The sequence below is a fragment of the Haliotis cracherodii genome, unplaced genomic scaffold, assembly GCF_022045235.1.
Source record: "Haliotis cracherodii isolate W230 unplaced genomic scaffold, xgHalCrac1.p SCAF_14, whole genome shotgun sequence".
NCBI lineage: Eukaryota > Metazoa > Mollusca > Gastropoda > Lepetellida > Haliotidae > Haliotis > Haliotis cracherodii.
Window position 1 is genome coordinate 25,820,300 of NW_027266269.1, and position 288,358 is coordinate 26,108,657.

Genomic DNA, 288,358 nt, shown 5'->3' on the forward strand with positions numbered 1-288,358 from the left:
GATGTCAATCATTGAATTGTCTAGTCCAGACTCGAGTATTTACAGACCGCCGTCATATAGCTGGAATATCGCTGAGTACGGCGTTAAACAACAAACAAACACAGGGCGCAACTCATAAGCAACAGGCCGTAGAGTAGTCTTCCTTTAACATACACTTTCTGCTCAAGATGGTAGCATCATATCAATGAGTATCTCACAACAGGTGACGTACACGTGAAGGAACACGAGTTTCGCAGTTTGTCAGTAATGAGCAGAGTAAAGTGTAATATTCTTGTGTATACAGTAAACTACGTTTATAACAAACACGCTTATAACGAACTGACCGATATAACGAACTTATTTTTAAGTCCCGGTCATTTGTTGTATATATGGCCTATATATGCTTATAACGAACTACGGTTATTACGAACTAAATTAGTGGTCCCTTTGAGTTCGTTATAACCGTAGTTTACTGTACTTTCTTTGGCTGGCATGAATTTGTCCTAGAATTCAACCTCTACAGTGTGATATAATCGTTTAATGATTAGTTCTTAAATATCAAAAAAAGGGGGCTACACGCATTGATGTCATGACGCATTTAGATAAGGGGGTAATATTCGCATTAATTTGTAGGCGCATTAATTTCATGAACTACACTGCATCGGTCAAGCAGCGCACGAATACACGCTCAACACAGGAACAATGTGCCAGTCTTATACATGACAATATCTTGCCTAACAGGCAGCTTGGGTTGTATACTCCCCAGGGAGGTGAGAATGATTCTTGAGTGCACATGGATCCTGTCACAGGGTTAATAATAACGCTATGTGTGGTGAGGAAATATAGCGCAATATAAATGGACTATTATTTTATTTTTTTTAATTATTATGATTATTATCATTATTATTGTTGTTGTTGTTGTTGTTATTGTTATTATTATCGTCGTAGTCATCATCATCATTATTATTATTATTATTATTATTATTATTATTATCAACGTCCAGACCAAGAGGGACACAGGTGGTCCAATCGTCCTAGGCGTCCGTTCTAGGCTCGTCATAAACTAGTGGTCGTGGGTTCGATTCCCGGGTCGCCCTATGTTTCTAGGTTTGTTCCCCGTGCACGTGGGCTCCATCTAAGACATCATCCATCACTTCGGATTTTCCTCCCACATCAAGGTGACACTCTGTGATGTAACTGAAATACTGTTATAAGCGGTGTAAAACCCAACTCTCGCACACACATTTCTTGTTTGATTTTCGCGAAGCCGACGGACATGAGTTTATTTAGAACAGACAACACCAGGTGCAAATTATTAGAAAATAGTATATAATAATTTTTGATGATGTTCTCTTCTGTGCTTTTTGTGTTTTAAGAAAACATTATTTATGTCCCTCATGACTTTGACATGCAGTTGGCGTTAACCCAGCTCTCTCTCTCTCTCTCTCTCTCTCTCTCTCTCTCTCTCTCTCTCTCTCTCTCTCTCTCTGATCTCCTGATCTCCTCACTTCTCCCTCCCTCTCTCTCCTTCCCTTCCCTCTCTCTCCTGATCTCTCTCCTTCCCTTCCCTCTCTCTCCTGATCTCCTCACTTCTCCCTCCCTCTACCTCCCTCCCTCTCTCTCTCTCCTTCCCTTCCCTCTCTCTTCTGATCTCTCTCTCTCTCTCTCTCTCCTGATCTCCTCACTTCTCCCTCCCTCTACCTCCCTCCCTCTCTCTCTCTCCTTCCCTTCCCTCTCTCTTCTGATCTCTCTCTCTCTCTCTCTCTCCTGATCTCCTCACTTCTCCCTCCCTCTACCTCCCTCCCTCTCTCTCTCTCCTTCCCTTCCCTCTCTCTTCTGATCTCTCTCTCTCTCTCTCTCTCCTGATCTCCTCACTTCTCCCTCCCTCTACCTCCCTCCCTCTCTCTCTCTCCTTCCCTTCCCTCTCTCTTCTGATCTCTCTCTCTCTCTCTCTCTCCTGATCTCCTCACTTCTCCCTCTCTCTACCTCCCTCTCTCTCCTTCCCTTCCCTCTCTCTCCTTCCCTTCCCTCTCTCTCCTGATCTCTCTCTCTCTCCTGATCTCCTCACTTCTCCCTCCCTCTACCTCCCTCTCTCTCCTTCCCTTCCCTCTCTCTCTCCCTCTCTCTCCTGATCTCTCTCTCTCTCCTGATCTCCTCACTTCTCCCTCCCTCTACCTCCCTCTCTCTCCTTCCCTTCCCTCTCTCTCTCCCTCTCTCTCCTGATCTCTCTCTCTCTCCTGATCTCCTCACTTCTCCCTCCCTCTACCTCCCTCTCTCTCCTTCCCTTCCCTCTCTCTCTCCCTCTCTCTCCTGATCTCTCTCTCTTTCTCTCTCTCCTGATCTCCTCACTTCTCCCTCCCTCTACCTCCCTCTCTCTCCTTCCCTCCCTCTCTCTCCTTCCCTTCCCTCTCTCTCCTGATCTCTCTCTCTTTCTCTCTCCTGATCTCCTCACTTCTCCCTCCCTCTACCTCCCTCTCTCTCCTTCCCTCCCTCTCTCTCCTTCCCTTCCCTCTCTCTCCTGATCTCTCTCTCTTTCTCTCTCTCCTGATCTCCTCACTTCTCCCTCCCTCTACCTCCCTCTCTCTCCTTCCCTTCCCTCTCTCTCTCCCTCTCTCTCCTGATCTCTCTCTCTTTCTCTCTCTCCTGATCTCCTCACTTCTCCCTCCCTCTACCTCTCTCTCTCTCTCTCCTTCCCTCCCTCTCTCTCCTTCCCTTTCCTCTCTCTCTGTCTCTCTCTCTCTCTCTCTCTCTCTCATTTTATGTCTCCTTTATAGTGCTGTATGCATATATATTGAATTTGAAATTGTGAAAAAAATGAAATATCAAGGAGAGGGCATTCTAAGTTGGAAGAACTTGTCCCCCAATATATATATATATATATATATATATATATAGTCCCAGCCTAACTCAACTCTGCTGTAGAATTCCCAGCATCCAAAACAATGCGCCTGTGACGCTGATGGCATAATGCAACATGTGGTGCTGGTTTTATTATTCCTGGATATAAGTCCATCCACGTGGTGCTCGCCATCTGCATTTCAACTACTTCATCTCACTCAGGACCCTGCCAGGTGTAGCGTTTCATAAACGGCGAAACCGATCTCCCTGTTATATATTAATATTAATGGCAATAATCTGTTATTCTAGTCGCACGTGGATATAAGGGTAGAATACCTAATATCGGAGTTCAGTTCGTGTGTCTAGATGCATTTGCTGGAGTGTGTCTGTAGGACGACAAAACAGCGGAGTTGTTAGGGTTGGCTTCATTTTCAGTTAACATGATGTGATCATTGATCTGGAAAATTGAATCAAAATTGCAGTTGGACCTGACATACTTATTTAGACATATGTCGCTGGTTTAAGAAAAAAATGGCAAAATGGCAGTTCCATCACGTTTGATTGAAGTCACTCAAAACCCGCTTTTATTACATGTAAGTTCAATTTCTGTTACATGTCCCATGCTCTCTCTCCAGCCACCCCCCCCCCCCCCCCCTCTCTTAATTGCGTGGATCGATGTTCATAATATTAATCACTGGATTGTCTGGTCCAGACTCGATTATTTACAGACCGCCGTCATATATCTGGAATAGTGTGCGAGTGGCGTTAAACAAGAAAGACAACCGAAGTAAATGGAAAAGAACCAAAGTCTGCTTGTCAAACACGATCCCGTTAGTCGCTTCTTACGACAAGCATAGTCGCCTTTTACGGCCAGCATAGGTTGCTTTCCCATTTTCATTTAAGACGCGATTGACTGATCTACAATCCTGAAATTCCCTATTCTGTACTCTACCCTCTTGGTATGGCTTTACGCCGCTTTTAGCAATATTCCAGCAATATCACGGCGGGGGACACCGGAAATGGGCTTCACACATTGCACCCATGTCGGGAATCGAACCAGAATCTTCGGCGTGACGAGCGAACGCTTTAACCACTAGGCTACCCGACCGCCCCCGTTTCCAACCAGAAGATGGCGTACAGAATGTTGTACGTTTCATCATTTATTCACCACCTTCTAGAATACCAATCAAACATTTAAGCTACAAGTCGTTCCGGCATTTAAGTGTTATTTCACTCGAGGGAAATATGAATTATATATTTGGAGATACATCTGGTATTTCATCACGAAGTAAATGATACAAAAAACATGAAATTGTTTTCTTGAGAAGCTGCAATAACAATTAAAGGTTACTTAGTGTAATCGAAATATGAAGTTGAAAGAGCTTTGGTGAGACCGTCCCAACTATGATACAACTACGCCCAATACATTGTCGTAAAGACGTCGCCGTTTGTTGAGGTGGACATGGACGGCTTACCTTGGTAATAAAAAAATCAAATAAGAAAAAAAAGTTTTTTGCGCACGTTCCTCATCCAAAACAAATTAAAATACAAAAAGTTTTTTTCAGCTTGGCGGACGAAGCGAGACTTGGTATGAATCGTGTTGAATTCAGCTGAATTATGAATGACTCAGAAGTTCATACAGTATAGAGAACATTCTGTGACACACGCGAATTTGGCCATGCTTGTAAACAGCGGTGAAGAAAGGCGACACAAAATACGAAAACGTTCATCTTTGATATTTAGCTGCAGATGTAGAATTTCATTTCAATGCAACACCAGCGTCGTGGATGTGAGTGAGTATGGTTTTACGCCGCTTTTAACAATATTCCAGCAATATCACGGCGGGGGACACCACAAATGGGCTTCACACATTGTACCCATGTCGGGAATCGAACCCGGGTCTTCGGCGTGACGAGCGAACGCTTTAACCACTAGGCTACCCGACTGCCCCCGTCGTGGATGTGAATTAAGGAGAGGCGGAGTGGAGTGAGTGACTGATTGTTTTTGTTTATTTGTTTGTTTGTTGTTTAACGCCGCCGCAGTATTCCAACTATATGACGGCGGTCTGTAAATAATCAAGTCTGGGTCAGACAATCCAGTGATTGACACCCTGAGCATCGATCCACGCAATGGGATGCATCAACCAAGTCATCGAGTCTGACCACCGGATCCCGTTAGTCGCCTCTTTCGACAAGCATAGTCGCCTTTTACGGCATGCATGGGATGCTGAAGACCTATTCTACCCCTGATCTTCACGGGTCGGCTGATTGTGTGGCATCGTACCCCGATCGGGTGGGTGATCCTAATCTCAGTCTCCGATGGGTCTGATCCCCGGTTGTTCTGACCCAGACTCGTCATCTCGCCATGCTGCAGCTGACTTGCGATGCCCATACCTGTATAATCACTCGACTGGTGTCAGTAAACCTCGCATTACAAGATATTTACAATGAAACATGCCACTCAATAAATTTGTTTCCATCTGATTTCAACATGAATCATCTGCCTATCACCTTGGTGACACGTTCTCATGCACTTTGTGACACGGGGTTCTAAGACACACAAGCAAGCGTCTGCCTTGCATGAGTGATCTCTTTGAGATTCCCTCTCAGTAGCTCGCTACAGCTTCAACCTTCCCACATTAGGTAAGAACATTTCGGAGCGGTGAGTTGGCCGATCTTTAGGAACTTATGAAGGTGTAGAGATAATGATACTCCTTATCCTGCAACGTTTACGTGACTCATTTAGATAAGTAAAATCGTTTTGCTGAGTTTGAACTTTCGAAAGGGTATAATTATTTGGGTTTCAAGACTTCGTTCCCACAAGCAGTTTTTGTGCACATAAATAATATAGAGCCATCGATTGAGATATGAAAGCACAGGCACTGCTACGTAGGGCAACAATCAGCATGCATAATTGAACGCAACCTGTCTTCTTTAAAGCTGAATTATTTCGATTAAATTTCTGATATTGACGGAAAATGAACAGCTGTCAACTTGATGCTCCACACCTGGGTAGATAAGGCGTCCTTTTTCTCGTCAAGAAGATAGTATCACAACGACAATGTCTTCCTTCTTCCCTCCCTCTCTCTCTCTCTCTCCTTCCCTTCCCTCTCTCTCTCCTGATCTCCCTCACTTCTCTCTCCTGATCTCCCTCACTTCTCTCTCCTGATCTCCCTCACTTCTCTCTCCTGATCTCCCTCACTTCTCTCTCTATCCCTCCCTCTCACGGTCACTCCTTCGCCTCCCTCTCTTCTTATCTCTCTCATTCCTCTCTCCCTCCCTACCTCTATATATATCTCTCTCATTCCTTCTCTCTCTCTCTCTCTACCCCTCTCTCCCTCTCACCGTCACTCCGTCCACTCCCCCTCTCCTTATCTCTCTCATTTCTCTCTCCCTCCCTCCCTCTCTCTATATATATCTCTCTCATTCCTTCTCTCTCTCTCTACCCCTCTCTCCTCTCACCGTCACTCCGTCCCTCCCTCTCTCCTTATCTCTCTCATTTCTCTCTCCCTCCCTCCCTCTCTCTCTCTATATCTCTCTCTCCCTCCACCCTTCTCTCTCTCTATCCCTCGCTCTCACTCTCTCTATCTAATAAGCACCCAGTGCCCTCTTGTACAGCATATTACTATATGTGAACACAAAAAAACATAATTTATCATAACATGCTTATCATTAAAATGTCATACAGCACAAACACAAAAGAATTGAATTAAGATCCAGGACATCGATTATTATATATTTGCTGACATAAACAGCTACTGTTCTCATGAGCGGTGGGAGCCAGGCCACAAAATTAATTACACACACACACACACACACACACACACACACACACACACACACACACACACACACACACACACACACACAGAGTTTATTAACGTCTCACCACATTTTCCATTTTTACATGTATAAAACACAATTCACGTGACCAAACATGAGCCACTGCGCATGTAGTTATGAGAGACAGTGTCAAAAAAATATTTTGTTATGACATAGCATATTTTATACAACATAGCATTTCTTATATAACACAGCATATCTTATATACAGGAAATGGATATCAATACAATAAATACAAAAATAGATTTCTAGCTTTGATACAGTAATTGCTTACGTTTATATCAAATAAGGTTGCGGGTTTTGGCACATATATAACCAAGTAAAGGGCTTGATAAGATAGAACCAGTTTTAATTGTATCATTTGACATGTTAATATTAGAAATTATTTACAATTTATGGATAACGACTTGTTTATTTGCTGTAAAGGCGATGTTTCGGTATACACCGTTGTCATAAATTGTGTCTACTTTGTCATCCGTCAACTTCTAAGTAATGCCTATCAAACAATTCATGTTAAAATTAGGCTATACATCGTTGCATTTCTGCAGTAAAACATGTCGTTTATCATCACATGATGGACAGTACAATAAAACATGAGGGTCATCCTCCATTCAGTAAAATGTAACAAATGTTTTATTTGGGATAACACTTTCTCAGTAAAATACACATTCTTGTACTTTTGAGGGCTGAGTGCCGTCCGGGATTTCGAACCCAGACTTGCCAGAGTGAGGCACCTTATCGCCAGCACATTTGTATTCAATATATTTCATTCAACCAAGAGACAACAGCTGTGCGGTTTTTTTCAATGACCAGTGAGCGATAGTGCGTGACCCGTGTCAATCTAACAATGTGACAGGGATATCCAAACTGAATAATTTACTATCAGACCACTCTGGAAAAAGAAGTCCATTGACATACTCGCCTTGATGAATTGTGTATGGAGGTAGAGATGTTATCGCCATGTTTTCTCATTTACTGACGGAAATTCGAGAATTTATTGTATATTTAGTCTGTGACGTTCTTGGACTGAGCTAAAAATAGGCATTCTCGATGTGCGTTTTAACTTACACATGATCAGGGCCTTGGTGACGGAATTTCTCTTTGTTCCGATTGGATTTTAGAGAAGTGGATCAAAAGATCGATTGAAATGAATCGATGGATCGCTGTAGCCATGTATAGTTGCCCCCACTAATGAGATAACGTCTTCTGTAAAGAAAGTGCTACGATTGTCGAATTTCCAACATATTTAAATAAACTTACAACGGACGCATCTTTGACCATTTTGGTGAGGCCACACTGGGTTCCAAAAGAATCTAAGACTATTGTAAGTCTACGTTAGAGTATGGGAGCTTAGCGCTAAGAACGCTTTGGGCAAGTGGGCCCAGGGCCCCGTTCCACAAAGCGACCCCAGCGCTACGGTTGACTTTAGCTTATGTTAAAGCCATGAGAGTTACGGCCGTCTTAAGATCGGTTTCTGGAACGTGGCCCCGGGTGTGGTTAATCGACTGAGATATATTTCCCTCGACCCCCCCCCCCGTTCGCCCACCTAAACACATGAAGACCCTTCCCACCAAACCACACGCACTTATACAAACAAGTACACATCATTCGCCCCCCCACCTCCAAATACTACCACCACCACCAACCTCATTTTTCAACCCACCCTGACAACCTTTTAATGCAGCCCTCCACCACCCACCTCCACACCCTCCCCCACCCCCACCCTCTCCTGTGATATTACCCGTGATGAACGCAATGGACCATCCTCACACCTGACCAAGACGCCTGACTATTTCCTTGCAGTGTCGATAAATCATATATCAATGTTTACCTAACGTCCACGGGACAAACAACACTGAACACTGCACACAGACGGGTAACTCGGGTAAAATCAATTAAGTCAGGTAAGTAAACTAGGCCTGTCTGACAACTGGTGTTTTAAACTTGGACCTGCATCTACGTGTAAAGAGAATCGCTGGGACAGTCTCTACAAAAGCAATAACTCTCTTTATAAACAAAACAAAAACAACATCGACTTTGAAGAACATACCAACACAATCACCATTGTAATTATTTTTATTTTTATTATTCGTAACAATAATAATAATAATTTATTTTAAATCCATTTCGTAGCAGCAGCAATAATAATGATGATGATGATGACGACGACGACGACGACGATGATGATAATGATGATGATGACGACGACGACGACGACGACGATGATGATGATGATGATGATGGTGATACTACTACTACTACTACTAATAATAATAATAATTGTTGATATATGAGTACGCTGGTCACATAAATGACTTTATCCACACAGTTATTGATATGACGTACATCACCTTATCCCAGTGTCCACTTGTACTGTCGGGTTCTAAAATCATGTCAGCCATTTTCGCCAAAGGCCGACTCTGCTGTCAAAATGTTTTTCGTGCAAGACTCCCACGTTATCATATATAAAAGAATTGGCACAGCAGACTGCAAGTTCCTGCACAAAAGTGCAACCACAAACAAAACACAATCGATTATACCTGACAACAGAATTTTTCTGACAAATGAACGTTTCATTATTAAGACATGATGTTATGTTCGTCTGTTCGAGTGGCTGCAGAGTTCGTTACAGATAATCTATTCAACGATAATATAACCGCTACTGTTGCTAAACAACAACGATAATAACAAAATAAAATAAATACATACTTTTAATAGCATCGGTTCGTGATAACAAATTTAATAATATGAAGATTACAAAATTATTGGGAAAATGGTATTTTCAGCTTGGAAGCTTCGAAGACAAATTACCCAGTATTTGAGCGGCGATTTGTCCATGTGTGGTCTGTGTCCAGGATCGAAGAGGCTAAGCGAGAACAGTAAGAACAAAGAACATGAACCAGCCGTTTTATTGACAAGTCATACTGAAGAACATTTATATTTCCTTGTGTAACCGACTGAACAAATAAACAGAAATCGGTTTATACTTATAGTGGATATAGGTTTATATGACCTACTTATGTCTTCCGTCTTCCAATTGTGGATCGATTATTACAGCATTGTTAAACATTTATTTGGCCACTTTTGTGGCGTAGGCAGGCGATGAAGCCAACGGATTCTGGTCGTGCACTTGGCATACACCAGCGTGATTATGTATAACACGATCGGGTCAGTTATATGGATAAAATTAAACAGCGTTCAAACATTTCTACAAACAAGCACATTGTTTGACAACGAGACGGTTGCCAGGGGTGTGGCTCTGTATATACAAAGCTATATAATGATGGTATTGATTCGAAGATCTTGTCCGAACACGACGAGATGTTCCCGTCTTATAACCAGTCAAAGTTTTGATGCAATCCAACGCACTACGTAGATGACATTCTGAACTGAAATTAAAATCCAAATAATAATAAAAAATAACCTCCTGTCTGTAAGGTTTCCGTAATTAGGAAATTAATGGCTGAGGCATTTGTGTGTAAATATTTCACGAGTTTGCGTGCGTTCTCATGGAAACCGGTGCATCAAACTGAGTCGAACTGAAATGTCTTTCTGGGAAATAATCCTCTGATATAACAATGTTGAGACATATTGCTCGTAGGCGTAGTCTTGAATGTGTATTGACGGTTCGAAGACTTTAAAATGGTGAAAACATCTTTAACTTTTTGTTTGTTAAACGCTGCACTTAATATTCCAGCCGTATGACGGCGGTCTGTAAACAGTAGAATCTGGACCAGATAATCCAGTGATTGATGTCATGAACATCAAACTACTCATTTGGGATACGATGACATGCATCAACCAAGTCAGCGAGCCTGACCATCCGATCCCGTTAGTCGCCTCGAACAAGCATAAGTTGCTGAAGAAATTTAAACTCGGATCTTCACGGGACATTTACCGTTATAGTCCGTCGTATCATCAAAGTAGTAGTAGCAGTAGGTGAAACATACCAAAGTGGTTGTTCCTGTTGATGATCTAACGGGAATGCATGTTGTTTAACGCCGCACTCCACAACAGTCCACCTGTATGATCTGTAATAATCTAGTCTGGACCAGACAAACCAGTGATAGAGAGCTTGGGCAACGAACAACGCCCACAGGGAAAATCCACGACACACAGCCTTCCAAATGAAGTTGCCACTGAACACAAGACCGCCGTCATGTAACTGGAATACTGCTGAATGGGGAATTAAACAGCAAACAAACAAACAGCGGAAAATATCCATTTACCCACTTTACGCACTCAACACATGAGAACAAAACGTCAGATACCCGAACCTGCTGCCCCATCAGGACCACAGAACGCATTTCTCAACACAAGACTGAAACCCAGTATGTTGAAATGAAAAGCTTAGATGCCGGATGCGTTGATGGCACCGCACAGGGTTTATAGACAGCAGCCCAGTCTGAGAGTACGTTCGGGTCTTTGATGACGTCACTTTATTACGTCTTTTGGAAGGTTTATGGAGATTGGCTGAAGTCGAGGCTATTACGGAATGGGGCTTGATGGGTTTTGTGCAGCTCTCCTACTCTGTTCAAGTGTCTAAATTCAGGCAGAGTTATCTATTCCTGGAAATAGAGACATTGTCCTGTCTAGGTGCCTCGACTGAATGGCGAACCGTAATGGATGCATACCTTGCAGTGCCTTGTGTATACACAATCTTATAATTCACATTCCTTTCATTTCGATATTTCAGTCTGTGCCACGTCGCTTTTCAAATAAAATGCTTCTGCTACTGCTATCAACACGACTAATGTTGCTACTGGTATCATATCCGTGAAGATCCTGGGTGGAATAGGTCTTCAGCAACCCATGCTTGTCGTAAGAGGTGACCAACGGGATCGGATGGTCAGGCTCGCTGACTTGGTTGATGCATGTCATCGTATCCCAATTGCTTAGATCGATGCTCATGATGTCAATCACTGGATTATCTGGTCCAGATTTGATTATTTACAAACCGCCGTCATATAGCTGGAATACTGCTGAATGCGGCGTTAAACAACAAACAAACAAACTGGTATCAACGCGACAAATGTTGCTGCTACTAATATCAACACGACTAACGTTGCTATTGGCGGTCGATTAGCCTAGTTGTTAAAGCGTTCGTTCGTCACGCCAAAGACCCCGGTTCGATTCCCGACATGGGTACAATATGTGAAGACGATTTCTGGCTTAAAACCAAACTCACTACGTCAAACACTTTATTCCATCCTATGTAAATTAACTTATATGACAGCAGTCAGACACTATATGCCAACAGTCACACACTATATCTGCAAACATAACATCCTCAGTCAGAATTGTATATTAGCAGACAAACAGCATTTATTTCTTATGACAAGTAACATATGCCATCAGTCAACACTGTATTCCATCAGTTAAACACTGTGACTCTATTCCATTAGTTGAACACTATATCTTATGTCAAACAATCTATTCCATTAGTTAAACACTTTATCTTATGTCAAACATTGTATTCCATTAGTTGAACACCGTATCTTATATCAAACACTGTATTCCATCAGTTAAACGCTGTATCTAATGGCAAACACGCTATTCCATTAGTTGAACACTGTATCTTATATCAAACAATGTATTCCATCAGTTAAACGCTGTATCTAATGTCAAACACGCTATTCCATTAGTTGAACACTGTATCTTATATCAAACACTCTATTCCATCAATTAAACGCTGTATCTAATGTCAAACACGCTATTCCATTAGTTGAACACTGTATCTTATATCAAACACTCTATTTCATCAGTTAAAAGCTGTATCTAATGTCAAACATTGTATTCCATTAGTTGAACACTGTATCTTATATCAAACACTGTATTCCATCAATTAAACGCTGTATCTAATGTCAAACACGCTATTCCATTAGTTCAACACTGTATCTTATATCAAACACTCTATTTCATCAGTTAAAAGCTGTATATGTCAAACATTGTATTCCATATGTTGAACACTGTATCTTATGTCAAACACTCTATTTCATCAGTTAAACACTACATCTTATGTCAAACACTGTATTCCATCAATTAAACGCTGTATCTAATGTCAAACACGCTATTCCATTAGTTGCACACTGTATCTTATATCAAACAATGTATTCCATCAGTTAAACGCTGTATCTAATGTCAAACACGCTATTCCATTAGTTGCACACTGTATCTTATATCAAACACTGTATTCCATCAGTTAAAAACTGTATCTTATATCAAATACTCTATTCCATCAGTTAAACACTGTATCTTATGTCAAACACTGTGTCTTATATCAAACACTGTATCTTATGTCAAACACTGTGTCTTATATCAAACACTGTATCTTATGTCAAACACTGTATTCCATCAGTTAAACGCTGTATCTAATGTCAAACACGCTATTCCATTAGTTGAACACTGTATCGTATATCAAACACTCTATTCCATCAGTTAAACGCTGTATCTAATGTCAAACACGCTATTCCGTTAGTTGAACACTGTATCTTATGTCAAACACTGTATTCCATCAGTTAAACGCTGTATCTAATGGCAAACACGCTATTCCATTAGTTGAACACTGTATCTTATATCAAACACTCTATTCCATCAGTTAAACGCTGTATCTAATGTCAAACACGCTATTCCGTTAGTTGAACACCGTATCTTATATCAAACACTCTATTCCATCAGTTAAACGCTGTATCTAATGTCAAACACGCTATTCCATTAGTTGCACACTGTATCTTATATCAAACAATGTATTCCATCAGTTAAACGCTGTATCTAATGGCAAACACGCCATTCCATTAGTTGAACACTGTATCTTATATCAAACAATGTATTCCATCAATTAAATGCTGTATCTAATGTCAAACACGCTATTCCGTTAGTTGAACACTGTATCTTATATCAAACACTCTATTCCATCAGTTAAACGCTGTATCTAATGTCAAACACGCTATTCCATTAGTTGCACACTGTATCTTATATCAAACAATGTATTCCATCAGTTAAACGCTGTATCTAATGGCAAACACGCCATTCCATTAGTTGAACACTGTATCTTATATCAAACAATGTATTCCATCAATTAAATGCTGTATCTAATGTCAAACACGCTATTCCATTAGTTCAACACTGTATCTTATATCAAACACTCTATTTCATCAGTTAAAAGCTGTATATATCAAACATTGTATTCCATTTGTTGAACACTGTATCTTATGTCAAACACGCAATTTCATTAGTTAAACACTACATCTTATGTCAAAGACTGTATTCCATCAATTAAACGCTGTATCTAATGGCAAACACGCTATTCCATTAATTGCACACTGTATCTTATGTCAAACACTGTATTCCATCAGTTAAAAACTGTATCTTATATCAAATACTCTATTCCATCAGTTAAACACTGTATCTTATGTCAAACACTGTGTCTTATATCAAACACTGTATCTTATGTCAAACACTGTGTCTTATATCAAACACTGTATCTTATGTCAAACACTGTGTCTTATATCAAACACTGTATCTTATATCAAACAGTATGTCTTATATCAAACACTGTATCTTATATCAAACACTGTATGTTATATCAAACACTGTCTTATACCAGTGTGTCTTATACCAAACAGTGTATCTTGTATCAAACAGTGTATCTTATATCAAACACTGTGTCTTATACCAGTGTGTCTTATACCAGTGTGTCTTATACCAAACAGAGTGTCTTATATCAAACACTGTGTCTTATATCAAACACTGCGTCTTATATCAAACACCGTGTCTTATATCAAACACTGTATGTTATATCAAACACCGTATATCATATCAAACATTGTATCTTATATCAAACAGTGTGTCTTATATCAAACAGTGTGTCGTATATCAATCACTGTGTCTTATATCAGTGTGTCTTATATCGAACACTGTGTCTTATATCAAACACTGTGTCTTATATCAAACACTGTGTCTTATATCAAACACTGTGTCTTATATCAAACACTGTATCTTATATCAAACACTGTGTCTTATATTTTACACTGTATGTTATATCAAACACCGTATATCATATCAAACATTGTATCTTATATCAAACAGTGTGTCTTATATCAAACAGTGTGTCTTATATCAAACACCGTATCTTGTATCAAACAGCGTATCTTGTATCAAACAGTGTATCTTATATCAAACACTGTGTCTTATATCAAACACTGTGTCTTATATTTTACACTGTATCTTATATCAAACACTGTATCTTATGTCAAACACTGTATCTTGTATCAAACACTGTATCTTATATTTAACACTGTATCTTTTATGTATCAAACACTGTTTCTTATATCAAACACTGTCTTATATCAAACAATGTGTCTTATATCAAACACTGTATCTTATATCAAACAGTGTCTTATGTCAAACACCGTGTCTTATATCAAATACTGTATCGTTTATCAAACACTGTTTATCAAACACTATCTTTCACGGTCTTTCACATTTTGTATCAATCGATCGATGAAACATGCACCGGCCTGCTTGTCAAACACTTTCTTGTTTCGGTATTTATCTTATGACATTTATTTGTCAAACAATTAAAACTTTTTCTCAAATCTTGTACCCATCAATCAAACAGTGTATCCAACCAGTAAACCCCTCACTGAAACAAACAAACACATCCTTTCGTCAGTCAAACACTTTCCTCACAATCCAATATTGTTCGCTATCGGTTAAACAAGGTGTTCCGTAAAGATCAAACACGTGCATTGTCACATGACATTTTATGATAAAGTATTAAAAGTATTATATCACCATTATTATTAATATATCAATAGAGTCTAGCTCTTACAATGGCGAACTCCGTGACCTGTCGCTTAGATTGACATGTACATGCGGAGCGGGTCGAAACTAAGCATGTTCTATAAGCATGTTTATTATCAAATTATGACAAAATTTTAAAACAAGTTCGTCGAAGGAAAATACTTGTCAGGGAATAATTATGGACGGCTGACGAGCCCAGTTATATTTTAAACAGGAATTTACCTGATCACACAGGTACATTGTTCCGTGAACAACGACATCAAATGCACCGAGGAGCGCACTGCGTTAATTAGCTCCGTCAAGCTCCAGTCACCGGGACACAAACAATGGGAGCCGGGTGCTGATCGATATTGCTTGCAAACCTTCGTGTACATCTTCGCATTAACTTTCAAAGCACGTGTTGAAAAACCTAACACTCCAAAATCAATAACCTTGTCTAGAGTCGGGCTGAAATATTTTCGATTTTTTTTCCGCCGAGACCAGTATAGCTATTCTGAACAGCATGGTGAAGTCCGGGTCACATCTGGGATATAAATTAGTCTAAATGTCAGTAACTGTGTTTTAGTTTTCTTTGTATTCCTGATAATTATCCGACCTCATTAGCAACATTGCAGCTCGGTAAGGGGGCGTGTATGTGTCGCCTATATGTAGCATGTCAGAAAATCACGTCTCTCGTTCAAGTGTAGACCAAACAGAGGGGATTTTCCTCATAATCGGCTAACATTTTCCTCTCAGGTTGATAATCGCGTATTTTTTTCCTCATTGAATGGCCAATAACGATAGGCGAGCTTAACGCAAGACAAAAGCAGCTCGCGCGGGGTCAGAGGTCGCCAAAGCATGCCGGGACTGACGTGTGACGTCACTGACTGAATGTGCGTGCATTTGAATAACAAAATAAATCGGGAGGTGTACGAGTTGGCTTCATAGACAGTCAGTTACGCTAACGCCGACCTGTTACCCACATGAACTATTCGGATGTAGCTTGATGGAACACTAGCTTCCCTCTATCCTTTTCTCCTCACAATATATCTTCTGTTCACCATCACACACGGCTAGCTAGCGGTGAGCACTCGGCGCGGTGGGATTCCCTGACTATATCATAGCTGTGATATCGTCGAAAGCTTGGACACCGTAGCGCCTCATCACGACTATAGAGGGGTTACCGAGCCTTGAACACTATGAGATCTAATGAAATGGCGAACCATACTACCACTGGGCTTAACACAGACACAACCATAGCGCTATCACAGAGCATGGATTCTGTCAACACTACACCAGAAGAAGAGGTAAGCTTATTTCAGCTTTTACTACCCCAGGCGTGAGATTCCGTCACCCCCAGGGCTGTCGCTGCCCCCGTGCCTACCCCAGAGGCGTGCGGGCTATTTTTGACAACTCACCACGTGAATTTCATGTAGGGGGGCGTTTTACAATGACCGTGTTGAAAGGTAGGAAACCTTATACTTTTGATGTGAGCTGGCGATATCTCGTGTTCAGTCAACTGTTGAAATGCAACAATTTCACGTGATAGAAGCCGTTTACACGCTGTTGTTAGTGTGTTCCTTATATTTACGCTGTGTAACAATGTTTATTCTAAATAATACGGCCATGGTTCCCCATTTAACTCTATTTTGATGTTAATGCTGTGAATGCTCATTTACATATTTTCACCTGTGGCGTAAACAGGTGTATACAGTGATAAAAGACGGGACTCGGTGCACAAGCGAACGCCCATTTCTATAGAGAATATCGCCCACCGGTTTATCTCTCCACAGCTCAGGCGAAATTCCTAAATTCATAATCGTCTCTCAGATTTATTATCGGCTTGTATTAAATACTGTACAGAGAATGAATGACTGCTCAATAGTCTGCCATCGACAATGCTAAATCTCCTCGTTCGAACGAGCGAGGCTTTAGGCCGGTACATGTTCACACAACCATAAAAGATTACATGAAATCGCCTTTCAGTTGGGGGTCGCATTAAATGGACAAGTTTATTGGAATGAAACGAACAGGGTTATAAAATAAGCCTGGTTTCATGAACTACTCGACCGGCCACTTTCACAAACCAGTTTCAAATTCCAGTTCGACCGTTCGCGATTGGATTACACTGTATGTGATTGTTTGGTTCTAAATTCTTTTCTCGTTATAGGGCATGCGATAGTATGTTCGTCCTTGCGAATAACAAGCCTGACAATTATACTCTTTGAACTTTGAAATTACGTGAAACGGCGACAATACTTGCTTGCTACCCAAAGTCCATCACTTATTGTTCTACAGCATCTTGGCCGTTAGCCCCGAGTCGTGTGTAATCTTGCAGGGGCCACGCCCCCTATTATAAACACTTATCAGCGGAGATGTCGGACAACAACGTTCCGTTCACCAGTGTCATAATTAACACAAATAATATTGCAAATTTCTTATGAAGAAATTATATCAACTATTTTATGTCTGTCGCTACGTGGTGTTCAGAACTCGTTAAACTTTAATGTGACACTTGACACAATATCCCTCCTTATGCCCGTCGTTATCTCTCTCCAATACAATAGCTATTGTGAAGTGATTTGTTTGAAGGAGCAAGTATTATCTATTGCGGGGATTTCGTCATGGGCCTAGAAACGACAGAGAATTAAGACTTAAATACTGGAATAGCCAAAGGTTGAAACAGCCGTTGTTGAGCTCGAAAATCCATATTAACTTTGAATTAAACATTTCGACTAAACGGAGAGAAACCTTCAACCTACAACCAACAGATCACTCATTGTGTTATCATCTGATAGACCCGTGTACAAGCTGTTGCCGTGGTGGAATAAAGCGTTCAGGGCGCATATAGGTATTTTGTAGCTTTTGTTACAGTTACATCCATGAAATTACTTCATTCACAGTAAAATAGTAACACAAGCGACCATCCCCATCGCTACATCCAATGCGTTTGTATATACACTCACAAAAAATGCGAATCTTGTCAGCCAAAATGTCTGTAAAAAAGATGGAAGTGATCTTTTTTGTTAACTGTTAACTGACAATTTTCCCCACGCGTTCAGCAAGTTGATATTGATGTACGATATAGGAATGTTATCATAAATAGACAGGGGAATAATTAGGTTCCTGGTGGTGCTAGGTAATGCGATACGGGTAAAATGTAGAACATATTGCTACAGTTATATATACACTTGTGCATGCTAGGATGTGCATGGAGGGACTGTTACATTGTGTAGAACATTGTAACATTTTGTATACATTCAGTGTTAGATAACAGTTATAACATTCTTGATATAGTTACATGCAGTTTGTGCAAGGAAATGCGGTAAAAACACGCTGGAATTCGTTCAGAAGAAACTGCCGTCCGCGTTTCATTATGCGTATGATAACGCGAGTTTTCTCCCCTATCGTTGTGTTAATTGATGGCTGGATCTCAGATTTGTCGGAATTATTTGATACTATCTCGTCGATCGATACCGATTATTTTCAATTATCACCATCGTGCTGTTGAATTGTGGGTGGAATTTTCTGCGTGCATTCCCAGGCACTTGGTAATGCATCTGATGTTGATAATAATTGAAGAACGACGCCGATCTTTCGTTTGGTTTCATGTTGTCGGAAATTTATAATTAATTTACCGGAATGGTTTCAATCGATGTTATTTTAAGAATGACCAGCCATTGTATGCTGTAGTACAGATATCTACTCTGGTAAAGCTGTTACAGATATTTTGATATCTCTAAACAGCATCCCTTTATTGGAATAGGAGATAGTTTTAGAAATACATTCGGGAAAGAATGTTATCAACGTTTTAATTAAACCTATCAGTTGTGTGTCTTTGATTTCTACAGATAAAGACTAAAGATTACACCCATGTCAGTCTGTTTTGTGGCGTGTGCTTTTAGAAAAATAACTAAATTAATGTAGAACACGAACGAGTAGAGACAGATTATCAGATTCGTTAGAAGTGGTTAATCGAAATAACACTCCCAGCCTAACATTATTTACAGACAAGTTGCATTATTCAACAAAATATGTTTTAGTTCTCGTTTCGACAAAATGGTATCCACGTTTTCCTCAAATCAAGATAAACAATTCCCCACACAACTGCTATCAGCAGCCACGTCATATGCTAAAGCATCGGAGATAAAAAGCGCCGGCTTCTGCTTCAGTTATCGCAATTACATGTATTGAATATTGTCTTGATAAATGAATGGAAGCGAGACAATGTTAGCGAAGCAAGCGTCCATTAGAGAGTACACAAATGTCCACTATCCTCGTGATCGCCGTACAGACAGGGAAACAGGTTAGCCGAGCTCCATACCTGTCAGTTAGGAGGTCGGTCCTGTCGAGAGCTACCTATTGATCAGCCCACTATGGCGATTTGAAAGACTGCTCGTCCAGATCGAAAAGAAGGCCACTGTTCCAAACACACAGGCCCTTTGGAAAGTCTCGTGCGGCGATTTTTTTATGTCGATTCCAAAGAGCAGGCTATTATGTTCGAAAAAAAAGCTACGGTATTCATTTTATTACGAGTATCGAATACCGACTGTCATTATTATGAAGCGACAGGGAAAACATTGAGCGCGATAGTTGCTTTGGAATACAGTCCACTGTCATTGCAGAGCGTTCAATCGAAACGGTTCCAGCCGCACTCATTTAACCCAGAGCATCGTTAGAAACAGCAAGTCTGCTGTGGGTCACTGGTTCCTGACCCAGAGCTTTTCATACACAGTTCCTGAACAGGTCGAACGTCTTTTCCTCAACATAAGTCGGGACGAGGTTGGCCATGTCAGGCCCTTCATCTGGGATAATTCAGTTATGATGAGAATTGTTCACGGCCGAGTTGAAAAAGCCGTGCGTTACGATAAATACCCCACCCCCGCCCAGCGCAAGTCGGTAGCTCCAAGACGCAACGACCTGCATTGCAACGAAAACGATTTTCACAAGAGAGGTCACAAAATCGTTAGTTTCCCACATTATTTCTCGGATCACACGACTTCACTTGGCCCCGGGTTTCAATCTTTATATACACGATGAGGGGAATTGACCTCGAAAGAAAGTAGACCTCAAACTGTCCTAAAAAGAAATAACCCAATACGTCGTCTCCGAAATCAGCTCCTTGGGAAAACCATCTCTCGACTTAAAGGAAAACTGTTGATCCGACGAGAGGGATAATAATTTACTCGTGTAATATATCAACGCATATCTAATCTTGCGCATGAAAATCAATCGTTAAACTCCATTAAAACTCACGCTAACCAGGTTGTGAGAAGGTTAGTTTTGTAACTCATCTTGCGCTTAATACGTTATAGAAACACGATTATGCTTTCTCCACACGACACAACAGTTATTTTTATTCAACATTAAAGGGTCCATGATTTGAAATTAGACCCATGTAGGTAATGAACAGAACGTTCATATATATATATATCAATTTATTTCTTTCCTTAGAAACAAGCCAATATGACATCGGAGTCACAACATTTTGCCTCGTAGGGAATGATGATAAAATATACATGAACCAAGCCGAGCATTAACACGGTGTTGAAACACGATATTCCCCTGTGTGAATAAAATATTAATTGTACACGGTCGGGGCATGATAGGAAAAATTGCAGCCCCTACCCAGCGTAGTACTAATTTTACACAGGGTATTTTTCAAGGGGGTCTTTGAAAATGTTGGGTCAGGGCAACACTATGAGAAAACGTGGCCCCGATCGAGGAATGTCTCCTCGTTGAAACTTGTCTTGAGCGAGCTAATTGATTCGTGTAACCATCGTGTATGCTAATATAGAATGTTATCGACTGGTTTACCATTATTGAAAACACGTATAAGTATTAATACGATGATCATTGGTGATGAGTCTGTACATTCACGGGAAACAAGCCCAGTGAGACGTTTCTTATCACAATTTCAATAACTTTCAAACATGTTTGTCAGTGAATATAACCTATATCAACCCCGTCAGTGCGTTGCACGTCCATTATATCTCCTTTGTCAAATAAACGTCGAAAACCGATTGAGGAAATTGCTATATGAAGCAGACATTCAATACATTCAATAAATAAATTACAATGCCTTGTTTTAATCTGTGAACCCACGATGTTGGCCAAGGTTTTTGTTTGTTGTTTAACGCCGCACTCACCAATATTACAGCTATATGACGGCGGTCTGTAAATAATCGAGTCTGGACCAGACAATCCAGTGATTAATATCATGAGCATCGATCCACGCAAATGGGATCAATGACATGCATCAACCAAGTCAGCGAGCCTGACCACCCGATCCCGTTAGTCGACTCTTATGCCAAGCATAGTCGCCTTTTACAGCAAGCATGGGTTGCTGTAGACCTATTCTACCCCGGATCTTCACGGGTTTGTTAGCCAAGGATAGTGTAAACATGTAATAGAAAAGGATCGCTCATCGCGAGTACTGAAGACTATTTTCAGGTCCCGAGCGTGTCAAAGTAATGTTTTACTCTTGCTTGTCATTATTACGAAGGCGAAGACATTAAGACCCATGCAAATACATATTTTACAAATGAAGTGAAAACGTATGTGTTGTTTTCAAAACGTTCAGTTAAAACAGTTTCTGTGTGCCGGGCTCAATGGGAGATGTGCAAAAGCCTATTATATATATTTTATGATATTGCTGCAGTGGCTTTATGTAATCGTATGAATAAATATTCACTTGGAACATATCTAAACAGGTCTTATTTACGTTGTCAGTCAGTCTTATAAACAACATGGAGACGACCTTGTGTCTCTCTGTAACAAATATAGATATTACTCTACCACATCTTAAGTGACGCGTAATACCAAAACACTTCACATATTTGTAAGTCACAAATCCTTGAATTTATAACACTATCTAACATGTCCCAACACTGGTGAAAATATTTCGACTTCGGCATCCCAAGCGTGGGAAAAAGCCTCTTTGAGTTGTCGGCGAAACCATCAATTCCCGCACATTGCATGTGTTGAGGCGAAGGTCAAAGGCGCGCACGCATCCCGCGGGTTTTCCGTGTTCAGTGCAGCCGGTGAAATTGACCTCATACGGTGAATATGACATTATTTCATTCCGAGCTATCGACAGAGAATTGGGCTGGGTTTGGGGAGAAAGTGGTTTTGATGAATATAAAAACAAACATTCTGGTCTTGTTAAAAATAGGAAAGGCTAGATTGCGTGAACCTGACTCATATCGGGCTGAAAACCTACCGTCCATGAAAAGGGAATAATTGTGCTTTCGCCGACACGCCATCAACAGATTCGTGAATGTAATTTATTTGACAATATTCAGATTAATTCCATTATTCTAATTCCTTTCACTGTGATACTGCTAGATGTTATACATTATTAGTGCTGGGGTTTATTGGACTATTTCCCTGACAGCTGTTGCCATCTCTACGTGGATTCCGTTTCAAGTCTCCACTAAACGGCATTGAGGCTTTATTTAAAGTAGATCTGGGGTAGAATAGGTCTTCAGCAACCGATGCTTGCCGTAAAAGGCGACAATGCTTGTCGTAAGAGGCGACTAACGGGATCGGGTGGTCAGGCTCGCTGACTTGGTTGATGCATGTCATCGTATCTAATTGCGTGGATCGATGCTCATGATGTCAATCACAGGATTGTCTGATCCAGACTCGATTACTTACTGACCGCCGTCATATAGCTGGAATATTGCTGAGTGTGACGTTAAACAACAATCAAATTATATAAAGAACATTTGATAATTCATGGCGCTAATCAAACACGTTGAATGAGGCATTGAACAGATAACTGTGCTTTATAAGTCACTCATATACGATTAAGATTATATGGTTTTATTTACGGATTACTAAGTAGTATTTGGCCAAGCAGCTGGAATATTGTCGATGTGTCGTAAAATACTCTCTCTTCAAAATGTATCATTTGTCTCAAACACATCCAACCCACTGCTGATATTTTTCTCATACACCAAATCATATCAACATTCACAAAAGAGCCCCAGAAAACACTCATCAGCATCAAGCAGCCCTTGGAGATGCTGCTTCACACTTGCTAATCGCCGAGCCGTAGAAGGATATCCTGTTTATAAGGTACAGCTGACCCCCATCTCCACCCCCCCTTCCCCCCTCCCACCCACCCACAAGCGTCAGATAAAGCGGAGGGAGAGACCTCGCTTGCCGACAGTATATCCTCTTAATTGCTACAACATGTAATATTCGCGAACGTATACCGCCGAACGCATGGGTTGGGAGAAGAATGCTTGTACCCTGAGCTCGTAAAGAATGAAAATTGACGCTAATTGTGTAATCCTGCTAGGTGAAATTCTTCTAATGAAGTAATGAGTTTAATAGTTAGCTAATCATTTCCCGAGAGCAAGTACTTCGATAGCTGTGTGTTGAAAAGGAAAGGATTATTGCAATGCGTGTCCAGATGTGTGCAGCGCATGCGCAGCCCATGATAACGTACACATTCTGAATATTTCCCGAGACTTTGGAAATCTCGGATTTCCTGTTGTATCGAATTTAATAGGGTCTGCTATGCTCTAATGTGTATCTGTGACGTCATAAAGGGGAGGTAACTGGACTTGGTTATTTCCTGGAATGCAACCGAATTTGTTTTAAGTCATGTTATTACATATCAATTATCATCTAATGTTTTTGAGTGTACATGTTTTGAAGCAAATCTCCCTCGTAAATTATATAATCACAATAATTTATCATCTTTCCTGTGCAAATAATCACTGAGGAAAATTATTTAGCTCATACATTTCCAAACAAAGTTCAACGTCAATATCTTCAATCCGAAGGCCGAGAGACACCCAGTTATCGTGATTTGAGGAAAAGAATGATACTAAAAAAACATAATATGAATTTTATAATGTATGTTTAATATGTAGTTTCGGTCGAGTCATCTATATTATCAGTTTAATATGCAATGTCGGTCATGTTATCGGCCGGAACAAATATTGCTATGCATTCACTGTTGAATCCTATCACCCAGGAAAACCTGTACTTTCCTTCTCCGTCCTGTAACACAACGCCCGACTTAGGCCACATTAAATTAATTATTAGATTCTCGTCAACGTCCGCCTCATTATCAAACGTTTTCGTTTGTTCGTTTGTTTGTTGTTTTACGCCGCATTCAGCAACACTCCAGCTATATGACGGCGTTCTTTAAATAATCGCGTCTGGACCTGACAATCCAGTGCTTGACATTATGAGCAGCGATCTACGCAATTGGGATACAATGACATGCATCAACCAAGTCAAGGAGCCTCATCTCCTGATCTTACAACCGCCTCCGTGGTCTAGTGGTAGAGCGTCCGCCCGGAGAGCGGAAGGTCCGGGGTTCGATCCCCGGTCACGTCATACCAAAAGACGTTAAAAGATGGTACTTGTTGTTACCCTGTCTGGCGCTCGGCATTTAGGGGCTAAAACAAGGACTGGTCGGTTCGGAGTCAGTATACTGTGTCTGAGTGGGGTATTCATGTTAAACTGCGGCATGGTATCTCAGTAGGCTAGCACTATAAATCGGCATCAGTCCGGACTAGTACAAGCAGCCACACAAACACACACACGTACATGCACATCGCTATATAAGTGCAATAATCTTGGACGCGACGTTAAACCCCATTTCACCTCACCTGATCTTACAAGCATAGTCTCTTACGACAACCATGGGTTGCTGAAGACCTTTCCAACCCGGATCTTCATGGGTATCGGGTTGCATGTGAATCTCACTAAACACAGGTTACTCACATGCACCAATCACCTCCCAGCTCGAAGTCTTGAAATCTGTGAATGAAAACCAAATAATTAATTTATCATAAAGCAGAGTGTCGATTCAACGGGAAGGGTATCCTAGTCGCTGTCAGTGTTTATGTTCAGGGACGAGGAAAACTATTTATTTATACTGCTGTGCAGTAACAATGAGCTTTATGTTTCCGGATTACACAGAATAGCCCCCGTAACCTCAGAAAGTGCTTACAACAGATGCGGGTCCAAGAATCGCGTTATTTCACCACAGCTGTGGAGATGTGTTGTTTAGCTCTTTTCCGATTTTTTTGGATGAGCAGAATATCTGTAAAATCACGACACAGAGGATGAGGAAGTTCCGAAGGGTAAAAGTACAGGAAACTTTGTCAGATTTTATTTTTTTAGATAATTTATGTCTTCAAGAACTGCAATCCTATGCTGTTTTGAGGTTAAAGTTTTTACATTTAAAAAAAATATGTTCATCTGTTTAAGCTTGAAGCCTTTGAAAGTATAACATTGCTGAACTGATAGGCGACAGAACACACAGGAAGGGAATTCTCGTTTTTCTGAAAAAGAGATAGACGTGTTGTAAGAACACGGAAGTACTGTCTAGTGTTAAACACCTGACCTTTGTTAGTCTTACCAACTTTGGAAACGGAAATTCCCGTGAAGAGCCGGGTTAGAATAGGTCTTCAGCAAGCCATGCCTGTCGTAAGAGGCGACTAACGGTTGCCAGGCTCGCTGACTTGGTTCATACAAGTCATCGTTAGACTAACATCTAGTCTCTGAAATGAACATATCGTACAGAAAAAAACAGTTGTTCAGTTATCTTCATAAAAATATAATAAAAAGGGAGCCCAGTGATTCTCTTCAGTTTCTGATACTGCAGTAATCTAGACTTGCCAAACATTAGAGACTTGCATGGGCTGTATTTGATATATATATATTTGTATCAGGGTCTGTAAGACAGACTAAAGTCATCGTATCCCAATTGGGTAGTTCGATGCTCATGATGCCAATCACTGGATTGTCTGGTCCAGACTCGAAGAATGCGGCGTTACACAACAAACAAACCACGTCGTGGACCGCTGTTCATGGTGTCTACCACTGATTGTACTCGATTACTTACAGGCATGGCTGCAACATTGATTGTGGTGTAAAACAACATTCACTCACCCAATCACAACGTGAGAAAAGGGTCAAAGTGTTGTGTTTGTTGATAAACGCCTCACACCGCAATATTCCAGCTGTATGACGCCGGTCCCTAAATAATCGAATCTGGACCAGACAATCCAGTGATTGACATCATGAGCATCTACCTCGCTGTTGGGATACGATGACATTCATCAACCAAGTCAGCGAGTTTGTCCGACCGATCCCGTTACTTGCCACTTACGACAGTCATAGGTTGCTGAAGACCAACTGTAACCCGGATGTTCACAGGACAAAAGCGTTGGCATAACCACTTTGTTAAGACGGCGCCAAGTTACTAAACTGGGTATTTGTGTGTGTTCAGTCGTTACAGATGTAGTGCGTAACCGTTACCCACTAACATTACGGTTTGACGATCAGCAGGAATATTTCCTTCTGAATTATTTGGGGCAGCGTTAACTGCTACTAGACGAGGATGTATCGTACAAATTGAACAGCAAATTCCTCCAGACACTGAAGTAACGACCTTGTTCCCACGGGCGCATGCGATTTCCTCCCAACAATTTTTCAAGCGCCAATGTGTCAGTTAGAATTTGCCTTTCCTCTGGACAGTACGTTATGCATTATATACCCCTGGTATAGATGAACAGTCCTCTAATCAATATTAACCGATAATATCCGGCTTTAACATTGTCCACTGTGCCCTTATTTAAAAGTCATATGTTATCGAAACGAACCACATTAGTAGAATATTTGCTATTAAATTTCATCGTTAACGTTTGCCCCAGGCGAAACGAGGAACGTGCATTAAGAAATGAAGACGAAGGGCTGTGTTTTTTTTTATAGAATGATGTGTGGCATGCCGTTTGAAGGGGAATATTTTTCTGGATATTCTGAATGAACGGTTTTAATCATTACCTTGATGCACTTCGCGATTAGTTTTCACGGTGTTGTGATAAATACATGTTCTGTGTGTCATGAATGCGGCTTGTCCACGTCACCTCGACAGCCTCGTGTGGCAATGGCAAGTCTCTCGTGGAAGCGAACGCCATCGTTGTGACCCGCTGTGTGGGGAAACATCTAGACTAGACTATATTAATATGCACTTTCCCCAAGCATGTTTGTGTAGCTAGTCGCCTGTTTATCCCTATTCACTCTTGTCGGGACAAACTCCCCTTGCTTCTAACCAAACACGATCAACCGTGTACCAATCGGAAGACGTCGGCTGTTTGCGCGTTCCGTTTTATCCGAGGTTTATCTGTACGATCTGGTCCCCTCTCAATGTTGACACATTCGATGGTTAGTTTGATGAGTCCACGTGCTGAGGCGTTTATCGACAGATTTTAACCGTTTGTTTGAAAAACACAGCTAATGTTTGTTTGATAATCTTACAATACCTTCCTCCACAATTTCAATATTGCCTGCATGCGCATTTAAGGGCGTTTATTATGGGGAATAAAGTTTCGAATCGTCACCTGTGTTGTCACTGACCTGATGTTTCCCGGGGGTTATATGGAAGAGTCGACTCATATGAAGATCGATTGACTGTCCTCGATAGTCCTCGATTATATTCCCAATCTATTATGCTAATGTTTGCTAATGCAGTAGTCAAAAAATTCGACTTGATTCCCAACCGAAACACACGGCGCTCAAAATAGCCGTCCAATCAACCTACGCTCTTGAGCGATATAAATTCTGTGCGAAGTTAAATATATGATTAATGTTGATTATGTGACGTCACATCCGAAATGAAGCTGTGGTAGCTAATGTGGTAGCTAATTGCCCCATTTAACTGGTATTAAGTTATATAATACCCTAGATAACTGTGGATGCACTGTGGCCTGGTTGATTATCACCGTTTGGCAAGGATCGTTGCATGGGCTGTTTATCACTGGTTTCCAAGACTACGTCATTGACAGGCCTTGGATATATCTGGAACACTGCGGCTTAAAACGATACTCACAGTTAACCTCCAAACGCCCCTGCTCTTCGGCCCTGCCGGCTGAATGCTGCTAAAATGTTAGAGGTGTCATATTCACGGTGGTAACTTATTTGTTTGTATGTTTAACGCCGCACTCAGCAATATTTCTACTATGTGACGGCGGTCTGTAAATGATGGAGTCTGGACCAAACAGTCCAGTGATTGACATCATGAGCATCGATCCACGCAATTGGGATACGATGACATGCATCAAACAAGTCAGCGAGCCTGACCAACCGATCCCGTTAGTCGCATCTTACGCCAAGCATAGTCGCTTTTAACGGCAAGCATGGGTTGTTGAAAACCTAATCTAACCCGGAACTGCACTGGTCCGGTAGCTCGTAGTCACACTTCCTCGTCACCACGACCATGGTGTCAGTCATAACATTTGTATTTCCGAGGCGGAACACGAAGGGATATCCGACTGCTGAATGAGTTGTGAAAGGGGCCATAACCCATGCTTAATCCGTGTAATGCTCACGTGGTTATGTTTGGGGCACGGGTGGCCCAGTCTTCTAAGGCGAGTTGCGTCCCTTGGGCTCGCCAGAAACCTATGATTGTGGGTTCGAATCCCGGTTCGCCCCAATTATGTTTCTAGGTTTGTCAGCACCATACCCTGCTCGTGGGTTTCATCGAAGTGGTAAACGTCTGAAACTTGCATCACTTCGGGCTGTCCTCCCACATTAAGCTGACACGCCGCGATAAACTGTAATACTGTTAAAAGCGGCGTTAAACCCAAATCACTCCCTCATTTGGTTATGTGGTTAAAGCGTTCGTTCGTCACGCCGAAAGTTCGTGTTCGATCCCCACATGGGTACAATGTGTAAAGCCAATTTTGGTGTCTCCCGACGTGATACTACTGGAATATTGCTGGAATATTGCTGGAATATTGCTAAAAGCCGCGTCAAACCAAACTCACTCGCTCATATGCATTATTCAGTTAGCAGGCAAACAAGGGGATATTTCAACGACTTGAATCTGACTGGGGCTGCCTGGAAACCTGAGCTGAGGCCCCCTTTAAGTCAATCCACTTGAACATCAACGAGCTAAGATACGGATACACACGATTAGTTTCGCCAGTAATGCAATGCCATCTTTGGAATACGATACGAGGTTATCTTATTCCTATGTAGCGAAAAGGAAATTATCACGTTTCACAACGAGGCAAACGTAACTTGACGAACAGATCCGAATGTTCTTCAGACAGGGGGAGACAATCGCTCCACGATGTTTTCAACTCCACACAGCGCCATGGATTTCCTGGTCAGCGCTCAGGGACGGCGCCGACCGATGACTGTTTATTAGGAGAACCCGGAGGCGTGCAAGGAGTTTTACCGAGGGACACGCACTGGCAAATGTCGTCGCCTGACAATAAAACCACAGCGCCTCACCAGCCCAGAGCACCAGCGGACGTATACTAGCCCCCGGCCCATCTAACACTCTACAATCCATAATTGAAGTGGGTGCATACTGTAGTCCCTGTCAGTAGAAGCTCGGACTTGCAGGCGGGGAAAAAGTGCTGCCGGTGAAAATGCCCTTAATCGCTATGCAAAATCTCTTTTGTTGAATTAACGAAAAAGGGGATCGATTCTGAACCTGTATCTGAACGGAGGACTTGTTTGAGGATCCGATGAAGCTTCATCTCTCCACTGTTTGCTTCCTCCAGGTTCCCGACGTCCACGAGGGCTGGGGCTTATTCAAGAGCGACCAGACTACATCACCGAGACACGTCTCTAGCGCAGACTGATGAAATTTTGAGCATATATATCTGCCTTTGTTAGAACGCAGGGTTATTTGATGTCGTACAAAGCTCGACTCCGTTCCGTATCTTTTAGGTAAACATGCACATGCGTGGAGTCTGTGGGCTGCTTGTATGATCTATGGAACGTTTCTACTCTAAAGGATTTAACGGAAGTATTAGGACTATAGACAGAACATCAAAGAAATCTATGGATTACCGTTAAATTTTCTTGGCGAAGACGTAGAAATATGGTGCCTTTGTGATAGTAATGATAATCATATTCATATATGGCCATTTTATCGTTCATATTTTTACAGATTTGTTGCTGGGGTTATTTTCGTCTTTAAGAAAAGGTATTTCATTTGAATAATTGTATTTGTAAACACTTATTCTCTACCAGCGATTACTAAAGGGGTTTGGTCATTCTCGATATCCGTCCGCTATCCAGTGACGATGAGTTAACACATGGACAAGAGTTGAGTAGATCATGGATTTCTATACATGTTTTGTAACTTTGTGAAGATCCGGGTTGCAATTACCCATGCTTGTAGTGAGTGAGTGAGTGAGTTGGGTTTAACGCGGCTTTTAACAGTATTCCAGTTATTTCAGGCGTACCCATGTTTGTGAGAACCGACATGAACGGGACCGCTTGGACAGGCTCGCTGACATGGTTGATGCAGGTCATCGTATTCCAATTGCGTAGATCGATGGTCATGATGTCAATCACTGGATTGTCTGTTCCAGACTCGATTATTTAGGTATCTCCGTCATATTGACGAGTGCAGCGTTGAACAATAAACAAACAAAACATGCTTTGCAAACATACTCACATGTCTGTTTGATGGGATTTTCGTGACGGAAGACAAGGTATACACAAAAATGTTTCATGGATAAAAACTTCTTTTTATGCTGTAATTGCGATGCTTGAGTGTAGATTCTTATACCGTTGTAAGCAGAACTGGGGGAAACGCACGCACACACGCACACGCAAACATAGTTTGAAATTGAGTCCAACCAAGATCAAGAAATCACTTTAACCCCCCGGACTCTGACTTGGCTTCGAAGGGGTTAAAGGAATGGTGATTTATTGCTAGTGTATAAAGAGTTATTTTACTCCTCAACGCAGTGTGATTGAACAGGTTGTCTCAGCCATTAACGAAGTGGTTGAAATCCTTTCTCGATCCCAAACTAAGAAGACGCCATTAGAACAGGTCTGTTAAATGACCTTTCTTCTCAATGCGGAAATAAAGTTTTAGGGACGATGTAGTAAATGGCATATGATGCTGATTTCTTCGATAACAGCTGAGTGTGTTTATAGGATTCGGCCAAAGAACGGGCACACAGCGGAGCTTGTGAACAAGATAAATCAGTCGACAGAGACATTGTAAAGACCCGACGACAAATGGATTACAATCCAAGATGTTTATCATGCTCAACGAGCGCGCATTCCTTTGGTCCGTGTCATGGCAATTTTGAAGCATTTAGATACAGATTGATAAACTGACATCAGTTTTTGTCTTAGCGATGTGGATTTGTTGAAATTGCTTTCAATTTCAGCTACGCTTTTCATGATGTGGTTCTGTATTAAAGTCCAATATTGACAGACATTGGTTTTGGTATGGAACATCAGTGTCGAATACGCTGATATCTCAACGTGAATTCAAAAGGCGAACCCTGGGTAATCGGGTAATATAGATCCCCTGTATCCTACGCTTATTACATCCGGACTGAGGCTCGCTGACTTGGTTGATGCATCGATCCCAATTGCGTAGGTGGATGCTCAAGATGTCAATCACCGGATTGTCTGGTCCAGACTCGATTAGTTACAGACCGCCATCATATAGCTGGAATATTGCTGAGTGCGGCGTCAAACAAAAACAAACAAACCTTCCCCCCCCCCCCCCCCACACCTCTGTATCCGCCCATGCATATTCACGTCACGGAAGATTCAACTTGAAACCATTTCCTAATTCACTTCACAGGGACACCGTTCCACAAAGTGATCTTTGAAAGACGACTATCATATATGATCTGTATATCAAGATATGGGCAAAGTACAGCTAAGTGACACCCTTTATCGAATGGGCCCTGAGGTGGTAGGTCCATTAATATCTCATGTCGCGATATGTGAAAGAGCACGAAGTGATGCCTGAGAAGACTAATTGTCAACCCGGAAGTGCGTAATTACGCAAGACCGGAAGTCTCTTGTTTCACGTGTACGCCCCTCTCATTTGCAACCCATTCCTGACCAACTCATGTTGTTACGGGACAACCCGAATAGCGACTCGGCCTTTTTTGCGACCAGGTTCCGTCTTAGCGCAAACGGGCATTCTTAAAACAATTGTCAACTCGTTGCGTAATGGTTCACATATATTTCCCCATATATTATATATATTTCAGATGCAATTTGAAGCACATCGGGACGTGTGGAATTATACAGTATGATTGAACACATTTAACTGTCTTGGGTATATTTTTAGATTCAAGACGTATGTAAAATCAAGAAAAAATATTTCTTCATCGATAGGGGGACTAGTCTTCTTGCAGGTTACGGAAAGGGGCGAGCGGCGACGAATGATTTGCAACCATGCAAAGGGCGGGTAACTCTCAACATTTCTCGACTGTGCTGCATGACATTTGACCGGAAATATATTTCTTAAGCGGTTGTTATGTCTCGTTATACGAATAATAGGCCAATTAAAATGCCACGTTGTGTGCACGTGAAGTCAAAGGACTTGTCGCAAGCCTGTGTCAGGAGCAGTAGCTGCACGTGTCTCCCGTTGGCACGAGATACTAACCCTTCATGTCGAACATTCCAGGGTAACATTGTTTGTGGTTTAACGCCGCACTCAGCAATATTCCAGCTATATGACAGCGGTCTGTAAATAATCGAGTCTGGACCAGACAATCCAGTGATTGACATCATGAGTATCAATCCACGCAATTGGAATCGATGACATGCATCAACCAAGTCAGCGAGCCTGACCACCCGATCTCGTTAGTCGCCTCTTACGACACACATATTCACCTTACACAGGCATGGGTTGCAGAAGACCTGTTCTAACCCGGATCTTCACGGGTCCTTATGGTGCATGTTGGGGACTTGTGGTCCGGTAGTTTAGGGCACGTCAATGTGCTCTGCTAGCCCCGTCAGTATCGTGGGTTCGAATCCCATATTCGTCCTGATTATGACCCCTGGCTTATTTCCTTGCTCATGGTTTTCACGAATTTCTAAAACGTATAATACATGCCTCACTTTGTCTTTGCTACCATATCAAGAGTGGCGGTCGGGTAGCCTAGTGGTTAAAGCGTTCGCTCGTCACGCCGAAGACCCGGGTTTGATTCCCGACATGGGTACAATGTGTGAAGCCCATTTCTGGTGTCCCCCGCCGTGATATTGCTGGAATATTGCTAAAAGCGGCGTAAAACCACACTCGCTCACTCCCATATTAAGATGAAAGCCCTTTATATAACAGAAATACTTTTCAAAGCGGCGTTAAACCAACCCGCACTTACAAATGACACCCGATGACATCCCAGTGCGTCAGTCCAATTGTCAAGGGAGAAAATACGTACTTCCATATCATCAGCTGTATGTATTGACAGAGCACTTTACATGTAAATGCAATCAACATATAGTTTGTGTTTAGAAAGGCCACGTTTATCCATCGGTCATCGGTAACCATATGAATGAAGATTATTCACAGGCAATATACAGCTCAACTTTTGATAGGAATATATATTTTATTCCATATGACTAGATATAACAAACGAAATCACTGTCACTCTACCATAAATTTAACTGCGATGCGTACTGCGGAGAATAACAATTATCACTCGCCCACTATCAAACATCAAGTAGTGTATTTTACTGCGATGCGTACGTACTGCGGTGAATAACTATTATCACTCGCCCACTATCAAACATCAAGTAGTGTATTTTACTGCGATGCGTACGTACTGCGGTGAATAACTATTATCACTCGCCCACTATCAAACATCAAGTAGTGTATTTTACTGCGATGCGTACGTACTGCGGTGAATAACTATTATCACTCGCATTAAACATTAAATAGTGTATTTTACAAGATGATTGTGGCAGTGGGGTAGCCTATTGGTTAAAGTGTTTGCTCGTCACGCCGAAGACCCGGGTTCGATTCCCGACATGAGTACAATGTGTGAAGCCCATTTATGGTACCCCCACCGTGATATTGCTGGAATATTGCTAAAAGCGGCGTTAAACATAGGCACTCACTCACTACAAGATGATCGACAGTCGGGAGACACGGTCTAAGAATAAGATTATATTGTCGGAATATGGAACATTTAGTTCTTGGGACAATGTTGCTTCCGAGCGAAGTCATGAAATAAGTGCGTGCTCGTTTTCCTCCACTATCGGTAGTCGACTAGGGTAGTTTGTGACTGGTTTCTTTTTTCCCGAGCACCCTGGATACAATAGATAATGCATCCCCAAACATTTTCCTAATTGCAAAACCATCCTCTCTTTCCATCATTAGGCATATTGATTCTTGCATCTTTATTGTCTTGCTTAATTGCGGTTGATATGACGTCTACCATTGTCTCCACTACCTTGCTGTGTTTTGCGTGTTGAGAAGAATGATCGTTACGGAAACAGACGAAGAAATCCGAGTGTCGCCGTTACCAAGGAAATCAGGAGATGGGTTATTGAGAACGTTGTCTGCGGGATAATGGTCGTTAATTAGTGTGCGGGCTTTACAGATAGTTGATCACAGATTAAAACAGTTCGAATACGTGTGCTCGTTGGGTAAACACCTCGGATACGTATTTAGAGAAAAGATCCTCTCTGCCTTCCTCGAAGCACAACGATATTCTTTACATGAAGACGTGTTTTCGGCAGATATAGATATACGTATATTAAACGGACACGCCCTTTTTAAAAGCTTTATATCGAGGTAGGGTGTGCCCTAACGCATTGTGTTCGTTGTGTGTCTCCGATACTTCAGCGAGCCTACACTGCTACGTTATAGAAAACAATCTTCGGCACGTTTGGTTTAATATACATGATGGGGGCGAGAAATAATGAACTTTGTTTCGACACGTGTATAATGGTACGATTCAGTTTTAATGTTTTAAAGCTTCAATGATAAGTATGCATGTTCCCATCAAGGCGATGTTGTTTTAGCGCCCCGAACATGTTGATATGAACTGTCGATGACGGGAACTTTTAATTATTTATACAGCACGTCTTGAAAGATGTTACTATGGCTGTTCGATTCCTTTAATGCGTTGTTGATCTGTGAAGTTTGTTTAGTCCGGGTGGGAGTGGAGGGCGGGTTGTTGATGTCAGGGGGAGGTGGGTGGGGAGGGAGGGAGGGAGGGAGTCCGGTGTGAATTGCGAACAAGGTGAATAACACTCATCTAACGGCCGATGTTAGTTGAGACGGAAGTTTGTTTTATATAAATGGTCGATACTGGAGAAAAGGTTGATCAGTGCAACGTAGAGTCTTCGCGAGGAATGGCGTCCCTTTCCTGTGACAATTTCTATGTACTTTCTAATCCCATTATGTTAACATTGCTCTAGGCGAGGGCTCCTATTGTTTCCCTCCTTAAGCGATCTCTGTAATAACCGATTGTCTCGGCAAGCAGCCCGTGCCATAATCCAGACAAAGAAATTAACATAAAATTGCATTCATATTTCCGATCCATATCTCGCGTATGGGATTCTGGATAGACAATCTCACCTTTCAAAAAAACGTCATTGTCTAATTACATCCTGGTGTAGCAGTGCGTCTTCGATACACCCTAATTGATTTAGTCTACAATTCATTTATCCCTTTGAAAAACCCGAATTATTGCCTTTGTACTGCCGCAGGCTAAATCGACAATCGGGAGCAACTTGCTGACGTTCATTCCGTCCTTAATTTCATTATAATGGGGGAATAAATGTTTCATAGCCTCGCGTTCCTACACAGTCGCCTTTGGTCGGCATCTATGATTGCAGAAGATTTATAACACCCGCTGTTTTCTCAGCCCGTGCAAGGTTGTCACAATTCACAGAACGTCTGTTTCCCAGCTCTCCCAGCAAGTTCGCCTGTCACTCAGCTTTTGTCAATTTCATGTCACGAGACCATGGAGGTGTTTATATCATCTGACGTCCGCCGGTTGATTGTTTCAGTCGAGAGGAAAATAGTATTTATGCATATTTCCACAGGCTTTTGGCGCATTTGCATTGAGATTTGTGAAACATTAATCATATTATTGCCAGAGCTTTCAACTGAAGATACGGGTGTTTCTCACAAACTCTGGTTCATATGAAATAAACACTAGTACCTAAAAATCATGGTACGATATAGGTGATAGCTCATTGCCACTATAAATGTATATACACTTAATTCTGACATTCTTATTTATGACCACCGAAATCCAATACAAAATCAAAGTCTGGACCAGCAGATATTGTCAATGCATAGCATTTTGATATGATTAACAAATATTACAATGCATTTACATTCAGAATAACAGTACATTCACGACTTTGTATAATATTGCTTGAGAACTTGTGTATGTGTGTGTTAGACAACCTAGGACATGAAGCTAGTATTAAGAAATGGCAATTGTCATCTTTCATTTTTCTTAGTTTTTCCTATGAGCTGGAATGTCCCCCTGAGGTAGAATGTCATTAAAAAACTGCAAATGACACCTATAAATATTTACTGTAAGAAGAATAAAGATTGCCCTTATAGAAGTTTAGTGACTGCTTTTAAATGGATAATAAAAGAAATCCATGCATGTCCCTGTGTGATCAGAAATAATAAATTATGTATATCTTTGTCAACACCTGTCACTATTTCATAGATGAAGGTGACTGAATGTCAAGGACACTCAAGCACCAATGGTTTACTATTGCCTATCAATATGAACAGGAGGAATGAAGATACCTGGAAGTCAAATTGCTCAGATATAGACATTGTTGGAGGGGTGTCCTGATGAACTAGTCTTCAAGAAGATAGTATTCCCCGCCACACGCTCACACGTGCCAGATGCCAAGGGGAAAGTTTATTCACATTAATTTCCGAATCTTGACTTCAATGTGTTTTTGCGTTTAACTTCTTTGAGAGCATTTAGAAGTTGGAGTTCTAAGTAGAAATAAGATCTATGGATGAACAACGTTTTTATTACAATTGTAATAAAGAAGTTGTTATTCCATGTGTCTTATCGTTACTCTGTTTTTGCGTTTATGGAAGTGCAAAAGCAAATACATATATGAGACAATTCTTATGAATAAATTTGTAAATAATAAATAATTTCACAGACTGCTTATTCATTCATTAACACAAAACAGTATGAATTCAGTGACATTGTCCAGTGCAATAATGAAATAGACCCGTGAAGAATCGGGATAGGACAGGTCTTCAGCAATCCATACTTGCCGCAAAAGATGTTGTTCGAAGCAAATAACAGGATCGGGTGGTCAGGTTCACTGAATTGGTTGATGCATGTCATTGTATCCCAATTGCGTGGACCGATGCACATGATATCAATCACTGGATTGTCTGGTCCAGACTCGATTATTTACAGACCGCTGTCATGTAGCTGGAATATTGCTGAGTGCGGTGTTAAACAGCAAACAAACAAAACAATAACGCAAACAAACCTGCAATTCTGTTGTCAGCCAACCAGCAAACAGTAGTTCATTAGTGGGCATGGCTTATTTTTTTAAGGAATGGAAACATAAAGTCTGAAAAGAATTCCTTGGTTAGCCAATCAAATGGCACGGAATCACTTCACATGTGAGTTTGAGTCCTGCGACATGATGAAAATGATTGGGATGCGGAGTGTGGCAGATTCCCGATGTAATGAGATCACAGGGACTTAGCGTGTCATATCTGGTCTTAAGTATCAAGCAATAAGCGGATTAGTTCTTCAAGCTTGTGTGGACACAATGTCGACCTTTGACCTTGAAATGAGATTATTTCATGTTTGATGTAAGAGAAATATGTGTTAAAATACAATGTCTGACTTCTGTCATATATGTCAATAGAAACATCTTGCTTTGTATAATTATTATGCCTTGTAATATAGAGCATCTGTACTATAGACCCGGGGTGGAATAGATCTTCAGCAACCCATGCTTGTCATAACAGGCGACTATGCTTGTCGTAAGAGGAGACGGGATCGGATGGTCAGGCTCGCTGACTTGGTTGATGCATGTCATCGATCCCAATTGCGTGGACCGATGCTCATGATGTCAATCACTGGATTGTCTGGTCCAGACTTGATTATTTACAGACGGCCGTCATATAGCTGGAATATTGCTGAGCGTGGCATCAAACAATCAAACAAACAAACAAACAAACAAACATCAGGTCAGCCTTAAGAAAAGTTCCATATCTGTAGCTGCCCTTGTTTCATCAGAATTTGAGTTTATATATTTGTGAATCAGCTGATTGGAAGAAATTGTGCATTTCAACAAACTTGTGTTGAACAAAGTGCACTTGGATACAACATGGCTACATCCCAGTTGAGTTATCAACTTGACAGGTGTCATTTGAGATGTATCCTCCTTGCTTTGATGGTGGAATGTTACAAGTACATCGCTTGTTGGTGTGTTCGCTGGACAGGTTTAGCAGCGTGCAGCAGCACCAGAGTAATTAATGTTGACATATACACGTCAATTTGAGAATGTTTGTTGAAAAACCAGTTGTTTGAGGACATAGTTTTGACCAGGAATTGTTTGTTCTTTTTCAAAGTTAATGATTTTGTTACTTCGTGAAATTCAAGTATAACATGAGCATGAATACTATCTCTGTTGGAGGTATTGAGAAGTCAGATTTTAATTTATTTTTTTTTCATTTGAAAGTTTTTTAAAATGTCAAAGGCAGATCATAATACATTGATGCGTAAAATATATTCTCCAGAATCAGATTTGATTAGAAATATTCATTTGTTGTCTAACAAAGAGATAGCTGGGATAATCTGATCCATGTCACTTTGAATAATAGCTTCTGTCAGTAATTTGTTTTGTATTTATAAATTTGTCACCTTGCATATTTTGGTAGTTTGTAAATTTGATTAAATTGCATGGCTGAGATGATTTTTAAGTGTCTTTATAAGAACTGATTGACAGAGTAAAACATAAATCTTGTACGCTGATAGAGAACAGTACTGACAATGTCTGAGTTGATTGCTTGCAATTCTCTAAAGTTTAACACGCTATGGTGATGTTGATTGAATTGTAGTTTGAACAAAGATTCGTGTTTTTGTTTCAAGAGATTTTAGAACTACACTGACACTTCCAGAAACAGTTTTACAGACAGAAGATGTTGTTTTTATCTCTTTATTTTGAAATGTATTAAGCGGTGAGAATGTTGGCATTGCTTGCTTGTGCTCTCACAGATTGGTTGCCATGCTTCTCATTAAAACGAGGACAGCCTCCGTGGTCTAGTGGTAGAGCGTCCGCCCGGAGAGCGGAAGGTCCTGGGTTCGATCCCCGACCGCGTCATACCAATAGACGTTAAAAGATGGTACTTGTTGTTACCCCGTCTGGCGCTCGGCATTAAGGGGCTAAAACAAGGACTGGTCGGCTCGGAGTCAGTATACTGTGTCTGAGTGGGTTAAACTGCGGCATGGTATCTCAGTGGGCTATCACTATAAATCGGCATCAGTCCGGACTAGTACAATCAGCCACACAAACACACACACATACATGCTTGTCACTATATAAGTGCAATAATCTTGGACGCGACGTTAAACCCCATTTCACCTCGCCTCATTAAAATGAATTGTGTTTCATTGGTATGAACTCCAGTTTGTCCGGTTCAGACTTAACTATTTCTGGCTACAGACTAGCAGATAACGCGTCAGCTTGTTCTGAATATGCAGCTTCAATTGGTTTGAACCCGTGAAGATCCGGGGTAGAATAGGTCCTCAGCAACCCATGCTTGTGGTAAAAGGCGACTATGCTTGTCGTAAGAGGCGACTAACGGGATTGGGTGTCAGGCTTGCTGACTTGGTTGATGCATGTCATCGTATCTCAAATGTGTAGAACGATGCTCATGATGTCAATCACTGGATTGTCTGGTCCAGACTTGATTATTTACAGACAGCTGTCGTATAGCTAGAACATTGCTGAGTGCGGCGGTAAAAAACAAACGAACGAAGAAAATGCAGCTGTGGCAGACAGATTATCGATGTCATTTGATTATAGTATCATGGTAATCAATGACATCACAATGATCTTCAAAGCATTGTGATGCAATTTCATTTTAGCGATCATGAATGATAAATGTATTGGGGGTTTTTCATACTGTACAGATTTATTCAAACATGATTTATCAAAGTTACATATATACCCACTGAACAATCATGAATATTTGATAAATGTTGATCAATGGATGACATCTGTCGATCACCTCGAATTTGGTGTCACCTGGTTATAATTTAACGAAAGAAAATAATTCTGTAAAGGCTCATCTCCATGAAAATTTAGGAAGGGAGATAGAAAGCCTACTCATGGTGCACAATGACAGAGTGTACCTATGGTAATACTTGAATTCATTGTGGTCTTCTCCGCCGGGGAAATAGCATATCTTATCAAATGATGTACAATGGACAGACAGCGTCTTGTGTGAAACATCTCTATGATAAATGGGAGCCTCACTTCTAGTTAAACATTGCTTGAATTGTACTACTTTCTGTACAACTGACCTTTATGAACTTGTAATCAGTTTCACACTTCAGATGGCTAAGGAGAAGGTATTTGAACTGATAGGTCCCACCTGAGGCGTCAAGGGATTTTCTTTGGCAATTTGGGTTTGCAGTGGTGTTCCATGAGTATATATTTGGGCGGTATAAAGACACATAATGACATGTAAACCGTGTCAGAGCTTATATTATTATATTGATTCAAGGTGTGTGTTAGTATTTGCTGAACGGTGAATAGTATGTAGGGAAGTAGTATTCAACTTTCCTGTGTTATCAAGGCTCATGATAAGTAAATATGATGTCAGTTCACATAAAAAATATTTTTGTGTCGGATTGAAAAATTAGGTAAATTATCAGTAAGTTTCCAATGTCATTGTGTTTCCATCTTGTTTATAATGATGGCCCTGAATGTGGATTCTAATCAGAGTACCGTATTCGACGTAATAAGCGCCCCGTTCTTATAAGCGCCCACGGCGATATTTGCTAATATATTGGCTAGTGAACAATCCCAATTAGCACCCCTACCGATTGATCAATGTACACAAGACTTATTTATTTGTGTATAATACGCCCTTGTGTGTAATATGCACCCTCAATTATTGGCAATTAAATTCTGGAAAAATATATCTGTCGTATATAAACATTTCAGACTGTCAGCATAAACCACAAAATTTATCTTTCAACTCTGTTTTTTTCACCAAAATAATATTCCAATAAGAGCCCTATATTTCTAATTTTGAGAGCGCCCTGGGCGCTTATTACGTCGAATACGGTATTTCCTCAGTTTGTCCCATGTTTGTTGCAAGATGTGTCCAATCAGATTGGTTGGTTACAGTCTGTGACATGGCTATGTCTCCTGTGGGTGTCGATCATGTCATACAGGCCGCCATCATATGTTACAATGTTGCTGTCTGTCTAAATATATTTCTCGTCACGATATGGCTGAAATACTGCCGTTGTGACGTTAAATATTAATTTACTCACTCACTCTAAATATATTTTTCATCTTATGATCCTTATTTAGCATGAGATGTTTCTTTTGATGATGATGATGATGATGATGATGATGATGATTGTTTCAAAAGCTTAATTGTTTTTCTTTCTTTTCCAGGTAAGTCATGTTTGGTCACTATGGATACGAGTTGTCTTTGGTAGGGTAAGAAATCTGTTTTATTTGAGTTGTTTTGGTTGGTAGGTAGGAGAGAAACGATACATTGATGTACCAGTGCTCGGTGACTTTTTTGTGACGATATGATACACGATATGTTTTTTTTTCTGTATCGATGCAAGACGATACAGTTGCTAAAATCTATTACTTACTACTCATTTAAATACCCCCACCCAAGCATTTTTGTCAGTCAAATATTGCAAAAAATGTTGAATTAGCTTTTCAAGTTCACTGCTAAAAATATCTGCTACGAACATGTGTCTACAGCTAGCTTTTCCTTTGGAACCTGCTCTGAATATTAATAGCCAAAAAGTTTCCATAGTATTTGACATAAATATCGTATCATGATCTATGTATCGAGATATTTATCTTATCATGACCTTGCTATATTGTTTCACCCAACCCCCGACCTGAACAAAACCCCGCTCCCTGACAGACTGACCTCAAAGCCCTACTTTGAAGTCTTGTATACCAAGTCCCTGTTCCGATCTTGGTGCAACAGTGTTACGATTATCTTAGCTCTCTTCTATCATAAGTCTATGTTAAGGTATGGGAGTTACGATCATCTTTGCACTACGATTGTCGTAAGTCTATGTTAAGGTATGGGAGTTACGATCATCTTCGCACTACGACTGTCGTAAGTCTATGTTAAGGTATGGGAGTTACGATCATCTTAGTGTTGTCTATCATAAGTCTATGTTAAAGTATGGGAGTTAACGATCATCTTCGCACTACAACTGTCGTAAGTCTATGTTAAGGTAGGGGGGTTACGATCATCTTGGCACTACAATCACTTTGTGAAAGGGGGCCCATTGCATCACTCAGTCTTGGGGGACCACGACTTCAACGTTCATATGGTTAGTGTGATGTTCATTGTTATTTGTCAGAAATTTGCAATTGTACAAAAGTGTTGCAATTGTTCAGAGGGATTCTCAGGGTTTGAGCTTAATTTGTAAACTATGATAATCCATGAAAACAAAAATGCAAATTTCGACTGCCAACGTTTTGTCCCTATTTGTCGATTCTGGTGAGTGAGTGAGTGAGTGAGTGAGTGAGTGAGTGAGGTTTTACGCCGCTTTTAGCAATATTCCAGCAATATCACGGCGGGGGTCACCAGAAATGGGCTTCACACATGGTACCCATGTCGGGAATCGAACCCGGGTCTTCGGCGTGACGAGCCAACGCTTTAACCACTAGGCTACCCGACCGCCCCCGATTCTGGTGTAAAGTTGCATTGTAATGGATGGGAGGGAATTCCCTGACAAGTTTGTAATTTGTCTGCGAGATGCCGTTCTGTCTGTGAGATGCCGTACTGTCTGCGACACAGCTGGCCAACTGTTGTTCCTGCTGTACTTGTGGACAAGGCCGACTCATCATCGCGGACAATTAAATTTGTCGTCACGGATGGACTTTACACGAAAAACATGCCTAGTTCATGGCAGTAAGCTTTCATTGCAAGTCTCACTCAATTAATGCTTCTCTGACCGGGCAGTGTTTGTAGTCGTTGTTTACTGCCCTTGTGAGAACTCTTCTCCAGGGAGTCCCAAACTGGTCTGCCGCATCGCTTTGCCTCCTGTGGTAGTTTGGGATTGGTTTGAAACCAAATTAATATCTCTCGTGATAATGAAAATTCGGAAAAACAATTTGTGTGGAAGCTTTGAAATCCATGTGGGTATTTAAAATTCACAATTATGTTTAATGTTTTGGAGATGTGTGTTAAATTTTCAGCTAATTTCTGTTTCATTGTATTGGTTAAATGTGTTTGTGTTGGATGCTTTGAAAAATACTGTTGCATCTTTTCAGACTTGATATTTTGGTTCTTCAAAAGGAATACAATCTGTGATTTTTTATGGCAGTTCAAGATGATGATCGATATTGTTACATACAATGTTAGACTGGAATGATTCAGGTATAAATTTTTTAATACTGGTGCAAGAGCTAGCTTTATGTGTATCAGGTGGTTTAAAGGGGTGACCTGCATATTGTGCCATCACGCACAGATGGTGTGGTCCGTTGTTCATGCCATCAACCACTGATTTATCTGAGGTCTTGCAGGATGTCATGGTATTGCTTGAATGCTGTCATTCCCTAGTTTTTTTCCAAAGTTAGGTGGTAGCCCAGTGGTTAAAGTGTTCGCTTGTCATGCCGAAGGCCTGGGTTTGATTCCCGACATGGATACAATGTGTGAAGCCTATTTCTGGTGTCCCTCGCCGGGATGTTGTAGGACTTTTGCTAAGAGCAGTGTAGAACCATACTCACTCACTCACTCCAAAATTTGGGGCGATCGGGTAGCCTAGTGGTTAAAGCGTTCGCTTGTCACGCCGAAGGCCCGGGTTTGATTCCCCACATGGATACAATGTGTGAAGCCTATTTCTGGTGTCCCTTGCCGAGATGTTGCAGGACTTTTGCTAAAAGTGGCTTAAGACCATACTCACTCTTTCAAAGTTTTATGGCGTTTTATGGCGATGGGGTAGCTTTGTGTTTAAAGTGTTCACTCATCATGTGGAAAACCTGGATTCGATTCCCCACATAGGTGCAATGCGTGAAGTCCATTTCTGGTTCCCCATTGTTATGTTGCAGGACTATTGCTAATAGCAGTGTAGAATCATACTCACTCACTCACTCACTCCAAAGTTTTATATTACCTGGCTTGTGACTCAATCAGTGTTGGGTCCAGGTAAAATGTCAACGGATGAAAGTCGTGTTTAAATATAAAACCACTAGTAAGAAGTTACACCTTTACTTTTCCTCTTGTTTCACTGTAATTTGGTCAGTTTCAAAGTTGACGTTTTCCTTCTTTTAATCTCTTAAATTCTTGCTAATGTGGGTAATTCATCTCATAGAATTCCTAGTGAGAAACGAGTGATTTATTTCTTAACGTAACTTTCTTCTAAAGGAGATGACTTGGAGGTCTGTACGTCACATTAAGTCACAGGAAGTGTTCAGACAAGGGCACCATGTTCATTGAAATAACGATTTCACCCATTTTTTGCCCTAAAAGTTGATTTTTCCATGGTCTAACGATCTGAGGTGCAATTGTTCCACTTTGCTAGAAATGTTAACAAAGGAAATGTGGTCTCCTTGAAATTACTTGATAGATTTTTTGGTCTAGACTGCGAATTGTTGGCGTATACGTGTGAACGTTGTCCCTGAACGTCGCTAATTGGTCCTTCCAAGTAGCATGGGCTCTACTTGAGTTTTAGTTAATTAAGGAATAGACAGACTGACGAGAAAGGGAAATTGCCCTCAACAAATCATAACTGTCGATGAACAGGAAGTGGAGAGGGCGCAGAGCAGTCTCGCACTAAACACTGAGTGGTACTGCAGTTAATACCAAAAGGAAACACTTTTATTCTGGAGTAATTATATTACTTTGCACTGGACGTAAACTTTTTAACGGGTTAAATATTAAATAATTAAATTATTATTTGCAGATTTTTGAGTCCAAGTCTTGGCTAGAATATATAAAGTCGGCTTTCTGCCATGTTGGTATAATCTTATGTCGAAAATTGATCCTTGACTGAGATTAGTGCTGGCATTTGCTTTGGCATCTGAGCATCTGATAGCCATCTAGAGACTGGAGGTATAGTGTGTGGCGATATCGTGCACTATATTTGCTCATCTGTTTGATATATCGTACCATATATCAGTAAATAACAGATTGCATTTATTAGTTTGTAATAAAATCCAAGCTTAATACTTTGTGTTCTTCCCAAATGATTAAGCCCACCACGTGTCTAAGGTACTGACTTAGTGATACCTGTCGATTAGTTTTGTTGCTATGGATACACAGAAATAAAAGATGGCACTGTCTGAAGAGATTTAACGTAGCAGCCATCGTCTCGTTAACCAAACTGAAATGTGTTGACAGAAGATGTGAGAACCATAAATGAGTCATTTTGTGTCTTGATATGTTATTTTTTCTTAAAGTACAAACCATCTGAGAGATCTGACCTTTGAAATGCCATATCCAACTTTCGATGTGAGATTTCTATGAAGGATGCTGTTTGCTATTGATGCAAGGTCAAAGTCTCAGTGTCTGTTACAGAAATATTATCATTGATCCATAGTCGGGTAGCCTAGTGGTTAAAGCGTTTGCTTGTCACGCCGAAGACCCGAGACATGGGTAGAATGTGTGAAGCCCATTTCTGGTGTCCCACTGTGATATTGCTGGAATATTGCTAAAAGCAGCGTAAAACCAAACTCACTCACTCACTCATTGATCCATATCATGGTGTATTGTATGTGTTGGGCATCTCCGGTAGCCTAGTGGTGAAAGCATTCGCTCGTCATGCCGAAGCCTGAGTTCGATTCCCACTTGGGTACAATGTGTGAAGCCCATTTCTGGTGTCCCACTGTGATATTGCTGGAATATTGCTAAAAGCAGCGTAAAACCATACTCACTCACTCATAAGGAAGGGGAAATGTGCAGTATTTTGTCTTTGAACATCTACCAAATTATTTTTTCAATAATTACACTGTGTAATTCATAAAATTTGTGGGGTGATGGGGTAGCCTTGTGGTTAAAGTGTTCGCTCATCACGCCGAAGATGTGGGTTCAATCCCCCACTTGGGTGCAATGTGTGAAGCCCATTTCTGGTGTCTAAAAGCGGTGTAAAACCATACTCACTCACTCACTCACTCACTCACTCACTCACTCACTCACTGTTGTAATGTCTATCCTTCATTGGGGGCGGTCGGGTAGCCTAGTGGTTAAAGCGTTCGCTCGTCACCCCGAAGACCCGGGTTCGATTCCCGACATGGGTACAATGTGTGAAGCCTATTTCTGGTGTCCCCCGCCATGATATTGCTGGAATATTGCTAAAAGGTGCGTAAAACCATACTCACTCACTATCCTTCATTGGTGGTCTGCGGCATTGCTGTGTAATGTGTTCCTTCTAGGGCCCAAGTAATCCCCTTCCTCATCGAAATTGGAAAAGGTAAAAAAATGATGGTATCGCTCTTCAAATCCAACTAGCATTCTCAACACCTCATCACTGCGTTGCAGTCGTTCCGATTAATTTCTTAAGACAGAAAATACTCATTGAATTTAGTAAAAAACATTAAGATTGGAACTGGTACCGGAGTAATAGAGCCAGCGGATCAAAGTAGGTACATTATTCATTGAAAGCCTAGAGCTACACGAAGCCAGACTCTCATGACAAACAGAAGCCATTGATGGTTCTGCATTCTCGGCTGTGAGGGAGTGATTCCCTCCATTAGACGCACGTGTTGCAGAAAAGGGTAGCGTGACCTCCCAAATACTGAGCTGAAATTCACAACACATGTGCGATGCTTTTGGCGGAAAGGAACTCAAAATAAGCCTGTTCTGTTGCCATGATGGTGGTGGGTGAAGTGATCTTGGCGTGTCATTACCTCTGATGTCTGTATCCTAGATTAACACTTACTTTTAGGAGCTTGTAAGAATCACATACTTTTTCAGAGTTTGTGTTAAAGTGGAATGTTTGTGCTTTCCATATTTTTTTCATGTTGATGTGTTTCTCTGTATTGTTGGTGATATGAATTGAGGATGAAGACCGTTGCAGGAATTCGTCTATCGTCATTCATGGATTTAATTGGCTAATCTTTACCAGGGGCAGATATTTCTCAGCACTTTGTAGGAAGTTACACTGAATTACCAATCTGTCATTTAGTAATGTCCAAATTAATAAGCAAAACTGTTAATTACAGATGCGAATGAAATCTCTGATCATCACACAAAATACTTGAAATACTGATAGTACAAGTTTGGGATGCCCTCGCATAAAATACATATTAAATAAAAAAACCTATTTCTTCATGATATTAGTTGAAATCTGTCAGTGCACATTATTAAAGAAAGTTGATTCACAGATATTTGAATGTTTTAGGTAATTATATAGCATCAATGTTTTTTAATTCTAATATGATAATGGTGGTTTTCTTGATTTAATACAATTTATGATTGATGCACCCTTGTGTTTTGTTTAATTATGATGTTTGATTAATCATTTATGCAAGAAAATATTCATAAGTCTGACGAAATCAATATATGAATATTTTTTCAATTGGTTAATTTGTCATTAATACATTTTGTGACTCTACTTTCAATTCAAACTTAGCAACTAGAATGTTTTATGTAAATGCTGAAACATTCGGATCATGAGAACATGAACGAAACCTTGTATAATTTTGGGATTGTGTAAGAACCGAATCGAGATTCTGCCACGATAGATAAATTGACCCGTGACTTTTTGTATTGTAAAACTCTGCCAGAGATATTTTGAAAGGTCTCTCCTGGTTCAAATAAACAACACATCGGGGCGCATGTTGATGTGTATCATCTGTTTACTATTTGTCCTTGTTCACATCAACCTTCAAACCAGTTAGGATAACCCACTTAAATGAAGCCAAAACTATACTATATCTTTTTTTTTACATTTGTTTACTTGTGTAACTTGTTATTGTGCCTGTTTTGCAAATATGTCGAGAGAAAAAACGATGCTAAATGTCGGGGAAATTTGAGATTACATGAATTGTTCAAAATAAGCACATTTTCAGTCCGACATATTTTACATATAGCATTACAAGCAGGGTCACTTAGAAAATGATGCAGGCTCCATTCCCCAAGGGGAACTTTAAAAGATATTGGATTTTTTATCACTGACCCTTAAACACTGGAATTGGGAGCAGGGAGTGTAAAAGATCTGTGGATTGTGATCTTGCAAACTGCATACAATACAAAGCCATAAGACCAGTGAGACTGGCATAATTCACAATATTCTTATAATTTATTGAATTGAATTTGTTTGTTGTTTAATGCCTCACTCAGCAATATATTCCTGCTATATGACGGCAGTCTGTAAATAATGAGTCGGTTTAGAAAATCCAGTGATTGACATCATGAGCATCGATCCACGCAGTTGGGATACGATGAGATTCATCAACCAAGTCAGCAAGCCTGACCACCTGATCCAATTAGTCGCCCCTTACGACAAGCATGGGTTGCTGAAGACGTATTCTAACCTGAATCTTCACGGGTCATGTCTTTCAGTATTTATTTCTATTTATCTCAGATGTATCAGGAGGTGAAACTGACACCCTGTAGAACAAGTCTAGTCGCTACAGGTTGTAAAGTGCACCTGTAGTAACACTCAAGTGATCAGGAATGTAGTACTACAGTGTCACACTTCAGTGGCTCGTTCCACAAAGCTATTGAAGCTGATTGTAACTCTCAAACTTTAAAGGGGGCACGGTTGGCAATTCGCTGTGCAGAGTTGCGTCCCTTGGGCCCACCAGAAACCTATGATTGTGGGTTCGAATCCCGGTTCGCCCCGATTATGTTTCTAGGTTTGTCAGCACCATACCTATGATCGTGGGTTTCACCGAAGTGGTAAACGTCTGAGACCTGCATCACTTCGGGCTTTCCTCCCACATTAAGCTGACACGCCGCGATATAACTGGAATACTGTTAAAAGTGGCGTTAAACCAAATTCACGCACTCACACTCACGTAACTGTCAAACTTTAAAATAGTCTTGCGGCGCTCGTGCTATGATCGTTTTGTGGAACGGGGCCCACGAACGTAGCCCAGTGGTGCAAGTGTTTTCTGTCATTCCAAAGACCTGGGTTTGAATTCCAAATTTGTACGAAACCTGTCCTCGGATCCGCAGTCACATTCCTGTTAATATACATGATGTAATACAATAATCATGACCTTTCTTGTTTGTTCTAAATCACAGAATGTCATGTAGTCTGAACAAATATGTTAATGAACACGTAAGGCAGTTTTTACAAAGGTCATCTTTTGTTGAAATGAAGGCTAAAAAGTTCTTTTGTCTTTTACATATGACATTCCATTAGAATTAAAAAAAACATTTGTTGATAAAAGACAAGTCTTATCAACACATTTTTGTTGTATCTTTTCTGAAACTATTTTCATCATATATTGACATTTTAAGCTAAATATTATTAATCTCCATCTGCCTGACTTCAAGGTTCAATCCAGTGTTTTGAGGTTTACCAGTCCTGTGAGAAATACATTAACATTGTGTGGTCTTCAAAGGAAAATAAACTTTTCATGTTGAACTTGAAAGATTCCGACATTGTGAGCACCAAAAAGCCTGTCTCGAGAATATAATGCTATTAGGTCTTTTTAAAGAAAACTTATTTTATGATACACTGTTTCTTAACATCAAAGCATTGCATATTTCATAGCAGTTGGAGCTCTGAATTTAACCCCCAAAAAATCATATTTTTTTATTATGTTTTGAAATAATTCATGTAATTATGGAAAACTTGTCAACATATGAGTTGCAAGAAAACAGCACCAATGAGGAAATATTCCTGTATGATGTATTAGCCGATGGGGACTGGCAAATCTTACCAGCTGTGTGGAAGATGCTAAACTAGTGGTCTCTTTAATGGTGAAAAAGATAGTTCTTTGATGAGAAGAGGAGAATGCAAGAACGGCCATATTTGATTGTTTTTGTAAAATTGTCATTATCTTTTCACAAACATTTACTGTTCACTCTGGGACAGCGCCAGGACAGTGAGGAGGGGTCTGATAAACCAAGACTTGTGATTTGTGTTATTTTCAAATTGCCAGATGTGCTGTTCAATTAGTTGGAAGCTGGTGTTGTAGGCGTTTTATTCAGGAGATTGGTTGTGAGTTGGATTAGGGATCACTCTCTTACAATGCATGCCTGCTGTAGAATTGTGTCATTGTAGACTAGCAGCATTGAGAGATGCTCATAGTATCGACCACTGGCTTGTGTGAGCATTGGTTATGCAATTAAGCACTGTTGGAATCATGCTTATCGATCACTGGTTGATGGAGTAATGCTTATTCTATCAATCACTGGTTTGATCAAGTAATGATTATTCTATCGATTATGGTTTGATGACATACTGCTTAATCTATTGATCACTGGTTTGATCAAGTAATGATTATTCTATCGATCACTGGTTTGATCAAGTAATGATTATTCTATCGACCAGTGGTTGATGGCGTACTGCTTATTCTATCGACCACTGCATTGATGGCATAATGATTATTCTATCGATTATGGTTTGATGGCGTAATGATTATTCTATTGATCACTAGTTTGTTGGCATACTGCTTATTCTATCGACCACTGGTTTGATGGAGTAATGCTTATTCTATCAATCACTGGTCTGATCGAGTAATGCTTATTATATCAATCACTAGTCTGATGGAGTAATGCTTATTCTATCTACCACTGGTTTGATGGAGTAATGCTTATTCTGTCAATTCTGGTTTGATCGAGTAATGCTTATTCTATCAATCACTGGTTTGATGGAGTAATGCTTATTCTATCAATCACTGGTCTGATGGAGTAATGCTTATTCTATCGATCACTGGTTTGATGGAGTAATGCTTATTCTATCAATCACTGGTTTGATGGAATAATGCTTGTTCTATCAATCACTGGTTTGATGGAGTAATGCTTATTCTATCAATCACTGGTTTGATGGAGTAATGCTTATTCTATCAATCACTGGTTTGATGGAGTAATACTTTTTCTATCAATCACTGGTTTGATCTATCTATCTATCTAGCTATCTATCTAGCTATCTATCTATCTAGCTACTGTAAACAGTTTTATTTCTGCACCGTTAAAATATTGCGAATACCACACCAAAGACAATACTGCGACGAGATATTTTTGCGAGTTGCCGTGTTGAGATGATACCTCGATTACCAAACAATAGACAGCTTCTCTCCGAAGCTAGTTAATCTGAGTTGGACGGAAAGTTGACCAGTGTCATGAAACCGATTCACGCAAGATGGCTTGTTTCCTGTGTGGACGCAATCAAGCGAGGTTGGGAGACGGCAGGATTACTGTGAGGCAACAGTGACACTAATTGGTCTGTTTACACTGTCATTTGTGATGTATTGTGTGACCATTCTGCATTCATTTGTGTTTTTAACTTATTGAGTAACTTGTGGTTCTGGTTGATGATTTCAACATTTGATGACGTGTTGCCATGAATAAAGTATGTATGTATTATTTATACTTATTTTTGCATTTTTAATTTTTGCGATTGAGTCTCGTTCGCAAAACTCGCAATAATAAAACGGTCGCAAAAAAATCCCTGTTTACAGTATATCTATCACTAGTTTCAGTAGCAGTGCTCCAAAGACCTTGTCCCTCATTCACCAGGAGAACTTAAAAATTATTGTTTCTGTGATATTCAAGAAATAACCTGAAGCCAAGAAACTACGTTTCATGGAGAGACTGCAAATATTGTTCAAAGATGAAACATCGCGGAAGGAGTCAGCTGAGAGATAGCTGACAACTCGTCTTGGTGAACAGCATTTATTTAAGAAATACAGCTTTTTATTACTTCAAAGTTTGTCTTTCTGAAAACAACAAAAGCAAACACAAACCACAGGCAGACCTGGGTTTGATGGACCTTAGATTTCCCGTATTACGGCAGCTGATTTGGACAAAATGGAAACTGTAGCATAAGTACAATAGGCGCTTGTAATGTTTGTTCGTTTGTGTTTACTGAGGTATTGAGTGAGGCATTGTAACTGGCATGTAAATACTCCGACAAACCTCTACACCCTTGCCCTAACACAAATGTAATCGCTGCCTGGCAAAGGTCACCGCAGTGCTGTTCATTGAAAAGCGATCCGGGGCAATTCTACACTCAACTCCCTGATTAGGAAGACGTTATCAAGGCAATATGACAATTAATTGGCAACACGTAATTGCTGATTGGCTGATAATGAATCTTATCGTAAGGCGATAGCTCGTTTGAGAGATTAGCATGACCATATAACCTTCAATGGTAGGACTTCTCTACCCCTTCTATAATGTCCAAGCTACATTATCGAGACGTCGATATTTATTTGTGTGTGTATATGTGTGTGGCTATTCAGATAAAAGGGAATTTTATGCCCTTTCATTTGAATAGCCATAGGATTGTGTTTGTAGGAATCTGATACATTCTTCTTGGCTTGATTGATTCTCTATCAAGTTTCTGCATGGAAAGGGTTAAACTGTGAAGGGTCGTGTATGGGCACTTCACACTCAGAGGGAGAAGTTATTATCTGTTGATGTTTTTATGACATGTTTGAAGTCTATAAAGTAGTACTACACAAACAGTTGGTATATCATTCTAACGCCAAATACTCACATGTTTATTTACGATGTGATCGAGATCTACTTGCATCTGTTATTCAAATACCATAAATCTTGGAACGAACATCTTAAGTTTGTAGCAATGCCTAACTATTCAACCTTATACATTGCCAGTTATTGAATTTTTAAAAATAATTTGTATCTTTTTTTAATATCAATGAACCATTTCATTTGTTTTTATGTAAAATGAGTTTTTAATCGTAAAAATTCTTTTTTGAATTAATTACTGGTATTGCCCCCTGGTGTCCGGGATTTTTGACAGTTTTCTGTGTGTGTTATAAAGCCAGCGTCTGGTGATGACTGGTGTTGTCTTTACGAGGGTGATGTAAGCAGTAATACATGGTAATATTGACACACACAAGAAAATAGGAATTTCATTACATCTTGATGGCGGTAAAACAGAGTATGTCATCAGGTTGCTGATGATTTATGATGCAAACATATTGGAAGACAACTCGTAAAGCTGTCTTGTTGTGGCTGTAGAGGAATGACTGGAACAATGTACAGTATAACACTCTAATAATGTTGGGTGGAATCGAAGTGGAACCAGAAGATGTCTGAGACAATGTTGGTATATATCAATACATAGACCCAGGGGTCCGGAAAATTTAAAATCCCAATCGGACATTTACATTTATGCCACGCCCCCTTCAAACAGCGTGTTTTAGTACGACTTTTTACACACAAATTAATAATAAATCCTCGATTAATCAGTGTCAACTCAGTTTATTGCCTATTACAGTGATTGACCGATTGGACTATCATTCTAGGTACGATGTATTTACAGCAATCAAAACAAACAAAGCTTGTCAGTGTAGATAATCTTCATTGTGTTACAACTGCAGACAGAAATTGCTCATTCCTAACTGTTGATCATGTCCGATCAAATTTATGAATGTCCGGACAATACTTTTTAAAATGTCCGGACAGAAAAATTTAATGTCCGGTAAGCAATATTTTTGACCGGACATTTGAGATTCCCAATCGGACATGTCCGGCGCATATGACGTTTTCCGGACCCCTGCATAGACCGTATGTTCACGTACCCAATTTTTTGGGCTTGGTCAGCAAAATATTAACTGCTGTTGTATATATACAGTGAGGTTTTGATGTTTTGTTTTTTTTAATTCCGTAACTTTTTTTCTTAACAGTATAGATGAAATGATGTAATGTGATGTTATATACTATTCTAAAGATGTTAAGGAACACCCTGTTCTATTTACTATACATCATCTCTCAGTGCCATCACAGATTAACCATTGTAATAGGATGTTTGTTTGTTTGTTTCTTGTTTAATGCCGCCCTCAGCAATATTTCAGCTATAAGCATGGGTTGCTGAAGGCCTATTCTACCCTGGATCTTCACGGATGGTTGAGTGGTTGAGTGGTTAACGTCTGAGACCTGCATCACTTCAGGCTCTCCTCCCACATTAAGCTGACACATCGGGATATAACTGGAATACTGTTAAAAGCAGTGTTGCACCCAACTCACTCACTCACTTAGATATTGCCGAATAGGCCTGTTGTGATTAGATAGATGCCTAATGCTTTATAGTTTTGTAAGTCCTTTAGGGGGTTTAGTAAAACCCAGCTCACTCACTCACTCACTCAAAATCTAAAATTGTGAAACAATTTTCTCTGTTCATGATCACAAAGGTACATAATGGATGGTTAATTGCCTGCTAAGACGGTCGTTAATAATTCCTAGTGGGTACTCCAAGCTCTCTGTCACATTCAGCAGCCGCAATCGTTCAGTTGTGGGGTTCAGATCCATTTTCATATTTGCTCTCAGAAGGGATTGGATAATTTTCCACACAGAGTTGAATCAGGTTTTAAAAAACATGTTTTTATTTCCCATTATGATCTGAGAGCAAATTACTTTTTACATCCGAGACTTGCTCACCGAAAAGAAAATGTCGGGAAAACCTTGTGATGGGAAAAAAAAAGATGAGTGCGATGTTCCGTGAGGGAATTGTTTTTCACAGCAGGGGAAATTTGTTACATTGGGGCCATAGTGGTTCAGCAACCTATTCCTTATATTTACTGCTTCGGAACAAGAATATAATTTGTGAATTGTTGGGGTTGATATTCTTTTTTTTGCATGATGTGGGAGTATCATTGTTTTTGTTGATATTATTACGATCAATTTTGAAACAAAAGCATACTTTCTGATCACCAATCCATATCAGGTCCGGTTTATACCGTATTCTACGTAATAAGCACCCCCCTCTAATAAGCGCCCACGGCGACATTTGCTAAGGTATTGGCTAGTGAACAATCCCAATTAGCACCCCTTCCGATTGATCAATGTACACAAGACTTATTTATTCGCGTATAATACGCACTCGTGTGTTATATGCACCCTTAATTATGGGCATTTAATTCTGGAAAAAATATATCTGTCGTACATAAACATTTCAGGCTGTCAGCATAAACCACGAAATTTATCTTTCAACTCTGTTTTTTTCACCCAAATAATATTCTAATAAGAGCCCCCTATTTCTAATTTTGAGAGCGCCCTGGGCGCTTATTACGTCGAATACGGTATGTTGAATATTTTTGAGTACTTAATTTGCTTCTTATGATAGGAAATTTATGTTGACATTTGCTTGCTATAATTTAGATATTAACATATTATGAGCCTCCATGTTTTAGTTGTTAGGGAAAAGTGTGCTTATTTTCTACTTCAAATTGAGATATATGTACATTGAAATCTTTCAGGGCCAATCTTTAATAATTTTTAATTTAATTATAATCAGTTTAGTATTTATGAAGGAAAGACCACAAAGAAAATAATTTCAGACACCACAACTAGTCGCGTACATTTACAGTGAAATAAAACTAATGATTAAAAAATAATTTATTTTGAATTTGTCTGTTTTGTCCGAAATGATGGTCATGTGGAAAAATGTTGTGTGGAATAATTCTTTTATTTATAAATATCGCTGAATTTAACTTTCGATTGTGCTCCCCTCAAACACCTGCTGTCAACACAATAGTGTTCACGTTTGTTTCTTTACTTGATCATGCGTGACTGAGAAACATGTACTTCCTGCCCCCCTCCCACCTCCCCCGGGGGGAATAAGCTCCTCCTAAATACCCTTGACCCACCTCCTCACCCCGAACGGTTCTCTCTCACACAGATAATTGCTCACAGGGACCGTTCCTAGTGGTTAGCACACAATGCATGGATTGTCTACCTTTGTTGCAAACTCACTTTTCATATGGTTGGCCGCTGTTGTCTGTCGTGACAGTATTGACGGGACAAAGACATGGGGTTGACACAAGTGGAACCCTTAATGTGTCTGTTATATGTTTTATGTCGACCGAGGCCCGGTTAGAAAATGGCCCTTTAAGAATACCGGTGTTGAAGTTTCTGTTAAAAGTTTGGACATTGCGATCAAGATGGTTTTAATGCTACATTGATGCTTCATTTCATCAGCTTTACGTAGAAGGTTAAACTCAATTACTTACAAACCTAACTAACTTACTCAACGGAATTGTTTCAAAATTACTGCTACAAGTTTATCACAAAATGTGGTTCAGTTGAAAGGGTTTTTTGTAGGGCAGGACATGCTTACCCTTTTCATGAACACAAGGGTCATCGCTGATTTTCTGCCTTTGATACTTTTTTGGCAAATAATCAGAGTTTTTCTCTGGCCTTGATGTTTTATATTCTACTGTGAGGTAGCGTTCGGAATTGCAATTGTATTAAATTGAAGCCATTTATCGAACTGCTGTGAGTGAGTGTGGTGAATCTAAAACAGCTCATCTTCCCGAGGCAAGGGCGTTTACTGACTGTAAAAGTCCAGTTTCCACCCTTGCCAAACTAGGTTGGAATTATGGAGTAATATTTTGGCTGGACAAATGAGTCAAATCATAGTTCGATCAAAATCACGCAAGAAAATAGACATCAGGTTCGTAAACTACCACGCAGATTTTGGTCGATAGGATTGCCAAAGCATGTGTACCGCCAACTTGGCATCAACAGATATTTTCCAAATCTTTTCATGTTTTTAATAAAGGTGCTCTTGTGATTTGATGCACTCGCAAAGTAAGACCCGTTTCATTACAATATGGATTTTGATTATCGATCAGATTGTCTTGACTGGGTGCCGCCATTTTGTTTGAAGCAAATGCATGTGATACGAGAGGTGGAGTCTGATTGGTCAGTAGGAAAAGGGACATGACTCGTAATAGCTACCGCATGGTGCTAGCGATCTAACCTAGAAATTCCAGCTTAGTTCGACAAGGGTGGAAACTGGACTTTTACAGTCAGTTAACTTTTTTGTTGGGATAACTTGTTCATTTTCTATACATAATATAGAAAGTATTATTCATACCAATGAATATTCCCTTCTGTGTCTTTGACCTTGACCTTGACCTTTAGGATAGTTTTCTCCTTCACGTGATGATGAGGTCGGGTAGCTAAGTGGTTAAAGTGTTACGCTGGATTTGAAGACCTGGGTTCGATTCCCCACACGGGTAGTATGTGTCTTGCGCATTTTGGGTCTCGCCTGTCATGACATTGCTGACACACACATTGCCAAAAGTGGTATAAAACCCTACTCACTCACTTGACAATTGACAGCACGTGGAAATATTTCTGTTCTGAATGTGAATTGGGGAGTTTCCTTTGTGGGACATTGAAGTATGAATGTCAATACAATTTGTTGGTTTTCTTCTGACGTCCCTTGATGAAGATGAACCCTATCTAACCGTGATCAGACAGCCATTTTCCACTCCTACCATGAAGGTGCAGCCAGGTCAGAGGCACATGGCCAGGATCAAAGCAGTGGTCAATATGCATCATTAGTCACCTCTTATGGTGGTTACTCTTGGAACTCCTCCACTGAGGTCAATATTGCTGGCACAGTTTGTTAATTAGTCTGTTGAGTGGAGATTCATAAGAAAGGGGATTTCATAGGCTTTAATTCAATACGTCACTCTCAACCAGCAAAGCTTTGACCTGAAGCAGTATGTCAATTTGTCAAACATATTAGGCTTTACATTTTTAAAGTTGCTTGGTTTAGAGGTCTGCTGACCTTAAATATTGAAAATTCTGAAGGAAAAAACATATCAGAATAACAAGGATTTTTTTCCGGCGTTGAAGATCGCTTTGACAATAAAAATAATCCAAGTTATTGTTAGATGACTAAAATTAATTTTTCAGAGTTTCAATTTTACCAAAAAGATTATCAGCTTAGATTAGAATAATCCCATACCATGCATTTTTAATTTTCATTTTACCTACCGATCAAAGATTTCAAAATCCATAAACCAAAAAAAGAAATGTCTGGCCTTTTATAACCAAATGAGTTAAAAATAAAGTCAAGAAGAAGAGAGAAATAAAATATTTTGTGATGGTTATGTACGATTTCATCGCAATTGTATCTGCTAATATTTTTATCAACAGTGATGTCTGCATTGCCAAATAAAATCAAGTTTATATACATCATAACATTGTTGTCATCAACCATGGTGAACAAACTACTTCTATATTTTTCATTTTATTTGTAATTTAGGCGACTCATGAAGATCTGGGGTAGAATAGGTCTTCAGCAACCCATGCTTGCCATAAGAGGCAAATAACGGGATTGGGTGGTCAGGCTCGCTGACTTGGTTGATGCATGTCGTATCCCAATTGTGTGGATTGATGCCCATGATATCAATCACTGGATTGTCTGGTCCAGGTTCTACTGTTTACAGACTGCCATCATATAGCTAGAATACTGCTGAGTGCAGCGTTAAACAACAAATGAATGAACGAAAGGGTAGCCACAAGTGTTGAAGCCGCTGTTATTGAAACTGTCATACATAAAACATGTTTGAGGACACCCTCACCCCATTTCCGAACGGCCATGTGGTGGAAGCCTCTGTTGAAGTAACCAGTGTGACAGTCTGTCACTGCGAGGGTCAAAACGGCAAACTTTAGTTGTGTATTGATCGGGCGCTACAAGGTTCACTCCTTCGGCTGACATTCTTGTGGCAAATCATAAATCTAGCCTTCAGATGACTTGCTGGTGATCTCTCTGGACTCTGCCTCCACCCTTGACCACTGGTCAATAGTGATGACCAGTGCTTAATAACTTGTATCACCTCTGGTGAGGCCAGTGAATGGCCATTGTCACACCTCCAGCCATTTGGGACTCTGGAATAAGCACCTGCTGTTAACCCTTTCACTGTTATGTCTTGTGGTCAAGGAATGGCTGCCTCATCATGGTTCAACACTTTCAACTGCCTGTGAACCTTTGTAAAACTTGTAGTGCTTAAAAAGGTTGTTTTTTTTCGAATCCCAACAGTCGACTGATGATGATGATGATGTTGATGTTGATGATGATTTTTACTTTTTATTTTCAAACCTAATGAAGGATAAAATGCATACACCTTACATATTATCCCATGCATATTTTGTAGTCCTTCTATGTTAATAGGGGCGGTCGGGTAGCCTAGTGGTTAAAGCGTTTGTTTGTCATGCCGATGACCCGTGTTCGATTCCCGACATGGGTACAATGTGTGAAGCCCATTTCTGGTGTCCCCCGCCGTGATATTGCTGGAATATTGCTAAAAGCGGCGTAAAACCATACTCACTCACTCTATGTTAATAATGATAATTGATTTGAGTTCATCTCCAGGTCAGATGATCTCTTATGGCTGAAATAACAATGTTTTTCTCTTGTTAAGATTGCAAGGCTTCAGTTCAGAGATGACAATGGAGTTCTTCCACTATAATTAACCAATCACACATATTGCAAGATTCCTCAGAAAGTCATTGAGACAGGAGCCAAGTAAATTTTCAGGAGCATTAGTGGCATTTGAAATTCACGCTGGTCCACAAGCCAGAGACTACTAAATTGTGCTGAGGACATGTGAAACTCCCATGATGGTATTTCTCACTGACAAGTCGCATTTGAGGGCTATAATTCTGAACCAGTTCCCAGTGCTTCAAGTGCTGCAGATTGGAAATAAACAAAACTGACAGAAAATGTCAACATAGTAAAAAGTTGAATCTTGTTTAAGCAGTCTTAAAAATACAAATTTCTAAGGCTGATTAATTGTGTATAGGAGGAATATGCTAAAATGCGTGTTTTCTCTCAAATGGTATTTCTAAATAACAGGTCACTTTAAATCATTTCAAAATATATTCAGATTTATTTGTGTTGTACGTTTTTTGTACGTTTTTGCAACTTCTAGAATGCCAATCAAACAGTTATAAATAAACTGAGAATGAAATCTGGGTATGGGAAGTGATGACAAAATGGGATGTATTCATAGGGCAGGATCCGGAAAACAAGATCGTGTTGTCCTGGAGATGACAATATGGTCATTTCCTTGGAATCATTTCTGGGAGTAATTTACTGTTACTTACTTACTTAAATTGGGAATTGAATGTGCGTTTTCCGACATATGCGTATTTTGCGCACTGGCCTGCCAGGCCATTTAGTGATTGGTCGAAAAAGGTGTGCCCGAAAAGGTGAGGCAATCTAGGGGCACTTAAATTTTAGAGAACAAATTTTGAATTTTAAAATATGACATGCAGAAGGTGGTGGGGACTAAATGGAGTTTTGGGAGGTTGTGTGTGTGTGTTTTTATAGATTCAGAATTTTAGGGTTATTGAGAGCTTGTTTGTTGTAGATTTTTAGATGCGGCCGAGTAGGCCTGTTTTGATTAGATAGATGCTTAGTGTTATTGATTGTTGCAGTTTAGTGTGGATTGGAGTGTTATTCTGTGTTGTTGGTACTGTGTGCAATATAGTATTACGTGCATGGGCGAATACAGAGGGGGGGTGTGACCCGCGCACCCCCCCTTTTATTTCGAAAAAAATCTTTATTTCTGTATAAATTACCACCAAAGACAATAAATAGATCTTAATTGTGCACACCCCCTTTTCAAAAAAGCTGTATCCGCCCATGACGTGTTCAGGAGTTTCTTTTAAGTTGCAGTGGGGTTATTTACCGGTTTGGTGGTTTTTAATTTGGTGAAGGTGGGAGTTTAACTTAGTGTGGCCTGCTTGTAGTTTGGTTATTACTCTGTCAATTTGTTTGTTTTATGACAGACTTTCTTTGTTTGAGTGGCTTTTGTAGCAGGGTTTTAGTGTAACTTACAGCAGATCATTCCTGGTTAAATCAGTGGACAGAACACCCTGCATTCCCCAGCTCACCGGAGCATTCAAGTGTGAAGGGTTATTGTAAGCAGTCTTTGAGAGACATTTATTGGGAGCAGCCCATCAAAGAGAAGCTTATTATCTCCTTCCCTGCAGCCCACCTGTCAGTCAAAAAGCTTGGGTCAGCAAATGGACAGTCTGGTCAAAATGTGCGAACACCAGGTGATGCAATACCATCATTATGTCCTTGTTATCTGGATGTTAACAGATTGTCATGAAAGAGATTAGTGAAAATGGGTGGAATTGTCATAGCCCTGCTGAGACCAGGTGATATTGGATGATTGCTTAACTGACCATTGTCCTCGTTGTGTTTGAGGAGATTTGTATTGCTCCGTTGGGAAAGCTTTGATGAGGAGGCTGTTGGTTGGAAGTGTGTTTGTGATCTTTTCTTGTTTCACTTTGAACATAGAAGTAACTGTCATTAAAAATAGAGAGAATACTGATTTTTGTATTAAGATATTTCTTTCCAAAAGGGTAATGATTGTACAGTAAATATCACAGTGGTTCTGCTAAAATAAATGTGATTAATTGAGCATTGTGATAAAGTTGTCGTGGCAACCAATTTTTATGAAAACCATAAAACCGAGTTGAAAGAGATATTAATTATTAGACCATAATTATTATTGTTATGAATAAATGAAGAAAGTACTGATATTAGGTTTATATATATTTGCCAGACACTTCAGAACAGTTTGAAGACATTCACTGGGACAGATAATATTCTTATCATTTGTCAATAACATTATTGTAGAGAATTTGGTGTCAGTTGTCGGCCATTTTCGATCAGTTTTCGTTGACAAGGTAGTTTCAGGAATATCTTCATGTTTGATGTATGTGTTTCTTTGTTCGTATGTTTGTCTGACATTTATGTCAAACGTTTTTGTTTGCCCTTTACCTGACAGCCATGTTATGAGTTGGACAAGTTTGAGTCGTTGAAATAAGGGAACCTTCACATGGGTTCAATGACATTTTGGATATTGGACTTGACAAGGGATTACTGATTAGTTCAATTTTTGTTGTTGTCGTTTAACGCTGCACTCAGCAATATTCCAGCTATGTGACGGCGGTCTGTAAATAATCGAGTCCGGACCAGATAATCCAGTGATTGATATCATAAGCATCGATACACACAATTTGGTATAGATGACATGCATCAACCAAGTCAGCAAGTCTGACCACCCGATCCCATAGGTCGCCTCTTGCGACAAGAAGAGTTGTCTGTTACAGCAAGCATGGGTTGCGGAAGAATTATTCTACCCCGGATCTTCACGGGATGAAAACATGTCATTGTACCTAAACATTACCTCCTGTATCCATCACTTGCTTGTCTGGTCCTAGATATTTTCATGCTGCTTTGATATTGCTGGAATTATGCGTGTGGCTTAAAACAGCAATTGCTTGGCTTGCCAGAAAGATGACTCCTTTCTTAATGGTTCTATTGGCGGCAGTCTTTCCTTGACGCCATTGTTCTAAGAGAGAGCCACAGCATCCCTCACGGGTCGGTAATTAACCAAGCAACTAAGTCCACAACCTTCCCATAATCCCCTGTATTGTGGAAGATTACACTTCCTGTGTACACCTGAGACCATTCATGCTAGCAGGAAGACAACTGACTGGAATTAACGCCTTTACGGGACCCTCAAGTGACCGTCCTACTATTATAATTACCAGTGGTCATTTGATAAGAGATTTGATGGCGGACAGCTGAAGAGGATTAATGGCCTGTACATTGTAATGACCCTGAATTAAGAAATTGTTGTCATTAACACCGATTCTCAATCTGATAAGCTCCGTTAGCAGGAAGTTGGAATGGAATGATATGGTTCTTGTCTCAGCATAGCTCAGAACAGCTCATCAAGGATTGGACTCAAAAACAGGAAGGGAATGTTACGGTCAATGTGGGTCTGCCCCAAAAGGAGATATGGACCCCAGAAAAAATGTTGTCTATTTACATTTATTATATCATGGGTAGGTTTATCGGCAGGATGAAACCAACGGATAAAAACTACAGTAAACTACGGTTATAACGAACATGCATATAACAGACTGACCGATATAACGAACATATTTTTCAGTCCTGACCATTTGTTGTATAAATGCTGTATATATGCTTATAACGAACTATAATTATAATTATGCGATGATATTGTGAAGGCGATGATGACGCCGACAACGATGATGATGGTGATGATGATGGTGATGATGATGGCATTGATGATGATGCCATTGATGATATGTTTATCACTGCCAATTTATTATCTTATTTAACAAACGTTTGTTCCATTCCCATAATGACAAAACTTTCCAAATAGATTTCAGACAAAGACAAAATTTAATTAAAATTCATGTTCTCTGATCTATAAAGGAACTTTTAAGTCTTTCGGATAGAAACATCTTTTCCAGGCGGATGCATATCAAAGGTTAAGTAGATCTTAGGTTTTATTTATGAGACAGGAGATAAAAACTTTCTTTTTTGTCTTGGATGTAAAACATGTCTTTTTTCTTCAAGACCCTGAGGTTTACAGTATTATTTTATAAATGATCTTTATAGGTTTGCTCATAGACTTTTAAATGTCAGCTGAACACAAAGTCTTGAAACAACCTTTCAAATGTTTGTAGCAAAGCATGGGTTGTCCATCAAGCTGAAGAGAAGTTTTAAACTAATCTTTTTAAATTGTGACAAAGACATCTGCAATATCACTGCTCTCCATTATGTTAAAAGCCTTTGGGTAATGTCCCACAATCGAAACTTCAGAGTAAGGGATAATTACTTGGTAATGATGTCGGCTAATTTAGTAAATTCTAGACAGTATATACACTGCGATTACAGCTGATGCCAGTCGGCTATTAGCGACCCAGAGAGCAGTTTGCGTAGTCATGACGGGACCCTTAAAATGAACTACAGACAATCGCTGATTGATCCCGGGGAAATGTCAAAGGGAGGCGACTAATCATGAAAGAGTTTTGAAATATGCGACACAAACACATGTGTCCATCGTATATAACGCCATAATGGGTTTTCTGTATGAACCGAAATCGACATCGCTGGTTGCGTAATTGGCATTTTTTCGACATCTTTGATCAAAACAGATGTGTTCACTCTGAGAGAAGGTTATTGACATACATGTTTTTATTATGGGAAACAGTTTAAAAGCATTTTGTTCTGGCTGCGTTTGGTGTTTAATCATGGCACAGTGGTTTAAGCTGCAGGAATTTGTTGTGAAGAGTTGCTTCCCTTGGCAGGATTCGTTCTGACAATGATCGAAGTTTGCCTATAAGTTTCAAAGTGGAAATGTCCACAACTGCCCTCGCAAATGCCCCATGACTGACAATAACAGTGGCTACAACGAGTGACCTGGTTCATTGTGTTATTACGAATCAACATGTGTTCTGCTCCCATGTTTTGCCAGCCCCATTTTTCGTTGTTTATGGATCCTGTTAGCGCAGACATTGTGCTGACTGCGGCATACTGCAACATGAACGTGGTCACTGCCAAACATCAAGCTGTAGTTTCATGAACATAATTAAATTTTGTCTGAGATTTCACAAATGGCCGGTGGACAATTTGTCACAAGTACAATGCAATCACCGCATGATGTCTCCCGCCAGCCTCCCAGCATTCATGGGATGCTGAGGTGCAAGCGTGTGTGTTCGTCTCACGCTAGCATAATTAGCTGTAAATGTTAACTGATACTTTGAAACAGGCTCTCTAGTTACGGAGCCATGCTTTTTCATTACGAAATAAGTAAATATCAATATTTATGAATCCACAGGGGTGTAATAATAGCAATGACAAATGCTATTTGCCTACAAAGGACATTCCTACAAGTGACCCGTTCCTACGGCTTTGTTTATTTATAGTCCTCTGGGCTTGTGATTCTGCTTGGTGGCTTCTACTGGACAAGCCTCGTGACATTTTGTTTGTTTGTTTGTTGTTTAACGCCGCACTCAGCAATATTCCAGCTATGTGACGGCGGTCTGTAAATAATCGAGTCTGAATCAGACAATCCAGTGACTGACATCATGAGCATCAATCCACGCAATTGGGATACGATGACATGCATCACCCAAGTCAGCGAGCCTGACCGCCCGATCCTGTCAGTTGCCTCTTACGACAAGCAAAGTCGAAGACCTATTCTACCCCTGATCAGATTGGCATAAACTGGTCCCTACTATCAGGGAGTGTGAAATGTTTAAAAAAAATGTGAAACTGTTACATTTCAATATATTCCTCAATAATAAGTTTTGATATTGATTATATTAATTGCTGTCAATTGTCAGCTAATTTAGGAATTAGTTCAAGAATATATTGATTTTTCCCAACTAGACATCACTCTGTCATGCCAGTCATTTGTAGGTAAAAATACAGTAAACTACAGTTATGACGAACACGCTTATAATGAACTGATGGATATAACGAACTAAAATTAGTAGTCCCTTTGAGTTCATTATAACCATAGTTTACTGTATCAAAGTTGTAAAAGGGGCTCAAGAAGTTATGAGACATATCAGTGGACTAGGGTTGAGTTAAGTGTATCTTTTCTGCTATCATTCTCAAACTGTCGTTAAAGTTGATATGGGTGATCTATGTTAAAAATCCTTTTAATGTTTCGTTCACTCGCACTGTAAGCTGAAGCCATTAGTATAAGAAATGTCCGACCGGAGGACAAGTAGTTCCTTTCGAACTCGCAACGTTGCTCCCCCCTCAAACAAGCCACTGTCACACCCCACCCCACCCTGTCCTAACACCCCACTATCACACAATGTGTGAAGCATTTCTGGTGTCCCTCGCCGTGATGTTGCTGGAACATTGCTTAAATTGGGGTAAGACAGTACTCACTCACTTATTGAAATTATGAGTAAGGGTATACGTTTTAACAAAGAACACAATGTCCATCGTTCTATGACGTTTTCTTTTTGCGAATTGTTTACCATTCCAAACTAATTACGTTTCCTTTTCTTTTCCAGGTAAGTGATCTGACTGCTTGGTCTTGAATGTTGATCACCAGATCGGTAAGATTGTTCCGATCATCATTAATGTAATCTGATTCCCGTGAGCTTCTGTAGTGGGAGTCGCCTCCACTATTAGCTGGTTATGCAAATGAGCGCGTTCTTAGACACGGAAACAGATGATTGATTCTGGTAACATGGACCTGTATTTATTTGCTGAAGAAGATGTCTTCAACTGACACTTGATAGATCACATTAGATTTGGGCTTGAAATTAAAGGTTGGATAAGGGCTGATGATCCATTTGCTCAAGCAGAGCTATCATTTAGAATTTTGGTTTTAGTTTCGCACCTGTTCTGATGTTGGCATTAGGTGAGGCTGACGTTGTAATTCAAATATTAATCATGGTAGAAGGGAGATGATTGTCGGTGTTGGCTTGTAATAACTTGTGTGAGCCAATCTGAAAGAAGAGGCTCCTGATCCTCTAGAATTATGTATTTATGATGAAATTATTTGATCGTACAAAGCTAGCATTATAGGTTTTGGTTTAGTTTCGTATTTGAAGGTCGTAAGCAGGACGCTTTCTGGTCGGCATCATGCAGTATTTGGATTAGGTCTGTGTGATGGTGGTGGATGGGGGGTAATTTGGGATGTGGATTATAGATATGAAACGGGGGGTACATTATAAGATGTGGAAGGGGCTTACTCATGTGACCCGTGAAGATTCCGGGGTAGAATAGGTCTTCAGCAACCCATTCTTGCCATAAAAGGCGACTATGCTTGTCGTAAAAGGCGACTAACGGGATCGGGTGGTCAGGCTTTCTGACTTGGTTGATACATGTCATCGATCCCAATTGCGTGGATCGATGCTCATAATGTCAATCACTGGATTGTGTGATCCAGACTCGATTATTTACAGACCGCCGTCATATAGCTGGAATATTGGTGAGTGCGGCGTTAAACAACAACCAACCAACCAACAACTTATGTACTCAGCAGCAACAAGTAGATCTGTCTGTTTGGTCAATGCTGAGGTCAGTGCTGAGGTCAGTGACACCATGTTGCCACTCACAAGACTCTCCAGCAGTTAATACACGCCCGTCTGCAACTTCATCCATTTAAGAATCAAGGCCAGATGAAGTCTGTGGCGGCAGACAGGATGTGTCTGTCACAGACAGTAGATATGATACAATATTAGTGTTTATGATTATAGACTGCTGAATGGACTATGAATATCTACAATTAAAAACCTTCTTTGTGGTTCATGTCAATACACCCATGTCACCACTTCCTGTATGTGCTGTTCAACTGTCACTTTGGAGACTTGAGAGTCCATTGGATTCAATCAACATTGTCAGCTGGGAATCCGTAACAAATCTCAAAAGCTAAAGGGTTAATGGTTGGGGTCTGATTGAACGACCAGACATTGAGGTTATGGAGGGAAATCCGTCAGGCTGACTTTGAAGGATAAAAGATGGATTTTCAAGTCGACCAACTGTCATGGTGGATCAGACGTCTACTTATAGAATTTGTTATGTTCTGAAGAGAGAAGTGATAAGAAGTGTTGTTAGGTAGCCACATGTGTTGTTTTCAATTTGAAATGTAAACATTATGTAGAAAATTAATGGGTGAAATAGCAGAAAATATATGAATAAATATCTAAACGATAAAGTGTTTTGTTCAGGAGTAGGAATAATTGTGAAATAACCCAAAACATACAGATATGTAAATATTTGTATATTTATACACTTGAACCTCGTATCGAACATGGATGTGTTGAATTCCCGGTTGTCTCGAACTCATTTGGGAGTCCCAAATTTCAAAATTAACCATATTTTTTGCCTGTCTGAAACCCTGGATAACTCAAAGAAAATTCAGGTCACCATGAGTTTGAGACGAGGTTCATATTTGTGTATTTTTCAACAAAAGGAATATATAACAGTATAAATTTGAATTTGGTTAATTAATATTTTGTTATAATTTGAATAAAATTAAAATTGAATCCTCCATGCTTAAAGTTCATTGTTTATCTTTGTAAAATTGAACTTGTCGAAGATTAATTGAGCCCAACAGGTGTTAAACAAATTTAAACCTTCAAAAATATGTCATATTTTATTTCCAAAGACATTGCTCTGTGTAAAAGTGTGTTTCGTCACTTGTATTGCTTAAAGAAAAAATTGATGAATAGTTACGTAATGTTTTCTAAAACACATACCTGTATGTTTCTATACCAGTTGTGTGTAGGAGTGTGGTTGACTTGCCACATCGGTGGAGCAGCACTTCCATTCAGGGTCCACTTGCACAAAGCGATCTTGGCGCTAAGAAGATTGTAACTCCCATACTTTAACATAGGCTTACGATAGTCTTAGCGCTAAGATCGCTTTGTGCAAGTGGGCCCAGGACCTGCCTCCTTGTCATATACTGGTGGTGGCGGGTGTTAGTAACACAGAGAACCACTTTGTGAAACATTTCCATATTTTCCTGAGGCAAGATGGTGTAATATTAAAAGTGAAGACTTGAAATGTTATTTCTGAAGCCATCAAAAATATATATCCTATTGTTAGGGCAGAAGGGTTGAAATACCCTGGTCGATATCACATATCACATACTGGTTCTGTGGTTATACCGAGAGATTTCAAGATTTTAGATCAAATTTGAATTTTGTGGGAGACGTGACAACAAGAAGATGTTTTGAGCTTGTGTGGAAGTATTGATCATCTAAAATGATTTATTAAGGGATTTCATGGCCAACGTGTTGACGATTTGACAACGTTAGGTTGGTCGTGTTGCTTCTGAATTTGAAATGGGTCTGTTGTCGAGAACTCTTTCCATTTTGCCAATTGAATAGTTAAGTGAAGAGTTCTGGCACCTCGGTTTGTCTTGATTAACTCACTCCAAGGGAAGGCTTAGTGGCTCAGCAGGAGAGCTGGGTATCGCTGAGATCTCAGTGTGATACGTATGGTGATATGGACTGATGATACATATGGTGATATGGACTGATGATACATATGGTGATACAGACTGATGATATGTATGGTGATACGGACTGATGATACGTATGGTGATACGTATGGTGATATGGACTGATGATACGTATAGGTATATGGACTGATGATACATATGGTGATACAGACTGATAAGTATGGTGATACGGCCTGACGATAAGTATGGTGATATGGACTGATGATAAGTATGGTGATTTGGACTGATGATAAGTATGGTGATATGGACTGATGATACGTATGGTGATACAGACTGATAAGTATGGTGATACGGCCTGATGATAAGTATGGTGATATGGACTGATGATAAGTATGGTGATATGGACTGATGATAAGTATGGTGATATGGACTGATGATAAGTATGGTGATATGGACTGATGATAAGTATGGTGATATGGACTGATGATACGCATGGTGATACGGCCTGATGATAAGTATGGTGATATGGACTGATGATAAGTATGGTGATAATACGTATGGTGATACGTATGGTGATAAGTATGGTGATACGGACTGATGATATCACTGGTATCATGATACATCTCAAGAAATAGTAAACAATCTACTCTTTACCCTCCTCTTTTCCTCCTTCTTTACCCTCCTCTCTTTACCCTCCTTTACCCTCCTCTCTTTACCCTCCTCATTTCCTCCTTCTTTACTCTTCACTCTTTACTCTTTACCTTTACTCTTTACCCTCCTCATTTCCTCCTTCTTTACCCTCCTCTCTTTACCCTCCTTCTTTACCCTCCTCTCTTTACCCTCCTTCTTTACCCTCCTCTCTTTACCCTTCTTCTTTACCCTCCTCTCTTTACCCTCCACTCTTTACCCTCCTCTTTTCCTCCTTCTTTACCCTTCACTCTTTACCCTCTTCTCTTTACCCTTCACTCTTTACCCTCCTCTCTTTACCCTCCACTCTACACTTTCCCACAACAGAGAACCATTTGAGCTTTACATCCTATCCCATCACAATGAGCTGCACGCATGGCAAGTTGCAGTAGGCCTCAATTGCCTGTACGTCATAGAGAATCAGGGTCCATATCTGTCACAGGTGAAGGGATATGTCACATATTGATAAAAATGACTTGTGAAGATGATGCAGGCTGACATGCCAGCAAATCTGTGGACTTCCCTTCATTCTGGGTGTGTCTGCCTTCTTCTCCAATAGGGTGGGGTAGAGGCAAGGTCGGTACTTTACAAATCGTTGTGTATTGACCATTGTGGCTAGAGCCGTAATAGGACATGACGGAAGGCAACATTTGGAGATATTACCCGGGGGAGTCGTCAAACACCATGGTGAGTCTTTGATACTGAACCCACGCCCTAAACTCCACTTTCATAAGCAGGCTTTTTTTTTTAGGGTTTCGTAACGTCAACTGTGTGATCTGGGACTCCATTATCACGGCTTATGTATTCATGAAAGATAACTTAGGGTATATTTAGGGCACAGGTAACACAACGTGCCTCAATGTCAAGGAAATCCTTTTAAGATGCGAGATCCGAGTTTGTAAAATGAGGCCAAGTCATGCAAAATACCTCTCACTATTTGTTTACGATCCCAATAGTCTTCTTTTGTCCAAGGTGTGGTCCAGAGCAAAAGTATAGTAGTATTCTATGAAGAGAGCTGTGGTTTCTTTGCAAAGACCACACCAGCTGCAAGTTTGGTGACTTGCTTCGTTTCTTGCTGTTTTGATGCTTAATTTTCGTGTGTTTCTCTTTAGATAGATGTTTCAATTTTATGTTTTGCTATCCCAATTTGATCAATGTTATGAATCTTGATGTCTGAACTCTTTTTCTGCTATCCACTCTGAGAGAACACATACAACTGCATACACGGAATCAGTCTTCCACACATTCTTCTTCCTTCTGCCCAGCCAATTCAAACCCTCCTGCCCATTGAATCCACTTCCCCCATCTATACAATCCACTTCCCCATCTATACAATCCACTTCCCCCATCTATACAATCCACTTCCCCATCTATACAATCCACTTCCCCATCTATACAATCCACTTCCCCCATCTATACAATCCACTTCCCCATCTATACAATCCACTTCCCCCATCTATACAATCCAATTCCCCATCTATACAATCCACTTCCCCCATCTATACAATCCACTTCCCCCATCTATACAAATCACTCCCCCATCTATACAATCCAATTCCCATCTATACAATCCACTTCTCCCATCTATACAATCCAATTCCCCATCTATACAAATCACTCCCCCATCTATACAATCCACTTCCCCATCTATACAATCCACTTCCCCATCTATACAATCCACTTCCCCCATCTATACAATCCACTCCCCCATCTATACAATCCACTCCCCCATCTATACAATCCACTCCCCCCATCTATACAATCCAATTCCCCCATCTATACAATCCAATTCCCCATCTATACAATCCAATTCCCCCATCTATACAATCCAATTCCCCCATCTATACAATCCAATTCCCCATCTATACAATCCAATTCCCCATCTATACAATCCACTTCCCCATCTATACAATCCAATTCCCCCATCTATACAATCCAATTCCCCATCTATACAATCCAATTCCCCATCTATACAATCCAATTCCCCATCTGTACAATCAGTATTAAGGGGCTAAACAAGGACTGGTCACCTCGGAGTCAGTATACTGTGCTGAGTCAGGTATTCATGTTAAACTGAACTAAACAGGGGTAGAAAAGGTCTTTAGCAGCCCATGCTTGCCGTAAAAGGCAACTCTGCTTGTCGTAAGAGGCGACTAACAGGATTGGGTGGTCAGGCTCGCTGACATGGTTGATGCATGTCATCGTATCCCAATTGCGTGGATCGATCCTCCTGATATCAATCACTGGATTGTCTGGTCCAGACTCGATTATTTACAGACCGCCAACATATAGCTGGAATATTGCTGAGTGCGGCGTTAAACAACAACCAACAACAAACAAACATGACCTGAGCAGGAACACTCTCCTAGACACACACTGACCAACAGGCAGGACGGGAGTATCAGACAGTCCTCGTGTGTTCTGATGTAATATCATCCAGTGTAGTTTGTTAGACAGCTCCTGTGTATGTCCTCTAGCTTGGGGTATTTGTACAGTGATTTGTATGTGAGTGTTCCCAGCCATTTAACACACAAGCATGGCCGCCCCCACATACAAGACCCCGTCCTCTGTCTTCGATGTTTAACATTCCCACACACTCTCTATATATCTCTACCCTCAGTGTCTGGCGACATTGTGGACCATGAGATGTATGTTCTTCGGGAATTAACGATGTGGAAATTTTTTGATAAAAATGCTTCCTTTTATAGACTCATCCCGGGTAGGCATTTTGATGGAGAATGTGTAACCAGTTTGATATTGTTTGGCTGTGAGGCTGTGAGGCTTCAGTTCAGAGACCCTACTACTCCATGCATGTCTGATTGTGGTAACGTTTGACATACCCGTGAAACATCTTGTGTTAACGCATCTGTATGTCTTCGAAGATTACTGTACATTGAGTGAGTGCTTGTTTTATGCCTGACTGCCTCTGTGGTCAAGTGGTAGAGCGTTTGTCTGGAGAGCGGGAGTTGGGGGGTTTCAACCCCGCCACATCATACCAAAAGACATTAAAAGATGGTACTTGTTGTTACCCAGCCTGGCCCTTGGCATTAAGAGACGAAAATAAGGACTGGTCAGCTCAGAGTCAGTATACAGTGTCTGAGTGGGGTATTCATATTATCTCTGTGGGACTAGTACAAGCAGTCGCACACACATGTGCATGCACATTCCTAAATAAGTGCAATAATCTTAAACCCCATTTCGGGGCAGTAGCCTTGTGGTTAAAGTGTTCGCTCGCCTCACTGACTCACTGATGTTTTGCTATTAAACTGATTGTTGTGCTCTTAAACCAGTGTAGGGGGCGGTTGGGTAGCCTGGTGGTTAAAGCGTTCGCTCACCACGCCGAAGACCCGGGTGTGATTCCCGACATGGGTACAATGTGTGAAGCCCATTTCTGGTGTCCCCCGCCATGATATTGCTGGAATATTGCTAAAAGCGGCGTAAAACCATACTGACACACTCACTAAACCGATGTAGTTCACTTAAACCGATGGCAACTGACCTTTAACTTTGATCCCGTGCTCATCTTATCAAAGATTTGGTAAATTTGTTTAACCAAATATGAATTAGGATCCCACAATCCCATGTGTAATCAACTAATTGGGACCAGGTGTAACACGGAACGGCCGCTTCATGGTGAAACAACTCGGCCCTAATTGACAGCAGAAAGTACAGGACAACCGTAAACATCAAAGGATTGAAAGAAAGTCACATGATCAGGTTTTGACCAATCAGCATGGATGCCAGGCCCCGAGGAGGCATGTTTTAATAGGTCTACCAGGAATTGGCCTGCTTGCAATCACTCTTTCATTTCTGTTTGATATTTAAACATTGCCCCAAACCTAATTTGCCCTTTAAAAAAATGGTTGGTTCTAATTTAGTTCTTTCAGAATGCCCAAACATTATTCTAAGGTATGACTGAACGTTGTGATATGTGTTTTTCGTTAATCTAAAAACTCTTACCACAAAAAAGCTTGATTCGGATTATATTCATTTTTTGTGTACACATTTATGGATTTGTGAAAAACAACAGATGTCCTTGGAATGGGTAGAGGAGGGATGAAAATTTGTGGCTGTTTCTTTTTTTATGACCAACACATGCTGTTCTTTGAATCTGCAATCCTTAAAACATGTGTTAAATCTCAAGCAGTTATTGAATGAATATTCACATGTAAAAACTTTGTCACGTTTAAAAAACTTATTGATGCTCATTGGATTAATAAATACAGACCATATGGTTCAAAATAATGTCAGACAAAGTCCTGATAGAAATGTGCTTTTTGGCAATCATTTTAATTAGAGGAACTGCACAAATGTGATAAATTTAATGAAACTAATCTAAAAAATGTGGTTATTACAAAACTAAGGTAATGTTTGTGATTGGCCTTCAAGGCAATAGAAACAAGGAATGAAGTCTTCAAAGCCTGTTTCTTGATCAAGAGTTTATTTCCTAAGAACATGCTCTGGTTTCAAGAAAATCACCTCAGTTTTTCCTTCCACAAAGACGTTCAAAGGATAACGGAATCTTTAGTCGAGACAACAATTATGGTGGATGGTCTCGTCCAATTTAGGCGGCCATTGTTTCCCAGCTGCACTTCCTGTGTAGACCAGGCTGACGACAATAAAATTGAAAGGAATGGCGACCATGACAGTTAAAACGGCCATCTGCAAACGTAAATTTCCACAATTTTGTTTCAAATTTCCCCTTGTACATTGTATTTATTTGATAGCCTCTTTCGCGTAATCCATTTATAGGACGTACGATTCTTCTGTTGAGTACTTTGAGGTTTTATTTTCAAATGAAGGTCAACGTCGCCATCTTGTTTCCTTGTCATGGATATAGTTGTCAATTTTATACCAACTTGGAATGTAAACAATGTCCTGGCTCTAATCATCAGGAAAGGGATCAGTGCCTCCTTAACTTGCTTTGTGCAATATTGTGTTGGGAGACGGCCTGGAGACTAACAGAAAGATTTTCTTTGAAGAGAAGTGGTTTCATTGCTGATGAAAAGTCATTAACAAGAGGGGGCATGGATGGCCCAGTCGTCTAGGGCGCTGCGATTTGCTATGCAGAGTTGCGTCCCTTGGGCACGCCAGAAATCTATGATTGTGGGTTCGAATCCCGGTTCGCCCCAATTATGTTTCTAGGTTTGTCAGCACCATACCCGTGCTTGTGGGTTTCACCGAGTGGTAAACGTCTGAGACCTGCATCACTTCTGGGTTTCCTCCCACATTAAGCTGACACGCCACGATATAACTGGAATACTGTTAAAAGCGGCGTTAAACCCAACTCAATCACTCATTAACAAGACTTAAGTCATGGGCACACACCAACCCTCCCTCCTCGTCAACTGTATATTCTCCATGCAGCTAGCATCCCACCCTCCCTACACCACCATTCCATCGACGATGAGGTTCCCTCCCACCAATCGGGATATAACATGAAACAGATGGACAATGAAATAGCAATTCGCTGTGCGGTTCCTTGGGCATTTCAGAAACTTGTGATCCTGGGTTTGAATCCCAGTTTTCGAAATTATTTTTTTTAGGTTTCTCAACGCAAAAAACATGGGTTTCAATAAAGTGGTAAATGTATGTGTCCTGCATCACTTTGGGTTTTCTTCCCACATCAAGTTGGCATGCTGTGATATAACTGAAATAATTTGGCTTCCTCACTCACTCACAAACTCAATCACAAACTCAGACCGCCTCTGTGGTCGAGTGTCCCCCTGGAGAGCGGAAGGTCCAGGGTTCGATCCCCGCACGTGTCATACCAAAAGATGTTAAAAAATGATACTTGTTGTTACCCTGTCTGGCGCTCGGCATTAAGGGGCTAAAACAAGGACTGGTCGGCTCTGAGTCAGTATACTGTGTCTGAGTGGGGTATTCATGTTAACTGCGGCATGGTATCTGAGTGGGCTAGCACTATAAATCGGCATCAGTCTGGACTAGTACAAGCAGCCACACACACACACGTGCATGCACGTCGCTATATAAGTGCAATAATCTTGGACGCGATGTTACACCCCATTTCACCTCACCTCAGCTATATAAGTGTAATAATCTTGGATGTGACGTTAAACCCTATTTCACCTCACCACTCACTCATGAGCTCACTCATGAGCTCACTAGCTCACTCACGATATATCACATCTTCCAACAAAACACAACCTCGACACCCAACGCAAGCTGTATCGTGTTGTCGGGTGTAGAGCACTCCACATCAACATGATACAAAGAAAGTTGAGTGTTAGTTGTCAGTAATGTGTACAAGGCTGCTTTGTGAGCTTGTCCCCGGGACCCATTGTCCATCATCATCTCGTCATTGATTCTCTTGACAAGAAATCGATTTGCTTTTCATATTGTACGATAATGAAGGAATCGATACAAATTTTGTTTGCAGGCGAAGAAGAAATGAAATTCCTTTAGTGTTTGTTGGAGATCTTCTTGGAAATCGCAAGACGAGCGTGCGCTTTCGAAGACCAGTGTCTTGCTTCCAATGCTTCCAACATCCGTTTGTTCCTCCGAACTATGCCAGCTTATTAGATCCCGAAACGCGATCCCATCGTCGATTGAATCAGCGTTATTTACAATATGATTCTGTCAATACTAGACGACAAAATTATTTCGATCAAGCCATTCACAACATAAGATTTTTTGAGTTTTTCACAGCTTCAGGCATATTCAGACATCACTGTGTAGGATCCATCGCATAAATAACATGGACTTGCTTCAGATATTTTTTATTTCAAGTAAACAAATTATCCAGGATTTCGATGTCCCTGTTATGCCAACATAATGCGGTGTAGTTCTAGTGCTGAATTAGCCTGTAAAATAAAATAACAAATTTGCTTGTGTATAGTGTTCACTTGTTTACCCAAATTTGTAGCTGTGTAGAGAGATGTGACCATATGTACAGACAATGAGGTGTGATTACTTTTCCCAACTCAATTCCAGGAGTAAATGTGTGTGTATGGCTGATCGCTATTAATGGCTTATTTTATGAGACAATCACACAGGAGAATCTAAATCAGGAAGTTCGTTTGAAATTATAAATTATCTTGTCTAGTGATGATTTTTTGCAAATTTCACATTTTCATTGACTTAGTTTGTTTTCTTCTGTGTGGTGTTGGGAGTATGGGTGGCGGGTGCTGGGGGGTCCTGGGTAGTCCTGGGGGGTCCTGCGTAGTCCTGGGGGGTGCTACGGGGTTGCTATGGTGGTGCTCAGGTTTGCTGCAGGGTATGTATGTCCATAGAGGAAAGGTTGTGTATTCAACAAAGGTCTATAAAAAATAATTCTTCAAATATTTACAGAAAATACTTTTGTGATCAATTGCTCTGATCTTGATTTAAAAATGGCAAAATTTCAAAGAATACTTTGGCCGAGACCGGCAATTTGTCTTGAATAAGAACATGGTATTAAATAATGTTTGTAGTAACCATTTGTTTTTGGATGAGGCATATTTATAGATAACGTGAAGTTGAAAAACGTGGCACCAGCTTCCTCCTCTGATGCTTGTTGTCGATGTCTTCTGGACAAGCTATGGCCATCATCACATATCTAAAGAGGCTGTGTTATTAAATAAGAGTGAGACTATCAAGATAATTAGATATTGCTCAAGTTAATGCCAGCAGATTACATTTTCGCGGCCTAAGCTTACATTATTGATTGGATGGGAGAAAAAATATTAGGTGCTAAGCCGAAATCAATTCTTGTGCTTAGGTATTTTTGCACTGAGTTCTATCATACTTAAACAATGAGTGTTTAACTGATGTAGTCTGTCATTGTCTCCGTGCCCAGTGTGGGGTTTTGGGTACTAAGGCCGAGGAGGAGGGGAGAAGGGGAGACTAAGGTCATTGATGGGGTGGGGGACTGACTTCATTGTCTGCACGACTGAGATCATTGATGGAGGGGCGGGGATTGACATCATTGGGGGGTGAGGTCGTTGCAGAGAAGGGCCACGGTTCCTGTTTGGTACTGGTGTTTGTCTGAGGTCATTGATGGGGTGGGTGGCTGGGTTGGGGGGGCTGGGGTTGAGGGGGCTGGGGTTGGGGGGGCTGGGGTTGGGGTGGGGGTGCTTGGTTATAGTTATAGGGGGTGGGGAGAGAGTTCAATGTGTGGGTTGAAACCAGGATGACATTCTTGAAGTTTCACTACGTGTCATCACTAATGGATGACACCACAATGACCTGCAAAGCATTGTTACGATTGTTCATTGTAACGATATCTCCTTTAGAAGCCAATTTTGGATGATACGTCCACTTACCAAGTCATTTTCCACTGCGGGTCAATATTGATTATAACACCCTCCAGTTAGGGTAGAAACGCTTCCCACTTCCAACATTTTCTTCTTTGAAACAGTCAGTGTACCCTTGTCAAACAAATGCCTATAAGAGATGATTTCAGCTACTGCAATGTTCTTAAATGACAAAGTAAGTCTCTTTGAGAGAGAGCTGTGAGTACCAGCTGCACCATATATCGGTAAGAACGTGGCGCCAAGTGTCACAGAGGCTCCTATTACTGCCACCATGTCTGTGTGTTATTGAATTGGCACCTACTGACAAATGATGTCCACACCTCGTCTTGTAATGAAGTTGACAAAGAGTTTGTTTGAAGTTTTTATTTGTCACAAACGTGCTGCGAAATGTCTTGTATGAGCAGTGTGGAGCGTCATGGAATGGAAATAGTCATTGTTTCATGTTCTTCACCCAAGACTTTTTGCAGTTTATTTGGATTGAGGGAAATGTGTTTTACTTCTTGTAGTTGTCACATGTTGAGATAGGAAAACCCAGAATACTGGTGACTAAAGGTGTTTTTTTTTTTAAATGACTAATTTGTTTTGTTTTGCATTTTTTGAGGTTACCATATTCGACGTAATAAACGCCCGGCTCTAATAAGCGCCCACGGCGATATTTGCTAATATATTGGCTAGTGAACAATCCCAATTAGCATCCCTTCCGATTGATTAATCAATGTACACAAGACTTATTTATTCGTGTGTTATATGCACCCTTAATTATGGGCAATTAAATTTTGGAAAAATATATCTGTCCTATATATAAACAGCATAAATTTATCTTTCAACTCTGTTTTTTTTCGACAAAATAATATTCTCATAAGAGCCCCCTATTTCTAATTTTGAGAGCGAATTACGTCGAATACAGTAATATACAAACATGTAACAGTGTTTTTTCCAATATTCTAGAATAAAACATTTCACCAAAATACAAACACAAAGCTGTTAGAAATATTGATATTTTTTATAAAGAATTTGTTTTCTAATTACCTGTCCAAAATACTACCAGGTATTTTATAGGAATCCAACAATGAGTATTTGAATTTGACATGACTTTCCAGATTACTTCTCGGACAGAAGGGGTGGTAAGGTAGCCTAGCGGTTAAAGCGTTTGCTCGTCACGCCAAAGACCCAGGTTCAATTCCCCACATGGGTACAATGTGTGAAGCCCATTTTCCGGTGTCCTCCTCTGTGATATTGCTGGAAGTGGCACAAATCCATACTCACTCACACTAGGCCAGGGACCGCCTCCGTGGTCTACTGGTAGAGTGTCCGCCTGGAGAGCGGAAGGTCCGGGGTTCGATCCCCGGCCGCGTCATACCAAAAGACGTTAAAAGATGGTACTTGTTGTTACCCTGTCTGGCGCTCGGCATTAAGGGGCTAAAACAAGGACTGGTCGGCTCAGAGTCAGTATACTGTGTCTGAGTGAGGTATTCATGTTAAACTGTGGCATGGTATCTCAGTGGGCTAGCACTATAAATCGGCATCAGTCCGGACTAGTACAAGCAGCCACACAAACACATACACGTACATGCACGTGGCTATATAAGTGCAATAATCTTGGACGCGACGTTAAACCCGATATCACCTCACCTCACACGAGGACAGAACCTTGATCCCTGGCTCCCTGTAAAATGCATCATCACACCCTAGTTTCATGAAAGTTCCAAAGTGAGCCACTCAGGCTCCAGGAACCTGTAGAAAGGAACCAGGAATTTAGCCATTCTTGACCTACACTTGATATTGCAACCTTACAATTGAGGAGAGCCCCCCTTTGATAAATCCACAAATCTGAAACCACATTTATGTCCTCGAAAGACATACACCACACTTGTATAACGGTTGGGTAGCCCAGGGGCTTAAGCGTTTGCTCATCATGTCGAAGACCTGGGTTCGATTTCCGACATGGGTACCATTTCTGGTGTCCCCCTGCCTTGATATTGTTGAAATATTGCTAAAAGCGGCTTCAAACCATACACTCACTCACTCACTCACTGTATAACTATAACACTCTCCTGCTCGTGAATTCCTTTATGCAGTGTTCAAAGCAGGTCTTTCTTACCCAACAAATAACTGCATATCGCATTCCAGCAGCCACGTGACAAGGGTTCTTTTACCATGTACAGTCAACAAAAGCCATGTGGCTGTATTTTCTTTGATTTCAACCCTAATTATTTGAAGCCAGGTCTTAGTTTTTCCGCAAGAGTTAGACAGTTAATGATCGGATGATAGATGCCCCATACCCTACGCAAGGCAGCTCCTTTTGTTTTTGATACACAACGGGCCTAATTAATTGGATCGAACAGATCATTTTTGTAGTGAAGGAGTTCAAAGCAAAGTCTTCAGCTTCCCTCAACTTCTTGGCGCCAAATTCTATTTAACAAGGAATTGCTATTGCCGTCTACCTCAGCCTCCCTGCTGTAGACCAACAGATGAAATGGTTTTTACTTGTCTTTCATCCAAATTTAATGTGGGCTCGGCAAATGATGAACTTCATCAGCTAGAACTGGTTACTTGAAGGATTGTTGATCGAGTAATATGTTCATTTTGTCTTGACAAATCTGTGGGGTATCCTTTGTTAGGGATTGGTTAGCAAGTAATATGCTCAGTTGGTCTTGACAAGTTTAAGGTGTGTGATGCTTCGGTTGGCTTGTTCAAATGGCCTGAGTTAAAAGTCGGTCCCCATCACATCCCTGTGGGAATTCCAGAACACGGGATGCATGTCTCCCTGTGGGGACTCCAGAACCCATGCATGTCTCCCTGTGGGGACTCCAGAACCCATGCATGTCTCCCTGTGGGGATTCCAGAACCCATGCATGTCTCCCTGTGTGGATTCCCGAACCCATGCTTGTCTCCCTGTGTGGATTCCCGAACCCATGCATGTCTCCCTGTGTGGACTCCAGATCCCATGCATGTCTCCCTGTGGGATTCTGTACAGAAGAGGCACATGCATGCCTCCCTGTGGTGACTCCAGATCCCATGCATGTCTCCCTGTGGGATTCTGTACAGAAGAGGCACAGGCATGCCTCCCTGTGGTGACTCCAGATCCCATGCATGTCTCCCTGTGGGATTCTGTACAGAAGAGGCACATGCATGCCTCCCTGTGGGGACTCCAGATCCCATGCATGTCTCCCTGTGGGATTCTGTACAGAAGAGGTCCCAGATCCCGTACTTGTTTACCTATGGGATCCCGAGCTTGAAAATATTTACTTTTTAAATTTTGAATATTTACTGTTACTTCGTTGGAAATGTTAACAGTTCCCGACCTGTGACAAGTACAGAGCGGTAAGATAATCTCGGTGTTTGCACAGGGATTTCAAGGTCACAGTTGAGCTGCTGGGTTGTAGGTAAGGCAAGGCGGGCAACAGTATCCTAGCCTGTCATTAAGTGCTGTGTACATACTCCAGATAGTACACTGGTTTCAGATTTTCCCAAATCCAAAATGTTTGGATTCTGAGAGTGTTTTTATCCACTTTATCTGATCAATGCACTCAAGTTGTTATTGTGAATATTTGACTGTTTACTGACAATCAACTTTCTGACGGGGCATATATATCTCTCTCTCTAGATATATATAAAGAGGGAGGGGGGGGGGGGGGAAGACGGGGGAGAGAGAGACAGGGGAGAGAGACGGGAGAGAGACAGGGGGAGAGACGGGAGAGAGAGACGGGGGAGAGAGACAGGGGGAGAGACGGGAGAGAGAGACAGGGGGGAGAGACAGGAGAGAGACGGGAGAGAGAGACAAGGGAGGGAGAGAGAGACAGGGGAGGGAGAGAGAGAGAGACAGGGAGAGAGAGAGACAGGGGAGGGAGAGAGAGACAGGGGAGGGAGAGAGAGACAGGAGAGAGAGAGAGAGACAGGAGAGAGAGAGAGAGAGAGAGAGAGAGAGACACACACACAGGGGAGAGCAGGAGAGAAACAGAGGGGAGAGAGACAGGGGAGAGAGAGGAGAGAGAGACACTCAAAGGCCAAATTATTTATTGATGTCATGTTTATTAAAACTAATTTATATAATCATTCTGTTAATGACTTAATGGTACCAATTAACTGTGAAATTTGAATTTAAAATTTGAGATCAAAACTCCTCAGCCCAGTTAAACAGCAGGGACTTTTACAACAGAGTATTGTGTGCAGTTCTATTCTGAAGTAACAAATTTAGTATGAGGACCAAGGGAGATAGTTCTGTGGATATACACCTTCTTTATTACAATGAATGCAACTTTTTAGTGTAGATACTGACAGTGTTATCAAGCTTGTTTATCATACCAACATCCAGATTCCACGTAAAAAAGTGACCCATGAAGATCTCTGGTAGAATAGGTCTTCAGCAACCCATACTTGTCGTAAGAGGCGACTACCGGGATTGGATGGTCAGGCTCAGTGACTTGGTTGATGCATGTCATTGTGTCAGTTGCGTGGATCGATGCTCATGATGTCAATCACTGGATTGTCTGATCCAGACTGGATTATTTACAGACCGCTGGCATGCAGCTGAAATATTGCTGAGTGCGTCGTTAAACAACAAACAAACTAACAAACAAACTTAAAAAGTTAACAAAGAGTAAATATGAATATATGGCAGTTAATTGTCTTTACATGCCGTCAGATTTGAACAACAAAATAAACTGAGTTTATAATCTAATTCTACTCATATTTAAGGACTGTGAATTGCAAATGCCTTTTCATATTGACTAGGGCAGTCGGGTAGCCTAGTTGTCAAAGCGTCCGCTCGTTACGCCGAAGACCGGGGTTCGATTCCTGATATGGGTACAATGTGCGAAGCCCATTTCTGGTGTCCCCCGCCATTATATTGCTGGAATATTGCAAAAAAAAATGGGTTAAAACCATAATCACTCACTCACTTTCATATTGACTACTTTTATTGTCTCCGCCTTTCTCCAAGGGAACATAATCATTGGCTGAAATAAGTTGAAGTCTTCTTATCTCTCGGTCTGTTTTATTCATGATACTTGTTAATATGGTCATCATCAATATATTATAAAAGATTCTGAATTTGTGTGTTTTATAGTTATCTTTTAGTTTGTTTTAATAATGAATGTTTTTGTGGAATGTGAGTGGGTGCAGAACTAAGATGAACCGCATCTGTTTGACTTATCTGGACTGAGGATTAGTAAATACCAAAAGGCAATAGGTTTATGGTAGTCCTCTCACCAGCATCAACTCTAGCTGACCTTTGGGGGCACGGGTGGCCCAGTCATCTAAGGCGCTGCGATTCGCTGTGCAGAGTTGCGTCCCTTGGGCACGCCAGAAACCTATGATTGTGGGTTCGAATCCCGGTTCGCCCCGATTATGTTTCTAGGTTTGTAAGCATCATACCCATGCTCGTGGGTTTCACCGAAGTGGTAAACGTCTGAGACCTGCATCACTTCGGGCTTTCCTCCCACATTAAGCTGACACGCCGCGATATAACTGGAATACTGTTAAAAGCGGCGTTAAACCCAACTCACTCACACTAGTTGACCATTTCAGTTCACCTTTATTAATGTATTGACAGTATTGGATGACGTGCTCTGTGAACATCTAGATAATGGTGGGCTGAAGATGTCCAAGCTCTGTCTTTACAAAGGTCAGGTTATTTTTTATGAACCTGAGTCATGATTAAGTGAGTCAAGATGGCTTGATGCAATACCGATATCTGAGTTATTGAGTGGACTGTGTTTTTGTTGATGTACTTGGTCATATTATGAGTGGTCTGATATTACCCATATTGCCAGTATTGCCAGTATTGCCAGTATTGCCAGTATTTCCCGTATTGCCAGTATTCCTCGTATTGCCAGTATTCCTCGTATTGCCAGTATTGACTGTATTGCCCGTATTGCTTGTATTGCCAGTATTTCCGATATTTCCCATATTGCCAGTATTTCCCGTATTGCCAGTAATACTCGTATTGCCAGTATTGACTGTATTGCCCCAATGGGGGGTCTGGGTCAGACTGGGTCCCCGGCCACCTTCACAGTACGTACAAGGCATCTAATGGATTGGGTGGTCAGGCTCGGTTACATTGTTGATTGCGTGTCCTGGTACCCCGATGCTGTGGATCGTTTCTCACAATATTGATCGCTGGATTTTCTAGTCAATTATTTACAGGCTGCCATGATATATAACCTGGAATATTCCTGCCTGCTGTGTTAAATAAGAGACAAACTAAATGAACTGAAATTCTGTTCAAAGCAGGACAAAAGACAACTGAAGCACTGAATGTCAGAAGTGTGTCTTGTGTTGGGGGGGGGGGGGGGGGGGGGGAGGGGAAGGGGGAGAATGAGTGACCTGCACTGACTGTGTGTCTGTCTGTCAACTCACTGTGACAGAGCATGGGTCACCCAGTGTACTTCATGGAAAGAAGCCGTCCATTGATCGTGCCGCATTCATACGTTGTTGAACACACACAATGGGACCTGCCAAGTAGCATCTTATTACCTTATTTCAAATAGTAATTGGCCACCTAGCGATGTTGTTATGATCTCAAGGAACTAAGTTTGTGATCTTTAGTTAATTTTCAAAGTTTATAAGATGAATAGAATTTGGTAAAATATGTCTTTTATATTTTTTTGAAAATATGAAATTACCTGTTGTGTCACAGCGTGACTTATTTCAGTGATTATTATTTTGGCAGGCAGTAATTAAACTATTATTTGTGTATGTTCTAATATAAAAAAAAGGAATTATCTATGAACCTTCCATTGTTTTGATCTTTTCACAGAAGTGGTACTTCAATGGGTGGGGGGGGGGGGTGCTGGTGGTTGGGTAGCCTAGTGGTTAAAGCGTTCGCCTCGTCATGCCGAAGACCTGGGTTCGATTCCCGACATGGGTACAATGTGTGAAGCCCATTTCTGGTGTTCCCCGCCGTGATATTGCTGGAATATTACTAAAAGCGGCGTAAAACAATACTCACTCACTCCCTTCAATAGGGGGTTGGGTGGGGTCAATGCTGGTCAGTAAATGTTGGATTCAAAACTTCCACAAGAGTGAGGACACTGACCACTTGTCAAGCCGATCATGTCTTATAGTTGTAGTCTAGTGGATTGAGCGTCTGCCTGGACAGTGGAAGGTAGTGTTTGATCCCCAACCGCGTCATACCAAAAGATGTTAAAAGATGGTACTCGTTGTTACCCTGGTGTCCAGCATTAAGGGGCTAAAACAGGGACTGGTCAGCTCGAGTCAGTACACTGTGTCTGAGTGGGGTATTCAGGTTAAACATTGGCATGATATCTCAGTGGGCTGGATCTATAAAACCTACTTGTTGAGAAGCGCTACCATGTCTTCAAGTTGACATTGTGTTTGAAACAATTTAAGATACCCAGGTGTCTTGCCAGGTTGTCGGCCACAGTGCCAGGCGTGTGCCAGGCAGGGAACCCCACTGTTTGTCGGTGTCTCTGTGTTTTGCAAGTCAGCACACTCCCGTGCTTCCTACAAGCAGGCAAGATTAACATGACTTACTTGTGTTTGTGCACAGAGGGGTAACTGTTAAGAAATGGAGTAAACATGGACTCGCTTCATGGGTTGGGGGATACAATGAGAATTTGGGGGCACGGGTGGCCCAGTCGTCTAAGGCGCCGCGATACGCTGTGCAGAGTTGCATCCCTTAGGCATGCCTGAAACCTATGATTGTGGGTTCGAATCCCGGTTCGCCCTGATTATGTTTCTAGGTTTATATGCACCATCCCCGTGTTCGTGGGTTTCACCGAAGTGGTAAACGTCTGAGACCTGCATCACTTCAGGCTTTTCTCCCGGCTTTCCTCCCACATTAAGCTGACACGATTTCAATTTCTCAATGTATGCTGTCGTCGATTTTAGTGATTATTATCATTTTATGAGGAGTTAAAAATTAATTATTTTACATATACAATGTTGATTGTACTTATACAAAGTATGTGTATGATACTAAGATATCCATTGTTATAAGGGAATAAGCTTTCCTAGAAACCATTTTCCCTCAGCAATGATAGAAAAACGTCCTGTCAAATTTTGGCCAGAATATTCCGCGGTCTCCTAATAATTGAAATGTAGAAAAAAAAATACAACCCACCCCACCCCCACCCTCATTTAATGTCATTTTCAATAAAAATAAATTATTTGAAATACTTAAATTGAACATTTTTGAACATTTTTTTCAAAAAATCTGAACAAAAAGAAATATTTGAACCTTGGAATTTATATTTCTTATTTTACTTTTCAACCAAGCAACTTGAATTTTTCGGGCCAAAAACCATCTACAAAAAAAAGACTGGCCTTACAACAACATATCAAATTACCAACAAATGGTTGGAGTTGCTTGTCTGCCCATGTGTCCCTGGGTAAACACCAGCACTCCACAGGGATGTTTACAGAGGCAGGCGATGACAATAGAATGGAGGGGACGAGAGATATTTTATAAACCTGTCATAATTAATGAACACCGTATGCTTGGATGGCACAATGCTTTTATCAAAATGAAATGAAGCACATTAATTCTGAAACCAAAGATGCTCGCTGTGTGTAGGATCTGATGCATATTTTATGGCTGTCTTGGAAACGATGACTAGTAGTACCGGCTGGGTGAGCTATACTCACACACAGAAATAAGGGAACAGCTATATATCAAGTGGAACCTGGTTAGTGTTTGGGCCATGTCTTGTATAAACACGTCTTACTTGAACTTTTGGTGTTGAATCAAGAGTTGACTTGAGTAAAGTCTCTCTGTGGCAAGACTGGGATGTGTGCCCTTTTTTTTTATCCTCAGTATATTATAGGAAGCAAGAATTGTAATCTGTCAGAATATGAGATGCTGTCATGAATATTTGAAGATCTGTCAATGTGTATTTGTTCTGGAAGAATTACATGTACTATTTCCAGGAATTGATTTGACTTAAATGGTTCTGGGCTTTTCAGAATAGGATTTTGTTTCAACTTATTCAACAAGGTGTATTTTGATCACTGCTCCGGGCCAAAACACCTACCTGATGGGTAGCTTAGCTCCGTGGGTAGTGTGTTGACAGATGCTGAGTTTGAATCCTACTTTGGTTCACCATGGTTCCGTCCGTGTCGGAAATGAAAACTTATTTAAGGATGTCCAACTGCTTCGAAAAAAGAATTTACTTGATGTGGGTACATTTCAAACATTCAGTCCAATCAGATACCCAATTCTTTATTTTGTATCATATCTTATATGATGAGCATTCAAAATATTTTTCCAAAGGCAAAGAAGTTATTTGTAGTCATGCTATTTTTTGAAAATATGCTTAAGTTGAACACCATGTAGTTTTTGGTATTTGTTGAGTACTTGTAGGATGTTACCACAACATGATCCCAGTCTATGTTTATGTTTTTTATTTGGCTGCCTGTGTTTGGACATAATGTCCTTGACCCGTGGAGATCCGGGTTAGAATCGGTCTTCAGCAACCCATGCTTGCTGTAAAAGGCGACTATGTTTGTCGTAAGAGGTGTTTAATGGGATCGGGTGGTCGGGCTCGCTGACTTGGTTAATACATGTCATCGATCCCAATTGCTTGGATCGATCGCTCATGATATTAATCACTGGATTGTCTGATCTAGACTTGATTATTTACAGTAGCCGTCAGCTGGAATATTGCTAGGTGCGGCGTTAAACAACAAACAAACAAACATAATGTCCCTGGAAATCTGTGAAACAAAACAAAAGCTGAGCCTGGCCTACCCCTTGCAAATCCCAAATCAGATTTTATGTTGCCAAGAGAACAATGACTTCTGTTTCAGCACATTCCCATCAAAGGCTGCTTACATGTTTAATGGCCGAGTAGTCTGGTATACTTAGCTGAACTTTTCTGGGAAAATAGCATTCTCTCACATAATATTACCTGGCATATCAAGTCCATCAGGGCAGGCTGATCCATCTTGGTCGTCATCGGCGCTGGGAGGATGCTGGAATCACACCTTCTGATGGTGTGTACGTGATTCCCACGTACCGAACATGTTCCAAACTTTGGCAGATGAAAAGCAGCAGATTTGTGATGTAAAGTGTCCTTGTTTGAACAGACTACTTTTGTTTGTTGTGTATTCCCTGTAAACGACTTAGTCATGACATACTGTTTGTGTCTGGACTGTAAGGGTCTGTCAAGGGTCTTTTATGGATAGTCTGTCATCGAGGGTCTGTCACCGAGGGTCTTAATCGATGGTTTGATCAAGGGGCCTTTATCGATAATCTTTCATCAAGGGTCTTTCATCGATAGTCTGTGATCAAGGGTCTTTCATCGATAGTCTGTGATCAAGGGTTTGTCACCGAGGGTCTGTTAATAGGGGTATTTTATCAAAGGTCTTTTATAAATAGTCTAGCTGTCATCAGGAATCTGTGATCAAGGGCCTTTTATCGATAGTCTTTTATCAGTAGTCTGTCTTCAAGGGTCTTTTATCAATAGTCTGTGATCAAGGGTCTTTTATCAATAGTCTTTTATCAATAGTCTGTCTTCAAGGGTCTTTTATCAATAGTCTGTGATCAAGGGTCTTTTATCAATAGTCTGTGATCAAGGGTCTTTTATCAATAGTCTGTGATCAAGGGTCTTTTATCAATAGTCTGTGATCAAGGTTTTTTTTTATCAATAGTCTGTCTCTTCAAGGGTCTTCTATCAATAGTCTGTCATAAAGGGTCTGTGTGAATGCATATGAGGCTTTATTCACCTGTCAAGATGACTTGCGGGATGTAACTGAACTACTATAGAAATTGGTATTGAACCCAACTCGCTCGCTCGGCCGGCCACTCACTCACTCACTCACTCACTCACTCACTCACTCACTCAATTCACCCCTCCCACCCACTCACTCAGCCACTCACTCACTCACTCACTCACTCACTCACCCACCCACTCACTCACTCACTCACTCACCCACCCACCCACCCACCCACTCAATCACTCACTCACTCACTCACTCACTCACTCACTCACTCACTCACCCACCCACCCATTCACCCACCCACCCACTCACCCACCCACTCCTTGTTCAAAATACCGGGATAGCTACTGGACGCTTATTGTGTGGGATACGGTACCTGAGGTTGTGTTGGGAGCCTGGGAGATATTCCACATTCATTTATCAAGGAATGTTTTGTTTAAAGTGGAGTGTTTTGTTAGTTGTTGCGGGAGGACATCTCATTACAATTATGCAATTAGACATTGTCCTCCAACCTTCTGGGAAATTTCTTTGCTCCATCTTTTTGTTCCCACATCAGATATTCTGAGCTCTACCGAGTTCTCCTTTATTGAATTAAACAAATAAATTGTTCATTTTCATGGTTCAACCTTAAAGTTTTTCACTCGCCCAGTCGTTTGATATAACGGCAGTTTAGATGTGGTGTTTATTTGATTATATACAGTAGGTAGTGAGGGATGGATGCAGAGAGAGAGGTGGTGATGCCAGACTTGGTACGGGCAGTGACGAGGACCAGAAGTAGACAGAGGTGGTTTCTGATGGCTTCCAGAAGTGGTTAGGGGAGGGGCGTAGGGGAGAGGGTTGGGAGGGGGGAGATTCCTTCTGCCATCCTCCCTTCTTTGGGATGAGGTGGATGATGAGAGAATTAAGATGCATTTTTTCGGATGTTATAAGGATGGCGACTACTCAGATGTAACAAAACTATCAATACATAAAATAGGATTTGAAAATAAAGTGTTTTTGTATTTATAAAGTGTCTTGTTGCAAACCCTTTCAGTGTATGTCGTGTTCAGCTTGGGAGTTAAATTGCCCAAGCACTAGATTACTGAGATTGTCATCTCCGCTCTCTGGGGAGAGTGTCGCTTATACGAGTGTGTTTTTGTCATGGGTTTTAGATGGGCTTTCTTTTCTCGAGACAGTGTGCTGGTCACTGTGGCGATAATCAGTACAAGTGAGCCTTCAGATAGGTATTATATTGTTTCATGTACAGTAGGGATTTATCTAGACCGCTCTGAGGCCAGTAGTCAGGCCCAAGTCTGCAGCAAATGTCAGTAAAAATATTTCCATATTGGACTTGAGACCTCCAATTCATGTTAACATAGTTATCGGATGTGATGGCCTGGTCGGGTCAATGTGAGTTTCGCTGATATCGGGCCAATAAAGAGGGGTTTCATTGCTTTGTGTTACATTCTTGGATGTAATGGAAATATCTAATTCTAAAACATCTCATAGACCCGTAAGGATCTGAATTGGTCTTCAGCAACCCATGCTTGTCGTAAGATGCATGTAACGAATCGGGTGGTCAGGCTTGCTGACGTGGTTGATGCATGTCATTGTATCCCAGTTGCATGGATCGATGCTCATGATGTCAATCACTGGATTGTCTGGTCCGGACTCAATTATTTACAGACCGCTGTCATATAGATGGAATACTGCTTAGTGTGGGGTTAAACATCAAAACAGTGAAACATCTCTGAACAGAAAATAGGAGATTTTAAAATCCCAATTTTAAACAAAATTACTTCTTTTTTTCTCAGCTTGCTTCCCAAGGGCTCTTACTTTGGAATCGTACATGTATCCCTGATAGGATATTAAACATCCCCCCCCCCCCCCCCCCCCCCCCAAGTTGTGGAAGTATTGCCGTTGTTCCATTTAGAACAAAACCAGTACTTCCTTGTTTATACATGAGAAAAGAATGTTGTTGATATATTTATCCCGGTGGAATAATGCATCTTCACATTCATTCTGATTTGAGGATAATTGTGGATTCTTTTAATTCGTGCCGTGCTAATTTTTGTTCAACATTTCAGTTGTTATTTCCAAATCTACTGTTGCTTTTAATGATGAAATAATTTCGTTTGCTTGAATGTTATTTTCTTGAAAATGTTTGATTTCCTGATAAAATCATTTGCAGCACTGTAAAGAACAATAAGAAAAATTTAATTGAAATTGGAGTTTTGCCCATGAATATTTAATGAACTTTATATGAAGATGAAACAGTAATCCACAGCTAATCGTAATCACCGCGGTTACCTCACGCGATTCTGTCATGCATTGTTGACGGCCCCTGCAGAATTAATACAATGGGTGATTACCATCACCAGATTGTCCCACTCCAGACTGCAGTCCTCCATCAACACAATAATTACTCCATCAATATTGATAACAACAATATTAATCAAGTATTACTAATTAGCTTGGAAAATATCCTTCACTCAAAAGGTGGCAGGTCAAGTTTGAGGTCATCGCCAAACTGCCCAGCTGAAGTCTGTTGATGAAATATCAGTCTTCAGGGAAATAGCCCCGCTGCAAAGGAAATACTGTCTCCCAATAACTATCTCCTTCTTGTAAAATATTCATGATGTTATTTGATGAAATTGGGGTTGGATATAGTGTATAGAGGAATATTGTACCACTGGGGGTAGATTCGAATTGTCAGGTTGTCTGTGGGAACATTCGTCAGTCAGAGTTCGCTTTGTTTCTGTAGATAACGGCTTTGTTGCCAACACTGGACCTGCTTTCGGCACTTTGGGCAGGGTTGTATTCTGACTTCAAATAATATTAATCATCACACACAGATGAATCCATTTGGATATTGTTTCATGGGAGATGGAGATGGCGGGAGGCGGTGTTTCCACAGCGATCGCAAACTGAAGGGGAACATACTTGTTTTTTAATTTAGGCTTTTCAGAAGAAAGTACATCCTGTTTTTTTGCGATTTTGTTACTGAAATAAAAGCTTGTCTCGTTTCAAGTGAGCGTCGTACTTTGAACTGATGAACGAGTACTTTGCTGAGAAACATGATAGGAAGAATTAATAATGATCATCATTTATTTATATTCTCATCTTGATATCATCATCATCATCATCATCATTAATTTATATTCTCCTTGATATCATCATCATCATCGTCATTAATTTATATTCCCATCTTGATATCATCATCATCATTAATTTATATTCTGCTTGATATCATCATCATCATCATCATCATCGTCGTCGTCATTAATTTATATTTTCCTTGATATCATCATCGTCATTAATTTATATTCTCCTTGATATCATCATCATCAGTTTATATTCTTATCATGATATCATCATCATCAGTTTAAATTCTCATCTTGATATCATCATCATCATTAATTCATACTATCATCATGTTTCTCAGATCAACTTTACCTGAAACGAGGCAGACTTGCTTTTCAGATACAAAATCTCTTATAATTGATAAAAATAAACGTGAAGGTTAAGGGTACAGATAGTGATGATGGTGACAATGATTATAGAAATGATAAGGATGCAATAAGCAGACTTTTATGAGCCATAACTGATTGATTAGGAAGTTTGTCTATTATCTGAAGATTATTGTGGACCATTAAACTGGGATATATAGAAAATAACTTTGCCATTTATCAAACTAGGTGACATTTGAAAATTCGTGTCAATGAGGAATATCCTTTGTGTAGGTCATAATGTCAACTATGGATGAGTAAACAGATCTGTTGGTGTGTACGGAACATGTACAAATAATTAAACACCATGTGTTGACAATGTTTTCTTTTATTTTGCAGGTAAGTCAAACGGTTTTCATTCAAATGTGATGGAATTACATATGCAAGTTGTGAGTGGTAAGATTTTCTTTCTCGATATACTTCATGTCGGTGGAATGGTGAACAGTGTGATGGTCGCCTTGTGGTTGAAGTTGAACCCTTAGATGATGGAGAGGGACTTGTGTTCATAGCCGGATAAGGCATCAGAAAGATGAAAGATGTTTGATTTAACTAATGAATGGCTGGAGAGAAAAGTGAACTGACGGAGTAAGGGATGTTTGAACAGGACATAAATGGGGAGATTTTGAAACCCATTGAATACCTTTTTTAAACACTGTTTCTGTTCTCAGTTGAAGGGGTTAAACGTGGTACTGTTCTCAACTAAAGGGGTTAAACGTGGTACTGTATTTCAAATTGGTTAAATGTGGTACTTTTCTCAAAGGGGTTAAATGTGGTATTGTTCTCAAAGGGGTTAAATGTGGTACTGTTCTCAAAAGGGTTAAATGTGGTACTGTTCTCAAAGGGGTTAAATGTGGTACTGTTCTCAAAGGGGTTAAATGTGGTACTGTTCTCAAAGGGGTTAAATGTGGTACTGTTCTCAAAGGGGTTAAATGTGGTACTGTTCTCAAAAGGGTTAAATGTGGTACTGTTCTCAAAAGGGTTAAATGTGGTACTGTTCTCAAAGGGGTTAAATGTGGTACTGTTCTCAAAGGGGTTAAATGTGGTACTGTTCTCAAAGGGGTTAAATGTGGTACTGTTCTCAGCTGAAGAGGATAAATGTGGTACTGTTCTCAAAAGGGTTGCGATATGGCTGAAATATTGCCGATGTGACATTAAATATTAACTCGGTCACTCACTCACTCAAAAGGGTTAAATGTGGTACTGTTCTCAAAGGGGTTAAATGTGGTATTGTTCTCAAAGGGGTTAAATGTGGTGCTGTTCTCAAAGGGGTTAAATGTGGTACTGTTCTCAGCTAAAGGGGTTAACTGTAATACAGTTCTCAGCTGAAGGGGTTAAATGTAGTGTCAACCATTTTAACACAGTACAAGCAAAAAGTTATATATTACGATTTTCAAATGATTTAATAAATGTGAGCTCATTTCCTGACGGACCTTAGCGCAGTAGGTAATGTTTGTGTCAGCCAGACTTGCAGTAACAGAAGTGCAAGGGTTAATGGGAAAAGAGTCTTGCTTATTCACCTGTATTGTTTGATGTCCTTATTACCTGTATTCAGGTGAGCGTGAACTCACTTGGGATGAGGAAACTCCATTAGATGGAGGCGAGTCTTGCCATTTGGTTGTTTAGCTAGATGGGAATGTTATACTTTGTTTGAAGTGATAGTGGACTAAACGATACAGAGTTAATGGGGGTTCGAGATCTGCTGCTGATTAATATCTCAGCTTTAAACTAAAGCGACGTATGGAAGCGGAGACAATGGCGTTACCTCAGGCAGAGGAAATGATATGACTGTCTATTCAATGTGCATGAAATTGTGCCGTACCTGGAGTGGTCGAATGTGTCAAGGTGCAATCATACTTCGGAGGAACTTTATGGGAATTTTAAAAATATATTTATGAATTAACGCGAGATTAATTTCACAATTGCTTTGCTGATTTTAAGGTTTCTATGTCTGTTAAGGTCAAAGATTAACTGAAACATTATTGTAGAGAGTGTTTGAAAGGTCACAGAATAACATTCATGAGAAGCACACTCGTTAAGCTATTTTTGAAAATGTTCATGAATATTGAAAATACAAACTCGAGATACAGAGAGAACAGGATTTGTTGTAAGAGCAGGTGATGGAGTAAGCTTGCTATTTGTATCTGAATCCCACTAAACCCAGCTTTATTATTAATCTAAGATATACTGGAAATAGAGGACTTCGGGTGATGGCTGTTCTTTGTCAGCTGAAGAGATCCCTCAAGTCCTAAAACATTGTTTGACCCGTGAAGATCCGGTTTAGAATAGATCTTGCCGTAAAAGACGACTATGCTTGTCGTACGAGACGACTAACGGGATCAGGTGTGCTGGCTCGCTGACGTGGTTGATACATGTCATCATATCCCAATTGCGTAGATCGATGCTCATGATGTCAATCACTGGATTGTCTTGTCTTGTCTTATTTACAGACCGCCGTCATATAGCTGTAATATTGCTGAGTGCGGTCGTTAAACAACAAACAAACAAACAAATAAACAAATAAAACATTGTTTCCCCTAATAAATCTGAGGAAACAAGTTTCAATCCCAAAACCTATACTAACGCTTAGTCAATGAAAACATTTAAAATAAGGGGGGGTCGGGTAGCCTAGTGGTGAAAGCGTTTGCTCGTCACGCCGAAGACCCGGGTTCGATTCCCGACATGGGTACAATGTGTGAAGCCCATTTGTGGTGTCCCCCGCCGTGATATTGCTGGAATATTGCTAAAAGCGACGTAAAACATACTCACTCACTCTTTAAAATAATATGAATATACATTTTTTTCAAAAGAACCTTGCCTCTTCTGCTGTTTTCATGGTTTGAGTCCTCTCTCAGATAAGATGAAACTCCTTTTAAAATACTGACAGCTATAGCTGTTGGTTCTCCTTGCGAAGTTGACATGACTGTGGAATCAAGCAAGCTAGACTCGGTTAGGACTACCCAAAACCCTGATAAGTTGGTAAATCCCTTGGCATCATCGGATAATAATCTACTGCTTAGTGAGAATTAACACGGTGTGCCTATATTAACATGATACTGGTGTGATAAACATGACCTGACCTTGACCTGTCAACCTTTGACCTCACACCGTTAGACCTTAGTCACTTATGAAGATGTATCAAGATATCGAACACGAATATCAAATGCATGTTTGAGAGGGGAACGATAACATGAACCTTGGTTGGGACGTGAACTTTGATATTGGACGGTAATTATCATATTTAGCCCTAAATTTAGACGATAATACACTTCTACGTTGTTTGATTGTCTCCTGGTGGTAGAGCGTCCGCCCAGAGAACGGAAGGTCATCAGTTCGATCCCCGGGGGTGTCATACCAAAAGCCTTAAAAGATGGTACTTGTTGTTACCCTGTCTGGCACTCAGCATAAAGAGGTTTACACAAGGACTGGACATCTCGGAATCCATATACTGTGTCTGAGTGGGGTATTCATGTTAAACTGCGGCATGGTATCTCAGGGAGCTAGCACTATAAATCGGCATCAGTCTGGACTAGTACAAGCAGCCACACAAACATGTGCATGCAGTTTGCTATATCAGTGCAATATTCTTGAATTCAGCCTTAAACCCCGTTTCACCTCACCTCTACTTTGTTTATCAAATAGATAAGATGTGAAATAAAAAATCAGTTTGCTTGCTAAACATTTTCTGAGCTTTAAATTGTCTTGACCACAATGTTTTTTTTCTTTAAGAAATCTCATGACTTTTTTTTGCAGAATGTTTTAAAATTGTTATCCCAGTATCTATGATATTACTGTAAATAATCAGTTTACTATTGTGTAGATTTATGAAAAGAATAATTCAATAAAGTAACACTTTAAAGGAGACTGGGGATGTCCTAATTACCTATAGATGTCAAGAATGTTGTACTATTCTCCACTCGGGGATGGGAAGGTGATAAAAACCATTCGCATTGACGTTGAGAGATAGATAAGAAAATTCAATCTTTTCTTTCACGAGAGGAAATTGTATTATAGATGTGTTAGGCTCTCTTAGCAATTGAATTTAGGTAACACACTTAAAAAGGGTAGTGTGTCGAAACGATTACAAGAACAAATTAGCATTGGTCCCTAGAGGGGTTGGTTCATTGAGTTGTATTTCCACGAAAGGATAGAGTGGAAAAGCCGAGCAGTTTACAGATGTGCAGGTGACAATGGTTCAGCCGAGTGTCGCTGTAATCAAAATACAGTTTCCAAAGATATTTATCTTCCTGATTGTGAAGTTCATTGAATCTTTAGAGGTTGAAGTAGGGAATTTACTGGGTTTGGTTTAACATAATTTTTCTCTTGGCAGAGAAATGATATTGAGATGACCAGACATCTTTGTTTTTATTGAGGGACAGCCTCCGTGGTCTAATGGTAGAGCGTCTGCCCGGAGAGCGGAAGGTCCGGGGTTCAATCCGCATCCGCGTCATACCAAAAGACCTTAAAAGATGGTACTTATTGTTACCTTGTCTGGCGCTCGGTAGTAAGGGGCTAAAACAAGGACTGGTCGGCTCGGAGTCAGTATACTGTGTCTGAATGGGGTATTCATGTTAACCTGCGGCATGGTATCTCAGTGGGCTAGCACTATAAATTGGCATCAGTCCGGACTAGTACAAGCCGACACTGGGGTACTGGGGAACTATTCTGCCCTGGAATACCCACAGGGAGACTAGCATAAGGTACTGGGGACCTATCCTGCCCTGGAATACCCACAGGGAGACTAGCATGAGGTACTGGGGACCTATCCTGCCCTGGAATACCTACAGGGAGACTAGCATGAGGTACTTGGGACCTATCCTGCCCTGGAATACCTCGAGGGAGACTAGCATGAGGTACTGGGAACCTATCCTGCCCCCGAATACCCACAGGGAGACTAGCATGAGGTACTGGGGATCTATCCTGCCCCCTGATACCCACAGGGAGACTAGCATGAGGTACTGGGGACCTATCCTTGCCCCGGATACCCACAGGAAGACTAGCATGAGGTACTGGGGAACTATTCTGCTCTGGAATACCCACATTGAGACTAGCATGAGGTACTGGGTACCTATCCTGCCCTGAAATACCTACAGGGAGACTAGCATAAGGTACTGGGGACCTATCCTTCCCCCGAATACCCACAGGGAGACTAGCATGGGGTACTTGGGACCTATCCTGCCCTGGAATACCCACAGGGAGACTAGCATGGGGTACTTGGGACTAAACATGTGAAGGAAACCCACACTGTTCTAGTACAAAAGACCAGAAAGTGATCTCCGTATTAAGCACATCATTTAGAAGAAAACATCATACAACATCTAGTTTTCACAAACTGACATCATGCCTTTAACAAAACGAACCAATTTGACAGCCGGTGCCTGTCAATCACATGATGTTGCATATCTAAATATACATGCATCGTCAGACATTGTGTTGAGCGGGTCTGAAGAGCTGTTGGATGCTACACAGTGCATTATGTGGCTGGCATCTCCTCCATGCTGGGGTGGTAACTGTAGCCACTCGACTGTACATGTGCTCATTCTGATGGAGATTATCTGGGCCGCCTAACACTTTACACATTGTCAGTTTGGGATCCTGTGTCATGCTGAATTCACTTGCTGGGAATTTGAGCTGTGTAATGATATTACCGCGTGCGATGGTGTAGATGGGGAGACAGATGGAGGGTATCTCCGTACAGGCCGCTGCAACAAGACAATGAGCAATTATTCAGTGACCTGATTAAAAAACAGAAATACATTGAAACCTAAAAATGATTTTGTGTCCTTTGTTTGTTTTTGAGTGACAGTTCTTTTGTTGATATGATACAAATTGATTATGTTGTTTGTATCGGATAGATTCACATGTGTACCATTTTATTCATGTTGTTAATATGGGATGGATACAAAAGTATGATAGTGTTTTTAGTTCAAATTGTGTACAAACCTATTGTCTGTTATGACTCTCAATTTGACTATTTGATGCCTTTGATAAACCTTTGACAATACCTCGGATGCCTTTGACAGTACATTTGAAACTTTTAATAATTCATTTGATGCCTTTGACAATACATTTGAAACCTTTGACAATACATTTGAGACCTTTGACAATACTTCTGATGCCTTTGACAATACATTTGAAACCTTTGACAATACATTTGAAACCTTTGACAATACAATTGAAATCTTCGCAATACATTTGAAACCTTTGACAATACATTTGAAACCTTTGACAATACATTTGAAACCTTTGATAATACATTTGAAACCTTTGGCAATACATTTGAAACCTTTGGCAATACATTTGAAACCTTTGACAGTACATTTGTAACCTGTACAATCTTAAACAAAAAACAACCAATGTAGGTGGATACACAAGCAACTGCTGATGCTGGTTGCACAGTTTGATATTCTCCCACACATAATAAGGGGTGCCTAGCTACAAAAGAGGATTATCTTCATAGCTTAATAAGTTCATTTAAATTAGTGTCAGTCACTTGATCAATGGTAACTGGATGAATTACCTGCCCTTTGTAGTCACTGAACTCACACAGCAGTAGCAATACGATTAGGAGCCCAGCGAGGTGATTCACTCCATGTTTGCATCAGCGCCGTGAGGCTGGACATGGGAGTCTTCGGTGAGATTTAAAGTACTATGTTCAAGCAGGAGGCCAGTGAAATGTCTAACCGGTATACTCACTCATCCAACTTTCAATTCAAGCAGAGGAAGAAAAGGACTCCATCGTGATTCCAGGTTTACATTGGACCCTTTGCACCCCATGCCTGTCTCCCCATGGGGATTACAGTTGCAGAATAGCTTGACAGCACCGACGGAGTCCGCAACACCCCATGCTTGTTTTGGTTGATGCATGTCATCGTATCCCAATTGCGTGGATTGATGCTCATATTGTCAATCACTGGATTGTCTGGTCCAGACTCCATTATTTACAGACCACCGTCATATAGCTGGAATACTGCTGAGTGTGGCGTTAAACAACAAACAAACAAACAAACAAACAAACAAACAAACTCTTCATTGGGTAGACTAACACTTAGTCAATGAAAACATGTCTTTAAAAAATATAGATATTTTTTCAAAAGAACCTTTCCTCTTCTGCAAACTAGGCTTGGTTAGTTTGATCTAGACCTGCCTAGGCTTTTAGTAAAAAAATAAGTGATTTGTTGTATCATAATGTTTGACTTAACAGTGTTTACCTTTATCGGGGATGATATTATCATCCTGGCACAGGGATGCTAAGAATCCATCTTAAATATCATCTTGTGGAGCTGAGATCCAGACAGGGGCAGGACAAGCTGACACGTTCAGACATGTTCTTTTCCTAATTGTGTGCTTTACGAGACAGTGTCTCATTTCTTGGTTTTCTCTGGTTTTGGTTTGTCCTTTCTAATTTATGAACATACTGCCCTGAGATTTACTCGTCATAAAAGAGTGTCACACTGCACTTGCCCAGACATTTCAAGGAGACGTCATTAAAATATATTTGATTTAACACATGTGGCTCTTTCTCCTTGATGGTGGCGTCCCCTGCTTCCGGTCGGATTTACCATTATTACAGTGCCAGTCTGCTTTAAAACCTCGCGTAATAAACCAAGCTATCAGGAATCTGCTTTGAATATGAGATGTTTTAGGGAGGATGAAATCTGAAGGGACAGGGTTGGGGAGGTGGGTGTGTGTGTTGAGGGAGGGGTGTGTGCTGAGGAAGGGGGTGTAGGGAATAGGAGGGAGGGGGTGTTCCGAGCAAGGGGGTGTTCCGAGCAAGGGGGTGTAGGGAGGGAGGGGTGGAAGGTAGGAGTGGAGGGAGTAGGGAGGGAGGGGGTGTAGGGGATGTAGGGATAGGTAGTGGGTGGAAGGAGTAGACGGGGAGGGGTCTGCTGAGGGAGGGGTGGAGGGGGTAGAGAGGGAGCAGCTCTGATGAGGAAGGGGCTAGGGTTGGAGGGGGTGTGCTGAAGAAGGGGCTAGGGAGGGATGGGGTGTGCTGAGGAAGGGGCTAGGGAGGGAGGGTGTGTGCTGAGGAAGGGGCAGGGAGGGAGGGAGGGGGTGTGCTGAGGAAGGGGCTAGGGAGGGAGGGGGTGTGCTGAGGAAGGGGCTAGGGAGGGAGGGGGTGTGCTGAGGAAGGGGCTAGGGAGGGAGGGAGGGGGTGTGCTGAGGAAGGGGGTAGGGAGGGAGGGGGTGTGCTGAGGAAGGGGGTAGGGAGGGAGGGTTTTGTGCTGAGGAAGGGGCTAGGGAGGGATGGGGTGTGCTGAGGAAGGGGCTAGGGAGGGAGGGTGTGTGCTGAGGAAGGGGCAGGGAGGGAGGGAGGGGGTGTGCTGAGGAAGGGGCTAGGGAGGGAGGGGGTGTGCTGAGGAAGGGGCTAGGGAGGGAGGGGGTGTGCTGAGGAAGGGGCTAGGGAGGGAGGGAGGGGGTGTGCTGAGGAAGGGGGTAGGGAGGGAGGGGGTGTGCTGAGGAAGGGGGTAGGGAGGGAGGGTTTTGTGCTGAGGAAGGGGCTAGGGAGGGAGGGGGTGTGCTGAGGAAGGGGCTAGGGAGGGAGGGGCTAGGGAGGGAGGGGCTAGGGTTGGAGGGGGTGTGCTGAGGAAGGGGCAGGGAGGGGGTGTGCAGAGGAGGGGGCTAGGGAGGGAGGGGGTGTGCTGAGGAAGGGGCAGGGAGGGAGGGTTTTGTGCTGAGGAAGGGGCTAGGGAGGGAGGGTTTGTGCTGAGGAAGGGGGTAGGGAGGGAGGGTTTTGTGCTGAGGAAGGGGGTAGGGAGGGAGGGTTTTGTGCTGAGGAAGGGGCTAGGGAGGGAGGGGGTGTGCAGAGGAGGGGGCTAGGGAGGGAGGGTTTTGTGTTGAGGAAGGGGCAGGGAGGGAGGGTGTGTGCTGAGGAAGGGGCTAGGGAGGGAGGGGGTGTGCTGAGGAAGGCGGAGGGAGGGGGTGTGCTGAGGAAGGGGGGAGGAAGGGGGTGTGCTGAGGAAGGGGGGAGGAAGGGGGTGTGCTGAGGAAGGGGGGAGGGAGGGGGTGTGCTGAGGAAGGGGCAGGGAGGGAGGGTGTGTGCTGAGGAAGGGGCTAGGGAGGGAGGGAGGGGGTGCGCTGAGGAAGGGGCAGGGAGGGAGGGTGTGTGCTGAGGAAGGGGCTAGGGAGGGAGGGAGGGTGTGTGCTGAGGAAGGGGCAGGGAGGGAGGGTGTGTGCTGAGGAAGGGGCTAGGGAGGGAGGGAGGGTGTGTGCTGAGGAAGGGGCAGGGAGGGAGGGTGTGTGCTGAGGAAGGGGCAGGGAGGGAGGGTGTGTGCCGAGGAAGGGGCAGGGAGGGAGGGAGGGGGTGTGCTGAGGAAGGGGCAGGGAGGGAGGGTTTTGTGCTGAGGAAGGGGCTAGGGAGGGAGGGGGTGTGCTGAGGAAGGGGGTAAGGGGGTAGGGAGGGAGGGGGTGTGCTGAGGAAGGGGGTAGGGAGGGACGCACCCACCCACCCACTCCAAACTGCTGTTCCCTACCATAAAGCAAATCTCTGATATGACCCAAGGTACGCTAAGACCCATCTATCAGCCGATTGTAAAGAGCTTTCAGCAAGACTGGGAATTCTGTGACAAATTACACATCAGGTTTTGAAGACTGAAATCCATTGCAATGCTTTTCAATCAGGTATTCTATTTCATTTCAATCTGGCACAAATCACGACAGTACGAGGCTTGTGTGGGAGGGAGCGTGGAGGTATAGCCCCTGCTTCACTAAGGTGCTGCTACTTTGTGAGGGGCCCATTTTACACGACGTCTCACATGTCGTTCTTTCATGTCACAGCATCCGTTTCCTTACTTGACTCCAGGTATTGTCAACACGTCGATAGCTGGTTAATTTCACGGCAAATCTGCTGTCATTGGCCGGCGACAGTCGCCACTGTGCCTCATTTGTCATTCTGTAACTTCAGTGTCAGATTTCCCCGCGCGATTGAAAAAGGTGTTGTTTTTGAAAACACAATCTGTGACATTTGAAATGTATCGCTCAAGGTAGTATGTCATTATCCATTCACAATTTTCACATTTAATTTTCTTTCTCGGATGTGTTTGATATTCTCTTAATGTTAGGCCCTGTATTTGTTTTAGATGTTTGAGGCCAAGCAAAAAAAATGTGAAATTAGAAAAAAACTAACTCATCATATTTATTTTTGTCGGACTGTTTTACAGTAAGGTGAAAAGAAAAAAGAATTGAGATTGTGTTGCTGTTGTTTGTAAGAAATGTTGGTAGCGAGGGGTAGCTTGGCTTAAGCGTTTGCTCGTCGCGCTGAAGACCCGGGTTTGATTCCCGATATGGGTACAATGTGTGAAGCCTCATTCTGGTGTCCCCCGCCGTGATATTGCTGGAATGTTGCTAAAAGTGGCTTAAAACCATACTCACTCACTCACTCACTCACTGAAAGTGGGGGCATCGGTGGCCCAGTTGTCTAAGGCGCTGCGATTCGCTGTGCAGAGGCAAACCTATGATTGTGGGTTCAAATCCCAGTTCGCCCCCATTATGTGTCTAGGTGCATACCCGTGCTCGTGGGTTTCACTGAAATGGTAAACGCCTGAGACTTGGGGCTTTCGGGCTTTCCTCCCACAGTAAACTGACGATTGGAATACTGTTAAAAGCGGCATTAAACCCAACTCACTCACTTATATCATGTTTCTGAACTTTCACTTTAGTAAACATAGTGCCGTCTGAAGTGTCGTACTTCACATTGTTGTGTCAGAAGTAGGTAGGAAAATAGTAGCCTAGCATGGCATGGAGTTCATCTGTGATGCTGCTGTCTCAGTGCAGCTATGTTGAAGCTCTCTCACCTGAGGAGATGATGTAAGGTAAGCTCGTCTCCAAGCACCGGTTAATTGCTGCAGCTACCTGCCTGATAGGTGTATCATGCTGATCCGTTAACAAGGATTGGCTTTCACCACTAAGATTCTCTCTCACACACCTGAGTACCGATGATCAGTTGCCATGGTAACCAGTTATCGACAGGTGACACACAAGGGGATGATCGGTACTCGTAACACGAGCATGACCCAGCTCGTAAGTTCCTTTATTATGGAAAGTAAATCAATAGACACACTAGTGATTATCCTCCTCAACTAATGCTGAGAACGTCCTTTAAAAAAATACCTGGCCGTTTCCAGAGTTTTGTGAATTTTCTTTTTAAGAAGGGAGTGGTCGGTTAGATTTGTCGTTAGATTAAGATTCTCTGCTTCCATTGCCATCAACAGGCCTGTCTGTAAAACAGTTGGGTGTTTTATATTAATGGAGCAGAGCTTGAAAACTATTTACTATTTGTGAGGAGTAGGTTATATTCCTTGACAGATGTGGATTCCCTTCTTTCCTAGTGTTCTGCATATTCTTCCTAGTGTTCTGCATATTCTTCCTAGTGTTCTGCATATTCTTCCTAGTGTTCTGCATATTCTTCCTAGTGTTCTGCATATTCTTCACAGTGTTCTGTATATTTTTCCTAGTGTTCTGCATATTCTTCACAGTGTTCTGCATATTTTTCCTAGTGTTCTGCATATTCTTCCTAGTGTTCTGCATATTCTTCACAGTGTTCTGCATATTCTTCACAGTGTTCTGCATATTCTTCCTAGTGTTCTGCATATTCTTCCTAGTGTTCTGCATATTCTTCCCAGTGTTCTGCATATTTTTCCTAGTGTTCTGCATATTTTTCCTAGTGTTCTGCATATTCTTCCTAGTGTTCTGCATATTCTTCCTAGTGTTCTGCATATTCTTCCTAGTGTTCTGCATATTCTTCCTTTTCACGAAACACTGTTCGAGAACTATTGACTATTTTGTCCCAAAACTGAACAGACATTTTAGTTTTTTGGGTATGTTTTGATTTTGATTTTTGAAGTGTTTTTTTAATCACATGGTGGCACGTACGGTCGTCATGTGCACAGTGTACAGGTCACGAATCGGGTAATTTAGGCAACGTTCGCTGAGAGTAGTTGGATGGGTGACTGATCAACAGCTTGACTCCTGAATGTTTCTAGGGCTTTAATCCTCCACCCACATGAACTAGGCCTCAGTCGACCCAGCAATAAATGGGTACCCGGTAGACTGAGATAGCAACTCCTGACCTTTCTGTCCCCTGTACAAAGCGATGATCAATGTTCAAATTCAAAAACAACGAAGCAACATCCCGGGAAAACACTCCAAATAAGACACCTTGCAAACAAATAAATTTGATTTTTAGCTGTACAAAGTTACTGAGTCCAGCATATTTACTGTTGTTTTTATGGTAATTTGTTGTGTATTTATGGTAATTTGTTGTGTATTTATGGTAATTTGTTGTGTATTTATGGTAATTTGTTGTGTTTTTATGGTAATTTGTTGTGGCGCCATGCCATAGTTAAAAGCCTCATGTCGTATAGGATCTTCGGGCTACTGATCAATGGCTTAATTAAGAGTTAGATAAGCGTTCCATTGAGCTCGGAGTAAGGACAGACCTGTAGTATGCCGGATATAGTTCGATGCGCAGTTTATCCTCATTGTTAGTGTGCATTCTGGCAAATATTACTGTTTATTACCCACGTGGTGAAGATACAGGTGGTAAGATACTAAATCCGTACGTCACACGTGTGTCGTACAAGGTTGACCTTGTTTTATTCGTTTTGATTGGATAACCGTGACCTCTGTCACACCGGGACTACTTTTTTCATTCATAAAAAATCGCGAGACGTCATTCATTTTGCGATTACAAGGCAGAACTGAAGAAATTCATGAGAACGAGAGATATTTACAAACACTTTATTAAACCAAACAAGATAGTCTGTCAACGAACGAAAGTTGTTTTGTATTTACACTTTAATATATATTTACCGTGGGTAATAAATAAAATACCACACTCATTCTCGTTAGATACCATTTTTACGAAATTAGAAAAAAACTAACTTTCGCTCGGTCAGATACCATAGAAAGTCCACTCGTTTCGTAAAAATGGTATCTAACGAGAATGAGTGTAGTATTCTCTATATATGAGGCATGACAGTTTGAGGGTGTACAGATTATGGAAAATGTTTGTTTAGTGTTGGTTCAAAATATGAGTGAGTGTGTCAGTCATAAAAAGTGGTAATATGAAAAAAAAATTCAAGTGTATCAAGTAATTGGTCAATATTTGAAATGTTTTTACACATACAATAGTCATACAGATTAATATTTAAAAAATATTATTCATAAAATTAATACAAATACATGATTTTTTTTCTGTATTAACACAGTGATTCAGTTTTTTTGAAACATTAATCAAAGTATAGCTATTGTATGTGTAAAACATTTTGAATACTGACCTATTACAAATTCATGATGCGGGGAAGAATAGGTCTTCAGCAACCCATGCTTATCTTAAAAGGCAACTATGTTGTTGTAAGAGGTGACTAATGGAATCGGGTGGTTAGGCTCACTGACTTGGTTAATATATGCCATCATATCCCAATCCATGCTCATGATGTCAATCACTGGATTGTTTGGTCCAGACTCGATTATTTACAGACTGCTGTCATATAGCTGGAATATTGCTGAGTGCAGCGTTAAACAATAAGCAAACAAACATAATTTTTTCACCATTGTTCAGAGTGTGTAAAGTAAACAAATTGTAACCAAATAAAATGATATATTTTGTAACCACCTAATCGTTTTTTGGTGTTAAAATAGTAAATATGTTATCTGAATATTCTTGAACACAAACCCTTACGACCCCTCCTATCAAAGTTAGATCTTCAGTCAGAATGAGAAAACAATTATCCTGGCACAAAATTCCTCTCCCTCAGTTATGTTTAAGAGGATAGTTGTGAAACCTTAACAGACATATTCCTACAAGCTCAATAGAGTGCGCTTCCTTGCTCCGTCTCGCTTGGGCTACAAGTTAAACAAAGATGTTGTTTTTTACGGCTGTCTCGCTCTCTTATAAAGAGGCTTGCTGATTTGGGGGATGATAGCTGTCACTTAGCAGATAAATCGTACATTGCAACTCGGAGTATGTAGACCTCCCGAAACACCGCAGTATAGATGCCTGTTTGTGTAGCATCCCTGGTTAAATGCACCTCTCAGCTTTCTGTTGCTGGAACTGGATGGGATGATTGGTAACGGAACAAACTTTTGGAAATTGATGGAATTTGTAGATAAATTCTAAATTTCTTTGAGACCTATTTAGATTATTTCATCTTTTTTGGATTGAATTCTTGTCCGAACTACAATGGTATCAGCAATTAGGTTGTGTTATCAGCAGAGGCTGCCAATAGAATTGGTCTTCAGCAACCCATGCTTGTCGTAAGAGGCGACTGACGGAATCGGGTGGTCAGGCTTGCTGACTTGGCTGATGCATGTCTCTGTATTCCAATTCCGTGGACCAATGCTTATAATGTCAATCACTGGATTGTCTGGTCCAGACTCGATTATTTACAGACCGCTGTCATCGTGCTGGAATATTGCTGAGTGTGGCGTTAAACAACAACAAACAAACAAAACAAGCAGAAATTCTTAGAACTAAGAGAACAAGATTTTTAACCACGCCAAACCAAAATTGATTAATTGCCCTGAAAATCAAAATTGATTAATTGCCCTGAAAATCAAAATTGATTAATTGCCCTGAAAAACAAACAATCAAATATCACCATCAGTCACTGGTTTGTCTGGCTGAGTCTCAATTATTTAAACTTTTAATTTCATTTTGGGAATTTTTAATGACATTTGCTGCAAACTTGAGCCGAAAACCAGCCTCTGTACAGAGCTTGATAAACCCCTGTATTATAAATGGTCAGGCAGGTTTGAAATACTGACAAGCTGTTGATCACCAATTGATGAGCTTCTTCTTGTGACAAAAATAGCTACCTTTGTGTTCTCATAAATGTGTTAACATGTTTGACAAAAAGAATTTTATTTGAAATGTTTTCTCATAAATGTAAATAATGGGTTACCATGGGAATAAGTATAGGTTGAAACTTGCTGATACTGGCTGTGAAATTAACACACCTCCGTGTGTGTTCATTCACATGTTGAAATAGAGAGGAGGTATGAGAAATTACTTCCGCAAAGAGTAAAAAGTTGTACCGTAACAGTTTGTGAATGAATTCAAGGTTGTATGTTTTAAATGTAAGCTAACGTATGTTGAAAACATCCGTTATTTTGTGAACATCCTTGACAGAAGAGACAGCTGTGGTATTGGCACTGGCTTAACCCTGCTTAACCCTACACACTTTCTGTATAAGATGACACAGATTTAAAAATCATTAAAACGTGGGAGAAGTATTTTGTGTGACATTTGGTATTAAAGAGGAAAAAATTCTCTTTTGAAAAAGATGGAAAACTGATATATTTATGGCTTTAAAAAATGAATGAAATGTTTTTAATACACTGCCTTTTGTGATTAAATAGTCTGTGAGGTGGATATGTAAATAGCTGTTGTGTTTTAATAGTAAATGTTTTCATTAACAGGATTTGTAAAAACTGTTTAATTTCCTCCCGTAATTGAATTTCTCTGAACCTGGAGGTGAATGCGTTTGTAGCTAGGCTGTTTTCTTAGGTCGCTTTTACGATACACAGCTGTTGGAAGAGTGTTCTCCTGGAGACTAATAATCACTTTTTAAGTGTGTTTTTTTCATAGTTCTAATGGGAAAAGTATGATTACTTTGAGATAGAGTATCAAAGAGCTTTCTGCCTTGTTTTACAAGATAACCAGCCCAGTTTGCCAGGAACATGACTACTTGGTACTATTTTCGTGGTTACAGATCATTTATTGAAGGCGATTTAGAATATGTTATGGTTGACCTTTTCTCTTTATTAAGTATGTATATGTTTCATTTCAACATGAATATTTTCGCCCCTGTTGACTATATTTAGAATGGATTCAATTCAGTGTTGACAGATAAGGATGAAAAATGTCATGGATTTTCAAACTGATTTTTTACTAAATGAATTTTGTTTTTGTTTCAGGTAAGTGTCATTGATATTTCCCTCGAGAAATAGTGAGTAAAAATTTTGAAAATGTTCGCTGACAAGACAGGTCGGTTAAGTGATTGTTTTAGAGTGTCGCCGCGTCACTGTACGTATGTGTTTGAATTTATTTCCCAAACCCTTTCTTAACACTTATTTAATGAGGTCCTCGCATTAAATTCCTGCACGGGAACCTATTAGTTTGTGTGGAAAGCTAAGGAACACCAAAAAATCAAAATAAATGCATTTCCACGTTAGGACTTTCAATCCCTTGGAGAATCATACGCAAAATTGTTTCAATTTCAACCTCTAGAATTTCATTGGCAGTCTGAAATGTTGCAAGAGAAATCCAGAAAAAGCCCCATCATTTTATTTGTGTTCATAAATTTGTGTCTCTGGAGGCTGGTTGTGTCATTGGTGGATAGAGCCGCCTCCAGTTCTGAATTGTTGTTATTGCCTCCATGGTCTAGTGGTAGAGCGTCCGCCCAGAGAGTGGAAGGTCTGGAGTTCGATCCCCAGCCGCGTCATACCAAAAGATGGTACTTGTTGTTACCCTGTCTGGCACTCGGCATTGAGGGGCTAAAACAAGGACTGGTCGGCTTGGAGTCAGTATACTGTGTCTGAGTGGGGTATTCATGTTAAACTGCGGCATGGTATCTCAGTGGGCTAGCACTATAAATCGGCATCAGTGTGAACTAGCCACACACACGTACATGCACATCGCGATAAAAGTGCAATAAAATTGGACGCGATGTTAAACCCCATTTCACCTCACCTCACCTCACCTCACCTCACCTCACCTCACCTGAATTGTTGTTCATTTAGACGTCATCGTACGGTCGGTGGGTACCCGTGGTGAAACCGGCTCTCATGCTATCACCATGGCAACAGGGCAGTTCACTCCACTTCCACAAATTGACGTTTCACACCATTGTCAGTTTATGTTGATGTGTTCGACAGTTCATGAACGCATTTTGTTGTACGACATTTGTTTGAACGGTTTTCCTCTGTTCAACTGGAATTCCTTTTAGAGAATTTCCCCTGCTTGCTTCGATAAATCTGCAAAAGTGGTTCTCTTTACCAAGACAAAGATTTATTGATTACATTATAGGATTTACCAGGGACTTATGTTACAAGGAGTGAATGCAATGGCCCCAGTTTGATCTATCTGTCGAATGGGGGTGGTAAATTTGTAACCAGTCAATTTATCATTGGCGTCATTGCTTGAATAGAAACAGGTTTATTTTGGTTTTAAATAAATTGCAAAATAACATGGGATATCGGCCCTATTTTCAAGTGAAATTTGAGTTGATAAAATCCCCCCTCCCCCCGTCAACTAGAGCACTTTCTTGTGTGACATTGTTGTTATTTTGAATACAACATTACCTGCAGTTTGACATGTTGTATATCATTAGTTGTGTAGGGCATTATGGGTAAAGTTTACAACATCCTGTGGGGCAACACAAAAAGAAACAATGTCACGGAGATGCAATCTGATTTAATGAATAATTCAGTGTAACATTTTCGTGCTATTTTCCCAAAGATGATTAACCTTTGCATTGTGGTAGGTTTAAAAGAACAAAGCTGGACTTGAAATAAGTGTTGTTCGTACATTCAATTACGAAATCCATCGGTGTAGCAATGAATCCGTGAGTGTGTTAATAGGTGCTGAAAGTACCCCAGATTAGCATTTCCCCCCTACAAAGTAGCCTGTTCTCCGGACAGTGAGGCATGGTCTTAGGATCAATAAGCGCTTGTGAGGGCACCCACACCTCAAATAACCCCTCTTTTTTTCTACGTCTGGAAAAGAAATTGGATAAGAGAACAGTCCGAGTGGTCATTATATTGTCAATTTTCATCTGGCCAATTTGATATAGCATTGGGCAGTTGGACTTGTAGCAAGCTCTCTAATTTTATTTACGGGCCATATGTGGACTTGAGTGTTCGCGGCTTTGATCCTGGATTTGGTCTGCGTGCGAGCAGAGTTAGAGCGCTACCTGGTGGTCAGAATAGGCTGTGATAGACGGGCATGTAGACGCTGCCGTTTCTCTTCGCTGAATCAATGTGGATGGCTGTACTACCGTCGTCTGGTTGCAACTTAAACACTCTCATTCAGTGCTTTGCCTAGGTTTTTTTAAATGGGTTTGAATTGGGATTGAATCTGAATGTTTTTGTTAACTGCTCGTACGGCTGAGATGAAGACATAACAACGCTATGTGTCTATATGTTGTTAGGGGTCAATGTAGTTGGGTTTTTTCAGTCATGAACGTAGGTCTGTTGGAGAGGAGTTTTTTAGATGTGCCGTGTTTGTGACTTTCCACGGGTCAAAAGATTTCAGGAAATTAAACTGTGGGCCAATTTCACACATGATCTGTGGGACTGTCAGATGGCCTTTCAAGTCTTGAGATTGGACGACAAAAAGCTGGGTCACCGTGCCCTGAAGTTGCTCAATGAACAGGGCTCATTAAGAATCTTCTCCTTGTGTAAGATGAAATAAAAAAATTGCACGCGATTCCATGGCATTTGATTGGCTAACCCAGCAAGTATGTTTGCGTAATTTTCTCAATAAACAGGAAACAAAATTAGGCCACACCCATTTATTGAGTACTGTTTCCTGATTGGCTGATTATAGAAAGGGTGGGGCTTCAGTTTTATTATTGAGCTGAACAGTGTCCCAACTTGTAATGTTGTCTTCTGTTTTTTTGTGTTAATGATTAAGCAGTCTGTGAAGTTATCATTGTTGCCTTATTTACCGTATTTGACGTAATAAGCGCCCTGCTCTAATAAGCGCCCCGTTCTAATAAGCGCCCACGCCGATATTTGCTAATATACTGGCTAGTGAACAATCCCAATTAGCACCCCTTCCGATTGATAAATGTACACAAGGCTATTTATTCGTGCGTAATACGTTTGTTATATGCACCCTTAATTATGGGCAATTTAATTCTGGAAAAATATATCTGTCATTTATGAACATTTCTAGCATAAACCATGAAATTTACGCTCTTTGAACTTCTTTCTTTTTCACCCAAAAAATATTCTAATAAGAGCCCCTAATTCTAATTTTGAGAGGCCCCTGGACGCTTATTATGTTGAATACAGTATACCTAAAAATTCTCTTTGATATTTTATTACATTTGTGGTGGTATAAATCAGTAGATCAACTTAACTCTAAATGTAAACTTGGCTGATCCATTAAATGTTTAAAATTGAAATTACTGCCTCCTCATTTTCCTCAGGGTAATCGTCATGGCTGTGAATTATAAATTTTAGCATCGATATCCCAAAATTTGCATATTCAGTATTGACAATAAACATGTATTGCAATATACGATGACATGCCCAGCTCATAATATGAACCAATGTTTTGTCTGGTCGAGATTTGATTATTTAAAACCTACCAGGATACTGGTTGAATATTTCTGAATGGAGGGTTAAACAATGAGCAAACAAAAACAGAAGCTGCCATTTTAAAACAGCATTGAGTGAGTGAGTGAGTGAGTTGGGTTTAACGCCTCTTTTAACAGTATTCCAGTTATATCGCGGCGTGTCAGCTTCATGTGGGAGGAAACCCTGAAGTGATGCAGGTCTCAGATGTTTACCACTTCGGTGAAACCCACTGACAAACCTAGAAACATAATTGGGGCGAACCGGGATTCGAACCCACGATCATAGGTTTCTAGCGTGCCCAAGGGATGCAACTCTGCACAGCGAATCGCGGCGCCTTAGACAAGTGGGCCACCCGTGTCCCCGCATTGAGATGAAGGACAGGGTCATTGAAATCTTTTATCTTGATGAACGATTGTGGGCTGCTACGGAGCCTGCACCTGTCTTTGATTCAGTCATTATTTGGACAGCTTTTGACCCCTGGCTGGATGGGAAAATGATGCCGATTACACAGAAAGCATCAGGCATTGTCATAATCATCCTGATCGACTTTGTCAAGGAATTTGCAAACATACTTTTAGTCGTTATATCAGAGTAGAAACATCTTGTGAAACCATCTTTTATCTGAAATTAATGGTTAAAAAAATTCCTCGCTAATAATTACATGCAATAGTTGTTTCAAATTTTCCTGTTTGAAATCATATGAAAAGATATCAAGTCGAACTTTGATCATCATGAAAGCAGAAATTTCCACACAACATCAAATATTTCAATTTTTCAGAATGAAATGATTAGCCTCCTGTCAGAAATCTTATATTTCCAATCTTTAGATTAAGAAAACATTTTTGTTGTAATAATGTAAAAAAAATCCCGATTATTTCTCTGATTTCACATTATTTGTGAGTCAAAGAATTCTACAAACTCTAATAACTGTCATTAAACTGTTTCCTTGGCAACCAGAGGCAGTCTCCGCGCCATTAGAATCTCTCGTCTTTATTCAATAAAACTTCGATCCCTCTGTCGTAGTGATTCAATTAGCCTTCCTTGACTACAATTTGATTCTGTGTAAGTCTAAAATGCCATGCTCTGAGCCTTGTGATCAACGTTTAAAGTGTTGCTTGTTTTATATAAACAACAATCTCAAGGGGGTTTTTTTTAATAAAAAAATGATGTTGCTTTTGTTCGAGGTGGAGGAAGTGTGTTGACTTCCTCTATACAGGTTCCTGTAGCCGTAGCAGTGAGTTTGAATTCCTGTCTTGTCCTGATAGTAATTTTTGGTATATTCAACTGGGATTCGAACCCTCAGTCATAGGTTTCTTGCATGCCCAAGGGATGCAAATCTGTAGGCGAATCGCGGTGACATAGACGATTGGGCCATCTGTGCCCCCCTCCCCCCAAACAATAGAAACATATAGAGAAGTATGTATGTTAAGAATCAATCAAATGTTACCACAGTGTCTTTATTCTTATTCTTATCAGTGGCGGTCGGGTAGCCTAGTGGTTAAAGCGTTCGCTCGTCATGCCGAAGACCCGTGTTCAATTCCCGACATGGGTACAATGTGTGAAGCCAATTTCTTGTGTCCCCGGTCGGGATATTGCTGGAACATTGCTAAAAGCCACTCACTTATTCTTATCATGATATGCTGCACGTGATTTCCAACTTTACACGATAATCCTGCACGAGACAAGAAGTTCATCCCGAGTTATGGCACTATGTCACATGTGATGCGTTTATGAGTATACCAGTATGTTCGTTTGTGCATTAAACAAAACTTTCGCTTGAATATGAGTAATTCTTCATATATCAACTCGAGTATTCCCGTTTCTTTTGTCGGTGAGTATATTTTCTGAGAATCACAAGCTTATGAATTTTAAACACTTTGTGCCCCCCAATGTTGATAGCTTCTGTTTCGTGTTTTCACGATGTCACTAAAATTGACTTTTCCCCTCACAGTTGACACAGGAGATATCTGCTAATTTGTTCTTTAATGGATAAATGATATTGGTTGGCGTCAAAATTGGTTTTCACTGAGAAAATAGTTTTGTTCTCGCATTGAATTTGTAATTTGTCTTCCCATTATGGTGATTGATGAAAGTTGTTTTCTTGTGTATGTTTCTTCCAGTTTTCTCTGGTGTGACAAATCTATCCAGAAATAGTTTTACAAAGTAAACAGGGCATTTGTAGATGTTCATATTTGAGTTTCAATTGGAAGGAATTTCATCTCCAGTGTGACAACAAAGTAATAATCTGAAGTACGACCTACAGCAATCAACTGATGGCGGATTGGAGGTTACGGTAAATCTAGAGGAAGCGACGTTTTTGTGAAAAAAGAATGAACACGCATGAAGGTTTAGGCTTAGGTTGTACATGTTATGTGGAAGCAAGGCCACGATTTTTCCCTTTCTTGTCCGGGATGAAAGCAAAGAGTTAAAACCTGGGTTTAATTCCAGATTGTGCCATCGTCTTCCCTGTTCCATGTCTTGTCAATAGCAATCACTCAAGTGATTACCTGGGTGTTTCTCTGCCCGCAGGTGTATTCTTTGATTGACAGGTTGTCTACCTGTGTGACAAAGGGTCTCCGTGGACATTGATTGCTCTGTGTTTCTCATTGAAGGGTAATGAGCAGTCGTGTAGGAGCCAGAGAAATACTCCATTAACTTCCGCAGGGACTGACGACAGGCTTTTACTGTGTTTAAAATCAATCTCTCTTGGAATTGAACTTCATCAAAAGATTAAGAGGAACAGTTTGCCTGTTTCCCCTCGGACTGGTCTGTCGGTGTGGAGTTTGACGTTGATGTGGACACAGAATCAAAGTTTCCGACGAGAGATGGTTACAATCAAAGTTTGATAAGACGAGTAATAGGTTGACTGTGTTGTCGAGATTGCCCTCGCAGAGGCATATACTGTAAATGATTGGATGTTGTTTCAAACTGCAAAAATATCTCGACTGTTGGTTCATTACTTTTTGTTGAGGTTGTCTACTGTTTGCAATTCGCTGTGCAGAGTTGCGTCCCTTGGGCATGCCAGAATCCTGTGATTGTGGGTTCAATCACGGTTCGTCCTCTATTGTGTTTCTAGGTTTGTCATCACAATACCCATGCTTGTGGGTTTCACCAACACCTGACACCTTCGTCACTTCGGGCTTTCCTCCCAGTCAGCTGACATGCCACGAGACCTGTGCAGCTTTTATGTTGATAAAATGAAACGACTATCTCCTTTGAGCGTGTGTAAGTGATTGATGCACTTTTGGCATGCGGGTATGTGATACTGGTTGGCCAATGCCATTCTTGTGTCAGTTGTATTAGGCCTGACTGGCTCGTTGGGCACAACAGCACGGATTGGGACTATGTCACGATGTGACTGCAGTTTATATCGATTGGCTTGGATTTATTGTTATTATTTTCTGTTTGACTTTTCGGAACCCAGGGGTGATGACTGAGTTTCTTTTTTCAATGACATCTTCTCTTTGCTTAATATGGCCTTGAACATACACTCCCATGGTGGTGAACAAACTGATGATGACGAACAAACTGATGATGATGATGATGATGATGATGATGAACAAACTGATGATGATGATGATGAACAAACTGATGATGATGATGATGAATAAACTGATGATGATGATGATGATGATGAACAAACTGATGATGATGAACAAACTGATGATGATGAACAAACTGATGATGACGATGAAGATGATGATGATATGACGGAGAAGAGTAAATATTCAAGTCTGGACCAGACAATCCAGTGATTGACATCATGAGCATCTGATCTACAGAATTGGGACACGATGACATGCATCAACCAAGTCAGCGATCCTGACCACCCGATCCCATTAGTTGCCTCTTACGACAAGCATAGTCTTTTTAAGGCAAGAATGGGTTGCTGAAGACCTATTTTAACCCTGTGATGATGAGCGTTATGATGGGGACATAGTAACAAACATGTTGATTTAAAGAAAGACAATGCTTTTAGATCAATAGCATCAGTGAAAGATGAAACTATGGTGTTTCTGACTTCTCCAGACGTCTCAACACGACTGTTCGCGTAACGACCTTCACAATGTCTGGTATGGCAGCGATGTCATGTGGTGTTCGGTGGGAACAAGGAAGATGGTTTTTCTTTAGTCTTGGAGTGACATTTACATATAAGACAACCACTTGACTGGTTTCAGCTGTCACCTAATATTTCAGGCAAGATGTTGTCGTGATTTTTCTGAGAAAAAACTGAAGACACAATCCTTTGCTGCAAGTTATAAGGTTGTACAGAAAATATATAGAAATCCCTGCAACAACACTCCCTACGTTACCTGACTTAGTATGGCATCTAATTGTTGTTAGGGGCGGTTAGGGTAGCCTAGTGGTTAAAGTGTTCACTCGTCACGCCGATGACCCAGGTTCGATTCCCGACATGGGTACTACGTGTGAACCCCATTACTGGTGTACCCTGCCGTGATATTTCTGGAATATTGCTGAAAACGGCGTAAAACAATATTCGCTTGCTCATTCATTCATTCACTCACTCACTCACTCACTCACTCACTCACTCACTCACTCACTCACTCACTCTAGTTAATGTTTGACAAATAATTATTGAAGTCTTCAATACAGTACCATCTCTCCATTCATCCCGACTACCATATCAAAAGTAGTACGTGAACAAAGCACAATGTTATAAAATGAACCATTAAGTCATTTTAACTTTAGCACTCATATTGATTAATAGTTATCAAACCCAGCAAATCCTGCGATAAGCCTTTGACAACTTGGCTCCAAATCACAATATCATTGACAGAGACAGTCAGCATACATATAGATTTATGAGCATGTAACATATTGCTCTATACCACCGAGCAGAGCCATGAGACGGTTCTCTCCGCCAACACAGGAATTTTAACCCAGTGAGGTCCTGTGGTCCAGATGAGACTGTATCTCAGTTTAATCAAACATAGTTATTGCTTGACAAACTGTATTTTCTATACATCATATCAAGGCAGAAGATCAAATATAAAACTTTCCTGTCCTTTAGCCGTTATTCTGGAACATGAAAGCCCATATTGTGAACGGTAAACTGAAAATGCCTTCGACGGCCAGGGCTGTGCAAACATTTGTCCTGTTTTGCCCCAAGTAGTCTGTTGTTTGGATGGGACATTGTTTGGTTTTGGCTAAGAGAAGAAATAAGGGTTAGCTTTGCGAAATAGTTACATGTTTCCTGCAAATGGGGGTTGAGGGGACATTATTGCGACTGAAACTCCTAATCATGTTATAAAGTACAGGGAGAGAACGTTTTCCTCAGAGGGACCTGTTTGCTGTGGTTGTCGTGCTATAAAATGGAGGGAGAGCTTTGCTGTGTTGGAGGCCACTGTGCTGTATACTCGCGACTTATTGATCGGAAAATGTCAATACTACCTGACACGGTTTTGTCTTGATCTTTTGAGAGCAAGTTATAGATTGAAACTTAATCGAAAGTCAGCAAAAACTACCTGACTGCCTCCAATAGTTCACCTGGGAGACAGAGGCTGTGTCGGCCATGTTAGAGCTCACCGTCTCTGAATGACATTTATTGCTTGATCAGCAGTTTTCTCTTGTAATCAAGAAAGCAACCAATGGCTGGTGTACCATCGTTCCTGGGGTAATAATTCATGCAGCTCATGGGCGTTCTGGTAGCCTAGTGGTTAAAGTGTTCGCTCATCAGGCCTAAGACCCGGGTTCGATTCCCGACATGGGTACAATGTGTGAAGTCTTTTTCTGGTGTCCCCTGTCGTGATATTGCTGGAATATTGCTAAAAACGGCGTAAAACCTCACAAACCCACTCACTAATGCTGCTTCTCCCTGGTTGAGACTGCCTCCGTGGTCTAGTGGTAGAGCATCCACAGGGAGAGCGGAAGGTCCAGGGTTCGATCCCCAGTCGTGTCATACCAAAAGACATTAAAAGATGGTACTTGTTGTTACCCTGTCTGACACTCGGCATTAAGGGGCTAAAACAAGGACTGGTCGGCTCAGAGTCAGTAAACTGTGTCTGAGTGGGGTATTCATGTTAAACTGCGGCATGGTAACTCAGTGGGCTTGCTCTATATATCAACGTCAGTCCGAACTAGTTCAAGCAGCCACACACGCACACACACATATGCATGCCCATCGCTATATAAGTGCAATAATCTTGGACGCAATGTTAAACCCCACCTCACCAAACCTCACCAAATCTCACCAAACCCATGAAGTCCTAGAAGTGAGGCTGTGGTATTGGGTCAACTTTAGTTGTCACAACAACAAGGAATACAGCTTGTTTCTGTATTTACTCCAATCGGCAGTGATGCAGGGATACAGAATAGCTGTGGTCACATGGTGGTTACATATGGACCAATTATTTCAATTTTGTCTTTGTATGAAAACATGGGTTACAGATCAGCAGAGAAAAGTGTCCCGGCCACAATAGAGGTTTGTTGACAGTAGTCTGGAACAACAAGAGGAATACACGACTTGTTTGAGATGCTGGATTAGGGGCACAATAGAGTTGTCTGTCCGTTATACTCGGGGGTGGGGGGACTAATTTGGAGAGATTTACAGTCCCCAGTCATGGAGTCGTGGTACACAATCGGAATCTCTGGGCGGGGCGCTGGGACCCCCAAAATACAATATTTGCACGTTTCTTTCAGTCACTTTGTCCCCAGCTTTCTGAAAATAGATTGAATGGTTCGCTTGTCACGTAAATTGATTAAATGTCTGTTGACAATGATTATTTGAACTCACATTCATTATGACACATCCATGTTCAATCACAGTTGTGATTTTTGTTGGAGTAAGAAAAAAAGTAAACTGTTCCTGTACTTTCGTTTTTTAAACTTTTTTTCTAATGAAGCAAGGGGTGGTGGGTTAGCCTAGTGGTTAAAGCATTTGCTCGTCATGCAGAAAACCCAAGTTTGATTCCCCACAAGGGTAAAATGTATGAAGCCCATTTCTGGTGTCCCCCGCCGTGATATTGCTGGAATATCGCTAAAAGCGGCGTAAAACATTACTCACTCACTCTAAAGAAGCAAACGAAAAAAAAGAGTTTGATGGATTAAACATATCAATTACTGTATTTGGCGTACCCCCGTCTAGGTGATTCATTATTTTGGAGAAATTTTGTTGTTGAATATTATGGGCAGAAAAAATTACACTGTACCCCTTCAGTGAATTCCGGTAAACAAACTGGTGATAAGAGACTTGGTCAGTACAAATTTGAAATTTGAGATAAAAAATCACCACACATGTTGACCTACTGTTTAAATTGTATTTTTTGGCGGTAGAAACGTGTCACGTAATTGTTAATCAAATCTGACTGTCAGATTAATATTCACAGCCCATATATGTTAACAATTTTCAAAAGGTCGAGATGGCCGTTTGGTGGGTTGTGATATCGTGCTGGTGTATATATACATGTATACGGGCATTGAAGGAGGCGGTGTATGTATTTGCATATCTTGGAGACAGCATGTTGTCATACATGTCATATTTGTTGTGTCCCGCAATCGACGACACTGAGACGAGACCCTTGGGTGTGTGCAAATATATTCCACTTTGATTAAAGTGTCGCTGAAAATCAAATTCATCTCCAGTAATAAATTGATGTGATGTCCTCGACCTATCTTGGGAACGGCTGGAAATAAGATATGATGACTCAGCAGTTTTGTTGATGTATAGATATCGTCTGTATTCTGAAGTCATTTTTTTTAAGAAGTTGGGTTTAAATTCAAATCCTGATGGTCTGAATGAAATGAAACGTGAGTTTCGCCATTCAGAATACCGGTATTAAACTACCTAATTGTCATTATTGATGTGAAGTTCAGAAATAAATTTGTGTGGGTGCCTGAGTCAGAATATTTGAAAATGTCGAAAAATAGAAATGGTTGAATGTGGAAGTGTATTCATGACATGTTCAGTTTGATTACAAGACCTGTTTGTGTGGATTCTCTCAATTCCAAATGATTTATTTGCTTGTTTGTTTGTTTGTTTGTTTGTTTGTTGTTAAACGCCGCACTCGGCGATCCTGTTAGTCGCCTCTTACGACAAGCAGTCGCCTTTTACTCAAGCATGGGTTGCTGACGACCTATTCTAGCCCGGTTCTTCTCGGGTCCAATTCCAAATGAAGTTCCTTAGCATCTAGTATATGATGAGTGAGTGAGTGAGTGTGGTTTTACACTGCTTTTAGCAATATTCCAGCAATATCACGGCAGGGGAGACCAGAAATGGGCTTCACACATTGTACCCTTGTGGGGAATCAAACTCGGGTTTTCGGCATGACGAACGAACGTGTTGACCACTAGGCTACCCCAGCACCCTAGTATATGATGAGAGCGCCTGGAATATAAGTTGATGTTGAGGGTTTTGTCAAAGAACTTTGTATGTCAAACAGGACAGGAATTTGATGATCGTCCGAACTATCCAAGAGCTAATTTCGTCTTATCGTCAAGCAAACCAGAACATGTTGTGGTAAACAGAAACTACACCGCCAGGCGATAAACGTAAGGTATGATTCATTGTGTTGCAGAACACAATTGTTGTGTTACACCACAATTACAGAATTGTGTGGACATATTGCATTTGGCCTTTGGTACAAATGCAAGAGAGAAATGGCTCTATTGCTATCATTAAGAGAAATTGCCAAGTTGTGACCTTTAGAAAGGTCAAAGGGTAGGGGTTAAATTCGAAACATAATATCACCGTTTTGTGTCAACAGAGTGATTGTGACTGTTTCAATCAAATCCACGGGACATTACCATAATTATTTCAGCCTGACCACGCCCACATAATTTGGAAGTAAATGACGTCAACATCGAACAAAAGCAGGCTGGGGATTGGGTAAACTAGGAAGAACCAGGCTGGGAAATTGACCCACATTTGTACTGGAATGCTGTGGGTTGGATATGAACGTTTAGTAAAGGGAATTGATTTGTTTACATTGATTTTGCTCTGTGTTCCCTGGGCTGGAATAGCTCGTTCATTGCGATATTGACGACCCTTGTCATTGTACATTGCAACATTAACATGCGTGTGTGTCTTCTGAGTACACTAGGGTTTACAGGGGCTTAGTGGTGGAGTGTACGGTGGCTTTAAGCTGGCCGATTGAAAAGGACAAAATGTCCAGTTAATTAGTGTTATGTGCTGGGGGGAATGTTGATACAAGGGCATGACAGCTGGAAAACTATAGCCCCTTCTTTAGCAACCCATATAGCCCCTTCTTGTGGAGACCCATAGTGCCCCTTCTTGTGGAGACCCATAGTGCCCCTTCTTGTTAAGACCCATAATGCCCCTTCTTGTGGTGACCCATAGTGCCCCTTCTTGTGGAGACCCATAGTGCCCCTTCTTGTGGAGACCCATATAGCCCCTTCTTGTGGAGACCCATAGTGCCCCTTCTTGTGGAGACCCATAGAGCCCCTTCTTGTGGAGACCCATAGTGCCCCTTCTTGTGGAGACCCATAGTGCCCCTTCTTGTGGTGACCCATAGTGCCCCTTCTTGTGGAGACCCATAGTGCCCCTTCTTGTGGAGACCCATATAGCCCCTTCTTGTGGTGACCCATAGTGCCCCTTCTTGTGGAGACCCATAGTGCCCCTTCTTGTGGAGACCCATATAGCCCCTTCTTGTTGAGACCCATAATGCCCTTCTTGGAGACCCATAATGCCCTTCTTGTGGAGACCCATAATGCCCTTCTTGGAGACCCATAATGCCCTTCTTGGAGACCCAGAGCCTGGCAGAGCTGTTGTGTCATCAGACCCAGACTGCGGCTTGTTCACTGCCACCCTCTGGTTAGTTTGCTCCAGTATCAGTTATATCTATATTTCCTGATTCATTATAACGCCCTATCAGTGAGTCCTGCATCAAGTATTCATGTCACAAGTGATTTCCATTTAACAGTTACGAGGAAAATAGCTCTACTCCCAAGCAGCCTGTCCCTCATGTCACAGCCTTAATATACTACATTATAGCTCAAGCATCGGGGATTGAGGACGTGGACTCCTCGTGATCCTTGTGATCTGTTCTCTCCATGCTGTGGGCAGACGATCACTGTACAATATGTAGTGTCATGTAAACACTGGATGTATTATGGGTGTTTTATATATTATTTTGATGTATTGCATGTTGGTCACGGAATATTTCGGTGAACTGCCCACAGTCGAGGGGTAGTGAATGCGTTGTGTACCCTCCCATCCTTGAGTATTACCAAGATATTTTCAAGTGGTGACCTTTCTTTAAAGTTGAGAGCATTTAAATTCAGATATCTGATTAGTTGCACTATCTGGTGGATTATGGTGCTCCATGCTTGTGTTAAGGCCTGGGGATCGGTTGGGTCGGAGGTGTCCCCTGTTTTTTCCTCCCTGATCACGTTCATTAGGGCACAGGGCAAAGGGCACTTCTTTACCAAAATGATTCAATATAATAATTAGGAAGGTTATGAAGAATTGTATTGCGAGGAAGGGCTATTTTTTAAAGCTGTGAATATATCTATTTTCTTGGAGTCTCAAAAATGTTCTGAAAAATGAATAAAATGGAATATGAGAAATTATTTTACAAAAATTTGTTTATAGAGGTAGGATGATGATGGTGGTGGTGATGATGGTGATGATGATGATGATGATGATGATGATGGTGATGATGATGATGGTGATGGTGATGGTGATGATGATGGTGATGATGGTGATGGTGGTGATGATGGTGGTGATGATGATGGTGATGATGATGGTGATGATGATGATGATGATGATGATGTGCCACAATGTATACCTTTTCCAGTTTAATCCCCCACCCCAACATGCACATGCACTCAGACACACAACATAACACAACACAACACAACACACATTCTGGCATTCTCCGACACTCTCCGACACATTTTGTACCTAATCACAAGTGTCTCAGTCTAAACACCCTCATTTGAGATGCCATCCTAATAAATGGCCTGTGACTTGGAGTCCTACAGCAGGTGACATTGATTACAGTATACAAATAACCACGGCGAAACTACTTTTTGTAGCACTGAAACTAAAGCTACAGGTCAACCTGAACATGAGCCAGCTTGAACAATAACAGGGACAGCTCGAGCCAACAGGTCCGATTTCAAACAGTTGTCTTTTGACATCCAAACCCCTGCTATCAACAAATGTCAATTGACAATGAACAACAGATGAGAGAAGGAAGGACGCAGAGTCAAAGAGAAAAACACAACATTTGGTTTGCCTTATGAGAGAGGTATCACTTTCAAAGGCCTCACAACACCCCCTCCCATAGCCTCTGAAAGGGGCTCGGAAAGCTAATACTTGCAACACGTAAAGGTCATCGCTGGGGTCACCCTAGGCGACAAGGCCTCGTCTCAGAGATAACTGTCACATTTTTCTTGTTATCAGTGACAAATTCACATACTGACAGCTGTAATCAACAAATTGTCTCCTCAGAGGTTGTAAATATCCGTTTTTCATACTCGCACATACATTTATGAGTTTAAGAGATGTTTTAATGACGACTTTCTCGGAGTCGGCTTTGATGTAAGGGAGAGAGGGGACTTTCTGCGATGATGCAATCCATTGCTTCATGTGGAATATGTTTTCTATGAGAATCTAGATCCCACCTACCTAAGACTAGAATGATAACAATCACTGTTTGTTTTTTGAAAATTATTCCAGTTCATTTTTCATGTGTAATTTGTCAAGTGTACGACTATAATGGACGTGGGAAAGAGTTTTTAACGGGAATAGATGTACCTCCAGAAGAGTGTACGAGCCAGGAAACGGTAGTCCTGTTAATGAGACTAATTAGTGGAAGCTTGCCTTGGCTCCCATCTTGTCTGTCTTAGGTTCGCATCTCGGCAGTATCTGAGCATCCATGTTTGATACTAGAATATCAATATTGGTGCAAATCCAGAGATATAGCGCTCATTAACGCTGACAGGTATGATTAATTTTGCTCCTATTTCATATACTCTGGTGATAAATCTCATGTTACCTTGATCAGATTCATCTGAGGTCTAGACCAGAATTCACTTCAACATCATTAGTTCTGAGGAAGATATGACATATGGATTTCTAAAGGATATTGAGTATCTTGATATTATATTCCTTTCTTTGCTTGATTTTGGAGGAGCTTTACAAGGTCATTATGGTTGATACTACTTGATCATAAATATTACAAATAAAGATTTCTATAAGTAACGGATATAAAAGATAACATCAACATTTTGATATTAATGATAATCTCCTTTAAGAATTTTTTTTATTAAAAGTTAACGTACCAAATTCATTTAGCGCCCTGCTCCAAAAGGCGTCCCCTGACCAAGTAATTTTTATAAGTCGCCTTACCATATCCAACATAATAAGCACCCAGGGCACTCTCAAAATTAGAAATAGGGGGGTTTATTTGAATATTATTTTGGTGAAAAAAAAAGAGTTGAAAGATCGCAAATTTCGTGGTTTATGCTGACATATTGAAATGTTTATATACGACAGATATATTATTCCAGAATTTAATTTCCCATAATTGAGGGTGCATATAACACTCGAGTGCATGTCATACACGAATAAATAAGTCTTGTGTACATTGATCAATCGCAAGGGGTGCTAATTGGGATTGTTCACTAGCCAGTATATTAACAAATATCGTCATGGGCAGCTTATTAGAGCGGGCGCTTATTACGTCAAATAAAGTATATATATATTACAGATTGTTTACAGAAAACAGCAGCGCAGTAGGTCATATAATTTCCTTGTAACTATTATCAAACTTTTTGTTTCACATGTCTTGACTCATGACACCTATAGTGACAGATAAGGGGCACGGGTGCCCCAGTCGTCTAAGGCGCCACGATTCGCTGTGCAGAGTTGCGTCCCTTGGGCACGCCAGAAACCTATGATTGTGGGTTCGAATCCTGGTTCGCCAAAATTATGTTTCTAGGTTTGTCAGCACCATACCCGTGCTCATTGGTTTCACCGAAGTGGTAAACGTCTGAGACCTGCATCACTTCAGGCTTTCCTCCCATATTAAGCTGATACCGTGATATGGAATACTGTTAAAAGTGGCGTTAAACCCATGTCACTCACTCACTCACTCACTCACTCACTCACTCACTCACTCACTCACTCACTCACTCACTCACTCACGCACGCACGCACGCACTCACTCACTCACTCACTAGCAGATAGATATATGTTAAGCCCATGCTGGTGGTTCACAGATTGAGTGAGTGAGTTGTATTTTACGTCACTTTTACACTACTTCAACAATATCACAGCTGGGGACACCAGAAATGGTTGCCATACTTTGTACCCAGGTGGGGAATCGAACCCGGGCCTTCAGCATGACAAGTGAACGCTTTAACCACTGGGCTTCCCCAGGGTTTGAAGTCCTTGTATTTGGCACCGACCAATAGCATGATGACCGATCATAATGGCACTGTTAAATCCGTTCCCAGTTTCTGAACACCGTGATATCTCAACCAATAGAAATTATATAACCTCTGACAGTGTTGATACATGAAGAAAGTGATAAATGGTTTCCACACATAAACTGCAAAAACACATGGAAAATGATAAAATTCATGAACACACTTACTGGATGGAATTGTTCATGAAATAAACAGGATCTTTTAAAGAAAAGGGCAGTATCAATCTCCCTGAGAAGGAAGGGGGCAAACGTTCTACTTGATATTGAAACGGCGTTTACCGATTTTGAAGATGGGTCCCTTGCTAATAGTTCCAGGAACCAGAGGTGATTGTCTTGTAATTCTTTAACAGCAGGGACCAGGGAGTGAGATCGAGTGGGACACTATTATATTTGAAATGATTTTGTATTTTCTTTGCTATCAATAATGTTTTATTGATCACAAGTTGTTGTTGGTACTTTATAATTTGGACCTGTGAAGATCCGGTGTAGACTAGGTCTTCAGCAACCCATGCTTGCTGTAAAAGGTGACCGTCTTGTCATAAGAGGCGACTAACGGGATCGGGTGGTCAGGCTCGCTGACTTGGTTGATGCATGTCATCGTATCCCAATTGCGTTGATCCATGCTCATGATGTAAATCACTGGATTGTCTGGTCCAGATTTGATCATTTACAGACCGCCGTCATATAGCTTGGATATTGCTGAGTGCTGAACAAATAAAACATAAAAGACTTTATAATTTGAAAGGGCCAACATTGTGCTTTGTGGTCCAGTTGAACAACACAACATTCCCATCCCTGTAGGTGCACACCTCCTGGGTTGTGTGTAGACGTCGGACTCGGAGGCGGCTACACATGTGAACAGTGGCATCTGACACAATATTTATCTTGTTTTCCTTTCTTTTCAGGTAAGTGTCTTATGCATATGGGGGAAACATGTTGGTAGAGATGTGCCGTGTACATGCTGGTAAGGTAAGGTAGGACAACACACTTCTCACATGTGGAATCATGAAGTAGACTGTTATGTCTTCAGTGACAAACAGAACCATCTTCCCCCCGCTCACATCTTCCTTTCACCATCCATCCATCCATCCATCCATCCACCCACCCACCCACCCATCCATCCATCCATCCACCCATCCATCCAACCATCCATCCATCCATCCATCCAACCATCCATCCATCCATCCATCCATCCATCCACCCATCCATCCATCCATCCATCCATCCATCCATCCATCCATCCATCCACCCTCCTCCACCTTCCCTTCTCCCTCAGACCGCCTCCGTCACCTAGTGGTAGAAAGATTTGTCACAACCATTCATCCCCTTTCATCATCCATCCCTCCATTCGCCCATCCATCCATCCATCCACCCACCCACCCACCCATCCATCCATCCATCCATCCATCCATCCATCCATCCATCCATCCACCCTCCTCCACCCTCCCTTCTCCCTCAGACCGCCTCTGTCACCTAGTGGTAGAAAGATTTAAGTGACAACCATTCATCCCCTTTCATCATCCATCGGTCCATTCGCCCATCCATCCATCCATCCATCCATTCATCCATCCACCCACCCACCCATCCATCCATCCATCCATCCATCCATCCATCCATCCATCCACCCTCCTCCACCCTCCCTTCTCCCTCAGACCGCCTCCGTTACCTAGTGGTAGAAAGATTTAAGTGACAACCATTCATCCCCTTTCATCATCCATCCATCCATTCGCCCATCCATCCATCCATCCATCCATCCATCCATCCATCCATCCATCCATCCTTCCATTCACCCATCCACCCACCCATCCATCCATCCATCCACCCATCCATCCTTCAATCCATCCATATTTTGTCCCATCCATTTGACTTGTCCTCTTGAGTAAGGTTAAGTACCTTCAACAAAAATAGTATTGCTTCTGACAATGTACAACTTCTTGCACCATCCATACCAACCCATTGTTTAAGAACGTTCTTCCCACCACCTCAAACATAGCATCAGGCAGTCCATGATCTGTGAAATAAATGTTTGGCCTCGGTCAAATACCATCAACTATTCCCATGGCATAGAACAGAACCTGATCATGAAACTTGGCTCCCATTGTCGATCATGTTTGGTATTGTGTAGCTTGAAGACAGACAGAAGAGAAGACGTCCGACATTAGATAACAAACTATAGGGGAGCTAGGGCGGATATTTTGCCGTGTGATTGTCTAAGGCATGAATCAATACTGACATGTGATCTAGCAGAAGAGCATGACCCACTGGGCCCTGGAAGACGACAGATGACCTGAATGTACTTCAGTTGTCGAGCTGACAATTAAATCTTGATACATGATGTACTATTTACTGGGGTTCACGAGGCATTCCTAGAATAAAGTCTGGCGTAATCCTTAAGCCTTATGCATTAATAAAGGAAATATAAGAGTCTTAGCGATACAATTGCTGGAGCTGTGTCTCAAAGCATTTGGACAAGATTGGCAGTCAGTGTGCCATGTTGAAGAGCAGTAAAATGTGGATCTCATGATCACAATAACCACTGACTGTGGATATTATTTTGATGTGTTATCCTCAGCGAAAACCAGCTTTTACTTGATATTCATGTTCTTGTCTCCCTGTCCAACCTTCGCCTTGCCCATCAAGTGTTGACCTTCACCTTACCCATCAAGTGTTGACCTTCACCTTGCCCATCAAGTGTTGACCTTCACCTTGCCCATCAAGTGTTGACCTTCACCTTGCCCATCAAGTGCTGACCCTCACCTTGCCCATCATGCGTTGACCTTAACACTGTCCCATCAAGTGTTGACCTTAACACTGTCCCATCAAGTGTGGACCTTAACACTGTCCCATCAAGTGTGGACCTTGACACTGTCCCATCAAGTGTTGACCTTCACCTTGCCCATCAATTGTTGACCTTCACCTTGCCCATCAAGTGTGGACCTTAACACTGTCCCAACACTGACCTTCACCTTGACCATCAACTGTTGATCTTCATACTGTTGACCTATGGTACTGCAGTGATTGTCCATGGAATAGCATCGACTATTTTGAGTTCTAACAGTCTGACACTGATCATGTATGTGGCATTAGCTGCTGCTGCTGCTCCTTCATCCTTGGTGGACCATTGAGGGGGAACATCCCACTCGGGGAATTATGAAAAGTATTACACGGGTAATTTTATTGACAGGTTTCTCGGTATTCTCCTGACAAATAAGTAGATATGTGGAATGACGTCAATAACTTCCTTGGCTCTCTTATCCAATTCATTCACGTATTGAAATAACTCACCAAGGATATCTCACTTGGGGTGTGGTGATGAAAATATTAGCTAAAACAATTATACTTTGCCTAGATAATTTTGAGCTGTCAGGCCTCAAAGTTACGACTAAAATGGTAGCCAATGCGACCTAAATTTCAGTTTGTCTACTGTCTAAAATTCAGAGTTAGCCAGATGACTACCTAGAAAAATATATTGTGGCAACTAGATTCTATTGCTACACTTCTGTAGACACAAAAATAAATAACAGCTGTTATTGGAAAACACGTCTGTTAATAATTGTACTCGGAAATAATTCCTCCTAAAGTCGAGAATGAACAAAAATACATGAAAATTAATGTAATTAGTACTTTATTTTAGTTGACAATGTTCATTGGATAAGCAAGGATATACCTATTTTATCTACTTAAGTCACAAGTAAAAAATTCATGTACAGTTTCCATTAAGATACATTTTCAAGACTAGTGCTGTAACTTGCACATATTATAATAGTTATTTTATAAAGATAAATTCAAATGCTTTTGGCTACCTACAATATTGGCTTGACTTCTTGATTTTACCACTGGCTACCTGGAAATAAATATTTGTAGCCATTTGGCTACTTGGTAAAAATGTAAACTTTGAGGCCTGTCTGTTATTATTATGTAACTTGTCATTTCATTTTAATTGGTCAGAAATGAGTCAAAAGAATGCATTACTACAGTTATTTGCCCAATTCATCAATATTAAAGTTCAGCTGTAACAAAAAACACCTGGAATTAGGACGAATGCTTGATTTAAAACTTATCTATCACTGTTCAGTGTAAACAAAAAACTCTGGCACAATAAGATGGGGGGAACATGTTGTGTCAGATTGGAAAAAAAGAAATTGGTTTTCAGGAAATGATTTAGAAAAAAATCTACGGAGTTTGTGTTTGAGACAGTGTGAACTATATTTTTTTGGGTACAAAATTATTGACGTCGGTTACTGCTTCCACATAAAAAAATCTAATTTTGTTTCACCACGAAAATTTATAGAAGTTCTGCTTCCAAGATGAGTTGATTTTGAAAGTGAAATATTTGTTTGGAAAAGGCCTTGTCCACTACATATTTCACCAGACCAAGAACTCGGGAACAGTCGTGCAGCGTGAACGATTAAAGGTTCTGGCCTCTTGTGATAAGGCCCTGGGTGCTCAGTATTAACTCTGCTAATAGTATCAGATTCTCTTTACATGAAGGAAGAAATCAAGTGGAAAATCTCCTTGTTTCGAGCATCTATTATGACCAGTGGACACTGCTGTTAGCCGGCCAGAGTCTCTCGGTGACACGCTTAATTATTGTCTTTGATCGATGAATCATGGGAAAGGACAGGCTTACGACTTATGATTACACTGCCATATAATCTAATTTATGATGTGAGTTGATAGATCTAAATCCTCACGGTTCACGACTCTCTCCTTAAGTGGCCATCTCTGTCTGCAATGTGACCACTTCATTACTGCAACTGCACAGGGGATTTTTTTTTGTGTGAAAGTGTACTTTTCGGTATTAATTTAATCAATGGCCTATTATGTGTGGCTATTCTCTTGAAAGGGAATTTTTTTCTCTTTTAGATGAATATACATTTGGAGGAATTTCGGGAAAGAAATTTTTACGAAAAGTTTTGTAATGCAATTTTCTTGAGTCATGATGGATGATTGTCTGTTCAGCATTTTTATCACACAGGGTCTAAAAAAGGTCTTCTTTTTCTGCAAGAAACATGTCTTGAAATATTGAAATTGAAGAAACGTGTCTTGAAATTTCTGATAATGGAATTATGCGATATAAGTTATGGGTTGTTTATGTAGATTCACAAATTAAACTTGACACAATTGTAGATGGTTCCAACTACCTCCAGTTTACAACAATCTATCGGCATGAGAGTAATACAAGCTCTGACAACAGCAGATCTTATTGTAAATACTGAAAACAAAGACAGGTTAATGGATGAGGAAGATGGACATGACGGTTGGGACGGATGGGGACGAAGGATGGGGATGCACCTGCCACAGTTCATGGAGAAACCTACAGATGGTTGCCTCCTCTGTGAAGCAGTGCACAGGCTGGACACTGCTCTAGATGCTGACCAGATCGATGTGGTCATTTCTGGTCCCCCTTCCCCAGTGCTATTTACCTAACGTGTTTGAAGTAGAAGAGATGTAGATTTCATTTGCAGAAAGGTTTCTCTGTTGCATGGCCAATCGATGCTGCGGTACTTTGTTAGTGAGACCAGGGGATTATTATAGAGCAGAAATAGGTATCGATTGAACACAATTTTAATGTGGGTTATTCAATTAGAATGATGATAAAAACTACAATATTTACATCAATGAAATTGCTCATTATTACAGTGATTATTATGATAGTGATGATGGTTACAATAATGTAAATTATGTTTTCGGAATCACTGAAGATTATGTTGATGATAGTGATAAGTTTGATGATAATAGGCACTAGCTCCCAAGTACCCGGACCACTATAAGATGTATACACCAGGCAAATGGAACTTTTGCAATGTGATGACAATGATGATGATTATGTTGATGATCATTGTGATTGTGACAAGTGTTATTTTGATGATAATAGGGCTCCCTGGTAATTAAATGTATACACCGAGCAAATGGAATTTTACAGATCAAGTGTGATGACAATTACAATGATGATTATGGTGCCAGTTATGACAAAATGGTGACTGACAATTATGGTGCCAGTTATGACAAAATGGTGACTGACAATTATGGTGCCAGTTCTGGCAAAATGGTGACTGACAATTATGGTGCCAGTTATGACAAAATGGTGACTGACAATTATGGTGCCAGTTATGACAAAATGGTGACTGACAATTATGGTGCCAGTTATGACAAAATGGTGACTGATAATTATGGTGCCAGTTATGACAAAATGGTGACTGATGACATTGATGTGTATGGTTGATGATGACGATGACAGTTACGACAGTAAGGATTCAAATAGAAAGGTTCCACATTCTGTTCAACTAAAATCCTCATGTCAGAGTGGTGACATGGAAAGTTCTCAAGTTTGAAAAAAATAAAATGATGGTCTTGCCAGTATATTTCAAGTGAGCTTTGAGTTGTAATCCATATTTGTTAAGATGAAGTTGCCCAAATTTTCAAAAAGGTGATTCCGACTTTTAAGAAGAGACAAAGACGCAACTGGAGGAGAGACTAAAGTTTTGCACGGCGCTAAACGACCAATAATGGACTGGTTGCTATGCCGGACATGTTACTTTCTATCATTTCCACTTTTGTCGGCCAAGTAGAAAGTACTCTCCATGGCTTAGCCTGCAACACGGAAACTTGAAGCCATGAAGAATTAACCACTATTAATTCAGGCCAGAAAATCGCCCTCAAATTACGAATTATTTACCCGAGCTACATCAAGCTCTATTGACTCTGGAGCTATAGAAGGACACTTTCCTCTTTGTGGGGCTGCAAAATTACCCATCATGCATGTTTGGTCTTAGGAACACATAATACACGGCCAAACATTCTAGAAGTGCGGCAATTTCTCTAAATGGAGAGAAGCGTATTGCTATGGCGCAGGGCGTCGAGCGGATTACATGGCCCGTGTTAGATAGGTGGAGAAATGCCTTGCAACGGTTTCTAATTGTGCAGAATGAAGAATTGATCGCACAAGTAGCCCCAGAGCAGGACTTTCCCGTGGCTTTGCATTTTGTTCCCTACTTTGCCGTCCCAAGTCCATTTCACAACTACACAAATATTCTCATCCATGCCCAATGAGGGAGATCAGAGGCTCCACACCGGGTCCATGGCGGCTCCACACTGGCTCCATACAGCCTCCGTGGAAGTTTGGTGCAACTGTTGGTTAATTGGGTCATCACGGACGACCTCGCCATCTGATGTCCATGTAAATGTTGCTCCAGTCCAAACATTCAATGGGATAGAATTCATTCGTGTTGTGTTTTAGATAACTGGCAATGCCCTGATTATCCGTGAAATGAATTCCTCGAGCAACTTGAAAGACGTCGGTGCTAATTGAAGATGAAAGGTCTGAACATTGCGATGCAAATGCTTTAAGAAGTGTAACATGTTTATTGATAGACCATGTAACAGTTTATCATTTCGAAGACACAGATCATCACGTGTTATTATTTCTCATCTTTGTCTGCGATGCGATTGACGATGAATAGTTATAAGACCTCCTGTCTTCACTCAGTGTCTGTTTTTTACGTGATTATGTTTTTGCGAGGGTGACATCAGTATATTGGCTTTAACATTGGTGATCCTTCACGAGGACATTTGAACCTTCCTTTGGAGCTGTAAAGGAGGTTCCGAGGTAGATTGGGGAATAACAAAACTCATACAAACGTTTATCCTCGTGATTCTCCCTCCTTCTTTGTCTCGAGAAACGTCGGGTCTGATCATTATATAATCTTCCTCAGGGCAGATTTCTTTGGGGTGACTCAATATGTATATATATGTATATATGAATAAGAGAATGATCCACTTAGAAACCTATCACTAGTCTACATCATAAACATTTAGCCAAAATTGAAAAACTTTTCTGTGTCGTCTACGAACATGGTTTAGGAGACTGACTCAATAAGGAAATGAATCGAGTCGCTGAAAGGGAAGATGTAACTGTTTGGAGATAATCAAATATGGAGATGTAAAAAACACCATTTGTTGGCTGCCATTGATGAAATTGTGCCTCCGGAGACCAACGCCCCCTTTCTTCGAATTTGCGCTCCTCGATATAAAACACATTACATTCTGGTGGGATTTGCTGACTTGTCAACATAGCGGTTTGGTCAGTCTCATGCCTTGGCTAACGTGTTTACTGGTGTTTATCAGTTGTATTACTTGTCCCCGGGAGAGTGCGGGTACTGCTGTCACTCCTGGTGTGGCATCTTCTCTGCAAACTGCCCTACAATGGGAGATGGGCAGAGGTCCGGTATCACTTCCGATGCTTTATCAGCTTTGATCACTTTCCCATTGGAACTGGCCGTTTTATTGCATGGGGATCTGTTGTCAGTTGTGTGATCAGAGATCTGGTGCCCATGGTAACATTGGGAGATGGTGGCGGCAGTCTGCAACAGTGTGTCCTCAGGAGTCTCCATGTCATCTTTGCTTCCCTTGATCGGGAGTGAGGTCATACTGAGGTTGGTGTCAGGCTGTGATGGTTGTGTTGAGGTCATACTGAGGTTGGTGTCTGTCTGTGATGGTTTGTTGAGGTCATACTGAGGTTGGTGTCAGGCTGTGATGGTTGGTGTCAGGCTGTGATGGTTGTGTTGAGGTCAAACTGAGGTTGGTGTTAGGCTGTGATGGTTGTGTTGAGGTCACACTGAGGTTGGTGTCAGGCTGTGATGGTTGTGTTGAGGTCACACTGAGGTTGGTGTCAGGCTGTGATGGTTGTGTTGAGGTCATAATGAGGTTGGTGTCAGGCTGTGATGGTTGTGTTGAGGTCATAATGAGGTTGGTGTCAGGCTGTGATGGTTCTGTTGAGGTTGTGTTGATATTATTAAGCTGAATTATAGGCTGTGTTGAGGTTATATTGAAATTGTATTGAGGTTTGTTTTGTCTAAGGCTGTATTGAGTGAGTTATTGTTATGTTGAGGTTTGTAATAGGTTTGATGGTTGTGTTGAGGTAGTGATGGTTGTAATGTGGTTTAATGGTTGTACTGAAGATATATTCAAGTTTATGGTTGTATTAGTTTGTATTGAGGTAGTGATGATTGTATTGAGATTTGGTGGTTGAATTTAAGTTTTATTGAGGTTCAATGGTTTTATTTAGGTTTTATTGAGATTTGATGCTTGTATTTAGGTTAAATGGTTGTATTTAGGTTTTATTGAGGTTTGATGCTTGTATTTAGGTTTTATTGAGGGTTGATGCTTGTATTTAGGTTTAATGGTTTTATTGAGGTTCAATGGTTGTATTTAGATTTAATGGTTTTATTGAGGTTTGATATTTGTGTTTAAATATAATGGTTTTATTGAAGTTTGATGCTTGTATTTAGGTTTTATGGTTGTATTTAGGTTTTATTGAGGTTTGATGGTATGAAATATTGCTCCTACAGTTTGCCTGTGGTTATTCATGCCCAAATGGTATTAGTCTTTCTGGAGCAGTGCTAGCTAAGGTGTAAAACAGCATTCACTCTATCCTGGCAAGTTATATTTGGGTATTTGTTCAAAATTAGCTGACACACCTGGCTATTCAAGGCAGGAAATGATTGACTTTGGATTATTCTGAGTGGGAATTTAATCTGCGGTTCAGGAAGCGGTACAAAAAAAATGTTATTACTATAAAACCTCCCAATCTTGTATGGGCTGATAAGTCTTGTCAAGCCCTTTCAGTTGTTGTAGAAATGTTGAAGAATCTTCTCAAAGGTTAACTTTGGAAAAGCTTAAGATGGACTGGTTTCTGCCATTGTGTCAGCTGTGGCAGATTCTGGAGCGCTAGTGCTGTGGCCATCGTGTGTTGGCTGCCACACTTACGGGTCAAAAGGTTTCATCAGATGGACTAGTTGGCTAAATAACTGACCGCTTCTTCTGTCAAATTGTCAGACCGTGGTCTGTCTCCTTCAGTGAAATGTTTACAGAGAGATTCCCAGTCTTCCTTGCTCTGTTTTCTATTCCCTCGGCAAGAGTGGGCGCGTCATTAGACAAAGCGCTGGTAGACTGGAGAAGGATGCTAAATCCCCAGCGATGTCTTAATGCCAATTCCAACGGCAATATGAAGCGGATTTTGATTAGACTAGCCCGGTGACAAGGGGAAAATTGAATATTTGCTGTGTGGAAAAAACGTCCGCTTCTGAAATGAAAATGTTGCCATTCTTGACCCCAATATGAATTGTTGTTAGGAGAACGTTATCAGAATTTCCTCTAGACAGGAGTAGTTGTTTGGGGAGGGTTATGCTAATTTAGCAGGCATACAGAGCAGATAACAGCTCTCATTGGCTGCTGTGTTATGCTGTCGTGTGTTGTCAGTGGCTTAGTGATGTGTGAAAGAATTGTTCTATTTGTTGATGTCGTCTCTATTTGTTGTACGTATGAGGTTCGACTATATAGTTTTAATTCAGATAAGATGTATAATTGATTTTCATTTCAATTAATGAGCTTTCAATTCCCCTTTTTTGTTAATCTAATTAGATATGTGTCTTGCTTCTGTTCTTGACAGAAATGAAAAGATCCAGATAATTTACAATTAAATTTATGTACTGTTAATCTACTGGCGAAGATCCGGATTAGAATAGGTCTCCAGGGGTGGTCGGGAGGCCTAGTGGTTAAAGCAATCAAAGACCCGGGTTCGATTCCCGACAATGTGTGATGCCCATTTGTGATGTCCCCCACTGTGATATTGCTGGAATATTGCTAAAAGCAGGTTAAAACCGTACAGCAACCCATACTTGCCGTAAAAGGCAGCTCTACTTGTCGTAAGAGGCGACTAACGGGATCGGGTGGTCAGGCTCGCTCCCAATTACATGGATCGATGCTCATGACATCAATCACTTCATTGACTGGTCCAGACTCACTTATTTACAGACCATCATCATGCAGCTGGAATATTGCTGACTGTGACATTAAACAACAAACAAACAAACAAAAAAACATTTAATCAAACAAATAAGATATTATTCCTATAACTTTCATATTCACTTTGAAGAATCTGGTGTCCCCCGCCGTGATATCGCTGGAATATTGCTAAAAGCGGCGTAAAACATACTCACTCACTCACTCACTTTGAAGAATCAGGTAGTTCATGAATGTGTTTATTTATTACTTTCAAAGAAGGTCATGTTCTTTGTCCACAACTGTGTTCAAGTCAAATGACGGATGACAGGAAACTCCTGGCACTGACAAGAGGCCATGTGGTGATGTGGAGTTTACACACCAACTACCCCTCGCCATATTGGCTGTTGTATGTTATGGCGATCTATGGCATGTGTATACAAAGCGTATACCACGTGTTTACACGAGCCTCGCATTCTTATACTCCAGTGTTACTACATGCCTTGCCGAGGGTGCGGCACTGTTTGTAATATCCTCGAACCAGGCCACCCTGAGGAACAGACTTCCTACTCGATGAGCTCAGGTTTAATGGTTGAGTGGGACAGTTTATGTTTGTGATCGTCTGGATTTTGCTTCTCCTCAGCCCATCATTTTGATAAACAAAGATGGGAGCTGTTGGATTAGAGATAGAAGTAAAACAATGTACTGATATGCTAGCATAATGCATCAATTTCCATAGATGAGAATTGAGATTCAGACGTGTTGTTTGATTGGATGGTTTTTTATCTGTTTAAAATCGCTCAAGTTTTCCATTGGGACTCATGAAAATGAGATAAGTTATTATGTTTTAAGAACCATTCAAACCATTTCTGAAAGTATCCCTGGTATTTACCTATTCTGGGGGTGGCAAATTGTGTTGACTTCCAGTTTTGTGGATTTGTTGACAGTGTGGTGTGCCATGTTCACATGCTGTGTGGAGAGGGGTACGCGTGTAACATACACGCTGTAAATGTCCGACATCTGGCCACGTGGAAGCGTAAACTTCATGGTCAGATGGAGGCGCTTGCTTTATTTTTAATGTTTAGTCCAAAGCAGATGGCTCTACCTTGGCGCTGGTGCAGAACATCTAACTTTCTGCCTGGAGACTTTTCTTACCCAATTTCATTTTGCGATGTTGAGTTTTGGTTCAGTTTCGTAACTGATGCATTTGAAATATTAATATTTGGGGGATTTTAAAACTGAATGTTGATTTCATTTTTGATTTTTTAACTGACATAATTGTCAGGTGTTCTCTTGAAATACAGGCACAAAGGTCAAAGTCTATGTAGTACTAAGGAGTGGTAGCCCAGTGGTTAAAGCGCAGATCTCATGGGGTTGATTCTCACACAGATGGCAGTAGTCCAGTGGTTAAAGCGTTTGCTTGTCACGCTGAAGATCCGGGTTCGATTTCCAACATGGGTACAATGTATTAAGCCAATTTCTAGTGTCCAGCACTGTGATATTGCTGGAATATTGCTAAAAACGGCATAAAAACTCACTCACTCACTCACTCACTCACTCACTCACTCACTCACTCACTCACTCACTCACTCACTCACTCACTCATATAGGTACAGGGAGAATATGTACTGGCCACAATATAGCCAACTAGAGCTGAAAGAGGTGTACCAATACTCTGGAATGGCCAATTTCCATCTATCTTAAAAGCTTTTCTTGCCATATTGAGGGTCTTGACAATGATTGTTCCTGGGAATTACAAGAATAGCATGGACAACTGCCGACCTGCACCTATCATTATATTGCCACACATGCAGCTCTTTTGGGAAGACACCAAAATAAAAAATATGGTGGATCGTGTTTGTCAGATTGTTCACAAAACTTTTCAACCTGATGAAAACTTTAAAAACCCTTTACTTGAAACTTTGCCAACACGGAAGACACATCCCCCCCCCGCCCCCTCCGTTACTAAGGCTATTGTTTTCGGAGGGACTACATCGCCCCCCCCCCCGGCTTGTTGGCCCTTGTTACAACACAGAAGAGATTGACTAAGGGAGCGAAGAGCTGGCTTTGTACAAACAATGGCTAAGTTGCCCCAGCAGATAACACAAATACAAATGTTTCTGCAAGCGCACTTCAAATTCTTTAGAAATGTGGTTCCAATCCTGATATATTTTCCAAACTCTCCACAGACCTGGAGAGTCGGGGAAAAAGCTGAATCCACACGAGCCCCATCCTCACACAAACCTCTCTCTGGCCATCTTGCATGTTTGTCCTTTTTTGACGAATGTTTATAAACACAAGGGCACTGTCAGAAAATTTTGCGATTGATTATCGTACTCCCTGCCGGCAATTTTACGGCCATAATTCATAAACGCTGCTTCCTAACGAGCAGATGGCGTTCGGAACCTAGGGAGGTCTTCTCCAAATTCCAATACGCCGTATTGATCGATTCGTCATTATTGCGTACTTGTATGGTCATCGGAGTGCATAAACACAGAGCGGTTATTATCTGTGGCAAATAATCAACGGACTGAATGCTGCCGCTAAGCTTGTCGAAATCACTGGGGTTAATTCATAAGCAGATTGCACCTAATTACGTGAAGAAAGACGCTACGTTATCATTATAATTAGGTAATTTCTGTTGATATTTCCAATATGCTATGTAATCAATTTGTGTTTACCTTCTGATCTAGCGACTGTGTTAGTTCCGCTAGCGCTTGCTAAAATATTAGCTCAGTTAATTGTTGCCACAACGTCTTTGTGCTTGTAGTTATTTTCATACTCACAGTGACAAGTTTTACACACAGCATATGTCAAAACATGCCTCGGGAACTAACCTGATTTAGACCGATATTTTGTTACAAGGTACTTCCCTTGCGTTCAGAAGTGGTTTAAGCCAGTTCTTAACCCTCCATGATTATATTTTTCATTGGTCCAGTACAGAAATGACTGTTCGGCTTCTTCAAGCGAATATCTCGCACCCAACTTCCTGTGCCTAGAAAAGTGCATTTTGGGAAAAAAACTGCCTGCTTTAACCCCGACGCTTTTATCCATATCCAATCAAATTTAAGCATGTACGTTTTGGCCTTAAGATTGATGCTGCGTGATCAAAGACGAACCTCAAATGGATGAATTTCTATCAAAGTGGGGAACGTCACCAAAGGGGCATTGCATGCTGGTAGCCGCGGGTCACATGACCAGGGTTCAGCCGAGGTGGTGAACACAGAAAACGGTTCTCTCCGGCTTAGCTCCAAAGACTTTACGGGGACAGTTGATTTATTTCAATTCTAAATAATGAATGAAGGAAAAGAAACGTGTTATTTCTTTCAAGTGTCTGTTTGCGTAGCAGGGCTGGCATGTTTTTAGGGTATTATTTGTTTAAAGACGGGTATAATCTTTGGATGCCTTGAAAAACATGACCTTAGGAAAAATAATATTTCTTTTGATTTTGTGTTTCAAAAAGTAATAGAAAATTTGCGAAAGGCTCGCACTTGTGACAGGAATTTAACTGGTAGAGAGTGTCAGGACAGGCTGTTGAGGTTGTCGCGGGAGTGAAGGATCCGCTAGGAAGCACTGCTCCCTCCCATGGTGTCGGCAAGATCACTGAGTCTAGCTAGAGCTCTTCAGATGTAATGATAGAGAACAGCTTTAAAAAATTCAGGTGATGCATTAGTGTAGGTGTTTTCTTATGCTTGTCTCATCATGGGGATTTCTTGGAAGAATAGGTCTCCAGTGTTTAAACAGCTTGTGATATACGTACATCCCCTCATCACGGGTAATCCTGCATCAGGCTACCATCACTGGCAATCCTTCATGAGGAGACAATCCTATGAGCAGACAATCCCACATCAGGAGCCAATCACTTGCAATCCTACATCAGGAGACAATCACTGATAATCCTACATCAGGAGACAATCACTGGTAATCCTACATCAGGAGACAATCCTACATCAGGAGACAATCCTACATCAGGAGACAATCCTACATCAGGAGACAATCCTACAACAGGAGACAATTACTGACAATTCTACATCAGGAGACAATCACTGACAATCCTACATCAGGAGACAATCACTGACAATCCTACAACAGGAGACAATCCTACAATAGGATACAATCCTACATCAGGAGACTATCACTGACAATCCTACATCAGGAGACAATCACTGACAATCCTACATCAGGAGACAATCACTGACAATCCTACAACAGGAGACAATCACTGACAATCCTACAACAGGAGACAATCACTGACAATGCTACATCACACGGCAAGTTTCTGCCACTTATTCACTGACTTGCCTCTCAGCTAAATGTGCACGTGATTACCATGGCACAAATGGAAGTTTTTCCTCCTTGAACACTCAACTCTCCACAACAAATCGTTGTGCATGACTGGTCGGAATCCCCTATGTCACCAAGCGTCTTGTTCTGTCGACTTTCCCCCATTGCGTGCTTGTAGGCTGGTGTCTTACCAGAGAAAAGGATCAATACTCAATCAATCAGCGTCATTGATCGTTGGTATTCGCTAATGGTGATGTAGTGGTGATTGAGGTCAATATCACCTCCATACAGGGGTGGCAGCTCCTTGGAAGCAATGATAGAGACAGTACACGATGTGTGAGGAGCTTGGGTGGTCCAGTTAGACAATCATGCCGCCATGTACCTTCCAACACACAATAATATGTAGGGGCACCATCGAGGGCTCTATAATTATTGCAGTAGTATTGTCAGTATTGTTAAAATTGCTGTGTGATGCTATTGCAATAGATTGATAAGTACCAGACTTTGTAATCCACACATGGCCATCTAGTTCCCCATTGGTTTTAATGTTGGCGTGGGGGCGGTCGGGTAGCCTAGTGGTTAAAGCGTTTGCTCGTCACGCCGAATACCTGGGTTAGATTTCCGACATGGGTACAATGTGTGAAGCCCATTTCTGGTGCCCCCTGCCGTGATATTGCTGGAATATTACTAAAAGCAGCGTAAAACCATACTCACTCACTTCTTTCAGTGGCATTTAGAAGTTGGAGTGATGAAGTAAGACGAGTTCTATGGATGAACAACTTCTTTATTACAATTAGTGCGACGTTTCGGTGTAGATCCTAACACCTTTATCAAGCAATAGCACTCACTCTAATGTTGGCGTGGTCAGACAGGCATGTTCATGTTCAAATGTTGGCATGGTCAGACAGTGGACATGATCAAATGTTAGCATTGTCAGACAGGCATGTTCATGTTCTATTTTTGCGAGGTCAGACAGACGTGGAACATGTTCAATGTTGGTGTGGTCAGACAGTGGACATGTTCAATGTTGATGTGGTCAGACAGACGTGGAACATGTTCAATGTTGGTGTGGTCAGACAGTGGACATGTTCAATGTTGGTGTGGTCAGACAGACGTGGAACATGTTCAATGTTGGTGTGGTCAGACAGTGGACATGTTCAATGTTGGTGTGGTCAGACAGTGGACATGTTCAATGTTGGTGTGGTCAGACAGTGGACATGTTCAATGTTGATGTGGTCAGACAGTGGACATGTTCAATGTTGATGTGGTCAGACAGTGGATATGTTCAATGTTGATGTGGTCAGACAGTGGACATGTTCAATGTTGATGTGGTCAGACAGTGGACATGTTCAATGTTGGTGTGGTCAGACAGTGGACATGTTCAATGTTGATGTGGTCAGACAGTGGACATGTTCAATGTTGGTGTGGTCAGACAGTGGACATGTTCAATGTTGGTGTGGTCAGACAGTGGACATGTTCAATGTTGATGTGGTCAGACAGTGGACATGTTCAATGTTGGTGTGGTCAGACAGTGGACATGTTCAATGTTGGTGTGGTCAGACAGTGGACATGTTCAATGTTGGTGTGGTCAGACAGACGTGGAACATGTTCAATGTTGATGTGGTCAGACAGTGGACATGTTCAATGTTGGTGTGGTCAGACAGTGGACATGTTCAATGTTGATGTGGTCAGACAGTGGACATGTTCAATGTTGATGTGGTCAGACAGTGGACATGTTCAATGTTGGTGTGGTCAGACAGTGGACATGTTCAATGTTGGTGTGGTCAGACAGTGGACATGTTCAATGTTGGTGTGGTCAGACAGTGGACATGTTCAATGTTGATGTGGTCAGACAGTCGACATGTTCAATGTTGGTGTGGTCAGACAGTGGACATGTTCAATGTTGGTGTGGTCAGACAGTGGACATGTTCAATGTTGGTGTGGTCATGTTAAAAAGTTGAAATGGACATGCATTGCCCCAGGAGCCGACCATCCTGATTGATTTTGTTCCCATCAATACCCCACATTCATGAGATTTCCCCCTCGTGTAAACAGCATTGATAATGTTAGATGTAGGTGTTGCCCTGTCTGTTCAAGACGGAAATTTCTAAAGACTGCCCATCAATATTTCAGAGATAGAGCACTTATTTGACTGTCTGTAGAAATTTAGTCAGTATTCCATGGTGATTTTCCTGATTGAGTATGCCATGATCGCTATATAATATTAGCTGGCTGACTTGGCAAAGTATGTTGTATCTGTGTGGTGAGTTCGCCCTGTAGAAGGATGTGGCCGTTGTGAGAAGTGCTTCGGCATGTTATTTCTCGAGCATGAAATATATTGGCCTTATGATGGCCGTGCACCTGTATCCTCCAAATTGAAGATAACCAAGACTGTGTATAAAATTGAATGGCTGAATAACCTAGGTTTGTGTCGATGTGGGATGTTTGCTGATGCGAATGAGTCGGCCAATGGACTCGTTGGAAACCTCAGACAATCTCGAAGCATGTTAGCTTGGTAACGACTCCCTTCTCCTCTGTTGGAAGAGCTCGCTAGGCCGTTTGCTAGAGCTTACATGTCAGGCCGCAAGCGATACATCACATTTTCATCAAATTGATTTCCACAATGGCTGTCTGTTGCCATTGAGGACTACCATTATACCATCTTTCTGATGGGTGGTGGATTCACAGACCAACAGACTGCGGTCTAAACCATTTATCAGCTCCCATGCTTGGCGGCGGTGTGCACGAGATTGGGCCATTAGGACCCCTGTGTGCGTCCTGCATCATACCATGCATGTTGGAGTGTGTGTGTGTGTGTGTGTGTGTCTGTATTCACTGCAGCAATCTTCTAGCCATCTTGCAGCCATCATCAAACTGTCATTGTTATGGCTCAATAGATTCTTACCAGACAAGCTGTAATTGGAGTGGTCCAGAAAAATAATTTGGTGAAAAATATAAAAAATTGCTTCATCAGAACACTAGTATTAAGTAAGGTAGACACAGTTTTATGGATAACAACTTCTTTAATACTGTAAAAGCAGCGTTTCGGTATAGATCCTTAATGTTGTCAAGCAAGGCTGAATGAGGGACTTAATACAGTCAACACTTGTTGTCAACACCTTACCTATGTTATCCCACTCATATATGCAATTGTTGTTACTGTTAATCCTCCACCTACTATATATATTCTGTACTAAGTCCCTCATTCAGTCTTGCTTGACAACGGTATAAGCATCTATACCGAAACGTCGTTGTTATCCATAAAATTGTGTCTACCTTGTCATCCGTCAAATTCTAAGTAATGACTATCAAACAATTTAGTATTTATTAAGTAGCCCTCATTACTTTGTACATCTGTGGAAATTGTAGCCGAGAGGTTAAGTGCTTGCCCATCACTCCGAAGACCCGGGTTTGATTCCCGACATGGGTACAATGTGTGAAGCTCATTTCTGGTGTCCCCCACCTTGATATTGCTGGAATATTGCTAAAGACGGCGTAAAACCATACTCACTCACTCACTCATCATATACTAGATGCTGAGGAACTTCATTTGGAATTGGGCCTGAGAAGATCTGGGCTAGAAAAGGTCTTCAGCATCGTTTCCCAATTGCGTGGATCGATGCTCATGATGTCAATCACTGGATTGTCTGTTCCAGACTCGGTTATTTACAGACCACCATTATATAGCTGGAATACTGCTGAGTGCAGCATTAAACAACAAACAATCAAACAAACAAACAAAATCATTTGGAATTGAAAGAATGGGGTCCCTTATCAGGACATATTGATGTCAAGATTGTCTGTTAATACATTTGTCAACATCTGGACAGCTGTGGATGGTTTTGTTGAGATCTGTGAACTTGTTCTTGTCTAGGGAAATGACAGTTTAAAGATACTACTGTGAAAGACCGCCTCCGTGGCCTAGCGTTAGAGCGTCCGCCCGGAGAGCGGAAGGTCCGGGGTTCGATCCCCAACCGCGTCATACCAAAAGACATTAAAAGATGGTACTTGTTGTTACCCTGTCTGGCGCTCGTCATTAAGGGGCTAAAACAAGGACTGGTCGGCTCGGAGTCAGTATACTGTGTCTGAGTGGGGTATTCATGTTAAACTGCGGCATGGTATCTCAGTGAGCTAGCACTATAAATCGGCATCAGTCCGGACTAGTACAAGCAGCCACACAAACACACACACGTACATGCACGTCGCTATATAAGTGCAATAATCTTGGACGCGACGTTAAACCCCATTTCACCTCATCATCTTCCTGAAGCAAGGGAGTTAACTGATTATAAAAGTCCACTGGTGGCGCTACGATCGAGCACAGAAATTCCAGCCATGTTTGGCAATCTTGGACGCGACGTTAAACCCCATTTCACCTCACCCACCTGTGATCTGTGAACGGTTTTGTTGTGATCTGTGAACGGTTTTGTTGTGATCTGTGAACTTGTTCTGATCTGTGAACTTGTTCTTGTCTCAGGGAAATGACAGTTTAAAGATGCTACTGAGATGTGTGAAAAATTTTCGAATTTTTTTTTTTTTAAAAATTTGAAGCAGGAATTACCTAACACAGAACAAAGACTTGCTACCATAACCTCAGAAAAAAAGGGACCATGGACTTGCCAGGGATAAAAATCCTCATTTTGTTGGTTGGAAAAGTCTTCAGTAAGGAAACTCATCTCATGTTTCGTTGTCAGAACAACAGATCACCTGATGACCTTTTATAAACACAGATTAAACTGGAGGTAGCTGAATGTGTTGTATCGGAGTCCAACTTGAAACATGATAAATGTTTCTTTTTTATATCAACCAGTTTTACAAAGGGAATTTAAGGGGGATTTAATCAATGTTGATTTCCATACTCATGTTTTACTGTAGGTTATGTGGAACGACATGGTTTCAAACAAATAAAAACTAAACAAATCATTCAGGCCAAATACCATTTGTCTTGGGGTCCGTCATTTTCTGTGTCAGTATTTGAATATGTATTCATGATGTTTTCTTCGTTTTGCAGGTAAGTGTGTCGAGTTCTGGTGTCGGTTGTTGCTGTGTGGAAATGGTTATGCAGCTGAGATGTCAACAGTCTGGTGAATGCAGTCTGTGAATGGGTAACCGGTAGGATGATGTAAACTGTCTGGTTGATTCTGTCTGTGATTGGGTACCCAGTAGGATGTTAACTGTCTGGTGAACTCTGTGAATGGGTACCTAGTAGGATGATGTCAACTGTCTGGTTGATTCTGTCTGTGATTGGGTACCCAGTAGGATGTTAACTGTCTGGTGAACTCTGTGAATGGGTACCTAGTAGGATGATGTAAACTGTCTGGTTGATTCTGTCTGTGATTGGGTACCCAGTAGGATGTTAACTGTCTGGTGAACTCTGTGAATGGGGACCTAGTAGGATGATGTAAACTGTCTGGTTGATTCTGTCTGTGATTGGGTACCCAGTAGGATGTTAACTGTCTGGTGAACTCTGTGAATGGGTACCTAGTAGGATGATGTAAACTGTCTGGTTGATTCTGTCTGTGATTGGGTACCCAGTAGGATGTTAACTGTCTGGTGAACTCTGTGAATGGGTACCTAGTAGGATGATGTAAACTGTCTGGTTGATTCTGTCTGTGATTGGGTACCCAGTAGGATGTTAACTGTCTGGTGTACTCTGTGAATGGGTACCTAGTAGGATGATGTAAACTGTCTGGTTGATTCTGTCTGTGATTGGTTACCTGGTAGGATGTTAACTGTCTGGTGTACTCTGTGAATGGGTACCCAGTAGGATGTAAACTGTCTGGTTGATTCTATCTGTGATTGGGTACCCAGTAGGATGTTAACTGTCTGGTGAACTCTGTGAATGGGTACCTAGTAGGATGATGTAAACTGTCTGGTTGATTCTGTCTGTGATTGGGTACCCAGTAGGATGTTAACTGTCTGGTGTACTCTGTGAATGGGTACCCAGTAGGATGTAAACTGTCTGGTTGATTCTATCTGTGATTGGGTACCCAGTAGGATGTTAACTGTCTGGTGAACTCTGTGAATGGGTACCTAGTAGGATGATGTAAACTGTCTGGTTGATTCTGTCTGTGATTGGGTACCCAGTAGGATGTTAACTGTCTGGTGAACTCTGTGAATGGGTACCTAGTAGGATGATGTAAACTGTCTGGTTGATTCTGTCTGTGATTGGTTACCTGGTAGGATGTTAACTGTCTGGTGAACTCTGTGAATGGGTACCCGGTAGGATGATGTAAACTGTCTGGTTGATTCTATCTGTGATTGGGTACCCAGTAGGATGTTAACTGTCTGGTGAACTCTGTGAATGGGTATCTAGTAGGATGATGTAAACTGTCTGGTTGATTCTGTCTGTGATTGGGTACCTGGTAGGATGTTAACTGTCTGGTGAACTCTGTGAATGGGTACCTAGTAGGATGATGTAAACTGTCTGGTTGATTCTGTCTGTGATTGGGTACCCGGTAGGATGTTAACTGTCTGGTTGATTCTGTCTGTGATTGGGTACCCAGTAGGATGTTAACTGTCTGGTGAACTCTGTGAATGGGTACCTAGTAGGATGATGTCAACTGTCTGGTTGATTCTGTCTGTGATTGGGTACCCAGTAGGATGTTAACTGTCTGGTGAACTCTGTGAATGGGTACCTAGTAGGATGATGCCAACTGTCTATTGCTTGCTAAGCCTGCATTTGGGGAGAGATTCATTGTATTGAAGGAGCACAATCAGGGTTGGCCTCCTGTGTTTGTTGCTCAGCCTGTGTTTGGGGAGAGATTCATTGTATTGAAGGGGTAGAATTAGGGTTGGCCTCCTGTGTTGGTTGCTCAGCCTGTGTTTGGGGAGAGATTCATTGTATTGAAAGGGTACAATTAGGGTCGGCCTCCTGTGTTGGTTGCTCAGCCTGTGTATGGGGAGAGATTCACTGTATTGAAGGGGTACAATTAGGGTCGGCCTCCTTTGTTGGTTGCTCAGCCTGTGCATGGGGAGAGATTCATTGTATTGAAGGGGTACAATTAGGGTCGGCCTCCTGTGTTGGTTGGTCAGTCTGTGTATGGGGAGAGATTCACTGTATTGAAGGGGTACAGGCCTGTGTATGGGGAGAGATTCATTGTATTGAAGGTGTACAATTAGGGTCGGCCTCCTGTGTTGGTTGCTCAGTCTGTGTTTGGGGAGAGATTCATTGTATTGAAGGGGTACAATTAGGATCGGCCTGCAAGATTGACTCAACCCTTCCTTACTCTATATTCTCCTCCATAAACTCTAGCCTGATAATCTAGTTCAATCGGGCAATAATTGGCTCTCCTCGGTAAGAGAAAGCTTCCTAGTATCGCACCAGGCAGCTATTACGCTGTCTGGCCTGTGACTGGGGATGCAGTAGACCGTGGCAGCGGCGGTGTTGACAGTTGTTGTAGCTGCAGATCATGGTCTTAGCAGAGGATATCAGGTGCAGGCAAATGAAGATTCTGTTTCCCACACTTTGTCTGTGCATTGGGACAGTTTCAAATTACAGATGCTTGTATTTATTCTGTAGTTATTTATTATTCATAATCCTGCAAATACTTCCTGTCAGTATATCATATATCCCACAATGCCTTCAAGGCTGTATATCATATATCCCACAATGCCTTCAAGGCAGTATATCATATATCCAACAATGCCTTCAAGGCAGTATATCATATATCCCATAATGCCTTCAAGGCAGTATATAATTTATCCCACAATGCCTTCAAGGCTGTATATCATATGTCCCACAATGCCTTCAAGGCAGTATATCATATATCCCACAATGCCTTCAAGGCAGTATATCATATATCCCACAATGCCTTCAAGGCAGTATGTCATATATCACACAATGCCTTTAAGGCAGTATGTCATATATCCCACAATGCCTTCAAGGCAGTATATCATATATCCCACAATGCCTTCAAGGCAGTATATCATATATCCCACAATGCCTTCAAGGCAGTATGTCATATATCACACAATGCCTTCAAGGCAGTATATCATATATCCCACAATGCCTTCAAGGCAGTATATCATATATCCCACAATGCCTTCAAGGCAGTATATCATATATCCCACAATGCCTTCAAGGCAGTATGTCATATATCCCACAATGCCTTCAAGGCAGTATGTCATATATCCCACAATGCCTTCAAGGCAGTATATCATATATCCCATAATGACTTCAAGGCAGTATGTCATATGTCGTTGTAGGTAGTCGTTGTAGGTAGTGTCCATGATTGTACCCCATGATTCTGGTTAAGAATGTGGTTCACCAGGATCCTATGTTTGTCGTAAAGGGACTCAATTGGTCGGGTGTTTGTTTGTTTGTTTGTTTGTTTGTTTGTTGTTTAACGCCACGCTCGGCAATATTCCAGGTATATGACGGTGGTCTGTAAATAATCGAGTCTGGACCAGACAATCCAGTGATTGACATCATGAACATCGATCCACGCAATTGGGATCGATGACAGGCATTAACCAAGTCAACGAGCTTGACCACCCGATCGAAACGCCACCCAGCGTTAAACAACAAACAATTGTTCAACTGACTGTAATCTTTGTTCAACACACTGTACTATTTTCTCAATACAGTGACACTGTAGTCTTTGTACAACACTTGTCATCTTTGTTCAACACGTTGTCATCTTTGTTCAATATGCTGTTGTCATTGTTCACAACTGCAGTCTTTGTTCAACACTGTAATCTTTGTTCAACATTCTGTAGTCATTGTTCAACACTGCAATCTTTGTTCAACACTGTAATCTTTGTTCAACATTCTGTAGTCATTGTTCAACACTGCAATCTTTGTTCAACACTGTAATCTTTGTTCAACATTCTGTAGTCATTGTTCAACACTGCAATCTTTGTTCAACACACTGCAATCTTTGTTTAACACTGCAATCTTTGTTTAACACTGCAATCTTTGTTCAACATTCTGTAGTCATTGTTCAACACTGCAATCTTTGTTCAACACTGTAATCTTTGTTCAACACATTGTCATCTTTGTTCAACACTCTGTAGTCTTTGTTCAACATTCTAATCTTTGTACAACACCCTGCCGTCTGTTTTACAAATCAGTTCACAAAGCCTCGTACAACACTGTACCACTCACTCTACTACACAATAGTTAGTACGGCCAATGTTTTCACAATGGCCAAGAAAACAGCAATGTATCTCCTCAAGGCCGAGAAATAAAAATTGTGACACAAGGTCCCTGTGGGAGGAATGTGAAAGGAAAATTTGACAAACTGACGATTCTATGTGTGTGAAAAGATGGCGCCCCTGTGGCCAGGGCTGTGTTCTGATTGAATTAATACGCCCATGTTGGACAAGAAAAACACACTCCTATCCATCTTATGCATTTTTGATGATAAGAGTAATGGAAGATCATGGCGACACTTAGTACGACACAAATTGCAATGCAGACATGTTTCGTCGGCTGCCATTACTTCGCCTACGAGTATGAAGTGAAGTTGTTTTTATAGAAATCTTCTGTCCGAGCAATTTCGGGAAAGAAAATCATTTGGTCAAAGTTTTAAGTTCTGTCTTTGGTGTTTTAGACATTATACAATTCAATTGGTTAAAAAATATTTTATTAACTTGACAGGATTACAATAAAATGTCACAGCAGGAATTTGGTATGTCAACAAAGAATCTAAAACTGCTACTCATGAACTGGAATTGGCATCCTGGTAGTTTCTTTAGCTCTAGATGCTGGGTGTCTGTGACATCAGTTTGCCTGTAGCTCTAGATGCTGGGTGTCTGTGACATCAGTTTTTCTGTAGCTCTAGATGCTGGGTGTCTGTGACATCAGTTTGCCTGTAGCTCTAGATGCTGGGTGTCTGTGACATCAGTTTGTCTGTAGCTCTAGATGCTGGGTGTCTGTGATATCAGTTTGCCTGTAGCTCTAGATGCTGGGTGTCTGTGACATCAGTTTGCCTGTAGCTCTAGATGCTGTGTTCCTGTGACATCAGTTTGCCTGTAGCTCTAGATGCTGGGTGTCTGTGACATCAGTTTTTCTGTAGCTCTAGATGCTGGATGTCTGTGACATCAGTTTGCCTGTAGCTCTAGATGCTGGGTGTCTGTGACATCAGTTTGCCTGTGGCTCTAGATGCTGGGCGTCTATGACATCAGTTTGCCTGTAGCTCTAGATGCTGGGTGTCTGTGACATAAGTTTGCCTGTAGCTCTAGATGCTGTGTTCCTGTGACATCAGTTTGCCTGTAGCTCTAGATGCTGGGTGTCTGTGACATCAGTTTGCCTGTAGCTCTAGATGCTGGGTGTCTGTGACGTCAGTTTGTCTGTAGCTCTAGATGCTGGGTGTCTGTGACATCAGTTTGTCTGTAGCTCTAGATGCTGTGTTCCTGTGACATCAGTTTGCCTGTATATCTAGATGCTGGGTGTCTGTGACATTAGTTTGTCTGTACCTCTAGATGCTGGGTGTCTGTGACATCAGTTTGCCTGTAGCTCAAGATGCTGGGTGTCTGTGACATCAGTTTGCCTGTAGCTCTAGATGCTGGGTGTCTGTGACATCAGTTTGCCTGTAGCTCTAGATGCTGGGAGCCTGTGTGAGTTGCCCCGACTGGAACAGTCTGTATTTTTTATGAATAATTAACATTTTTTCAATAACATAACCTACAACAATGATGCTTACATAGACCTGGAATCGATTTTGCCTGTATATGAAAAAATAATCAATTTTTTTTCATAAAAAAACGATCTGCTGCTGGTTTTTGACAGAAACTCAACAAAAGCACAAGTCAATTGTGACCTGTGTCTATTTTGGTAAAACTACTTATTATACACTGGTCAATACACAGCAACACATTGCCCGCAAACAGGGAAGATTGATTCACAGATGTGACAAGGTTCGAAACAGGCAGATTTCAATCGTTAAGAACATATGTGAGAGGGTACATGCAACACGATGGTTCCAGACCAGTCCGGTATCCAAAATCATGATCTTGGTTCCTCACCACACACCAGCTGTTGCCATAATCTGCATCAACTTCCAAACTTGTCCGACAGAAAGATGAACAAGCATGGCAAGATGGCCGAAAAAGGACCCATTTGCAATGCATACAAGCTATATTGAAAATCGGTGGGTGAAACCCCCTTTTATCACTATAAGGAGATCATTAAAGAGCAATATTTCAGTGCACCAGCTGTTTGTGGAAATGTCGAGTCTGTGCACCAGCTTGCTGGGATAATGGCTGTTTAGTTATTCAGCTGCGCGTAGTCTAGATGGCGTACATCACTACATGATTGTAATAACTTTGTTGTTAACTAGCACTGTTTGGTGGTTATGGTTGTGAAGATATGGACAGTGGGGTTGTAAAACATGGCCGATAATAGTGGTGCTTCTAGATAAGTTCATCGATACTGACATACGTGCAAGTTTTGATGTGTACATTTTATTGGAATACATTGAGGGTATCAGTTACGTTATTAAGCATGGTTGGTGCAATAATTGTCATGGATTGGTGGAAGCTTCCATGTTTTGTTCCTGTTGAAGTCGAAGCTAAAAAAATGTATTGATGATGTTGTCCTGTTTGGGAGAGATTCCTTGCTCAACTTCTTGTCGTAATGCATGTCATCGATCCCAAATGCGTGGATCGATGCTCATGATGTCAATCACAGGACTGTTTGGTCCAGACTTGATTTATTTAGACCGCCATCATATTGCTGGAATATTGCTGAGTGCGGTGTTAAACAACCTACAAATAAACAAAGATTCCTTGCTCCCTGGGGTGGTGGGAGTAGCCTAGTGGTTAAAGTGTTGGCTCGTCACCAAAGACCCGGGTTTGATTCCCCACGTGGGTACAAAAACCATACTCACTCACTCACTCACTCACTCACTCACTCACTCACTGCTCCCTTGCTTGTTGTAAAGCCAACTAGTGATGGGTGGCCACAATGTGTATTGTTGTGTGAGATCACACCTTGAGGACCTGTGAAGATCCGGGGTAGAATAGGTCTTCAGCAACCAATGCTTACCGTAAAAGGTGACTATGCTTGTCGTAAGAGGCGACTAACGGGATCGGCTGGTCCGGCTCGCTGACTTGGCGGATGCATGTCATCGATCCCAACTGCATGGATCGATGCTCATAATGTCAATCACTGGATTGTCTGTTCCAGACTCGATTATTTACAGACCGCCATCATATAGCTGTAATATTGCTGAATGCGGCGTTAAACAACAAAAAAACAAACCACTGTCAGATCAGTTCTTCATGCATTGTCATATTCCATCTGTCGGCTGTCAGAAGCTGGGAGGGCTCCTGACTCTCACTGGAAATCTGAAGATGATACAAATGTAGGTAACAAGATTACTGGGGACTGGCTTCATAATCTCCCTCATGCTCTGCAGGCTTGAGCAAATAATCAATAGTCTTACATAATAGAACGTCAAGATGCAGCAGTTGTGTCACTCCATCTGATCCCTACAGATCTCCTCCACCCTCCTACCTTCTCCTCCATCCTCCTACCTTCTCCTCCACCTTCTCCTCCACCCTCCTGCCTTCTCCCTATGCGCCCCTGCCTTCCTCAACAGCTATGATTTTAGGAAGTGATTGTGTTCAAACACACGAGATGATCTATCAATTACGCTTGCTTACTTTCCTAACTCCTCGGCAGCACCCACACCTACTGCGTTACAAGTGGTTAAGCCTGGGGTTTTCAACGAGCGTTTTTATCAGCATTGGAAGGTTAATAATATCTTGATAAAGTAATCTGCCAGGTAAAACAAACACGCCGTTGACAGTCTGTTTGCCTCCCTTGTAAAGCTGTCATTTTAAACTGATACTGATACATCAAGCTTAGAAACAAATTCAGGCTGTAATGGAATGTGTACAGGATCATTGATGAATTGGTCATTACATTGATGGGTGTCAAAATATATATAAAAAAAGAGAAAATGAAAAAAAGTAAAGACATTGATGTATGGTGTGTTATTTTAAAGAAAACAATCATGCCGCACCAAATGAATTACCATGTGTTAGGTTTTTAAGTTTTTTAATATTCTGTTGCTTGAAACATTTTGATGTAGTTTACCATTTTTAAGAGAAAATTATGCTCTTTAAAATGCATTGCCACATGACCGAAGTTTGTATGTTAATAAAATCATCATTTTATTGAGACAAAAAGAAACTTGTTAATGACTTTTATCCATCAGATAATGATACATTTGATTAACTTCAATAAAAGCAAAGAATAACTGCTTGTAATGACTTTGGGTGATTAATCACAGATGTGAATGGAAACATAATTAAGATCAGGCATTATTTCAGAATATTAATTATGGGGATGTGTTTGGCTTCCAATTTTTCTTTTAATTTTTTTCGTAATGTTTGAGACTATCTGTACAGTTTAATAAGCAAGTTATTGTTAACATGATATGTTGATAGTTAGGCTTGTATGTGAGCAGGAGCAGTATATCCTCAGTCACTGAAGAGTTCCTTCAAAGGGACATAACTCTTCTTCTTTCTTACAACCTTATCAAACCCTTATAACACATATCACATGATGAAAGGTTTCCAAGACATGATATAACTGTGATGTGGGTGACAACACATTGTATAACCAACACAGCATGATATAACTGACACAAAGTGATATAACGGACACAATGTGATATAACGGACACAATGTGATGATATAACTGACACAATGTGATGATATAACTGACACAATGGGTTATAACTGGCACAACGTGATATAACTGACACAATGTGTTATAACTGGCACAACGTGATTTAACTGACACAATGTGATATAACTGACACAGTGTAATATAACTGGCACAACATGATATAACTGACACAACGTGATGATATAACTGGCACAACATGATACAACTCACACAATGTGATATAACTGACACAATGTGATATAACTGACACAATGTGATATAACTGACACAATCTGATATAACTGGCACAATGTGATATAACTGATACAACATGATACAACTCACACAATGTGATATAACACACACAACATGATACAAAGCACACAATTTGATATAACTGACACAATGTGATGTAAACTGACAACCAATGTTTGAAATAGCTGTCTACCCAACTGACCGTGGCTGGTAACTTTTCTGTTGGGCTGCATGAAATTTTCTTCCACCTGCCAGACTGTCTGGCAGATAATTTTAAGACTACTTATGTATTCAGTTTTATCATAACGCCTCGTAGATTCTCCAGTAATTGTTTGCATTATTTCAACTAAATCAAGATGTGATTGTCTCTTAGTTTTGCTAATTTTCAATATTTATAGAGCCTGAATGTGTCAGGTATTTTTGAGGATGGTCACATACGCGACTGTCTTGTTGCGTTATAAAATTATTTCAAACACAGTTGACCACATATAACTAACGCAATGTTATATAACCAACACAGCATCATATAACTCACACAATGTGATACAACACATGATGTTACTCCAACGTTATATAACCAACACAGCATGATATAACTGACACATCGTTATAAAACTGACAACACATGATACGACACATAATGTAGCTGACACTATGTTATGTTACTGACACAATGATATATAACTGACATTGTTGGGTAAAACTCAACTCACTCACTAAATACCTCATTGTAGATGGGCATATTATGTTGAATATGGTACACTTGACTCCCATATTCTTTATTCTACAGATAAAAGTAAATAATTTTTAATTTTTAAAGATATATTATTATAAAATTATTGTTTCCTGTGGTGCTCAAGAATCAAAGATGACCGAACAATTACTTGATCAGATTTAAGTTTTAAATATTTGTCATTCCTTTAAATTCTGATCTTTTAACCCAAATAAACCTTTGAATAATTTCATAAAATCTCTTCAATAAAAAAGTTGTATATATCATGACAGTTATGAGATGTTTTTCTTCTAATCTATTCTCAACCCTTCCAGTGAAAGAAAGAAACTTTCCATTAAATGTCGATTAGACAAAATTGATGATGCAATCAGCCTGTTGTTAATCGGGAGATGCAAGAAATTTTGCTTGTGGAAATCCGGCATGCATTTGGTGAGCTCTCTGTATCATAAATCAGAGAGATTTATCTGGAGATAGATGGTGTTCTTAGCAAGGCCGCTTGAGACAAAATTTGTAAGCTGTCAACTTGAGTGAAACTTGGCTTTGGTTTTGTGATTATTCACTGAATCGTGAGGGTGCCAGCAAAGAGAATTATTTCTCTTTTGGAGTGAGATTGTGTCTCGTTTGACAGGCCAGGTTAAATCATTCCAGGGTCGGTGTGTGTGTGTGCCTTGATGGTTTATGAAGTGGGGGGGGGAGGGAGGGACAACCGTTACAATTTCAATTTCAACTCAGTTTTTGTATTAACCACAAATACGTTTTAAATTTTTTCAATATTTACTTTGTTTTTATTTCATTTTTTCTGATAATTACATCATGTTCATTTTATTTTTCGATTTCTTGATTTGTCTTTTATTTCACTTTTAAAACTACAATTCGCCCAGAGTAATGTGAGATGGACTGCAGGTCGGTCGGATAGACTAGTGGTTAAAGTGTTAGCTTGTCACGCCGAAGACTGGGGTTCGATTCCCAATATGGGTACAATGTGTGAAGCCCATTTCTCATGTACCCACCGTGATATTGCTGGAATATTGCTAAATGTGGCGTAAAACCATACTCACTCACTCTCAGATGGACTGCTGTATTGTATTGCAGGAACAATGCTTTTTTCTGTCAATGTTTATGGCATGTCTGACCGCAAGGCTTCCAGGGGACATAACTCTGTTTACCTTCTACAGATGCATTGTGGGACATGTTTTGTACCATGAATTTCAAATCAGACGTTTATTGGTGTACTTACATACATAAGGATATAATAATGGACTTTTAGAATTTTTAAATTTAAATTGTTTGTGGTTTGCTTGATAGCAACAGGGATGTGTGAAGATATCCGGTGTTAAATAAGAGGGATATCCCGTTATGGTTATCAGCTAAAAATAGAGAGATGAGAATGATTGTGATCTAGATTAACAGATCATCAAAGCGCCCTGATAAATGTTTGTGTACTAAAATATTCTTGTTTCATTCTGGTAATTCAGTAATGAACATGTTTAGAAATAAAATCGGATCTGTCGACACTTTGTGACTGGCAAATAAAGGTTGACAGACTCTGGAAGGTGACATGGAATTTTTTTATGTCAAATTGTTTGTGTAATTAACTTGTATGGATTAGTTTCCCCTTTGGGGAGTGATCATGACGTGAAGAGAATGGTTTTTCATACTCTGTCAAAATTGTCACCGCCAGCTGCCATTTTTACAACATTTTCACCACTTTAGAACTAACCTGTAATGAGGTAACTGATTTGACGTACTTGTTTCAACGTACCTGTTTTGAGGTACCTGTTACAACGTACCTGCTATGACCTACCTGTTTCGATGTTCCTGTTACGATGTAGCTGTTACGACCTACCTGTTACGAGGTACCTGTTTCGACATACCTGTTTCGATGTACCTATTTCGACAGGAGAAATTTATTTACACGAGGGTGATGTGTAACTGATTTTCTGATTAAACTCACAATGCCCAATTAGAAATATTTTAGAAAAGTAGTTGGAAACGTTATAGAATTTTCAGTAGTTTGGTTAAGATCAATTTTCTAAAAGAATAAGCTAAGCCTCTTGAAGTTAATTTAGGCAATTATGTTTTATATTTCTATTATGTTCTGGAACAAGCTGGTTCACAACTAGTGGCTTCTGCCGGTCGGGCTCTTCACACGGAGGATCGATTGAAAACAAATTGAATTAAAGTTGCATCCATTTGCCTAAAAGGATTTCGTTCTTCATCGAAATATCCGAATTTTTGGTGGGAGCTCCTTAATTGTCTTGAACCGTTTCCCACACAACTGTTATTAGTTAACCTGATGCATGATTTGTGTGGCGTTTGCCTCAATATGCTTCATTAAGTCGGCTTATCCTGAATAGTTAGCAATTAGATATTGTAATGGTCTTTCTGTGATCAAAGACTTCTCACAATTTGAGAGAAAAAGTCCTTGATGTTGTCTTAACCAGATGATCGATTAATGATTCTGACTTAACACGTCTTTGTTTATGCATAAGTACAGCAATACAATGAAGATTTGATTCAATATGAAAACAGAAGTATTTTTTTGGTCAGTTGAAGACATGTGCTCGTGCCAGGTTTTCAAAAACACAGCTCATAAAATGTATGAAAGACTCATCCACGCTGGCTCCATTTCCAAGCTGCCATGGCCAAAATGATTTAGTTGGTTGTCGGGAAGTAGTATAATAAATCTGGGGCTAAACTCTGGTGTAACACTGTTATAGAATGCACATCATCTCCTTGTCGGGGAGGCCGCGGTTACTAAACAGGCTGTCTTGTTGCATACTGTCTCTGGCCGATGTGTACACTTGCATCAGACGGTCTTCCTTCGTAATATATCCATAGAACGTCAAACTCGTCAGCCATGACTGATTTTGGTGTTTGCTTAAGGGGACATCAAGACATTTTGATAAAAACCGATGGCATTCGAGGCTTTGGCTCGGCACATTTCGTTCAATATTGCTATTGATTCAGCAATTCTGGACCAAATTGAACAAGGACCCCCGCACGCTTTCTGGCAACTCCCGTGGAAATTTGGCGGGGGCTACGGAGGGTGCTTCCCTGGCCCTGGTTGCTGTAAGCTATGATGAAGGAATATGAAGGATTAACTGGGAGGTTTGTCAGCATGCAGCTTGGACCCTCCAGGCCTAATTTCCGTTTTCGTTAACCGTCCATATTTGACAGGACAGAATCCCGGGAACTTTGGAGTCAAATGTGGATGCCTGGTCCAAATCCTGGCATTGTCGTCTCAAGTCGGATTCTGTTTGAGTTTTCCTCAATTATATCCCACAATGCACTTTGTTTGGTGTCGGAGGTTCGGCGGTATGACGTGTATTAATCTTCCATCTGAGGACACTGTGGTGGAGAGGGTTTATTTAATGAAATTATTAAAGATGAGAAGGAATACTATTGTCCCTGTACCTTGCAATCTGATTGGCTGTTTGCTATCACATATTGCTGTTTGGATAGATGTGGTTTGCGGTTGCTTTATGTCAGTTAATCCTATTCCAACTGGGCTGATTGGGGCAACTCTGTCTGGATTATCAGGCTTCCTTCCGGAGAATTATTCAGAATAATAAGGATGATATAATTGAAAGCTATGATGATAATCATAATTCTGATGATGGTGCTGCTGGTATCATGATGATGGTGCTGATAATAACGTTATTAATGAACATAATGATTGTATTGGGGGGGTGGATGATGATGATGATGATGATGATGATTTATGGTTATATAGAGAATCTCCCCTGAGTGTCTTTTGATATCAAATATATCAACACGAGTTGATAAAAGTGGAAAAATTCCAAGGCTTGCCGAGGATTTTTGCCACTTTTATCAATGAGTGTTGATATATTTGATATCAAAAGACACACGGGTGAGATTTTATTTATCATCCAACATCATTCTTTCAACGTTTTCAATTTGTAGACAGTAATTAGCAGTGTCTTCAGTGTAAAAAGTACTGCAAACTGCTTCAGTAGCAGAGCCATTAGGGATGTCATTTGATTGTGACGTCATGGTAACCGGTGACGTCACAATGGTCTGCAAAGCATTGTGATGTAATTTCTTTGCAGCGATATCTACAGTATAGATATCGCTTGATCTCATTCAAGCGATATCTCCTGTGGGAGCCAGTTTTGGATGATTAAATGATGTTATTGGCAATGATGATGATATTTATAATTCTGGTGATGGTGATGATATGATAGAATACAAAATATTCAGTATAAATCGTGTATGGACGTTTTGCAGCTCAAACGGTCTAGTTTAATCCATTCGTCATTGAGGACAGGTGTAGAAAATTCTGACAATATACGTCTATACTACTCAAAAGATGTTAAGTACCACCACACACGCATGTGCATGCATGTCGCTATATAACTGCATTAAACTTGGACGCGACGTTAAACCCAAATTCACCTCACCTCACTTTGGTAGTATGCGTTAAAACTAACCTGCCTGAAATGGGTTTCAGCTTACTTGGGACATGGTATTTTTTTTATATAATTTGAAAAATAAATCTTTGTTAATTTATAGATCCTTATTTAAGTGTCTCTACAGTTTTGTAAAAAAATAAGATATTTCTCTTCAACAGTTTGGGGCAGAACATTTCTTTCTCAAGTCATGACTTTTTTCTCATTTTTATTTTGCAATAATAAGGTAGAAATCCATCAATAAATGTCTGAGGCATTTCAAAGATTTGACAAAACATTTTCATGTCAGAAAACTATTGATTTGTAATATGCAATAATATCAGTTGTAACTCGGTACAACTTGTCAAACAGGCGAGCATGCACTTGATGCATCTGTAACGCAAACTATGCGCTTCCATCAGCTTGAAAGAGAACTGTTGCCCTGACGATGATTGACGGTTGTCTGTGAAATTGATTCAAACGTCGTCATTGCTTCCTTCTTTTGAAAAAGTCTCAGTACATAGGGGCACTACATACATTAACCCTCTACCAGCCAACTCATTGCGGAGAGATTCAAATAATCCGATCTTTTGATAGACGTGGGACATGCTTTAGAATTATGGGTAACGTTTTGCGAAACAAGTTCTATAGGCAATGGCGATAAAGACTTGTCACCGTTCTCAGAATGTTTTTGCTTTTCACACCTTAAAGTGTTAAGATGAGGATGAGTTGAAATCAATTTGGTTTGGGAATCGCGACACTCATTATGCTTTTGTCCTGCTCTCGTCACTTGCGAACGACAATTTGAATGAAATTGACGACTTTTTCTCATTAAAACCTCCGTTGGAATTGAATGACAGTTTGTTTTTTGGGACATGCTTGTAACAGCTAGCCTTTAACTTTCGGTTGATTGTTGAGTTGATTGCCTGGAATTAACGAACTAATAATGTTGTATTGTTTCAACTGATGGCGATGAATTGGTAGATATCTTATTCCGAACCTCACAGAAAACTAAATGTGGAGATGTCTTATGTTGACAAGTGTAAGGTCTGTGTGGAGTTGTTTGTCGTGGCTGGAAAGGAAATCAAGGTAGCAACAAACTTACTCGCTCACCAGAATAACCAATATCTGCCTACCCCCCAGCCTGCACACCTGCCTGCCACCCCACCCACCCAAAAAGTCAACCCGCCACCCCGCCAACCCGCCAACCCGCCAACCCACCAACCCGCCAACCCGCCAACCCGATGCTTCTACGGGCTTATACACAGCACAACGGTACAGTGAGGTTGACATGTTCTGAACATGGCTCTACTGGTCAAAGATTGAAGCGTAAAAGTAGTTTGCAACATGCAATCATTACGAACATTTCAAGAACTCTTTTTGTATCCATTAAAACTCCTCCTTGTCAGAGCAGAGTCTTTTTTCCACGATTTTTTGGATTTTTTACTTCCCTGATGGTGTATTCCTGTTGCAACACTGGCTTAATCATGGATTCTTTCATCTGGTTCTGGAGAGTCTTTGATTCATTGGCGCCTTATAATCGGTCTTTGTAAATTTACCAAGTGCCCATTATTGCCACCTGTGTGTAACTGGCAGACCACGAGCACTTCATCTTGTCGTTATAACGATCATCGATGTCTCATTTCCGTCCAAAATGATCCTTTGCTCCTCTTATTGTCCTTTTTCGGGGGACAAAATATTCCCCTTCGATTTAGTTGTCAAATTATGAAATTTTGATGGATGTCTGTTGGCCTTCAAGCCACAAAGAGTGAATGTAATCACTTTGAACTGTGCACTCTCACAGCTGATACTATTAAAAAATTGGAAGTTCTTTCTGTTATAATGGTTTGAACATTTTTGTTTAAAAGATAGGATTTAAGAATCTTTGAAATGAGATGATAAGTTCTATTTGAGAGTCGCAGTTTGACAAAGAGCACTTTTACTGAAAGCAAGTATATAGCAATTGTGAATTCTTCAGTGGAATTGTAATTAAAAGTGTTCTCCTTAACTTTCAACAAGGTCAGATGTAAAATTAATGCGCAACATATTCCTCAGTTTGGTTATGCTTCAACTTCAGTGATCTTTCTAAATTCTTCAACAGTCTGAGTGCGAAGAATGTGCAGTTAATGCATTTTTTTGTGAGGAGTTTTCAAAAATTTAAAGCTCCGTTTTTCTTCAAGTCTCAAATTTTGAAGTGGAATTAAGAACAACTGAACTAATTTTCAAAAGGCATTTGTCTTCTTCTCGGTAGGTTATAAAGATTTTGATCATTTTTTCCCACAATGCAATTGGTTGCTCACCCGACAGGAGATTAGCTGCAGCATTGAATTAGATTAGAAAAAATCTCTTTAAACCTTCACTCAGATTTTTCCACTCTGAAAATTCCTGTAAAGTGCATTCATTAGATGGTGCAGGATTGTTCTTTGGAAATAATTAGCATTACCAGTTTCTGATAGACCTCGCTGTGTCTAACTATATTCTGATTCCTTCACAGCAGGGTGTAAATTGATTATCGCAACGTTGGCAGTTGACATCGGCGGTGTTTTCCGTCAGCGCGGACGTCCCTACCAGCGCCGATGCTGTGCCAGTCTCCCTATAGTAAATTACACCCATAACTGCAGAAAGTCCTGTCTAACGGGAGAGGCCATGTTTTGATGACTCGACCTTATTGCTGCATATGGTACTTGGCGTGGGGACCAGCTGCCTGCCAGGGGGTAAAATTGGGATTTTATTGGTGATAGCAATTTCCAGCCACCTCATGCAGCCATTGTTTCTATTTTAAGTTGATCTGGTCAAGATACTTTGTTTAGACAATTTCCGTTTATTGCGAAGTCTGGTGGAGTTTTGGCAGTGGCTCATCTGAAAGGGTCTTGTTGTTTATTCTAGTATAAACTCCCTGCACAGAATGGAGCTGTTTGGAGCCCGAGGAAACAATCTGTGCTGCGTTAGTCTGAGATATAAGACTGGGCTTGGGGGATGTAGAAGTCATTATCTGGTGTCCACTCTTGGGGATTGTAATCTTCTTTTTAAAGAGAAAACTAGGGTTCAGTCCCCGGTGTAATTGTAATCGTCACAGGGGACAGATGGGGACGGATTGAGGACGCCTGCTAACATACGCCTATCGGGACACTTGACTAGTGTCGTAAGAGATGGGTGACTCAGACAGAATGTGTCGTAAGAGACATCTTCTCGGGTCAAGGGCATTAACTGACTATAAAAGTCCTGTTCCCACCCTTGCTGAACTATTCCAGGCTCGATCGTAGCGCCAGCAGTGGCTATTAAGAGTTGTGTCCCTTCTGTGTTCCTCCTATTGACCAATCAGATTCCACCTCTCATATCACTTGCATTTGCTTCAAACAAAATGGCCACGCCCAGTCAAGACGATCTGATTGATGATCAAAATATATGTTGTAATAAAACGGGTCTTACCTTGTGAAGTGCATCAAATCATGTGAGCACCTTGATTAAGAACATGAAAAAATTTGGAAAATATATGTCGACGCCCAGTTGACAGTACACAACCTTTGCAAATCCTGCAGTCGACTGAGATCTGCATGTTGAAATCCACATTGTTTATAAACATGATGTCTAGTTTGTTACGTGATTTTGATTGGACTGTGCATGGACCCGTTTGTCCTGCCAAAATGTAACTCCGGAATTCATGACTAGTTCGGCAAGGGTGAAATTGGACTTTTATAGTGTCGGTGAAGAGATGGGTTATTCAGACAGACTGTGTCCAGAGCTTACCATAAGGGGTTGGTGACTTGGAAAGAATGTGTTCCAAGTTTGTCATGATCATCTCTTCAATCCACTGGAAGTATCAGTTCCAACAATGGAAGCAGTCCTTGTGCATTGTCTCATAGTTAAGTGCCGTATTCGACGTAATAAGCGCCAAGGGTGCTCTCATTATTAGAAATAGGTGGCTGTTATTAGAATATTATTTTGGTGAAGAAAACAAAAGTTGAAAGATAATTTTTTTGGTTTATGCGGACATCCTGAAATGTTAAAGTGCGACAAATAAATGTTTCCAGAATTTAACTGCCCATAATTAAGGATGCATATAAAACACAAGTGTGTATTATACGCGAATAAATAAGTCTTGTGTACATTGATCAATCGGAAGGGGTGCTAATTGAGATTGTTCACAAGCCAATATCTTAGCAAATATCGCCGTGGGCGCTTATTACACCGAATACGGTATGTCATGCTAGTCCCACAAGCCGAACATAGGACTAAGATTTTTGTAACTTCCATACCTAAGAGAATATTGAGACACTTTTAGACAACCTTAAAACACATGTACATGAAATCATTATGAAGAACATATAAACAAGCCTTAACTAAGTTATAGGATACATGATCACACATTCTACACTGTGTGAGATGGACAAACTGTCTGTTTACAAAGGGGCATAACTCTTGTCATCCTTCTTGCATACCACTGATAATATAATAACCTCATAACACGACTTGGAAACTTGGCCCTGTGTTTGTATTTGTTTCACTGCAATAATGTCAACAGGTGAAGTCCTGCCAAATGTGCTTAAGTGAGATTATTTCTATATTTGCAGGTGCGGACACTCTTCGTCAGCGGACTACCCATGGATGCAAAGCCAAGAGAACTGTACTTGTTGTTCAGGGCATATAAGGTAACCATAGCGATGGATATGATACATGCTCTGTAATGTTCTGTCTCAAAGACAGCCCAGCATGCTCCCAATAGATGTCTCCAAGCCCATTGTAACGATCCCTCCCTCCCCGACTTTGGGTCTCTGACGTCCCATGCTATCATCTGTCGGATGGCTTAATGGATATGGTCCAAGCCTGTCATGGGAAAGGTCCATGTTTCATTCCCGATATTGACACTTTCAAGATTGTGTTGTATGTAAGGCTGTATCATCTTCATCTTGTCAGGTTTTTCTTCACCCTTGCCAGGAGGCAGAGGTCAAAAGACGAAGATGTTTGGGTTAAAACGAGGTCAACCCTTGAGAAAACATTTCTGTTGGAGTCCTAAATTGTTTCCTGTTTCCTAGATTACCTGGGTACTTTGAGTGAACTCGTTTCTAGTCAACCCTTGAGGAAACATTTCTGTTGGAGTCCTAAATTGTTTCCTGTTTCCTAGATTACCTGGGTACTTTGAGTGAACTCGTTTCTAGTCAACCCTTGAGGAAACATTTCTGTTGGAGTCCTAAATTGTTTCCTGTTTCCTAGATTACCTGGGTTCTTTGCGTGAACTCTTTTCTAGTGTCATGCGTCAACAAAGGTGGAATATTAACTGGCATAAAATATCACTCACTCACTCACTGGGGTCTTGTGGAACTGCACATCGGTGCTCTTCAGATGCTCTTTTATCTGATTTCCAGATGCATATCAGATTTGAAATATTGTACAGCATCAGCTTCATTGATATTTGTGTTATTTGATAGATGACACATTAGTCTTGGAATTGGCGCCATCTCCTGTGGTCGGCGCCGTATTGTCGTCTTTGACAATTCTGTCATTGGAGATTGCTACACATGAAGGATATCACGTTCTGACATTTATGCAGAAGCATATAACGAGTTGGATCTGTCAACGTTACTGCCGCTACCTACAAGGAAATTGTTTAAATAAGACAATAATGAGATAGAACACACCATCTTATTATCTGGACTGCCCTTGTAGATACAAGTAATTTGACAAATGCACGGATATTTCTTTGTCCAATTCTACACATGTTGTGTTTAGTAGTCAATATCTTCCTGTGCTCTGTGAACACAGTTGACATTGTATTTCTTCAAATTTGATCGAGGTTCCAAGTTGTGACATTGTCTGAAATGTGACAACATACATCTGATCTTGTCATGGCTTTGTGACGATGTATCTGCCGATGTAGCCCACATTGATAAAAAACATCATGGCAGTTATTCTCTGTGATGGTTTTGTCAGGTGAGCCATCAAGATGTTTTCGTGGTAAAGGTATTTAAATGGATTTGCCAGTAGCATTTATGGCAATCGTTTGCCATGAATTGGCCAGTGAGAAACTCGAGCTGATCGGAAGGACGCATGGCAGCAAACGTTCAGCAACGGGTTACCAGCTCAAGTCCATGATCTTTGGCCTCTAACAGTGGAACCAAAGTCTGTGTCACATTGGCTTTTTCATATATCCCCGCCCTGAAAGTGTTGACCTTCACGCTATCGACCACTAGTTTTGACTTTCATTTCAGGCACAAGTGGCCCTGTGCGCTAATATTTGCTGTCTGCCAGCCATGTCTTGCATGGCCAGGGTGTAAGTGAGATCAGAACACCAGACTCTTGGCATGTTACCTGTGTTTTCATGACATCTGCTTTTCATACACGACTGGCTCTAAATATATAGACCTTCATGCTATCGACCACTGATATGTCTGATTTGAGCCTTAATTTCTTCATACAACTTGAATAATACAATGTAAAGCAACATTGACTCACTCACCTTACAACTTACCACTTAGCTCATCTGACAAAAAAGCTCACCTGAGAGGACATGTTTCCTTCAGAGGTCAGCATTCCAATCCTCTCAAAACTGGCGAGACCTCTTTTTCAAAAGGGGGCACAGGTGGCCCAGTCGTCTAAAGCGCCGTGATTCGCTGTGCAGAGTTGCGTCCCTTGGGCACGCCAGAAACCTATGATTGTGGGTTCGAATCCCGTTTCCCCCCGATTATGTTTCTAGGTTTGTCAGCACCATACCCATGCTCGTGGGTTTCACCGAAGTGGTAAACGTCCTGCATCACTTTGGGCTTTCCTCCCACATTAAGCTGACACGTCGTGATATAGCTGGAATACTGTTAAAAGTGGCGTTAAACCCAACTCACTCACTCACCTGACAAAAAAGCTCACCTGAGAGGACATGTTTCCTTCAGAGGTCAGCTTTCCAATCCTCTCAAAACAGGCAAGACCTCTTTTTCAACAAGCAAGACATTACAATGTGATGGAGGGCCTTCCTCAGCCTCCCACAGAGGAAATATGCCCAGCAACCTGGCGGTCCCTCGTACCGTATTGATCTTGGGGATGTCTTTCTGACAAGGACCCCAGCCACTTGATAGCAAATTGCTAATACAATGAGAAAAAAGCTGACACGATTTAACGCCTGTTCCGCTGGGCCAACCTCAACCTGACCACCAATTTCATTTTGTTTTCACAAAATATAATTCCTATAAAGTGGTTGCCATTGTAGACATAGTTACCATGGAAACCTTTGATTGACAGGTGAAGATGAAATGATGTATTCCCTGGGTATTGTTTCTTGTTTGTTTGATGGTTGAGAGCGTGGTGGCAGTTTTCCCTCTCGAGTCTGCCCGTGTTGCCGAAGAGTTGGTGGAAGCTGTGTGGCATCCTTGTTATAAACAGGTTCCGTGTGGGTGACTGAGTTATCAAAATGTCCTTAGTTCAGTATCCCAAACTTGTTAATGTGTAAGTTGTCCACGGCAATTCGGGGGCGGTTGGGTAGCCTGGTGGTTAAAGCATTCGCTCATCATGCCGAAGACCCGGGTTCGATTCCTGAAATGGGTGCAATGTGTGAAGAATGTGTCCCCCGCTGTGACACTGCTGGAATATTTCTAAAAGTTGAGTAAAACCATACTCACTCACACCCTCACTCATTCCACAGCAATTCAGGATAAAGTACTGACTGTTGGGCATATACCCAGCCTGTATTCAAAGATGGCCGTATTCACCGCCCACAAAGGTGGGCATATACACGGCCAATATTCACAGATGGGCATATTCACAGTCACAAAGATGGGCGTATACCCAGCCTGTATTCAAAGCTGGGTGGATACACTGCCAGTATTCAAAGATGGGCATATACACAGCCGATATTCACAGATGGTCGTATTCACAGCCACAAGGATGGGCGTATTCACAGCCACAAGGATGGGCGTATACAAAGCCTGTATTCTAAGCTGGGTGTACACACTGCCATTATACAAAGGTGGGCATATACACAGCCGATATTCACAGATGGGCGTATTCACAGTCACAAAGATGGGCGTATACCCAGCCTGTATTCAAAGCTTGGTGTATAAACTGCCAGTATTCAAAGATGGGCATATACACAGCCGATATTCACAGATGGGCGTATTCACAGATGGGCGTATACCCAGCCAGTATTCAAAGGTGGGCATATACACTGCCGGTATTCACAAATGGGCACATACAAAGCAAGTAGTTGAAGATGGTCGTATACAAAAGAAGATGATAGAGCATGCTCCTTGTTTGACTGAAAGCCGCTCATCATTTTCATTCATGAAGTTCCCATTAATAGGTCACGTCAAAGCCATGCCAACCTTTAAGGACGAAGAATATCACGGGCATATAATAATTGGTCTCTAGCTTCTCGTCGCCTGTCCTGCAACCAATTATATTTCTGCATTAACATCCGCACGCTTAAATAGGTCTAGACCAATTTCCGAGTTTATATTTCTTGAAGCATTATTTGACGTCATGATTCTTCATCCAGACTTAGTTCTACCCAAATATGGTATAACTGGTCACTTGCTTGAAATATATTTCTTGGCTAACTTTCCATGTGAAATGAGATTTCTTTTACAAGCATTATTTAGATCTTTGGTATTTGAGTTTGGATGTGGCGCTGGTGAAGAGTGGTTGAATGACTATGTTCACGAATTGGAATTGATCAGTTGTAAGCCCACGAGACTATAACAATCTGCTTGACAACATTCTCCCGATATAGTTTTGAGACATTTCAGATTGGAACTTGGGAATGTGTGTTGCTATGGCGACCATCTTTTTTTTGGTTGGATTTTCAAGAGAAATGAAAAAAAGGTTCACAATTACAGATTTACTTGAGTAGGTTTCTATGAAACGTAAAGGTCACTGGGTTCAGAATTCATTCAGCACTCATAACGTTGACTTCAGAACATTTTTGGTTTTGAGACCTTACAAGAAAAAGTTATTGTTGGTTTGGTTTTTTTTTTAAATATTTCTAGAAAATGAACATTCTGATATTTTGGATACACTCAGCTATTTTGTACAATATGTCGGTGTTATGCTTTAAAATATGCACAAAACTGAAAACCAACCCTCGAATGAAACTGAGTAGTTACAGAGTTGTCTCCCTTTGTTAACAAGTATTTCAAAATGCTGTGATAGAGGAAAGTGTTCAGTACTCCTCGTTTCACAATGACAAGGACATTTGCATTAACAGAATTTCCATTATTGATTATTTACCCCAAAATAATATATACTCAAGAGTGTTGCGAATAAATGTCAATGTAAGTCGACACGAAAAGCTGTTACAGGAAAGTGCATGTCAAGTTTAGAATTATCACTGCACTTTACAGTAATGAGATTCCTCCATTGGCAATATTTTTCAGTTTTGTATCGAATACAAATTACATGCGAAAGGAAATGGAAGATGGAAAATTGAAATTGTTGTGTTAAAATGTGGACTGAAAAACTGAGCACTGACAAGAAGATAAAATGCGATGGGACATGAGGCTGGAGTAGGTCCTCGGTTAAGATATCCCCAGTGTGTCATTACAGAAACCACGACTATTGATCATGTGGCGCTAACAATGGGATAATTTTCATATACAATCTGTGGGTTTACGTCTTCCTTGATAGATTTAATGGGGGATCATTGATCTCGCATATACTGAGGTTTATATTGACAAGTTAGGCTGCAACGTTTTTTTCAATAACTGTTGTCATTGTGGAGTCCCAGAGATGCCAGGATCCGCTAATCACGAGTTCGAATTCAACATTCACTCCATTTTGAAATTCCATTTTGTCACACAATTTGTGTGTTTGTGGTTTTCATGAAACTGGGAAATAGTCACAACTCTCACCACAAAGGTATCTCCGTCCACATGAAGCTGATGCGCCAAGACCCAACTCATTTAGTGGCAATAAACCCGACACTCACTCACTTATTCTAATTATTCTGAAGGTGAAGGTCATTGATTTGCCTGGGCAGGTCAAACGCCAACTAGTCCATGGTGATATAAGATGGAGAGACGCAGCCTTCTTCCTCATTGAGTGCACTAGAGTGATTCATCTCGCGTCATAAACACCGCTCTCTGTATATCCCACTGACAATCAGGATTAGCTTTGGGAAACGGCTCATTCTACTTAATTCTAGTTCTAGTTTACACAGTTTTACGCTCAGCATCGAGTAGTTTTCATCTTGGCGAAGCTGGATAAAATGGGGCAGCGATATATCTCTCCCTTGGGTGCACTCCCGGATCCTGGCACACCTGCAGCCAGGATATTCCCGGACTGACGGCCAGGAGGACCAGACGTCTTCCCGGACAGCCAGATGCCCAGTCAGGTGTGAACTCCTCACTCCACACGTAACTTGTCTGTGCTTCAAGCATATGCATGAATACTCGCCATAGAGAGTCTTTTTCCATGCCATTGATTTTTGCAGTGCAAATTTGCCCCGCGGGACTGGAGCATGGCAATTGTGAGAAGCATGGAGCTAAGATAGTGTCTAAGACCTTCGATAATTATTGATTCGTCCCTCCATCTTCCACAAAAACCTTCTGTCCCCCCCCTATCCCCTTGCCACAACAAACCTTGAAGCTGGCCTGCTTGATGGACTGGCGATCGTGTTTATTTTTAATGAGCCAAAGTGGGCCAAAATTTTTCTGACAGTTCTTGCCTCGAAGTGCTCTCCGGCAAAGTGTTAGTTTTGTTCAACGAGCAATACCTTTGAGAAAAACTTCCATATCTTCTTCAACCTATGTCCCCTGTTGGAATGAGAGGGATAATGATGTGAACGTCCAATGTTTACTTAATATTTTGCAGGGGTTTCCCAGTAGTTGAGTGATGGTATCTCCTCGAGATGCATGTCAACATCCATTTTGTTGGCATACATCGATGCCATTTCACCATGTTTGTCTTTGTTTTTATCCTCACTATGACATTTTTACAAACTCAAAATGTCAAATTTTAAATACACAAACACCCACCAATGATAATCATTACAGAAATGTGAAAGTCAGTCAGTGTTATTAAATTTGACTGTGAAGGTATCCTTCCTTTTATGGAATGGAGGAGGCCCATGAAGATCCGGGATGGAATATGTCTTCAGCAACCCATGCTTGCCCTAACAGGCGATTATTCTTGTCGTAGTAGGCGACTAACGGGATCGGGTGGTCAGGTCAGACCATTGTTGAGGCATGTCAGCGTGTCCCAATTAATGAAATATTTCAAGTCATTGTTGTCAAGGGACCTGCCACATTTCATTGGCATCCCTGCTGCGGGCTTCTGGGTACAATGTGTACATCACTTCCTGTGCAGATGATGCTGTGGGATTCTGGGTAGAAAATGTACCTCACTTCCTGTGCAGATGCTGCTGTGGGATTCTGAGTAAAAAATGTACCTCACTTCCTATGCAGATGCTGCTGTGGGATTCTGGGTAGAAAATGTACCTCACTTCCTGTGCAACTCTGTCCAACAGACTGGTGTCTTTGTACCCGGTTCATGCTGAATGTTGCTCACACTATCGACCACTGGTTTGTGTGTTAGTAATGACCATTTTTAATGGCTCAGTTAAATGTTTAAGCTTGTATCCACACCACTATAAATCCTGTGGAACCAAACCCCCTCCATTGAAGTTGCCGCACTATCGACCACTGGTTTGTGTATCAGTACTGACCCAGTACTGTTAAATGCTTAATCTTGTATCCACACCCCTATAAATCCTGTGGAACCAAACCCCTTCCATTGAAATAGCCACACTATCGACTGGTTTGTGTATTCCATTGTGTTTGTCATTTGTTGCTGTCATTTTCAGGGATTTGAAAATGGTTTATTAAAAGTTATGGGGAAGCCTGGCAAAAATAACTGTGTGAGTATATGAGAAATTTTGTGGATGCACACATACTTGGTCACATGACATGTCACATGACCTGTCACATGATCACCCAGCTACCGGAGTATTCACTTTCACAGTTGGCTTTCAACACCCCACAAGTCACGCCTTTCATACACGTTCACATCGCATAATACGGTATTATTATCCATGTATTAATGTCATATAAATGTTGTCAATAACTTTCAAATAACCACTGGCTTTCTTCGAATGCAGAACATTAAAAATCAAACTGTCTCCTGTAAATCAATTCATTCTACATCAGTGTTTGATGTTTTGCAATCAAAATTTATGTTAATTGTTCTGGTCAAATTGTAAATCAATGGGTTTTTATGTTTTGTTTTTTATATCACTAATAGAAAGCTAAGTTTCTTGGATACTATGTAGTGTAATGTTTTTTGTGAAAAACTTTGAAAATGAAAGATTGTTACATCACACTAACAGTATGACAGGCATTGCATGAGAATCTAAAATACCAAGTCATGAAAACGACAATACTTTAACAAGAGGGACTTGCACAAAAGCATCAAAGACAGTGATTCTCTTGGAGACGTGAATCCATCCAGTGTTGCGTTTTCATCGACACAAATGAGCACAGTCACATGACCAGGTCAGACACCCACAAGCTAGAGCCACCGCATGTAGATATATCGACTGCCATGTTGGTACACCCCCTTCCAGTCCAGCAAGCGCCATTAACACGTTCATAGCATCAGCCGACTTGCAGTAGCGTCACGAGGCACATTTCTATTCTTGCAGGGATATGAAGGGTCACTTCTCAAGGTCACCAACAAAAACGGCAAAAACACATCAGTAAGTATTCACCGTCACTGTGAGTTATCTCCCCTGTAATGCAGACTTTTCAAATTTTGAGAGGGACATAGGCCGGAAAAATTGCATCGGATGATGATGAAATAGTAATAAATATGATATGTTTCTGTGTAGGAAGTTTGAAAGGTCTCGCAAGTGAAGGGAGATCACTCAGGAAGGTTAAATACTAGCAAAGATTAAAACAGATACCTAAAAATATTCTCACGATTGATGTGTCAGCACGTTATAAGGAATAAAAAAAATAATTCTAAATCTTTGCTATGTAATTTTTCCTTCCACTATATCACTCATATACTGATGTAAAGTAATAAGGGAACACATGTCAGTTAGGAAGCAAATCACATTGCCCGATCCCTTTAGGCAACTCCAGTCACCTCCAGGGCATAATACAGCTTGGTAAACATAGCCGTTCCCTTATTACTTTCTGTGAGTATATTTGCTCTGTATGAACATTTTGTGTCTTTTGTTATTGTGTCAAGAATGTTGTAATCCAGCTGTCTTCCAGATGTCTTTGTTTGAATGTCTAATTTCAATCTGTACATCCTTTGACATGTGATTAAAGATTTCTCAACAAAATGTTCATATCTGTCTGTGCATGTTGGTGTTGGTGGGGGGGGGGGGGGATGTGAATGAAGCTGCCTACAATCACTGCATCACGGTCCGTGCATGGCATGATGAAAGGGGAGACGATGACAACGCACTGATAAACTCTCTCGTCTCCTGAGACTAAATATATAGTTAATATCTGCACGTTGAACCATGGTCTACAAACTGTTTCTCATCAACATTCAGGCCTTCGTATCTGAAATCTGACTTGCAATAGGACCAGGCTTTGTACTATACGATTTGATGTGGGGGGAGTTATATTTTCCTGACCAATAACCTCCGTGCAGGTATAACAAGTGTGTGGTATAAAGGCCACAGGAACACAGTCAGGTGGGGTGTTCTACCATGGAGTGGATTTACTCACACCCCATACAGAAGTCGGAAATCAGTAATGGTGTGACCCATGAAGATCCGGGGTAGAATAGGTCTTCAGCAACCCATGCTTGCCATAAAAGGCGACTATGCTTGTCGTAAGAAGCGACTAACAGGATCGGGTGGTCAGGCTCGCTGACTTGGTTGATGCATGTCATCGTTTCCCAATTGCATGGATCGATGTTTATGATGTCAGTCACTGGATTATCTGGTTCAGACTCTATTTACAGACCGCCGTCATATAGCTGGAATATTGCTGAGTGCAGTGTTACTCAACAAACAAACAAACAAAGTAATGTTGTTATGCTCTGTCCTGGCGTTTTTCTGGTTTGTTCGGCTGCTGTCATGTTTTGTATTGTATTTTTTAGTGTGTATAGTTCATGTTTTGTCCTCTGCTTTGTGCCATTGTCATCTGAAGCTTCTCTCTCAACTACGGTTGCCCCTAACAACCAAAGACTTAGGGTAGTAGGTGTGTAGAAGGCCAGTCTAAAGCTGATCTCTGCAACAGCTAGCTTACCGATACTGAATGTCTGTTAGAGTGTGAGAGCTGTAGTCTTGGTGCTAAGATGGATTTAATGAACTTGCCTTGATGGTGAAAATAGGGGTGGGATAGAGTAACAATACATATATACACATACCTCTACCATTTCCCACACACCCATCTCCCACACCCCAACCCTAACCCCAGCCCCAAACCCAGACCCACCACCCATACACCCATTCTAACCATAACCCCAAACACAACCACCCACACACCAGTCCAACCCCCTAATCCCGACTCCCTAACCCCAACCCCAACCCCAACACCCTACTCCCAACCCCCTAATCACAACCCCAACCACAACCCCCTAATCACAACCTCAAACCCCAACCCCAACCCCCTACTCCCAACCCCCTAATCACAACCCCAACCACAACCCCCTAATCACAACCTCCAACCCCAACACCCTACTCCCAACCCCCTAATCACAACCCCAACCACAACCCCCTAATCACAACCTCAAACCACAACCTCAACACCCTACTCCCAACCCCCTAATCACAACCCCAACCACAACCCCCTAATCACAACCTCAAACCCCAACCCCAACACCCTACTCCCAACACCCTAATCACAACCCCAACCACAACCCCAACCACAACCCCCTAATACCATCCCAACCACAACCCCCTAATCACAACCCCAACCACAACCCCCTAATCACAACCTCAAACCCCAACACACAATCCAGACCCTAATCAGAAGCAAACTAAAGGATCAATGTTCACTGAAATTTACCATAAACTGGACTATTTCGCATTTAATTCCCTCAATATCAAAATCCTAATTGAAATAAAACTGTAATAATCCTACATTTGTCCTATTGTGAGCGGTCTGGTCGAGGACTCCCTTTGATCTTAACATTATGTAGCTTATAACATCCTTTCACATTTCTCAACACTACACCACGCAAATATACATTTTAGAATGATCTTTAATCTGTCTGCTGCCTAAGCGCATACAGTAACGATTAATATGGCCATTTGAAATACTTTCGGGGTAATACTTTCGGTCATGAGAATTGTCTGGGAGGAAAGTTTTAATAAATCTGTTTCAACATCACGCTATCAGCTCTGCAGCATCAAGTGGAGGGACAGTTAGGATTTAAGGGGTTTTTAGAAATTAATTTCAAAATGTAATGTTTAGACTTTGTCTGGATTCCATATGGGATTTGAAGTTCACCATCCTGACTTGGCTGGGGGCAACTGGGGGAGGGCTAGAAATACAGCTGTATCTGCGCGAGCGTCGTCCGAGAAATGAGAAACATGGAAATAAGAGAGCCTCAGCCCTGTTAATTGTAAAAATATGTTGAAACAATTTTTTTTTAGAAATATGTTTCTAAAATAATTTGTCAGTGTGAGTAGAATGGTTTAATAAATGCAATTTTATTAAAAGGGGTAAACTGTTTGAAGCAAGTTGTTAAGCCATGATATTTGAGGGAAGGTCAGACTAAAACAAGCAACAACTATGCCTGCAGAATTATAGTGATGAGTTCAACTAAGTGTTTTACATTTCACTACTGGGGCTGTCGGGTAGCCTAGTGGTTAAAGCGTTCGCTCGTCACGCCGAAGACCCGGGTTCGATTCCCGACATGGGTACAATGTGTGAAGCCCATTTCTGGTGTCCCCCGCCATGATATTGCTGGAATATTGCTAAAAGCGGCGTAAAACCATACTCACTCACTCATTTCACTACTGGAAGAGATTATCTTTAAGACCCTCTTTTTGTATCTTCATCTTAAATATGTCAGAATGTCATGGAATGGATGTTAAATCTTAGGAATTAGCTCCGTAATGCTCTGATAGTGGCACTAAGATGTCTTTGAGTATGGCGCCTAGTTTGGACAACTGTTTGTGACCTGATATTCAGTTCAGTGTTGTAGGGCTGGGACAGGTAACTTTGGTACTCGGGTCAGGTTGGTCCTGAGTAGGACCCGGGTACCCACAGTACTACCCGGACTTGTGGTTAGTCACGTGACATTGTTTAATGACAAAAGCTCACTATAGCTCAGTGGCTACACTACAAGTCGCGAATGTTCGCATTTCTGACGATGCACTCATTCCTACAGTGGGTACCCGGGTATTGTCAGGTAATAGGGGGTTGGGTACCCGGGTATTGTCAGGTAATAGGGGGTTGGGTACCCGGGTAGGGTAAGGTAATAGGGGGTCGGGTACCCGGGTAGTAAATGTGGACTCGTCCCAGCCCTACAGTGTTGAGTATAGTGTAAGCTGTGGCTGCAGGAGAAACTTGCTGGACAACCTTGTGCCTTGTATATTTCCTTGTAGCATTGTTTAGACAGTTGCAGTGTGAGTGAAATCGTAGATGTTGGTGTACTTTTAACAATATATCTTAAACACTATGTAAATAGAAAAGGTTGGAGGTAAAGATATTTCTACATTCTAAATCATCTTCATTTGATAAAGATGTGTAATTTTTCCCCATCTTATTCGAATATCTTAAATGTCTTGTTTTTTGGATGTTTTTTTTGTCATGTTGTGTTGAAGGTTAAATTCATTAATTACCGTAAAATTTTGACCCGTCACTTTTCAGCCGGTGGGTTTTGTCACGTTTATATCAAGAGTTGCTGCCGAGTCCGCTAAACAAGACCTTCAGGTGAGACTTTGACCTTCTGATGACCTTGTAGAGAGACCATAAAGCGGTAAAACTAATTATTGAAGTTAATCAGTTGATGTGGAGGTGCTTTATTCAGGAATTTGTTTCTGGAAGTGATTGGATTTTTTCAGCGATAATAGTGAGAATGTATTTCTTTCAGGGAGTAAGATTCGACCCTGACCTCCCTCAGACCTTGAGATTGGAGTTCGCCAAGAGCAACACAAAAGTGACGAAGCCTAAACAACAGTCCCCCCAGCTCGCCGCCACCCACCCCACCATCATCCACCCCCTCACAGGACGTAAGTATACCCTGGCCTTGGCCACAGGTGCACTGACACACCTACACAACTACCTTTACCTGTGGGATCGTAAGGACTGTCACCGTTATATCTGTGGGGAGTCCAAGTCAGGATAGGTCCCCAGTTCCCCATGCTTGTCTCCCTGTGAGGATTACAGGGCAAAATAGGTCCCCAGTACCCCATTCTTGTCTCCCTGTGTCGATTACAGGGCAAAATAGGTCCCCAGTTCCCCATGCTTGTCTCCCTGGGGTTATTTCAAGGCTGGATAGACCCCAGTACCACATGCTTGTCTCCCAGTGTGGATTACAAGTCTGGATAGGTCCCCAGTATCTCATGCTTGTCTCCCAGTGGGGATTCCAAGGCAGGATAGGTCCCCAGTACCTCATGCTTGTCTCCCAGTGTCGATTACAGGGCGGAATACATCCCCAGTACCTCATGCTTGTCTCCCTGTGGAGATTACAGAGTGGAATACCTCCCCAGTACCTCATGCTTTTCTCCCTGTGACTAATCCATGGCTGGATAGATCCCCATGTTCCCTTGCTTGTCTCCTTGTGGGGATTCCAGGGCAGACAAGGTCCCCACTTCTCTATGCTTGACTACTTGTGGGGATTAAGGGGTTGATTGAGATTGTGTGTTTTCATACCACAATGGCATAACTTGGTGTCAGGCTGTCAACTACTGGTTCCCTGCCCCACCCAAATCACTGGTCCTCCCTCGCTTAGCACCCTGATTGCTCAGCAGACCCTGGGGACACTTACACAATGACCCACACACACTGTCACAACTTCGTTTCTTTGGAATTAGTTTGACCCCAGCCTTCTCAGTGTTGAGGTCAAGGTCGAGAGCCAAGGGGCCGTGACCCTAATGTTACATTCTTGGTTTCCAGTAGGATTTTGTGATATTGTAAATACGAATTTTCTCATCAAATTATGTCAGTATGTTTTAGTCTAATTTCCCTGCACCAGTTTGGTTCCCTATATCATATTCAGTTCCAGTCCATGATGGCTGGAGACCATGAAACTCAGTCAATGTTTCATGTTTATTATATATGAGGGGCAAATGTGGACTGTTTTTCTGTTGGAGGAAATATACCCCACAACGCAGGAGAAGAGTAACCTTGCTTCTTGCTCTGGTTGTTTGACCAGCAGCATGCACAACATCAAGTTTGATGCCCGCACATTGCTGAAATATTGCTGAAGTGGGACTGCATCTGTTCTACATATACATCCTGACATCTAGTGTGAATCTTGTTGCTCAGCGTGTCTGAAATATTGAAATATTGCTGATGTGGGGCAGCATTTGATTTTCATATATACCTTCACATCCAGTGTGACTCTCATCCCTCATCTTGGCTGAAATGTTGCTGAAGTGGGGCTGCATCTGTTTATATATACCCTGACATCCAGTGTGACTCTCATCGCTCATCTTGGCTGAAATATTGCTGAAGTGGGTCTACATCTGTTCATATATACCCTGACATCCGATGTGACTCTCATTGCTCATCTTGGCTGAAATATTGCTGAAGTGGGGCTACATCTGTTCATATTTACCCTGTGTGACTCTCAAAGCTCATCTTGGTTGAAATATTGCTGAAGTGGGGCTGCATCTGTTCATATATACCCTGTGTGACTCTCAAAGCTCATCTTGGTTGAAATATTGCTGAAGTGGGGCTGCATCTGTTCATATATACCCTGTGTGACTCTCAAAGCTCATCTTGGTTGAAATATTGCTGAAGTGGGGCTGCATCTGTTCATATATACCCTGTGTGACTCTCAAAGCTCATCTTGGTTGAAATATTGCTGAAGTGGGGCTGCATCTGTTCATATATACCCTGACATCCAGTGTCACTCCTGTCTTGCTATGTATATTTCTGTATGTTCAGCACATCTTCATCATGAGTCGGTATAACATTGCTTTGCACGGACAAGCTTTATGTGTACCTGCACTATCTAAATCAGCCGAAGGTCTCTCATCTGCTTACAGACCAACCTGCAAAAAGTAATGTTGAAAGAAACATGAAACGTTATGTTGGAAAATATGGTATTTTTTATTGCAATACAGTGAAATCCTGTTGGCCCCATCGCAGAGCTCTCTGTACAGTGCTATCTCTGTGTGGAGCTTGTGAGTCCATATAGAAAGGGACATTACTCCTCCCGGTCCATATTCAAAGGGACATTACTCCTCCTGATCCATATTCAAAAGGACAATACTCCTCCTGCTCCATATTCAAAGGGACATTACTCCTCACAGTCCATATTCAAGGGGACATTACTCCTCCTGGTCCATATTCAAAGGGACATGATTCTGTCAGTCTCTCAAGCTCCTCACAGCGATAGCCCATTCTCGGAGAGCTCTGTACAATCTCTGCCACCAGTCAAAGCTCCGTACTGTAATAGGTGGCCATAACCATGCATGGAGTTGAACTCGTAACCGACTGACCGTTATGTTTACAAGCAAGTGATGACTGTCATGACGCTGAATACTTTTACCCCAACTAAATTATCTTCCTTTTTTGTCAATTTAAAGTGCTCTTTCATTTCAACTATCATGTAATTGGAATTAGAATCTAATGGGGGAGTTGGGTGATTTTCTGTACAAACCAATCTGATTATAAAAATAGAAGTTAAATTCATCTGGGAAATCTGGTCAATTGTAAACCTTTTCAAAATTCACTGACGACATTCCAAAAGATATGAACAAAAATATTAACACGACTATATTTGGGGTTAGAGGGCAAATTTCAAGATTCTTGTAATGGCTGCTTCCACAAGGGTTGGAAGGAGCTTGTCAGTCTGTATGCAAAGGGACATAACTCCATGTTTTGTTTATCCAGATTTCTCTGGGAATGGCTGTGTCTGGAGAAGCTGATTTCACTGTATTGCAATGACATAAATACATGTACTATTCTGGACTGTTCTTTCAAAGTCTGGCATTTCATTAGAATGACTCAGGTTCTGTAAGTTGATCAGATGCCACGAGGTTTGGTCCAGCAGGGAAAGGCTGTTTGTGCATGCTGCTGTGAGAGGCAAACCGGTTTCTACTCTTGGTCCTAGGACTCTGTTGAATGTGTGTTGAACGTGTGTTGATGATATGTACGATACGATGTCGAGTCTCTCTAATATAAGCACCAAATAGAGTACTTGAATAAGCACAATTACTTCGAGGCACTCAATAACAAGAAGCACTTAGAAACTAAAAACAATTCAACAAAAACCCAAACAAAGTAGGGGGTAACCTTAGTGTAACAAGATGAAGATCGATCTTCTCACGGCCTGTTGTTGAGAATAACTTTATAAATAAAATCTATTGGGTCTTTCCTCACACATGGAGGTGACAAACCCCCACGAATTAATAATATATTATATTATTCATTTTTAAAAAATGTAAGAAACTTCTCAGATGGCCCCTTAATTATCAAACACTCTTTGACAAAGATTTGGAAGAGGTTTAGATGAGGTTAAGATGAGGTTTTAAATATCTTAAAAAGCGATGTCATGTAAAATAAGTGTACAACCTGAAGTAGCTGTATCATAGGGTTGTCATCTTTCCGAGGCATCTGTGTCCACTAGCCTTAACAAAAGCCTAGTTTATTCCCTTGCCACACGAAGGCCACTTTTTGGGCTCATCCCTGGCGCCGCCTCGCGTAGATAACGAGTTGTGCTTCTTGTACTGAAAACATGATATCCAATCAGATCGCTGTTCTTATCTCGTATAACTTCACAAAGATGGCGACTACCATAGGCGAAGACCGAGTCGATCAGATAACGAAAACATTCGCAATTTCATTCCTGACACAAAAACATAGGCAGCGGTAAATATCACTTTCAAAAACGAAGGACCAGTCGTGGACGCTGATTTTGTGAAGCATTCTCTGAATGGGCTATTGATATGTGCAATAGTCCAATCATATTTAGCACAGGAAAGCGGGCTTGATGTGGCAAGGATGGAAACAAAGATGCATGTCATCGAGCCAAATTGCGAGGATCGATGCTCATGATATCAATCTCTGGATTTGATTATTTACAGACTGCCATCATATAGCTGGAATATGGCTGAGTGCGGCGTTAAACAACAAACCAACCAAACAACCAAAACTGATTAACATGTTGAATATTCTAGTAGTAGATACGAGTTTCTTTCTGGACGTCCAAGAAGCAGATGAATTATGAAAATAGTGGCAAGTTAACAGTTGAACGTGACATGTTGAATAAGGACATCAGGATATAAGAGAATTGGTTAGAATGTTTCTATTCTGTTAAAAATAAATCATATGTTGGCTGATAAAATTTAGATAAAATATGCTGTTTATATGCTTTAAATTTTTAAGATGCAGTAATTTGTCTGATACAAAGAAAGACCTAATGTTTATTTATAAGCAATACATATCATTCCAGTCAAGAAGGTTTCTAACTGAAATCATCTTGTTCAAAGTACTAAGTAACCAGAATGCTGACTAACTTTTGGCGTCATCAGTAGAATCAGGAAAGAGATTTCAAAACTTTAATACTAATATTAAAAAAAGTTCATTCAAAAATATGAAATCTTATTGTGAAGGAAGTTGTGCTGTGGCGTCATTAAAACGTCCACTTACTTTCGTAAAAATGAGTGCAGATATCTCATTTCTCTCTTGTTCTTTTGCAGTATAATAAAAACATTACCTAGTTTTTCAAAACATTTCAGCATACGTCTACAAGGTTAATCTAAAAACTGCAATTATGACATAAACAGTTATTATTCTGAAAATAGGACTTTTCAGAAAATGATTCCAAATGTCTGATACCATGTATCTCTGTAATGAAGCATATGAATTGTACTCTTGTGGTCCTAAGATACTGTAGTTTTAAGATATAAGAAGTAAATGTGATTTTTCACACTTAATGTCCCATCTCACGGGGTGGTCACAAAATTAGGATGTTTATAAATTTAGATAATTCCGTTTCAATAAACAGATATCAGCTTATCTAAATATCTATGCTAGTTTCTAAATAAAAACAAAATCATGTATGGTATATTTTAAAAAAATATGTATTTTGTCAAAATGTCATTTAATCATTAAATAGTGTTAAAGCTGGTAATGATAAGCTTGCAGCTTATAAGAGAGAGATGACAAGTTTGTTTGCAAATGACCTTCTGTATTTCACTCACCCTACTAGCAAATTCACGTGTGCGTGTCTTTTTTACCTTCACTTGCAGAAGAGTTAGGTGCCGCCTTTTTCCCGGGCTGCCCCGAAGCTTGGGCCCCCCACCCTCTTGCTCCGTACCCCGAACTGGCACCAACTGCGGCAGCGCTACACCACACTGCACTTATTCAACACCCGGCGCTAGCACAGGTACCGGTGCGGGTTAGTGTTTCCTCTCCTTCATTTATTGCACAGTGCAAAGAAACACCGAGGAGGACAGGCCCTACGGCGCCGGTCGGTCGTCGGTCGGTAGAACGATTGAACGGTCGGTCGTGTGTTGGTCGTCGGTCGGTTGTCGGTTGGTCGTCGGTCGGTTGAACGATTGAACGGTCGGGCGATCGTTCAGTTGGTCAGACGGTCCGTCGGACGGTCGATCGATCGGTCGGACGGTTGGTTGGACGGTCGGTCGGTCGGTCGTCGGACGGTCTTCGGTCGGTCGTCGGTCGGTCGGTTGGTCGTCGGTCGGTCAGTCGTAGTGGTCAGTTGTAACTCTGTGGTCTGTGTGACACTAGCTGGGGTAATCTGTGTAATTCTACACCATGTGCTGCACCTGTTAATGTAGTGGAAACATTGTAACAGTCTTTACATAAATACTCCTAGTATGTGTAGGAGAGAAATTTAACGGAATATACAAAAGTATATTTGTATGTGAGCAATAAATTTGAAGAAAATGTCAACGGCTGAAAATCGGGTCAGCATTTCTAGTTTCAATCTTGTGCATGATTCAAAGGACAATATTGATATTTCAGTTTTGAAATAGTTTATAGGTACTGAGAGAGTGATGTTTCTGTTACTGTTGGTGAAACAGATGTAATTATTGGAGAAATAGGTTGTGTATGTTGTAGACTGAAGGTGTCGATGTTTGTGAAGTTTCATATGAATGGAAACATCTGTAAATTAGATTTTGTGAATAAGGCAGCTTTTTCAAATATATTAAATGGTGAAAAGTTCAGACAGATCGTAGGGTAAAGCAGCTTTTTCAAATATGTTGGATGGTGAAAAGTTCAGACAGATCATTCGTAATTTGCAGCACTATTTGTGCAGTATTATTGTAATGCTGTGTTAGTCCAGTAAATGCCAAAGGAGTGTAAGTAGTTTGTAGGAAAGTGGCATAAGGATGACCTAAATAGTTTGTAGGAAAGTGGCATAAGGATGACTTAAATAGTTTGTAGGAAAAGGGCGTTAGGATGACTTAAATAGTTTGTAGGAAAGTGGCATTAGGATGACTTAAATAGTTTGTAGGAAAAGGGCGTTAGGATGACTTAAATAGTTTGTAGGAAAGTGGCATTAGGATGACTTAAATAGTTTGTAGGAAAAGGGCGTTAGGATGACTTAAATAGTTTGTAGGAAAGGAGCATTAGGATGACTGAAATAGTTTGTAGGAAAGTGGCATTAGGATGACTTAAATAGTTTGTAGGAAAGTGGCATTAGGATGACTTAAATAGTTTGCGGGAAAGGGGCGTTAGGATGACTTAAATAGTTTGTAGGAAAAGGGCGTTAGGATGACTTAAATAGTTTGTAGGAAAGTGGCATTAGGATGACTTAAATAGTTTGCAGGAAAGTGGCATTAGGATGACTTAAAGGATGGGGGGAGGGGGTCTGCACAGGTGATGCAACTTAGTGAAAGGGGAAGATTAGGAGGGGACTTACAAGTTGAATACTGTATGTGCCTGCACAAAACTACACAAATTAACTCTATACCTTCTTTCATTAAACTAATTTGTTCAAAAGTGCCAAGTCTATGTAATAACCTTATATCTCTGCGACTGAAAAGGGTCCCTCATTTTGTTAGGTTATCATATTTCTGTAACGTATCTAAGCAATGTTGGCTTCCTCCATTAATCCCTTTTCTTTTACCACTGCCCCTTGCTGTTGTGGTAAGGTAGTACTTCCATTCTCCTAGTCAGAGAATACTAGATCTGTCACAGACTACTTCCCTAACTCCTAATCAGAGAATACTAGATCTGTCACAGACTACTTCCCTAACTCCTAATCAGAGAATACTAGATCTGTCACAGACTACTTCCCTAACTCCTAGTCAGAGAATACTAGATCTGTCACAGACTACTTCCCTAACTCCTAGTCAGACAATTAGAGATATGTCACATACTATTTCCCTTCTCCTGGTCAGAGAATTCTAGATATGTCACATACTACTTCCCTAACTCCTAGTCAGAAAATTCGAGATATGTCACATACTATTTCCCTTCTCCTAGTCAGAGAATTCTAGATATGTCACGTACTACTTCCCTAACTCCTAGTCAGAAAATTCTAGATATGTCACAGACTACATCCCTAACTCCTAGTCAGAGAATTCTAGATATGTCACAGACTACTTTCCTAACTCCTAGTCAGAGAATTTAAGATCTGCCAAGTACCACTTCCCTAACTCCTTGTCAGAGGATTCTAGATCTGTCACATACTACTTTCCTAGCTACTGTATTTTAGGCTGGTATGTTTGATGTGTTATGTACATGTTTCAGGTTGAAACCCCTCAAGTTCTAGAAAGGTATACTTAAGCACACCTCCCATATTTGACAATCAGCTTAAGTTCTACTTAAGTTCACCTTTTCCAAATTCCAGAACATGCTTTGGCCACACTTCCAAGCATGATGACGGCCCACTTCAAGTCCACCATAAGTCCACTCCAAGTCCACTTGTACTAAGCCACCCTGAATGCTCTGTGGCAGCAACTTCAGAACACATGCAAATCTCACCTACTAAGCCCACCAAGGCCCTGAAACACTGAGATGCTAACTTTAAGCACAGGCCCGCATGGTTGAAATGGCAAACATCTTGAGTTATCTCCCTTGAATGGAAGGGCATTTCAAACGTCTTTCATAACTACCTCCAATTTTTTGGTTGCGATGTCTGATGAAGTGAATCATTTCTCTTTGTTTGCCCTTTTCTCAGTAAACACTTGTCAAGAGACACGTTCAGTACACTATCTGAAACTAATTCCGTCAACAATCACATATATAAGCATGGCACTCGAGCAATTGAGCATAACTGCCTTTACTTATTGCGTTACATAGGGATAATTATCTTCCACATGTCTGTCAAAAAGTCATACAGAGGAATTTTTTGTTCCCAAATGTGGATTTCCTTTATTTTATTGTTTTTATTTACAGGTGTTAGTCGTTAATTTGCGGAACAAGTTCATCATTTGATCACTTTTACCCACGAATGATTTTTCATCCTGCTTAAAAAAAGCCAAAATTATTTTTTTTTTCTTTTTCATTGTAATCCATTTGTGCTTAAGATTTTTGAAGGTCCGTTGATTTTGAGAATAATATTCTTTTTATTCGGGTTTATGATGCAGCTTAAACGCTAGGTGCAGATATTATCACATTTGTTCACGGTTTAAGTTTATTAAAACTAATTCTTATCAACAATCATATTTGATAATTTCGTCAGAAAATGTTATGATGTTTTGCACATGATAATAGGGATTTTGGAAAGTATAAAAGCAATCTAGTGGTTTTAATGTTTGTGTTCTATACCAATATGTTGATACTTCACAGTTCTATATTGTTTGTTAAGTGTTGTTGTTGTGTAATGTTCTTAATATAGGTCAGTTGTTAGTTTGGCTTCAACAATCTCACCACATGATGTGCACTGCACAGAAATCCGAAGTAATGGTTGTTGAAATAACCTGCACTCTATTCAGACAGCTCATCTAACTCACCTGAACATTCTCTAATGTTTTGCACAGTGCAATAAATGAAGTCGCGGTATGCACACCTGTTTAACTTAAACGTGGACATCAATCTAAAAAAATGGACCAGTCCATTTCAAAATTTGGGGCGTCAAATTTGGAAATTTATAAAAGAAATGGACCAGTTCATTTCAAAATTTGGGGGGTCATATTTGGAAATTTATAAAAGAAATGGACCAGTCCATTTCAAAATTTGGGGGTCAAATTTGGAAATTTATTCAATTCAAATTGAAAATTTGACATTGGATTCTTAGGTGTGCATACCCATCATGTTTTACTTGTTTGTTTTGCCCATGTTTATATGCAATGATGTTAACATCTTTGAAAGATGCACAGAGTTCAAGAAAATAACCTGTTTGGTTGTCACACCTGAAAAAAAAGGGGTTCCTTATCTCGTTGGAGGAGGTTCCAAACCTTTGGGAAGATGACGCCAAGCGTAATGGGTTTCTTCCCAGAGCACTGTTTATTGAAGGTGTCATCATGGATTTGTCAGCCAGGATGGAAAAAAAACTGTTTAATTTGTCAGTTTTACACCAAAGGCTGTGGACACTCCTAGCTTTCTGTGTTATATCAGTGAGATTTGGCGTTCACCTTATGGGTGCGTATTATGTCGTTATGTATGGGTGCGTATCACGCCGTTATGTATTGTTGCGTATTACATTGTTATATATGGGTGCATAGTACGTCGTTATGTATGGGTGAGTATCACGTCGTATGTATGGGTGGGTATCACACAGTTATGTATGGGTGCGTATTTCGTGGTTATGTATAGGTGGGTATCACGCCGTTATGTATGGGTGCGTATCACACAGTTATGTATGGGTGGGTATCACACGGTTATGTATGGGTGGGTATCACACAGTTATGTATGGGTGCGTATTTCGTGGTTATGTATGGGTGCGTATCACACAGTTATGTATGGGTGGGTATCACACGGTTATGTATGGGTGGGTATCACACAGTTATGTATGGGTGCGTATTTCGTGGTTATGTATGGGTGGGTATCACACTGTTATGTATGGGTGCGTATTTCGTGGTTATGTATGGGTGGGTATCACGCCGTTATGTATGGGTGGGTATCACACAGTTATGTATGGGTGCGTATCACACAGTTATGTATGGGTGCGTATCACACAGTTATGTATGGGTGGGTATCACACTGTTATGTATGGGTGGGTATCAGGCAGTTATGTATGGGTGCGTATTACGTCGTTATGTATTGGTGCGTATCACATCGTTATGTATGGGTGCGTATCACGTCGTTATGTACGGGTGGGTATCAGGCATTTATGTATTGATGCGTATTACGTCGTTATGTATTTTGAGTATCACACTGTTATGTATGGGTGCGTATTACGTCGTTATGTATGGGTGCGTATCACACAGTTATGTATGGGTGGGTATCAGGCAGTTATGTGTTGATGCGTATTATGTTGTTATGTATGGGTGCGTATTACATCGTTATCTATGGGTGCGTAGTACGTCGTTATGTATGGGTGCAAATCATGCTGTTATGTACAGGTGCGTATTACATCGTTATGTTTGGATGTGTATCATTCTGTTGTGTTACACTTTTCAATGTCTATTTAAGTCGGAAAACAATAGAAAGTATACATACCATATCATTTCCGCCGCAGAAATAAACTAAGCAGTGTTAGAAATTGTTAGTCCTTGCCAAACTGCTAAATAGTTAAGGTATCATAAGGACGAGTAGAAATTTGCCAGTTTTAAGGGTTTTGCTATATGCTATCATTATAAGGACTAGTGGACTAAGGAATGTGCTCTTCGCAGCACTGCAATAAGATAGAAAGCTGTGGAGTGTCGCGCCTTGTGCAGATACAGTTGACGTAAGTCGGTTCACTAAATAAAACCGACAAGTATTGAGCAAGAAAATCCAGGCTTAAACTTGTGTTTTATGACAGAAAAATCCTAGGATCACACCTTTATTGAAATCCAAAGAAGCTGAATATTTCAATTCCAATTTGTCGATGATTTACTAGCAATTTGTCTACTACATCAGATTCAGAAACCACCACAACCCTTTGCAACATCTCCTGGCTCCCTATGGCAATACCAGGTTGGTCCGATCTCACACCTCTTCAAGGAATGGAGAAATTCTCCTTCCTTCTCTCACGACATCTGGCTCAACATGCCTGACACAAACAATTCTGGCCTATTCGAAAAAAGAATTTACGAATTTAGATGCAAACTGGTGACTTCAAAAGTCAGGCCTATTTTGAAAGAGTTCAGAAATTCAGATTTGAATGATTGACCTGAGATATTTTGGCCCATAATGATTGATAAATCCGAATGATTGTCTTGAATCTGACGAAATTTTGGCTATTTTAAGACAAATTTGGTTATTTAAATTTGAATTAAGAATTTTTGTTGCATTCAAATTAGTGATATGGGATTAATTCGAACAGATTCAGTGTCCAGATTGAAATGTCATTTGTTAAAACCAGATCACATTGAACTTTTGGTCATATTTTATAGAACCATGAAAATAATTTATTTTAATGATGACAATCAGAATATTTTATTTTAGACTACCTGGAAATTAAACTTTTCCTTTTTAAAAGTCCTGAAAGCTTTATTGAATCAGATGTTAACTGAACATCTATCAGGAAAGGAATGTTGTAATCAGTGACCCTGAACATTAAGTAAAGCATCGGTTTAAACATAAAGTCCTGAAATTCTCCGTTGCTGCAGGTTCTTGCACTCTGTACAGCTCCACCATATAATCAGACTATTTTTTTTTGCTTATACTGGTACTTGCTTTTTTACAAATGGCTCTAGTTTGTATAGTGCAATATGAAATTGATTAAAGTGAGAATCTTTAGCAAGGGCTTGTAGAAATGAAATGTTTGTGTGTTGCTTAATTTGAAAATTAAATGCATTGATTACTTATTCTGTTGTTTTGCAAATAATTGGCATACTTCCAATTGTCAGCTGTGCATACAGTCAGTATCATATGGCAGATAAATGTTCTTGGAAGAAATTTTTGTGAATATAACTATGCCAGATATTTGTTATGGATCTTATATAATGTCTCTTCATCATGTCTTTGTATTTGTGTACAGGTGCCTCTACCCTCTTTACCATGTCCCCCAACCCCTGACCACACCCGTGCCAATGCTGACCCCAACACTGACCCCCCAACCCTGTCCACATCCCCACCAACACTGACCCCCCAACCCTGACCCCCCAACCCTGTCCACATCCCCACCAACGCCGACTCCCAGACCTGTCCACATCCCCACCAACGCCGACTCCCAGACCTGTCCACATCCCCACCAACGCTACCCCCCAACCCCTGTCCATATCCCCACCAATGCTGACCCCCAACCCTGACCACATCCCAACCAACGCTGACCCCCAACCCCTGTCCACATCACAACCAACACTGACCCCCAACCCCTGACCACATCCCAACCAACGCTGACCCTCCAACCTCTGTCCACATCCCAACCAACACTGACCCTCCAACCTCTGACCACATCCCAACCAACACTGACCCTCCAACCCCTGACCACATCCCAACCAACACTGACCCTCCAACCCCTGTCCACATCTCCAGCAATGCTGACCACCCAACCCTGTCCACATCACCACCAACGCTGACCCTCCAACCCCTGTCCACATCTCCAGCAACGCTGACCACCCAACCCTGTCCACATCCCCACCAACGCTGACCCCCAACACTGTCCACATCTCCACAAATGCTGACCCTCCAACCCTGTCCACATTCCCAACAACACAGACCCCCAACTCTGTCCACACCCCCACCAACGTGTTCCCCAAGCTAGTGTGTTTGTTGATTTGTAGAATTGAGAACAGAAACCACTGATTCAGGAAAATAGCATCCCGCCACTCATCCTTAGCTTTTATGAAAAGCTAACATTAGAATGCCCAAGGGAATCATTGGTAATATGTTGATGCATTCCGAGCCTGTCTCTAAAATGTATTAATCTCATTGACTGAAATAGATTTATTTACCTGTGAGTAAATTAGGAGTGACAAAATCTAAAGGGATTATTTTGCTGCAGATGAGTCGTAGCAAGCTGTAATCTTGTCACTGCATCACATCGGCAGTGCTTCGGTGTCAGCTACTTCTAAGATGCTTGTTAGCTTCACGCCTTGCACTTTGTCTAAATTACCTAGGGAGTCCGATAAGCGAATGTAGTTAATGCTACTTTCTGGAAAACTGTTTATCTTAATTCGGGAGCCTCAGGCGAACATTGAGCTTTGTTGCTCTGGTAATGGGGGCTCGATCAACCAGCCATTGCCACAAATTGTCCAGCCCCGACCAAAAACTGTTTCTTGTTCACACCTTACAACGATCCATTTATCTTTTCATCGAGGCACAATTGTGATAACTAAATTCTGTATGGCACTGTCCGAACTGCCAGTTCTTGTTACGGAGAATCAATTCCCACAATTCCAAGGGAAGTGGCTATCAGCATGAATGGTCGGCATGTGGTCGGCTCCCAGCTGGTGTAACATAACACCTTGTGTGGCAGCTTGTCAATAGGCCAGACTGGTCCTTCTCTATCAGTCTTCCCCAGTATTTCCAATCCCACCTTCCACCCATCCACCCATCCACCCATCCACCCACCACCCAGTCACCCAGTCACCTTCCACCCACCACCCATCCACCCATCCACCCATCCACCCACCACCCAGTCACCCACCACCCAGTCACCCACCACCCAGTCACGTGTCGCAGATCCACCCAATTACCACCCAATAACCACCCACCTCCAATTCACTTTCCACCTGCCCATCCACCCACCACCCAGTCACCTATAGCAGATCCACCCAATTACCACCCACCTCCAATTCACTTTCCACCTGCCCACACATGTACAGTCACCTGCTGCATCCGCTCCAAGCCTACCCATTACAGTTCCCTCCCCAGTGTCAGTCTTGATTGTATTTCAGGATATGTCAATGATTTGTCTCTCTGGCTTGTCTTGACTTGACTTTTCATTTGACAGCTATTTTTTTTACAAGGTGTAAGTTCTCTTTGAATCTTGCTAAATATTTCCAATCCCAGTATTACCCATCCCCTTATTCCCTATCCCCTTATTCCCTACCCCTTTATTCCCAATCCCTTTATTCCCTATTTACGTATTCCCCATCTCAGTATTACCCATCCCCATATTCCTCATCCCCTTATTCCCTATTCCCTTATTCCCTATCCCTTTATTCCTAATTTACGCATTCCCCATTCCCATCCCCATCCCCGTCCCCGTATTCCCCATTCCCGTCCCCCCAATCCCCATTATTCCCCATCCCCATATTCCCCATCCCCGTATTCCCCATCCCAGTATTCCCCATATTCCTCATCCCAGTATTCCCCGTGTCCCCCATCCCCATATTTCCCAGCCCTGTATTTCCCAGCCCAGTATTCCCCATATTCCTCATCCCCATATTCCCCATTCCAGCATTCCCCATTCCCCATATTCCCCATCCCCCATATTCCTCATCCCCCATATTTCCCATCCCCCATATTTCCCATCCGCCATATTTCCCATCCCCCATATTCCCCATCTCCGTATTCTCCTTCCCACTCTCTCCCTGCCAGCTGAGCCACCAGGACACACAGACCGGAGAATCTCATCGACTGTTTTGTTTCATGCCACCATGTTGACCCCAGTCTGTGTTCTCTTCCAGGCCGGTATGTTCACAGAGCAGCTGAACTCTGTTTTCCCCCAAGTTCAGCCTACCACTCTGATAGCTCCGCAAGCTACCGTGACGGCCGTGCCCCACCCCTCAATGGCGTCCACGCCTGTCCTCGCTAGCCCGGTGTCGCAGGTGAATACCACCACCACCTCCGCACAGCAGAATGCCCCCTGTTCCACGTTGTTTGTAGCTAATTTGGGACAGTTTAGCTCAGAACAAGAACTCAAAGACTTGTTTAACAGGTGAGGCCACGCTATTTGTAAGATGGATTTGGAACTGAGGCCAAAAATTGTTACCGAAAAATCAAGAATGGTTAGAACCAATGGCCGCCAGGGGTGCTTCTATTTTTAACAGGTCTTTGACCATGGGAGTGAGGTTTGAAATCATTTTAGTGGGTGAAATAAAACAAAAAGGTCTTCAGCAAATCTGTCTGCATAGGTTTCAGCAACTTTAGTTCAAATGACTTTTGAGAAATATGTTGTGGTTTGAAACAAATGGCCACTGAAAATATACTTGTAAGTTGTTCAACAGCTCTTTGAGAATGTCTTTTGAGGGGTCATGTCCACGAAGATGTGAGCATCAGATGGCATGGGGACAAGTAAATCGCACTGAAAGCAGTATTTGGGGCTTGATTAATCTAGTGGAACAATTTGATGTCTTGCTACAGTCACTTTTATGTAGAACATAGCTGCACATGTTAGCTGGAAAAGTCGGTTGAGGGGCACTAAGGTAGACAGGCAGTATGTTAGGTTGTTAGGAAACCAGCATGTTTGAACTTGGCAACACGCTCCGTGCATCAACACCCAATCATCTGCTGACGTACATGTATCAGTGTTTCATGACAACTAGTTACAAACCTCAAGTTTCCATCCCACCCTAAGTGGAAATATGGCGCCAATTGGCTGCTTTGAAATAATTTTGAAACAATGTGGCAAATTATGTGGTTGAATTTTCTGATTTTCAAACATATCTAAATTGATTTCTGTGTACATTTTAGATCCATATTGAGTAAAAGTTTGAACCAAAATTCGCAGGGGAAAGAACTAGCACCAATGTCTTTGGTCGAGGTAACTTGTTGTTTGTGAAGTGTTCTTGATTTGTGGAAACTTGTGCTAGTTTTTGTGTTGACGTACTGTACAGTCTTCGTACCACATTCATACCATTGACTTGTCTGTACAGAACCACTTATGATTTTGAACGTGAATTTTTTTTATTCCATTGCAACTGAGTGACTTTGTACTCTTGTGTTCCAACCATGTAGCCATGCGTATCACTTGTGAACACATGGCCATGCCACTCACAGAATGTTCTATGGTTGACTATTTCCTCATGGTATTTTCAGCGTACATTTCTTCCCTGCATTGTAATCAACTCAGCTTTAGTTTTACACCACAACGGGCAAAACTTCAATTCTAAAAAATAATGGAAATTTTCTGATTTCATAAACATGATTCAATTGACTATTTTCAGTTCAAACTTGAAATTCTCTTGGATTTTTATAAAGATGAGCCAAATGTCGCTGAATGCACTTGTTTTAATGTGGTGTATTTCTAAACAATAAGTTTCATGCACTCATAGACAAATTATGTCCCTTGATGCACAATTTTAGGAGAGTTACCTCCCTTCTTTCTTGCTTTTCTAACAGACTCTTTGCATTTATATCAAGTAATCATTTATATCAAGTAATCGTTTATATCAAGTAATCGTTTATGGTCTCAAATTGTCAATTTTGTATGATATTTATCTGGTATCGGTAAATATGGTCATAATTGATAATTTGTATGCAGAAAATGTAAGGGTAAGAGCCTTACACACTTGTCCTTCATTGAAATAATTCAATACACAACTTAACATGTGGAAGCATAACTAGAAATGCAATTCTTTAGACTCTCCTTCTTTCTAATGACATCCATTGATCTTTATGAAGACGTATATCAGTAATTATGTTTATACCATGACAAACTACATCAAACGTTGATAGCGTGGAATTAAAGGTAAATGTGATTTCTAACCATCACAAGACGTCAAGCAGCAAAGAAGAAAAATCAATAACTTCTGAAATGACTCCAGAATTGGAATCTAAGGGAAGGAACTCTCCTAACCACAAAGCTGTCCACAGTTACCTCCCTTGAAGTGTTTTGCTCTTTCCTGCTGACATTATTTTGCTTTTTTTCTGTTTCAGTTTTGCAGGATTTAGCCGACTGCGTATGCACAATAAAGGAGGATCACCTGTAGCTTTTGTAGAATACCAGGTGTGTTTTTGGTTTTGGCTCCATCCATCCGTCATTCCAGTGTCCACATCTCCTAAGTTCTGCATGTTAAGGCTGCATGTGTGTCTCGAAAAACGTCCATGACCCGTCGTTGTTAACCCTTCAGTGTTGATTTTGATCTTTCAGAAAGAAATTCCTTGTAATCAGTGCAAAATGTAGATGTTACCACGTACTAGGAGGGGAATCTGTCTAGTTGTCAACCCTAGAATATAATGTTTTCAAATTTTTCAAATTTCAGAAACTACCCATGCTATTATGGGGTGAAAAGTAGTTTCCCCCTTTCGAATGAGTCATTATGCTAACGTACCATGAGTGGTTAACTTGAGTATCATTCTTGGCCTCAAAATAATCATTTGTGTTTTCAGAAGCAATATGTTAACAGATCTTGGAGGTGGGGTAGCCTGGTGCTGGAATTTTTTTTGCTTATTAGAATGAAGACCTTGTTTGATTGTCCATGCTATTTCCCTTACTATGGCTGGAATATGTTAGAAGTAACAGAAAACCTCACTCACTCACTCTGGGAACATAGCATCTCACAGAGGTGAGGTGAGGTGAGGTGAAATGGGGTTTAACGTCGCGTCCAAGATTTTTGCACTTATATAGTGACGTGCATGCACGTGTGTGTGTGGCTGCTGGTGCAAGTCCGAACTGATGCCGATTTACAGTGCTAGCTCACTGAGATACCAGTTTAACATGGATACCCCACTCAGACACAGTATACTGACTCTGAGCCGACCAGTCCTTGTTTTAGCCCCTTAATGCCGAGCGCCAGACAGGGTAACAATAAGTACCATCTTTTAACGTTTTTTGGTATGACGAGGCCGGGAACCGAACCCTGGACCTTCCGCTCTCCGGGCGGACGCTCTACCACTAGACCACGAGACATCCCCTCCCACGGAGACATCCCTTCCCACGGAGGTGTCCCCTCCCACGGAGGCCAAGCAGGGTGGAGTTGTGAGGCACTATGCAGTCCAACCAAGTTTAATCGGGTCATTTTAACAACACAGACTTCTCTTGGTGTTGCTCTTCCAGATGGAAATGTTGATCCTCATTAGGTCGAGACAGAGTGTTATTTTCACACGGCATCAATTACAATGTCTAGACCTGGATGAGAGGCTGACATTTTAATGCTGCCTTTACTCTACATTCTGTTATTTGATGGGCTTATGTTTCTCAAACTTACAAATATTCATAATAACTTGTTTGAAGCCACTGTAAAGTCAAGTCATTTTAATTAAAATGTATGTCATTGTTGATTTCATAACAATGATTCAAAGTGTAAAGTCAACAGTTTGATTGTAAGAGGGGAGAAAAACAATGATGGTCTTATCCTGCACTATCCTACGGTGCCGACTTTTAACAAAAGGGCAAAATTTGCAGTTGTTGACTAAAAATAGATCCAATTTTGTATTCCAAGAATAGATCTGCAAATTGCCGAGAGATAAGGTGAGGTTGATCCTGTCTGTAAATGGTCAAGACTGGAACAGGCAGATCAAAGGTTGATAGTGTAGCAGGTAACGGAGTCAAGTCACAGATGACATCCTTACCTTGCCAGCTTTCTCTCATGGCTAACATCTTTGGTCATGTGGGGCGGTCGGGTAGCCTATTTGGTTAAAGCGTTCGCTCGTCACGCGGAAAACCCGGGTTCGATTCCAGACATTGGTATTATGTGTGAAGCCCATTTCTGGTGTGCCCCGCCGTGATATTGCTGGAATATTTCTAAAAGCGGCGTAAAACCTCACTCACTCACTCACTCACTCTTTGGTCATGTGACAAGCTGTCCAACTTCGGATGAGAAAGTCTGTAGTTGGAGTGCCATCATAGGACATACTAAGATATGGGTTTGGCGTTGTGGCACATAAATCGTATGGCAATGTATCGCAATATGGAGAACTGTATAGCGATACATATTGCAATACGTATTGGGTTCCAAATATATATTTGTTCTGTTCAAATGGTACTTCTTCATTCAATAATCCAGACTTCAGATTGCGAGATGGGTAGTTTGGTTTCTACTATAAACGAGACTAGCTATTGCGTCATCAGTGTGGAATGTTTACGTAAACAGCATGTGCTGTTTACATGGTTTATACTGGAACCCGGTCTATCCAAATGCCTCAAGATAGTAGATATAATTTATGTTATTTTGTATTAATTCTTCTGTGACTTTATCGGAAAATATTGATTGTCAAGGGTTGTCTTGTGATATGTGTAATGCTGATGGCTGTGTTGAAATATACCAGTATTCCAGTTATACAGCACACCCCTATAAGATATGGGTACAAGGACGCACAATCAACAACGTGACACAATGTTACCACTGTATAACCATAAGTCTGCTATAACAGGTATTTTGATATATATATTTTGATGAACCGTATTCGACGTAATAAGTGCCCTGCTCTAATAATCGCCCCTGATGAGATTTGCCGATATATTGGCTAGTGAACAATCCCAATTATCGTATAATACGCACTCGTGTGTTATATGCACCCTTTAATATTGGCAATTAAATTCTGGAAACATATATCTGTCGTACATAAACATTTCAGGCTGTCAGCTTAAACCACAAAAATTTATCTTTCAACTCTTTTTTTTTTTCATCAAAATAATATTCTAATAAGAGCCCCCTATTTCTAATTTTGAGAGCGCCCTGGGTGCTTATTACGTCGAATACAGTATATACATTTGGAATACAAGCATTATATGAATTTCTCAGAAACTCAGACTTTTATATTGAATTTTGTTTTTGGAAATGTATAACAAAGGATAACAGTAAATTTAAGAAACACGGACTTGTGAGTATAGCTCACGAATAATTTGATTCCAAGCTGTTACGGGGTTAGTGAAAATACCCAAGTTCTTGCATATTATTACTAGGGGTATAGATGGAACAGTCGGTCATTACTTGGAAGCCACTTATGATGCTTTTTAATGATATTTCGGGCGCCCAAAATTCTAGAACTTTCATGATACTCTTTGTATTCCAAATGTATATATGTATGTCAAAATATGTATGTCAAAATATATATGTCAAAATACCCTTGTTATACTGCTCTAAGGGATGAGGCACTAATGAATGATGGTGTCATCACCGAGACATGGGAACGTATTGATACACATACCCAGCTCTTGGTGACAAGGGGGACACGGGTGGCCCAGTCGTCTAAGGCGCCGCGATTCGCTTTGCAGAGTTGCGTCCCTTGGGCACGCCAGAAATCTATCATTGTGGGTTCGAATCCCGGTTCGCCCCGATTATGTTTCTAGGTTTGTTAGCACCATACCCGTGCTCGTGGGTTTCACCGAAGTGGTAAACTTCTGAGACCTGCTTCACTTCAGACTTTCCTCCCACATTAAGCTGACACGCCGTAATACAACTGGAATACTGTTAAAAGCGGCATTAAACCCAACTCACTCACTCACTTGGTGGCAAGCATGAGGTACTGGTGACCAATACCCTTGGTGGCATCAGACACTGTGCAGCAGTATCATCACTGCTATTATTTAAACTACCATAATGGATGTATTTATCAAATGGTATCAAAGTTCCCTTCCAATATAAACAGTTAAAAGGGACTTGACTTTACAAATGGAGAATTCGACAGATATGTGATTATTATGTCAAAAGAAATGCAATGCCATGTTGAGTTTGGACAGGCAGTATTAAAGGGAGATAATATCAAAGGGAGGTAAGTTAAAGGGAGGCAACTGATGTTTTGTTGTTTGTTGCAGGATGTTGCTCAGGCCTCAATGGCAATGAATCGCCTTCAAGGCTTTGTTTTGCTCTCTTCTGATCGAGGAGGACTACGTATTGAATATGCAAAGAACAAAATGGGGGAAGTGGTGAGTGGAGTTTAGTCCTTGATCCAACAAGTAAGGATAATTAAATTATTCTTCTTCAGGGGCCTATCTGCTTAGTCTCCAGCCCTGCACCAGCATGACCAAGCTTTCAGATAGTTGCCGAGTCTGTGGTGTAAAATTCAGCTTCAGGGCCTTGTGTATTTCATGTTGGCCCTGCACCATGCATGGTAAAATGTCAGCTAGATTGAAATGTAAATATGTATTCTGTGATGCCTATATTTCAAAGGATTAATGTTGTGTCTAACACATCAAGACAACAAATGATGCAGTACGCAAGGAACGATTTTAAGAAAATTTCAACGTCATTGTAGTGATGATTTGAAAACCAAGTAGACATATATTCGGTAAATATCATAAAGATTTGGTGTCTTTCACTGGTGAAAAACATCTGGTCACATGCTTAAAGACATAAACTTTGAACACGGCGTCACTTCATTTCTCGCTTTGGCACCGGAACCACTGCAGCATCACATCTATAGACTCTCTTTCACAACACCGACTTGAACACAGAGCTGTGGGTCAAAATGGATGCCCTCGGTTTTGTGCACAAGTTAATATCTTTTGACGATCAATCGGAATCCTGAAATTCAATGTTTTACAAATACCGTCACTTTGCTCATGTCAGTAGGTTTTCTGTCCTCATATTTACATGTAGACATGTCTGGAGGGTTCTTTCATCGCAAACTGTTTTCCGCACAACTGACAAGAGTCCTTTTTTTTCTTGTTTCAAAGGGTTCAGAATTTTGAGGAGTTGACAGTAAGACTACAGGTTGTTGTTATAAACCAAAGCTTTATAACCAATTTCCTCTAACACCTGTTTGCAGTTTCTTTCATCCTATTTGACCTAGTGCCAACTAGTTTTCAGGAAATCAGTTTTCCTACCCTCCTAGAGCTCCAGTGTGCTGGAACAGTGCATATTAACATGTGTTGGTTGATTTGGCGTTAATGGACCACTATTATCCCTGAGCATCACTAACCCACAGAAAGACGATGACGCTGTTTCTCAGTGTGTTCCTCTAGAAGTGTATTCACAAACAATGTCGGCCTCCTCCCCGAGAACATCCTGTACATGGTCGTGTCACACCCTCATTGGACGCGGTTTTCAGAATTAAAGGGCAAGTAACGGGATTTTTTCGTTTGGGGGTGTAATTCAGCAATTTGGGGGGTCGTATTATAGTGTCTGTTTTATGCTATGTTCATTTGTCAGAATTAATTTTGGTCAAGCGTTTGTGATTAAGTATGCCCTAATGTATTCACATCTGCATAGTTGCTATGTTTACTTTACTCACGACGCTAAGACGATGATAAACTACTCATTCCCAGGCCATCACTCTTCATTTAATGTGCAGTCTCAGCATGGTCAGACGGAGTTGTGAGGGGTTGTCTTCTTGCAAAAGGGGTTCTGTTATTGCAAGAAGGGGTATGTGTTATGCAAGAGGGGTTGTGTTATTGCAAGAGGAGTTGTGTTATTGCAAGAGGGGTTGTGTTATTGCAAGAGGGGTTGTGTTATTGCAAGAGGAGTTGTGTTATTACAAGAGGGGTTGTGGTATTGAAAGAGAGAGTTGTGTTATGCAAGAGGGGTTGTGTTATTGCAAGAGGGGTTGTGTTATTGCAAGAGGGGTTGTGTTATTGCAAGAAGGGGTATGTTATTGCAAGAAGGGGTTGTGTTATTGCAAGAGGGTTGGGGTTGTGTTATTGCAAGAGGGTTGGGGTTGTGTTATTGCAAGAGGGGTTGTGTTATTGCAAGAGGGGTTGTGTTATTGCAAGAGAGGTTGTGTTATTACAAGAGAGGTTGTGTTATTGCAAGAGAGGTTGTGTTATTACAAGAGGGGTTGTGTTATTACAAGAGGGGTTGTGTTATTGCAAGAAGGGTTGTGTTATTGCAAGAGGGGTTGTGTTATTGCAAGAGGGGTTGGGGTTGTGTTCTTGCAAGAGGGGGTTGTGTTATTGCAAGAGGGGGTTGTGTTATTACAAGAAGGGGGTGTAGTGTTGACGTGTTTGTGAATATGCTTCACTCAAATTTCTATTCCAAATTTTCTGGTACCACAGCACCCTTGATGTGTTTTTTTTGTCTTATCCCTTTTATGTGGAAAAGGGTTTTATTTGTGTGCTTTTTGAAAAAAATAATAGTTCTAGAAAGAGTAGATTAAAGAATCATCAGTTTGAACTCCATCTTTGTGTGACCAGAGGGACGGTGAGGTGGCCTTGAGGTTAGCGCATGTGCTTGTCATGAAGGCACGAGTTTCATTCCCACATGTGTCAATATGACGAGATCTTTCATGGCTTCCCTGCTGCAATATTGCTTGAAAGTTGCTAAAAATGGCATAAAATCAGACTCACTGTGGTCGTTAGACATGTTTATTTATTTAAAGCTTATAGTATATGTGAATTAACTGGAGTGGTAGGAATCGTGAAGATTCTAACCAAAGCTTCTAGGTAGCAGCTACTAGTGGTCCAATGTGACAAGGGTTTTATTACACCTTCAGAAGAAAATATTCCAATTATTGTTTCGGCCAGATCAATTGTTTCTAATAAAAATTTTCGGGGGCTGCACTTTTAGATTTAGAGTTAACTTGTTCAACTTAAAAGTAAACTGATCTGGATTTAAGTAACAGAAATATGTAATATTTTCTGAAGATATCATAATATTTATCGAAATTTATGAATAGTAATGGACTTAATCAGTTAAAGAGTTCGCCTATAAAAAGAAACTTGGATCTTACGTTTAATGAAATATTTTCTTCTTTTTCAGGGTAAAAAGGATGACTTCAACATTCTACAGTCCCCAGTTTCCATGGCGACAGCATTTTGAAGCACTATAGTTACCATGGTTACTGGAGTCGACTGTGTTTTGTGATATCAACCAATCATAACTTTTTAATCATGGTATCCTAGGCAACAAAATTTCTGCAGATGATTGTGTTTTGTGAGCTCTGATGCAACGAGTGACAGTATAGTGTAGGCCTATCTGGAAGTTGTACTGGTGTAGTCTCTGACCAATGTGTTTTTGAAATCCAGTTACTGTTTTTGTTTCTTTTTTGTAAAGTTAAAATGAAACGATGGATGTTTCCACATTGTTTCCTGTTTCCGTGTGTGTTGTCCATGTTTGTTAATGCTAGACAGTAGATTGTTTCATAGGCAAAGAGCTCTGGCGCCATGGTTTACCATTTTCCCTGCTAGCAATGTGTTGATTTTTGTACAGAACTCTGAAACAGTGGAATTTGTGTCCTGATTCGGATGGGTATTTTGATTTGTGTAAAATGTCTTGAAAATTTGGATATAAAAATACTTTTAGAATTGTTTGACCAGCATCTTGACCGATATTTATTGCAGGTTTTTTATTGCTGAATATGAAATATGGTAGATCAGTTGATTATGTTTTGATCGGTTATGAAACAATGAAACATAATTTGAGCTAATCCCACGAACACACGAATGGTCACCTAGCAGGGAATGGAGCCAGACAACCAGTGTCCAGTAATGTGCATGTGCTTTCTCGGCTGGGTTTAGGATCGTACAACTTGACTAAGTCTCCGTCCAAATTCCCTTGTACATATCTACTTGGATGTCATTATAATGCCACATCGAGAAAATAAACTAATGGCCGCACTTTCTCCTCGCTGGCCCTGTCTTTCCCTCGATACCGACAGCGTTTATTTCAACGGGATGGAAATGCGATTTTCACGACCATCTTTCCTAACCTAAAAAGTGTGGTATTGTCATCAGTGCATAAATGCTGCCGAAAAACACTCGATGTCCCTTGTCTTTGTACTGTCGACGTGCCTATTGTTTAGGTGTGGTGATTACGCGCGAGCATTAAATGCCGGAGGTGAATTTGTCATCGACTTTGCATTATGGGTAATGTGTATTGGACGACTGAGAGTTCAACTGCCCTTTGACCTTTGACCTTTTATGGTGCGCATACTCAGGGCAGACAATTTTGTGTGCTTGTTCAGACTTTTGATGCATAAATGTGAATGATATATATATTGTGTAGATAAAGGACCAATTTTGGGGACATGCTTTCCTGTGGTTCCCCGATACCATTTTCCACAAACAGATCATATAGGCGTTTTTATACTGTTGCCATTTATGCATGTGAAGAAATCGAGTAAATTAGTCTGTAGATGATAGAGACAAATTTGACATATCTTTACCCCTGGAGACCTGATCGACATAATTAGCACCCTGGGATGAATGAAACGAGCCATGGGTCGAACTCGGACAGCAGTAATGGCGGCGGTTATTTTTTGTCTTGGGGGTCTAATTAGGTTGATTATGGTATTGTTTTTGTCTAACAACGATTGGTCCTTTTTCTATGTCCTAGTGTGACCTTTTAGACATATATTGCAATTCCGATTCTAAACAATCAAATTTGTTCATACAGCAGGCTTTTAGAGGGCCGATAAAGTGGTCATTCCATATCTTTGTATCATGATGTTACATGTCTAGAAATCCTGTTTACAAATCAAAATATTACCAAATAAGGACCTAGCGATACAATGATACAACACCTTATTGGCTGATACGAAGTCTTGTGGTACAGATACATACCCCCAACAGATTTCACTGTAGTGTGGCATTACCTTTGTTGAAAAATGAACAATAAAACTTTCGGTGAAGTCTTAAGGACCCATATATTTGTATCACAACACGTTCTGTATTGCGGCCATGGTACCTATTTTGTATCACATGTATCGTTGTATCGTGGAATAGTCATGACAGAAATCCAGAATGTATTTATGCTAAATCCATATCAGCTGTGACCCTGTGCTTCAGGGTGGTGTTCCAGAAGAAGGTTTTGAGACGATTGATCCAATGTTTCCTTGTCTGTTTCTTTCTTTTGGAAAGCACTTGTTTGGGTATTTAAGAGGAGCAAATACGTCCTTTATCTCAACATGGGTTCATACTCCACAAATTTTTTTCCTTTTGTTTTTATTTATTGTACTTTTTCCATGGGATCACTGGTTAATTTCACACTTTTCACTTTCTGAAACACAAAGAAGTCAAAAAAAGGGATATTTTGGGGAAGTGCATACAAATTTTCTAATTTCGAGTTTCTTCCCGAAGGTGACATTTGATTAATTGATTTATGTCATTCCTTATTCTAGGCGAGAAACATTTCACGGATACTGAACTGTGTTTGGTCTATTTATTGCAATACTGTGGTTCCGCATCCAGAAAATCTATCAAATATACAAAATATGTATTTATCGATATTTAATACCCCTAACTTATTGTTAGTTTCATCTGGTTTGTTGTTTTTGTGGTAACTGTAGTAGCAGACCCACCTTAACATCAGGTAGTTGTCAAGATGCAGTAGTGGAAAGAGACTAGCAGGGTAGACAAACTGGTTGCGCTTTCAGTGTTGAAAATGGTATTTTGGGGTAGAAATAATTCGGAGTCGACAAGCATGAGGACATGGTTCTTGGTGACAGAAACTCTTGGTAATTTTGGACATACTGTTGTCCTGAAAACTATTTCTGATCTTTTCTCAATGCAAGGGAAAAGTGTGTAAATTTAGTTATCTAACTTACGGATCTTCAGCGTCAGGTAGATTTCTGATAATTATTTGAAAACTTTTAATTTTATGAAATAAAATAAAGAGTACGAAGGAAAGTTAAAACTTTTGACCTTTGTTGCAATATTTCCTGAATTGGAAACTTTTGAAAATTGTTTTTTGGCAGTTCTCTTGAATATGATCAAACAAAACCGCGTCACAAATGCTACTCTCTACACAACTAATGGTTTTATGTGACGTTTGGAATCAAGTCGGCCCTGTTTTCATGCTGAAAACTGTCTCAATTTACTAACACTAGTTGTCCTCCTATATGTACAACTATAGTCTCTCGATATTTATACTGCCAGGAAGTCCAGGGTATGTGGGCGGTGGAATGGGAAAAAGTCCTCATGCAGTCTATGCGATCCTTCATATTTATTTCATTGTAAATTGGACTAAAAGTCTTCATATCAGTAAGTTATCCTCACTTCGAAAAAAGACTCATCGATTTTCCATTTTCCGATAGTGTGCTTTGTTCGTAGTATGTGATGAATTCAGCGATTCATTTATATATTGTTGATTTTTCTCGTACTATGTATTTATCCTGTTGGATTATTTAACTATTTATATCTAGGGGAATATAAATAGATTAGCTGTGCTCATGTAGAATGTAGATTTTTGTAACCCTTGTTAACCCCTTCTGTTGCGTTTCCATGGAGATGGGATACAAAGGGTTAATGTATATTAAACGAACAAGATGTGGACGTCGCTTGCAGTATGATATTGTTTCTATTAAGCCCTTTAAAGGAGTTATTACTAGCCTATGAAATTCTATTTCTTGTTTGACATTGATGTGATATGACTATCAACGGAAAGCCTCAATGATCTGGCAGATAGTTCCTGTGTATGGGTCATTGTTTGTTTATCTGTCATGTTCTGTAAACAATGATTTGTATATTTGCATGTTGATGTTAAAGAAAATCTTCGTGAGGGTTTCACTTACCAACGAGTGTACAGTACATAACATTCCAGCCAATCAGAGAACGGCATTTTGTAGGTCAGGGCGTAGGGGTGATCTTGCCCATCGACATGCTCTATCAAGTGGTAGCGATGTGCCTCAGTGTTGCTGTGTTATAGCGAGGAGCTACATGTGTGTAGCTGTCTTTTATATGAAGACGATACACAAATGTAGTGGTCTTTTATCGAGGGGCTACATGTGTGTATCTGCCTTATATCGAGGGGCAACATGAGTGTATCTGCCTTATAGTGAGGAGCTACAGAAATGTAGCTGCCTTATTGTGAGAAGCTACAGGAATGTAGCTGCCTTACAGTGAAGAGCTACAGGAATGTAGCTGCCTTATAGTGAGGAGCTACACAAATGGAGCTGCTGAACATTGAGGAGCTACAGAAATGAAGCTGCCTTATAGTGAGGAGCTACAGTAATGTAGCTGCCTTATAGTGAGGAGCTACATTGTTGGCACAGAACATAGATAATGGTTCAGTGGTGAACATGTAATGAATTAACTACAAATATACCCCAGTTTGAAAAGTTTCATGAAGTGTTTGATAACATGATTATTAAAAACCTAATTTGTTTGGTAAGTTGAATGGTTCCGTGATTGGCCAAACTTGAAGCAAGTTGTAAAACAATTCCTAGACTCGTGATCAGGAAGACGCTGAGGAAGTGTGGGCCTTTCATTGCCTGTTCACCGCCACCTAGTCCTCTCCCAGGCGATGTGCTTTAGATGTGGACTGTAATGTCTTCGAGTCCTTCATGGTTAATCAACTGTTTGCATGACAATGATTTCAATAATAATCAAAATATGGTATACATGTACAACCTAGACAGGGATCCTAGTTGACTTTGTGTAGATAGATATGTTTAATTTCCATCGAGACTTTTGCCTTTAACTCCCGTGTCATGTTTGCTTAAACCTTTACCTGAACATCGTGTCATTTCTCTCCGTTTTTCATTCTCCTTGTGATCAAAGGTAGACGTGTGTTCACTAGACAGGGCTGTTCATTAAGTGTACAGTCTGTTAAAGTTGACTATCAAAATTCTTAGGAAATCAAACTAAATTGAAATCAAAGTTCCACTTCAAAAGATGGATGGAATTGTTTCAAGCTAATATCAGATGAGTTGAAGTAGATAAAGAATAAAATGTATTTGGAACTATCAGTGTTCAACTTTTTCCAGGATCAGCTTCAGGAAGTGAATTTATTACAAAAGATGTTGTCAGTGTGATTAAATATAGACATTTTTCATGAACAGTGTTTTTGGGGAGATTCGTGTAAATCGTGTAAAGTTTGTTTTTTGGTATCAAGCATAAAAGTGCATGAGTTGTTTCCCCTGATTTGACTAATTCTCCATGTTTTTCAAACTATGAAATTGTTTTATGTCTATGTTAGATGTATGATCCGGATGAAAGGTACAAATTTTGTCATTTATTGAAATAAATTGTATTTTTCCATGTAAAGAATATTGGTTGAGAACTCCAATGCATTTCATAACGAAATCAACAAACGGTTGTGACATTTAAATACTCATTTACCTCGACGTTAGAATCCTGCAAGTGCATGTAACCCATTTGAGTTTCAATTACCTGTGAAATTTGATTTTAGATGGAAATGACCCAATTTCCTCATGCTTATACGAATTCCTGATTTCAAAGCTAAAATCAAACACAACTTAATTTTTGTCAAGAAAAATCCAATCCAATTTGACCTTTGGTAGACATGTTTCTGTTATACTACTGGTAGGGGCAATATTGTACATGACTGTCGCTCCCGACCAACTGTTTTGTCGTGCAATGGACATGTTTTTGCTCAAACCTCAAGAGTTCATTAGGGGTCATGTGACTGTGTCGCCATGGAGATACTTTGCATAATATTACTACGTTACTTCAGTTCCAACGTGTAAATAGATTGGTATAGTTCCCACCTGGAAGCCAGTATTTATTTTCATGCTGTTAGTTTTCATTCTTTAGCTCATGCTAGTTCATGACGGAGTTCTAGTTTAGTTCAATACATTTATGATTATTTATATTTTGTTTCCATTTTTTGCAATTTGTTAATTTCAACACTGCAGTGGGGACGCGATCGCTGCATTTTTCATCTTTCTCTCGCAATGTACATAGACAGCACCCATTAATATTTTGGGAATCTGACCATCGAAAGGTTTCTTCTCTGAAGTTCATCTACAGATATTAGTCTGCTCTCAAACCAGTATTTCGAATCCAATGCCACAAAAGATTCTCTACAAATCAATAAGTACGAGATCCTTTGTTTTGAGGACAATGAATCATTAAGTCAAAATTTGACGTTTTGGGGTATATGGTCTCGAAAAAATATCCAGATTTTACATGATTTGACCTTTTGGATGTTGAGAGCTTGGCAGTCATGGTTGACTACGTTCCTAGTCTGATGAACGGTGGAGACGAAGCCTACAGCTACAACCTGTGATGTATATAGTTCGCAGAAATTTGCCGACACAGTCACATGATTGCTGTAGATTTTGGTTTTTAAGAATAGCTAGTTTGGTGGACTATTTTTATCCTGAAGTTATCGTTCTATACATTGAATAAAGGTGAATTCCTGAAATATTACTTGTGGATTTGTTATTTATGTTCCTTCCTCCTTGGCAGCCATTTTGACCATCCGGTACCCATCTCCCTGCACATTGACACCACAGTCAGCAATATTCCTGATTGATGATGCCGGCCAGTTAATTAAGCGGGAACAAGGAACACCGGTGGTATTGGCCATGTTCCTTGTGTATAACAAACTGTTACCACCAATCCCATGGCCTCATATTTGTCAGACACTGTGACAACCTGACCCACTACCTCAGTCCATCTTCCAGAGGCAAGGGATTTAACTGACTATAAAAGTCCCTGGTGGCGCTATGATTGAGCCCAGAAATTCCAGCCATGTTCGGCAAGCGTGCAAACTGGACTTTTATGGTCAGTTAACTCCTTTGCCTAGGGACCGCCTCCGTGGTCTAGTGGTTGAGCGTCCGCCCGGAGAGCGGAAGGTCCTGGGTTCGATCCCCGACCGCGACATACCAAAAGATGTTAAAAGATGGTACTTGTTGTTACCCTGTCTGGCGCTCGGCATTAAGGGGCTAAAACAAGGACAGGTCGGCTTGGAGTCAGTATACTGTCTGAGTGGGGTATTCATGTTAAACTGCGGCATGGTATCTCAGTGAGCTAGCACTATAAATCGGCATCAGTCCGGACTAGTACAAGCAGCCACACACACACACGTGCATGCACGTCGCTATATAAGTGCAATAATTTTGGATTCGACGTTAAACCCCATTTCACCTCACCTCACCATCTTCCTGAGGCAAGGGAGTTAACGGACTATAAAAGTCAACTGGTGGCGCTATGATCGAGCCCAGAAATTCCAGCCAAGTTCGGCAAGGGTGTAAACTGGACTCTACAGTCAGTTAACTCCCTTGCCTAGGGAAGATGAGCTTAGTCAGGTGTTAAGACAGTTGTCAGGTACAGAAACTGCAAACCAACATATTACCAGATATTTTGTGCCACAAAAAACATGAGTGAGTGAGTCATTCAGCCACAGTAACACATAGCATATCCTTGTGTCTATACTTGGCAGCCATTTTGGACACACAATCCCCATTATGTGACTCTTACAACAGGACACCTGATCCTGAATGTGATTTGTTTGTTGTTTAACGCCGCTCTCAGCAATATTCCCGCTCTATGGCAGCGGTCTGTAAATAATCTAGTCTGGACCAGACAATCCAGTGATTGATATCATGAGCATCAATCCACACAAATGGGATAAGATGACATACATCAACCAAGTCATCTAGCCTAACCAACCGATTTCGTTAGTTGCCTCTCACAAGCATAGTAGCATTTAGCCCACATGTGGTGGGGTGGGTATTGTATGACCTAGGGTTGGGACGAGTCCAAATTTACTACCCGGGTACCCACCCCCCTATTACCCTACCCTACCCGGGTACCCACTCTAGGTCTCAGGAGATGTCTCAAAATGTCCTATTGGGAACTTTTTTAGCGTCGTCCTCCCTAAATGTATTTAGATACATGTATTAAACAATCTGGTCATGCATACACTGAAGTTGACTTAAGTTATATGTTTATTTAACCATATGAAAAGTCAGAATGAATGGGTGCCTAGTCAGAAAGAAAAGCGAACATTAATGACTTGTAGTGTAACCATGGAGTTCCAGATAATTTTAGTCATTAGACAATATATCACGTGACTAACCACGGGTCCGGGTAGTCCTCTGGGTACCTGGGTCCTACTCTGTACCCACCCGAACCGGGTACCCGAGTTACCCGTCCCAGCCCTAGTATGACCGACCACTTTCAACGCCAAAGCAGATTGTAACCAATCTTCAAATTTTCTGTTTTTTTGCAGTTTTTACTTGAAAATGTAACTGAAGCAAAGCTTCTCAAGTTATGCATGTATAAAACAGTTTGGCCACGTTCGGTATCGAACTCTCGTCCCAGCTATTTCTACTTTTGTCCAGGAAACCAACAGTACGAAAACTTTAATGTATGACCAGATAAGCTATTAAACAATGAAACGTTAAAAGTGAAATGCTAGCCCTCGGCTAGATTCCGACTGCTCGCATGTTAATCATGTGTGTCTAAGGTTTGTGAAAAAAACACATACAAATCTGAATGAGCTTTTATGATTTTTATTATCCGGTATGAGAACGACATAAGAATCTCCCAAGAAATGAGTACTTAAATGAGGGAGAGCCCCGCTTTGGTGAAACACACAAAATTTCTCATTTTTGTTTCAATTAGAAAATAACAAATTCTTTGAAAAAAATGAGCCAGGAAGCCACTAAGGACTTAATAAAACTTAGAGGCTTGGACTGTGGCATGTGTTCCATGAACGTACAATAGGCCATCATACAAATGTGTGAGAGATGAATTTGGGCTCTCTGATGGTCAAATCACATCGCTAGGTCAGCCTCCAAACAAACATGTCCGGTCCAACAACACAAAGTCTGAAGTTATGATGACACGGTATCTGAGATGTCATGACGACACAATGTTCAACGACACAATGTTTAATGACATGATGAGTACAATGTCGGAGATTTTATGTTTGTTTGTTTGTTTGTTGTTCAACGCTGCACTCAGCAGTATTGCAGCTATATGACGGTGGTCTGTAAATAATCGAGTCTGGACCAGACAATCCAGTGATTGATGTCAAATTGGGATTTGATGACATGCATCAACCAAGTCAGTGAGTCTGACCACCCGATCCTGTTAATCGCCTCTTACTACAAGCATTGTTGCCTTTTACGGCAAACATGGGGTGCTGAAGACCTATTCTAACCCGGATCCTCATGGCCACTGAGTGAGTGAGTTGGGTTTAACGCCGCTTTTAACATTATTCCAGTTATATCACGGCGTGTCAGCTTAATGTGGGAGGAAAGCCCGAAGTGATGCAGGTCTCAGACGTTTACCACTTTGGGATTCGAACTCACAATCATAGGTTTCTGGCGTGCCCAAGGGACGCAATTCTAGACACCGAATCGCGGCGCTTAGACAACTGGGCCACCCGTGCCCCCTCATGGGTACTGAGATTTTATGATGACACAATGCATGACGATACAAAGTTCAAGTTATCATGACAACACAATGGCCAAGATTTACGACACATGTCTGAGATCCATGCAAATATCCAACTGTTAGTGAAGTCATGACATTGTCCCGATCGAAGATAGAAATCAAACCATGTCTTAACTAACATGATACGAACTGTTTCAATTATTTGAACATCTGATGATATACAATCTGGTTCCCATATACAATATAGCTTCATCCCACCAAGTCCATTAATTGATTCGATCATGTGTTTGTGTTGTAACAAGTTTTGTTTTCGTTTGTTGTTTAACGCCCCACTCAGCAATATTCCAGCTATACAATGGCAGACTGTAAATAATGAAGTCTGGACCAGACAATCCAGTGATTGATATTGTGAGCAGCGATCCACATTGTCGGCATACGAGGATACGCAAAACACAGTCTGACAACTTGATCCATTTGGTCGCCTCTTACGACCAATTCTAATCCAGAATTCTCACAGGTGATGCTGCCATGGAGCAAAAAAACCGACCGACATCTAAACATGATTGTATTTTTTCTTGACATCACATAAAGATAATCCCATGGATCATGTCGTGAATCAAGTATTACAAAAGTAAGGTTCCATTCCTACTCCTTCACTTTGTCAGTTCCACCGGCAGGTCGACCAGCAGGTCAAGTTTTCTTGTTGGCGATGCCGTGGGTGTAGTCCTCCAGAACGTTGTCAAGATGGTCGTTGTGTTTCTTGAACTGTTTTCCTTTCCGACTCCCGCCCTTCTTCCGCTTGACAGCAGCCTGGAACAGATGAGCACATGGGTGAGTGAGTGAGTGAGTGAGTGAGTGAGTGAGTGAGTGTGTGAGTGAGTGAGTGAGTGAGTGAGTGAGTGAGTGAGTGAGTGAGTGAGTGAGTGAGTGAGTGAGTGAGTGAGTGGGTGGGTAAGTGAGTGAGTGAGTGAGTGAGTGAGTGAGTGAGTGAGTGAGTGAGTGAGTGGGTGGGTGGGTAAGTGAGTGAGTGAGTGAGTGAGTGAGTGAGTGAGTGAGTGGGTGAGTGGGTGGGTGAGTGAGTGAGTGAGTGAGTGGGTGGGTGGGTAAGTGAGTGAGTGAGTGAGTGAGTGAGTGAGTGAGTGAGTGAGTGAGTGAGTGAGTGGGTGGGTGGGTAAGTGAGTGAGTGAGTGAGTGAGTGAGTGAGTGGGTGAGTGAGTGAGTGAGTGGGTGAGTGAGTGAGTGAGTGAGTGAGTGAGTGAGTGAGTGAGTGAGTGGGTGGGTAAGTGAGTGAGTGAGTGGGTGAGTGAGTGAGGGCATTGGTGGGTGAGTGAGTCTGTGAATGCTGGGTGGGCGAGTCTGTGAATGCTTGGTGGGCATTGGTGAGTGGGTGAGTGGGTGGGTGCATGAGTGAGTGAGTGAGTGAGTGAGTGAGTGAGTGAGTGAGTGAGTGAGTGAGTGAGTGAGTGAGTGGGTGGGTAAGTGAGTGAGTGAGTGGGTGAGTGAGTGAGGGCATTGGTGAGTGGGTGAGTGGGTGGGTGCATGAGTGAGTGAGTGAGTGAGTGGGTGGGTAAGTGAGTGAGTGAGTGGGTGAGTGAGTGAGTGAGTGAGTGAGTGAGTGAGTGAGTGAGTGGGTGGGTAAGTGAGTGAGTGAGTGGGTGAGTGAGTGAGGGCATTGGTGGGTGAGTGAGTCTGTGAATGCTGGGTGGGCGAGTCTGTGAATGCTTGGTGGGCATTGGTGAGTGGGTGAGTGGGTGGGTGCATGAGTGAGTGAGTGAGTGAGGTAAGGTGAAATGGGGTTTAACGTCGCGTCCAAGATTATTGCACTTATATAGCGACGTGCATGTACGTGTGTGTGTTTGTGTGGCTGCTTGTACTAGTCCGAACTGATGACGATTTATACTGCTAGCCCACTGAGATACCATGCCGCAGTTTAACATGAATACCCAACTCAGACACAGTATACTGATTCCGAGCCGACCAGTCCTTGTTTTAGACCCTTAATACCGAGCGCCAGACAGGCTTACAACAAGTACCATCTTTTAACGTCTTTTTGTATGACGCGGTCGGGATAGAACCCCGGACCTTCCGCTCTCTGGGCGGACGCTCTACCACTAGACCACGGAGGTGGTCGCTAAGTGAGTGAGTGTGGGTGGGTAGGCTAGTGAGTGTGGGTGAGTGAGCGAGTGTGGGTGAGTGAGCGAGTGTGGGTGAGTGAGCGAGTGAGTGAGTGAGTGTGGGTTGGTGAGTGAGCGAGTGTGGGTGAGTGAGTGAGTGAGTGATTGAGTGAGTGAGTGAGTGAGTGAGTGAGTGAGTGAGTGAGTGAGTGAGTGAGTGATAAATGGGGATTAAGAGAGGGATGCAACATTTTATCAAACAACAAATGCACTGCATTTGTCCCCAGTCTGATGTAAATTACTACTAAAAATAATATCATTAACATATGACATCAAAGTCCCACGCAGAAAATCACAGCCTGAGGTTTGGTTGGTTGGTTGGTTGGTTGGTTTGTTGTTTAACTCCGCACTCAGCAATATTCCAGCTATATGACGGCAGTCTGTAAATAATCAAGTCTGGACCGGACAATCCAGTGATTAATATCATGAGCATCGATCCACACAATTGGGATCGATGACATGCATCAACCAAGTCAGCGAGCCTGACCACCCGATCCCGTTAGTCGCCTTTTACGACAAGCACAGTCACCTTTTACAGAAAGCATGGGTTGCTGAAGACCTATTCTACCCCAGAATCTTCACGGGTCCCTGAGGTTTGGCCAGAGGTTTGTTACCAAGCCAAAGAAGAGTCTGACCAACAGATCCCCTGCCCCTCTTAATGGCTCTTCTAGGGAAGCTGGGGTACGTGAGACCTATTTAGACCCAGACTCCACACAGGGGGAGACAACATCTCTGACACGGTACAGGTGAAGGAGCTGTACGTACAACAGGTTTGGGTCCCAGGTCTTGCATTGAGGAGATACCATGCTTGTCCAGGTATTCCTCGATCTTCTTCTCATCCAGACCATCCACCGCAACACTGCGCCACATCTTCTGAAATTCTGCACAAATCATACAATGATATTACACTTCTCCTTTCAGTGAATATTTCAAACATACCACAATAAACATGCCACAATATAATTTTACAAAGTTCAAAAGGCAGCATAGGTTGCTGGGGACGATTTCAAACCCAGGACTTAGTGGTACAAACAGATTTGGTATATTCCCATTAGATTATGATAAAAAGGTCAATATCTGGATTATAAAGTAAGCTGCAGTCCCCATTGTTCACAAACAATAAAATCCAAGCGTATATCCCCCGCCCATTTTAACACGTTATGGTCCCAAAACAGATAACAGACCCAACATTCTCTTAGCCCATGTCAAAATAACTGCAATGGAAATTCTAAAATAAACATTTCTAAAACTCCTTAATATCAAATGGCACTAGTTCAGTATGCGCTTTATATATAGACATGCAATGTTTGGCAAGGAAATATTTAACAGTTTATTTGTTATACTTCTAAAGTAAACCAATCCTATATACTTAAATCCAACTTCTTGGCGTGGAAACATGAACAATTTATAAAATTCCTAAATAGCAAAAGGCACCAGTTCAGTATGTGCCTAGTAGACATGCAAAGTTTTGTGAGAAAATATTTAATGGTTTATGAGTTATGCTCCGGAAACAAACAGCACCCTCATAGAACCTAAGTCCAACTTGTTGCCATGGAAACGAAAAAAAAAAAAATTTCTAAAATTCCTAAATAGCAAAAGGCACCAGTTCAGCATGAGTCTGATAGACATGCAAAGTTTTGTAAGAAAGTATTTAACGGTTTATGAGTTATACACCGGAAATGATTTCGGGACGATAATAATTTAGCTGGAGTAAGAGTATTTAGCGTCATGACGGTCGTCACTTGTTTGTTGTAAACATAATGGTCAGTCGGTTGCGTGTTCAACTCCATGCATGGTAGTGGCCGCCCAGCACAGTGGGGAGCTTTGCCTGATGATAGTACAGAGAGCTCCGCGAACAGGCCATCGCTGTGAGGAGCTTGGGTGCATGGTCCAAAGGGAGGTAACCATGTACCACACCATTACTTGTACATTCATTGTCAGAATACACAGCTGTTGAGTGAGTTGAGCGTAACACAGCTTTGAACAGTATTTCAGTTATATCATGGCATGTCAGCTTAATGTGGGAGGAAAGCCCGAAGTGATGCAGGTCTCAGACGTTTACCACTTCGGTGAAACCAACGAGCACGGATATGGTGCTGACAAACCTAGAAACATAATCAGGTCAAACCAGAATTCGAACCCACGATTGAAATGCTCAAATCCATACACCAGTGTTTCAATATTTTTTATCTATCAAGTTATCTATCAACACATTTTACTGAACTGTAAAAGGTAGTTTCAAATTTAAGTTTTTTTCAAAGTTTGGCTGCCAATTCAAGTTTTTTTCAAGACACTGTGAACCTTGAGTTGGGAAAGAATTTTCACTTATTTTTTTAAATGATTGTTTGTTTTGTTTGTCTGTTTTTCTTGTTTAGCACCGTACTTGGCAATATTCCAGCTATATGATGACAGCCTGCAAATAATCAATTTTTGACCGCACAATCCAGTGATTGATGCAACGGACAATGACATACGTACGATGACACACTATCAATCAAGTTGGTTGGTTGGTTTGTTGTTTAACGCCATCCAGTAATTAAAACTGACCATGTTGACATATGCTGACTGCTTATCTCTATACATTTATTGAATGATAAACTCTGTGCTATCGAACATGAAATATGATACAATAATAAAATATTTTAATATTTTTCAAAAGTTCTCTGAAAACTTTTGATACTTTTGGGGAATATAACATTGGTTGGTTGGTTGGTTGGTTGTTTAACGCCGCACTCAGCAATATTCCAGCTATATGACAGCGGTCTATAAATAATCGAGTCTGGACCAGACAATCCAGTGATTAATATCATGAGCATCGATCCACACAATTGGGATTGATGACATGCATCAACCAAGTCAGCGAGCCTGACCACCCGATCCCATTAGTCGCCTTTTACGACAAGCAGAGTCACCCTTTACGGCAAGTATGGGTTGCTGAAGACGTATTCTACCCCGGAATCTTCTATTAATCAAGTCACTGAGCCTCAGCCCTGGGGTGCTCCAATCCATTTCAAGTTGTGCCCTGGAAACAACACCTTACCCCAAACTCCCCTTAAATGCCAAAATCCACAAATAGCAACAGGCAGCACTTCAGGATCTGTTTGATATATCTGCCGAGTCTTGTTGAAAGATATTAAAAGGTTTTTGAGTTAGGCTCCAGAAATGAAACAATTACGGATGGACGGACGGACAGACAGACGAGGCGTCAACTATATCCCCCCGCATTGAAGGCCGGGGGGATAATTATCGTCAATTATGTTAAAGGTTTTCATTATCACTTTTTGTTTGAAGAATTTTGTTGGATTGCCCACATAGTCTCATAGTTTTGTTTCACAAGCTCGGACCCGTGAAGATCCGGGGCAGAATAGGTCTTCAGCAACCCATGCATACCGTAAGAGGCGACTATGCTTGTCGAAAAAGGCGACTAACGGGATCGGGTGGTCAGGCTCGCTGACTTGGTTGATGCATGTCATCGTATCCCAATTGCGTAGATTAATGCTCATGATGGTCTGGACAGATTATTTACAGTCTGCTGTCATATAGCTTGAGTACTGCAGAGTGCAGCATTAAACAACAAACAAACAAAAACACAAGCTGGACCAATGCAGGGAAGAGGTTAGAAGACTGCCAGACGTACCTTCATCTATTTTGAACTGGCAGTACTTGTCGTTGTAGTAGAGCACCTTCTTCTTGTCAATGGGCCTCGTCACATAGATGATGTGTTCTCCCAGCTGCTGCAAACAGACAAGACAGCTCAGGAACATGTCAGTCAGACACAGGTGAGGTGAGGTGAAATGGTGTATATAGCGACGTGCATGCACGTGTGTGTGTGTGTGGCTGCTTGTACTAGTCCCGACTGATGCCGATTTATAGTGCTAGCTCACTGAGATACCATGCCGAAGTTTAACATGAATACCCCACTCAGACACAGTATACTGACTCTGAGCCGACCAGTCCTTGTTTTAGCCCCTTAATGCCGAGCGCCAAACAGGGTATCAACAAGTACCGTCTTTTGGTATGACGCGGTCAGGGATCAAACCCCAGACCTTCCGCTCTCCAGGCGGACGCTCTACCAATAGACCACGGAGGCGGTCGTCAGCTACAGATTCTCGCACAATGAGTGTGTGAGCATGGTTTTATGCAGCTTTTAGCAATATTCCAGCAATATCACGGCAGGGGATACCAGAAATGGGCTTCACACATTCTACCCACGCCGGGACTCGAACCCCGGTCATCGGCGTGATGAGCGAAAGCTTTAACCACTAGGCTACCCCATTGCCCACATGACGTAAGAATCGTCAGGTTTTATCTTACAATTTGACAAAATACTGTTATGATATGAAGCATGATCATTAGTGAAACATTTCAAAGATGGTTGATCAGAACTTGTATCATTCTATCTTAATTTCCTTGCGTTTGTTTCATGAAGATAAGGCCTAATTCTTCACCCAAACACTAGATCTAGCAGGTGTTAGCATAGTTAGGGTAAATAATAATAACAACAATATTCATAATAATAATTCATATAACAAAAGTCAGTGATGAGTGGAGGTCGAAGACCTGAGTTTGATACCCGAACAAGATTTGTAACTATCTCTGTGCTGCTCTAAAAACCATTTTGACACTGACATGTCGCCTCACAGTGAGTGAGTGAGTAATACCGCTTTTAACAGTATTCCAGTTATATCACGGTGTGTCAGCTTAATGTGGGAGGAAAGCCTGAAGTGATGCAGGTCTCAGACGTTTACCACTTCTGTGAAACACACGAGCACATTTATGGTGCTGACAAACCTAGAAACATGATCAGGGCGAACCGAGATTCGAACCCACAATCATTGGTTTCTGCACAGCGAATTGCGGCGCCTTGTCACTTTACAAGACTTGAAACTGAGTCTGTGTAGTGACACGCAATATCAAAATTGTTTATAGGGAGCAGCACAGAGATATAGTTACCTCAGCTAAATGGCATATTATTCATATGAATTAACACGATTAAGGAAGAAATCATCTTTGTTTATTTTAGCTGCAAATTTGTAAGAACTACGAACAATTCGGGGCAGTTGGCATGTATGCTCGATCTCCATATTCCCCACTTACTTTGAAGACTTTGGCTGAATCGGGCAGTGACTCCTCGATGTCCTCCATGAGAATCCCACCTCGGCCGTGCAGGTCGTAGCTCTTCAAGAGCTTCATCAGACTCTTGCGGTCCCTCACCGCGTACTTGGGTTTGAACAGGAACTTCTTCAAGTGGCGATCTTCAACAACGATGATCTTCGGATTGTTTATGAGTGCCTGAAACATCGTGTCATCCGTCAGTTGTGAGATTAATGAGATAGAATTGATTCCAAAGCGTGATCAGGATGTACAGGACATAGGTCTGCAAACCCTGTGTGTTGATTCTGCAGGTCATATATTGCTGCATGTGTGGAGTGATAGGGGTCTATTTGCCCCAGAAGATTTGAATTATTTTAGAAATGAGCAAGATTTGCATAAAATCGTTATAAAAGCTATCAAAGGTGTTCATGTTAAGACAGGTACATGTTTGAAAACAACCGTAGAGACAAGTGAAACTATGTCAAAAAGGCTAAATTCTCCAGTTTTCATGAAGAACATTTTAAATGAATTTAACATTTGAATGAGCCAAGATGGGTACCTAAGGAGATGAACATCATGGACTTTCCCTGACCAAGACTGTGCAACCATATAGGTCATGGACTTGCTCTTACAAAGACTGTGTAAACATGTAGGTCATGGACTTGCTCTTACAAAGACTGTGCAACCATATCATGCCATATAGGCCATGGACCTGCTCTTACAAAGACTGTGCAACCATGTAGGTCATGGATCTGCTCTTACAAAGACTGTGCAACGATATAGGTCATGGACTTTCTCTTACAAAGACTGTGCAACCACATAGGTCATGGACTTTCTCTTACAAAGACTGTGCAACCACATAGGTCATGGACTTTCTCTTACAAAGACTGTGCAACCATGTAGGTCATGGATCTGCTCTTACAAAGCCTGTGCAACCATATAGGCCATAGACCTGCTCTTACAAAGACTGTGCAACCATGTAGGTCATGGATCTGCTCTTACAAAGCCTGTGCAACCATATAGGCCATAGACCTGCTCTTATAAAGACTGTGCAACCATGTAGGTCATAGTTCTGCTCTTACAAAGACTGTGCAACGATAAAGGTCATGGACTTTCTCTTACAAAGACTGTGCAACCACATAGGTCATGGACTTTCTCTTACAAAGACTGTGCAACCATATAGGTCATCCACCTGCTCTTACAAAGACTGTGCAACCATATAGGTCATGAACCTGCTCTTACAAAGACTGTGCAACCTTATAGGTCATGAACCTGCTCTTACAAAGACTGTGCAACCATATAGTTCATGAACCTGCTCTTACGAAGACTGTGCAATCATATAGGTCATCCACCTGCTCTTACAAAGACTTGCAACCATATAGGTCATGAACCTGCTCTTACAAAGACTGTGCAACCATATAGGTCATGGACCTGCTCTTACAAAGACTGTGCAACCACATAGGTCATCCACCTGCTCTTACAAAGACTGTGCAACCACATAGGTCATAGACCTGCTCTTACAAAGATTTTCAATAAAATAAATAATAATAAAAAAAATAATCATTTGCAGACCTCGTCCCTTTTTTACTATTTTCACTTAAACACGTCAACTTCTCTTCTCTCCTTCAAAAACATTACACATTGCACATGTCAACAGGTTATCCGTCAGTTCCTCTCTATGTAAACCCATAATATCCAAATCCCCTTCTGTATGTAAACAAATAATCCCCCAATTCACCTCTGTATGTCACCATGGTAACACAATCTCCCAATTCACCTCTGTATGTCACCATGGTAACACATAATCTCCCAATTCACCTCTGTATGTCGCCATGGTAACACATAATCCCTACTTCACCTTTGTATGTACCCAAAGTTACAAATATTCTGCAATTCACCTCTGTATGTTACCATGACAACAAAATCCCCCAGTTCACCTCTGCATGTTACCATGGTAACACCTCATCCCCCAGTTCACCTCTGTGTGCAGCCAGTGTCGCATCCTGCTGCCGATATCCAGCTGGTTCGTCTCGTCCAATATTTCCTCAATGTCCAGTGGCTCCGGCTCGCCATTCTGGTGTCGAATCTAAAACCAGATAGTGATCAATGAACTTTACAGTATTCAATTATATGGAGAATCTCACCCAAGTGTCTTTTGAAGATTCCGGGGTAGAATAGGTCTTCAGCAACCCATACTTGCCGTAAAAGGTGACTATGCTTAAAACGCTTAAAATGCTTATGACTCATAAAAGGTGACTAACGGGATCGGGTGGTCAGGCTCGCTGACTTGGTTGATGCATGTCATCCATCCCAATTGCATGGATCGATGCTCTAGATATTAACCACTGGATTGTCTGGTCCAGACTCGATTATTTACAGACCGCCATCATATAGCTGGAATATTGCTGAGTGGGGCGTTAAACAACAAACCAACCCACCAACCAACTTTTGACATCAAATATATCTACACGAGTCTATAAAAGTTTAAAACTCTGAGGCTTGCTGATGTTGCTAACAACTTCAGTAGCAGAGCCATTAGTGATGTCATTTGATTGTGACGTCATGGTAACCAATGATGTCACAATGGTCTGCAAAGCATTGTGATGCAATTTAATTGCAGCAACATCTACAATGTGGATATCACTTGATATACCCAAGCCATATCTGCTGTATTAGCCACATTTGGGATGATAAATTATTATGTCAAAACATTATCGAAATAAATTTAAAAAATTGACATTGCCAATTCACCCCGCACCTTGTAAAAAAGCTGAAGCTACACACAGATTCTTACTTGCTTGGCAATTAAGGGGTTAACATAGACTAACACTTAGTCAATGAAAACATGTGTTTAAAATAATAAAAACATTTTTCGAAAGAACCTTTCCTCTTCTGTTGTTTTCATATGTGGAATCAAGCAAACTAGACTTGGTTAGTTTGATCTAGACTTGCATAAGCTTTTAATAAAAAAAATAACTAAAAAATATAAATTCCAGTCATGGTGCAGGACTGGGGTTAACAGGTCTGATTGAAATTTCAAGACCCTCTAAATCAGTGTGTGCATCAGTAACGATTATTCTGGTAAACTGTCTTATAGAATCCAGAACTCTCAATCTATGCCAATCATACCTTCATGTGCTTGACGATCTTAGCCAGGACACCAAACTTGAACTGAGAACTGCCCTGGGCCGTCTTGTAGTCCAGTGGAGGAGCCTCTGTGCGGGGGAACATCAATGGTTAGCACAGGCGGAGTGAGTTGATGGCGACAACATTGCTTTCAGATATATCAAGGCGTGTCAGTTTCATGCGAAAGGCAATGCAAGTTTTAGACATTTACCACTTTGGTGAAACCCACAAGCATGGGGATAGTCGCCTAGAAATGTAACTGGGGGAAACAGCCTTTGGAGTGAGTGAGTGAGTACGGTTTTACACCGCTTTTAGCAAAATTCCAGCAATATCACGTCAGGGGGACACCAGAAATGAGCTTCACACATTGTACCCAGGTCGGGAATCGAATCCAGGTCTTTGGCCTGATCAGCAAACGCCTTCATCACAAGGCTACCCCACTATCATAAATTCCTGGTGCAACAAAGGGGCATAATTCTGCACAGCGAAACGACATATTTTAGACAAATAGGCTCCCATAACCCCAACACAGCTTGGGAGAGTATTCTAGTTGCACACTGACATCATACATCTACATATTGTTTCCATAACTGTTTACACATAAGGCTTGACCACGTTGATAAAGACAATTTCTTGTTTCTCAATCAGACGCCAACCCAAAATTGAGACATTTGGGAATAGCTGGTGATGCAAGGGAGACAACTCTAATTCCCATTAGTGTTTAGTCACTGTTGACGCATGAATCTGGTGGATGTTCTGTCAGCTGTAAGTGTAGTATTGTCATGCATGGTAGCTATGGTTGTCTTGATGTGTGGAAGTGATAAGAACGATGTGTCAATTATAGTTTTGATGTCTGGGATAAATGAAGTCAAAAGCAATCGTCATCCTGACGAGAAGGACAGGCTACTTCCGACAACATGGTACAAGGTAGTGCTGGGATCAGTGCAAATTTACTACCCGGGTAACCACCCCCTATTACACGACCCTACCTGGGGACCCACTGTAGGTCTCAAGAGAAGGAACAAACTGTCCGATTGGGAATAGTTTGACCTAGGCCTTAGCAAAATGTATTTAGATACACGTAGCCTTGGCAAAAAGTATTTAGATACACAAATAAAATGATCTGGTTATGCATGTATACACTGAAGTTGACTGAAGCTTTAACATATGAAAGTCAGAAGAAATGCAAACATTACTGACTTGTAGTGTAACCATGGAGTTTTAAATATTTTTGGTCGTTAAACAATATATCACGTTATTAACCACAGGTTCGGGTAGTCTTGTGGGTACCTGGGTCCTTCTCAGTACCCACCCAACCCGAGTACCCATCCCAACCCAACTACAAGGTCGTAGAATGAATAACGAACTGGTTGTGTATCAGGTCCAACTAGATGATCGTAACTCCCATACTTTAACACAGGCTTACGATAGTTGTAGCGCTAAGATCTCTTTGTGCAAGTGGGCCCAGCATGGTTTGCTGTGGACCAGTTCTAATTCGGAATGCCTGCTGTGTATATTGTAGACAGGCCTGAATGATCAATACTTACGTTTGGGTTTGGGCGCCGATGATTTGATCTTCTGCTTTTTGGACTTGTGATCATTTTCATCGGCTTTGTGCTTTCTCTTCTCTACAGACGGCTGAGCCTTGGCCCGCTGAAGGAACTTATTCCTCCCCTTGAGCAGCTCGGGATCCATGACTCAGGTCGACCTGACTGCAACACACCAACAATCATACAGCAGGGCTAAAAGAGCTAGTTTCTGGTTTGTCGTTTCTCAAGTGTTGCCACACTCAGCAATATGCAAGCTGTATTACTGCTCTCTGTAAATACTCGAGTTCGAACAAGACAATCTGAAGACAAGTTCTAACGCAGATCCTCATTGGGTCAATAATGTGAAGGAGGCTACATGATCTACTACGCAATTTAAAAAAATATTTTTGTGAATTTTTTACTCATAGATTCTAAATTCAGCACATCAACTTGGCAATAATTTTACTATTATATTAAGAGATATTCTACCCGGGATCTTCACAGGTCTCCTTCATATGCAGTCTTGATAAGTGGATTATTGTGTAGGCAGATCAAGCTGTAGAGACATACTGTCCAAACTATTGTAAATTAATACTGATTCTAAGTTATCAATAAATTTATTATATGATCAAGGTTGAGTGATGATACCATCCCTATCTTGAGATTTTGCTACATTTTTGCATGGAATTCTTTATGTTCCATGCAGTGCGACAACAAATTGAAGATGCTGCTTAGGCTAAAAAATAAAACTCTTAGCTCTCAGGCACCGCCCTCATGATCATTAAGTTTACCGCATGTTTCGTTTTTACATGATATTTACATTTTTAAAAAAAGAAACATAAAAAATTCTTAAATATTCCAAGGTGAGGTGAGGTGAAATTGGGTTTAACGTTGCGTCCAAGATTATAGCACTTATATAGCGACGTAAATATTCCAAGGCTAGTCAAAGAGCGTATTCCAGTATTTTACTCATCAAGGAATACATTTGTGCTCGGAGGCCCTTTTCCCAGGTTGATTGTACATAGCTGTTTATTTGGTTACACAACTGTTTATTTGGTTCCATAAAATTTTGAAAAACAAAAAACCGCCCGCACTATATTTTTCAAAAAACATTGCCTGAGAACCAATTCTTTTCTCTTTTAAAGCCTAAACTTGAATGGTGGGTTAATTTCTAAGAGTACAGATAATGATAAAATTAACATAAAATTCAGCCATTTGTTTTTTGAGCTGCAAGGTAAATCCAGCCCAAGTATTAACACTAGGCTCGGTTAAAACAAAACTTTGTAAATATTACCCTTTAAAAATCAATACGGAAATTAAATATGGAGGGACACATGGGCTTCCCAGAGGTAAATTTGTGATGTATTGATGCAGTGGTGCATTATGACACCACATCCTAGTTACTCGTCTGAAGATAGTGCTGCTTCACATATTTTAATCAATTATCAACTTGCCCCGAAGGACATCTTTTGCAGTTTGTTATAGCAAATAGATTAAAATTACATCATCATTAGATGAAAAAGATCTGTTAAGAACTTCCGACATAAGTCAGTCACTTTGATAAGTGCATTGTAACACATTTACATCAAATAAAGGAAGTCATAATGGCCGACACAATAAACGTAACGGGAACGACTTCTGAAGTTGCAATGTAAATAAGACTGAGGTGATAACAAGTGTTAGTCTTCATTGATCAATTGACTGATCATTGAAAGGTGATCACAAAGATGTGTCGAATAGATATTGAGGTAAATTCATAGATTGCTGTAGACTGTCACTTGACTGATTTCAATTCGCGCCGCATGGAGGATCGAACTCATGTTGCCAGCTTGAAGCTAAGCTAATGAGTTAATCTAATTAGCCCACACCCTACCATGGGCGCTATCACCAATAATTTGTCATCACTACCCGATTGTCTACTTTTAAGCACATGCACAGTAGCCATTTTTCCCCCCAAAGCTTTCAACTTGATGAAAGTTTTACTGAGTTTCTGCAGTTACACTGGATTGATTTGTTAAAAGAGATTTATACCGGAAAGACTTCTGCTTGTAACCCTTCTCCAAAAGCTTTATATATTCTTCTTTCTTCCAAAGATATGTTTTTGAGGCTGGGGTAAAACTTCAAGTATCCCCCATATAAAATATATATAATTAAGGATTGAGAGGCAGTCACATAGGCCTACATATATATGTTTGGGAGGAGGGGTACAGGCGGAAGCCTTCCCGGTGGTAAAGAAACGCTTGATCGGAAAGGGGATCGAAGGGCTAAGGAAAGAGCTGGGGGAGGGGTAACTTACCTTAACCCCCAAGGATCGAAGAGGCACTCGAGATCTGTGAAGCGAGACCCACAGTCGGTAACTGAGCTAGTAAGCTGCGCCCGGTAAACTGCGTTGTTACCGCATTTACATATCGTTACTTCCCGAAATCTGACTCTGAGACGGTACACTTGACTTTGAGTGGCTATAATTACAATACACTCACAACACTGAGCAGACTGTGAATAGACCGAGAAAAATCATTTTCGTTTTCTTGGTGATAAAAACAACTAGACCTCGTTATTGTGTATAACGTTGTCTAAAGAGGTCTCATTGCATGTTCATCAGAGTATATTGAGCTTTTACTGAGAACAAAAACATGATACAAACCACACACAAGCCCCAAAGTTCTGCGAATCTAACACTTTATTTTGGGTAAACGAATCCCCTTGTACAGGAAGTTTTAAAGAGTTACTTCCCTTAGAATCCACTCGGACAAGCTCCTTCCAGCGCATTCTCGGTAACATCGTACAGAGTTCCACGAACGGGATAGCTTGCCAACGCACTCGGTTTATTCCGTTAAACTCCGGACGATAGCCGATGTGAGAGCGAGTCAGTGAGTGAGTGATTTGGGTTTAACGCCGCTTTGAACAGTTTTGAAGTTATATCACGGCGTGTCAGCTTAATGTGGGAGGAATAGCCCGAAGTGATGCAGGTCTCAGAAGTTTACCACTTCGGTGAAACCCACGAGCACGGGTATGGTGCTGATCGGGGCGAACCGGGATTCAAACCCATAATCATAGGTTTCTGGCGTGCCCAAGGGACACAACTCTATTTATTCACAATTGAAGCAGAAATAGAAAAAAAGAGAATAGAATAGAGTGACATTAATTCAGAATACAGAAGACCCGTGAAGATCCGGGGTAGAATTGGTCTTCAGCAACCAATGCTTGCTGTAAAGATACGATTAACGGGATCGGGCGGTCAGGCTCGCTGACTTGGTTGAAGCATGTCATCGATCCCAATTGCGTGGATCGATGCTCATGATGTCATTCACTGGATTGTCTGGTCCAGACTCGATTATTTACAGACCGCCGTCATATAGCTGGAATATTGCTGACTGCGGCGTTAAACAACAAACAAACAGCAACAAAAAATCATTCTAAAACATTCCAAACCAAGTTAAGGATACAAACATCCTGACGTAGCTACCAATTAGACATTTTCTACAAATATAAAGTCAGAGAGCATATTAGATTACTAATTATTACCTGAGATGATGATAAGGCTGAGGTGATGAGCCAACTGACAGTCTTGAATAACTACACGACGCACGTCAGCCCGGAGAGCGAAGCATGCACGTCGCTATGTAAGGGCAATAATCTCGATATTTCGATATGAATTTGTTAGAACAATTCGATGGAAACCATTATTTAATTACCAGCACGTGGCCTCAATTTCCTCATCAAAATGCTGTCATTGAAATAACAAACTGAAACCGTAACAGCAATCATTCTCAGACGACAACCACCCCCCACCCCCCCCAATTTCTCAATTTTTCCTTTCCTTTCTCAGCTTCAATTTCTTTAAGCCGAAATCACCTCTCTTCTTTTTCTTTCTCTTTTTCTGCTTCCATTTCTCTAAGCCTAATTCCTCTCTTTCTTTCTCTGCTTGGCCTATACTCCTCTACACTAAACACCAGTGATTGTTGACTTCACCCAATATTAGAATATAATGTTTAGCAAATAATTTGACAAATTATTTCTGATATATCAATCCCGGACGGGCTCCCAATTTCTGTTACGTGTGTCAGTTCCCAAATTCAAACAATATATTACCCCGAAAGCTGTATGTAAAAGAATATAGTGAGAAACCAACCAACAAACAACAAATGATATTCCATCAACAATTGTATTACAAAATTAACAAGGTTACAAATCAATACGATTTTTTGCACTGCTAATACAATGGCAATGCACAGGTGAGGTGAGGTGAAATGGGGTTTAACGTCGCGTCCAAGATTACTGCACTTATATAGCGACGTGCATGTACGTGTGTGTGTTTGTGTGGCTGCCGCAGTTTAACATGAATACCCCACTCAGACACAGAATACTGACTCCGAGCAGACCAGTCCTTGTTTTAGCCCCTTAATGCCGAGTGCCAGACAGGGTAACAACAAGTACCATCTTTTAACGTCTTTTGGTATGACGCGGCCGCGGATCGAACCCCGGACCTTCCGCTCTCCGGGCGGACGCTCTACCACTACACCACGGAGGCGGTTGGCAATGCACAGTAGAGTGGTAGTGCAATATGCAATGGCAGTATAAAATGTGGGAGCAGTGGAAATGACAATGACATGAATCACCTCGCTACAACAGTTGTCAAGGTTCTGAGATTGGCCTAGGCTGGGAATCCGTGGTGAAAGGTGATCTTCACTACACTGCGGGTCTTGATATAATGTCAGATGAAATGTGAGATGAGACAGGCACGCGCCCGCTCCATTCATATGGTCTAACTAGCTTCCAGACCAGTTCAGACCTGTTCAGACCAACAGACATTCGGACATATCTTGATGATCAGAAAGCGGATAGGCTAATTTTAAGCAGTCAGGGTTTACAGGCAGGAGTTCTCAGGTTTACAAATCAGGAAAGGATAGTTCAGCCCCACCAGATCTAGTCCTAACAAGCTGGATCTGAGTTTGTTGACAAAAGGTCTAGTTCTACTGAAGTTGTTTCTAGAAATACTGATGGATTTTCGTCAGAGCCTCCTTGTAGATATTGCCTCAAGCCAGGGCATATCATTTCTGTGTGTAGAAAACTCGCTTTCAAGAACAACACTCATTCTTTCCCAAATGTGACCGCCTCCGTGGTCTAGTGGTAGAGCGTCCGCCCGGAGAGCAGAAGGTCCGGTGTTCGATCCCCAGCCGCGTCATACCAAAAGACGTTAAAAGATGGTACTTGTTGTTACCCTGTCTGGCGTTCGGCATTAAGGGGCTAAAACAAGGGCTGGTCGGCTCGGAGTCAGTATACTGTGTCTGAGTGGGGTATTCATGTTAAACTGCGGCATGGTATCTCAGTGAGCTAGCACTATAAATCGGCATCAGTGCGGACTATTACAAACAGCCACACAAACACACACACGAACATGCACGTCGCTATATAAGTGCAATAATCTTGGACGCGACGTTAAACCCCTTTTCACCTCACCTTCCCCAAATGCTGTTGTGAATGTCAAGTCACAACCTTTTTGTTGTTCGGCTTACGAGGAGTTAGCTGTTGTAGACCAGTCAACAAAGTATGTTGTTGTGAGAGAGGAGTACTCACCTTTTCTTTGGAAAGGTTTTGTGTCAGCTAAATCTGACAATTCCAATGTTAAACCCATTTCCGTTTTGAGGGATACTGGTGATATGGCACTCTTCAAACAGTGCCATATTTGATATTTAGGAGGAAAAATCCTCTTGGCGTTCCCGGGACCAGTAAGGACTCTGACACGGTTCATTGACACGGGATATGGCACTCCAAAAAACAGGCAAATAAAACGAGAACAAAGGAGTACCGCTCGTCAACTTCATTACCGTATTTATGCTTTAAAGTAAATGACTGTTTAAAATGTAAATATATTAATGTTTAGTCCCGGTTCAAAAGTTCCGGGAAGTTAATGTTTAATTAATGCATTTTAAGTTAAACTGTATAAAAAATTAAAAATGTACATATTCATAATAATCCATCAATATTCCATCAAAGAATCCCTCGAATTATGAGATCGGTTTTATTAAATTTTCAATCCAGGTGAAGATGTTCTGACACATGGTCTGCCCGCCTCCCACGCTGTCTATTAACGTCACTCTCACTTGCGCATTTGCCATTTTGGTGGTATTATAGACTCATTGCAACTGCAAAATTTCTTTAATAGTTTTGATCTTCTTAAGCGCTTTATCGGTAAACACATCCGCATCGTGAGTAGACTCCCTAGCTGTTACTGTAAACACAGTCAATAACTCTGAATAACTCGTTTGTGTATAAAGTATATTTCTACTAGTATATTTCTACTAATGTATTTCGGTATGCATAGTTCATATCATAAAACGGTATGCATTCACAAGTTTACCCCACTCACGGGTAATCCATTGATTTGGCACTCCCGGTACCAACGGCAGAATCTCTGATTTATGAGTCCGGCACTCCCTGGACTATCTCAAATTAAAATTTGGCGTTCCCGGTCCATAACCCTTCAAACTCTGAGTGAGTGAGTGAGTGAGTGAGTTGGGTTTAACGCCGCTTTTTACAGTATTCCAGTTATAGCACGTCGTGTCAGCTTAATGTGGGAGGAAAGCCCAAAGTGATGCAGGTCTCAGACGTTTACCGCTTCGGTGAAACCCACGAGCACGGGTATGGTGCTGACAAACCTAGAAACATAATCGGGGCGAACCGGGATTCGAACTCACAATCATAGGTTTCTGGCGTGCCCAAGGGACGCAACTCTGCACAGCGAATCGCGGCGCCTTAGACGCCTGGGCCACCCGTGCCCCCCACTTGACGATAAGACAAAGAAGAGATATGAAATTCATGATTTATTCAGAGTTGTAGATTTATACAATATTCATCTTTGGAAAATGTTTCAGGACAGGTCATGTCTTGCATCCTCCACACATAGAGAGTTTCACGAAATACAACACGTACAGCATCTTCCGCATATAGAGCTTTCCATTTCCATATGAACTCCAAAATGGTAATCATGGCAACCTAAAAGTGATATTTTAAAAGTTTTGTTTGTTTGTTTTTTGTTTGTTGTTTAACGCCGCACTCAGCAATATTCCAGCTATATGACGGCGGTCTGTAAATAATCGAGTCTGGACCAGACAATACACAGATTAATATCATGAGCATCGATCCACGCAATTGGGATCGATGATATCCATCAACCAAGTCAGCGAGCCTGACCACCCGATCCCGTTAGTCGCCTCTTACGACAAGCATAGTCACCTTTTAGGTCAAGCAAGGGTTGCTGAAGACCTATTCTACCCCGGATCTTCACGGGTCCACACAGGTAAGTAGCCACTCCTGTCGTAGAGTCGGTATATTGACACGCCACCAGGTGGCGTAGTTCAGAGAAATGTTGCTTTTCTACCCCGGATGTTCACGGGTCGTTTTAAAAGTAATTATTTAACCCCATATGTGCAGTTGATATAGAAGGACTCTAAGTGATATTACCCAGAAGTTGGAAACATAGACATCCATTGTTTCGCTGTCTGGATTAACGCATGCAATGAGGATATAGACAATATAATCATATACGGCCATTGTTCTGGATTTAACATAAGCTGTAATGTGCCTTAAAATATACACATACGGATCAATTTTTGATCCCTGTTTTAAAATATGTTATATTAAACTAAAAACTATAAACATTTTCAGCCATTGTTTTGTCCTCTCGTTTAACATTATGCTAAATAACTTTAAAAATATTTATTCAAAGTTGTGCTGCCTGGATTAACGTATGCTACAGTGTGCTAGGCGCTATAAACATCACCGTACATAAATTATTAGTTATAAACGTATAAATGCATACATTTTGCTTCTTGTATAAATATTTGCTATAAGATAAGATAGCTACGCTATAAATCGCAAAGAACAATGAAGAACTGAACGGGGTTTGTTTCACGATAAAACATTGTTCTATCATGACGTCATTTCTGGAGATTTGAACACGTGGTCGCAACGTGATGACGTCGTAATTGGATAACGTTATTTTTTTAGATGGAAGGGTCTGATGAGTTTTTTCCACATAGATGCAGCTGGTCAACGCAGATAAACGCAATGGCCGAACGATATGGCTATCGGTATTGGGAGAAAAGGTACAGCCAGCTAATTGACGTGAAAATTATGTGAATATGCGGGAAAGACCAAATTTATCACCCCTGTTAAAAAAATGGACTTGTCCGACATTGCCGCGGTCGGATTCAATTCAGGGAGTCATCATTATTTGAATACGGATAAATATTTTTAAAGCGTGTACTTTTACTAACATCCTTAAAGATGCTGTACGTAATGTTGATATCTCATATAAGAATTAAACGACTCGCGGTTGTTGTTTATTGTACAATAAAACACTGCAGGGAGAATAAACCACTCGGGGCTGCGCCCCTAATGGCATATTCTCCATGCAGTGTTTTATTGTACGTTGTTTATCGTATTCCTACTCGTTGTTTACTTCTTCAATATGCTTCAAGTTATAAACATTCACAAACATTATTTTGATGCTCGCATGAACGCATCCTATATTTGCTAGACGCTTTAAACAACTACAGGTAAATATTATGTTGCAGTGTGCATGAACGTAAAAGTATGTTATATTATGCTAGAGGCTATAACATATGCTACCAAATCATAAGGCTTAAAACTTATATGGGGGCGGTCGGGTAGCCTAGTGGTTAAAGCGTTCGCTCGTCACGCCGAAGACCCGGGTTCGATTCCCGACATGGGTACAATGTGTGAAGCCCATTTCTGGTGTCCCCTGCCGTGATATTGCTGGAATATTGTTAAAAGCGGCGTAAATCCATACTCACTCACTCACTAATACTTATATGAGATGCTGAGGTGCCGGAACAACTACTGCATGTTCAAAGTCTCAGGCAAAAGATCCTACAGACCAACTCATGATCTGAAGTTGGAGGCGCACTTTTACATGCCATATTTAACCGTGAATATCCAGGGTAGAATAGGTCTTCAGCAACCAATGCTTGCCGTAAAAGGCTACTATGTTTGTCGTAAGAGGCGACTAACGGGATCGGGTGGTCAGGCTCGCTGACTTGGTTTTTCAGACCGATGTCATATAACTGGAATATTGCTGAGTGCGGCGTTAAACAACAAAGACTCTATTAGTTACAGACCGCCGTCATATACCTGGAATATTGCTGAGTGCGGCGTTAAACGACAAAGACTCTATTAGTTACAGACCGCCGTCATATAGCTGGAATATTGCTGAGTGCGGCGTTAAACAACAAACAAAACAAAATAATACAGACTGGACATCCTTAAGGCAGGGCACAAAGAATCGACCGCTTCATCTTTTTCAGTGGTATGTTCGGTGTAGTTGTATTTTTTGTAGATGCACTACGAATATTACCCAACAGTGATGCATGAACATTGCCCCTGTAAAACACAATTTGATATATCCAGGTCTGGAAATCTTTGATTTGGCTCTCACGTTTATCGAGTAAGGACAGTTTCATTAATTGAGTGTTAACACTATAGTAAAGAACAGATTCATGTGGATTAAAGGTCATGCCAAATAACCCCCCTCCCCTTTTAATTACCGTTGTTTTCCCATTAAAATCGACTGAAATTATTTTCTTACAAAGACAGATATAGACTAGGTCTTGTTTAGGGTCCTTGACTATGGCCGATGGGAACTTCATTTTATTTTGTTGAGTCATATTAAATCGAAAAAGCAGGCTGTAATTGTGCCCTTCGGATGTCATCGTGTATATGGCCGGCTCGGAGTGGACCACAGCCAGCACAAGAAGATTTCTCAGATTGTCAATTGCCATTGAGTTGCAAATGACATGTTTCTTGATCGTCTTCATAATATTTGTGTCTACAGAAATGGCTGACAGGCTCAATAGCGAAGGTCGAGACACAACCAGTGCACGTGAAGAGGGAAAATATATCATTGCCTGGACTGCTTTAAGGCTTAGATCTGGGTATATCTTGGATGAAAAGTCGTCAGTGAAGATCTGATAGACAGGCTTGCTCCTGCTTGATTTATAACCCGTCACCAACAGCCTCGATCTCAGCGTCCTGTTGCTTGGCCCAAACTCTACAAAGGAATGAGAGAAACATCACTGACAATAAAACATGTACTGATAGATAGAAGTACATTCTGAAGAACCCAGATGACGCGAACAAGAACAAGGGAATACACCCTGAAACATCGGAATGCACGCTGAAACATTGGAATACACCCTGAAACATCGGAATGCACGCTGAAACATTGGAATACACCCTGAAACATCGGAATGCACGCTGAAACATTGGAATACACCCTGAAACATCGGAATGCACGCTGAAACATTGGAATACACCCTGAAACATCGGAATGCACGCTGAAACATTGGAATACATCCTGAAACATCGGAATGCACGCTGAAACATTGGAATACATCCTGAAACATCGGAATGCACGCTGAAACATTGGAATACACCCTCGAATCCCGAAACCCCCCCCCCCCCCCCCCCCCCCCCCGCCCCCAAAGTCTGGGAATTTGTACTATATTTAGAAAGAGTTATCACAAATATAACATTTGTTTCATTTGATCACTTTCTAAATGACATTGTGTGTTCATAGCTTATTTTCAGTGATCCACTCATTCTGTGTTCAAAACTATTTTGTCTTTTTCGCCCTAAGGAATGTTTCGGCAGATAATCAAGACTATTCTCTAGCGTTAACGACCCGTGAAGATTCGGGATAGAATAGGTCTTCAGCAATCCATTCTTGCCGTAAAGGCGACTATGCTTGTCGTGAGAAGCGAGTAACGGGATCAGGTGGTCAGGCAAACCATCTTGGATGATGGATGTGATCGTATCCTCCCTGCGGGGATCGATGCTCATGATGTCAATCACTTGATTGTCTGGTCCAGACTCGATTATTAACAGTCCGCCGTCATACAGCTGGAATATTGCAGCGTTAAACAACAAACAAACAAACAAATAAATATAATGTGAATGAATTACATAAGAGCAACTCACCATCATCCGTGATTTTGGCACAGCGAATCTTGCCCCCTCGGTCATGAAAAATCAGTGAAAACATATGGCATGGTGGGTCAGCAAGTGCTGAAGCCTCATCTTGAAACTGAAATTGAAACATTACATATTGGCATTGGTTTTAGTCCTGCTTTTGGTTATGAAGATGCATCTTCATCTACATGCATCTTGGGGGCACGGGTGGCCCAGTCGTCTAAGGCGCCGCGATTCGCCGTGCAGAGTTGCGTCCCTTGGGCACGCCAGAAACCTATGATTGTGGTTTCGAATCCCGGTTCGCCCTGATTATGTTTCTAGGTTTGTCAGCACCATACCCGTGCTCGTGGGTTTCACCGAAGTGGTAAACGTCTGAGACCTGCATCACTTCGGGCTATTCCTCCCACATTAAGCTGACACGCCGCGATATGACTGGAATACTGTTAAAAGCGGCGTTAAATCCAACTCACTCACTCACTACATGCATCTTCCCTCAAACAGAACACTAAATGTTATTGGACTCATGGTTATATACAAATTCACGCATCATCGATAGTTACGAGTCCGACTGAACTAAAGGTTCACGTTTTGCTAATGACGTTCAGATTTTGCAAGGCCTCAATCTTCAATGGTTTAACGCTGTGATACATTTTTTTCATTTGGTCTCTTTTGATTTTTCAGCCAACAGTTACCCTTGACCTTCGCGTTCCTAGTTATTCAGTTATATTTATTGGCTTCATCATAACTTTGTCTTGTATGTTGAGTTGTTGTTTGTTTGGTGAGTTTCTCTCATGTATGTATTCACATTATGTTTGTTTGTTTGTTGTTTAACGCCGCACTCAGTAATATTCCAGCTATATGACGGCAAGCATGGGTTGCTGAAGACCAATTCTACCCCGGATCTTCACGGATCGACTTGTCTTGTATGTCCTAGTAAGATTTGTTGTTGTTGTTTTTTATGCCAGTTAGCAATATTTTAGCTTTATCATGACGGCAAGTAATCGAGTCTGGACCATCGATTAATGACGTCGTCAAGGTACGATGACGTTCATGTCAACCGGCTTGACCATCCGATACAAGAGGCTCTGCGACTTAATTGATGTAGTCGTGCCCCGATGACGTAGAGTGAGTGAGTGAGTTTGGTTTTACGCCGCTTTTAGCAATATTCCAGCAATATCACGGCGGGGGACACCAGAATTGGGCTTCACACATTGTACCCATGGCGGAATTCGAACCTGGGTCTTCGGCGTGACGAGCGAACGCTTTAACCACTAGGCTACCCGACCGCCCCTCCGATGACGTAGAGTGTTGCTTATGTTTCAATCACTGGACTGACTGATCCAGACAGTATGTATTATTGTAAGGCTGACGTAATATAGTTTTAACAATATTCACTCAGTCACTTCTGCAACATTTCTCTGAACTACGCCACCTGGTGGCGTGTCAATATACCGACTCTACGACAGGTGTAGCTACTTACCTGTGTGCATCCGTGAAGATCCGGGGTAGAATAGGTCTTCAGCAACCCATGCTTGCCGAAAAAGGCAACTACGCTTGTCGTAAAAGGCGACTAACGGGATCGGGTGGTCAGGCTCGCTGACTTGTTTGATGCATGTCATCGATCCCAATTGCGTGGATCGACGCTCATGATGACAATCACTGGATTTTCTGGTCCAGACTCGATTTTTCACAGACCGCCGTTATATAGCTGGAATATTGTTGAGTATGGCGTTAAACAACAAACAAACAAACAAACAAACAAACTTACCTGTGTGTTGTCCATCTTCACGGCGGGTCCCTCCCAGGTGTATTGCTCGTTGACTAAATGGCAGGTGAGATGAGGGCGTGAAAACACATACGCAGAACACCCATACGTGGAGCGGCAGAGACTCGCGCACATCCGGGGCCCTACAGGACTAATGTCACGAAAACCCATGGCGTGACCCAGGAGGACGAACAGGATGTACTGGAGGAAGAGTAGCTGCATTGTCGTCCTTTGTGGATATGGTGTGGCTGAGAATAGGTAGATACAACAACAGTATCACATAATCTGTTAGAAGTAATTTTACCGAGTGATAAAATTGGAGTTCACTCACTCATTCACTCACAGTCCCGTGAAGATCCGGGGTAGAATGGGTCTTCAGCAACCCATGCTTGCCGTAAAAGGCAACTAACGGGATCGGGTGGTCAGGCTCGCTGACTTGGTTGATGGATGTCATCGAACCCAATTGGTCCAGACTCGATTATTGATTGACCGCCGTCGTATAACTGGAATATTGCTGAGTGCGTCGTTAAACAACAAACAAACAAACAAACAGAAATTCACCACACACGATTTAACCACTACCCACCCTAAATAATAATTGAAAATGCTCACTTAAATAGTCTGTCAACCGTCTCAGATATATTTCATTCTCGAACTGCATCACAAGGGAATCGTTGTTAAACGTTATATGAAAAAATAATTTTATACGGCAACGTAATAACGTTTGGATCTGAAAGGTCAGTTTATGTTCAATCATGAAATATACATGGTACGAGGGGAAATTCAAATGAAAAAAGATCACGTTATGACCGAATGTTATCGAAATGGCCTAACTGACAATTATTGCACTGAATATTTCAAAAGCTCAATGTCTAGGATAACATTGCACATTTGCATAATACATACATCAACTGATCTGACTGATGATGGGCGTGGATCAAGAGGATAATGTACACGTTGGACTGACATGGTGACCAGACTCGATCATGAACACATCGCCCTGTCTGACTAACTTGGTGACCAGACTCGATCATGAACACATCGCCCTGTCTGACTGACATGGTGACCAGACTCGATCATGTACACGTCGCCCTGTCTGACTAACTTGGTGACCAGACTCGATCATGAACACATCGCCCTGTCTGACTGACATGGTGACCAGACTCGATCATGTACACGTCGCCCTGTCTGACTAACATGGTGACCAGATTCGATCATGAACACATCTCCCTGTCTGACTAACATGGTGACCAGACTCGATCATGAACACGTCTCTCTATTTGAATAACATGGTGACCAGACTCGATCATGAACACGTCTCTCTATTTGACTAACATGGTGACCAGACTCGATCATGAACACGTCTCTCTATTTGACTAACATGGTGACCAGACTCGATCATGAACACGTCTCTCTATTTGAATAACATGGTGACCAGACTCGATCATGAACACGTCTCTCTATTTGAATAACATGGTGACCAGACTCGATCATGAACACGTCTCTCTATTTGAATAACATGGTGACCAGACTCGATCATGAACACGTCTCTCTATTTGACTAACATGGTGACCAGACTCGATCATGAACACGTCTCTCTATTTGAATAACATGGTGACCAGACTCGATCATGTACTCGTCTCTCTATTTGACTAACATGGTGACCAGACTCGATCATGTACACGTCTCTCTATTTGACTAACATGGTGACCAGACTCGACCATGAACACGTCTCTCTATATGACTAACATGGTGACCAGACTCGATCATGAACACGTCTCTCTATTTGACTAACATGGTGACCAGACTCGATCATGAACACGTCTCTCTATTTGAATAACATGGTGACCAGACTCGATCATATACACATATCCCTATTTGACTGACATAGTGACCAGACTCGATCATGTACTCGTCTCCCTATTTGACTAACATGGTGACCAGACTCGATCATGTACACGTCTCCCTATTTGACTGACATAGTGACCAGACTCGACCGTTTACACATCCCTTAACCGTGATATATTGAAACTTAAATTTTCTTAACAGCAAAATATCTTGCATCCCACTTATTCAACGTAATTGTGTTTGTGTTTGACATGCTGGATAAGGTAAGAAATGTGCACGGCGTTCTTGAGGTACTCCTCAAAATACGGTTATAACTGAAGTAATATTTACAATAACAATTACAACCACCGTTTGTAAATAATTTTTTATCCAGGTATTGTTAGTTTCAGCAGATCCTGGTAAATAGAAGCTATTTCCATACTTTCCATTGTTATAAGCAACATGTTCTAAAACCAGAATGATCCCGGCTGTATTGTCACAAACACATGTAAAGGCAAGTCAACTATCCACCTGCGAAAACAGGGGAACACGTGGTACAAGACAAATAGGGACTTACATCAGACCGAAGCGTCAAATTTGGAATATTCCCCCACATGGCTGATTCCGGCGGGAAAGGGGCGGTGGGGTAGCCTAGTGGTTTAAGCGTTCGCTCCTCGCGAGGAAGACCCAGGTTCGATTCCCTACATGAGTACAATGGGTGAAGCCCATTTGTGGTGTCCCCCGCCACGATATTGTTGGAATATTGCTAAAAGTGGCATAAATCCAAATTCACTCACTCACTCAGGAACAACGACAACTGGGCTTTCAGTATGCTCTTCTTCATCAGTACATCATTTAAACATGACAGTGGTATCCACACTTTGTATTCATTCATAAAAGATTAGAACTTTATGTTCATTAAGGCAGTTAGTATCAATATTAAACGTTACAAATGGTCATCACATTTTGAAGACGCGATGGTAGTAATGTTAAATATCGGCTCTTAAATTTGAAAATTTAAATATCGTCTTTAGCAGGTTTTGTTCAAGCACGTATTGGATGAATAATATACTACTCCTATTGCGTCACTAATAACTTAGATAATGTTGAAAGTGCACCAGACTTGATTGTAAGCACATCGCCCTGTTTGACTGACATGGTGACCAGACTCGATCATGAACACGTCGCCCTGTTTGACTGACATGGTGACCAGACTCGATCATGAACACGTCGCCCTGTTTGACTGACATAGTGACCAGACTCGATCGAGTACACATCGCCCTGTTTGACTGACATGGTGACCAGACTCGATCATGTACACGTCGCCCTGTCTGACTGACATGGTGACCAGACTCGATCATGAATACGTCGCCATGATTGACTGACATAGTCACCAGACTCGATCATGAACGCTTCGCCCTGTTTGACTGGCATAGTGACCAGACTCGATCATGAACACGTCGCCCTGTTTGACTAACATAGTGACCAGACTCGATCATGAACACGTCGCCCTGTTTGACTAACATAGTGACCAGACTCGATCATGAATATGTCGCCCTGTTTGACTGACATGGCGACCAGACTCGATCATGTACACATCTCCCTATTTGACTAACATGGTGACTAGACTCGATCGTGTGCACATCGCCCTGTTTCTCTGACATGGCGACCAGACTTAAATTTAAAAATTTAAATATCGTCTTTAGCAGGTTTTGTTCAAGCACGTATTGGATGAATAATATACTGCTCCAATTGCGTCACTAATAACTTAGATAATGTTGAAAGTGCACATGTCGAACTGAGACGAAATGATCTGTCACAATGTGTTTAATGAACGAAAACAGGTTGTTGTCCTTTGAATACTTTTTTGTTTACATATTTTTTAATTGCACTGTTCGCTGACAATGCTGGATGTCCTAAAAAGCAATGCGTCATGATTTGTTTGTTTGTTGTTTAACGCTGAACTTTGTCTTGTATGTTGAGTTGTTGTTTGTTTGGTGAGTTTCTCTCATGTAATTCATTCACATTATGTTTGTTTGTTTGTTGTTTAACGCCGCACTCCGCAATATTCCAGCTATATGACGGCGGTCTGTAAATCGAGTCTGGACCTGACAATCCAGTGATTGAAATCATAAGCATCGATCCACGCCATTGGCATACGATAACATGCATCAACCAAGTCAGCGAGCCTGACCACCCGATCCCGTTAATCGCCTCTTACGACAAGCATAGTCGCCTTTTACGGTAAGCATGAGATGCTGAAGACCTTTTCTACCCCGGATCTTCACGGGTCAAATGCACAACGATATGATGGTTGATGATACAGAAAGTCTTTCACGCAAAGATATAAATCTATCAGCTTCAAAAGAAGTGGTAGTATTAGATCGAATTTTTTAAAATAAACTTCTGGCTCTGCTATAAATTACAACAAAAGGAAGCTCTCGTTGAAACACAATCTCATTAAAATCAGATCTTAGTTCTCGCTACCGCTAAACAAAGATCTTAGGACATCCCATTAGGGGTCACGTCAGAACGACCTTTCATCCGACCAATCAGAGCATAGCTTACCAGATTATGAAAGTGACAGTCGGAATGTGATGCAACCTCGAAAACTTTAACTCCGAACGATAGTTACGGGTTTAACGACTGAATCCATACAATCTAGACCATCTATCAACCATTCCAGAATGTTCTTTTGTTCGGGTTTCAAAATTGAAATCGAGAATTTGTCAAAATATGTTTCGTAACATAATCGCCAATTTGAAATTAGTGCCGTAAAGCACGAGAAAGCTGCCTTCTGATTGGTCATTCCATTGGTCGGTCAAAGTTCGCGCAAGGTCGGTCTGACGTGACCCGTAATGGGATGTCCTCAGATCTTTGTTTAGCGGTAGCGAGAACTGAGGTCTGATTTTAATGAGATTGCGTTGAAATATGAAGTTCTGATAGAAATTGTTAACGGAAACGTAATGGAATAAATAGGTGGTGTTTTACATATATGCATATATTCTGGCTCATTAAAACTGTAAGAACCTATGCTATTCCCACACTATTTCAATTTCAATTTCTTTATTCAATGTACTGAGGAGGCCACAGGCCTATAGTACAATCATGATTACAGGAGCAATTGGTACAATCATATAATTTCCAAACTTGATTTTCTTTGTATAAAAGCATGATATATGTACATAGAAAGATTCCTTATGGTTTCAATGTTGCTTCTGGTCTGTAATAATATATACTTAAATGTACAATGGTTTACATGAAATATTTTGGTAAATATACTTTTCTTAGTTCATCATAATGCGGACATACTAGTAAAAAGTGACACTCGTCCTCAATTAATCCTAGGTCACATAGTGGACGGAGTCTATTTTCTCTCTGAATATTTTGATATCTATCTTTTTTAATTAAAAGATCGTGTGATGAACATCGGAATCTTTAAAGTGCTACACTAAATTTTCAAAGACTAACACTGAAAAGGTATTGCTCTGCAATGATATATGACTTGAAACTGCTATATAACAGGGACTTTGGTGAACGCGTTAGAGTTGCATTCCATGACTGAAAATATAAATCTTTTAATCTTTGTGGTATAGCATTTATGAACAACTTCGGATAAGCAATATGTTCTAATTTAAAAATGTAACCAAAACCAAAATTATTCAGCAGGTTCCTCAAGTCGGTAACCAAATTTGTTTTGCCATTGCTATCATACAAACACACCATATTGTAACATTTCTTAGGGAATCCTGATGAGGGCATCTTTAGTAGTCTTATCCAATATTTTATTATTTTCAGACGTGCTTCTATACACAAAGGGACTCGTCCACATTCACCATAAACCATCATGTTTGGGGTATTCATTTCAACACCTAAATATTTCTTACATGCATATAAATGAACTTTTTCAAAAGCATCTATTTGTGTAAATCCCCAAATTTCTGCCCCATTTAAAAGATGGGTTGAATTTTCGTGTCAAATATTTTGAAATATATTTTATAGTTTACAGCCCCAAGATATTTGAAACTACTGAACATGCCCAACAATATTTTCTTTCCCTGTACAGCAGCATTATTTCCATGTGTATTCCATGCCAACGTATTGGAAAAATACACACCTAAATATTTATAACCCTTAACTACTTCTAAACACTGACCTTTAAATAACCACTTTTCAGACCTTTATAATTTGCCACCTTTTTTGAAAACAACGATTTTTGTCTTAGTTTTATTAGTTTTCAAATTAAACTTATCACAATGAACTTAATTCTGCTATTTGTTTCTGCAATCCTTTCACCGTACTAGAAAACATGATACATGTAATGTAATCAACAAATAACAGAAGAAAAAGCTTGACAATGTCTGGATGAAGTTGTATACCATCTGTACAGTTCTAATGAACAGCTGTAGCTAGTCCATTAATAAAGAAGACAAACAAAAAAGGGCTAAGTATACATCCTTGGCGTACACCAGTGCTGCAGTCAAAAGCGGTTGACATTACACCATTATTTCTTACACATGCTTTTACATTTTTATATATGTTACATAATAGTTTTCCCATTTTAATGCTCAGGCCATGCTTGGTAAATAACATCCATAATTTACTTCTATCCACAGAATCAAAAGCTTTAGAGAAATCAACAAATAAAACGTAAAATTTACCCCCTTTGCTTGATATATAGCGCTGAATGAGACTATACAAAATAAAAATATTGTCCGTGGTTCAGTATCCTTCCCTTAATCCTGCTTGTGCCTCGCTGATTTTATCTGTAGCGTTGGGCCAAAAAAACTAGTTTTTTATTGATGATATACAAGAAAACTTTACTAAAAATACTAAGAAGTGTAATACCTCGATAATTGTCAGTCATATTTGGGTCACCATTCTTGAATAGGGGTATGATAATACCAACATCCCAACATTTAGGAAAGTAAGATTTTTCAAGCATTAAATTAAAAATTACCAGTAGGTATTGCGTTAATAAATCTTGAGCATGTTTGAAAAAACTCCAGGATAAAGTTATCTATTCCTGCAGATTTATCATTTTTAAGATGCCGAATGCTTACTCTTATCTCATCTTCTGAAATTGGTGAATCCAAGATATCCCTTGTAATATCATTCTGAACAGTATTTTCCAAAACTGACTGGAAATAATTATGAAAATCATTAACATCTGAGCCATTCTCTTCTGATCTATCGTCAAATAATCCCTTAAAATGATTAAACCAGTCTTTCAGTTGTATCGTATTAAACATAAAGTTAGTATATTTTAAACATTTTAATACTTCCCAAAACATTTTGGGGTTATCGATAGATAATAGTTTTAATTTCTCTCCGTTATATGCTTCTTTTCTTTCACGACAAACTACTTTATATTTATACAAACATCAGTATTGACACACTTGTCCACTGAATATCTTTTCAGTGAGAATTTATCTAACAAAAAATCCCATAAACAACCGTCATTACCTTCAACATACTCAATAATATCATCCTCTATAAAATCAGCCTCTGTTCCCGTCCTGGCGTTAAAATCGCCACCAATAAACATATATACATCATTAAATTTCATTGAACCTCAAGAAGCTTCTCTTGTAGGTATATTACACCATTCTTATACTGTCTTAACAGATTAGAATACCAGTTTGATCCCTCTGGATGTATATAAACACAAGAGTATAAAGTATCTTTTTTAAGTCCAAAGAGCTGCTTGTCCAATAAGAGTAAAATTCCACTATCAAACACCTCTATATCCTTGACATAAACAGATAGCTTCTTTTTAACATTCAAGTACTATAACACCTCCAGAGAATCTGCCCGTTGTCGATATCTTTTCAGCTTCCTTTACATATATAATAAATTCTGAAAATAATGAATACAAATCAAAATATTTCATCCATGTTTCAGTTAAACCAATGATATCACATGATTTAATAAAATCAATAAAGTCAGAGTCATCAATTTTGGAAAAGGGTCCTGACACATTCCAGAATAAAAACTCCACCTGTGCGTGAGTTTTAGTGAAAAGTGTTGAACGAAGTTTGTATCTACTGTTCCTGTCTACAGGCCTGGTTCTGTCTCTTAATTTACGGTCAGACTGTTTCTTCGTTTCATTTCCCGACTGTCTCTTCTGACATATGCACGATCCCTGCGCCAGTCAGAATCCTTGTCTCTGCCTAAGTCTCTATGCACTGCGCTCTCTGTTGTCTTGCTCCTCTCTGTTCCTGGTCGACTCTGCTTATCATGGTTCTCATCTCGTTCTGTGTATCTCTCTGATTCCTGACTCATTTCTGTCTCGGGGACAGATATATCACCACTCTGTCTTTGTCCTCTATCTGATTCTGCTCTTGCTATACCGGTATCTGCTTCTGTACTGCGTCTCACATCTTCCATTATCTTATTTCCTTTATAATAAAAATGTTTGTCTGGATTTTCGTTTCCCAGTTTTTTCAGTTCATGACGTTGATAGTAGGTCAGGTCATTTGCCACACCATACCCCATTTGCCCCATATTGTCCCTCATTCCAGTAACCTGCATTTTATCATCCCAGTGTAATAACTTTACAATGAGGGGTCTAGGTTTATTAGTGTTTTTCACACCTATTCTGCGTGCACGTTCTACATCTCCTGGGGATAAGAGTTGTAGGGACTTGTCTTTCCTGTCTCTGGCCGTGTTAATTATTCCAATAACTTGTTCTTTGCACACCCTGTATGATTCAGATACACCCTCAGGTGCGTCTTAAAATATATTATTCTTCCGTCTGCTTTGTCGTTCTTGATGTTCAACCTTAGCTCTAGTTCATCTATAGACTGACGAAAACTTTCAATATCATACATTCTATCAGCTAGAGCATCAATATCAGCAGCTTCTAGGACAGCTTGTGTTTCTTTGGTATTGTCTACCTCTCTCCATAACCCGCTAACCTCCTTTCTTATTGAGTGGATTTCATCTTTGAGAGAGTTATTGTCTTTAGCCAGTCTATCCTCAGATTCCTTAATCTGTTTAATGATTGCATCTTTTAAAGCATCTGACTCTGTGTTTGTAGGTCCTGGGTTGGGTTCTACATCTCCGGCTAAGTGTAATAGTGATATAGGTGGTGAGACGCTGCTGTCAAATGCATTGTTCAGTATTCGATATGTAAACAATGTGGCTCTGCTCATATAGTTGTGACAAAATCTATCATCGGAACATACCTGGGCAGGGGGGATAAGTGTAGGCAGTGCTGCTTTGATTGTACTTGCTGTAGCTTCACCTACATTCCATACACAAAGTAGGAGTGTTGTACAGAGAAGAAGGCGATAAGCCATGTAGCCATGTAGCTCGCCAGGCTTCTAGAGATATTCCCATGTTTGGGAACTTTCTATGCCCCCTTGCGTGAGTAGATACTTAGATTTTTTTATAAATCACTGACAGCATGTGATTGTACACAACATACTCCAGGGGAGGTCTATATTTATTTAGGCAAATATCAACTATACCATAACCCTTGTATATATACTCTTCCAAAAAAGAAACGCAAAGCCAGATTTGTGTGAAGTAGGAAAGTACATTTGAACGAGGAACCGTACAAGGTATTGAGCCAAAATATTGTGGAGAGAACACTTGGTGATTGTAGTCATCTCAGTTATCGGTAGATAGGAAAAGTCCATTTGTCCCCCGTTGGAATCGATAGAGCCCTGACATCTCCTGTACATGGAAGAGACGAGTATGCGAATCACATCCTGGGGAATGGTAGCCCATTTGGCCTGCAACGCAAAAGCCAACTGCTGCAACGTCTGGGGTTATGGTTGACGTCGGTGGTTGAGCGTTGTCCTGCTGGAATACACCGTTGCCTTTTGCTGCAATTGTCAGGACGTGTGGTTGGAGAATTTCGTTGATGTATCGTTGAGCCGTAAGACTGACCTGGATATGGACCAAACCCGTCCTGCCATAATGAGAGATATCCGCCCACATCATAACGCTACCCCCACCAAACCTGTCCACTTCCTGCACACAGTTTCCGGCGTAACGTTATCCACGCCGTCTGTAGACCCGTACTCTTCCATCCCCTCGACGGAGGAGAAATCTTGATTCGTCGCTGAACCAGACATCTCTCCATCGCAGTTGAGGCCATACAATGTGTTGACGACACCAATGCAGTCGTTGTTGACGATATTGTCGACTCAATATGACGCGTTGAACAGGACATCTTGCTCGTAGATCTGCTGCTCTGAAACGGTTTCGTACGGTCTAGTCGGAGATTCTGCGTAGTCCGGGTATTTGGGATGCGTTTGAGGTGGCTGTGGTCGTCCTTTCACGTAGGTGGCGGAGTCGGATGTAGCGATCTTGGACCGGGGTGGTTACTCTTGGTCATGTTGACCCATGTTGTTGAAACCGATCCCATAGCCTTGTGATGGTGCTGGGCGCTACATACCAACTGATCGGGTACTCATCTGCTTGCAAGCGGCCTATGATGTTGTTTCGTTGCACTTCTGTTAATCTTGGCATGTTGTTGAACTGTCACTGTTCGTTTGATTCACGCAGATGCCAGACAATCAAAAACACTGCACTTTAATACCATTCATAGTGCTCCATGGCCCTTTTGTTCATGCACTGGGTGCGTTGTTTTCCAACTAATGGGTTGCATGTCCTTGTTGTGATCATTTTGATCCGGGAAATTTGTCACTGACACTATAACACATTCAACCTCTTCATTATGTACATCTTGGTCAGTTAATTTTGCTTTTATGTCCAAAAATATCCGTATTGCGTTTCTTTTTTTTGAAGACTATATATCACATTGTTTGTACTTAGCAGTTGTAACAACAATGTTGTTGGGAGATATGAGGAAATGGTTCTATACATCTCAAGACATGGTGAATATAACATTTCTTACTGACGTTATTGTAATGAACTCCTTTAAACTGTGTGTACTATTCGTGGACCCGTGACGATCCGGGGTAGAGTAGATCTCTAGCAACCCATGTTTGCCGTAAAAGGCGATTATGCTTGTCGTAAAAGGCGACTAGCGGGATCGGGTGGTTAGGCTCGCTGACTTGGTTGATGCATGTTATTGTATGCCAATGCGTGGATCGATGTTCATGATGTCAATCACTGGATTGTCAGGTCCAGACTCAGTTATTTACAGACCGCCGTCATATTGCTGAGTACGGCGTTTAACAACAAATAAACAAACAAAAACGAAAGACACACAAATAAACAATCAATGTTCTAACCCAGATTTCCCACGTGCATTGTAAATACTGACATACTCACGCTAGCTGAGGACTGTGATGTCAGTAATCTGGGGATGGAAACTCTCGTAGAATACACATCCGGTGAAAGATCCAGAAGTGGGAATCTACTCTATATTGCTCTCAATCCACGTTCATTAAATATTATTGCATAATAGTAGCTGGCGACATTCGTAATTAATCGATCGTCAGAGTTATGTTTTCGGAGCTAAGATGAGGTGTTGAAGGGGTTAATGAATTACATGTATTTATGAATAATGTATATTAGGGAACTGCGGGTATTGGGTATTCTCTTTCCTGGTATTCTGGGGCGGTCGGGTAGCCTAGTGGTTAAAGCATTCGCTCGTCACGCCGAAGCCCCGTGTTCGATTCCCGACATGGGAACAATGTGTGAAGCCCATTTCTGGTCTCCCCCGCCGTGATTTTGCTGGGATATTGCTAAAAGCGGCGTAAAACTATACTCACTCACTCACTCACTCCTGGTATCCTGGCAGCAGAGTCCACCATAGCCATATTGCTAAAACCAGGGAAGAGAGGTACTACATATAATACTATCTTGAAATGTCAGGCGTCACGAATCTCACTTCCCTTGGTTCACGAAAACAAGGACATATTTCAGAATCAACAGCATCTCATAAAATTGGTTGCAGTCATCTTTTTTTCTGCATTTCTGATAGGACATTTCAACAGGTCTATGGTAGTGGAATGATATTTATCATTGGTATTGAAATCGATGAATTAATCGACACAGTGCAGCATTGATTCTATTACATGGACTGTCAAATCTAGACTCTTGTTGTTGTTTAGACACGAGAGAGAGAGAGAGAGGGGAGGGGTGGGGGGTGGGGGGTGGTGTGGGGGGTCATGCCGCAGTTTAACAATGCATACCCCACTCAGACACCGTACACGGATTCCGAACCGACCAGTTCTTGTTTTAGCCCTCACTGCCGAGCATCAGCCAGGGAAACAATAGGTACCATATATTAACGTATTTTGTTCTAGCGCTTCTGGAGATCAAACCATCCGGGCAGACGCTCTGTTCTCTAGACCCGACCATGACACAGTCCACGACCACTAGACCACGGAGGCGGTCCCCATAGGCCAAAAGTAACATACCAAGTTACCTAGAGAGTATTAATGTGAAGAAGATACATAAAGGAAGTAGACCCGTGAAGATCCGGGATAGAGTAGATCTTCAGCAACCCATGCTTGTCGTAAAAGGCGACTATGATTGTCGTAAAAGACTAACGGGATCGGGTGGTCAGGCCCGATGACTTGGTTGATGCATGTTATCGTATCCCAATTACTTGGATCGATGCTCATGATATCAATCACTGGATTGTCTGGTCCAGACGCAATTATTTACAGACCGTCGTCATATAGCTGGAATATTGCTGAGTGCGGCGTTAAACATCCAAACAAACAAACAAACAAACGTGTGGAGCTATTCTTGGAATTCCTGCACATGAGCTGAGTAAATGCCCCATCACACAAAACAACCTTCCACTTAGGTTAGAATCAAGGTTGCCTTCCTGAAGTTACGCACTTTATACAATTGCAACCATAGCTCGATCTAAAATCGGTATGTCAACCTTGTCTACCATGGAACGCTTTGAAAGCTTTGATGGGGCCTTAACTCTTGTGACCTTACTCAAACAGCTATTGAGCAAATCTTTGATTTTTTTTGTTCAAAGAGCATGCTGAATTGTACCACAAAACTTGTGAAATGTAGACACCAACGGATGGAGCTGCTGGAATATTGCTCAACATGAAGGGAACGTTGAAATCATCCTACCGGGGACACTGGAGGATAATGTGAAAGTAAGGAAGGAAGATGACATAGGCAAGGCTGCTGACATCGCCAGGTACAACCCTTGTAGCAGCCTGGTTCCCTGGGTATGCTGCGCTGGCGCCAACGCAGCATACCCAGGGAACCAGGCTGCCCTTGTAGACGCCCTGCATAGCTCTTACCACTCGTTGTCATTACAAACCGAACACTACTAGTGCAAAACAATCTCATTAAAATCAGATCTTAGTTCTGGCTATCGCTAAAAACAGATCTCAGGACATCCCATTACGGGTCACGTCAGAACGACCTTTCATCCGACCAATCAGAGCGTCGCTTACCAGATCATGAAAGTGACAGTCAGAATGTGTTTTCTAATCATGCAACCCCGAAAACGTCAACACGGGGTATTCCGAACGACAGTTTCAGATTCGTCAAAATTATCGTCTATCTCTCGCTTCAGTGGGATAAACATTTGAATGGGGGAGGTGTTGAACAGTATGTGGATAGCATTGCTATACAATCTCAACCATATATTAGACATTCCGGAATGTTCGTTTGTTCAGTTTTCAAAATTTTAATCGAGAACTGTGTCAACATATTTTGAAAGCGTAATCTGAAATGGAAGTCGCCAGGTTGAAATGAGTGCCGTAAAGCTCGAGAAAGCTGCTTTCTAATTGGCTGATGTCGACTTCTTGTTGGTCATTTCAGTGGTCGGTCAAAGTTCGCGAAAGGTCGTTCTGACGTGACCCGTAATGGGATGTCCTCAGATCTTTGTTTAGCGGCAGCGAGAACTCATATCTGATTTGAATGAGATTTAGCGCAAAACTAATTGATTTATTACAAAATATGTCCCACGGTAGATAGTGTTCGGAGCGGTGACGTTTAGATGTGTGCAGCGTCAATAAATACATATTTAATAAACAGCATCCCTGAGCATCTAATGAAAATAACTGAATCGAAAAAATAATCTGTGTATTTGATAGTTCCGATTGATAATCCCTTCAGTCCCATGAACTAAGTTCACACCAAAATATAAATATATTGCAAATAAAAATGATTTCGTGAATAACCGTTTGCTCGTAATGCGCAGGCTATAGTTACAGTAAGCAAATATTGAAGACTCTCAACATCGCTGGGCTTATTCAATGACATCGCGGGTAGAGATGATAGATCACTGAGCGGAGCTTTTGTAGACCCGATGGCCCCAGCAACCCTGTTGCTAGGCTGACGTCACAGGGCATTGTTTCACCGGTGTATGTGGCGCTTTTCAAACATATTTTGTTTGTGAGACGTGTTCGTTAACTGTATGGTGTTGAAATAGGCCTTATGACATTCAACGATTTCTTTACGGATAATTTTTAGATATGATCTTAGGGTGAAGGTCGTTTCGAAAATCTAGGCCCTGAAATATAAAGGGTGTATCAAATTTCGTAACCTAAACGAGCAAATTTTGTAACCCTCAAATTAAGAAATTCCGTAATCCTATTTCATATTTCTAACAATTCGTTTATTTTATTACTATCACCATGCTGACGTCCATATTCGTAGCATCAACAATTCATTTACTAAAACATTAACGTTCAAATTACACACCATCAAGCACTAAACATGTTTTTTTTTTGCAAGTAATGAGTGAAACTACCGGACCGAAGCGAATAAATTAACTTCACAATCAACTTAACCCTACCTTGGAAAGTTAAACGCGTACGAACCAGTGCATTCTTAAAGATATATGCATCGGTAAACAGGTAAAATTCCTAATGATATTCTTGTTATATATTCAAATAAAATACCGCCCAACTTTCTCAGTAAAAAACAACATACCCTAGAACCTTTTGGGGATCATTTTGACATCAAGCGATCTAATAGTTTGGTCACCAGAGATTATTTTGCCGATTATTATGAACTAATAAATGAAAACTTTCCAGTAAAGTCATAACAGGAATTAAATGATTCATTAATGTCAAATGTCAATGAATAAATCCCAGCGATGTTGAGGGTTTTCAAAGGTTGGGTATTTCTTCATAAATAAATTTCAAGTGATTTTCTGGCATTTGATTAACTAATCAAGTTTTTCGTTTATGTTTCAAACTTGTCGATTAGACGAACTATTCCTTTATTCGTTTTATAAACGTCGATTTTTAGCATGTTCCAAGGGCAAGTAACTCTAATTTCTTTAAAACGACTAGTTCTCGCAAGCCTGAATACAGATCTATCCATGACAGCAGATCTATCGACATATGTCGATGCATGAAGAAAGACAATGGACAAAACACCTACTTTGGAAATTTCTGACGTACTGCATAATGTCAGTGAAAAGGAATTTTACGTGACTGTCAAAACAAGATCTGATGCCAGTGACGGTACGTGAATTTCATCAGCCATCAATATCTCACCCTCGGCATTAGGCCTACTAAGCTAAACGTCAGCGAATGATACATAGGGGTTTCGGTTCATTGAAGGACATTGACTGATTGTTATCCAACTGCCTCAAATCTATCTTCAAATCTGAAATCCATACAACTCACGAAAATGTCCTAAAACTTTCGTTTCTTGCAAAACCACTGTTAGGCCGATCATGATCACAAACCTGTTGGAAATTCTTGGTGCTCATCCAAATTCCTTGTTTGGTACCAGTCATTTCCACAAAAGGGACTTGTAACTTCTGATCCCAGGTCGGACGCCTTGTCCACATGACCAAAGAGGTTAACCCCGTCAGCAAGGTGTCAAGGTAAGGATGTCATCTGTGGGATGACTCCACGCCCTGCTACATACTCCCCCGTCAACAGAAGGCACGTCCCGGGCCTCATAGTATGGTACTGAAGGTCGATTTAACTGCTGAACCAAGTATGGTGCAGTTTTCAACAAGACTTGATTCATCTTTTGGAACTTTGCTAACTTGGTGAAATTATTGGTGCCGTTTTGACGCAATAACTTTCAGCTATCACCAGTGAGATGGTTGTCGACTCCACTTGAAGATACATTCTCTGTTTCCAGGGGTCTCCGGAGAGAAGGCTGTGCTTCAGTATGATTGGCAGACCGAGGACCACGTCGACCTCTACCACACCGAGGTACCCCCAGTCTTCAGGGGAAGAGGGGTTGGCAAACTATTGGCGAAGGTACATCCATATAATGGCAGAGATCTACCAGATACAATCTATGTCATCATGACTCATCTTTAGAGGTGTTGGTTGGATGGTTGGTTTGTTGTTTAACGCTTCACTCAGCAATATTCCAGCTATGTGAAGGCGGCCTGTAAATAATCGAGTCTGTACCAGACAATCCAGTGATTGATATCATGTGAATCGATCCACACAATTGGTATCGATGATACGCATCAACCAAGTCAGCAAGCCTGACCACCCAAAAGTCACCTCTTACGACAAGCATAGTCGCCTTTGACGGCAAGCATGGGTTGCTGAAGACCTATTCTACCCCGGCTCTTCACAGGTCCTTCAGAGGTGTAACGATATAGCGGAGTCAGGATATGATACATATCCTGATACTATACGAGCAAAATGGATACAGTGCTTTTATTTCACAAGTTTGTATTTTTTCTTCTTGCAGATGAATCACAGCCCTGAATCATTTGTTATTAAATTTCAGTGAGTGAGTGAGTGAGTGAATGTGGTTTTACTCCATTTTTAGCAATATTCCAGCAATATCGTGGCTGGGGACACCAGAAATGGGCTTCACACATTGTATCCATGCGAGGAATCGAACCTGGGTCTTTGGCATGACGGGGCCACGGGTTGCCCAGTCGTCGAAGGCGCTGCAATTGGCTGTGCAGAGTTACGTCCCTTGGGCACGCAAGAAACCTCTGACTGTAGGTTCAAATCCCGGTTCGCCCCGATTATGTTTCTAGGTTTGTCAGCACCGTACCTGTGCTTGTGGGTTTTACCGAAGTAGTTAGCGTCTGAGACCTGCATCACTTCAGGCTTTCCTCCCGCATTAAGCTGACATGCCGTTTTACAACTGGAATACTGTTAAAAGCGGTATTAAATAGAGAATCTCACCCGAGTGTCTTTTGATATCAAATATATCAACACAAGTTGATAAAAGTGGAAAAATTCCGAGGCTTGCAGAGGATTTTTTCCACTTTTATCAACGAGTGTTGATATATTTGATATCAAAAGACACGAGGGTGAGATTTTATTTATCATTCAACATCATTCTTCCAACTTTTTCAATTTGTAGACAGTAATTAGCAGTGTGTAAAAAGTACTGCCATTAGTGATGTCTTTTGATTGTGACGTAATGGTAACCAGTGCACTTTTTAAATTAATTTTGGTCAAGCATTTGTGATTAAGTATGCCTTTGTTGCAGGCAGCATTGGAACACTTCTTGGAGAAAAACATCAGGATGTCACCAACTTGCACCTTCATCCAAAAGTATGTCAATGACAACCCGAGTCCTGCACTTACAGCATTGATCGTCTCAGACCTTCCCCGGGCAGGACTCTAGGGACATTCCCCGGCCAGGACTCTAGGGACATTCCCTGGCCAGGACGTTGGGGACATTCCCCAGCCAGGACGTTAGGGACATTTCTCGGACCAGGACGTTAGGGACATTCCCCGGCCAGGACGTTAGGGACATTCCCTGGCCAGGACATTAGGGACATTCCCTGGCCAGGACGTTAGGGACATTCCCCGGCCAGGACTCTAGGGACATTCCCTGGCCAGGACTCTAGGGACATTCCCCGGCCAGGACTCTTGGGACATTTCTCGGACCAGGACTCTAGGGACATTCCCTGGCCAGGACTCTTGGGACATTTCTCAGACCAGGACTCCAGGGACATTCCCCGAACAGGACTCTAGGGACATTCCCTGGCCAGGACTCTAGGGACATTCCCTGGCCAGGACTCTTAGGACATTCTTTGGCCAGGACGTTAGGGACATTCCCCGAACAGGACTCTTGGGACATTTCTCGGACCAGGACTCCAGGGACATTCCCCGAACAGGACTCTAGGGACATTCCCTGGCCAGGACTGTAGGGACATTACCCGGCCAGGACTCTAGGGACATTCCCTGGCAAGGACTCTAGGGACATTCCCCGAACAGGACTCTAGGGACATTCCCCGAACAGGACTCTAGGGACATTCCCTGGCTAGGACTCTAGGGACATTCCCCGGCCAGGACTCTAGGGACATTCCCTGGCCAGGACTCTAGGGACATTCCCTGGCCAGGACTCTAGGGACATTTCTCGGACCAGGACTCTAGGGACATTCCCTGGCCAGGACTCTAGGGACATTCCCTGGCCAGGACTCTAGGGACATTCCCTGGCCAGGACTCTAGGGACATTCCCCCGCCAGGACTCTAGGGACATTCCTTGGCCAGGACTCTAGGGACATTCCTTGGCCAGGACTCTAGGGACATTCCTTGGCCAGGACTCTTGGGACATTCCCTGGCCAGGACTCTTGGGACATTCCCCGACCAGGACCCTAGGGACATTCCCCGGCCAGGACTCTAGGGACATTCCCCGGCCAGGACTCTAGGGACATTTCTCGGACCAGGACTCTAGGGACATTCCCTGGCAAGGACTCTATGGACATTCCCTGGCCAGGACGTTAGGGACATTCCCCGGCCAGGACTCTAGGGACATTCCCTGGCCAGGACTCTAGGGACATTCCCTGACCAGGACTCTAGGGACATTTCTCGGACCAGGACTCTAGGGACATTCCCTGGCCAGGACTCTAGGGACATTCCCTGGCCAGGACTCTAGGGACATTCCCTGGCCAGGACTCTAGGGACATTCCCCCGCCAGGACTCTAGGGACATTCCTTGGCCAGGACTCTAGGGACATTCCTTGGCCAGGACTCTTGGGACATTCCCTGGCCAGGACTCTTGGGACATTCCCCGACCAGGACCCTAGGGACATTCCCCGGCCAGGACTCTAGGGACATTCCCCGGCCAGGACTCTAGGGACATTTCTCGGACCAGGACTCTAGGGACATTCCCTGGCAAGGACTCTATGGACATTCCCTGGCCAGGACGTTAGGGACATTCCCCGGCCAGGACTCTAGGGACATTTCTCGGACCAGGACTCTAGGGACATTCCCCGGCCAGGACTCTTGGGACATTCCCTGGCCAGGACTCTAGGGACATTCCCCGGCCAGGACTCTTGGGACATTCCCTGGCCAGGACTCTAGGGACATTCCCCAGCCAGGACTCTAGACACATTCCCTGGCCAGGACTCTAGGGACATTTCTCGGACCAGGACTTTAGGGACATTCCCCGGCCAGGACTCTAGACACATTCCCTGGCCAGGACTCTAGGGACATTCCCTGGCCAGGACTCTAGGGACATTTCTCGGACCAGGACTCTTGGGACATTCCCTGGCCAGGACTCTAGGGACATTCCCTGGCCAGGACTCTAGGGACATTCCCTGGCCAGGACTCTAGGGACATTCCCTGGCCAGGACTCTAGGGACATTCCCCGGCCAGGATTCTAGGGACATTCCCTGGCCAGGACTCTAGGGACATTTCTCGGACCGGACTCTAGGGACATTCCCTGGCCAGGACTCTTGGGACACCCTTTCCTTTCTCTCAGTAACCAGCTGGTCAATGGTAGAGGAAGACCCTGTGTTTGACCAGAGCCATTCTGTCCTCACATGTGTCCTTCATGGTGGAAACTCAAGTATAAGCTCACAAGACTTTTAATTAATTCTGCACTGGACATTTGGCAAGGTCAATTTTAAAATCCATTGCCTAACCTTTTGAGAATGTAGTAATTTGCAGTATTTGAATATTTGAGAAATACATTTTATTGCATGTTATTTGTTTTATAACCAGTATAGGCAGTGATGATTTGTGATGATCTTTAGGACATATGTTGTGTTAATGTAAATTTTTATAGTACCATCATAGTTTGTCTGCTGTATGCACTACACCAAGCCATGTATTTTGTTTGTTGTTTGACAATATTGCAGCTTTATGACGGCCACCTGTAAATAATAGTCTGGACCAGACAATCCAGTGACAGATGTTGTGAACAACGATCCATCAGGGTCAGATTTCTCACACCTTGTCACTCAGCCTGATCATTCCATCCACTTTTTACCACTTACCAACAGTATAAATTGCTGGAGACCAATTCTCAGCTCCAGGTGTCTGTGAGGATAAGTGAGATGTCACCTAGAAAACCTACCCGTGAAGATCCGGGGTAGAATAGGTCTTCAGCAACCCATGCTTGCCGTAAAAGGCGACTATGCTTGTCGTAAGAGGCGACTAACGGGATCGGGTGGTCAGGCTCGCTGACTTGGTTGAAGCATGTTATCAATCCCAATCGTGTGGATCGATTCTCATGATGTCAATCACTGGATTGTCTGGTCCAGACTCGATTATTTACAGACCGCCGTCATATAGCTGGAATATTGCTGAGTGCGGCATATAACAACAAACAAAGAAACAAAACTTTTAAAACATCACTTTTACATTTTTTACCCGCAGTATAAATTGCTAGGGACCACTTCTCAACTCCAGATGTCACCTAGAAACCCTGAATGAAGATAGGGGGTTGCAAATTGTGGTTCGTTGCTCATGCTATCAATCACTGGTTTGCCTGGCCCAGCAGCAGTGGGGATTCTGGGTTAGAATAGGTCCTCCTTAAGGGTTGTAGCATGAAGTGACAAAATGGATTGGGTTGTCAGGCTTGGTTTTGTTTGTTGTATGTTTGTTGGTTAATGCTGCCCTCAGCAATATTCCAGCTGTATGGCAGCGGTCTGTAAATAATCGAGTCTGGAGCAGACAATCCAGTGATTGACATCATGAGCATCGATCTAGGCAGTTGGGATATGACATGTATCAACCAAGTCAGTGAGCCTGATCACCCAATCCCATTAGTCGCCTTTTACCGCAAGAATGGGTTGCTGAAGACCTATTCTAACCCGGACCTTTGAGGGTAGTCAGGCTTGTGATTGAATGTCCTTGTGACCAAACAGTAGGGGATGATGCTCATAATATCAATCACTGGTTTGTCTGGTCCAGATTCAACTATCTGCCTTTGATTCAGCTGGTTTACTGCTGAGTGGCATAAAACATCCACTCTCTCACTAGGAATTCTCATACTCAAATGGTAATGGCTTCGTCTCCAATCTTGACATGTGCTTACACAGAAATTCATCTAAAAGATAAAAAAAAGGTCAATTTTATAACATTTTAATGCAATAAGTTTAAACTTAAAAATATATACATAATTTATTAAACATAATGTAGGCAGGGAATTTATGTTATTTTTAAGCTCTTAACAACAAAAATAACTCAAAGTCATTATTGTTTGTCTATATGCTCTATTTTAAGCCTAACAAATGCAACACTAGATTTTTTTATATAAACAGATCAGAAGCAAACCTATCTCTCTGTGACAAAAAATGATTTCATGTTAAATGTCAATAAATTACTGAAAAATTAATGGATCATAAACTAAGCCAGAAACACACTCAACACGTTTTATTACAAAGTGCCGTAATCACCATAAAATGTGCCCCTGGCGCTTAGAAAATATCACAAAGGGTGCTCATTAAAATCATACACAATGAGTAGTCAACAAACTTGCTTCAAATATCAATGAAACTAAAACCTTTTTGATAATAGTTACATGGCAAAATATACCCTTTTCTGTAAAAAACATATGTTATAAGGTATGCAGGATATGTTTTTATGGAACAATGGAACCAGTCACCATAGGAACGTCCTGCGGTACATGTATTTCGCTTGCGAAAAGGTTATGTTGACATTTAATAGTCAAACTGCCTCAAATATGACTTTTAGCGAGTCATGGTATGGCATTAATGGTAAGTGTATCCATTCTCTTGCAACAAAAGTTTGATTCGGTAATCTGACCGTGGTTGCTGTAAATAAAGATGAGTTGTGTGATCTACCAATCACTTCGCATATGATTTCGCCGAAATTATTGTAAACATTATTATATTTATTGAAAGAAATTTTGAATATAATTAATAAAACATATAGCAAACATAAGTCCTGATAAACAATGAACAATCTGTTTATAACCAGATATTAAAATAATAGGATTAAGTTGCGTACTTCTGTTCGGATTTGTTGACTGGTATTTCCGGTTTTTCGTGATCGCGGTGATCAGCTGATAATGTTTTCTGAGATGGGGGAAAACATCACGTCATTGGAAAACTTGAGTTTATGTTTGTAAATTTTGGGAGCCATGCTTTACTGCACGCTATAACCAAGTTAGCGCTATAGCGAGGGAACACTGTATACACAAAAAGTATGGACTGTCATGTAAATTTTTGGTGATTATAACAATTTTTGGTCAAAAGTTGCTCATTGGAACACGGTGCTCAATATGGTGAATAATGTAGTGTTATAATGGAACTCACTGGCGTACTACACTTATATTTTCAGTATTGAGTGCAAGCAGTAATATTTTTGATTGCATAAATACCACTCGAAAGAAGTTAAAGAACATCAATAACAGATTAACTATAGTCATATGAAAAATAATGGGTGTTTTTTAACTTCTTTTGAGTAGAATATCATATGTACTCCTGAATATGCAGATGTAATTCTTTTGGAAACACGCTTGCATCAGGTGGCCCAGTCGTCTAAGGCGCCACGATTCTCTGTGCAGAGTTGCATCCCTTGGGCACACCAGAAACCTATGATTGTGGGTTTGAATCCCGGTTCGCCCCCCATTATTTTTCTAGGTTTGTGAAAACCTTACCCATGCTCGTGGGTTTCACAGAAGTGCCACGCCATGATAAACCGGAATACTGTTAAAAGCGGCGTTAAACCCAACTCACTCACTCACTCAAAACTAGGATTTTATTCATGTTCTTATTCTTTCACTTCAGAGGTATTTTAACTTAACAATGTGATCCCTGCAACAATGGAACACCAAGCTTAAAACCTCTTTCTCTTAATTGGTCCTGTTTCCCGTCAAATACAAGTCACCGCCTGCTCAGGATGTAAGTTATAAGTAGGAAAACATGAGGTGAGGTGAAATTGGGTTTAACGTCGCGTCCAAGATTATTGCACTAATATAGCGATGTGCATGTACGTGTGTTGGTTTGTGTGGCTGCTTGTACTAGTCCGGACTGATGCCGATTTATAGTGCTAGCTCACTGAGATACCATGCCGCAGTTTAACATGAATACCCCACTCAGACACAGTATACTGACTCCGAGCCGCCCAGTCTTTGTTTTAGCCCCTTAATGCCGAGCGCCAGACAGGGTAACAACTACCATCTTTTAACGTCTATGGGTATGACACGGTCGGGCATCGAACCCCAGACCTTCCGCTCTCTGGGCGGACGCTCTACCACTAGGCCATGGAGGCGGTCAGGAGGACATGAACAGGGAACTTTTGAATTCCAATTTGGGAATGAACATTTGCTGAAGAATTGGGACTGAATTCCTAGGTCTTGATAAATCCCTGAATAAAGTAATAACAACACCAGGGTTTTCCGCAACTCACTAATGTGCATCTAGTATGTACAAATGTTCAGAATCGACGCAGAAAAATAACTGTACTGTATCCCGAGAGATGCTTGATAATTGACATTATACCTACAGCACATCAAGAGCAGTTATGGGCGTCTGTAATTTCATCCATCAATCATGACCACTGCCCAATCTCATTAAAATCAGATCTTAGTTCTCGCTACCGCTAAACAAAGATCTGAGGACATCCCATTACGGGTCACGTCAGACTGATCTTGCGCGAACTTTGACCGACCAATGGAATGACCAATCAGAAGGCAGCTTTCTCGTGCTTTACGGCACTAATTTCAAATTGGCGACTACGCTTCGAAACATATTTTGACAAATTCTCCATTACAAATTTGAAACCTGAACAAACAAACATTCTGGAATGGCTAATAGATAGTCTGGATTGTAAGGATTCAGTCGTTAAACTATCTTTCGGAATAGCCCATGTTAAAGTTTTCGAGATTGCATGATTAGAAATCACATTCCGACTGTCACTTTCATGATCTGGTAAGCGACGCTCTGATTGGTCGGATGAAAGGTGACCCCTAATGGGATCTCATCAGATCTTTGTTTAGCGGTAGCGAGTACTAAGGTCTGATTTTAATGAGATTGGCCCACTGCCCACATGATCATTGATTCATCCCAGGCTCTAAAGTAATTATCAAGATGTACAGTACACTACACCATTTCATTACTTTACCATGTTTACAGGACCCTCATATTGCCTACAAGGACCCTTAAAATTAATAACAGTCGAACCTCGTTATCTCAAACCCTGTGACCTAGAAACAACAGCTATCTCGAACCTATTCTCTGGTCCCTACCGCCTCACTATATAAATACACATATATCTGCCCGGTTATCTCAAATTCGAGATAAAAATACCTTGGACTCGGTCCCTACTTCACTATAGATTTGTCTACCTTTATGACAAGATTGGCATTAGTCCGCACATCTAACATCGTTATAAAAGTACAGTGCAATTAAAACTTTGTTGAACCAATCCAGTTGTAGAGGTAATCCTTACTGACAAATAAATCATCATGAGCAGACATGAGTAAAAACATGTCAGCACTTCCTGGTTTCATCAAAAAGTGCAAATCAAAGTTGGATTAAGGAATTAAAGCTACATGACTCAATATCCAAGCTATGAATGAAGGCTAAAAAAAATGGTATTGGTTCTCAGGCACCGCCTGCATCATCATCATTTTAGAAAAAATATAACAATCCTAATACTTAAAAAACAATGGGATCCAATAGTTACTTCCCTTTCCATGTGCACTGTGCATCTTGTGTTATGGTCATGGCGGCAATAGGAGTTTGTAGGCTTGTTTATGCAGGGAGGCGTTTCCTAGGTGGATTGTACACAACTGTTTATTTGGTTACATACTAGTTTGAAGAAGCAAAAAAAAGAAAAGAAAAAGCCCACCCGCCCGCTCTATTTTTTTAAAAGTCATTGCCCGAGAACCAATTCTATTATTTTTTTAAGCCTAATGTAGCGGCCATCCCGGGATGGGATTCGAACCACGGACCACGGACCTTCTGATCAGAGGTCGAACGTCTTGTCCACATGACCAAAGAGGTTAACACCGTCAGCAAGCTGACAAGGTAAGGATGTCATCTGTGGGACGACTCCATGCCCTGGTACATACTTCCCCGTTAACAGAAGGCACGTCCCGGGCCGCATAGTAGGGTACTGAGGCTTATTTTCCTCAAATTTGATATGAACGTGCTCAGCCCCACGTTGGGCGCCAATGTAGCGGCCATAAAATTTCCGAGTCCCGTGATGGGATTTCGTACCACAAACCTTCTGATCAGAGGTCGGACGCCTTGTCCACATCACCAAAGAGGTTAACCCCTTCAGCCAGCTGACAAGGTAAGGATGTCATCTGTGGGATGCTACACTAACATATATACATACACACACACTCACACACACACACACTCACACAGACACACACACACACACACACACACACACACACACACACACACAGTTACTTGGTCTGTCCTGCTGTCATCAGGTGGAATATTGCTGAGTGCGGCGTTACGCATCAAAGAAACATAAAACTTGATCTGTCTTGATGTTCATGCCTCGTTATCTCAAATGTTCGGAGATCTCGAAGTTACAACACTGTCCTGGTAGGTTAGACTTAGCGGGGTTCGACTGTATTGAGGGTCCTTGGGCCCCTACTTTTGTAAGTCCAGGTAAAACCATGCTACACTCACAACTGATTCAGCAAGTTTTGTAAAGAAGATACCTTAAACTCTGTGGCAAGTTGGACAGCCGCCTGTTTCTCATCCTTGGCCCACTGCTTATCGGTCAACTTGGAGAAGACTTCTGATTTCACAATCTCTCGGATCAGCCTCTCTTGTCCGTACATTGTACACAGATACACAATCCCCCTCTGACACTTCTTGTCCTTAGCCTGGAGAACGTTCACAAGCTCATCCTTCTCTTTGAGATGCTTCACAAAAAACTCAATGTATGAATCGTCGAGAAATACTCTGTGGGAGACGATCTGTTCGATATTCCCGTCCACGAGTTCTTTCAAGAGTCTTTCCGTGAGATACGGAAAGTAGGAAGGAGAAAGTTCAATGAGGATGTCCTTCTCGGGACGTTCCGCTTCGTACCGATTCGTCACCATATACTCGCGCAGAAAGCTGAGGCTGCTTCTCTTCAAGACTTCTCGAACATGCCACTTCCCGAAACACATCATAGCCGCTTCTTCCATGTAATGATCAATGAAGCGATAGCCTTTCTCCTTCTTGTCCCACTTCACGTACACGGTGTCGATGTGTTCACACAGATGAACCAGCCTGGATGGAGGGAAGCCATCTTGGAGAGACGTGTATTTTAGATGCTCCTTGGCCTGCTTGTATATGGTCTTCTCGTCACCGAAAGGGTTATAGTCCATCGGTCTCATGATCCCGTCACCCAGCAGTAGCAGGACCATCACTCCCCAGATCTCCTTCTCCGTGGCCGATATCGACTCAAGATCACAGGAATACCAAATGATTGGATTCGTGAAAAAACGCAACCCCCAGTTTTGAAAATCTTCCACAATACAGAACTGATGGACGAGGAGACAGAAGCCCATGTCCGGGCACTCTTCTGGGAGGTTGGTGGCGATGTCCTCATCTAGATTATAATACTCCAGGTGTTTCCTCAAGACCTCCTTCTTCTCACACCAGGTGAGCTTATATTCATCAGTCGTCAGATCCAGGATGTATTTCTTCAGGAACACCTGGTTGTACGTAACTCGTCCAGCGCCCTGTGAGTACAGGTGTTTCTTGGAGGTCATAATCAGATAAACCTTTTTGGATTCGAGAAAACTTGACATATATTGAACATTGTGATGCCATTCTTCGAACATGTAATCAGCCATGCCGATGCTGCCGAAACAATCATCAAGCATGACGGCAATCTTCTCGCCATGTTGGTAATCAAACTCCAAGACTCTCATCCAATCCTTCGGGGAATTGATTCTCACAGCTTCTATGTCCAATTCCTCGGACACTCTCTTGAGAAGGTAGCATCCGAGCGTCGTCTTGCCGTCGCCACACCCGCCGGTGATGATGACGATGTTGTTCTGCAACAGCATCTCGTATCCCTTTTCACATGCCCGCCGCTCACAGAACCTGTCCTCGCTGAGATGGCGGTAATAGATCTCTGTGGACCCTGTGGAGGAACATTGAGAGCGAGTGAGTGAGTGAGTGAGTGAGTGAGTTGGGTTTAAAGCCGCTTTTAACATTATTCCAGTTATATCATGGCGTGTCAGCTTATGTGGGAGTATAGCCCGAAGTGATGCAGGTCTCGGGTGAAAACAATGAGCACGGGTATGGTGCTGACAAACCTAGAAACATAATTGTGGCGAACCAGGATTCGAAACCACAATCATAGGTTTCTGGCGTGCCGAAGGGACGCAACTCTGCACAGCGAATCGCAGCGCCTTAGATGACTGGTAACATTAAGAAGTACACACAATGATTAGTAAAGTGTTTAAACTTAAGTCAGTACAAGTAGTAGCAGCACCAAAAGCTTGCTTGTTTGTTTTGTTAAACGCCACACTCAGCAATATTCCAGCTAGATGACAGCTGTCTGTAAATAATTGCATCTGGACCAGACAATCCAGGGATTGACATCATGAGCAGCGATCTACGCAATTGGGATACGATGACATGCTTCAAACAAGTCTGTGAGCCTGACTACCCAATCATGTAAGTCGCCTCTTACGACAAGCATAGTTGCCAACAAGAGAAATTTTTCCAACACACATTCGTAAAGTGTAATGACATTAGCAAGATATGATAAATAGCAATCACCCACCCAGCTCAAACTCACCACAACAAGGTGAGCTACAAATAAACATCAATTTCAGCCAAATCCTTTCACTCACGTTTGAAGCCATTGAAAGTTGAAGACTTGGGCGACCGGTACTTCTTCACCTCTCCATCATGGGTCAGCTCTGTGGCGTGTATAGTGACCAGGCGGGTCTCCACGTCCATGTCCTCGTCGTTCTGCTGCTGGGGCTGCGGCTGCCGCGGCACATACTGCTCCTCGGACTGCACCGTCCGCCCAATCAACTCACGCGCTGAAGGTGATCACATGTATACTGGACAGGTGCTTGCTTTTGGCGTGTAAGAATCAGTTTGTTATTTCTCATAAATTCAGAGGAAGAAACTAACATTTTAAGTCCACAAGCCCTCATAATAATAACACACGACAAAATCCTAAAAATGGCAAGTTTCTACTGGTACCTTAACTTTTGGGCAGTTTCCCAAGGACTACCCAACAAAATAAGCGCCCAAAATTAGAAATGGGGGGCTCTTATTAGAATATTATTTTGGTGAAAAACAACAGAGTTGAAAGATCATACATTTCGTGGTTTATGGTGACAGCCTGAAATGTTTATATATGACATATATATATATGTTTCCAGAATTTAATTTCCCTAATTAAGGATGCATATAACATACGTATCATACAAGAATAAATATGTCTTGTGTACATTGATCAATTGGAAGGGGTGCTAATTTGGATTGTTCACTAGCCAATATATTAGCAAATATCGCCATTGGTGCTTATTAGTGCGGGACGCTTATAACGTCAAATAAGGTAATGCCGATGATGAGTCTAACTTTATAATTGAGTCTGCCCCATGGGGTACTAGGAACCTATTCTGCCCGTATTCCCACTGGTAGACAATTAAGGTGTGCGATATAACGGGCAAATCAAGCGCAAATCGTGCGCAAATCAGGCGCAAATCGAGGGGGTTGGCATTTTATCGAAAAAAATAAAATTGTCCCAGAAAATTCTTGAAAAAACTAATTATCCTTCAGACTGTTGAGATAAACATGAGGTACTGGGGACCTATTCTGTCCTGTGATTTCTACAGGGAGACAAGCATGGGGTACTGGGGACCTATTCTGTCCTGTGATTTCTGTAGGGAGACAAGCATGAGGTACTGGGGACCTATTCTGTCCTGTAATCTCCACTGGGAGACAAGCATGGGTTACTGGGGACCTATTCTGTCCTGTAATCTCCACTGGGAGACAAGCATGGGGTACTGGGGACCTATTCTGTCCTGTAATCCCCACTCGGAGACAAGCATGAGGTACTGGGGACCTATTCTGTCCTGTAATCCACACTGGGAGACAAGCATGAGGTACTGGAGACCTATTCTGTCCTGTAATCTCCACTGGGAGACAAGCATGAGGTACTGGGGACCTATTCTGTCCTGTAATCCCCACTGGGAGACAAGCATGAGGTACTGGGGACCTATACTGTCCTGTAATCCCCACTGGGACACAAGCATGAGGTACTGGGGACCTATTCTGTCCTGTAATCCCCACTGGGAGACAAGCATGAGGTACTGGGGACCTATACTGTCCTGTAATCCCCACTGGGACACAAGCATGAGGTACTGGGGACCTATTCTGCCCTGGAATACCACAAGGAAACAAGCATGGGGTACTGGGGACCTATTCTGTCCTGGAATCCCACAAGGAGACAAGTATGAGGTACTGGGGACCTATTCTGTCCTGTAATCCCCACTGGGAGACAAGCATGAGGTACTGGGGACCTATTCTGTCCTGAATCACGTGTCTTTAACCTGGAATCCCCATGGAGCTCACAGAAAGAGTGTTGTTACACATCTATCACTCACCAACTTGTTCTTCTAAGCTGCTCTGTGTTGCCCGTCGAAGGTCGACAGAGTCGTTGTATGTCTGACCAGATTGGCTGAAAGATTGACAGTGACGTTGGTTAGTTTGTTGTTTAACGCCGCACTCAGCAATATTCCAGCTATATGACGGTGGTCTGTAAATAATTGAGTCTGGACAAGACAATCCAGTGATTGATATCATGAGCATAGATCCACGCTATTGGGATCGATGACATGCATCTACCAAGTCAGCGAGGCTGACCACCCGATCCCGTTAGTCGACTCTTATGACAAGCATAGACGCCTTTTACGGCAATTTTGGGTTGCTGAAGACTTATTCTACCCGGATCTTCACGAGTGGACATTGACGTAAATTCATCATACACTGTAAAAATTTGTAATTCAATCCCTCAAGCGGATAAATACCAGGGTTAGATGCTCCCATAAGATGTTTATATGTGCCCCTTGGCTTATAAGTGTGCCAACAAGGCAATCTCATTAAAATAAGATCTTAGTGCTCACTACCGCTAAATAAAGATCTGAGGACATCCAATTACGGATCATGTCAGACCGACCTATTGCGAACTTTGGCCGGCCAATGGTTTGACTGACAAGAAGTCGACATTAGCAATTCAGAAAGCTGCTTTCTTGTGCTTTATGGCACGAGTTTCAAACTAGTGACTACGCTTCAAACCATACTTTGACAAATTCTCGTTTAAAAATTTGCAAACTGAACAAGAGCTTTCTAGAATGGCTAATAGATGGCCTAGATTGTATGGATTAACTTTTATAGCCCGTAACTGTCGTTCGGAATAACCCATGTTAAATTGTTCAAGGTTTCATGAGAAAACACATTCTGACTGTCACTGTCATGATCTGGTAAGCCATGCTCTCATTGGTTGGATGAAAGGTCGTTCTGACGTGACCCGAATGGGATGTCCCCAGATCATTTGTTTCGCGGTATCTAGAACTAAGATCAAGGCCCACTTGCACAAAGCGATCTTAGCGCTACGACTATTGTAAGCCTGTGTTTAAGTATGGGAGTTACGATCATCTTAGCGCTAAGATCGCTTTGTGCAAGTGGGCCCTGGTTTTAATGAGGTTGGCCAACAAGGACAAATCATGAACACAGCACTCAGAAATATTCCAGCTGTATCACTACTACCTGTCAATAATTGAGTTTGGGCCCAATAAACCAGTGATTGATAGCACGAGCACTGATCGATGCCATTTGAGCACGATGAGTGAAAGAGTGAGTGAGTATGGTTCTACGCCGCTTTTAGCAATATTCCAGCAATATCACAGCGGGGGACACCAGAAATGGGCTTCACACAATGTACCCATGTCGGGAATCGAACCCGGGTCTCCGGTGTGACGAGCGAACGCTTTAACCACAAGGCTACCCGACCGCCCCTGAGCACGATGAGCCATGTCACCTAGCTGGGCCTCCGTAACCACTACAAACAACAACCAAACATCACTGGACACTCGGGCTGGGACCTGTCCAAATTTACTACCTGGGTACCCGACACCCTATTACCCGGCCCTACCCGGATACCCGCTATAGGTCTCGAGAGTTGGGTACAAAATGTCCGAATGGGAATTGTTTTACTGCAGCCCTAGCAAAAACTATTTAGATACATGTATACAGTACAGTTGATAGACCCTGTATCCTTACTCGAACATATAAAAGTCAGAACGATTGCCTGCATAGTGAGAAAGAAATGTAAACATTAGCTATACTTGTAGTGTAACCATTGAGTTTTTTTGTTAATGTCATTAAACAGTATGTCACGTGACTAACCACAGGTCCGGGTATTCATCTGGGTACACAGGTCCGGGTATTCCTGTGGGTACACAGGTCCGGGTATTCCTGTGGGTACACAGGTCCGGGTATTCCTGTGGGTACACAGGTCCGGGTATTCATGTGGGTACACAGGTCCGGGTATTCCTGTGGGTACACAGGTCCGGGTATTCATGTGGGTACACAGGTCCGGGTATTCCTGTGGGTACACAGGTCCGGGTATTCATGTGGGTACACAGGTCCGGGTATTCATGTGGGTACACAGGTCCGGGTATTCCTGTGGGTACACAGGTCCGGGTATTCATGTGGGTACACAGGTCCGGGTATTCATGTGGGTACACAGGTCCTACTCAGGACCCAACTGACCCGAGTACCCGAGTACCTGACCCAGTCCTACCGGACATCTATCGCCTCCAAGGTTTAGTGGATGCAACATCTGCCTGTAGAGCGGGGTCGGTAGTTCCATTCCCTTGACGCATCATACAAAAAGACATGAAAAGATGGTACTTGTTGTTACCCTGCCTGGCGCTCGACATAAAGGTGATAAAACATGAACTGGTCGGCTCGGGGTCAGTATACTGTGTCTGAGTGGGGTATCCATGTTAAACTGTAGCATGGTACCTCAGTGAGCTAGCACTATGAACCAGGATTAATCCAGGCTAGTACAAGCATCAACACACATATGTATGGATGTCACTGTATCAAGTGCACTTTAAACCCTGTATCACGTCACCTCACCTAGGAAACCAACTCTATCCTCAGGCCTCAAAGTTTAAATTTTTTCCAAGTGCCAATTTTTTACCATTTTGCCATATGGCTACAAGTATTTTTTCCAGGTAGGCAGTGGTAAAATCAAGAAGTCAAGCCAATATTGTAGCACTAGTCTTGGAATTGTTTATTAGTGGAAACTGTATTTGAGTTTTGTTATTTGTGACTCGAACAATGATGCAATTTATGTTACTAGATTATATAGGTATATCCTTGCTTATCCAATAAACTATTAACTAAAATAAAATACCAATTACATTAATATTTATATATTTAGGTTCATTGTTGACTTTAAGAGGAATTAGTTGTGAGTACAATTAGTAGCAGACATGTTTATTTTTGTCTCTACAGATGTGTAGCAATAGAATTTTGTCACCGCAAGATATTTTTCAAGGTAGTCATTTGGCTTCCCCTGAATTTTAGACAGTAAACAAATTGAAATTTAGGTCGCATTGGCGACCGTTTTAGTCGCGACTTTGAGGCCTGATCCTTGAATCCCCATAATGCTAAATCTGTTCTCAAAGTATTATATTAAAAAAAATATCTTGTTTTCCACTTTTCTCAGATGATGATAATTGGCCTAAAGTTAAAAATATATCAATAAAAATTCCCAAACATTTGAATGAAAATTGCCAAGGCATGTTACCGTATTCGACATAATAAGCGCCCAGGGCGCTCTCAAAATTACAAAATAGGGGGCACTTATTGGAATACTATTTTGGTGAAAAAAAATCAGAGTTGAAAGATCCTACATTTCGTGGTTTATGCTGATGGCTGGAACAGTTTATATACGACAAATATATTTTTCCAGAATTTAATTTCCCATAATTAAGGATGCATATAAGACATGTATTATACGAGAATAAATAAGTCTTGTGCACATTGATCATTTGGATGGGGTGCTAATTGGGATTGTTCACTAGCCAACATATTAGCAAATATCGCCTTGGGCGCTTATTAGAGCGGGGCGCTTATTATGTTGAATACAGTATATACTTTGCAGAGATGATTTCACTGACAAGGGGACCAATAAACAAAAAGAGGCTCTGATGTATTGTTCTAGAATGTTGCATTGAAAGCAATTATTAACACCCTGAATTTAAAAAGTAAGGACTTTCAAACAAATCCCAATTTTGAAAAAAACGTATTTTTCAAATTTGTCCGTCAAATTGGAACGCACGATAACCCTCTGCACAGATTGCTGAGATACCTACCCAGGAGGTAGGGAGCTCATCGCTGCCGGTCGTCTAGTTTGTCACACAGTCCCTCATGTTACAACGTCCAATGTATTCAACCTGAAGAAGATATGTTTGTTTGTCATTTGACGCATATTCAGTAATATTCAACTGTATGATGAAGTCAAGTCTTGACCAGATAATCCAGCGATTAGCATCATGAGCAATGAGTCACCAAGTCAGCGAGTCTGACCCCCCATTCCGGTTAGTTGCCTCTTTGGGCAAGTATGGTTTGTTACTAACCTAGATTTTCACGGGGAATCTGAAATAAAAAAAGTTGCACTTTTTTTAAAAAAAATATATACAAAACTTATCTACTATTTTTGTTTTGAAACGAAAGCCCTGTTCAAGCCCTATGCAATCCTTTACCCGTAGGTAAATTTTGTCATGAAATTGATATTCACCCCATGGCAAAAATTTACCCTATCCTATTTCTACATTTTCGCAAATGATCACTAAAGGTATAGTGTGATTATAGGACAGACATCTTTGTGATCTATGCAAATTCATGCGTTATTTCTGTTTTCCATTTTACTCCAAGTTATTATCTTGGCTATCTGTGTACTGCCTTGGAGTTGAAAAGTATAACACTATATACTACTCAAAATAAGTTAAAGAACACCCAATTCTTTCATATTACTATAGTTCATCTCACATGCCAAGACAGATTAACTATAGTAATATGAAAGAATCTGGTGTTCTTTAACTTCTTTTGAGTAGTATATAAATATGTTATATCATATAAATATGATACAGCTTGTAGAACTTAAAATGTGTACTCACAGTAGACAGAAAAAACATGTTAAGAAATTAAAATCTTCTTTAACAATCTTTGGAAGACTACAGATAATGCACATAGGTCAGACATTTATCAATACGCAATTATTCAATTTATTGTGCTTCAAAAGAACATCTAAGTTGAACTTGCTTGAGTACAAAAGCTCTTGATTAGCAGATGTGAAAATACTGCTTGAATGACGGGACCCAAAACCGCTTGACGTGCATTTCTGCCGAACACTGACAATAAATATTCAAACCCGGAAATTCATCATCATAAACTGTATTTGGACAGAGCACCTGTCTTGACATGCTCAGTGTGGATTTTTATAATTCGATCACATTTGCGCGATGCACCAAATGCATAATCCTAAAATCGGTTTAATCATATGTTGCATGAATATTTTAGCAACAGGTACTATGACAAAGTATTTGGCATTACTTTGAACAAGTGAAGTAGATCTAGCCGTTCGATGACGAGACGAGTAGTGTTGAAACCGAAACAAGCACTTGATCGCGAACACTCGACTGTCATTCATAAACGATAAGCATAATTGTTCATCCATCATGAGACAGTGACGTTATTTCATTGCAAATTAATGGAACATGTCTGTAATACCTACCGATCAACAAAATGTACATTTTCTCCAGTGCTTCTGCAGACGCTGTCACACCCAGCATTCGTTGCGTGGGAAGAGGGGAATCACCTAAAACTATGCTCTGTCTCTTTTTGATAAGTGCCGGAGCGCAAAGATGGTTAAGAACTAGTAAACATGACTTATATAAAAGTTAGATTGTGGTACGAATGCGGATTGTTATAATGGTTTTTATTTAGTCGTACTGGAATAATGATAACAAAAAGAAGAAGAAAATTAATGATCCTAACACTGAAATTAAATACTGGGTGTTGAATTGAATACCCTCAAATATATGGAGTAGGCGAATCCTAAAATGTGAGCGCTTTATGCTGTGGCGCATTTTGTATGACAAGTAATGATTTATTACAAATGAGGAGCTTACGATAAAGGAATGGTTATACTGTAAGTCTTATATGGAGATTTACAAATTTTACGAATATGAAAATATTCCATTCAATTACATACGTTGAATGTCATTGTGATTTTTTGATTTTTTTTACAGAGCTGTTCTGAGACTATCGTTCGCTGGTTACTGTTCCATCCAGCCCCCTTTCCCGTTTTCGAGTGGGGTTCCCATGGGATGAGACGCTGATGTTACTGTTAACCCTTTAGCGCCTCGCAGGCAGCTTGGCGGAAAATCAAGCGCAAATCGAGGACGGGCTGGGATTTTATCAAGAACAATATAATAGAAGCCGGGTCAATTGTTCAGTGCAAAAAACAGAAGCCGATCAATTGATACAAATAATTATCCCTTTTTGGGACCTAAATTCGCGGTCATAGTGAAATGGGGGTATATATGCATATTTTCTGTATTTTATATATTTGTATACATGGTATACATATAATGTTTTGTAATGAGATGGTGTTTTAACCTTTAATTATGTTGAATTAAATAAACCTGTATGGCTGCTGTATTTAACAGCTCTGCTTAACGACTTGATCTCTGCGTGGAGTTTTCTTTTATTTGAACTTCTACTGGTTGTGGGGTAGAGTAGGTAGCTTGGGTCGGTCCTTTGTTTAGTACAGCTTGCGCCTGATTGGCCTTGTTTCAAATACTAACACCCAGCATTTAACCAGCACACCAGCCACTACACCTTGCCATGCGAATAACAAATTTCTACTCTGTGTAGTATTTCCAGCTGAGACCGTCCAAATAGGTTAGTAATGTTTCTATACGTATTGTTATAATGTACTTGCATCTATTTGTGTAATCAGCTGTAGTGTTACACAGTCTTAATACATATTTAGGTAGGTCATTACATGTAGTCATATAATTGCAGCCATGTAAATGTTGTAACTAGGTTAGCACTGTATATCTTCACCTTTCCTAAATGTCTCATTTGAGAATGAATGAGCGAGTGGGTATGTATTTATGATGTATGTGTTTGCTTATGACAATGCTATTTATGTATAATGTAAAGCATTCATTGGTATGTTATGTGTAACACATAATTCGTGTTTTCTAAGGTAACCCGTTTTACCTAAGTAAGTATATTTGTCTTTGTATTTGTATTTAGATGCAGGCACCATAAGTCCTGTCAATTGCGTTGGTGACACAGTTCCCGCCCCAGTTTCACCTACAGGGTATGCTTGTATTTAATGAAATTAATTAATTGTATTTATCATGTTATCACACATGTATAGGGATACAAATGTATATATAGTTATTGTAAGTTATAACACATACTTCAATGTATTTGTTGAAAGCAAGAGTTCTATCTGTTCCTATGATGTCGTCGGTGTGACGATGTGAATAAATATAATGTGATGTGCTCTTATATATCTGTGTTTGTGTATATTAACATACATATTTATTTACGTGTATATATATCTTTACATTTAATATGTTTCAGGGCGTCTGTATTATCTGATAATAAATCCTCACGACAAATAACGACCTGTGTTATTCATAAACACCCCCGGTTACAAATGGAGCCCCCACTAGCAACATCTTCATCCTCCGACTGGGTTGCACTATAGAACTGTGCCATGAGGGTTTCCCTGCGCCTAACTGTGCCATAAATACTTTGGAGCTTCGAAAGTAAATCCTTGGTAGAAGCTGTAGATCCAAGTCTCATCGCAACTCTAGCAGCCTCCCCCTTGAGAGATCTGCGGACAGCCTGATCTATAACATCTGAGGTATAGCACTTGGACTGAAATGAAAGGAAGTGGACTGGGGGTATACCATGTATACAAATATATAAAATACAGAAAATATGCATATATACAACACTGCCACATTAATAGACGTCGGGCCTCTAATTGACGCCGGGTCAAAGGCTTGTCCGAAATGAATAGAAGCCCGGGCGTCTAATTGAGGAAATACGGTATAGTTCAGGATGTAAAATTATAGAAAAACTATACATCAACTATAACATGGTTTCAGTCGGAGAAATAACTCGAATCTGTTGATTCCGGGAGTAGAAGGAACAGATGCGAGTGATTTCGCCATGACGTAAACGTAAGAACCACATATATTTTACATACGCTTCATCTGATCTGAACTCCTTTCATTGTGAGGTGAGGTGAAATGGTGTTTAACGTCGCGTCCAAGATTATTGTGCTTATATAGCGACGTGCATGCACGCGCGTGTGTGTGGCTACTTGTACTAGTCGGGACTGATGCCGGTTTTATAGTGCTAGCCTAAAGAGATACCATGCATAGCCCAATCGGACACAGTAAACTGACTCCGAGCCGACCAGTCTTTACCTCAGTCCCTTAATAACGAGCGTCTTTTGGTATGACACGGCCGGGGATCGAACCACCGACCTTCCGCTCTCACTTTTACCGGCAACGTTCAATAGAGGCCCACTTCAGTCTAGACGTCGTAATCAATGCAATGTGTGAAATAGGAATTATATCTGTCTTAAAGTAACCATAAACTACAAGATTGATGACATGTGACATATACTGAAATATTCATAAAAAATATAAATAATCAAACATTTGAGTGTTAGGACAATGGGTTGTTTAAATGACTTGATAAAAAAACTTGCTTCAACTGCAAATTTTCCGAACCAGTTTGGACCGCCTCCGTGGTCTAGTGGTAGAGCGTCCACCCGGAGAGCGGAAGGTTCGAGGTTCATACCAAAAGACGCGTCATACCAAAAGACGTTAAAAAATGGTACTTGTTGTTGCCCTGTCTAACGCTCGGCATTAAGGGGCTAAAACAAGGACTGATCGGCTCGGAGTCAGTATACTGTGTCTGAGTGGGGTATTCATGTTAAACTGCGGCATGGTATCTCAGCGTGCTAGCACTATAAATCGGCATCAGTCCGGACTAGTACAAGCAGCCACACAAACACACACACGTACATGCACGTCGCTATGTAAGTGCAATAATCTTGGACACGACGTTAAACCCCATTTCACCTCATCTCACCCACCGAACCAGTTTGTCTTTACAAGAATAGATGTCTTTAACACACAAACAACAAAGTTTACCACAGTATTGAACACAAGGAAATACGCTGAAAGCAGCAACAAATTCTACTGTGTTGCCTGCTTTGCCTACGTGGTTGATCTTGAAACTGGGTTTATCGCCATGTTTTAAAAGCTTCGTCACATTTCCCGGCATCGATGACGGAGAAACTGATAAACATGGTGAAATTTGGTCACTTGGTGAAACGCACGAGCACGTGTACGATGAGACGAACACGTATATTGTGAGACGAGCACGTGTATGGTGAGACAAGAACGCGAATGGTGAGACGAGCACGTGTACGATGAGACAAGAACGCGAATGGTGAGACGAGCACGTGAATGGTGAGACAAGCACGTGAATGGTGAGACAAGAACGTGAATGGTGAGACGAGCACGTGAATGGTGAGACGAGCACGTGAATGGTGAGACGAGCACGTGAATGGTGAGACAAGAACGTGAATGGTGAGACGAGCACGTGAATGGTGAGACAAGCACGTGTATGGTGAGACAAGCACGTGTATGGTGAGACGAGCACGTAAATGGTGAAAGATATACTAATAATACAACATTTCTCAGAATGTTAGTCTTACACCCCTGTTAGTAATATTCCAGCAACATGGTGACGGAATACTAAAAGTAGGATGTACACACTGTACCACGTGGGAATTCGAACCCGGTCTTCAGCGTGACGAGACACCGCTCATAGTTAAGAAATGGTCATGGAGTTGTCTCCCTTCAATCGACTCTGAATGCATCGTTCTTCAAGCTCTTACCAAGAAGCCGTTCCTGATTATTGAGGTACCAGGCCATATGGGAGGCCTTAAAGTTTTAATAAAAAAAATTCTCGTAAATATAAAAATCTGTAAATAAAACTGCAAAACAATAATGCCATCAAAATATATTTACCGTTAGGATGGATCATTTACATATGTATTATTCATAATGCCACGTATGACATTTCACATTTCAGATTCTCAAAGGTAAACGTCGTTGTGCTACATGTATATAGCTTAAAAAGTTTTCAATATATTCTATATTTGGATCGACCATAACGTCATTGCTTCAAGACATTCCCCTTTTTCTTGAAAGGAGACAAGGAGTAATTTTCCCGGATATGCGGTATGCCCAGTGTCTTTTTTTGGTAAAATCAAAGGCCAAATATTTTTATCAGCGTTTACTGGAACAATTTCTTTCAAATACCAACCCTGCGAATGGCGGTGATCGCCCCATACGCATAACTTAAAGCATCCTCTTGTAGGCCAAAGTGTTATATGGTAGTGTTTTTTATTGTTTAACAATGTATTGTAGCTGCGTTACATTGTTTCTGTTGAGATTCAGTGGACGCTCATTGCATTGTGTTTGGACAGTGATCAGTCGTCAGGAAGTTACAATATTTAGATGTTACTGTGGTGTGTAAACTTCCGGTCCGGTATAACGCGGACGGTGAAAGTATGGTATAGAAACATGTGGAATGTTCCAGTGCCGTTAGACTGTTCAGGGCACTGTGTAGAAATTTCCAGTACCTGGTTAGCCTGAATATATTGTTGGACAAGAGCATGTTTAGGAATCTCTCGCACATTGCATCACATTAAGACGGGCTTTCTCGTGAGGATCGCGCATCACCCCTGATTCCCAGCCTAGGCTCGTCTCGGAAGCTTGACCACCATCGCCGCTGGGTGAATATATATTATTATTATTATTATCACTGACCTTTGCTATCACCACCATATTTTTGTATTTAATACTGACCACTGCCATGATATTATACACTGTCATTGTATATTTTATTACCACTCTATTGTGTATTGCCATTGTAATTGCTGTGCAGTAATTTTAGTTTATTTGTAAACCAAGTTAATTTTGTAATACATTTGATAATTGTACACCTTCTTTGTTGATTCCACTCTAAGTTCTTTTACGAACAGATTTCTGGGTTAGCATATTGTTTCAATTTGGGAATCGACACGTAACTAGTGGCAAACGACTGAGAGCCTGCATTACTCCGTCGTTCCTCTCACATCAAGGGGGCGGTCGGGTAGCCTAGCGGTTAAAGCGTTAGCTCGTCACGCCGAAGACCCGGGTTCGATTTCCGACATGGGTACAATTTGTGAATCCCATTTCTGGTGTCCCCCGCCGTGATATTGCTGGAATATTGCTAAAAACGGCGTAAAACCATACTCACTCACTCAGTCCCACATCAAGATTACACGCCGTGATGAAAATGAAATACTGTTCAAAGCGGCGTTAAACCAACTCATACACTCTCACGCCAGATCGCTGAAGCAGGAAACATGATTCCTCTGAGAATACCAATTGTCTCCATCCACGTGCGACCGGACGAACATGTTGCACGACTATATGTAATTATCCGGTGGTTGCCCCGCAAGATGACTGTTTATTTTTGTTTGTTGTTTAAGGCTGCGCTCAGCAATATTCCAGCTATATGGCAGCGGTCTGTAAATAATCGATTGTCTGATTGACATCGTCAGCAATGATCTACGCAATTGGAATTCGATGACATGCATCAACCGAGGCACAGAGCCTAACCACCCGATCCCGTTAGTCGCCTTTTACGACACGGATGGGTTCTAACTCGGAAATTCACGGGGCTCCACCCACATCAAGCTGACACGCCGTAATATGACTGAAGTAGAGAGTCCAGTGATTCTCATCTCAGACTTAATGAGCATCGATCTACTCAATTAGGATACCAAGTCAACGACCCTGATCACCCGCTTACGACAAGCATGGGTTATTGACATGTCCTGACTCTTGGGGTCCACGCTGTTTGATAACAGTGGAACTATCGTATATATACTAATGCCACGTGGAAGATATGGGCTTTTATCATATAAAGGGTATGTTTCTCGGCAGGATAAAGCCAACGGATAAAAACGATATCCATTGGGGTCATATGCGGATAGAGGTGCAAATATGAAAGGTCAAGTAGGGGCTACTTTCACTGTTTATAAACAATCATGGAGTCGCCCTCGTCATTCGGCGATCGAGGCAGAATTAACCATCGGGAATCTGGATAAACTACAGGGATAGTTGCTATCATTATCAAAAGAACAGTCTAATATGCTGAAAATCCGTGTCTAGCTGTGACGTAGATAAGACATTTTATAAGTTTGGGCAACTTTGGAGACATAAATTTCGATACAATTTTGCGAGGGCACGAGGCCTAGCCAAGCGGGATCAGTAGCCATATCTGTGCTTGTAGACCTCTGCGGCTTGAAACGTTCACCACAAATTAAAATAGTTGGATTTGGCCGAAATATCTGTGAATTGTTACCTTGTTGCGTTTTGTCGCTGTGTGTACATCTGACTACACTTCTTAACGTTATGACAGGACAGACCGACTGTCAACAAGGTCTGACCATGGCAGTGACGTCTCAGAGACTAGGGTTAGAGTAACTTCCCTTTGACAAAGGGCAGTTACTCTAGCGAACAGACCGATGGATTGCTGCAAAAGGCAATTAAAAACAATTGTTGTTTTGCGTTTATGTTGCTTCGCCACTGTATAATAAATAGAATTCAGTTGGAACTATATTGGCTACTGTCACTGTCCACATCACTTACCCTCTGACGTAATGAATATTAAACCGCGCATTGCAGGAAAACTCGCAATGTTTCGGTTATGTTTGTGAGAGAGGGAAAGCGATTTTTAAGCACAGAATTAAAGAATGACATTATATGATAAAGAGGTTATCACGCTTGTGTGTTTGGGGATGGTAAATATCCTGTTTTAGGAATAAACACTATGTATTTAGCTCGCCAAGGCTCGCTAAATACAATGTTTATTCCTAATGCAGGATATTTACCATCCCCAAACACACTCGCGTGATAACCTCTATTTATCATATGACAGTTGACTTGAACGTCATCGTACCTTGACGACGTCATTAATCGCTGGTCCAGACTCGTTTACTTGCCGTCATAATAAAGTAAAATATTGCTGACTGGCATAAAACAACAAACAACAAACAACAAATCTTACTATGTGTATAGAAGGACATACAAGGCAAGGTCGACCCGTGAATATCAGGGGTAGAATAGGACTTCAGCAACCCATGCTTGCCGTAAGAGGCGACTAACGGGATCGGGTGGTCAGGCTCGCTGACTTGGTTGGTGCATGTCATCGATCCCAATTGCGTGGATCGATGCTAATGTTGTCAATCACTGGATTGTCTGGTCCAGACTCGATTACTTACAGACCGCCTTCATATAGCTAGAATATTGCTGAGTGCGGCGTTAAACAACAACAACAAAACAAAAATCATATCATGGAGGGTTTAATTACCATACCTGTATTACACCCTCTGAGGGGCTGATATGACGTACCCCCTTATTGCCGAACACAAGGCAGTTTATCAACAAATATAGAAAAGGCATTGACTTTATAACAGAAACTTTGACAATGAAGAAAGTATCAGTTAGTTGTGTTCCAAATCTTCTGACATCTGATAAAAAACCGCTCCAGGTACACCATGTCTCGTAACTAACCTAGCTCTGTTTGAAGCTGGTCCAGAAAGGTTGTTGCAATTATTTGTGACTATGGATGAAACCTGGCTCCACCACATCCAACCTGAGTCCAAATAACAACCCAAACAGTAGAAACATATGACATCACCCTTTCAAAGAAGGCAAAGACTGTCCCGCCAGCTGGAAAGCTTATGAGATCCGATATCGAGGGTGTCATCATGGTTGGCTATCGTAAAAAAGGCCACATAATAAACGAAGCTTATTATGCTGCACTTTTGAGGCAAATAGAGGTTGTAATACAGACTACAACACGTGGGAAGCTGGTGAAAGGTGTGCTCTTCCATCATAAATCTGTCATTGCCATGGCTACAGACAATCAGTGTGGCTGTTAACTCCTTGAACACACACATTATTGTCCTGATATAGCCAAACACGAAGAAAGCTCATGGATTATGGGGGACTGAATCCCCACACTGTGAAAGATATAAACATGAATGTTGCGTGGAACGCCTTACTTCGACACGCCTGTCGCAAGCATCCCGGTTTCAGTAAGGGCGTGACATCGCTCTTCGGCATTCTGATGAGGACTAATGGTTTCAGTACTTCAGCATGGCACGAATGAGATCGAATACAGCACAGAAATCAGAAGTTTGGTGTAAAATAAAGACGTGTCATGTCCTTTTCATTATCTAAACTCCCTCTCTCCATATATATATATATCGATTTATTTATGCTAACGAACAATCTTCCCTTCATAGAAACAAGTTAACAATGATAACAATGACGAACTTGTATGTCGCTGATTACAACAAGACACCTCTCTATACAGATACCAATAAAAATATCGATTTTTTTAAATTTTACACTTTCAAACACCCCTCTCAATGAAAAATACGCAGAAGTCTGATTCAAATAACGAACGTTAAGGGGTTTTTTAGTGTCAAACTTTAAAGGGCCATTTGAACAAAAATGAATGTTTTACCGTGTGTCTGAGTTGCTGTCTACATATACTGAGAATATCAGCTTGGGTCAATGGTTTTCTGACGTTCAAATATTTGAATAATCCTTCCCTTAAAAAAACACTCTAAAATGAACCTCTGCGATATAATGGCCGATATATTTATCGTTACTGTAAGTCGAAAACGACAGTTGAAATGAAAGTCTAATTCTTATTCACAACAACACGTGAGCAGCATTTCTCTTCATATTCTTTGGACCAAAGGAGCCATTGTCAAACGTTGACTATTTAAAGTGAGCTACAAATTAAATTCTTAAATTTAATTTATTTGTTTGCATTTATGCAAACTATATTATCAGCCTACAGTGTATTTAAATGTGTTTGAAATATTCGATGTATCTGTCATGTTTTTTTAACCCTATTGTTCTTACTGCTGGCCAATGCCCTTGGTAATCAGGTCGCCATGATAATCTTGTAACAGCTTGTCAAACACACGTGACGGAGTTGTATAATTTGCAATGGATTGAAAACTTTAAATCGTTTTTACATTCCCCAACCGCTCCTTAGAAAAAAAATTCCTTCATTTTGCAATGATAGCTGTAGTCTGCATATCTCGACTGGAAGGTGACCTCCCGACTGCGTCGTTAGAGAGTGATGTCACGACAACTGATAATAGTGTTTAGGGTCAGAGTGATACTGAAAGACATGACCCTCTAAAACAGTGACAGTGATTGAGTGACTATTCATAATTAAAAATATTCTCTCTTCTCTGGAGCATCCTTGGTGACAAACGCGCAACCCTGTCACATCATTTGACTCTGCCAATGGAGTGGCCTTCGCCGTCAATCAAAAAACCTCCAATAACAATTAAAAAATTGAGGTGTGGCCCCAAGGAATAATTTCACATAACCAGAAAAAATACCACGTCCTGGCGAACAACTAATCAAAAAAAGAGTTGTCTCCCGCTAATGAGTAGGTTGCTCTGCGGCAAGGGCGTCTTCTCCGTCCTCGATTATTTAAGCTCTTTAGGGTGACTTTGCTGAAATTTCTTTTGTTTAACTATCGATGAAGGCCGGGCCATCCCGCACAGCTATTTCGCTCATTGTCTCGATTAAGGCATTTCTCTTCAATGGGAAACACCAGCTGTCAACAAAGTGCTGGCTCATTATTGCGGGGATATTATTCATTGGGGATTTAGGTCACCGTTATGAGGGGACGTTTTGCAAAATTGTCCTCATAAAAAACACTGTTGAAATCTGTCCCACAGGAAAAGCAGCTTCACGAAAAATAGGATGATGTCACCATCGGAATGTTGCACGTGCTGCACGTGCTGCACGTGCTGCACGGTAGTTGTATGTAAAGTTTCACGTGCACGAACATGTGTGTGTGTGTGTATTTTAAAATCAGAATGTTGTGTGGTGCTGGCAAAAGTGACCTGGAGAGGATTTTGATATTTTGGACCCCTCCCTTTTAACAATTCTGGATCCTCCCATGTATCATGGCAGGGGAGACTAGAAATGGTCATCACACATTTTTCCAATGGTGGATGCATTGTAAGTGGTCATATGAAGAAACCATGTCCATCTATGTGCAGGTGAAGCATTTGAGTGAGTGAATGAGTGAGTGAGTGAGTGAGTGAGTGAGTTTGGTTCAACGCCGCTTTGTACAGTATTTCTCGGCGTGTCAGCTCAATGTAGTAGGAAAGCTCAGAGTAGGCAGGTCTTAGACGTTTAAGACTCACTCACTCACTCACTACTGCAATGTAAGTGAAGACATTAATGTACAGAGAACATTGAGTAATGTACTTAGAAAATCGAGTAATGTACAGAGAACATTGAGTAATGTACAGAGAACATTGAGTAATGTACAGAGAACATAGAGTAATGTACAGAGAACATCGAGTGATGTACAGAGAACATTGAGTAATGCACAGAGAACATAGAGTAATGTACAGAGAACATTGAATGATGTACAGAGAACACTGAGTAATGTACAGAGAACATTGAGTGATGTACAGAGAACACTGAGTGATGTCCAGAGAACATTGATTAATGTACAGAGAACATTGAGTGATGTACAGAAAACATTGATTAATGTATAGAGAACATCGAGTGATGTACAGAAAACATTGATTAATGTACAGAGAACATCGAGTAATGTACAGAGAACATTGAGTAATGTATAGAGAACATTGAGTGATGTACAGAAAACATTGATTAATATACAGAAAACATAGAGTAATGTACAGAGAACATTGAGTAATGTACAGAGAACATTGAGTAATGTACAGAGAACATCGAGTAATGTACAGAGTACATCGAGTGATGTACAGAGAACACTGAGTAATGCACAGAGAACATAGAGTAATGTACAGAGAACATCGAGTGATATACAGAGAACATTGAGTAATGTACAGAGAACATCGAGTAATGCACACAGAACATTGAGTGATGCACAGAGAACATAGAGTAATGTAAAGAGAACATTGAGTGATGTACAGAGAACACTGAGTAATGTCTATAGAACATCGAGTAATGTATAGAGAACATTGAATAATGCACAGAGAACATTGAGTGATGAACAGAGAACATTGAGTGATGTACAGAGAACATTGAGTATTGTACAGAGAACATCGAGTAATGTACAGAGGACACTGAGTAATATACAAAGAACATCGAGTACTGTACAGAGAAAATTGATTAATGTACAGGGAACACTGAGTAATGTACAGAGAACACTGAGTAATGCACAGAGAACATTGAGTAGTGTACAGAGAACATCGAGTAATGCACAGAGAACATTGAGTAATGTACAGAGAACATCGAGTAATGTATAGAGAACATTGAGTAATGCACAGAGAACATCGAGTGATGTACAGAGAACATTGATTTATGCACAGAGAACATTGAGTAATGTACAGAGAACATCGAGTAATGTACAGGGAACATCGAGTAATGTACAGAGAACATTGATTAATGTACAGGGAACACTGAGTAATGTACAGAGAACATTGAGTAATGTACAGAGAACATTGATTAATGTACACAGAACATCGAGTAATGTACAGAGAACATTGAGTGATGTACTGAGAACACTGAGTAATGTACAGAGAACATTGAGTAATGTACAGAGAACATTGAGTAATGTACAGAGAACATTGAGTAATGTACAGAGAACACTGATTGATGTACAGAGAACATTGAGTAATGTACAGAGAACATTGATTAATGTACAGAGAACATCGAGTAATGTACAGAGAACATTGAGTAATGTACAGAGAACATCGAGTAATGTACAGAGAACATTGAGTAATGTACAGAGAACACTGAGTAATGTACAGAGAACATTAAGTAATGTACAGAGAACATCGAGTAATGTACAGAGAACATCGAGTAATGTACAGAGAACATCGAGTAATGTACAGAGAAAACTGAGTAATGTACAGATTATAGAGTACTGTACAGAGAACATTGAGTAATGTACAGAGAACATTGAGTAATGTACAGAGAACATCGAGTAATGTACAGAGAACATTGATTAATGTACAGAGAACATTGAGTGATGTACAGAGAAAATTGAGTAATGTACAGAGAACATTGAGTGATGTACAGAGAACATTGAGTAATGTACAGAGAACATTGATTAATGTACAGAGAACATTGAGTAATGTACAGAGAACACTGAGTAATGTACTGAGAACACTGAGTAATGTACAGTGTTGAACCGTCACCTTTCAGAGAAATATTTCTTTGCTCAGCGATGTCATGACAGGATGCAATGTCTAAACCGAACAGAGTCAGAATTTTATCAATTTCAACCATTATTTTTTGTGACAGTCCCATTGCATGGAACATGTTTTACGACTGTGGTGGCCCCGTTGTCATATTGCTGCAATTCTGTAGCGTAATAATAGCATCATCACTCAGGAGGATGAAAAGTATGAAGATATCTTGATCGATAATGAAGTCAGACATTGAACTTTGGTGGCTGTCTGAAAGTTCGTCCTCTTTCTTTCTTCTCTTTCTTTCCATCCGTGTTATTCATCCTTCAATCCGTTCTTTCATTTATTCATTCAATGATTACTTTCCAAACATTAACTTTCATTAACAATGCCGTCACAAATCCCATTTCATATTTAGAATGATAAAAAGTGAATTATGTTGAACGAAATTAAACATTTCATAAACAATATCAAATATTGATATTTTCGGCTTACAACTCAACATCTTTTGATAAAAGGAAGTTTGATTATTAAACTAATTATCGAGGACAGCTTCGTGAGGCATGATAAGAGCGGGGAACTGATTTGCATAATTCACGAGATAGCCAATCATTCCTCACGTGTCATTATCCTACTCGCGTGTAATGCTGCCGACACTTGCAGTGTAATACGCGCGACTTCCGCATCAAATTACTCCAAAGAGTTTCCCAATATTTGAAAGTAGGGGATTGAGACGCCGACCGGCTAATGCTGTTTTGATGCTAATGACGGCCATTATTTTCAGTTCACGCTAACCCGAGCCAGAGTTAAGCATTCTTCTCGCTATCGTCTACCTGTTTACCAGTGGATTCTTGCAAGGTAGGTGAAGTGTGATGTAGAATAGTGTCATCTATCTGTTGTTTTGCTGCATATCTGTACTGATAAGATAACATTTGTTACTCTGTCCGAGCTGCTGCTTTGTGGACGAGATTACTCGAGATCTTTCCGCCACGACGTGTGCTAGACTTAGAGCAGGTCCCATTTTCGATATATATATATATATATATATAATATAAAATATAATTTATTTTCTCTTCATTGACTGAAAGCAGTTTCCAATTCCAATATAAATTCAAAAAATATTAAAAATGATTTATATTTTTCTTCGTTGACTAAAAGCAGGTCCTCTTTCCAATATATTTTTTTTATAAATATTAAAAATGATTTATTTTTTTCTTCGTTGACTAAAAGCAGGTCCTGTTGCCAATATAATTTTTTAAAAATATCAAAAATGATTTATTTTTTTCTTCGTTGACTAAAAGCAGGTCCAGTTTCCAATATATATATTTTTTAAAATATTAAAAATAATTTATTTTTTTCTTCGTTGACTAAAAGCAGGTCCTGTTTCCAATATCAATTTAAAAAAAAAATAAAATAAAAATTAAAACTCATTTATGCCTTCTTCATTGACTAAAAGCAGGCCCTGTTTCCAATATACATTTTTAAAATATTAAAAATGATTTATTTCCTCTTCATTGACTGAAAGCAGTTCCTTTTCCAATGTAAATTTAAAAAATATTAAAAATGAAATTTATTTCAAGCTGTTCTTGTTTTCAATATAGATATAAAACATAAAAAAAATCCGAGTAATTTATTGCTCTTCAAAGACGTTTTCCGAATGCATAAGAACTGCGGAAACTTTTTTGTTTTGGATAAATGGTTCAGATGTGTTTTTTCTGTTGCATTATGTGTGTTTGTGACGTTCAGGTTATTGAGACATTTTTAAAATTGTTATGAAATAGAAACTGATTACAAATGTCTGTATGTGTTCTAAGATATGCATTATCAGCGGGACCGGTCACAGTCCACATGCTCTAGATATGCATGCGTATTGATGTACTGGCATATAGAGCTGTATATCTACACACTTCACATGTTAAACAAGCACAACGGGACGCAGTATATTCAAACATCGTACATGCTCGAAAATATGGAAAGAAAGTAACTTCTGTTTATCTGATTTTTCATACATCGTACATGCTCGAAATTATGGGAAGAAAGTAACTTCTGTTTATCTGATTTTTCATACATCGTACATGCTCGAAAATATGGGAAGAAAGTAACTTCTGTTTATCTGATTTATTGTTATTGATAATTTTCTCGATATATCAACACACTAATCAAACAAAAGCATTCAATAGGAACGAACATAATGAAAAAATAGAACATGTTATGTATTGTTGAAGATTAATATTTGAAAAAGATCAGTTCGTTATAATTTGAACTTTCTATCACGTGAACAACAAGGAAAAGTGTCATAAATGTCTGATGTGTCGCTATACCGACTTGGTAAGAGCCGATGTGTCGCTATAGCGACTTGGTTAGAGCCGATGTGTCGCTATACCGACTTGGTAAGAGCCGATGTGTCGCTATAGCGACTTGGTTAGAACCGATGTGTCGCTATAGCGACTTGGTTAGAGCCGATGTGTCGCTATACCGACTTGGTAAGAGCCGATGTGTCGCTATAGCGACTTGGTTAGAGCCGATGTGTCGCTATACCGACTTGGTAAGAGCCGATGTGTCGCTATAGCGACTTGGTTAGAACCGATGTGTCGCTATAGCGACTTGGTTAGAGCCGATGTGTCGCTATAGCGACTTGGTTAGAGCCGATGTGTCGCTGTACCGACTTGGTTAAAGCCGATGTGTCGCTATAGCAACTTGGTTAGAGCCGATGTGTCGCTATAGCGACTTGGTTAGAGCCGATGTGTCGCTATACCGACTTGGTAAGAGCCGATGTTTCGCTATAGCGACTTGGTTAGAACCGATGTGTCGCTATAGCGACTTGGTTAGAGCCGATGTGTCGCTATAGCGACTTGGTTAGAGCCGATGTGTCGCTGTACCGACTTGGTTAAAGCCGATGTGTCGCTATAGCAACTTGGTTAGAGCCGATGTGTCGCTATAGCGACTTGGTTAGAGCCGATGTGTCGCTATACCGACTTGGTAAGAGCCGATGTGTCGCCATAGCGACTTGGTTAGAACCGATGTGTCGCTATAGCGACTTGGTTAGAGCCGATGTGTCGCTATAGCGACTTGGTTAGAGCCGATGTGTCGCTGTACCGACTTGGTTAAAGCCGATGTGTCGCTATAGCAACTTGGTTAGAGCCGATGTTTCCCTATACCGACTTGGTTAGAGCCGATGTGTTGCTATACCGACTTGGTTAGAGCCGATGTGTCGCTGTACCGACTTGGTTAGAGCCGATATTTCGCTCTACCGACATGGTTAGAGCCGATGTGTCGCTATACCGACTTGGTTAGAGCCGATGTGTCGCTATACCGACTGGGTTGGAGCCGATGTTTCGGTATATTAACATGGTTAGAGCCGATGTTTCGCTATACCGACTTCTTTAGAGCCGATGATTGGCTATACTGCTTCGTTAGAACCGATGTTTTGCTATGCTATGGTTAGAGCCGATGTTTCGCTATGCAGACCTGCTGGAGCCGGTGTTTCTCTATATCGACGTGATTAGAGTCGATGTTGCGCTACAGTGACTTCGTTGGAGCCGATGTGTCGCAATCGTGACCTCCTTAGAGCCGATGTGTCGCTATACCGAGTTGGTTAGGGTCGATATGTTGCTCTACTGACTTATTTCGAGCCGATGTCTCGTAATACACATTTAGTTATGGCTGAAGTTTCCCTTTACAAGCCTTGTTATAAACTCAATTTCGTTAAACGGATTGAGCATATGTTTCACAAAACATTCTTTGTTATATAAACGATGTTTCTTTAAAAAGACATCGGCAGAGAATATATTTTTCTGAAAAAACTTTGTTATAAACGATGTGTCGTTGTACAGACTTTGTTAGAGCAATACATCCATCGTCAAAGGGATCCGCGTGTCGCAGGTACTGAGTAATGTCCCCGTGTTTTGTTTATTGTTTAACGCCGCACTCAGCAATATTCCCGCTCTATGACGGCGGTCTGTAAATAATCGAGTATGGACCAGACAATCCTGTGATTGACAGCATGAGCATCGATCCACACAACTGGGATACCATGACCTGCATCAACCAAGTCAGAGAGTCTGACCATCCGATCCCGATAGTCGCCTCTTACGACAAGCATAGACGCCTTTTACGGCAAGCATGGGTTGCTGAAGACCTATTCTACCCCGGATCTTCACGGCAAAAACCTGTGAGGAATCCGGCTTAAAATAGGTCTGTCTCTCGGCCGTCAGAGGGGCTTTAATATACTACTCAACGTTTGAAAGAGATAGTTTCATCTTTCCATGACACACAACTGATTATCATAATATGTCTAGTGTATATTTAGATAGAATGACATATCTCATTATCATAATATGTCAAATGAATACTTTACTAGAATGACATATCTGAATATCACCATTTGCTCAGTGCATATTTAAATAGAATGACATATCTGATTATCATAATGTCAGCGAGCCTGATCACCCGATCCCGATAGTCGCCTCTTACGACAAGCATAGACGCCTTTTACGGCAAGCATGGGTTGCTGAAGACCTATTCTACTCCGGATCTTCACGGGACGCTGGTTCAAAGTAATGTCTCCACATATAACCCTTAGTCTATCATGACCAAGTTGTCAAATTGTGCGTTATTTCCATATTTGGTGAATTATCAGTCCCCTGCGAAGGGGACGTTGTTTTGCAAAGTAGTGTACGCAGTGTCCAGGTTTAAGGAATGTCTGTGAAGATAGTTTTAAATCTGCCCAATGCAAGGACCTTAACTGAAAAGAAGTCCAGTTTCCACCCTTGCCGAACTAGGCTGGAATTCCGGAGTTACATTTTGGCTGGACGAACGAGTCTATTTTAATCAAGGTACTCAAGTGATTTGATCCACTTCGCGAGGTTAAGCCCGTTTTATTACAATATAAATCTTCATTATCGGTCAGATCGTCTTGACTGGGCGCCGCCATTTTGTTTGAAGCAATTGGAAGTGACATGTGAGCTGGAATCTGATTGGTTAGATAGAGCATAGACGGGCATAGAAGGGACGTAACTCGTAATAGCCACTGGTGGCGCTGCGATCGAGCCTGGAATTTCCAGGCTGGTTCGGCAACGTCCTTTCCTCGGGAAGATGATTGTATGGAAGCATGTGTGGTGTTACGATCCCACATATATCTCAGTTCACTCATATCGCTCCAACGGGCGAGGTGGTCGGGTAGCCTAGTGGTCTAAGCGTTCCCTCGTAACGCCGACACCCGGACTCGACTCCACACAAGGGTACAATGTGTGGAGCCCGTTTCAGGCTTTCCCCTCCGTGATTTTGCCGATGGGATATTACTAACTCACTCATCGATGTCCTTGATCCAGGTGAGCTACGGCATGTGTTGTCAGCGTCTGTCCGCCCATTGTAGGTTAACTGTAAGAACCGGATACTTAAGGAAGAAAACTTCTGATATATTTATATCTATAAGGCATGTTTGGGTTGTTTAGTTTTATCCAGTTAAGTTGCAAATAACTTCACTTCCGAAATATACATCTTGTAGAATCTCTTTAAGATTAACCGGGGTCGAATCCTCACATGGGTACAATGTGTGAAGCCCATTTTCCGGTGTCCTTCGCCGTGATATTGCTGGAATATTTCTAAAAGCGGCGTAAAACCACACTCACTCACTCTTTAAGATTAGATCAATCTGCAAAGGAAGCTTTGAGTTTGAGACAATGTATGGAAACACTTTGGGGCTGCGATTCGTTCACGGCAGTAAAACGAAATCAAACATGACAAAGAACGGTTGGCGAAAGGTGACGAATCTTCTCCCAAGAAAGCACAGGGTTTGGGTATATATTAGGATAGGTTGTTAGGTTATTCATGGCGTGAAAATGAAAAAGAATATGTATTTTTGAAATAATGCGTGGCTATTTCTTCATTGCAGTCTGATACCCGTACTCTGTCATGTCATAAAGTCTGACATCCGTACTCTGTCATGTAATAAAGCCTGACACCCGTAATCTGTCATGTTATTAAGTCTGACATCCGTGCTGTGTCATGTTATACAGTCTGACATCCATACCCTGTCATGTAATAAAGTCTGACACCCGTACTCTGTCATGTTTTAAAGTCTGACATCCGTGCTCTGTCATGTTATAAAGTCTGACATCCATACCCTGTCATGTAATAAAGTCTGATACTCGTACCCTGTCATGAAATAAAGTCTGATGCCCGTACCATTTCATGTAATAAAGTCTGATGCCCGTACCCTGTCATGTAATAAAGTCTGACATCCGTACACTGTCATGTAATAAAGTCTGACATCAGTACCCTGTCATGTAATAAAGTCTGACACCCATACCCTGTCATGAAATAAAGTCTGATGCCCGTTCCCTGTCATGTAATATAGTCTGACATCCGTACCCTGTCATGTAATAAAGTCTGACACCCGTACCCTGTCATGTAATAAAGTCTGATTCTCGTACTCAGTCATGTAATAAAGTCAGACATCCGTACACTGTCATGTAATAAAGACTGACACCCGTACCCTGTCATGTAATAAAGACTGACACCCGTACCCTGTCATGTAATTAAATCTGACACCCGTACCCTGTCATGTAATACAGTCTGATACTCGTTCTCAGTCATGCAATATAGTCTGACATCCATACCCTGTCATGTAATAAAGTCTGATTCTCGTTCTCAGTCATGCAATATAGTATGATGGCCGTACCCTGTCATGTAATAAAGTCTGACACCCGTACCCGCTCATGTAATAAAGTCTGATACTCGTACTCAGTCATGTCATAAAGTCTGACATCCATACCCTGTCATGTAATAAAGTCTGACACCCGTATCCTGTCATGTAATAAAGTCTGACACCCGTACCGTGTCATGTAATAAAGTCTGATACTCGTACTCAGTCATGTCATAAAGTCTGACATCCATACCCTGTCATGTAATAAAGTCTGACACCCGTACCCTGTCATGTAATAAAGTCTGACACCAGTACCGTGTCATGTAATAAAGTCTGATACTCGTACTCAGTCATGTCATAATGTCAGACATCCATACCCTGTCATGTAATAAAGTCTGACATCCATACCCTGTCATGTAATAAAGTCTGACATCCATACCCTGTCATGTCATAAAGTCAGACATCCATACCCTGTCATGTAATAAAGTCTGACATCCATACCCTGTCATGTTATAAAGTCTGACATCCATACCCTGTAATGTTATAAAGTCTGACATCCATATCCTGTCATGTTATAAAGTCTGACATCCATACCCTGTCATGTTATAAAGTCTGACATCCATACCCTGTCATGTAATAAAGTCTGACATCCATACTCTGTCATGTAATAAAGTCTGACACCCGTACCCTGTCATGTAATAAAGTCTGACACCCATACCCTGTCATGTAATAAAGTCTGATACTCGTACTCAGTCATGTCATAATGTCAGACATCCATACCCTGTCATGTAATAAAG

The 288,358-nt window shown here is 41.2% G+C and overlaps 4 protein-coding genes across 17 annotated transcripts; 2 read left to right on the plus strand and 2 right to left on the minus strand.

Moving 5' to 3' along the window:
* Positions 1-16,351: 16,351 nt before the first annotated feature.
* Positions 16,352-205,972, plus strand: LOC139461149 (protein couch potato-like). Of its 13 annotated transcripts, none has more exons than XM_071242706.1 (13): positions 16,352-16,750; positions 163,600-163,677; positions 170,811-170,864; positions 171,648-171,701; positions 175,789-175,851; positions 176,012-176,150; positions 181,344-181,492; positions 187,069-187,125; positions 190,728-190,978; positions 192,919-192,988; positions 196,739-196,849; positions 197,600-197,636; positions 199,620-205,972. In XM_071242706.1, exons 1-12 carry the CDS (start codon positions 16,643-16,645, stop codon positions 197,612-197,614), a joined length of 1,149 nt encoding a protein of 382 aa, XP_071098807.1. In that variant the 5' UTR covers positions 16,352-16,642; the 3' UTR covers positions 197,615-197,636; positions 199,620-205,972. The 13 variants fall into 13 exon arrangements, with proteins under 13 accessions (XP_071098807.1, XP_071098808.1, XP_071098797.1 ...); XM_071242707.1 differs by having other exon boundaries at positions 197,600-197,624; XM_071242696.1 differs by lacking the exon at positions 197,600-197,636 and adding an exon at positions 197,851-197,982.
* A 2,084-nt stretch (positions 205,973-208,056) lies between these two features.
* Positions 208,057-223,590, minus strand: LOC139460651 (transcription initiation factor IIE subunit beta-like). 2 transcript variants are annotated; one of them, XM_071242122.1, is made up of 9 exons: positions 223,519-223,563; positions 223,171-223,333; positions 220,893-221,057; positions 219,349-219,434; positions 218,198-218,305; positions 216,223-216,417; positions 214,763-214,859; positions 211,891-212,006; positions 208,057-209,761 (listed from the first exon to the last, which is right to left on the minus strand). In XM_071242122.1, exons 3-9 carry the CDS (start codon positions 221,038-221,040, stop codon positions 209,642-209,644), a joined length of 870 nt encoding a protein of 289 aa, XP_071098223.1. In that variant the 5' UTR covers positions 221,041-221,057; positions 223,171-223,333; positions 223,519-223,563; the 3' UTR covers positions 208,057-209,641. The 2 variants fall into 2 exon arrangements, with proteins under 2 accessions (XP_071098223.1, XP_071098224.1); XM_071242123.1 differs by lacking the exon at positions 223,171-223,333 and having other exon boundaries at positions 223,519-223,590.
* A 25,058-nt stretch (positions 223,591-248,648) lies between these two features.
* LOC139460652 (protein NATD1-like) lies at positions 248,649-251,199 on the plus strand. Its single transcript, XM_071242124.1, has 3 exons — positions 248,649-248,840; positions 249,475-249,596; positions 250,804-251,199. Exons 1-3 carry the CDS (start codon positions 248,741-248,743, stop codon positions 250,939-250,941), a joined length of 360 nt encoding a protein of 119 aa, XP_071098225.1. The 5' UTR covers positions 248,649-248,740; the 3' UTR covers positions 250,942-251,199.
* A 7,681-nt stretch (positions 251,200-258,880) lies between these two features.
* On the minus strand, positions 258,881-268,388 carry LOC139460653 (uncharacterized). Its single transcript, XM_071242125.1, has 5 exons — positions 268,313-268,388; positions 266,892-266,972; positions 263,109-263,182; positions 261,339-261,533; positions 258,881-260,620 (listed from the first exon to the last, which is right to left on the minus strand). The coding sequence occupies exons 2-5, from the start codon at positions 266,909-266,911 to the stop codon at positions 259,164-259,166; spliced, it is 1,746 nt and encodes a 581-aa protein (XP_071098226.1). The 5' UTR covers positions 266,912-266,972; positions 268,313-268,388; the 3' UTR covers positions 258,881-259,163.
* Positions 268,389-288,358: the final 19,970 nt, after the last annotated feature.

Excerpts from the sequence above, each read along its gene's own strand:
- LOC139461149 (XM_071242696.1), top strand. The coding sequence starts at position 16,643 with ATGAGATCTAATGAAATGGCGAACCATACTACCACTGGGCTTAACACA. Across the intron at positions 16,751-163,599 it reads ACACTACACCAGAAGAAGAG|GTGCGGACACTCTTCGTCAG; the intron begins GTAAGCTTATTT and ends CTATATTTGCAG. Across the intron at positions 176,151-181,343 it reads CATCCACCCCCTCACAGGAC|AAGAGTTAGGTGCCGCCTTT; the intron begins GTAAGTATACCC and ends CTTCACTTGCAG.
- LOC139460651 (XM_071242123.1), bottom strand. The coding sequence starts at position 221,040 with ATGGATCCCGAGCTGCTCAAGGGGAGGAATAAGTTCCTTCAGCGGGCC. Across the intron at positions 216,418-218,197 it reads GACACTGGCTGCACACAGAG|GCACTCATAAACAATCCGAA; the intron begins GTGAACTGGGGG and ends ACGATGTTTCAG. Across the intron at positions 214,860-216,222 it reads ATTCAGCCAAAGTCTTCAAA|CAGCTGGGAGAACACATCAT; the intron begins GTAAGTGGGGAA and ends GTCTGTTTGCAG.
- LOC139460652 (XM_071242124.1), top strand. The coding sequence starts at position 248,741 with ATGGACAAAACACCTACTTTGGAAATTTCTGACGTACTGCATAATGTC. Across the intron at positions 248,841-249,474 it reads AAGATCTGATGCCAGTGACG|GGGTCTCCGGAGAGAAGGCT; the intron begins GTACGTGAATTT and ends CTCTGTTTCCAG. Across the intron at positions 249,597-250,803 it reads TTGGCAAACTATTGGCGAAG|GCAGCATTGGAACACTTCTT; the intron begins GTACATCCATAT and ends CCTTTGTTGCAG.
- LOC139460653 (XM_071242125.1), bottom strand. The coding sequence starts at position 266,911 with ATGAGCTCCCTACCTCCTGG. Across the intron at positions 263,183-266,891 it reads ATGAGCTCCCTACCTCCTGG|CCAATCTGGTCAGACATACA; the intron begins GTAGGTATCTCA and ends TCAATCTTTCAG. Across the intron at positions 261,534-263,108 it reads CAGCTTAGAAGAACAAGTTG|CGCGTGAGTTGATTGGGCGG; the intron begins GTGAGTGATAGA and ends GATCACCTTCAG.